A 279,956-nucleotide genomic window follows, 5' to 3' on the forward strand; every position below is an offset into this window, starting at 1 on the left:
AGAGATCCAGGTAATGCTCTGGGGATCAAGGTTTGAATCCACCACGGTAGATGGTGAAATCTGAATTCAAGTAAAAGTAAACCTGGAATTAAAAGTCTGATGGCAATCCAGAAACCACTATCATAAAAGCACATCTGGTTCAGTAATGTCCTTTGGAGGAGGAAACCTGTCATCGTTGCCTGGCCTACATGTGACTCCAGACCCATAGCAAAGTGGTTAAATCTTAAATGTGCCCTGAAATGGCCTAGCAAACCATTCAATTCAAAGGCAGTTAGGGACGAGTAACAAATGATGGCCCTCTAATGCCCACATCACATGAATAAAAAAAACTGGGATTAATTCATCAAGATACTTTGAGGTTTGGCATTAATCAAATCCAAAGAGACTGTTGTGTTCACTGAGGGGAGAGTTTTGCAGGGACGAACGAATCTCATTTAGCCTTATCTCAGCATTCAGTGTTTCTCAACAATGTGTCAAATCTTTGATGTGATGATAGGGCATTAGCTGTTTGATCATAGAAAATAACCTACAGCGCTAAACCAAGATTAATGTTTTAATCACTCTATAACTGTTTGACATATTATACCAGCAGTGAGCAGAAATCCTAGCAAGCTGCCAACATCACGATGAAAGATTGGATACTCTGGTGCAATACAGAAAGAATTAAATGAATAATCTACAGTCTAAATAACATTATAAAAAAAGCATATAGTCGCTTTAATCTGATGACATAATAATTGGTGGAAGAGAAGAAGGAAATAAGGACAGACAGATATTTATACAACATTTTTAAAAACCTCCGGACATCCCAAAGCGCTTTACAGTCAATGAAGTTTTTTTTGAAGTATAGGACTGGATTTTATGCTCCCCAATTAGTGTGTTTGAAGGCGAGGTCACATAAAATCCAGTGGGTGGCCTTCCCTCCACCTACCTGCTGCGCCTGACCTGTCGGAAATTTTACAGTGTGCGGGGTGGCCCTTGGGCTTCTTGAGGTCCTTTAGTTGCCAATTAATGGCCTCATCCCAGCTCCAGTAGTACTCTACTACCAACAGGAAACCCAACTGCTTTAGTTGTACGGGCTGGGGTTGGGAAAGGGGAGGTGGATCTCCCTTGCGGGTCTGCTGAGCTCATTGGACACACCCTCCCAGCCCACCCGAGATTCCCCTCCTTTTTAACCCTCCCGTGTTTCTTCAAACTTGCACTCCACCCACCTCATCTCCCTTGCTGAGCCCCTCAACCATGGATTTACCTGGGATTGGCATGGTGGCACAGTGGTTAGCACTGCTCCCTCACAGCGCCAGGAACCCGGGTTCAATTCCGGCCTCGGGTGATGGTCTCTGTGAGTTTGCACTTTCTTCCCATGTCTGCGTGGGTTTCCTCTGGGTGCTCCAGTTTCCTCCCACAGTTAGGTTGATTTGCCATGCTAAATTAACCCTAGTGTCAGGGGGATTAGCAGGGTAAATGAGGGTTAGGGGAATAGGACCTGGGTGGGATTGTGATCAGTAAAGACTCGATGGGCCGAATGGCCACCTTCTGTACTGCAGCAATTCTATGATTCTTGGTGTGGCGGGACTGCATGTAGCACCAGAAGTGGCCACTGCTCTTGGATGGCGCTGACGGACTACAGAGCTACCACCCAACCGATTGGCCGGCAGCTCTCTAAGGCAGAACTTCCTACTGAGAAAGGGGCAGAGTCTCACCTTAAAGCAATTAATGCTGCATTAAATTGCTGCTCAGGGCAGTCGCCAAGATTGCAGGCAGGCTCCCCCTCAAACTTTTAGACAGGGAATTGGGGGTGGAGGGTTCGAAGTGCAGGGACCGTGGGCCAAACCACAAGTTACTTCTGTAGTGTAGGAGACATGGCAGCCAATTTATACATAGCGAGGTCCTTACTCCTGGTGAGAAGCAACCAATTTGCCCAGGGAGATAAGAACATAAGAAATAGGAGCAGGAGTAGGCCATCTAGCCCCTCAGGCCTGCTCCGCCATTCAATAAGATCATGGCTGATCTGATAGTGGGTTCAGTTCCACTTACCTGCCCGCTCCTCATTACCCTTAATTCCCTTAATGGTTAAAAATCTATCTATCTGTGACTTAAACACATTTAACGAGGTAGCCTCTACTGCTTCATTGGGCAGAGAATTCCAAAGATTCACTACACTCTGGGAGAAGAAGTTCCTCCTCAACTCTGTTCTAAATTGACTCCCCCCTATTTTAAGGCTATGCCCCCTAGTTCTTGTTTCCATTGTAAGTGGAAATAACCTCGCTGCTTCTACCCTGTCTAGCCCCTACATTATCTTATATGTCTCTATAAGATCTCCCCTCAACCTTCTACACTCCAATGAGTACAGGCCCAATCTACTCAATCTCTCCTCATAAGCTAACCCCCTCATCTCCGGAATCAACCTGGTGAACCTTCTCTGTACCCCCTCCAAAGCTAATATATCCTTTCTTAAATAAGGGGACCAAAATTGTACGCAGTACTCTAGGTGCAGCCTCACCAGTACCCTGTTCAGTTGCAGCATGACCTCCCTGCTTTTATACTCCATCCCTCTCACGATAAAGGCCAACATTCCATTTGCCTTCTTGACCACCTGCTGCACCTGCAAACTGAGTTTTTGTGATTCGTACACAAGGACCGCCAGGTCCTTCTGCACAGTAGCATGTTGTAATTTTTCACCGTTTAAATAATAGTCCATTTTACTATTATTCCTTCCAAAGTGGATAACCTCACACTTACCAACGTTATACTCCATCTGCCAGATCCTTGCCCACTCACTTAGCCTATCCAAATCTCTCTGCAGACTCTCTGTGTCCTCCACGCAATTTGCTTTCCCACTCATCTTTGTGTCATCCGCAAACTTTGTTACCCTACACTCGGTCCCCTCCTCCAGATCGTCTATGTATATGGTAAATAGTTGAGGCCCCAACACTGATCCCTGCGGCACACCACTAGTCACTGATTGCCAACTGGAAAAGCATCCATTTATTCTGACTCTCCGCTATCTGTTAGATATGATGTGGAGATGCCGGCGTTAGACTGGGGTAAACACAGTAAGAGTTTTAACAACACCAGGTTAAAGTCCAATAGGTTTATTTGGTAGCAAATGCCATTAGCTTTCGGAGCGCTGCTCCTTCGAAGGAGCAGCGCTCCGAAAGCTAATGGCATTTGCTCCTTCGAAAGAGCAGCGCTCTGAAAGCTAATGGCATTTGCTACCAAATAAACCTGTTGGACTTTAACCTGGTGTTGTTAAAACTCTTATTCTGTTAGATAGCCAATCCTCAATCCACGCTAACACTTTACCCCCAACTCCGTGTACCTTTATCTTATGCAGCAACCTTTTGTGAAGCACCTTATCGAATGCCTTCTGGAAATCTAAATACACCACATCCACCGGTTCCTCTCTGTCAACCGCACTCGTTATATCCTGAAAAAATTCCAGTAAATTAGTCAAACATGACTTTCCCTTCATGAATCCATGCTGCGTCTGCTTGATTGAACCATTCTTTTCCAGGTGTCCTGCTATTTCTTCCTTAATGATAGATTCCAGCATTTTCCCAACTATGGATGTTAAGCTAACCGGCCTGTAGTTACCTGCCTTTTGTCTGTCTCCTTTTTTAAACAGTGGCGTTACATTAGCTGTTTTCCAATCAGCTGGCACCTCCCCAGAGTCCAGTGAATTTTGATAAATTACAACTAATGCATTTGCTATTTCTTCTGCCATTTATTTTAGTACCCTGATTCAAGGAGTAATCTGCGTACAACTCTGTTTGCTGCTACAGTGCAATATTACAGCTATTTTCAGGAATAAGTTTATATCAAGGAGGAAATAAACATTTTTTAAATAGAGTCTTCCACAACCACGAGGCATATCAAAATGCTTGATAGCCAATAATGGAACTGTAGCCAGTGTTCTAAACATCGGAAGCACAGTAGTCAATTTTAACACAGCAAGACTCCACAAACAGCAACTGAAATAAGTTTAAAGTTTATTTATTAGTGTCACAAGTAGGCTTACATAAACACTGCAATGAAGTTACTGTGAAAATCCCCAACTCCGGCGCCTGTTCAGATACACTGAGAGAGAATTTAACATGGCTAAAAACTGGAGCACCCAGAGGAAACCCACGCAGACACGGGGGGAACGTGCAGACTCCGCCCAGACAGTCACCCAAGCCAGGAATCAAACTCAGGTCCCTGGCGCTGTGAGGCAGCAATGCTAATCACTGTGCCACCGTGCCACCCAATAAAATGACTGGATAATCTAGTTGGATGGTGTTAGTTGAAGGATAATTAATGGCCAGGACATCCAATGATGCTTGGTTCCCACAACCCATGATGGGAAGCCTATTTTCCAACAGGTAGTTTAAGTCGTTGTAAAAAATGACTAATGTTTGGAAAATCGGGCTCCATGATTTCCTCCTCATAATTAGTCTACATATCAGTTCCTGGCTAATTAAGAGGTTAATTGTACTGCAGCAACCATTCAGGGAATTGGCAAAACAGAAAGATCGTTAGTCATGCACCTGCATCGGTTTAATTACTGGAAATGGCATTTTCCACTTGATTCAAATCGGTTTCAAACTCAACTGATATCACATTGAGGAGTGCACTCTCATTCATTCATATTGTCATTTATCTGATATTCATTTCATTTCTTCAAGAGCTTGCAGAAATCATCCACAAATGGATGTGTGCAGAAATCCCAAATGGTATCATGATACAAAAACACTGAAGCTTCCAATCACTAACCAGGGATTGGACAATGTCACAGAAAGGTAGAAAGTAAGTCTGCATTTGTGGTTTCCGCACGGTGAATTCTCCATCTTCGTCACTCTGCTAGAGAGAGGAGCCAAGGGGAGCTGCTTCCCACAGAGCTTAGTGAAACATAGGTCCTCCTCAAGTGGGGTGGCACGGTGGTTAGCACTGCTGCCTCACAGCATCAGGGACCCGGATTCAATTCCAGCCTCGGTTCACTGTCTGTGTGGAGTTTACACATTCTCACCGTATCTGCGTGGGTTTCCTCCGAGTGCTCCAGTTTCCTCCCACACTCCAAAGATGTGCAGGTTAGGTTGATTGGCCATGCTAAATTGCCCCTTAGTGTCCCGGGATATGTAGGTTAGAGGGATTTGCAGGGCAAATGTGTGGGGTTACAGGAATAGGGCATGGGTAGGATTGTGGTCGGCGCAGATGCGATGGGCCAAATGGCCTCCTTCTGCAAGGAGGGATTCTCTGAAGTATATCCTAGTGATTAAGCACAAAACCACAGTCTGTTCTAGATTTCCCACCGTATTCACCCCAAATTCACACAATACTGGGGCAGCGTATTGCACAAAATGAGATGAGGTTGGCAATCACAACATGCACACTTGAAAATCCATCAACAATTACACTCAAGATGGTGTCAGTGGGAGAGGATGTGTGTTTTACAGTACAAGGTGTAGTTCTATCTGGAGCTGGTGTACTTGGTCACTGCCTTTGCCCCCTCCAACACGGCGTGCTTGACTAGTTCCGCGGGCAGCAGCAAGCACACGGAGGTCTGGATTTCCCGGGAACTGATGGTGCTGTGCTTGTTGTAATGGGCCTCACCCGCGATGCGCTCAAAGATACTGTTGACGAATGAGTTCATGATACGCATGGCCCGGGAGGAGATACCAGTGTTGGGGTGAACCTGTTTCATCACCTTGTGGAGTAATTCGCTTTCCTGGATCTTTTTCTCTCCTTGCCGCTCTTTGGTGGCACTTTCTTGATGACTTTCTTGGCACCCTTCTTGGCAGCTCCTCCTCAATCATTGTTCAAAACCAGGTAGTTGAATTAAAATGGTATTTAAATCGAATGGTGACCTCAGACATCTAGGGCTGGATTTTCATCAAATGGATGAGAAACCCAAGGGCTGGACCATTTCTGGCTCTTCACTCACATCATGGCAATGTCAATGCTGCAATACCAAGACTCTAATTGGCCCAGGAGCAAGTTCAGTGCCCAATTAGAGGCAGCTGGAACAGCCAGGTGGTGGGACCCAGAAAAGGAGGGCACTCTGAAAATATGAGCAGCAGCCATGGCAATGTTTTCCATTCCCTGAAGCGATGGCACCGCAGGGTTCTCAGAATGCCAGCACGGGCAGGGGTAGGCACCCGTGGGTGGCCCCAGGCTTTTCAGAAGACTTTCTTGAAGTGTTAACTGCGCATTTGCTGAGAGTCAGGCTAATTGCCAGAAGAGCATGTGAAGGTGGTACCCCACCCCCCCCCCCCCCACCCCCCCACCACATCTCATGCCCCGGCTTGATGGTCAGCAGTAAATCTACCTCCATATGGCCAAGAATCGCCGAGGTCTCAGATCATAAATCTGCTCAGAGACAAAAAAATGGTTAGCAGTAGAGGAGTCACCAGAAAAACATGGGCCCAGTGTTGGAAAAGATTCAATACGGAAAGGTGAGTGGCAAGTGACACCCAGGTGACAGGCCTCTAACTCTGTATGTGGCAGCAAGCACACAAGCTAAAGAGACTGAGTGCTCATAGTTCTCCGTACCACTGTCAGAGCAAGTTGCGTCACTGAGAAGGTGGCCACCTTCACATATAGGGGGCCAATTGAAGAGGGGTCATCACTGAGAAGTACCTCATCTCATGCTGGAATAGGTGAATAGCCTGGAATAAGTGAGGGAGGCCAGGCTACAACACCCACTAGTGGTTAGCACCGCTGCCTCACAGCGCCAGGGACCCGGGTTCAATTCCGGCCTCAGGTCACAGTCTGTGGAGTTCGCACGTTCTCCTCGTGTCTGTGTGGGTTTCCTCCGGGTGCTCCGGTTTCCTCCCACAGTCCAAAGATGTGCAGGTTACGTTGATTGGCCATGCCAAATTGACCCTAATGTCAGAGGGATTAGCAGGGTAAGTGTGTAGGGTTACAGGAATAGGGCCTGGGTGAGATTGTGGTCAATACAGACTCGATGAGCCGAATGGCATCCTTCTGTGCTGTAGGGATCCTATAAGATAGGGTTGGTATTCTGTTTTGTGGTTTTAAAGTACAGTATAATTGCTGACAAAGATGGTGTTTAGTCAATACTGCTTTTACTCTTTTGTTACGATAGATGTCTTAAAACATGAAATCTTGTTGTATCAGCTATTAATTGGAAGTTAGAATTTATTTTTAGAAGTCATTGGTGACTATGGAGATTATAAAAACCTGAAATTTGGGTCTTTTTTACCTGACCTAATTGGAGAGAACATTGAATCAAATCGCAAACCTAAACTGTCAACTGCAATCAAAGGCCAGCTTGCAGTTTGACCAGAATGTGTGGATTTCTATTGAGTTCACTGACACATACTGTAGATGTCAGAATTTTTCACAATGCTTCTGAGACTCCCGTGCATATGACAGATTTTCATTCTCCCCACCTTTCCCCACCCATCTAAGTTCAGGTCAGGCAGGGTACATGTCATGTGAACAGATCTGAATGTGCTCATGTTTGAAGATTTTGGTCTTTCCCATAACTTCAACAGGAATAAGAACATAAGAACTAGGAGCAGGAGTAGGCCATCTGGCCCCTCGTGCCTGCTCTGCCATTCAATAAGATCATGGCTGATCTTTTTGTGGACTCAGCTCCACATACCCGCCCGCTCATCATAACCTTAATTCCTTCAATGCTCAAAAATCTATCTATCCTTGCCTTAAAAACATTCAATGAGGTAGGCTCAACTGCTTCACTGGACAGGGAATTCCTCAGATTCACAATCCTTTGTGTGAAGAAGTTCCACCTCAACTCAGTCCTAAATCTGCTTCCCCTTATTTTGAGGCTATGCCCCCGAGTTCTAGTTTCACCCGCCAGTAGAAACAACTTCCCTGCTTCTATCTTATCTACTCCCTTCATAATCTTATATGTTTCTATCAGATCTCCCCTCATTCTTCTGAATTCCAATGAGTATAGCCCCAGTCTACTCAGTCTCTCCTCATAAGCCAACCCTCTCAACTCCGGAATCAACCTAGTGAATCTCCTCTGCACCCCCTCCAGTGCCAGTATATCCTTTCTCAAGTGAGGAATTTCCTCTGGAAAGCAGAAGAAAATGTACCACTGGAGTTTGTGTAGTTAGTTCACAGATCAGCCATGATCCGGCTGAATGGCAGGACAGGCTCAAGGAGCTAAATGACCTCCGTCTGCATGTTCACTGTTACAGGCCAAAGCAGAGTCAATATGATCACAGGCAGATATGAGAACTTCTGCAGCTATGCTGAAGCTATTGACTTATTAATTACTATTTGCACAACTTCAACTGTTGAACTGTTCTGTGCTGATGCATTGCCTGTCTTAGCAGAACCAAAGTGGTGGCAACATTCCAGTAAAAAGGGCCCCATTACTCTGGTAATATCATATTTTAACATGCAATTTTCTGATACTCAAGATTGTAACATCCTGTGAGAATGAAGTAACAAGTTGTGTCTTGCTGTACAAGTTCCAACACACTGGAGCTCATAATTACATTCATATTGCTCCCATCTCCAAATCCCATTTATCAGATGCTTGAAGTTATTTCAAGTATTTTTCAAAAATGATCTGATAAAATAATTGCCAGGCAGCCAAGGGACTGATGATAATTTAAACAACGTTTTATGACTTTAATAAAATGACAGTTGTAATACATTTCTTATCATGGTAATAGCCGTTAACCATCACATTAATTTCAAAGGGAAATTTATATGAGTGCCTTTGCTATCTTATTGAACAGAATCTAAAGCTTGAGTTTTGCTGCAGAAATGGAGGCAGTTGTGGTGTGGGTTTATTTACTTTTGTCACAAGTAGGCTTACATTAACACTGCAATGAAGTTTCTGTGAAAATCCCCCAGTCGCCACACTCCGGCACCTGTTCGTTCATTGAGGGAGAATTTAGCATAGCCAATGCACCTAACCAGCACGTTTTTCGGACTGTGGGAGGAAACCGGAGCACCCGGAGGAAACCCGCACAGACCACGGGGAGAGCATGCAGACTCCACATAAACAGTGGAATCGGGAATCCGGGAATCGAACCCGGGTCCCTGGTGCTGTGAGGCAGCAGTGCTAACCACTGTGTCACCGTGCCGCCCCGTGCTAGGGGATGGATATTCACTTCATTGTTTGTTTCATTTGTTCCCAGACTCTGTCCTGCCTCCTGGCCAGTTTCCCATGGGCAGGTTGCCATGGGAATCCCACTCCACATAGTTGGGCAGTCTCTAAGGCCTATTTTGGGGTCATTTTCAGAACCAGCTGAGGTTTTACGGGCATCAGATTGGCCTCCTGCTTTGTCAGGAGCCTGGCAGCTACTCACCAGTGGGCCGTGGAGCCACCTTTGCCTCTTACTGGCCCGATGAATGAGCTGCAAGTATGAAAAGGCCTCAGCCAGGGCCAAACCCATTCCTGCATGAAGTGTTTTTTTCAAGCTGTATTCCAAGAATATAGACATTAACAGTTGTTATGACGATATTGATCTGTAATTTCACCGCTGATTAAACATGCATTGAAGTGTTTAAAAAGGATTTTTTTAAAACAAAAAAAGACACTGGGCAAATTCTTGAGCCCACTTTCGCCACCTATGAAGATGCATTTGCACGTATTTTAATGTCATTAAACACCCCCCCACCCCGGTTGGCACTGCTGGGTTGACATTGCTGTGTTAGCACTGGCAGGCTGGCATTCACAGGGGCGGGGCCTCTGGGAGTATTCCCATTATTTTGGGGGGAGGGCCGGCAGTGGTGGGCAGGGAGGGAGTGATACCTACATTGCCGGGGTTGGGGGCGCGGGGGAATGCCTGCATTTCATGGGGGAAGGGAATAGGGGACACTTGCATTGCGGGGCAGGGGGGAGGGGGCTCTGATGCCCTGATGCTGGCGATGATGAGGGCAGGGGCTTTGAGATTGGGGTGTCCTTTAAAATTGAGTTGGTCTTGCCAGCATCTTTAGACCCCGCCCCTCAGGGATGAGGGCACAATACACGGCCTCCTGCTTCTTTTTGATCAAGTGCCAGAAGATCTGGAGGGAAAACTTACCCACACGTCGATTTTCAGTCAGAACCTGACACCTCGCCATTTTTCTGGAAAATTCTGCCCTTAGGATTAGATCCAGCACACCACCATCCCTTGCTGGACCTTCTACATATTGACATAAAAAGTTCTCCTGGATACATTTCAAGAAATCCGCCCTCTCCAAACCCTTTACACTATGACTATCCCAATTAAGAGAGTTCATGTGAATGAAGTAATCATTCTGAAATCTCTTTAATATGAGCTGCTAAAGACAGAAACAGTACCTAGTCTGGAAAAGCTGCAAATGAAGCAGTAAGGAGCTTCCATCGCACTTCTCCCAAAGTAAGGCCTTTTCTTCCAGTTTAAAAAATCACAAGAAAGATAAGGGGTGAGATTCTCCGGCCTCCCAGCCGTGTGTTTCCCGCCGGTGGGAGGTGGCGCATTGTTTGCGAGCGGCAGAATTCTCTTGTCCCGCCACTGTCAATGGGAATTCCCACTGATGTCACCCCATGCCAGTGGGAAACTGTGGTGAACCATCGTTGGTTACCACTGTGGGTTATTCCTATGTTACTGTTGGGTTAGGGGGTTGCCACTGTGGGGGTTGTATAATGTTGTTGGGTTAGGGTGTTTACCTGTGGTAGATGTTGTTATGGCACATCCCGGTCGGGCCCCACCTCCTGGGGAGAGGTATAAGACCCTCTGCTCCGGCGGGACCCCTCCAGTCTGAATTGGTGTACTCGTGTTAGTTAGTTCCATTGTTTGCTAATAAAAGCCTTCAATAGCTGAAGCCTTGTTCCACGTGCTTGATTGTCGCGCATCAATTTTATTAGCAAACATAAAACTCTCAACAGTAAAAAGGGAGTATGGAACAAATATTAAAACCAGAACGTCTGGCGCTGGACCCACGTGCGGTCGGTGCCGCTAACACCTTCGACCACTGGTGGAAGTGTTTCGAAAACTACCTGGCAGCCTCTGTAGCTGTTACTACAGACGACGACAAACTCCAGGTCCTCCACGCGAGGGTAAGTGACACGATTTATCTTGCGATTCGTGCGGCCACCACTTACCCGAGGGCCATCGAGCTCTTGAAGAAACGATACACGAAACCACCCAACGAGATACACGCTCGTTACCTCCTCGCTACACGACATCGGCAGTCGGGCGAAACCATGGAGGACTACGCCAATGAGCTCTTGCAGCTTGCCAGGGGTTGCGATTGTAAAGATCTGTCAGCAGAGCAATATATGTACGACCTCGCCCGAGATGCGTTCGTAGCAGGGGTAGGGTCCTCGTACATCCGGCTTAAGTTATTAGAGAAAGGGAACCTCAACTTGACCCAAGCGATGGAGATAGCTGAGATGCTGGAGGCAGCGTCGAAAAGCTTGGCTCTGTACCCCGAAGACCACGTGGAGACAACGTGGCAAGAGCAAGCACAAATCCCTCCTCGCCCCACGGGCTCGCGCTCCCATATCGATCCGACGACGGCGGCAGCTCCAGGCGGCCAGCGATGCTATTTTTGCGGCGGAGCCAAGCATTCACGGCAACAGTGTCCTGCAAAAACAGCGATCTGCAGCCAGTGTGGTAAAAAGGGCCACTATGCTAAAGTTTGCAGGTCAAAGCCCAAAAACGGCAGTGCAGCCTGTGACCCTCCAGAGCGGAGACAATCTCCTTCGGCGTCGCAGTACCCACGAGGTCCGACCACGTGCGAATCCAGGACGGCGCCATCGTGGCTGACGGAGGAGGAGGAAGACCACCAGGAGTCGCTACGTTTGGCGCCCTCACCCACGTGCAATTCATGGGGGCGGCCATCATGGTCCACGACGACTAGGAGCGACCAGCAGGGGTCCTCAGCATCAACCTCAGCTGCATGCAGTGACGCCCAGGGGCCAACGGTGGCGTCGATCTCTCTGGACCAGACAAAGCATCACAGGCTTGATAATTCCATGATGAACATCAAGGTAAATGGTCGTACTGTGTATTGTCTGTTTGACAGTGGGAGCACCGAGAGTTTTATTCACCCTGACACTGCAAAAAGATGTGGACTCCGGGTTCTACCTGCCAAACAGACAATTTCCATGGCATCACGGTCCCGGTCTGTACCGATCCAAGGACGTTGTATGGTAACCCTAGAGGTACAGGGCACAATTTACGAGCGATACAGGCTCCTTGTGTTACCGCACCTTTGTGCGCCAATTCTCCTCGGACTAAATTTTATGGTCCACATGAAGAGTGTGATCCTACAGTACGGTGGGCCACTCCCTTCACTGGCAGTAGGGAATCAGCCGCAGCCTCCAAATTGCCCAAAGCGCCCCGCATGCAATCTCTCCACACTAAAAATCACCACACCTTCTTTATTTAAGAATCTGGTACCAGGCTGCAAGCCCATCGCTACTAAGAGTAGGCGTTACAGCGCTGAAGACCGGATCTTTATCAGATCTGAGGTTCAGCGGCTCCTCAAGGAAGGGATCATACAGGCCAGTGCTAGTCCGTGGAGAGCGCAGGTCGTGGTGGTTAAAAGCGGGAACAAACCTCGGATGGTCATCGACTACAGTCAGACCATTAACTGTTATACGCAGCTGGATGCGTATCCTCTCCCGCGCATTTCTGATATGGTCAATCAGATTGCGCAGTACCGGGTGTTCTCTACCATAGACCTTAAGTCCGCCTACCATCAACTCCCCATCCGCCCAGAGGACCGACAATACACGGCTTTTGAGGCGGATGGTCGTCTATACCATTTTCTCAGGGTTCCATTTGGTGTCACCAATGGGGTCTCGGTCTTCCAGCGTGCTATGGACCGAATGGTGGACCAGAACGGGTTGCGGGCTACCTTCCCGTACCTGGATAACGTCACCATCTGCGGCCATGACCAGCAGGACCATGACACGAATCTCCAACATTTTCTGCGCACTGCATCTCGCCTGAATCTGACCTATAACAGGGAGAAGTGCGTATTCCGTACGCGCAGGTTAGCTATCCTTGGATACGTGGTGGAAAACGGGGTCATTGGCCCTGATCCAGACCGTATGCGCCCCCTTACTGAACTTCCCTTGCCCGCTAGCATAAAAGCATTGAGGAGATGCCTCGGCTTCTTTTCGTATTATGCGCAGTGGGTCCCCAACTACGCGGACAAAGCTTGTCCGCTCATCAAGTCCACGACCTTCCCACTCACGCCGGAGGCCCAATTGGCCTTCAAGGCTTTGAAAAGCGACATTGCGAAAGCCACGATGCACGCGGTGGATGAATCCATCCCTTTCCAGGTGGAAAGTGATGCATCTGATTTCGCCCTAGCCGCCACACTAAACCAGGCAGGCAGGCCCGTCGCGTTCTTTTCCCGCACCCTTCAAGGCGCCGAAATTCGGCACTCAGCGGTGGAGAAGGAGGCTCAGGCCATTGTGGAGGCCGTCAGACACTGGCGCCATTACCTGGCGGGGAAGCGGTTCACCCTGATCACGGATCAACGATCCGTGGCGTTTATGTTCAGTAACACGCAGAGGGGCAAGATCAAGAACGATAAGATCTTGCGGTGGAGAATTGAGCTCTCCACCTATAATTACGATATTATGTATCGTCCAGGGAAGCTCAATGAGCCCTCGGATGCCCTCTCGCGCGGAACATGCGCCATCATGCAGGAGGACCGCTTGAAGGCCCTCCACAATGACCTGTGCCATCCTGGAGTCACCCGACTCTACCACTTCGTAAAAGCCCGCAACCTGCCCTACTCGGTGGAGGATGTCAGGTCAGTGACGAGAAGCTGTCGGATTTGCGCGGAATGCAAACCGCACTTTTATCGACCGGACCGGGCACATTTGGTCAAGGCCACTCGCCCCTTCGAGAGGCTGAGTGTGGATTTTAAGGGCCCCCTTCCCTCAACGGACCGGAATGTCTCTTTTCTCAATATAATAGATGAGTACTCCCGGTTCCCGTTTGTTGTCCCCTGTGCGGACACGTCGACTGCCACAGTGATTAAGGCATTCAGTGATCTTTTTACCCTGTTCGGGTACCCCTGCTACATACATAGCGACAGGGGCTCGTCGTTCATGAGTAACGACTTGAGGCAATTCCTGCTCTCATACGGGATTGCCTCTAGTAGAACCACGAGCTACAACCCTAGGGGTAACGGACAGGTGGAGAGGGAGAATGCTACAGTCTGGAAGGCTGTCCTACTGGCGCTGAAATCCAGGGGCCTTCCAGTCTCCCGTTGGCAGGAGGTCCTTCCAAATGCGCTTCATTCCATCCGCTCCCTCCTGTGTACGGCAACCAATGCTACTCCCCACGAGAGGATGTTCTCATTCCCTCGGAAGTCGTCCTCGGGGATCTCCTTACCAGCCTGGTTGACGTACCCAGGACCCGTCCTTCTGCGGCGACATGTGAGGGCCCGCAGGTCCGACCCCTTGGTCGAACCGGTCCAACTCCTCCACGCCAACCCTCAGTATGCCTATGTGGCATATCCTGACGGGCGAGAGGACACAGTCTCCATTCGAGACCTGGCGCCCGCAGGGGACGTAGCAACTCCTGTCGCTCCCATACCCCCTGTCACGAATCCCCTATCACTTATTTCTTCCCCAGACGTGGCGCGGTCAGCACCGGGACCAGTGCATAACAGTTATACTCCCATGTACAGCTTGCCTGAGACTCGGAGATCGGCGCCACCACAGAAGGTTCCAGGATCCCCTGCACCATCACCTCACCAGGGTCAACCGGCCCGGGAGTCCTCGAGGGGACAGCCGGACGCTGTTTTGGAGAGAACGCCACCGCAAGCACCTGCTCCGGTGTCGCAACCGGTGTTGAGGAGATCACAGCGACGGTGCGGTCCTCCAGACCGTCTGGACTTGTGAATTTTGTACATATGTGACCTGTTTTCGCACCCCGCCGGCCTTTGTTTTTAAAGGAGGGGTGAATGTGGTGAACCATCGTTGGTTACCACTGTGGGTTATTCCTATGTTACTGTTGGGTTAGGGGGTTGCCACTGTGGGGGTTGTATAATGTTGTTGGGTTAGGGTGTTTACCTGTGGTAGATGTTGTTATGGCACATCCCGGTCGGGCCCCGCCTCCTGGGGAGAGGTATAAGACCCTCTGCTCCGGCGGGACCCCTCCATTCTGAACTGGTGTACTCGTGTTAGTTAGTTCCATTGTTTGCTAATAAAAGCCTTCAATAGCTGAAGCCTTGTTCCACGTGCTTGATTGTCGCGCATCAGAAACCCATGGATGGGGGTGCACTACCAGCAGGACTGGAGAATCTCGCCAGCGTGGATGGTCGGAGAATTCCGGCCAGCGTATTTCCATTGAAAGGAACCTCAGATGCAAAAAATCATCTACTTCTGGAAAAGATGGATTACACTTTCCAAAGAAAATTGCAGTTCCATTGGGCTTCAATTCAACTCCTAGGGTGTGATCTTACCTGCCGTTCATGCCATGTTCCCGCTTAGCAAGGTCGGAGAATTTGGCACCCAGCAAAATCTCCGTTCACTCCATCCCAGCAGCATTGAACGGCCATAACATTCCGACCCTAGAATTTAAAGACAAACCTGCCCCGGTCTCAGTGACCAGAAAAGGACTCATGAACTGTAAGCTCATTTTTTAAAACTTCTAGCATTGAACTTTAATTTAGCTGAGAAGGTAACGACCTTGTGTATAACATGTACATTTTGCATGCTTGTCTGTGTGTGGGCTTCAAAATTACCCTTTTTAAATATGTAGTTTTGTTTATCTGACTGGGTTTTGAACTCAATAAAAGTTAACCCCATTTTGTTTTAAAATTCAAGAATGTCAGCCAGACTCGATTATTTGCAATCAGCACATGAACGGTTAACCACAGACACTGAGTAATTTCCTTTCATCCTTCTAAATCCCACAATAAACCCTGTTACAGTCAGAATTGGGGTGGCCTGATGGAGGAGTCATTACCTCTCCTCACTTAGTCATAACACAGAGTTGGTGGGCTGACAAATGTGTTCAGTTTATTTTTTTCTAAAATTAACTTTGGGGGAGATTTTCAGGGCCTGTTTCCCATGAGTGCTTATCCCGTTGTGGCTGCAAACTCTCATGAGAGGACCAGAATGGGATTTGGGCTGGGTAGGTCTCAAAAAGATATCCTCCCCCCAACCCCTCCGCACCACCACCACACCCCCCCCCCTCCCCGCCCACCCCAGTGAGGGTATGACCCTGATTACCATGGATTTGAATAGATGTAAATATTCTTAAACAACTTAATTCTGTTACCTCCGGGGTGCTCCCCCTTCTGTCGGGATGTCACACTGGCGGGAATCACCGCTTCCCTCCAGCAGTCGAGATGACCATGCTTGGGGTGTGGAGGCCAGGACATGTTTGGGCAGTGCCCTGGCGCCCTGGCAGTGCCAATCTGACAGTGCCAATCTGCCAGGGGGAGTGTCATTTTGGCACGGCCAGATTGGCATTGCCAAGGGCCTGGGTCTGGGGACGGGGCAAGGAGCAGGGCTTCTCGGGAACCCCTTTGGAGACTTCCCACTATGTGGAGGGGGGAGCAGCAATGGTGGGGTTGGGGGGGGGCAGGTTGTACCTGCATAACAGTGGAGGGGAGGGCAGAGGAGGGGGTATGTCAGGATTGTGGGGTGGGGGGGGTGGGGGTGGAGCTCTGATGCCTGCTGGCAATGATGGAGAGGATGGCCTGTTCATTAAGTGTTGGGGGGTAGGTTGCCCCTCTGTTGTTGAGGGTTGGGGGTGTTCCCCTTTTCTGCGAGGGGTCGTGATGTCCATGGGTGGGGGGAAGGGAATTTTTAACTTTAATTTGCTGGCATCTTTAGGCCCGCCCCTCAGGAATGATAGTGCAAAACAAATCCTCCTGCTTTTTTTGACTAAGAGTCACAAGATCTGGAAAGAAAATCTAGCTGTTTCTCTGGGGAGAAACACATTGGTTTTCAGTCACAACCTGACACTTTGCCATTTTTTAGGAAACTTTTGGCCTTTATCTCACTCTGTGGTTTGTTTGCATAAACCACCTCGACTGTTTCTTGGTGAAAACATTTTCAAACCCCTTTAAATTTCCATTAAATTTTCCTTATGTGTTCAGTTCCCATGAATTTAATTCCTCAATTCCAATTTACTTCTCCCAGCCTTGTTAACTTTGAAATATCTAAAACTCATTGGTTAATGTGTATACATCAGACCTCCTTTTCTCAAATGCTTTGGCTGGAATTTTCCAGGCCCCCCACTAAGGGTTTTCCTGCGGCAGAGACAGCGAGCTATTGGCCACTGGCAGGATCTTCCCGTCCCACCGAAGCCAACAGCAATTTGTATGGCTCACTGGCCCAGCTGCCGGGAAACCCGCCAAGGTTGGGGTGGTCAATATTGGCAAGACCGAATATCACGCAGGCGGGAAGGGCTGGAAAATTCTGTCCTAGTTTTGGGAAATAACAAATGAACTAAATGAATTAGTCTAGATGAATGAAGACTAGTTCCTTTTAAAAGGCAAAGCTATTGGTCCATAGCTATGCTTCAGATAAATTCTAGAATTCTTGAAACTTCTGGAAACTTTGTGGTACTTGCAGTCACTTGTAAACAACAGAAAGAGATCCATTCTGCTCAGGATGGAATGGGTTAATTTCCCTATGGATATTGGACAATTCAGTAATTTAAAATTTCATAGTGCCTGTTGGTGGGGTTTTCGAGGTGGTCAGGTACCGCCAGAAATTTCAGACAATACAAGACTCACGAAGCCAATGTCTCAGTTTAAAGATATAACTTTATTTGACCAATGATTGTAGGGAGAAATTATCGAAGAATCCTAGGCCCCTCCAGGCACAGAGCAGCCAGAACATCTCTGATAAGTTCTGATGTATACAGTTCAAGATAAATCAATTATACACTTTCTTATCAGATACATCCCCCTTTCATTATTTTTGAATCAATCATCTTCACTATACACAAATCAGCAATAATACTAGTCATATACTCCAACCAATTGCACCTGATCTTCTGGCATAATGGTATTTCATTTGTCAAAAATTCTGGACATACCTTCCCATTTTGGCGAACTCAACATCCTGCATCCCATAATAACCAGGCACCGGGTTAAAGTCCAACCTGGTGTTGTTAAATTTCTTACTGTGTTTACCCTGGGCACTAAGTTCAAAGTTAACATTCCCACAAATTTCCCTCCAGGTCACTGTCAAGTCACATGATCCCACGTCCGGGCATGCATGCATCCATCTTATCTGGACAGTGAATAAGCTTATTCATAAAATTGCCCTGAGTGTTCCACCATTAGAAACTCTGCTGATAAAACTTACAAAGCTTTGTCCTAATGCCCTTTACCATAATGCTTTGCAGCAATCTGCCTTTGGCGAAAGAGAACAATGATTCTTAAAAATACATTAACGCGTTCAAAATTTCAGCATATGTGTTTTAAAATCATAATCACTTGTTTAAATCTCTTACTGTATTTCATATGTGTGTAAACTGCTTTCTTGTTAGCTTGTAAGTTTGTTTAAAAGTCATTTAACTCAATGCTGGTAGTTCTGTCAGTGTCTTAATGTCTAATGGTTTGAAAATCTTTACTAACCTATTAGGATTTCTTCCTGTTACAGAACCTAATGTAAAAGGTAAAGTTGCCATAGTCCCAGATGACCATAGGCTGCTCTTCCCTTTGAGGGGGAGAGTTGACTGGTGGTGATTTAATCTGAGGATCACCACACCTCAGGCGAGGGGCAAGGTTGACAAAGCGAGGCCTGCAAGAACAACCTCATAACCGAATATACGTACATTTTCAACAAATTAAATATTGTGTGGTGAGATATGATGCTGGGGGAGAAAGGTTTAAAAGGGTAAGAAGTTTAACAAGACCAGGTTAAAGTCCAACCTGGTGTTGTTAAATTTCTTACTGTGTTTACCCCAGTCCAACGCCGGCATCTCCACATCATGGTTTAAAAGGGGGCAGAGCAAAACTCCCAGACGGACATCATCACCTTCCCCTTTCTTGTCCCAAATCTTCTTGTTTTATAACCAAGAGAGGAATATAGTCCACAAAAAGCAAAATGCAGTTCAACCTGTTTTTATTTTTTTTTCCAAACTCTTGTTCCCACTTCTTCCAGATTTAAGGCAAAACATTTAATAAAATGTTTCTAACCCAAGATTAATAATATTCACCTCAAACATCCCAAATTCTAGGTTACACTATCAAACATTAGAAGAATTATCCCTGTTCTTACACATATGAATTTGAATGTGGAATAAAACTCCCACATGTCTATTAAAATATTCTTGAGTTGTAACTCCAGCCAGCAATTGCAACTTGAGCCTTATAATTTAAAACATTTCCTTGATCAATCACGCTTCTCTTTTAATTTGTGCACATAAATCTCATTGTTGACGTTCATTAAGCGCCTGCAGAAGGTACGACCACAAAATCACAATCTAGGGGAGAAAACACCTTATGGCTTGAAACACACAAACATCATCTACAAAAATTCCACACACAAGCAGAGAAAATAGCACATGCATTCTTTAAAAAAAACAATTGCATCATTTGATGTCTCTCCAGTAATCAAAAACTAGAGAAAAAATTAATTCTCACAAATAAACTTTAATATAGAAACATAGAAACTAGAAGCAGGAGTAGACCATTTGACCCTTCGAGCCTGCTCCGCCATTCATTTTAATTATGGCTGATCATCGAAAACATTCTTAGCCCAAAGCACAAAAAAAAAGCCTGTAAGCTTTCACACAAAAGAAAATGCAATCACACCATTCACTGCAGCTCATAAAAACTCAAGCAGCAATCTCAGCTTGCCACAGGCAGGCCCACAAAGAGACAGAGCATTCCAACCTCAATTCTCCAAACCCAGGTTCGCAACACACAGCCTCCCTCTCTCTTTCTTGTAACTTACTTTATCCCTCTGCCAACCCTCTTCTTTAAGCTTATTCTTTTCACACTCCTCATTCCTCTGAGGTATTCTCCATGTCTCTCAATTTGTGACCACACCCTCTATACTTTCACCCGCCATTATTCTCATAGGTGGATAGGATGAGGTTTGTGATGCTGCAACTGTAATAACTGGACATCACTTGTAAATAGCTTAGATTTGTCTATTTGGCACCAGTCACTGAAACATGTTAGAAATAGACTCAATAAAATATTATATGAAGTGAACGATAGGGAGAATTATAGAACGATCTGGTTATGACTGCTCATTCACAAGGCATGGTGGGAGGATTGGAAAGACATGCTCACCAAATGAATTAAATTGTAAAAGAATACCTCTATGGAAGCTGTTGAAAAGGATGCATATGTGACATCTGGTTCTTGGTTGGTGGAACAGGCCCAAGAAAACCTTCAGAAAATTCAGAAGGGAAATTCTCTTGGGTAATTGGCAAATATCTCAGGGGCATGTCTACCTATCAACCTACCGTCAACACTTGTATAATCAGGGGACTAGTATGGGTATACCCAGTGAAACGCGATTGTTGTCTGGGAAATAGGGATACATACTCAATAGGATTGGTTCTGTACAACCCAAGAAGTACAGAAGCCCAATCCCCTTTTCTCCGAACTGAGAGGATTGGTATAGCAGGGCAGGGTCACCTGTTAGGATATGATCAATACTCAAATTATTTGCCTCAAGTAGACGGGATCACTTGGTTAGGCAACAACATGACTAAGAACATGCAATGATAAGGAGTCAGGAAACATTTCAATGGTACTAATACCTGTGATGATCAAGAGAATAGCAGGACCTCATTAAGGAAATCTTTAAACTTTTTCTGATTTGCTGGGATTATCACTGTGGTCAGAGGAGCAAGAAGTCTTGAAGCAGCTGCAGATGCACCTGTGTAATCCTTATCGGCCATTTGAAATGTTTGGGGGTCTAGTAACAGTCAAAAAGGACATCGCGGCATGGTGGCACAGTGATTAGCACTGCTGCCTCACAGCGCCAGGGACCCGGGTTCGATTCCCGGCTTGGGTCACTGTCTGTGTGGAGTTTGCTAGTTCTCCCCGTGTCTGCATGGGTTTCCTCCGGGTGCTCCGGTTTCCTCCCACAGTCCAAAGACGTGCGGGTCAGGTGGATTGGCCATGCTAAATTGCCCCTTAGTGTCAGAGAGACTAGCTAGGGTGGTAACTTATTGCTAGCTACTATGCGTGAGGTTATGGAGATAGGGCCTGGGTGGGATTGTGGTCAGTGCAGACTTGATGGGCTGAATGGCCTCCTTCTGCACTGTAGAATTGATGCGCGTTATCAAACACGAGGCTAGATGCTTGGGAAATAAAGGCTTTTATTTACTGTAATGAAGCAGCCAATAATTATATACACAATCCCAGACTGAGGGGTCCCAGCCAGAGCAGGGACTTTTATACCTCTCCCAGGAGGCGGAGCCCGACTGGGATGTACCACAACACTACAGTACAAAGGTGTAACAACCCCACCCTAACCCCAACAGCAACAAGTAGCACAACCCAACAGTAACATATGTACATCCTTGTAGTACTGGCCAGACCCTGGCTCAGTACTATCCAGTGGGAACCGACGATGGTTCACCACATTCACCCCTCCTTTGAGAACAAAGGCCGGCGGGGTACAAAAAAACAGAATAAAGTGTCATCAGTCTATAAGTTCAGACGGTCAGGGGGACCGCACCATCGTTGTGACCTCAATACCGGCGGTGACACCGGAGTAGGCACTTGCGGTGGCGTTCTCCCCAAGGCGGCGTCCAGCTGTTCTTCCACGGACTCACAGGCCGGTTGACCCTGAAGTGACGGTAGTCCATGGGGTCCTGACACGCCCTGCAGTGGCGACCATCCTCTGGACTCAGGCAAGCTGTACACGGGAGTAAAAGGGTTAAGCAATGGTCCCGATGCTGCCCGCGCCGTGTCCGGGGGAGAAACAAGAGTTAAGGGGTTTGTAACAGGGGGTATGGGAGCAACAGGGGTTGCTACGTCCCCTGCTGGCGCCAGGTCTTGGATCGAGACCGTGTCCTCTCGCCCGTCAGGGTATGCCACATAGGCATACTGAGGGTTGGCGTGGAGGAGATGGACCTGTTCGACCAACGGGTCGGACTTGCGGGCCCTTACATGTCGCCGCAGGAGGACGGGTCCTGAGTACGTCAACCAAGCCGGTAATGAGGTCCCAGAGGAAGACTTCCGAGGGAATGAAAACATCCTCTCATGGGGAGTAGCATTGGTTGCCGTACACAGGAGGGAGCGAATAGAATGGAGCGCATCAGGGAGCACCTCTTGCCAACGGGAGACTGGAAGACTTTTTGACTTCAACGCCAGTAAGACAGCCTTCCAGACTGTAGCATTCTCACGTTCCACCCTGTCCGTTACCCCTAGGGTTGTAGCTCGTGGTCCTACTAGAGGCAATCCCGTATGAGAGCAGGAATTGCCTCAAGTCATCGCTCATGAACGACGAGCCCCTGTCGCTATGGATGTAGCCGGGGTACCCGAACAGGGTAAAGAGATCACGGTATGCCTTGATAACCGTGGCAGCGGATGTATCAGAGCAGGGAACAACAAAAGGGAACCTAGAGTACTCGTCAATGATGTTGAGGAAGTACACATTCCGATCTGTTGAGGGAAGGGGGCCCTTAAAATCGACACTCAGTCTCTCGAAGGGACGAGTGGCCTTGACTAAATGTGCCCAGTCAGGTCGGTAAAAGTGCGGTTTGCATTCCGCGCAAACCCAACAGCTTCTTGTTACGGACCTGACGTCCTCCACCGAGTAGGGCAGGTTGCGGGCTTTTATAAAGTGGTAGAGCCGAGTGACCCCAGGATGGCATAGGTCATTATGGAGAGCCTGCAAACGGTCCTCCTGTATACTGGCGCATGTTCCACGCGAGAGGGCATCCGAGGGCTCATTGAGTTTCCCTGGACGGTACATGATGTCATAGTTATAGGTGGAGAGTTCAATTCTCCACCGCAAGATCTTGTCGTTCTTGATCTTGCCCCTCTGCGTGTTATTAAACATGAATGCCACGGACCGCTGGTCCGTGATCAGGGTGAACCGTTTTCCCGCCAAGTAATGGCGCCAGTGCCTGACGGCCTCCACAATGGCCTGGGCCTCCATTTCCACCGCTGAATGCCGGATTTCGGGGCCTTGGAGGGTGCGGGAAAAAAATGCGACGGGCCTGCCCGCCTGGTTAAGTGTGGCAGCCAGGGCGAAATCAGATGCATCGCTCTCCACCTGAAAGGGGATGGACTCATCAACAGCGTGCATCGTGGCTTTCTCGATGTCGGCTTTTAATTTATCGAAGGCCTACCAGGCCTCTGGCGTAAGGGGAAAAGTCGTGGACTTAATGAGCGGACGGGCTTTGTCCGGGTAATTGGGAACCCACTGTGCATAATAAGAGAAGAAGCCTAAGCATCTTCTCAGTGCTTTTGCACCAGCAGGCAAGGGAAGTTCAGAAAGGGGGCGCATACGGTCTGGATCAGGGCCAATGACCCCATTTTCCACCACGTATCCTAGGATGGCTAAACGGCGCGTACGAAACACACACTTCTCCCTGTTGTAGGTCAAGTTCAGGCAAGATGCAGTGCGTAGGAAATTCAGGAGATTCGTGTCGTGGTCCTGCTGGTCATGGCCGCAGATGGTGACATTATCCAGGTACGGGAAGGTAGCCCGCAGCCCGTTCTGGTCCACCATTCGGTCCATAGCACGCTGGAAGACCGAGACCCCATTGGTGACACCAAAGGGAACCCTGAGAAAGTGATACAAGCGACCATCCACCTCAAAAGCCTTGTATTGTCGGTCCTCTGGGCGAATTGGGAGTTGGTGGTAGGCAGACTTGAGGTCTATGGTGGAGAACACCCGGTACTGCGCAATCTGATTGACCATATCAGGTATGCGCGGGAGAGGATACGCATCCAGCTGCGTATATCGATTAATGGTCTGACTATAGTCAATGACCATCCGGGGTTTGTTCCCGCTCTTGACCACCACGACCTGCGCCCTCCACGGACTAGCGCTGGGTTGTATGATCCTTTCTTTGAGGAGCCGCTGAACCTCAGATCTAATGAAGATCCGATCCTCAGCGCTGTAATGCCTACTTTTAGTCACGATGGGCTTGCAGCCTGGCACAAAATTCTGGAACAGGGAGGGTGTGGTGATCTTCAGCGTCGAGAGGCTACAGGCATTGGGCAATTTGGAGGCTGCTGCTGTTCTCCCACTACCAGTGAAGGGAGTGGCCCACCGTACTGTAGGGTTACACTCCTCAAGTGGACCATGAAGTTTAGTCCGAGAAGTAATGGCGCGCAAAGATACGGCAACACTAGGAGCTTGAAACGCTCGTAAACTGTGCCTTGCACCGTCAAAGTTACCACGCAACTCCCTAGCGCGGTGACAGACCGGGACCTCGATGCCATAGGGATTGTCTGTTTGGCAGGTTGAATCCGGAGTCCACGCCGCTTCACAGTGTCTGGGTGGATAAAGGTCTCAGTGCTCCCGCTGTCAAACAGACAATAAATCACGTGGTCATTTACCTGGATATTCATCATAGATTTGTCAAGTCTATGAGGCTTGGCCTGGTCCGGGATGATCGACGCCACCGTTGGTTCATGAGCGCCACTGCAGGCAGCTGAAATCGATGAGGAGGACACCTGCTGGTCGTTCGCGGTCGGTGCCGACCAACATGGCCGCTCCCATAAGTCGCACGTGGGTGATGGCGCCAAACTCAGCGACCCCTGGTGGTCACACACCTCCGACTCCGTTGACCGTAATGGCGTCGTCCTGGCCTCGCACGTGGACGAACCCCTCGATGATTTCGATGACGAAGAGCCGAGCTCTGAAGAATCGCAGGCCGCACTGCCTTTCCTAGATTTAGATCGGCACACTTTCGAATAGTGCCCTTTCTTACCGCAGGCGGAGCACAACACAGCCTTAGCGGGACACCGTTGCCGAGTATGCTTCGCTCCCCCACAGAAGTAACACCGCGGGCCGCCCGAGTGTGAGCACGCCATTACGCAGCATTTCGAACCCGAGGGACGAGGAGGGATTGGCGACTGCTCCTGCCACGTTGTCTCCACGTGGTCTTCCGGATATAATACTAAGCTTTTGGAGGCCGTCTCCGGCATCTCTGCTAGCTCGATTGCCTGGGTAAGGTCAAGGTTACCTTTCTCCAATAGTTTAAGTCGAATGTACGACAATCCAACTCCCGCCACAAACGCATCTCGGGCGAGGTCGTTCATGCTCTGCTCAGCCGACACAGCTTTGCAGTTACAGCCCCTGGCTAGCTGTAGGAGCTCGTTCGCATATTCCTCCATTGTTTCGCCAGACTGCCGTCGTCGAGTGGCTAAGAGGTAACGAGCGTGTATTTCATTGGGCGGTTTGATATAACGCTTCTTCAGAAGCTCGAGGGCCTTTGTATAATCGGTGGCTGCATGGATCGCGAGGTAGACAGTGTCGCTTACCCTCGCATGGAGGACCCGGAGTCTGTCATCATCTGTGGTGACCGCTGCGGAGGCTGCCAGGTAGTCTTCGAAGCACTTCAGCCAGTGGTCGAAGGTGTTAGAGGCACCCACCGCACGTGGATCTAATGTAAGGCGTTCCGGCTTCAGGATCTGCTCCATACTCTCTTTTTTTTTCGACGAGAGTTTAACAACAGTAAATAAAATTGATGTGCATTATCAAACACGAGGCTAGATGCTCGGGAAATAAAGGCTTTTATTTACTGTAATGAAGCAGCCAATAATTATATACACAATCCCAGACTGAGGGGTCCCAGCCAGAGCAGGGACTTTTATACCTCTCCCAGGAGGCGGAGCCCGACTGGGATGTACCACAACACTACAGTACAAAGGTGTAACAACCCCACCCTAACCCCAACAGCAACAAGTAGCACAACCCAACAGTAACATATGTACATTCTTGTAGTACTGGCCAGACCCTGGCTCAGTACTATCCAGTGGGAACCAACGATGGTTCACCACAAGAATTCTATGTCCATATATCGCCTTTGACCAGTCAAAGAACTGACCATGCAGGGAGTAACCAACCTCTGATTGCCAGAGGTTTTGAACATGTGTACAGAGGAGTAAGAAAGGCCTACCTTTCCTTTGTCTTTCATTATGCAGCTGGACTTAAAACAGCACGTCAGAACTTATGTCTTTTCTCCCGGGCATCTGATCAGCACTTGAGGTGCGATCAGGGACGAGGGAATTGTGAGCATCATTCAGGGAATGTGCAACCTTTCAGTCTCCTGACTAAACTAAAGATAGAGGGCCTGGGTGAACAAGACCAGTAGTTTTCCTGTGGATTAAAGTAATGAGATTGAGGGGTGAGTCTGGATGAGTCCGGGGAACTACGTAAAAGATCCAGCTTTGTTGATATCATTCAGACAACTGCATACATAAACCTTTGATCTCATAGTTTAAAGTAAGACAGAGTGCTGAGTGAAGAAGGTAAATTATCCTAGATTTTATGAGGTAAAATACAAACTGTAGGGGGCGGGGGGGGGGGGGGGGTAATTCAGTGTCTGTGGGTATTTATAAAATATGGATGCAATTCAATGAGAGGAAATCAGTTTTTAAATTTGTTTTTCATTGTGGCTCCTGCATGGTGTTATTTGCCTGCCTGTCAGCTATCAGCGTGCAATTTAGCAATGTAAAGGCATTGGAGAGAGTGCAGAAGAGGTTTATGGGGATGAGAAGCGGTTCATTTTAATCCAAAGCTACCATTGCTGCTTGCTTGCGACGCTTCACCTTACGGAGTAAGGACTGTAGTTTCACATATTATGCCTGTGTGGGAAGAATGGACAAAATCTTCAGCTTCACGTACTCTGTCGGACTGGTGTTGAATATAACTAGCGAGAGGAAAAAGCATTGAGTACAATTTCTGGTGTACAAAGATTTCATCATTATTTTTATGGTCACGTTACTGACTGATCATCGACCCTTAAGTATTATTTTTGGACCGTATAAAGGCACACCTTTGTTAGCTGCTCGTCAATTACAGAGATGGTCACTGATCTTTTCTGCACACTCCTACAATATAAAGTATCGCCAATCAGAGTACCATGCTAATGCTGATGCATTGTCACACTTACCTTTATCCACTGAGCAGATACCACAAACTAGTCTTGCTATTATTCTTTATTTTTTGCGAGTAGATCATTTGCCTGTGACAGCTTCTCAAGTTCAGAGACATACCAAAAATGAACCCATGATGGGGAAGGTGATGGATATGGTATTGAAAGGAACTATATCTGGAATGCATCATATGCATTCTGATTTGAAACCCTCAAGAAAACATGAGTTGACCATCCAAGGGTGTCTATTGTAGGGAATCCAAGTGATCATTCCTCCTAGTTTGAGTGGAAGAGTTCTTGAACAACTACATGAAGGACATCCTGATATAGTCCAGATGAAGGGATTAACACATAGCTATTTCTGGTGGCCCGGTCTGGATGCTCACATTGAAGGAAAAGTGGGACAGTGCCATGCTGACCAATGGTTGTCATCTCAAAATTATTTCTCAGAATCATCTCCTGAAGAATCAACTTCTTTAGTCCCTAGTGTTGTGAATAGTCAGTCAGTAGTCAGTGACTAGTTGGGTTCCGCAGGGATCTGTGCTACGACCCCAAATGTTCACATTATATATTAATGATTTGGAAGAGGGAACCGAATGTATTATCTCCAAATTTGCAGATGATACAATGTTGGGTGGGAGAGTGAGCTGTGAGGAGGATATAGAGATGCTTCAGCATATTTTGGATAGGCTGAGTGTGTAGGCATCTGCACGGCAGGTGCAGTATAATATGGATAAACGTGAGGTTATCTGCTTTGGTAGCAATCATATGAAAATAGATTATTACATGAATGGGTGTAAATTGAGAGAGGTGGATACTCAACGAGACTTTGGAGTCCTTGTGCATCAGTCGTTGAAAGTAAGTGTACAGTTACAGCAGGCAGTAAAGAAGGCAAATGGTATGTTGCCCTTCATAGCGAGAGGATTTGAGTATAGGGATAGGGATGTTTTGCTGCAATTGTATAGGGCATTTGTGAGGCCACACCTGGAGTATTGTGTGCAGTTTTGGTGTTCTTATCTGAGGAAGATGTCCTTGCTATAGAGGGAGTGCAGCGAAGGTTTACCAGACTGCGTCCTGGGATGGCAGGTCTGTCATATGAGGAGAGACTAAATCGGTTAGGATTATATTCACTGGAGTTTAGAAGAGTGAGCGGGGATATCATCAAAACGTTTTAAATTCTAATCGGGTTAGACAGGTTAGATTCAGAAAGAATGTTTCCAATGGTGGGTGAGTCCAGAACTAGGGCTCATAGTTTGAGGATGAGGGGTAAACCTTTTAGAACTGAGGTGAGGATAAATTTCTTCACCCAGAGGGTGGTGAATGTGTGGAATTCACTACCACAGAATGTAACTGAGGCCAAAATGTCTGATTTTAAATCAGAATTAGATATAGCTCTTGGGGCTAAAGGGGTCAAGGGATATGGGGGGAATGAGAGATCCAGATATTGAATTTGATGATCAGCCATGAATGGCGGAGCAGACTCGAAGGGTTGAATGGCCTACTCCTGCTTCTATTTTCTATGTTTCTATGAATATTACTACGGAAGAGTTAGTTGAATCTGAGTTGCCTGATGATTGTAGCTTTGCTACTATACCACCTGAGAATGATGCAGAATTAGTTCCAAGAAAAGAAGTGTCTATTGACGTTCCAAAATCATACATCTGGGGTCAAGGACAGCGAAATTCCTGAACATCCTATACAACTGAAGAGGAATAGATGTCCTCCTGATCAACTTTCTTATTGATGATTAATGATGCATAGTACTGTCTCTAGAGTATTATTGATCCCATGTATAACCTCATAGTAATTTGTTGTCATGACCGCAGAAGTAAAAGAAGAGATGTTATATATTTAAGTGGTTGCATGGTTGCTTTAAGAGCTGGTCACATGATTTGATAGTGATATTTCACAGGCTCCTGCTTTAGTTTCTACTCTGTACAGGCAACATCTCCTACAATAAATCTGTTGTTATTTTGAATCTACGTGTGCAACCACATCTTTTTCTTTTGTGTTTAAAATCCGCAACTCCTAATGTAGCTAGGACATTTAAAAAGCTTCATTTATGAAGATAGACTCGAGAAGTTGGGATTCTTTTCCAAGGAAAAAAAGAAGGCTGAGAGAGAGTATGCAAAATCATGAGGGGCCTGGACAGAATAGGCAGGGGAGAGCTTTTCCCACTCACGAAAGGATCGAAGATCAGAGGGCATAGATTTAAAATAATGAACAAAAGAAGCAAAAGCGATAGGACTGCACTGCCTCAGAGTGTTGTTAAGGGTAGGATATCAAAAGAGAATCAGATCATTATCTGAAGGGGAAAGATGTGCAGGGCTACCGGGAAAAGACAAGGGAGTGGCACTAGGTGAGTTGCTTTTGCAGAGAGTCGACGCATCCACGGCGGATTGAAAGACCGCCTTCTATGATGTAACATAGAATCATAGAATCCCAACTGTGCAGGAAAGGCCATTCGGTCCATTGAGTCTGCACCGACTCTTTGACAAGTATCTTACCCAGGCCCTCTCCCCTCCCTATCCCTGTAACTCCACACATTTACCATGGCTAATCCATAGAACCTACTCATCTTTGGACACTAAGGGGCAATTTTGCATGGCCAATCCAGCCAACCCGCACATCTTTGGAGTGTGGGAGGAAACCGGAACACCCGGAGGAAACCTACGCAGACACTGGGAGAACAAGCAAACCCCACACAGACAAGTCACCCAATGCCGGAATTGAACCCGGCTCCCTGGTGCTGTGAGGCAGCAATGCTAATCACTATGCCACTGTGCTCCCCTTCAATGATTCTTTGTTTGTTCTCTAATGGAAGAATGGCAGAAATACATGACGGTATTACTACTGGCCCCATTCTGAGGCAGGTACCACCCTATTGACACCCATTCTGCCAAGTGGAAGTGAATCACTAGTATCCCATGGTGAAATCAATAGTCTTAGTTTTTCTGAAGACACAGGAACCAGAAGACCCAGGGTTAGGAGTCATCTTTTTTATGGTTTTCCACTGACCAATGCAGACCAATAACTTCCAGGAGCATCCTTATCGAACTAGCATGGGTACCAACATCACGAGGCATCAGGTACATGATGTGCCCTTTCTGGGAAGGTTTATCAGCCAGTGCTGCCACCTAGCTTTCCTGTGGCTAACATCCATTCCACTGAGCAGCAAGTCAACAGCAAACAAACACTGGGTGAGGAAATAACAATGCACAGACACTGAAGAATGGTTTCTCTAACTGCTGAGTCAATGCACAAAATGTTACTGGTTCAAAGTGAACCCAAACTAGGTCGCTGGTTCTTTATTCACAGACTTAGAATTTCCATGTGGGATCACATTGGGATTAGAATTTGGTATTTAACTTGTTTCCACAGAAAAAAAGAATATTTCAAAGCTTTCAGCAGAGACTCCCAATCTCTACTCACTCTCTCAAGTGTATATATCTATAAAACTACAGTGTAGTGAAGAAGTAAAATGGTTAAAAACTTGCTATACTAAAAGTAAAAATGAAGCCACAAACTTGAAAAAAACAAGGAATTGAAATATTATTCTCTATTAATTTTTCATCTCTTCCCTCCAACTCTCAATCGTGATGACTTCCAGCTGGGATATGGTTACACAGGCACTAGCTGAGCTCCATATGGTGGACATTCTTCATCTGAGAGCCTTAATAATCACTGTGAGCGAACTACTCAACATCAACTGCAATACTGAGCGGGGGATCCCTGCGCGATGATGGGTGGAATAGTACCCTCCCAATCACCCCATCAGCCTCCACCTCACCTCTTCCCCCATCTCACCTTCTCCACTCTGCCTCATACCCTCCCCCCACCCACCCCCTCTCCCTGTCTCACCCCCTCCCCTCACCCACACCTGCCTCATTCTGTCCCCCCACCCACAGCCCTATCCCCACACCTCACTCCCCCCCCACCCTTCCATCACCTCCCACCCACCCGCCCCCGGAGAGATACAGAACAATGGTTATAAACCCTTTTTATCCCGGGTTCCCAATGATCTGCTGAAGACACTGTAAGAATTCAGGGAAGTCCTGTGAAAGCTCAAACCCCAGAGAGGTCACACGAGCCAAGCCTGAACATGCTGTTGCCTAATACCGACACAGAGACATACATGTAGCAAAGCCTTCCAGTTAGGAATGATTTACACCATAACCCAGAGACATTGCAGACATTTGTATCATCCCGACAGAAGGAATTTAATGAAAAGAAGTGTAAAATTTTGACTTGTGGAAGGGAGATTGAGGATAGGCAATACAAAGTAAATGGTACAATTTGAAAGTGGGTGCAGGAACAGAGAGGGTTTACCTGCAGAAATGTTTGCAGGTAGCAAATTAAAATGATAAAGCTGTCAAAAAGCAAACAAGGATCTTAACTATATAAATAGAAGCAAAGTTAATGACATGGAAGTAATTGTTAAACTTTATAAATCACTGGTTAGGCTCCATCTAGCGTGTGGCATTTAGTTCTGGGCACCACACATTAAAACGGATGTCAAGCCTTGGAGAGAGTGCAGAGGAGATTTAAAGGGATGAGGGAATTCACCTATGTGATAAAACTAGGGAAGCTAGGATTGTTTTCTTCAGAGAAAAGAAGAGTTTGGGTCCTGGGAGATTTAATTGCAGACTTCTAAATTCTGCTGGTTTTTAATAGAATATGATGTGGAGAGGCCGGCGATGGACTGGGGTAAACACATATATCCACTCCATCTGACAAAGGAGCAGCGCTCTGAAAGCTAATGGCATTTGCTACCAAATAAACCTGTTGGACTTTAACCTGGTGTTGTTAAAACTCTTACTGTTTTAATAGAATAGGCAGAGAGAAACTGTTTCCACTTGCAGGAAGACCAGTAACCAGGGGACAAAATTTACAACAACTTTTTTTTTGGAAGATTCCACAATGCGTTCCAAAAATAAAGTGTTGAGTTCTGAGTGAAAACCGGTGTGTTTTTCTCCAGAAACACAGCCATGTTTTCTGACCAGATCTTTTGACACTTCGAAAAAAAAATCGGGGTGCGTGGTTTGCTCTGGTGGGACAGGGCAGGGCTTGATAGACAGAGCAAACACAGCTCCACAGAGATCAGGGTGCCATCTTTAGATAGGGAGCAGCTGTTCCCCTTAGTTGAAGGGCCAGTTATGAGAGGACACAAGTTAAAAGTGAGAGACGGGAGGTTTAGGGGGGATTTGAGGAAAATCTTTTTTACCCAGAGAGTAGTGACAGTCTGGAATGCGCTGCCTGGGAGGGTGCCTCACATCCTTTAAAAAGTACCTGGATGAACACTTGGCAGGCCATAACATTCAAAGCTATGGGCCAAGTGCTGTCAAGTGGGATTAGGTGGGCGGGTCAGGGCCTTTCATGCATCTGTGCAGACTCGATGGGCCAAAGGGCTTCTTCTGCATTGGAGTACTCTGTGATTTTGTGATTCTCTGATCTCCAACGGGCAACCCAATCTGCAAAAATGATAAACTCCCTCCCACCCCTACACAGCACCATGGAAGATATTTTAAAAGGGTGAAGATAGAGGTTTGGAGATCAGACCTGGAATAACCTGCTGGAAACAGAAGCAGAATCGATTAGCTGAATTTTTTTGCTTTGAGAACAGGAAACAGGAGTCAGGAATGTTTCTGGATCCTGAACCCGATCCAGGCAGGAACAGGCACTGATTTGAATTTAGACCATGGCACCTATCATATCTTGAACGACCGGCGACCACCAGTTGGAATAATGCATAAACAATTTATTGAAATGAATAACTATTTACAGAGAACAATGGAAAAGCTACTGTGCACCATGATTCCAGACTCCTCACAACCAGGGAAACCCCGCGCTCTGTCCTTGGAACTGCATGCTCTGGCCCGATTGGCTGACTGGGTCACATGACCCACAGAGAACCCACCTTTTAAGGGGCACACTACTCAGCTCCCTTTTAATTGGCATGAATGAAGGTTCCCTGCCCAATGAGGGCACTAGGTGGCTACAATTAGAGGTCTTCCAGCTTTGATGTGGAGATGCCGGCATTGGATTGGGGTAGGCACAATAAGTAATCTCACAGCACCAGGTTAAAGTCCAACAGGTTTATTTGGTAGCACGAGGTTTCGGAGCACCGCTCCTTCATCAGGTGGGTGCCTCAGGTGATGAGGCACTCATCTGATGAAGGAGCGGCGCTCCGAAACCTCGTGCTACCAAATAAACCTGTTGGATTTTAACCTGGTGTTGTGAGACTACTTATTCTTCCAGCTTCAGAAGAGCACTTCCCTGCCCTAAAATGTAAATAACTGAGAGGGTGCTTACCCCTGAAGCTGTTCCCTCAACAGTTTTTAATTTAAAAAATACAAAAAGCAGCCAGGCCACACCTACAGTGGGATACAGGGAGAGAAGTCATTCTTTGAGACATCCTTTGGCTGCTTCCCCACTCAAGCTGGCTGGGAGGGCCTTGAGGCCTACCTGGAACATTGGCACCCCAGCCTGCCACTGGAAAATCTTAGCTGGCCTCCATTATGTAGCCTTAAGAAGGCTCTTAATGAGTCTAATTGGCTGGCTGCCTCATGGGGGCATAGCTTCACCAGACCCCAAACCTGCCTGGCCAAAATGGCAGCAACGGAGTTGGGACCAACCACCTTGTCGCAGTATTTTCAGGCCCTGACCTCAGCAGGATCTGAAAATCCTACCCCACAAGAGCTTCAAGAAGGAAAGTAGGTCAATTTGTTTTGCACAATATGGATGTCGAAGACTTAAATAAGTCAATTTGTGGAGCAGCTCAGAAGGTTTATTATTTAAGGAAATGTTTAGCTTAGACCTTTGATTTTCCAATCAGCTTCAAGTTAATAAAATAAATCTTGAAATAAATAATCTTGGGCGGCACGGTAGCACAGTGGTTAGCACTGCTGCTTCACAGCTCCAGCGACCTGGGTTCGATTCCCGGCTTGGGTCACTGTCTGTGTGGAGTTTGCACATTCTCCTCGTGTCTGCGTGGGTTTCCTCCGGGTACTCCGGTTTCCTCCCACAGTCCAAAGATGTGCGGGTTAGGTTGATTGGCCATGCTAAAAATTGCCCTTAGTGTCCTGAGATGCGTAGGTTAGAGGGATTAGTGGGTAAATGTGTAGGGATATGGGGGTAGGGCCTGGGTGGGATTGTGGTCGGTGCAGACTCGATGGGCCGAATGGCCTCTTTCTGTACTGTAGGGATTCTATTCTATTCTATTCTAAATGCTTTATTGCCAGCTTTAAAATAAGACTGATCGAGGATCAGGATGAACAGTCAATTGTCCCAGCATGTCTGTTCAAAAAGTCAGAATGTAGTAAAACAGATGCTATGCGACTGTAAATTTAAATTTAGGGGAAATAAAGGGGGTTATGTGACTGGGTCTACAGTTTGCCTGACGGTTAGTCTGGGTGGTTTGTTTGTTAGCGATCAAAGGAAGGTTTAGATTCTTTAACTGAGAAGCTGGTGCAAAGTGCAACTAGATAAAAAAAATAGAAAGAGGAAAGCTATCTGAATTATTTTATTGCCATAGCCTGAAGCAGTTAAGAATTTGTATTGTATATTTGCAGTTCTTCATTTCTCTTCACTATTATGTCTGTAATAGAAAATTGACTGAATGGCATTAAGGGCACAAAAGAATAAAATAGAAAACAAGCAAATCACCAGATTATAAAATGCCACAGTAAAGGAGTCTTTAATCTTTAACCCATAAATAAATATTACCTTGATGCAAGAATGGATACATTAGCATTCATCTTTTTTCTCCCTAATACCAATTGTATTATATAAAAGTAAAATGATGATTTTATTCATGATAGAAGTAAAAATATTTTGCACTGCGTATGCAAACTGCCCTCAAACCCTTCGGATATTGGAAGCGCTGTGGTTTTAGGAAAATGGCCAGTGACTTTTTTTAACCTTTGAATGTTAGGATCATAGGAATTAGGAGCAGAAGTGGGCAAATTCGGTCCTTCGAGCCTGCTCCGCCATTCAATCAGATCATGGCTGATCTCTCCCTGGTCTCAAATCCACCTCCCCACCTGTTCCCCATAGTCCTTTTTCCCTTTGTTTATTAGAAATATATCTATCTCCTTCTTGAAACCGTTCAACGATTCATTCCACCGCGCAATGAGGCGGCATGATTCTATGATTCTTCTATGATACCTGTCCTGGGAGTGTTTGATGGGGAGAGTGTAGAGGGAGCTTTACTCTGTGTAAAAAAAGGGCGGCACGGTAGCACAGTGGTTAGCACTGCTGCTTCACAGCTCCAGCGACCTGGGTTCGATTCCCGGCTTGGGTCACTGTCTGTGTGGAGTTTGCACATTCTCCTCGTGTCTGCGTGGGTTTCCTCCGGGTGCTCCGGTTTCCTCCCACAGTCCAAAGATGTGCGGGTTAGGTTGATTGGCCATGCTAAAAATTGCCCTTAGTGTCCTGAGATGCGTAGGTTAGAGGGATTAGTGGGTAAATATGTAGGGATATGGGGATAGGGCCTGGGTGGGATTGTGGTCGGTGCAGACTCGATGGGCTGAATGGCCTCTTTCTGTACTGTAGGGTTTCTATGACTCTAAGTTCCACAAATTCACCACCCTCTGCAAGAAGTAGTTCCTGCTTGTCTCTGTTCTAAATCTGGGAATGTTACGTTCACACTAAGGAACATTGAAACAAGCCTGCAACAAAGCCTTGCCATCACTGATAATAACATCATGAGGGTTGAAGCTTCAAAACAGTGACATGTACCAAGGTTGCTTTTCTCAGAGATTTTGATAAACATAATTTATTTTCTGCATTGTGTTGATCATAAACAGGACTGGATGTCAGCGACACTTGAAAAACGGAGGAGGAAAAAATTGTTGCTAATCTTTAAAGATCCTAAAGATTGGTGAATGGAAATGTACATACTTTTGGAGCATATTTTAAAAATTGTTGCTGAGATTATTGCCGCATATTTTGCTTTAGCTTTGTGCTTGGTACTCCTCGTTTTAACGTATTCAAACCACACTAGATTTTCCATCTTGAATTAAATTCATCAATAACTGATTTGTTCACAACAGGGATTTTCCCCACAGTTACAGTCCTTTTAGCAAACAGTCTATAGTTTCTCCCAGCCTCCTGTGGATTCCCTTCTCCCCACTTCACCCAGGAATAATTTTGGGTGACCGTCTCCAGGGTTTTTAAAATCGAACACCAATAATAAAACCTGTTCCAATGATTTTTCTTCCTCTGGGCCATGCCAGAACAAATCTTCCATAATCTATAATTGGTTGTAAGATGCATCTCTTCAACTAGAGACCATCTCCTGTCAACACCAGTCCGTGGTAGCTCACAAAGTCAACTAGTCTTTTGTCTCTGCTGACTACACAGAACGTTTGCCTGCCTGCGATAGTCATTGATTTGTAGGGAAGTCTGTAACCCAATCTCAAAAATGGCTTCCTCTGCCCTCTTTCCACTTGGTATCTGAAACAAATCAGCCGCATATCTAGATATACATGCTAATTAGCTTACCTTGACTTCAACTCCCTTTCATTTTAGAAGTACATGGAAATTTTGCAACACAACTTTTTACAATCCATTGTGTACAACACCTTTCGGGGACTTTGGGGGATACCACTCATGTCAAACTCAGAATCCCTGCAATTGTCTCCAAGCATAAGTACCTTGCACCAGCTTCTCAGTTAAAGAATCTAAACCTTCCTTTGATTGCTAACAATCAAACCATCCGGACTTACCGTCAGGCAGACTGTAGACCCAGTTACATAACCCCCTTTATTTACTCTAAATTTAAACTTACAGTCCCAAAGCATCTTGCAAACTCATGATTGTAACACTATTTTTCTCAAAATTCCTCTGTTTATTTTGAATAGTATCAATGTAAAAGTTTATTGATTAGTGTCACAAGTAAGCTTACATTAACACTGCAATGAAGTTACTGTGAAAATCCCCTAGTCGCCACACTCTGGCGCCTGTTCGGGTACACTAAAGCAGAATTTAGCAAGGGCAATGCACCTAACCAACCCATCTTTCGGACTTTGAGAGGAAACTGGAGTCACCAGAGGAAACCTACACAGACACAGGGAGAATGTGCAAACTCCACACAGACAGTGACCCAAGCTGGGAATCGAACACGGGTCTGTGGCACTGTGAGGCAGCTGTGCTAATCACTGTGCCACCCCAAGTAGTGAAACATCCAGAATTAAATGTAGGCTAACTTACATTTCACTAGTCTTTATTCTTGAACCCCTGCTTCTATTGTAAAATCAAAGATTTCTATGGATTTTTTATAACCTTAAATACCTGCACTTGAGATGTTGTGGATTTTTGAACCTGAACCATGAAGGCTCCCTGTCCAACACAAATCTTTATGCGGGTAATGTTAGCTATATCCTTTGGTGGGAATCAGATGCAAAGACAGTTAAAATAATTATCTGCCCTGGATTCACTGGGATATCACTGCTTGAGATTTTAGAACAAAGAACAATACAGCACAGGAACAGGCCCTTCGGCCCTCCAAGCCCGCGCCGCTCCCTGGTCCAAACTAGACCATTCTTTTGTATCCCTCCATTCCCACTCTGTTCATGTGGCTATCTAGATAAGTCTTAAACGTTCCCAGTGTGTCCGCCTCCACCACCTTGCCCGGCAGCGCATTCCAGGCCCCCACCACCCTCTGTGTAAAAATCTTAATCATTTAAATCATTTAATCTGTTCTTGCAGGGACATCTGGCAGGCTATTTCTTTACATAGTTAGATCAGCTGTAGGTGACGAGATGCTGCCTGTGGGATTTTGAACCCATTGTCTCTTCTGTCAATTTCTAAATATCACCAGCCATTCCTGATGCAGACCAGAATTAAAATCATAGCATCACAGGACTTTACAGCAAGGAAGGAGGCCATTCGGCCCATTGGCCAGAATTTTACCAGTCTGCCTGCCGAGGTAATCCGAGCAGATGAGGGGCAGAGCATGGGAAGGTCCTTTGACCTCGGGTGGAATTTCACGGTTTTGGGACGAGCAAGGCCCTGAAATCCTGCCCAATATGCCTGTGTCAGCCGACCGGCAGCCATCCAGCCTAATCCCATTTTCCAGCTCTTGCTCCATAGTTTTGTAGGTTACGGCACTTCAAGTGCATGTCTAAGTACTTTTTCAATGTTATGAGGTTTTTGCTTCTACCAACCTTTCGGACAGTGAGTTCCAGATCTTTACCACCCTCTGAGTGAAAGGATTTCTCTTTGAATCAATGCTCCCTGGTTGTGTTTCTAACACTTACAATTCTGAAAGAAGAGACACACTGTTGAAGCTTTTCATCCTGCGCTCATTAGATCAGATTTACAAGAACACCAAATCCCAACAAGGGGACAGCCATTCCCTGGTTCATTCCCCATGGCAATGCTTTTACCAATCAGGATTTATCTGAGTGACTTGAATTGAAATAAAAGCTTGGCAGTTCACTATTCCCTGGTGCATCTTTACCAATCAGACCACACTTACCAACCAATCAGCACCTTCCTCTCATGCAGTATAAATTGCAGTACAAACAATCAAGGAGAATTAGGCTTCTTTATCCACTAAACCTCTTTATAATTTTGTCCACGTCAGTTACGTCTCTCCTCAGCCTCCTCTGTTCCAAAGGAAACAATCCTAGCCTTTCCGACCTTTCCTCATAACTAAAATGAATAAATATGTTATTAAGTTCTATTAATACACATTGGATCCATACTCACAAGGTTCTTTAATGAAACTTCTGTCTATCCATTCTAACTTAGTAAATAGGAATTGGTTTCTTCTCCATTAAATAAGGTAACCGACAAGAGTCTGAAAAATGAGGACCTTGCAAATTCCATTCTCTGAATGAAGACAATGATGTATTCAATCATCACCTCCAGCTTGCCAGCTCACCCTTCAACTGATTTAGAAAAAGTGCATTAGAGGACAAGATCTCAAACCTAAGACTAAGATCATGGTTGCCAGGCAGCAGTGATCCCCACACTTCAGAAACTTGGACAACCAACAGCAACTGGAGATATACCACCAGTACTTCCTTCTTAAGATCCTCCAAATCCATTGGCATGAAAGTCAGTCCAAGAGTAGCATTCTCTCCCAAGCCAACATGCCCACTATTGAGGGGTTAATCACTCAAAACCAGCTCCGTTGGGTGGGACAGGTTGTTCGTCTGCCTCACACTATGATTTTAATTACAGTTGCTCCAGAAGCAACTGCTCTACTTGAAATAAGTCATGCCAGGAAATTCCCTGGAGAGCAGCAGGAATGCTTTAGGAATATCCTCAAATCATCCCTAAAGAAACCAAACATGCCCACTGAGCACACCAAGAGACTTCATTGGGAGCATTCAAAGGCAAAGTCAAGGCGGCGGAGAGAGTGCACAAATCTTCAAACACTTCAACAGCCCAACTCTTCAAGCACCGCCTGCTCTACGTATAGCAGTGTCTACAGATCACACATTGGACTTATCAGCTATCAGGGAATCCATCAAACCAGAGTGAAGGCAACTCATCCTCTGTCCGAAGGAACATCCTAAAAAGAAAATAATGTAGCTAATACCTTTGGGGGCCCAACTGAGATATGTGCATTTGCACTGGTGAAGACACGTGAGCTGTCTAGTGGTGCTTCCTCAGAGTGCACAACCTCATCTGTGTCTTCAGTTCCTCTGTCATGGTTGGGGAACCAGTGGGCGATGAAAGATATGAATTAGAACTGAAATGGAGAAAAGGTTCAAAGTCATTATTGTGCAATTGTTCATGTTTCAGTTACAGTAGACAGCAAAGCAACATGAACATTGTTTTGTATCAAGTGGCAGTGGGAGAAATACTTCTGTCACTGAGTATCTAGGAGATCTCCATTGCCCCATCACCAATGGCAATGCATTCTACCTCTCTGCTGATCTCCAAAGTCTCCTCCTTTTCACGGTCAGAGTGATTAACATTGGAGGGTCATTTCCGGTTCCCAACTGTAACTCCCTGAATTTCTGCACTCTCTTCTCCTGGAAAGACAATAAGCAGAGAATGATCATTTAAGATTATTATTAGGGCTACAGTGTGACTCACATTCCCATGCTGAAGCTATATATATTCACACATAGAACCCTGACAGAAGGAGCATGCCTGTGTATTGCACCTTTTCAACTAATCAAAAGCTTGGGGGACAGCCATTCCCTGGTTCATTCCCCATGGCAATGCTTTTACCAATCAGGATTTATCTGAGTGACTTGAATTGAAACAAAAGCTTGGCAGTTCATTATTCCCTGGTGCATCTTTACCAATCAGACCACACTTACCAACCAATCAACACCTTCCTCTCATGCAGTATAAATTGTTGTTCCTGTTGGGATTTGGTGTTCTTGTAAATCTGTCCTAATGAGTGCAGGATGAAAAGCTTCAACAGTGTATCCCTTCTTTCAGAATTGTAAGTGTTAGAAATGAATTTTGTGGGAAAATTGGGATGCCAACATTTGAGGGGTGGGTGTGAGATGTTAATGATTAGTTTGAGTGTTAGTGTAGATTGGAAATGGGGAGTTAAGAAAGAGAGAGAGAGGTAGGGAGAGTGAGATGGAGAAGGAAAGGCAGGGGGAGAGTGAGAGGGAGAGGAAGAGTAAGAGTGATAGGGAGAGCGAGAAGGAAAGGGAGAGGGAGAGTGAGAGGAGGAGGAAGAATGAGAGGGAGAGGGTGTCCGTGTCAGTGCAGATGAGAATATGAGGAGACAAAGGGGAGAGAGAGAGAGAGAGAACCAAACTACTGGAAATGCTGGAAATCTGAAATGAAAGCAGAAAATGAGTCATAGAGTCATAGAGGTTTACAGCATGGAAACAGGCCCTTTAGCCCAACTTGTCCATGCCGCCCAGTTTTTACCATTAAGTTAGTCCCAATTGCCCGCGTTTGGCCCATATCTCTCTATACCAATCTTACCCACGCAACTATCTAAATGCATTTTAAAAGACATTTAAAATGCCCCAGGTGAGGGCAGCAGAGTGGTGAAGGTGATTGGCGGTTGCAGGTAACATTTGCATAGGTGCAGTCACTGCGACCAGAAGGTGGGTTTCCGGGAGACACCTTCCTACTTTGAGTGAAGGCAAGTGTCCAGGTGAGGGCAGCAGAGCAGTGAAGGTGATTGGTGGTTGCAGGATATATCTGCATAGGTGCAGTCACTGCAACCAGAAGGTGATTTGTGGAGGAGCTGCTTTGAAGGGACAGTTAAATCCCAAACACTACTTCAGTGTTTCTCTCCCTATCTCCTCCCCTGAGAAAAACATATAGTTGGCAGGAGGACCACAAGCAAGGGAGAGGTGAGTTGAGATTCTTTTATCCTTTTACCTTCAATATGGCAGCTAGGGCAGTGGTATGCTCCTCCTGCCAGATGTGGGCAATTCGGGAGCAATCTAGTCTCCCTGACAACTTTGTCTGCAGGAAGTGTGTCCAGTTGCAGCTCCTCACAGACCACATTGTTTGGTTGGAGCAACAGGTGGATGCACTGCAGAGCATACAGGAGGCAGAGAGTGTGATAGACACTAGTTACAGGGAGGTTGTCACACCACAGGTTCAGACAGGTAGATGGGTGACCGCCAGGAGAGACAGGCAGGTAGTGCAAGAGTCTCCTGTGCCTATTCTCCTTTCAAAAAGGTATACCGTTTTGGATACTGTTGAGGGGGATAGCCTGTCAGGGGGAGATACCAGCAGCAGCCAGGCCTTTGACGCCACAGCTGGTTCTGCTGTGGGACAGGGTCGGGCAAAGAGCAAGCGAGCAGTAGTAATAGGGGACTCGCTAGTTAGAGGCACAGACAGGCGTTTCTGTGGCCGCAATCAAGACTCCAGGATGGTGTGTTGCCTCACTGGTGCCAGGGTCAAGGACGTCTCTGAGCGATTGCAGGATATTCTTAAGGGGGAGGGTGAGCAGCCAGAGGTCGCTGTACATATTGGTACCAATGACATAGGTAGGAAAAGGGATGAGGTCCTGAAATGTGAATATAGAGAGTTTGGCAGAAGGCTAATGTGCAGCACCTCAAAAGTAGTAATTTCAGGACTACTACCGGTGCCACGTGCTAGTTAAGAGTAGGAATACGAGGATTAGGCAGATGAATGCCTGGCTTGAGAGCTGGTGCAGGGGGAAGGGATTTAAATTTTTGGATCACTGGGATCTTTTCTGGGGAAGGGGTGACCTGTTCAAGAGAGACGAGTTACATCTGAACTGGAGGGGGACTAACATCCTGGCGGGGAGATTTGCTAGAGCCACCCGAGAGGGTTTAAACTAGTTTGGCAGGGGGGTGGGATCCAAAGCAGTAGGGAAACAGAAGAGAAGTTTGAGGACAGCACGGAAGTTAAAGAGAGCACATTAAGCAGTAAAGGCAGTGTCAATAATCCTAGTACCAGAGAGATCAGGCAAAAGCAAGACAGAGAGCAAGGGAGGTCCAGATTAAACTGCATTTATTTCAATGCAAGAGGCCTGATGGGCCTGAACTCAGGGCATGGATGGGTACGTGGGACTGGGATATTATAGCAATTACTGAAACATGGCTAAGGGAGGAACAGCTCAATGTTCCAGGGTACAGATGCTATAGGAAAGATAGAACAGGAGGTAAGAGAGGAGGGGGAGTTGCACTTTTGATTAGGGAATGCATTACAACCGTACTGAGAGGGGATATATCTGAGGGTTCGGCCTCTGAGTCTATATGGGTTGAACTGAGAAATAAGAAAGGGGAAATCACTTTGATAGGGTTGTACTATAGGCCCCCAAATAGTCGGTGGGAAATTGAGGAGCAAATCTGTAAGGAGATTACAGATAGCTCCAACAAAAATAGGGTGGTAATAGTCGGAGATTTTAACTTCCCCAACATTGACTGGGACAGTCATAGTATTAGAGGGTTGGATGGAGAGAAATTTGTTGAGTGTATTCAGGAGGAATTTCTCATTCAGTATGTGGATGGCCTGACTAGAGAGGGGGAAAAACTTAACCTCCTCTTGGGAAATAAGGAAGGGCAGGTGACAGAAGTGTTAGTGAGGGATCACTTTGGGACCAGTGACCATAATTCTATTAGTTTTAAGATAACTACGGAGAATGATAGGTCTGGCCCAAAAGTTAAAATTCTAAATTGGGGCAAGGCCAATTTTGATGGTATCAGGCAGGAACTTTCAAAAGTTAATTGGGGGAGTCTGTGGGAAGGCAAAGGGACGTCTGGTAAGTGGCAGGCTTTCAAAAGTGTGTTAACCAGGGTTCAGGGAGAATGAAGAGCAAGGCTGGCAGAAGTAGAGAACCCTGGATGACTCGGGATATTGAGGCCCTGGTCAAGAAAAAGAAAGAGGCACATGACATGCATAGGCAGCTGGGATCAAGTGAATCCCTTGAAGAGTATCAGGGGTGTAGGAGTAAAGTTAAGAGAGAAATTAGGAGGAGAAAAAAGGGGACACCAGATTTTTTTGGCAGATAAGGCAAAGGAGAATCCAAAGAGCTTCTACAAATACATAAAGGGCAAAAGAGTAACAATGGAGAGAGTAGGGCCTCTTAAGGATCAACAAGGTCATCTATGTGCGGATCCACAAGAGATGGGTGAGATCCTAAATGAATATTTCTCATCAGTATTTACTGTTGAGAAAAGCATGGGTGTTAGGGAACTTGGGGAAATAAATAGTGATGTCTTGAGGAGTGTACATACAACAGAGAAGGAGGTGCTGGAAGTCTTAAAGCCATCAAGGTAGATAAATCCCTGGGACCTGATGAGGTGTATCCCAGGACATTGTGGGAGGCTAGGGAGGAAATTGCGGGTCCCCGAGCCGAGATATTTGAATCATCGATAGTCACGGGTGAGGTGCCTGAAGATTGGAGAGTGGCAAATGTTGTGCCTTTGTTTAAAAAGGGCTGCAGGGAAAAGCCTGGGAACTACAGGCCAGTGAGCCTCACATCTGGGGTGGGTAAATTATTGGAAGGTATTTTGAGAGACAGGATCTTTAGGCATTTAGAGACGCAAGGACTGATTAGGAACAGTCAGCATGGCTTTGTGAGTAGAAAATCATGTCTCACAAATTTGATTGAGTTTTTTGAATGGGTAACCAAGAAGGTAGATGAGGGCAGTGCAGTTGTTGTTGGCTACATGGATTTAGCAAGGCCTTTGACAAGGTACTGCATGGTAGGTTGTTGCAAAAGGTTAAATCTCATGGGATCCAGGGTGAGGTATCTAAATGGATACAAAATTGGCTTCTTGACAGGAGCCAGAGAGTGGTTGTAGAGAGTTGTTTTTCAAACTGGAGGCCTGTGACCAGCGGTGTGCCTCAGGGATCAGTGCTGGGTCCACTGTTATTTGTCATTTATATTAATGATTTGGATAAGAATATAGGGGGCATGGTTAGTATGTTTGCAGATGACACCAAGGTTGGTGGTATAGTGGACAGTGAAGAAAGTTATCTCCAATTGCAACGGGATCTTGATCAATTGGGCCAGTGGGCTGACGAATGGCAGATGGAGTTTAATTTAGACAAATGCGAGGTGATGCATTTTGGTAGATTGAACCAGGGCAGGACTTACTCAGTTAATGGTAGGGCGTTGGGGAGAGTTACAGAACAAAGAGATCTAGGGGTACATGTTCATAGCTCCTTGAAAGTGGAGTCACAGGTGGACAGAGTGGTGAAGAAGGCATTCAGCATGCTTGGTTTCATTGGTCAGAACATTGAATACAGGAGTTGGAACGTCTTGTTGAAGTTGCACAAGACATTGGTAAGGCTACACGTGGAATACTGTGTGCAATTCTGGTCACCCTATTATAGAAAGGATATTATTAAACTAGAAAGAGTGCAGAAAAGATTTACTAGGATGCTACCAGTACTTGATGGATTGAGTTATAAGGAGAGGCTGGATAGATTGGGACTTTTTTCTCTGGTGCATAGGAGACTGAGGGGTGATCTTATAGAGGTCTATAAAATAATGAGAGGCACAGATCAGCTAGATAGTCAATATCTTTTCCCAAGGGTAGGGGAGTCTAAAACTAGAGGGCATAGTTTTAAGTTGAGAGGGGAGAGATACAAAAGTGTCCAGAGGGTCAATTATTTCACACAGAGGGTGGCGAGTGTCTGGAACAAGCTGCCAGAGGTAGCAGTAGAGATGGGTACAATTTTGTCTTTTATAAAGCATTTAGATTGTTATATGGGTACGATGGGTATAGAGGGATATGGGCCAAATGCAGGCAATTGGGATTAGATTAGGGGCTTTAAAAAAAAAGGGAGGCATAGACAAGTTGAGCCGAAGGGCCTGTTTCCATGCTGTAAACCTCTGTGACTCTATGACAAAATTGTATCCACCTCTACTACTGCATCTGGCAGCTTGTTCCAGACACTCACCACCCTCTGTGCGAAAAAAATGCCTCTTTGGACCCTTTTGTATCTCTTCCCTCTCACCTTAAACCTATGCCACTAGTTTTAGACTCCCCTACCTTTGGGAAAAGATGTTGACTATCTATCTTATTTATGTCCCTCATTATTTTATAGACCTCTATAAGATCACCCCTAAGCCTCCTACACTCACGGGAGAAAAGTCCCAGTCTGTCCAGCCTCTCCCTATAACTCAAACCATCAAATCCCGGTAACATCCTAGTAAATCTTTTCTGCACTCTTTCTAGTTTAATAATATCCTTTTTATGATAGGGTGACCAGAACTGTACACAGTATTCCAAGTGTGGCCTGACCAACGTCTTGTCCAACTTCAACAAGACACCCCAACTCCTGTATTCAATGTTCTGACCGATGAAACCAAGCATGCCGAATGCCTTCTTCATCACCCTGTCCACCTCTGACTCCACTTTCAAGGAGCCATGAACCTGTACCCCTAGATCTCTTTGTTCTATAACTCTCCCCAATGCCCTACCATTGACTGAATAAGTCCTGCTCTGGTTCGATCTACCAAAATGCATCACCTCGCATTTATCTAAATTAAACGCCATCTGCCACTCATCAGCCCACTGGCCCAATTGAGCAAGATCCCATTGCAATCCTAGATAACCTTCTAACTTACTAACTTTCCAACTAAAATGCTAGCAATATTTTGGGGGAGTTCTGGCAACATCTGTGGAGAGAGAAATGCGGTTAACATTTGAGATCCACGGCCTTCCATTAGTGGTGAAAAACTAACTCTTTCTTTCTCTCTCTCTCTTTCTCTCTCTCTCCACATTTGCTGCCAGAACTGTTGAGTATTTCTAACGTTCTTTATTTTCATTTCACTCTTGCCTTCCCCTCTGCCTCTACCAGGTGAAGGACCACCCACTGATCCCCCTCATGGGTAGGTTGTGAAATGGTGGAAAAATATTTAAAAAGAAAACTGATTTCTAAAACTTATACAGAGAATGCTCCAGAGTGTAACTTGTACTTTAAGTCATGTGGCTTGTTGGTGTGACTCATAATCATGGGCAATGTCAGGAGAAGCTGCATGCAACGATTCTTTGGTTATCTGAAGACAGACCTGCTGACAGTGGAATGTATTCAGATGGTTTCTTTGTAGTCAACTGTGGCTACAAGCACAATGAATATTTAAGAAACAAAAAGTCTCATTTCTCTATGGGGGAATATAATCAAAGCCAGTTCTTTTTGTGAATCCAAGCGGAAAACAGATGTTTGCTGATTAATAGCATGCAGCTTGTGGCAGGAGCACAGTGGCACAACGCAGATACTCTTGATAAGGATGAATTACTTCGTTACCATTTCAGTGCCCTGTGGAAGCACTCCCGAAATATTCTGTCAGATGCGATATGTTGTTTGACTGCTGGGCGAACAGAAGATAAAATAGACTTGGATTTAAAATCAGTAGTGAAATGGAAATTAATTCTTTCTCCCCCCTTCCTTCATTACTTGCACATTCAGTAAATGCATTAAACCAGATGACATGTTTGATATTCACAGCAAGAGAACCTCACATCAAAGCCATCCCAGAATATTGTTACATTGGGAGTTAAATGCAGCCTCCATTTACAGTTCAGTGCAAAACCCTTACAAATGTAACTTGCATTATGAGAACATTCGGACCAAAAATCCACAGTCCTTCCAGCGCATTTTCGCTGCAACTCCTGCAGGTGTGCGAGAGAAAGACTGGGAATTGACCCTGGAGGCTGATACAACAGCGACAACCTTCACTTCGTAGCACCAAACTTGAATATTGCTGAAAAGAGAGACATGTTGCCATCTTGCACTCAGTCGGGCAAACACAAGAATGCCGAATTTCAAACGATTACAACAATTTATACAGGTGGAGGAAAGGGTGCTGATTGGTTGGTGAGTAAATTCTGATTGGTTGAGCCATTGCCATGGAAAAGGAGAGAGTGGAACTATAGGTGCCCCAAATTCTCACGTAATTCACAAAAGGTGCAAGAGGTGAATACATTCCTTTTTGCACAGTTCCCATTCCTGTGCATGAATGCATGTCACTTCTAGTAAGTCCATACTCGCGTTTGCAAGTATGAAATGTCTATTGGCAGATGTGAATCCACAATTGGGCAACACTTATTGACCAACTCTGAGTGCACTAATAGCTACAGTAACAATAATCAGTTGCGATAATAAAGTGGCTCATTTACATTTGCTATAAGTGATATGCATTCGTACGCAGGAACATATTATCTGCAAACAAAAGAAATATGTTCCTGCGTACGAATCCAGAATGAATAACGTTCAAAGACTATTTCCTCGGGTGGATGGAGCTATTACAAGGGGGCATAACTATAGGGTTCATGGTGGGAGATATAGGAAGGATATCAGAGGTAGGTTCTTCACGCAGAGAGTGGTTGGGGTGTGGAATGGACTGCCTGCAGTGATAGTGGAGTCAGACACTTTAGGAACATTTAAGCGGTTATTGGATAGGCACATGGAGCACACCAGGATGGTAGGGAGTGGGATAGCTTGATCTTGGTTTCAGATGAAGGTCGGCACAACATCGTGGGCCGAAGGGCCTGTTCTGTGCTGTACTGTTCTATGTTCTATGTTCTATGTTCTATGTTCAAGCATTCTGCCTTTTTTGAATTACCTGGGAACATGAGGAGCTTAAAGTTTCCTGTTGCTTTCTCCATGGTAATGCCTCGGACAATCAAACCAATCAGCACTCTTTGCTCCTGTAGTATAAGTTGTTTTGATCATTTAAAATATCGCAAACTTGTGTTTGTCCTAATGAGCGCAAGACGTGAACGCTTTGGCAATGTGTCTTTCCCTTCAGCAGTATTCACGTCCTACAGACAGCATTGAGCAACAGCTGAAATCAAGTTCCACCTGAAGCACTGTGGCTGGATTATCAAGCTTCACATAAAGCTTCATTACCTTTATGGTATGGGGTGATTTTTTTTTCCCAAAAGAGAGATGTCTGAGTCCCAAATAATTCAGATTTGGACAAACAATCCAGTGTGAATAGGCCAAAAAAGTCAAATTCAAATCATTTTGGACTCCCAGTGCAGCTTACTGTTCATTCTCAATGAGGAAACCATGCTTTCCAAACTTGTTTCTGCGTTTGAACCCAGCCGAGAGTAATCCAAAAGAATCTCCTCTTTCTGATAGATGATCCTGATCATAGATGAGGTGAATTGAGGAGTCTTGTTGCAGATTCCACTACGCACAAGACCACAAAACTAACTGTGCAGCCAGAGAAGCTGCAAAGTGGTTATTCTATTCAATTCTCATAAAGCAGGCAGCACTCCTTTGAAAGTGGATCTTCTGCTATATGTAATAAAAGAATGCATCTTCTTGAAAGTGGAGACTGAGGAAATCCTCCTCCATTGCTGGGTGCTGTAATCAGGAAGCTTTGCCATGTATTTGGGTTTATATTATATCTGACCTGGGGTAGGTTGATAGATTATATTGGTGCATGAGAATACCTTCACCTGCAAGTTCCCCTCCAAGCCACACACAAGCCTGACTTGGAAATATGTCACCATTCATTCACTGTCACTGGGTCTAAATCCTGGAAGTCACTCACTGTACCAACACCACTGGACTGTAGCGGTTCAAGAATTTGACCTGATTTGATTTATTATTGTCACATGTATTAGTATACAGTGAAAAGAATTGTTTCTTGCGTGCTATACAGACAAAGCATACCATTCACAGAGTACATGGGGAAAGAGGAAAGGAGAGGGTGCAGAATGTAGTGTTACAGTCACAGGTAGAATGTAGAGAAAGGTCAGCTTAATATAAGGTAGGTCCATTCAAAAGTCTGTTGGCAGCAGGGAAGAAGCTGTTCTTGAGTCGGTCAATACATGACCTCAGATTTTTGTAACTTTTTCCCCGTGTATGTCCGGGGTGTGTGTGGGGTCCTTGTTTATGCTGGCTACTTTTCTGAGGCAGCGGGAAGTGTAGACGGAGTCGATGGATGGGAAGCTGGTTTGCGTGATGGCAAGAATGCAGTTTGCCACGACCTTTTCAAGGGAATGGAGGGGTGGAATATAAACGCTGGCCTAGCCAGTGATGCTCACGTCCCACAAACAAAGAATAGCAAAAACATTTCAAAATGTTCCATTTGATAAATGAGAAGCACATAATTTGCTGCAGGCAAAAGGAAAGGAATAGGTAAATGCTCAAAATAGCCTACTGTATATTGAAGCTTGTGATACACTGATAATGACATCAAATTTTCCTCAATTACGCAGCCCTATGCATTACAATTATCATGAGAGTACTTGACTTTTTGAATTAGATTGAAATTCTGGCACTTCCAAATAAATCTAAATAATCACAATTTGCATTGATTTGGAAATTCATGTGGAGCTGATAGTGAACTAGCTTGGATTGATTTTCAGCAATAACAACCAGAATTGCGTTCTGCTGCTGACGGCCAAACTGAAACAAATATTTCCACTTACCTCCCGTGGGTCTCAATTAAACCAGAAATAACCTGCACAACAGCAAGTTGCCCAGAGAATCTGAACACACAGGAAAATGGTCATTAGGCGAACTTCCTCCTGTTTTACTATATTTTTAGCTTCTGCTCTTGAGGTAGGAGAAATTATTATTATTCCAATGCAATAAGATGGCTAAAACTTTGCCATCTAAAAATAGGACTATCAGACCACAGTCAGAATTTTCCAATTCCGTGTTCCCGGCACGCAGCAGCAGTGTGTGCCGAGGGATTATCCAGCTCATTCTGATCTGTCCATTCGTTTTCATGGTAGGAAAATAAAAGGCTTGGGTGCAGAATTTCCTGAAAAAAGCCCCCGGGGTGTATCAAGACCAAAGGAGTGGAACTTCCTTGTCAATGTGCCAATTGTTCTTGGGCATTAGCTGCCTAGGTATTGCCCAGGTGCTGTTAACCAGATAATTTTGTATGGAAATATAATGTGACACAGTGCAATGTGTTAGTGCCAGGCAACACAACGGAGATCCTTTTAGGAGTCCTTGCCACTGGCAGCCCACATTTTCGGTTCCGCCCCAGTAAATCTGAGCATTCCAAATTGATATGATTGAAAGGCACAGACAGGACTTGCTAGTGTATGTTTCCAGAGTTCTCATCAATGCGTTCCATCTCAATCATCAGTAAAGATCATAAAATCACGAGCAACACCAGAAGTTCTGAAAGATTTGTTCGAGCAAAACTGTTCCCAATGCCAATAGGGTCACTGATTCAATGAAGCCGGGTTAAGGTACTAGAGGGGGAGAGAAAGAGACAACTGTTTTTTTTTTAACACAGCACATTGCTATGATTTCAAATGCACTTCCTGAAAGGCTGGTGGAAGCAGATTCACTTGTAATTTTCAAATGGGAATAGATCTTGACGGTGAAAAATCTGCAGGGTTAGAGTCATTGAGGTTTACAGCATGGAAACAGGCCCTTCGGCCCAACTTGTCCATGTTGCACTTTTTTTTTAAACCTCTAAGCTAATACCATTTGGCCCATATCCCTCTATACCCATCTTACCCATGTAACTATCTAACTGCTTTTTAAAAGATAAAATTGTACCCACCTCTACTACTACCTCTGGCAGCTTGTTCCAGACACTCACCACCCTCTGTGTGAAATAATTGCCCCTCTGGACGATTTTGTATCTCTCCCCTCTCACCTTAAACCTATGCCCTCTGGTTTTAGACTCCCCTACCCTTGGGAAAAGATATTGACTATCTAGCTGATCTGTGCCCCTCATTATTTTATAGACCTCTAGAAGATCAGTCTCCTATGCTCCAGAGAAAAAAGTCCCAGTCTATCCAGCCTCTCCTTATAACTCAATCCATCAAGTCCCAGTAGCATCCTAGTGAATCTTTTCTGCACTCTTTCTAGTTTAATAATATCCTTTCTATAATAGGGTGACCAGAATTGCACACAGTATTCCAAGTGTGGCCTTACCAATGTCTTGTATAACTTCAACAAGGCGTTCCAACTCCTGTATTCAATGTTCTGACCAATGAAACCAAGCATGCCGAATGCTTTCTTCACCACTCTGTCCACCTGTGACTCCACTTTCAAGGAGCGATGAACATGTACCCCTAGATCTCTTTGTTCTGTAACTCTCCCCAATGCCCGACCATTAACTGAGTAAGTCATGCCCTGGTTCAATCTACCAAAATGCATCACCTCGCATTTGTCTAAATTAAACTATCTGCCATTCGTCAGCCCACTGGCCCAATTGATCAAGATCCCGCTGCAATTGGAGATAACTTTCTTCACTGTCCACTATGCCACCAATTTTAGTGTCATCTGCAAACTTACTGACCATGCCTCCTATATTCTCATCCAAATCATTAATATAAATGCAAATAACAGTGGGCCCAGCACTGATCCCTGAGGCACACCGCTGATCACAGGCCTCCAGTTTGAAAGACAACTCTCTACAACCACCCTCTGGCTTCTGTCAAGAAGCCAATTTTGTATCCATTTAGATATCTCACCCTGAATCCCGTGAGATTTAACCTTATGCAACAACCTACCATGCGGTACCTTGTCAAAGACCTTGCTAAAGTCCATGTAGACAACATCAACTGCACAGCCCTCACCTACCTTCTTGGTTACCCCTTCAAAAAACTCAATTAAATTTGTGAGACATGATTTTCCACTCACAAAGCCATGCTGACTGTCCCTAATCAGTCCTTGCATCTCTAAATGCCTAAAGATCCTGTCTCTCAAAATACCTTCCAATAATTTACCCACCCCAGATGTGAGGCTCACTGGCCTGTAGTTCCCAGGCTTTTCCCTGCAGCCCTTTTTAAACAAAGGCACAACATTTGCCACTCTCCAATCTTCAGGCACCTCACCCGTGACTATCGATGATTCAAATATCTTGGCTAGGGGACCCGTAATTTCCTCCCTAGCCTCCCACAATGTCCTGGGATATACTTCATCAGGTCCCAGGGATTTATCTACCTTGATGCGCTTTAAGACTTCCAGCACCTCCTTCTCTGTTGTATGTACACTCTTCAAGACATCACTATTTATTTCCCCAAGTTCCCTAACATCCATGCTTTTCTCAACAGTAAATACTGATGAGAAATATTCATTTAGCATCTCACCCATCGCTTGTGGATCCGTACATAGATGACCTTGTTGATCCTTAAGAGGCCCTACTCTCTCCATTGTTACTCTTTTGCCCTTTATGTATTTGTTAAAGGGTTAATAATCACACTAGTTTAAAAATCACAAAGGCTGCTATAAGAAAATAAAAGGTCTTTATAAAAATCTTCACAGATAAGCACCAAGACCTTTCATAGAATCCTACAGTGCAGTAAGAGGCCATTTGGCCCATCGCGTCTGCACCGACCACAGTCCCACCCTGGCCCTATCCCCATAACAACATGCTTTGTCCTAGCTAGTCCCCCTGACACTAACAAGCAAGTTAGTATGACTAGTGCACATCTTTGGACAGTGGGAGGAAACCAGAGCACCCGGAGGAAACCCACGCAGACACAGGGAGAATGTGCAAACTTCACACAGACACAGTGACCCAAGCTGGGAATCGAACCTGGGCCTTTGACGCTGTGAGGCAGCAGTGCGAACCACTGTGCCACCCAGCTGCCCTTTAGTCTGAGAGAATTCATTAAATCAGACATCCAGAACTGGGAGAAGGGAGTGATATCCACAGAGACCGACACAAACTGGGACATCACTGATAACTTGTAACAATGATGGTTTAGGTCAGCTAACCTGATTAGGTCTCCACACTGGTTGGATATTATAACTGAGCAGGCGTGAGGTGATTGTGATCTGTACCTTATGAATGATGTTATGTTAATCAGTTACTGTGAAAGGATTGAGATAACTCCTCCACCTTGATTGGTATATGCAGATTACTTGTAATCGAATTTGAAATGATAACTGCTCGTGTATTCCTGAATTCTGGACTCTGGCTAGTTACCGGCACTGACCTGTGACTGTCCAGGTCATAGCTCAATTAAAACAGTTGTTTAAGAGAACTCCGTGACTTAGTCTGGTTATTTGAAGGGTAAAGTTGTGATCAAATAAAAGGCTGACGTTAAAGTCCACAACAAAGGCGATGGGAAAAGAGCAGGGGCATGGGAATAATTGAAGAGCTGGCACAGGTATGACAGGCTGAATGGCCTCCCTCCCTGCTGCAGGATACTATTAACACCAGCAGCGCAGACAAATAAAAAAATCTCCTTAAATTATTAACTCAAATGTCGGATGAACTTAGTTGGTAGCACTTGTCTCTTAATCAGGAGTTTGCAAGGCAAGGGCACTGGTGTCAAGCCTTATCATGAACGTGAACACATGATCGAGGTTGACACTTCAATGAGAATTGCAGAATGCTGGAGGTGCCATCCTGCAGATGAGATGTCACAGTGGATATAAACGATCCCATGACCTCACCCATGGAAGAACACAAACGTTCTCCTGATTTCCTAGCCAGCATTTCTCCCTCAGCCAACATCACTGGAAACAGATTAGTTGTGCATTAACTGCTTGTGGTAACTTTTGTCAGTGAATTGGCTCCCCTTTTTGCCTGCACAACAGTGAAGGTGCAACTCTATGGACTAAACGCTCCTCCTATTGGTGAGAGGAGACATCTGCCCATCCACATTACTCTGCTGTTACCACACTGAACATTCCTCCCAGGACATTCATTAGCCATGCAGAACGTGGTGGCAGCAATAATACCACTCCTGATTAGATTACCACTGCCTGGAGAGCAAGAAAGAGAGTTTTGTTATAAATGTTATACTGTTTAAAAATGGAAGCCAGTTGAAGTGGGTCATCGCCTTTTAATCAGTAGGAGGTACAGCTACACAAACATCTGAAGGTGCAGCATCAGGAAGGGCTCCCAGTCACGGCAAGAAGAAAATGACCCTTGGCTGCTGAGGGTAGGAAGCCCCATAACAAGATGAATGAGGTTATTTGGAGAGAGGAGCAGAAGCTGCCAGTGCAGTTTCCACCACCCCAAGAAATTCCACACAGTACAGGAAAAGATTTAAATGATTTCACAAGAGCAGGCAAGGTAAGGCGAGGGTCTGTTGCCAGTTTACATGCAATACAACTGACTATAGCTTCTTTCACCTTTCACTCACTCAAAGATGTGCAGATTGAGTGGATTGGCCATGCTAAATTGTCCCTTAGGGTCCAAAGATGTGTAAGCTAGGTGGATTTGCCATGGTAAATGGGCGGGGTTATGAGGATAGGGCGGTGGGGGTAAGGCCTGGGTGGAATGCTACTCTGGAGAGTTGGTGCAGACTTGATGGGCCAAATGGCCTCTTTCTGCACTGTAAGGATTCTATTCTATGGTCTTATGGTCCTCACCTCCACATGCTCGATACAGAAAGCTTATTATTTCCCTAATGAACAGATGCATCATGTAATGATGAGTGGTAAAGATGAAAAGTAAAGTTCTACCACATTAAATGAAGTACCCTTGAAATACATGCAGAGTTCCTGAGGCTGTTTATACGAGTTCTCAAAGTGATTATAATTTCAGCTAATTTTCCAAGGGTTTGCAGAAATTTTAATTTGCATAAATGAGTTTTTCGAACACCCAGGTGATGATACAGACAGGAAGTATGAGAAGCTGGGAGGTTGTAACAATAAAAAGGTTCCAGGACCAAGTAGCAAGGATACCTTTTAGCTTCCAGATGGCAGTTTGTATTGCTTCAATTCTTCCTTGAGGGCCAGCGTGAATATCACCCCCACACACACAGAACCTTGGCTCGATTAGGACAACTCAGTCTATTATGACAGTATCCAGTCATATGTCTAAGCTGCTTATCTGCACCCAATGGCTGCAGGGGCGTCACTGCATTTCCTAAAGCCCTTTTCAATGGTTACATATGAGGGAGCTTCAGATGTGTGTCCAGAAACCCTTGCCAAGTTAAGAAAAAGGTTACTGGTAGCTGATCTTTCCAGGACAGTTGCTTCACCTAACCCTCCATGCTATTACAAAACCCTCAATGCCACCCATGCCTCCATCTCATCTCATTCATGGAGCTCCTTATAGAAGCATTGCAATGGGCTAGAGCAAATAATTTAGTTGGCACATAAGATGGACTCAATTTTAGAAACAGTTGTGGGTGGGGTGAATGGATTTCCTGAGAACCTTTGGTACATATTCTACAAAGTAAACAAACTGTATTGAGTTCTTAGACAAAAGCAAAATATTGCAGAAGCTGGAAGTCTGAAATAAAAATAGAAAGTGCTGGAAATACTCCACAGGTCTGAGTTAACTGTTGAGTGAGGAACAGAATCAAGTCTGTGGCCTTTCATCAGAAAGCCAGCAGTTCCACTGGAATTCTAGGTCTGTTTTTCTCTCCATAAATGCCAGACTTGCTGAGTATTTCCAGAATTTTCCGAGTTCTGATGTGTGCTTGCAAACATTTGGTAGTTAGATGATTGCAGGGAAACTGGAAGCCTCTGTCTGATGAAGGAGCAAGGCAGAGGTGTGTGTGACAGTGAAGGAATTAGTGATAGTTTTGGAAAGGAACAAGAAAGTGTGAATTGACCTTATTTGGTGAGTCAACTTTTGATCATTGAACACATGGGATAGGATTTTCCGACCCTCACCCCCTCCCCCCCCCCCCCCCCCCCCCACCCCCCAACACCACTGCAACGTATTTTCTGGCAACGGAGGCAGCTTCCCATTGGCTGCAGGTGGGATTTTCTGGTCCCTCGGACCTCTATGGCATTTGCATGGCTCGCCCATCCTGCCGCCGTCGAACCTGCCATGGGTTCCAGAACTTCGGCAGGACCGGAAAATCCTGTCATTGGAAAGGGCCGTAAGATCCCACCCATGGACTCTGAGTTTCCTCCTCCTTTCTCTGACTGTTGGTTGTCCTGTTCCATGTCCTTCCCTTCCTGTACACTCTCCTCATGATGACAGAAGGGACTGTCTCCCTCATAACCATCTCACCAGCATCAAAACTTGAGCTCTCATAAGCAGCAAGATGTTCTTCATTGTGCCATTATGTAAAATGAAGCAAGCTACCAACAGCCAAATTGTCAGGCCACCCACTGATGAAAATAGGAAGGTAGCATTATGAGAATGACAGGTAATGATCTATTACCCAGAGCCATTGTGACACTGACCGGATCAATGTTCCTCCTAAGCCTGAGCAAACAGTCTCTGAATAGGATGGAAGCCAATTTAAAATGCAAGTGCCATGACATTCCATTGCCATTTTTGTACTGAACTGGGCGGCCCAGCCACAGAGAACCCCAAATGTAAGTCCCGTTGTGGGGCCTGAAGGAGCTCCACTAAGCTCCACTAAGCTCCACAAATAATCTGGGCTCCTGATCTCAGCTTTGTTTCCTCCACCCCATCTTGCGGCTCTTCATGGACTTACCTTCTTCCAGCATCGCAGTGGCCTGAAGCCAGTGTATTACACTGAGACTTGCAATCTCTGGGGGCAGCCCACAATCCCAATCTTAATGATGCCGAGCCCTCAAAATGGCCCAGACAACCAGTTGCAATCTGTTGGCGGTGAGTGGCAGGGGAATCCCCTTAAAGTTTCTTGAGGCTACAACATAGTTTGGACTGCAGGACTTCTCCAGTTTCATCAAGAAAACTGATGAAATATTTCAGCATTCCTCCTCATGCAATACTAATCTGACATTATTAGTTATATTAGCGCAGACATGCTCAAGTAATATATCACTTGAAACTCAAAATAACAGCAAAATGCGAGAGTTTATAAAAAAAACTTGTATTAATATAGATAACTGAATCGCTTAATGTTTTGTGACGTGTGAATTAGCTCTTGTCCCTGAAGTAACATAAAGTGCATTGAGTCAGCATATTTAATGCAGTCAGGGCAAAGGTTTAAAGGTTAAAAGTAACTCAACTTTTGTTTACTGCAGTATTGCTGATTATAACTAGTGAGATGCATCACTAATAGTGTTTTGTTTCGGTTTTAATTACTCTTGGCATTTACTGAATTAAGGAACAGTCTCAGTCACAATCAGCTCCCAGAGGATATTTGCAGAGTAAGAGACATCATTGTAAATTTTATATGAAGGAAATTAAGGCGTCACTTTAGTGCCAAAATAATGAGATGAATATAACTAACATTATAATGCAACATTCAGTTTTTTTACTGCTTTTAATATGAATTGCTTGCTACAAAAAAAAAGACAAACATTCTGTAAACTACAAAAGCCTGCTTTACTTGCCCTTTATTGAGGCAAAAAGCAAAACTCAAGTTGAGGAAACAATAGACTTAGGATGGGATATTCTGGCCTTCCCTCAGCGTGTCTTCCGGTGGCGCAGCCCTCTCGTCATTGGCCACCAGCAGGATCTTCCAGTCCTGCCGATGTCTACGGTGTTTTCTGTGGTTCACTCGTCCTGGCACCGGGGAACCACCGCAGGGGGTGGCCTTTGGCAGGACCAGAAAATCCTGCCCTCTGTATTGATGTAACAGGATAAAGAGACTTAGACTGAACTCCTGATGAAACTTCTCATGTTTCAAATTTTCACTTGTTCTGTCCTAATGAAAACATTTCATAGCAGCAAGGAAATTAATGGCAAAAATTCAATATTTCTGTGGTACTTTTCTTGGATCCAATTTCATCAACTGTGACCTGAGTTTCTGCCCCGACACTAGTCATAAATTGTGTGTCAACTGTCCGTAGGCTCCAGCAACAAAGAGCTTCCTGAATACTGTGAGACCTGAGTTAACAGAAGTGCAGCTAATGCTCTCCCATAAGGGCAAAACCTAGATAAATATCTGGAATTAAAAATCTACTGATGACCATGAAACCATTGTCAATTATTGGAAAAAACCCATCTGGTTCACTAATATCCTTTAGGGATGATGTGGAGATGCTGGCATTGCACGGGGTAAGCACAGTAAGAAGTTTCACAACACCAGGTTAAAGTCCAACAGGTTCATTTGGTAGCATGAGCTTTCGGAGCACTGCCCCTTACCTGATGAAGGGGCAGTGCTCCAAAAGCTCGTGCTACCAAATAAACCTGTTGGACTTTAACCTGATGTTGTGAGACTTCTTACTGTCCCTTAGGGAAGGAAATCTGCCGTCCTTACCTGGTCTGTGACTCCAGAGCTACAGCAATGTGGTTGACTCTCAACTGCCCTCTGAAATGGCTTAGCAAGACACTCAGTTCAAGGGCAACTAGGGATGGGCAATACATGCTGGCCAGCCAGCGATGCCCATGTCCCATGAACGAATAAAACAATCAAAAGGTGTGTAGTACTAACCTTCACGACTAAACGGAAAGTGATTATCATCAAGAAGTTGTCTGAAAAATCAGCCTGTAGCACATTCAATAATAGCCTCTCTTGTGAACCAGAGGCCCGAAAATACCTCCTCAGGTAGAACTGTCAGGGTCCTTGGTTATTATCGGGTACATTCATAATACCTCAGCTATTGTCGCACCTGCATCCATCACTGCTTTGTGAACTTATCTTCCTCTTCTGAATCCCTAGAGTGCAATAAAAAATGTCAAAGGAATTCCCATCCTCAGAATTGTGTTGGTTGTGATTCCTTTGCAAAGCCTTTCGAATTAACGTTCAGGAATGTGGTAAATAAACAATGCTAAATGCAAAATTAGCACCGTCCACAACAAAAGAAACCTGTGCTGGAGATTAAATGTAACTACATATTAAAAATGCTATCCAAACGTTCTGAGTAAACTCTGGAAACTTTAACTTAGTGCTAAGAATCCAACTAAAGCAGGCCAAGCCAGTACACCCATTTTATATCATGAGGCAATTTCCAGGATGGAGCTCATCCAAACAATTGTGAAAACTTTATGATCAAAATTTCTCCTCCAAAGGAAGGTTGATATTGGCTGGTCATGCATTTTCCCCTTTGATCTCCTCTTTCTTAACTGTGTCAAACTGCAGCTGAAAGTTAAGCACTAAGCCCTGTATGCCCAAAAGTATCATCCTCACTCACTCACATCAACTGCAGCAACGCCCAATGTTACAGTTTAAAACTTGCAAATCATGAGATATGGATGTAAGTTCAGTTTTGTCAATAAAAAAATAATCGCTGGCCTGTAACTAAATTGGGACAAGTTTCAGAACTTTATTGGTCATGGACAAGTGCTCATCTGACAGGGATTCCAATACTCCATGAGGGCCTTTCATAGTTTCGTCCAGCCATCCAATCTTAAACAGCAGTCTACTTTCAAAGATGCAGATCTGAATTTTGTTTCTGTTGTTAAGACCCAAGCCAGAAATTCCAAGGTGTTTTCTGAAGTTCGCCTAGACCCTAAGTTTTACATTGGATTTTGGCTTGGGTGAGCATAAGGTGTTTCAAATGACCCACTAAGAAGCTTTTAACAAACTAAGTTTATTTAAGAATACAGTTAATATATAACAAAAATAATTAGCATAACTTTTACCAATTACAAGACTTAAACATGACACAGTATAATCCTTAACAGCTAGCTATCTCTGTTGTTCCAATGTAAAGCAACCCCTTAGACATAAGCTCTTCTTCAGGCTAAGTTAGCACTAAAGCAAGTATGTTCACGTGATGCTGGATTTGCAGCTTTTAACACCTATGTGAATTGGTCCTTTGAATGATGGATCGAATCTCTGAGGCTCCCCAGTCTTTGAACTTTTAGAAAGTATCTGGAGAGAGAGAGAGAGAGAGAAAGAGACACTGCTTTCGTCCACCAACGTCTGGTAGCAACTGAAAGCAAAACTAAGACTAGAATGTTCTGTGGAAAAACAGTTATCCTCAGTCACATGACATGACCTGTCAATCAACCCCAATCGAGCTGCATTGAGCAATCCCAGGGGACATTAAAACCACAGATCACTGCATTAGTTCAGATTGAAATCAACATTCCTTCAATTATCCTGCTTCAGCAATAATAAAGGTCACTGGTTACTGACAACACAGCACCAATAAAATGCCAGGGCTTGCTTGAAACATCCTGTGGAGAAACATGATTAAAATACATTTCTTAAAACTCACAGTACCATCACGCTGTGACGATTTGGTCCACTTGGTCCACTTTGCAGGGTCAGCTAAATTTATGAAGTTTGGACAGTCAAACTAAGCCATTTATAGCATAATTAGAGTGGCCCACCTTACAGTGATCTTGCTGCAGGAATGTAAGTTGGCATACTACCACTCGAGAGCTTTCATGGTTTCCTTCTGACAATCTATAATTCTGTGAGTTATGGCCATAGGGAAGACAGCCACTTAAAATATAACCTGCTCTCCCTTTCCCAAAAGGTTCACAGTAATGCTGGATGCCAGGAATTTACTAGTGTCCCAAATCCAGTGCTGCTAATGTTTAAATGATGGGAACATTCCTTGGCACCTACCATCTTAATATATAATCGAATCATAGAATCCTACAGTGCAGAAGGAAGCCATTTGGCCTATTGAGTCTGCATCGACTACAATCCCATCCAGGCCCCATAACCCCATGTATTTACCCTGCTAATCTCCCTGACACCGAGGGGCAATTTAGCATGGCCAATCCACCTAACCCGCACATCTTTGGAGTGTGGGAGGAAACCGGAGCACCCGGAGGAAACCCACGCAGACACGGGGAGAAGGTGCAGATTCCACACAGACAGTTACCCAAGCTGGGAATTGAACCTGAGTCCCTAGCGCTGTGAGGCAGCAGTGCTAACCACTGTACCACCGTGCCGCCCGAATCGGCCATCTAATGATGCGACAATATCTGATGGCCACAAAAAGGGACAAGGACTTCAGGCAACCCTAGGCATCATTCATTTTTGTAATCCATGGATGCTGAATTTATGAAGTGGAGTAAGTGAATATTTTCTAAGATGGTGAGAAGGATTGTGCTAAGTTTCAGCTTCCTCGAGCAACAGCAGGAACATTTCAAGTTGTTTACATTTTCCTGTCCACGATGTTTAGAGTCGTTTTAGTACTGTTATTTTCCTGAGAAGTATTTTATTGTAATTGTCCCAGGACAAAGACGTGTGTCCGCTCAGATTAAATGCTGGAGATTATTTGGCTGTTCAGATTCCAGTTAGAAATCATAGTTTTTAGAAATTTCCTGATTAGTTTCAGCATCGGGAGCTCTATTTTCAGGCAGAGGGATTGACCAGGAGAGTGACCTCAATCTTGTTTAGATATGAGACTTCATGGAAAACACCCTGCTATGCTTCCATAAATCATACAAACTGAAGAGGTCCTGCACTTCAGATTTTCTGCTCCAGTTAACACTGCATCTATTGCAACTCATGAGCGACTTCAGGAGTGTTAAAACTGTGCTTTGGAAACAGCTTTGGCAGAATCCACCGGTTGCACAGTGGGCTTACCTTCTGTTCGTTCGGTACGATATGTAGGGGCAGCACGGTGGCACAGTGGTTAGCACCAATGCCTCTCAGTGTCAGGCCACCCAGGTTAAATTCTGGCCTCTGTCTGTGTGGAACTTTCACGTTCTCCCCATGTCTGCGTGGGTTTCCTCTGGGTGCGCCGGTTTCCTCCCACAGTCTCAAGATGTGCGGGTTAGGTTAATTGGCCATGTTAAATTGTCCATTAGTGTCAGGGGGACTAGTCAGGTAAATATGTGGGGCTGACGGGGATAGGGCCTGGGTGGGATTGTTGTTGGCACAGATCTGATGGGCCAAATGGCCTCCTTCTGCACTGTAGGAATTCTACGATTCTATGATACCAGGGGAGATGGTGACATAATGGCAATATCACTGGACTAGTAATCCATGTGGGGGATGTGGTGAACCATTGTTGGTTACCACCAGGAGTGCTGAGCCATGGTCTGGCCAGTACTATGAGTCTGTAGATATGTTACTGTTGGGGTTAGGGTTGGGCTGTTCTACCTGTTAATATAATCCTATGGTACACCCCAGTTGGCTCCACCTCCTGGGAGAGGTATAAAGGTCACTGCTCTGCCTGGTGACCCTTTAGTCTGGGATTGTATATTGTATATAGTAGCTCCATTATTGTTGGCAATAAAAGCCTTTATTTCCCGGGTACATCCTGCCTCCCGTGTGATTTATCGCGCATCAGGGGACATCAGTTCAAATCCCACCATGGCAGCTGTGGAATTTAAGCTCAATTAATAAAACCTGGAATATAAAGCTAGTCATAGTAATGGTGACCATGACAACTATTCGTAATTGTTGTTTAAAAACACTCGTCCCCCTAGGGAAGGAAATCTGCCATCCTTACCCTAGCAAGTTCAAGTGATTGGCACATGCTGGCCTCGCCAGTGATGCCCACATTACCTGAAAGAATAGTGTGAAGAAATGCCCAGTCCACATCGCAAAACCAACGGTTTACTTTGCTGGTAAGAGAAATAGGAATTGAGTAAATTTCAAAGTATTGGGCTGGCTGTTGAATGTGCTTTTGCCTCCTCCTGCTTTTCCCACATGGAGGCTGGGTCTGATGTCAGCAACCCATGAGTCCACAATGGGAGGACAGTTACCACACTTAAGGGATGTGGAGGCCTTGTGGCGTAGTGCTAGTTGGACCGTACCTTCGGTTTTGAGTCCAACGGCAGGGCTTGTTGGCCACAGAAGGAGCATTCAACATGTTTCAACGGGCCAATAATCAGCTCGGATATCCTTCCACCATTTCCCCCATGATTCCCCAAAGGGTAAAAAACAGTATGGATGTGTGATGATATGCCTACAACAACAACTTCAGGAATCAATTGATAGGCATTTTCTCTGCACAAGACAACTTTGCCAGGATTGTCCTACCGTCCACAGCACCGGGCAACTCAGCGAAGATGGCTACACAACAAAACGCTGAAGCTATAAACAATTTGAAGGGTTTTAAGGCAGCTGAAAAGGATTTCAAGGCTGATGTCTTCCTAGGTCAGAAGTTTGCATTGCACCAGGATCTCCTGGAGACTGAGGTCTCTGGTAATGCTGGAACTGATATGTACATGGCAGCCTGGTAAAGATGGTCATTTGATTGTGTCCCTCTTGCTGCTCAGGCCTCAGCAGCACACTCACTGGTGAACCCAGCTGCCCTCGCAATGGTCCACAATGTGTCAAAATCGGCCTTCTGGAACTGCCTCACTTGCTAGTGGACAGTGAGGTTGGAGGCAGAAGATTCCAGCCATTGTGTTCTTCAGCTAGTGTCATGACTACTAAGTTACCCAATCTACACCGCATCTTGTTACTGCATCTGGGTCCCATATGTTAGAAATAATCACTATTTTAGACTCAGGATGCTGGAGATTCATCCAGTATATTTCTTTCAGGGATGCATTCAAGGGGGAATCCCGTTGACAACAACGGGACCAGAAGATCCCACTGTTGGCCAACGGTAGGCCGCCTCCGTGCTCTGAAACACACGGCAGGTTGCATGGAAAATCCCACCTGTTAACTGTATGTTCCACATCATTGAAGTAGATGGGACTGAGCAGTTGCTGAGTTTATATTCACATGTTCTTTTCCCCTGATGGTAGAATTTTACTTTAACTTTCTGACAGTTTTACATAGATTCCTTACTCCCTTGTGATGAGTCATTTAACCTTTATAGAGATTAGGGTTAGGTTGATTGGCCATGCTAAAAATTGCCCTTAGTGTCCTGGGATGCATAGGTTAGAGGGATTAGTGGGTAAATGTGTAGGGATATGGGGGTAGGGCCTGGGTGGGATTGTGGTCGGTGCAGACTCGATGGGCCGAATGGCCTCTTTCTGTACTGTAGGGTTTCTATGATTCTTCTAGATCCCTTAATAACCCACACTCACTATTTACTCTAAGAAATTGTTATAATTAACCACATTTATTTTTTCTCTCTAATAGTATGGATGTCTTGGTTTCTTCACCTCTCATTCGTTCTGTTGCTCTGTCTCTGATAACTCATTTACCATCTTCCTTCTTTGTTCTGTACACCTTTCCCCAGGGGTTTGGTTTTCCACAAGCTCTGAAGCTTGATCCAGATGTGAGACATTTCCTTCTGTCTGTGAACTCATGTGGTCATCCACAGTTCTTTCACATCTTTCTCTCTATCTGGCGTTCTTTCATTGATGTTCCACTGCATCAACCCTGCTGCTTTCTCCTGATTTAACTATGGGGAGAGAGCGGGTAAATGGAGTTGAAATCAACCATGATTGAATGGTGGAGTGGACTCGATGGGCCGAATGGCTTTACTTCCGCTCCTATGTCTTATGGTCTTATGGTCTTATGGTCTTAAGGCTAGTTGTCTGGGTTGTCAGTACCATCATCTGACTACTCATGACTTCATGTGCTCTGGCAGTACCTACTGTCTGTGAAATATATTTATTTATTAGTGTCACAAGTAGGCTTACATTAACACTGCAATGTAGCTACTGTGAAAATCCCCTCGTCGCCATACTCATGTGCCTGTTCGGGTACACTGAGGGAGAATTTAGCATGACCAATCCACCTAACCAGCACGTCTTTTGGACTGTGGGAGGAAACTGGAGCACCTGGAGGAAACCCACGCAGACACGGGGAGAACGTGCAAACAAGGTGTAGAAATGAACTCATTGAGCAGCCTTTGATTTGACAACTGAACTTTTTGAAAATTTTGCCGGGATTTCAGTTGTCATCTTCACTCATCTCCAGCTACTAAAGAAATTTCTCTCCTGCCTACAAAAGCATGTAGCTGACCCTTTTCTCTTCACTGGCGCCTTTTAGAAAGCTACTGAATGCCAGTTAATACTTTTGCTTAAATTTCCCAAGTGCCTCTACATCATCAGTCTCCCAAATCATCATGGACTGGAGCTGTGTTTATTGCTGCAGTGGGTGGGCATTTTGTTTTCACGTGGTTCACTCAGTTTTCTTTTCTCGCTTTCTGGAACTAATTCGGGTTGACTTTTCAATCTAATTCAGCATTAACTTGCTTAAAATGTTTGGGATCTTACTCACAGACACCCCACTGCCACCATGTTACGTCTTCTGGTTCCGATAAGTTAGAAATAATCGCACTTCAGATTGAAGACGTTGGAGCTTCATTGAGTGAATTTCTTTCAGCTCCCCGCACGGCTGGTGGAATAGTCGGCGATACATTGTGACTCAGCAAGTACAGCAATAAAATATGGCACCCCGGATGTACATTCTCATAACAAATAGTTCCTATTTTTCAGTGAGTAATACAATAATATAACACATACAATTGGCGGGATCTTGAGCCCTCTCTCTGCATGTGGGATCAGATGGTAGTCATGATGTGGAGATGCCGGCGTTGGACTGGGGTAAACACAGTAAGAAGTTTAACAACACCAGGTTAAAGTCCAACAGGTTTATTTGGTAGCAAAAGCCACACAAGCTTTCGGAGCTGCAAGCCCCTTCTTCAGGTGAGTGGCCACTCACCTGAAGAAGGGGCTTGCAGCTCCGAAAGCTTGTGTGGCTTTTGCTACCAAATAAACCTGTTGGACTTTAACCTGGTGTTGTTAAACTTCTTACTGTGGGATCAGAGGCAGGGACTCAAGATCCGGTGAAACCATGAAAACACAAATCACGCCGACAAGATCGAGATTTTTTGCCACCCCTCGCTAGTGACAATCACATTCGCACCCATAATGGACAGGAACCTGATTTCAATACATTTTAATATATTTTCATTCAAGTAAACAACCCCCACCACATTTGGACTCCTCGCTATATTATTGTACCTCACCGACGTGATGTCACATCAGCGAGGTTTACAATAGGTTCACCCAGATGTGAACCTGTTGTTGGGATCCCCCCCAAGGGCATAAAAGTGAGGATCGCCCCCGGGAGAGAGGGACAAGGCCAGGCAGTGCCTGCCAATGCCCCCGGCACTGCCCCCTCAACACAGGTTGGCACTGCCACGTTTGGCACCATGCCAACTTGGAAGTACCAATCTGATAGTGCTAACCTGGCAGTGCCGGCCTGTGGCAGGGGAACGACCTGGGGAACAGCCTAGTGGAAGCCTCATGGGAGAGGGATTTATTTATTTGTGGTGGTCAGGGGGAAATGGGAGTGGCAGCTGGGTGTGGCACCGATGGCTATCTGTGGGTGTGAGGATGTCAGCTCTGACTGCAGGGGCCGAGTTGGGGGGAGATGCTGCCTCTGTTGCGGGGTGGGGGCAATGCCTGCTCTGAGCATGGGGAGGGAGCTGGGCAATGCTGGCTCTCATCACGAGGATTGCGGACGAGGCGGGGGGACTGCAGGGTTTGATTGTGAGAGTTGAAGGGGAGCTCGATTTCAGTGCAGCCGAGCTTTACCGGCATGTTTAGGCCTCACTCGTCTACATGAGAAAGGAAGCTAGAACTAGAGGGCACAGCCTCAAAATAAAGGGGGGTCAGTTTAGGATAGAGTTGAGGAGGAACTTCTTCTCTCAGAGGGTGGTGAATCTCTGGAATTCTCTGCCCACTGAAGTGGTGGAGGCTACCTCGTTGAATATGTTTAAATCACGGATAGATGGATTCCTGATCGGTAAGGGAATTAGGGGTTATAGGGATCAGGCGGGTAAGTGGAACTGATCCACTTCAGATCAGCCATGATCTTATTGAATGGCGGGGCAGGCTCGAGGGGCTAGATGGCCTACTCCTGCTCCTATTTCTTATGTTCTTATGTTCTTATGACAGCATGAATGCCGTGAGTGTCAGAAGATCTGGAGAGAAAACCGGCCTGTTTCTCTGGAGAGAAACACGCCTGTTTCTGGTAAGATCGCCCTCAATATTTCACTGAGCCAATCAGTTACACTGACCATAAAGAAGCACAATTTCATACAACACAGCTCCAGACTCTGTCTTTAATCACCATAAAGCAGTAACAATTTCCCCTTTCGCAGGTCTCTCCTTGCCTTCAGTCTTAACATTTTTTTGTGCTTACACCAAAGCAAAAACATCTTCAACATACATCAATCAGCATTTTGCACTGACATTAGCATTTTGGGGACTCTCTCAATGTGACAGCAACATTGTCAGCCTGAGACCCATCCATGCAAATCCTTTTAAACAGAATTGGAGTAGAAAAAGACAGCACATCAAGATAAAGCAGAAAGCACTCATGACTGTGAAGTATATTTACTCAGTGTGATATTTTGAAAGAAATGGAAAAGCAACATTGCACAAAATTGTTTTGCCATTGTTTGGTCGCAGCAGTCATCAGTATTTCCAATTATGTTCAACAAAGCAACACTTGTAGACCTTTTCAATTTCCAAGTGTCAGGCAGGATACAAAACAAAAATGATCTCTGCTTGCTCACTTCAACTGCTTTAGTAGAACTTGTCTCAGATGAGAAGCAGAGTTCCAAGGTGAAGAATTGTTGAAGTGTGCACTCTTTGCGTTATCTTTCAAGGCAACAAATGATGTTCTGGAAAAACAGGGTCGGAAGTTCAATTTTGTTTCCAGCTGATCAATCATATCGCCACTATAGGGGCTGAGAAAAATTAGCCACAAAAGTTACGTCACTGTTGTGCCTGAAACTCACTGACATAAAGCAGTTGTAATTCTCGCCAGTGTGATGCCTGACCGACGAGGTGGTTAACATGGGGGTGGGGGGATCAGATGGCCCGTGAGGGGATGGGGGTATTGGTGATCAGTCCAGGCGGTGGTGGTGCGGGAGTGGCGGGGGGGGGAGGGGGAGAGGAGTGGTGTCCGGGTGAAGTGGATTGGCCATGGAGCCCCGCAGTAGCAGGAACGGGGGGAAGTGGGGGGAAGTCAGCCAGAAGGCCAGCTCTAGCTGGGGGAGGCGGTCACTCTCAAATCAGCACACAGATCTCCACATGCGTAATTGTGCTCTCTGCTGCTATCTGCTGGCTTTTTGGTGAGCTAGGCCCCGCCCACTCCCCCTACTGGTGGAAAACCAGTTTGGCCTCATTTTCTTTGGCAGAGTCAGGTAAAATTCGATTTTTAAGTCGCCCAAAGAAAGGCGGAATTTCTCCCGTTTTCACGCTCATCCCCGTCATCTTTTGACTGGGCATTTTACAGTCTTCTAGACACAACAATTTTAGATCATAGCCTTTGCACACCCCCTCCCCCCAACCCTTTTATTTCCCTTTGCAATGCTAATTTGGTTTCTTTTTCTCATTTCCTTGCTTTGCTTTCAAACAGTGACCATTCAGGATCCTGCCATTCACATCACTTCTCAACACATTTTTCATTTCTTTTCTTGTCCAATTACCACGTCCTTGTGCTATGAAATCTTTTTGCTGTTTAACCTCTCCTGTCCTCCACCCTGTCACAGTCCTTCCTACTTGTTCTTTATCCCACCCACCCACCCACCCACCTTTGACTTGCTCAAAATCGATCATATTTCTAACTTAGTCCTGACAAATGAGCTCAGATGTGAAACGTTAGATTTGTTTCCCTCTCCTGAAGGCGAACAGGCCTGTTGTGTACTTCCAGCATTTTCTGTTCCAGTTCAGATATCAAGCAACTTTTTTTATTCTTGCACAAGTTGTGAGCGTTGCTGGCTAGGCCAGTGTAATAGATCAAGGGCAACTCTTTGTGACTTTCATTAACGAAGGCTTCATTGCCAACAATAAATAATTATATATACAAAAGGTCAGACTGAAGTAACAACACGACTGAACAACTCTCCTCCCTGGCTCCAACTGTGGGACTGCCTCAACCCAGGGTACGCTCCTGATTGGTTCAGCTTCCCACCTAGACTCCACGCGATCACATGACCCTCAGGTAACACCCCTTTAAAGGGCCACATTACCAGAGCCAGTTTTTATTATCCATCCCTAATTGCCCTTGAGCAGGTGGGGGTGGTGTGCCGACTTCTTGAACTGTTGCAGTCCACGTGGTGTAGGTACACCCTGTTAGGGAGGGAGTTCCAGCATTTTCCTTTTGATTAAATCAGAGGTTGCCAGCTTCATTAAAATATTTAAATGGGCAACCTGCTTCTTGGGAGCGGGTTTGATGCCCTGTCCCTTGTTCCACCTTTGATAAATCCAGAAGTGGGTGGGCTGCTGTGGGGTTTCGGATTTTTAAAATGCCTTGGCACGACGAGTGGTTTGGGTCTGGGATGCACTGCCTGGAAGTGTGGTGGAGGCAGGTTCAATCCAAACATTCAAGAGGGCATTAGATGATTACTTGAATAGAAACAATGTGCAGGGGTCAATAGTCAGTGAGAATTGGAGGAGCAAATCAGCAGAGATAGCTGACAACTGCAAGAAACACAAAGTTGTGATAGTAGGGGATTTTAATTTTCCACATATAGATTGGGACTCGCATACTGTTAAAGGTTTAGACGGGGTAGAGTTTGTAAAATGTGTTCAGGAGAATTTTCTACATCAGTATATAGAGGTGCCAACTAGAGAGGATGCGATATTAGATCTCCTATTGGGAAATGAGTTGGGGCAGGTGATGGATGCGAGTGTGAGGGAACACTTTGGATCCAGTGATCATAATGCCATTAGTTTCAACCTGATCATGGATAAGGATAGATCTGGTCCTCAGGTTGAAGTTCTGAACTGGAAAAAGGCCAAATTTGATGAAATGAGAAGGGATCTGGGAAGTGTGGATTGGCACAGGCTGTTCTCTGGTAAGGATGTAAATGGAAAGTGGGGGGCCTTCAAAAGAGAAATTTTGAGAGTGTAGAGTTTGTATGTTCCTGTCAGGATTAAAGGCAAAGTAAATAGGAATAAGGAACCTTGGTTCTCGAGGGAGATTGTAACACTGATTAAGAGGAAGAGAGAGTTGTATGAAATGTACAGGCAGCAAGGAACAGATCAGATGCACGAGGAGTATAAAAAGTGCAAGAAGCTACTTAAGAGGGAAATCAGGAGGGCTAAAAGAAGACATGAGGTTGCTTTGGCAGACAGAGTGAAGGAAAATCCAAAGAGCTTCTATAGGTATGTTAGGAGCAAAAGGATAGTGAGGGATAAAATTGGTCCTCTTGAAGACCAGAGTGGTAGACTGTGTATGGAACCAAAAGAGATGGGGGAGATACTAAATGGTTTTTTTGCATCCGTATTTACTGAGGAAATGGGCATGGAGTCTACGGAAATAGGGCCAAACAGGTAGGGAGGTCATGGAACCTTTACATATTAAAGGGGAGGAGGTGCTTGCTGTCTTGAGGCAAATCAGAGTGGATAAATCCCCAGGACCGGACAGGGTATTCCCACGGACCTTGAGGGAAGCTAGTGTTGAACTTGCAGGGGCCCTGGCAGACATATTTAAAATGTCAGTATTCACCGGGGAGGTGCCGGATGACTGGAGGGTGGCTCATGTTGTTCTGTTGTTTAAAAAAGGTTCCAAAAGAAATCCGGGAAATTATAGCCAGTAAGTTTGACGTCAGTGGTGGGCAAGTTATTGGAAGGTGTGATAAGGAATAGGATCTACAAATATTTGGATAGACAGGGACTTATTAGGGAGAGTCAACATGGCTTTGTGCGTGGTAGGTCATGTTTGACCAATCTATTAGAGTTTTTCGAGGAGGTTACCAGGAAGGTGGATGAAGGGAAGGCGGTGGATGTTGTCTACCTGGATTTCAGCAAGGCCTTTGACAAGGTCCCTCATGGGAGGTTAGTTAGGAAGGTTCAGTCGCTGGGTATACATGGGGAGGTAGTAAATTTGATTAGACACTGGCTCAATGGAAGAAATTATGTGGAGATGCCGGCGTTGGACTGGGGTAAACACAGTGAGAGTTTTAACAACACCAGGTTAAAGTCCAACAGGTTTATTTGGTAGCAAATGCGACCAAATAAACCTGTTGGACTTTAACCTGGTGTTGTTAAATCTCTCAATGGAAGAAGCCAGAGAGTGGTTGTGGAGGATTGCTTCTCTGAGTGGAGGCCTGTGACTAGTGGTGTGCCGCAGGGATCGGTGTTGGGTCCATTGTTGTTTGTCATCTATATCAATGATCTGGATGATAATGTGGTAAATTGGATCAGCAAGTTTGGTGATGATACAAAGATTGGAGATGTAGTGGACAGTGAGGAAGGTTTTCAAAGCTTGCAGAGGGATTTGGACCAACTAGAAAAATGGGCTGAAAAATGGCAAATGGAATTTAACGCAGACAAGTGTGAGATATTGCACTTTGGAAGGACAAACCAAAGTAGAACGTACAGGGTAAATGGTAGGACTCTGAAGAGTGCAGTTGAACAGAGGAATCTGGGAATACAGGTACAGAATTCCCTGAAAGTGACGTCACAGGTGGATAGGGTCGTAAAGAGTGCCTTTGGTACATTGGCCTTTATAAATCGGAGTATCGAGTATTAAAGTTGGAGTGTTATGGTAAGGCTATATAAGGCATTGGTGAGGCCGAATTTAGAGTATTGTGTACAGTTTTGGTCACCTCGTTACAGGAAGGATGTAAATAAGGTTGAAAGAGTGCAGAGAAGGTTCACAAGGATGTTGCCGGGACTTGAGAAGCTGAGTTACAGAGAGAGATTGAATAGGTTGGGACTTTATTCCCTGGAGCGTAGAATGAGGGGAGATTTGATAGAGGTGTATAAGATTTTGATGGGTATAGATAGCATGGATGCAAGCAGGCTTTTTCCACTGAGGCTCGGGGAGAAAAAAAACAGAGGGCATGGGTTAAGGGTGAAAGGAGAAAAGTTTAAAGGGAATATTAGGGGGGGCTTCTTCACGCAGAAAGTGGTGGGAGTGTGGAATGAGCTGCTGGATAAAGTGGTAAATGCAACAGTAATAACTTTTAACATTTAAGAAAAACTTGGATGGGTTCATGGATGAGAGGGGTGTGGAGGGATATGGTCCAAGTGCAGGTCAGTGGGACTAGGCAAAAAATGGTTCGGCACAGACAAGAAGGGCCAAAAGGCCTGTTTCTGAGCTGTAATTTTCTGTGGTTCTATGGGTGTGGGGAAAAGGCAGGAGAATGGCACAAAGTCGTAATGCTTGTTTGGAGAGCTGGTGCAGACACAATGGGCCAAATGGCCTCCTTCTGAGCCATAATTCTGTGATTGACCTCAATCTACCTATCACCTGATATACATACTAAACCTTCCAACGAGATGAATAGTTCTCTTTTTCAGTCTTTTTATGGTAACTCATTGGTTGGTAAGACCGTAGCGCCTTCAGCTGTTATGCCTGTGATTCATTTCTGACCAACAGCAAGCCATACGCTGGTCACACATGGATCAGTTAGCAAACGGCCAGCGTTATCCCCTTTGTCGCGCTAATACCAGAGCAGAATTCATCCTGCAAGCCTGCTGACCTTTAACGGGGATTGCTGAATTAGGCCTTCGGTGCTGTACTGCCACAAGGTATTTCCTCTAATAGTCAAGAACTATCCCAATATAGCCATATGATCCTGAGCAATAACTCAAATGATATTTCACTCTCCTGGCCCGTGGAACTGGGAATCAAACTCCTCTACAACAGATCATGCTGATATACAGCACTGTAAAGCTCGAATTAACTGCCCCTGAAACCACATTACTGAAGTGTTCTGCACTCAATTGTCAAGGTCAACCACTTCTATCTGCAGCTTTGAAAAGAGAAGTCTTCGATAAAATTGGCTACATTCATCTGGGAACAGAAACTCATGACCTGGTCATATAAAATATAGGAGGGGGAATAGCATATATCAACAGTTTCATTTACTTCAGAGTTTTTAAATGACATATTTATCAGTTTCAACAAATAAATTGCACTCCATTGACCTAGAGATAAAAAATGGCTCTCTATATTTGAAAAATCCTTTTGACGATGCTCTGTTTCTTAAATACTAACTGAAATTAGAAGAATTCAGAAGGACAGCACGCTAGCACAGTGGTTAGCACTGCTGCCTCACAGCTCCAAGGGCCCAGCCTTGGGTGACTGTCTGTGTGGAGTTTGTATGTTCTCCCCATGTCGCGTGGGTTTCCTCTGGGTGCTCCGGCTTCCTCTCACTGTCCAAAGATTACAGTTTTGCTACAGTTGTACAGGGTATTGGTGAGACCACATCTAGAGTACTGTGGACAGTTTTGGACTCCTTACTTAAGAAATGATATAACTGCATTAGCTGCAGTTCAGAGAAGGTTCACACAACTGATTCCTGGGATGAAAGGGTTATCCTATGAGGATAGGTTGGACGTATATCCTGGAGTTTAGAACACTTGGAGATGATTTGAGGTCCTGAGGGGACTTGACGCAGTGGATACCAAGAGGGTGTTTTCCCTTACGAGAGAGACGAGAATGAGGGTTATTAATCGGTGAGATTCTCTTCCCTAGAACGCAGTCATTGAATATTTTTAAGGGTGAGCTTGATAAATTCTTGACTGACAAGAGAAACAAAGGGTTTAGGGAGTAGGCAGTTAAGTAGAGTTAAGGCCACACTCAGGTATGATCTTATCTCCTCCGGCTCCTATTTGTACGTTTGTATATTTTCATTGCTTCTTTTGCCAATTATGTTCAATCGGTGCCTACAGGTTTTCAATTCTTCCATCAATAGGAACAATTTCTCCCTATCTTCTCTGTCTAGACCCCTCATGATTATGAATACTTCTATCAAATCTCCCCTCAGTCTTTTCTTCTCCAAAGAGAGCAGTCCCAACTTCTCCAATCTATGCAACTGCAGCTCCTCAGTCCTGGAATCATTTTCATGAATCTTTTCTACATTGTGGCAACAAGGGATAAAGAAATACACACATTTTATTACACGCACAGATGTTTGATGCAATGCAGCTTCCCTCTTACATTTTCCATTTAGGTTTTTCTCTGGAAATTTTATTTCCTCTCTTTTTCCTGGTTTTGACAACAGTTTGCATCGATTTGAACTTTGGCACCTCTTTGGATTCGCTATTTGCAGCCTCTTCATCATCAGTCACCCCCCACTGTCCCTGACCATGGGACCACAGGCCTAAGGCCTGTGACTGCCTCCTGAAACAAACTGTCTCTCTCCCTATTGCATTGCAGTGTCCAAAACTTCGATTCAAACTCATCAACTCAGAGCTGAAGTTGCTCAAGTTTCAGACACTTACTGCAGATGTGGTTGCTGTGGACCACACAGGTGTCCACCGACTCCCACATGATACAGCTGCAACACATCATCTGCCCTGCCATTTGATTGTGTTTTAGCTAACTGATTCAGGTTTCAAGTTTAGAAATATCATTCACCTATCCATTGTTATGTTGTGGAGTTCAGCTAGTTAATTCGATAAATTTAGTATAATACTTATATTCCTCCAGTACCAGAAAAAAATAACTTAAAACTCACCAATCACATACCGGCTCAATTAATTGCGGCCTCTGGCTTTAGTTTCAGGTCTTGTTATCTCCGGCTCCCTCTCACATAAAAGGCCAGGACAGCGTCTCCTCCAGTGAAATTCCTCACTTACTAAAATCTCAGAATTAAGCAGTCGGTTTTACTGGACTCCGTCTCGAGCTACACCTTCAGGTGAGCCACAGCGTAAGAACAGTTGTGCTTTAATAGTGAATCTAGACAAACAGACCCTGAACATTTAACTTTAACAAGTCTGACAGCGTTGCTATGCTCTGTTGGTTATTTCTGATACTTACGACATTTTCTCCTTTTATTTCAGAGTTCCAGCATCTGCAGTATTTTGCTTTTATTTTATTGTAGGTATTTCTCACATCGGAGTCCAGGAATAGAGACAAACCAATTAATGGCTGGTTTGTATCAGGGTGGGACGTTGGAAGTGGGATTCATTCCCTGGCCTCCTGTCCAGTCTTTTTTCTTGTTGTGTCAGACTAATCTGTAATGGCAAATGTTGGGTTTAACCCCAAATACTTTGAACCGAGTAGGGCTCAACAATTTCTGATGTGAGACAGTCAAGGGAGGTAGAATCTAGGGAAGATTAGATTGGAAAATCAACACTGTCCACACAGTGTAAAATAACATTCATAGAGTCCCTACAGTGCAGAAGGAGGCCATTCGGCCCATCGAGTCTGCACTGACCACAATCCCATTCAGGTCCTATCCCCATGCATTTACCCTAGCTAGTCCCCCTGACACTAAGGGGAAATAGCATGGCCAATCCACCTAACCAACACATATTTGAACTGTGGGAGGAAACCAGAGCACCCAGAGGAAACTCACACGGAGAGAATGTGCAAACTCCACACAGTGACCCAAGCCGGGAATCGATTGTGAATTTAGTCTCTTAGGAATAAAGATTTCTGTAGAAGCTTTTAACCTATTTTACCTATGCAGGTTTAAAATTCATAAATGGCATATGGGCATTGCTAACAACGCTTGTATATGTTGCCAGTCGCCAGTTGCCTGTTTCTGGAAGGTAATGGTTTACCTTCTTCTTGAACTGAGGAAGTAGTTTAAAAGGCACTCAGATTTCTGACTTTTATAAATGGAAGATTAGAATGCAAAAGCAAGGACAGTATGATGAACCTCAGTAAAATATTGTTTTGACCTGAACTGCAATATATTGCACTATTCTGTACACAGCACTGGAGGAAGGATGTGAAGATTTTAGATAGATAGATGATGCAGAAAAGGTTTATGAGAAAGGCTTCAGGGATGAGGGACTTCAGTTACGTCGATAGATTGGAGAAGCTGAGGCTATCCTCCTTTTTGCAAAACATCAGAAGATGTTTAATGGAGGTGTTCGAAATTACAAGTAATTTAGACAGAGAAGGGAGAAACTCTTCCCTTTGGAATGATTGAGAACCAGTGGACAGTGATTTAAAGGGACTGGCCAAAGAATCAACAGCAACATGAGGAAAAACAGGAGCGCGGTTAGGATCTAGAAAGTGCTGCCAGAGAGTGTGGCGGAGGCAGATTCAATTGTGGCTTCCAAAAAGAAATTAGAGAAGCATCTGAAGATTAAAAAAATTGTAGGGCTACAGGGAAAGGACAGGGGAGAAGCACTGGAAGTTATTCAATTACTGGAAGTTAGCACTGATGCGATGGGTCAAATGGCCTCGATTGGTGCTGTTGTCAATTTATGATTCTATGATTATTTAACCCATAATGTGCAATGCACTAAAGCAAGTTTTGGCTGATTGTCAGCCATATTGAGACATACCCGAATCCACCACATCCGCTTCCCCCAACCTCAAGAACTGGCCCATTTCAGGTACATTTAAACATCTAAAGTAAATCTCCACTCTACCTCTACTGATAAGTTATGTTGTTTGGGCTGAACTTAACACTGGAGGCATTATACACTGAGGCAGCTCTCTTTCCCAGCAATGCCATCAGAAGCTGGGAGGTAATGATGATCGTCTCTGGAGCTGGACACAAAGGCAAGTGGAACAGAGGAGTAGCGGAGCTATCGCTCGGGCCAGGTTGGGGATAAGGTGGGGTTGAGGGGGGAAGGACCTTTTGCAGGAGTGGGGAGAGAACAAGGTTCCTGTAAAAGAGGTCATAGAATAATGCAGTGCAGAAGAGGCCCTTCGGCCCATCGAGTTCACACCAACGCATTAGAAACGCCTGAATTCCCACCTAATCATATCTGCCAACACTTGGCCCATAGTCCTGGATGTTATTAAAGTTTATTTATTATTTATTAATCACAAGTAAGGCTTACATTAACACTGCAATGAAGTTACTGTGAAATTCCCCTAGTCGCCACATTCCAGCGCCCGTTTGGGTCAATGCACCTAACCAGCATGTCTTTCAGACTGTGGGAGGAAACCGGAGCACCCGGAGGAAACCCACGCAGACACGGGGAGAACGTGCAAACTCCACACAGACAGTGACCCAAGCTGGGAATCGAACCCAGGTCCCTGAAGCTGTGAGGCAGCAGTGCTAACCACTGTGCCGCACGTTATGTGCCAAGTGCTCATCCAGATACCTTTTAAAGGATGTGAGGCAACCCGCCTCTACCACCTTCCCACGCAGCGCATTCCAGACCGTCACCACCCTCTGGGTAAATAAGTTTTTCCTCACATCCCTCCTAAATCTCCTGCCCCTCACCTTGAACCTATGTCCCCTCGTGACTGGTCCTTCAACTAAGGGGAACAGCTGCTCCTTATCCACTCTGTTCATGTCCCTTGTAATCTTGTACACCTTAATCAGGTCACCCCTCAGTCTTCTCTGCTCCAATGAAAACAACCCAAGCTTGCACAGCCTCTCTTCATAACTTAAATTTTCCATCCCAGGCAGCATCTTGGTGAATCCCCTCTGCACCCTCTCCAGTGCAATTGCATCCTTCCAATAATGTGGCAGCCAGAACTGCACACAGTATTCCAGCTGTGGCCTCACCAAAGCAAGAGGCAAATACCTCCCCCTTGCTGGTTACGGGCCTAAGCAATGAAAGCTGCCAGGGTTCACTGGATGCTGGTGTGCCCACCATGGGTATATTCCCACTGACAGCAGGAAGAAGCCCTTAAGTGGCTTCAATTGCCCAAAGGCAAGTGGGCTTCCAGCCAACTTTCCTGCTGCATGTATCAGGTAGACGCTAGGAATGGTGTCTAATTATTAATTAATTATTAGACAGATGAAAAATGGGGCTGGGATCACACAGCCAAGCTGGAGTTATCCCCAGATTCTGAGCCCATTGTCAATACTCCCACCATGCAGATAAAATTCCAATCAATGTGTGACACTCCATACATACTTGGTGAGAATTTATGGTATTATAAATTGCACATAAAGCTTTAGAAAGTGCAGGAAATACCACTTTTCATCCTGTGTATTTTTATGTCAAATATTTTTAAGGTCACTCTGAGTTTATCCATTGAATAGTTCCTTGCACACTTCTTGAGTGACAGTAGATAGAAGGACGGGAGTTGTCTGAACCGTATACCAATGTTCCCTCTCTAACAGTGGGAAGGCACATCCTCAATTTTTTGCTTTGATTCTATGATGGTTTTGCTAAAAGCAGTGGGCAGGATTTTCTGGCCATTTCTGCTGGCGGTATATTCTGGTCTTGCCCACGGCTACCCCTCACGACGGGTTCTCCAGCGGCAAAGGGTACGAACAACAGGAAGCCTCGTTGACAGCAGCAGGACCGCGAGATCCCGCTGTTGGCCAATGGCAAGCTGTCTCCACCATCACAGCACACATTGCGAGAGGGAGGTTGAAAATCCCGCCCATTCTCTTCCCTTCCTTTAATTGCTGATTAAACCCCTCCTATGCTTTATGCCCCAACCCCCTTTTGCTCCATTCACTTGCTTGGTAAGCATCTTTACACCCTCAGTAAGTTTCACTGCAATGTTTCTCAGGGTAACCGAGTTCAGTTCAAGAGATTTACACATTACAAAAAGAGCTAAGTTCATGCAACTTGAACTGAAGCCCAGTTCCAATTCTAATTCTCTTCCCGCACCTCGTGGTGCACTAAGACAGACTCTCATCTCTTTCCATAGCTAGTAATTCCTGAAACAGGTCGCTAGTCTGTCACCAGGGGCTTAGAACTTAAGGGACGCCACTCCACATCAAGCTTGGCTGACCAGGAGTCTCTCCCACTCTAACGACCAGCCATTGGTGCGTCTGGAAGAATTTGCAGATTGATACCCTCAACTTGTTTGTCCACATTACGAACGCACCTTCCTTTGAAGCCAAGTACTTGTGACCAAAACAAACAAATGTTTTCTGCATTTGAGAATCCCGGTAAAAGTGCAAGTTTTTGTTGCTATTTATTTTTGTACCATCTCCACCAGGAAAGCAGCGTATTGATACCAATTAAAGAGAAAATAGCGAATTGTATAAATTGACTTCGATGGCTGTACTGATTTTCCACTTGGCTGTATAAAGAAAGTGTTTAGGTTAGCATAATTTTTGGTATCGCCAAGCAGATTCCTGAAAACAAATGCCATAATTTAGAGCTAAATTTTCTGAACGGGTACAAAATCAATGGGGAAGAGAAAGCAGTTCTGAACTTAATTGTTAGTATTCCTTCCTATCTATGCCACATTAGCAAGCTGGAAATTAAATGATCACCATTCAGCTTGAATACTAGTTTACCAATTTTTCTCGGTTACAGGTGAATTTGAAATGTAAAGTTTTGAACTACAGGACAAAGGGTAAAATAGTTGTACATGACAACGCATGTTAATTGCAACTATTAAATCTGTCAGAAAACTAAATGTCTATTCCTTTACAACACACAAAGCATTCAGCCACAGAGATTGCTCATCTAAAAAGTTCACACCTACAGCATATTCAGATTGGACCACTACAGAAAAGTGACTAAGGTTTTCTCAACTCACAGCAGCATAATGTTCAACTTATTTCTAACTGTGAAGCAATTTCTACCATACAAAGGGCAAATGAGCACAATTACATAAACTTGTCAATAATTGCAAAACTGCTGGTTGTGAAATTGAAAGCAGATGGCTTCTCTACGAGCTTTATCCAAGCTTTCTTTCTCGAATGAGAAAATTGAGCTGAATGTAAAACTGTATTTAAATACTGCAAACGTGTGTATGGATGGAGTCAAAATACCACTGATTGAAATAAATATAAAATGCTTAACAAATGTGCTTAAAATTAAACTTGATAAGAGAAAGTTGTCTGAATGCTTACTGACCAGCTGGGTAGTTGTCTCATATTGAATAGAAAAGAATCCTGATAGTGCAGAAGGAGGCCACTCGGCCCTTCGAGACTGCACTGACAATAATCCCACCCAGGCCCTATCCCCATAGCATACATACTAAACCCTGCTAATCCCCTGACACTAAGAGGCAATTTAGCATGGCCTAGCCACCTAACCTGCACATCTTTGGAGTGTGGGAGGGAACTGGAGCACCTGCAGGAAACCCTGGCAGAGACACAGGGAGAACATGCAAACTCCACACAGTCACCCGAATTGAATCTGGGTCACTGGCTCTGAGGCAACAGTGCTAACCACTGTGCCACCATGCCATCCACTGTTTTCTGTGCATATATACAAAAAGAGTAGGGAATTCTGATTAGAATAGACAGCAAAGGCACAGGCGCGATATGTCAATGGCATCTTTCTGTGCTGTTGCTGATCTGTGTCATAAAATGCTTTCTCTTATGGGCCGTGCACACTGAAAATATTAATTAAAAGGTCACATTGTTCATTCGTAAAGCACGGATGCATCACAGTTATTGAATACTCAGTAACAGTTTAAAATATTATGGTAACCAAGTACTAATAAAGTGGTAGCTTTCTGGCTGTAATAAAAATGCGTTCTTTTCCAATGTAAATATCATCAGATGATTCATATCATCTACAGAATGCATGAATTGAATCATACTTGGCCTCAGGGAAATGTTTATCTCAGTTTTTGTTTTGCAATCATAAAGTTGAGGTTTGGCATTGCTAGATTTATGATTTTCTGACATTAGATCAAATAACTATAACAAGTATTCTTATACAGTGTTACACAGGGTGTTCAACAACAATTTGCATTTATATTTGTTCTTCATGTTCAGGAATATGATTGACGCATTTAAAATTAAACAGTCCAAACACTGGAGAAAGGTTTGGGGTGTCTAAATGGTTTAGGTCATTCAACAATGAGATAAATGTTTTCTGATGGTTTTTATGGAGAAATGTTGATCAAGATAGCTTCTTGATCTTTAAATAATGACAGGATCATTAATGTCCATTGGAATAGACAATTTAGCATGGCCAATTCACCTAACCTGCTCATCTTTGGAGTGTGGGAGGAACCCGGAGCACCTGAAGGAAACCCAAGCAGACATGGGGAGAACATGCAAACTCCACACAGACAGTCACCCAAGGCCAGAATCAAATTCAGGTCCCAGGCGCTGTGAGGCAGCAGTGCTATTCACTGTGCTGCCCCAAGACCTAAGAGTGGCAGGCTGATTAACACCATAACAACAATGAAGTGTGATGGGAAGAATTAACAGTCTGACTGTGGCCACGATGCCCAAAGAAGAAAAGGGAGGTCTGTTATCTTTCCTGTACTTATCAAGTCATTGAACTTATTCTGGCAATAGAAATTCTTACTAGAAGTCAAAGACATGTGTGGCTTCCAATCACAGGCTCCAGCAGTCTCTTTCTTGGTGTTCTTTGCTGGATGTTGAGGAAGTTGGATTCATTAAAATATAGTTCTATTCTTTTCTACCTCACCCCAGTACCATTCTCCCTTCCTCAGTTGCATCAGAGAGCACTTTTGAAGTGTGGTCCCTGTTGTAATGTAAGAAATATAACAGTCAATTATGCACAACAAGATCCCACAAACAGTGATACCATGATGAGCAGATGATTTTTTTGATTTTAGATGAGGAATCAGGAAAAAATTTCTTTCATGCCACCTTGAATGCTGGATAGGTTTCAATGGGTGCCAGTTGTAACACAAGTAAGTGGGGTAGATGGTGAATGTTGACTGGTAACTCCATCATGGGTGGCATAGGAATGTAGGTATCATGGCAAAGCACAGTACGTTCCTCATCTGAGCCCTCCTAATGTGTATTTTACAGGCAGGGATCGACAGGAACGAGGTACTGACCACAATGTCGAAGCCAATTAGAGCATCTGTAAAATCAGTCCAGCCGAGATCAATAAACTCAACACAGCCCAGCAATCAAACAAGGAATCTGCCTACATTTCACAGCAGGTTCACACCATTGCAGTCCTTTCAATGTTGAGTCTGTCAGTCAGGGCTACAACACCACACCTTGTGAGGGAACAGGATCTCTGACTGCTTAACTTCTGGATTACTGCATTTAATTCCATACTGTGCATACTTTGAAGTTGCTGTCAGATTCCCTCTAATATAACAGTGAGCACTGATAGCTCAGCCATTTTTTAAAGTGCAAATTCCAGGTCAGCGAGTTACTTAAATAAAAGGGCACCCTGAAATGAGTTCTCTTGTCCATAATGGCCTTGGAAAGAAGAGGGACAGGCATCAGTAAAACTGAGCTTGTGTTCAGACAAATACTGAACTTGGTTCAATTTTTTATGACTCTAATGTCTGCAGCAGCTTTGTAAGCTTAAAGTTGTACAAACAGTGAATGTGTAGTTGACTCAAGGTTACCTCAGTGCTAATAAATATACTCGCCGAAGAGGTTATTCAAGTTTGTAACAAAGATGTTGTAAACAAGAGGTTACTATAGTTTACAGAGAATGAAAAGACACTCTGACCTACATTATAGTAAATTAGAAAGTCGCAATGCAAACATGTTGTCTGTCCACTTAGAAAACACATATTAATGGCAAAACATTGCTATGTTATCAATGTAACACGGTCTACTTTGCTATTCCTTATTGTCACCCTTTTCCTTTTTGTCTAACTTTTTATTTAATTACTACTCCCTTCTACATGCTTTCCATTTTCTGCATCCCTCTCACACACTTTCTTTCAGAGTGTCGATCTTCTTTTCTATAAATCCCTCATTCCACTACTTTCTACGTCCTCCTCTAATTTTCCTATGCTTAATAATTTCTACTTTTCTTTAGTTCTCCCGGCAATCTGAAGCAAGATTCTACATGCTGACTCTTACAGAAAGATAAATCTAGAAATCACAGACAGCTGTAGCATTAGATTAATTCTGTTTAGATTACATTATTTTTTAGCACACACACTAACCCAATTGCATTTGGGAGTTGATGTGACATGTGAGAGAGAACAAGATGATTCAAGATCTGAAAAACATTCAGGCTTGGGCTGATAAGAGACAAGTAAAATTCACATCACACAAGTGCCAGGTAATGACCATCAGAGAGAATCTAACCATCTCCCTTTGACATTCAATGGCATCACAAAGAACAAAGAAAATTACAGCACAGGAACAGGCCCTTCGGCCCTCCAAGCCTGCACCGACCATGCTTCCGGACTTAACTAAAACCCCCTACGCTTCCGGGGACCATATCCCTCTATTCCCATCTCATTCATGTACTTGTCAAGATGCCCCTTAAAAGTCACTACCATATCCGCTTCCACTACCTCCCCGGCAACGAGTTCCAGGCACCCACCACTCTCTGTGTAAGATATCTGCCTCGTACATCTCTTTTAAAACTTGCCCCTCGCACCTTAAACCTATGCCCCCTAGTAATTGACTCTTCCACCCTGGGAAAAAGCTTCTGACTATCCACTCTGTCCATACCTCTCATAATCTTGTAGACTTCTATCAGGTCTCCCCTCAACCTCCGTTGTTCCAGTGAGAACAAACCAAGTTTCTCCAACCTCTCCTCATAGCTAATGCCCTCCATACCAGGCAACATCCTGGTAAAGCTTTTCTGTACCCTCTCCAAAGCCTCCACATCCTTCTGGTAGTGTGACGACCAGAATTTAACACTATATTCCAAGTGTGGCCTCACTAAGGTTCTATAAAGAGTCAACATGACTTGCTAATTTTTAAACTCAATACCCCGGCCGATGAAGGCAAGCATGCCGTATGCCTTCTTGACTACCTTCTCCACCTGCATCGCCACTTTCAGTGACCTGTGTACCTGTACGCCCAGATCCCTTTACCTATCAATACTCCTAAGGGTTCTGCCATTTCCTGTATATTTCCTATCTGTATTAGACCTTCCAAAATGCATTACCTCCCATTTTTCCGGATTAAACTCCATCTGCCATCTCTCCGCCCAAGTCTCCAACTGATCTATATCCTGCTGTATATTCTGATGGCCTCATCGCTATCTGCAAATCCACCAACCTTTGTGCCGTCCGCAAACTTACTAATCAATCCAGTTACATTACCATCGCTGAATCTGCCATTACCAACATGTTGGAGTTACCATTGACCAGAAACTGAACTGGACTAGTCATATGAACACTGTAGCTACAAGAGCAGGTCAGAGATTAGGAATCCTGCAGCGAGTAACTCACTGCCTGATTTCCACAACGATTCCACCATCTACAATGCACAAGTCAAGAGCGTGACGGAATACTCTTCACTTGCCCGGATGAGAGCAGCTCCAACAATATTTGAGAAGCTTGACACCATACAGAACAAAACAGTCCACATGTTTGGCATCCAATCCACCAATTTAAACATTCTCTCCCTCCACCACCAACAGCCAGTAGCAGCGTGTGTACCATTTGCAAGATGCACTGTAGCAACTCACCAAAGCTCTTTTGACAACACCTTCCAGAACCTCTATTACTTAAAAGGACAAGAGCAGCAGATACATGGGAACACCACTCCCTACAAGTTCCCCTCCAAGGCACTCACCATCCTGACATGGAACTATATCGCTGTTCTTTCGCTGTCGCTGGGTCAAAATCCTGGAACTTCCTCCGTAACAGCACCTTCCCAACCACCCTACTGGAATAATAATTACTGGAGTATTTGACCCAAACGGCATGTGCCAGATTTCATCTCACTGCTTTTTGGAAGAAGGATCAGGACTAATCTTAACTTCCTCTCTTGAAACATGTGGGCGGAATAGCAAGTATAAAGAGACGAGAAAGAATGAAGTTGCCTCAGGGGCAGTGGAATGGTAGGGGGAAGGCTGGCAGTTCCTGAGCTGGTTTGGTGTTGACGCAGGCAGACAGGCTTGCTCATTATCTGACAGGGTAAAGGAGAAAGATTGGGCAGGCTCTTCCTATGATCCGATGGGCTTCAACATCGGACTGGGAAGAAAATCTGAATTGAGGGAGTCGAGTCAGAACTTGCTGGAAACAAGTCACCACAGGTACCAGGCCTCCTGTCCTTGCCCACCAAACGGAGCAGCTGTGCTCTTCCATCCTCAGGGGTAGCCTGGCAGCCATGGCCACAATTTCTTTTTAATTGAGACCTCTTCAGATGAGGGTAACTCTTGCCAAGAAATGATACTGTACTCTGAATCATTAAGGTAGTGCTGTGGTTAGCACTGCTGCCTCACAGCGCCAGGGACCCGGGTTCGATTCCCGGCTTAGGTAACTGTCTGTGCGGAGTCTGCACGTTCTCCCCAATTCTGCGAGGGTTTCCTCCAGGTCCTCCGGTTTCCTCCAACAGTCTGAAAAACATGTTGGGCTATTTTAATCTTCATATAGCTTGGACAAATCAAATTTGCAAAAGCAGCCTTTGAGGATGAGTTCATAGCATGTATTCAGAGTTTCTTGGAACAATGGCCAGAATTTTACTGTCCTGCCCGCAACGGGAGTCGGAGTGGCGAGGGGCGGACCATGGAAAGGTCATGCTAAATTCTCCCTTAGTGTACCCGAACAGGCGTGTGTGGGGACTAGGGATTCTCACAGGAACTTTATTGCAGTGTTAATGTAAATCTACTTGTGGTGCTAATAAATAAAATTTAAACTTTTATATATTACGAGGTCTAAAGTAGCCTATCTCCGGTGTGTTTCACAACATATTGGGCAGGATTTATCGCTTCTCGGCCTTTTGGTTAAGATCAAGTGTAGTATGGATCGGATGCTGCGCTTGGTTGAGGTCATTAGGTTACATTTAAGCTTCATATTCATATGAAGCAATTTTTAAAAGCGGCATCTCGGCCTTTTGGCTAAGATGCAAATGAGATCAAGCCTTGGAGGAGGAATCCTCCCCCTCCTCCAATCAGCTTGGCTCATGTAGATCAGGCCCAAGACAGGAGTGTAGGCTCTGTCTTGTCAGCTTGGATCGGAAATGTCTCAACCTGTTGAGACTCTGAATTGGACTTGATTTGATTGAATTGGAATAAAAATACAAAAAGCCATATTGGGCAGGATTTTACAGCCTTGCTCATCCCGAAACCGTAAAATCCCGCCCAAGGTCAACAGACCTTTCCATGGTCCGCCCCTCGCCACTCCGACTCCCGTTGCGGGCAGGACAGTAAAATTCTGGCCATTGTTCCAAGAAACTCTGAATACATGCTATGAACTCATCCTCAAAGGCTGCTTTTGCAAATTTGATTTGTCCAAGCTATATGAAGATTAAAATAGCTCACAATCAATGCAGTTCCTTTCTTACAAGCCCCCTTTATTTTATCGTACTCCTTCATGGGATGTAGGCATTGTTGGCTGGGCCAGGATTTATTGCCCATTCCTAATTGCCCTTATATTGTGACCGGCAATTAAAAGTCAACCACATTCATAGAATCAAAGAAACCCTACAGTGCAGAAGGAGGCCATTTGGCCCATCGAGCCTGCACCAACAACAATCCCACCCAGGCCCTATCCCTGTAACCTTACATATTTATCCCACTAATCTCTCTAATTTATGCATCCTGGGACACTAAGGGACAATTTAGCATGGCCAATCAACCTAACCCGCACAGCTTTGGACTGTGGGAGGAAACTGGAGCACCCGGAAGAAACTCACGCAGACACGGGGAAAACGTGCAGACTCCGCACAGAGAGGAACCCAAGCTGGGAATTGCTGTGGAGCGAGAGTCACATGTAGGCCAGACCAGGTAAGGATGACAGATTTCCTTCCCCAAAGGGTATTAGCGAACCAGATGGGTTTTTTATAACAATTGACATGGTCATCATTATACTTTTAATTTCAGATTTTATTGAAATCAAATTTCCTCACCCCACGGTGGGGTTTGAATCAAGGTCCCCAGAGCATTACCCTGGCTCTCTGGATTACTAGTCCAGTGACAATACCACTTTGCTATCCCTCTCCATGTATACTCTTGATGTAAACTCTGGCCTTCAAAGTAGCTACTGTTAGGGGGCTTTTAAACTACTCCGAACAGTGACTTCTTTCTCCTGATATTTCTTACCTCCACTCAAACTGATGCCACATTTTGATCTTCCGTTATACGCTGTGCAGGATGTGATTGCAAAGGAGAAAAATAATTCCAAAAATAGAAAGTTTAAAATAAAATCAGGGTATAGAATGCTGCCTGTTAATTCTTGTGGGAATCTGATTGATTTCAATATTTCATAATTGGAAGGGACCAAACTGCAACACTGCAGGTTATGGTATTTTTGACTTCCAAAATACAAATCTACACAAAACATGAATGGGTGTAAATTGAGAGAGGTGGATACTCAGCGCGACCTTGGTGTCCTCGTGCAAGAAGGTAAGCGCGCAGAAGGACATATTTTACACAGAGGGTCGTGGGGGCCTGGAATGTGTTGCCGGGCAAGGTGGTGGAGGCGGACACACTGGGAACGTTTAAGACTTATCTAGACAGCTATATGAATGGAGTGGGAATGGAGGGATACAAAAGAGTGGTCTAGTTTGGACCAGGGAGCGGCGCGGGCTAATTGTTCCTTGTTTCTCGTTTCAAGGCTTCATTCTATGATCATCTTGCTGGTGCCAGTACAGAGCGAGACTGCGGATAGTTGGGAACCTGTCTCGGGGGCAGGGAATTCATGTGGTGTTCGTGGAAGTGGAAATGACTAGGGTTGGGAAGCATTTTCCGATCAGGGCCAGTGTGATCTCCTGGACTCGTTTCGATCGCCTCAGGGGGTCGGAGAGGAATTTCCCAGATTTTTTTTTCCCCATATTGGCCCTGGGGTTTTCACTCTGGGTTTTCGCCTCTCCCTGGAGATCACATGGTCTGGAATGGGGGGTGGGGGTGAGTTAATAGGTTGTGATGAACAAAGCATCGTAGCTGTGAGGGACAGCTCGGTGGATAGGATATTGGTATGTAGATAGGCTGGAAAATTGGGCGGGGATCCTGGATTCAGGATTCAATCCTGGACCGGGGTGCGGCGCGGGCTTGGAGGGCCGAAGGGCCTGTTCCTGTGCTGTATTGTTCTTTGTTCTTTGTTCTTTGTACTGCAGTCAGCAAAAAAGGCAAGTGGTATGTTGGCCTTCATATCGAGAGGATTTGAGTGTAGGGATAGGGATGTTTTACTGCAATTGTATAGGGTGTTGGGGAGGCCACACCTGGAGTATTGTGTGCAATTTTGTTGTCCTTATCTGAGGAAGGATGTTCTTGCTATAGAGGGAGTTTAGCACAGGTTTACCTGGGATTCCTGGGATGGCAGGTGTGTCATATGAGGAGAGACTAAGTCAGTGAGGATTGTATTCATTGGAGTTTAGAAGGATGAGGGGGGGTCCCCATAGAAACTTATAAAATTCTAACAGGGTTAGACAGGGTGATTCCGAAAGAATGTTCCCGATGGTGGGGGGAGCTCAGAACGAGGGGTCATAGTTTGAGGATAAGGGGCAAACCTTTTAGAACTGAGGTGAGGGGAAATTACTCACCCAGGGAGTGGTGAATGTGTGTAATGCACTACCACAGAAAGTAGTTGAAGCCAAAATGTCTGATTTCAAGAAGAAATTAGATATAGCTCTTGGGGCTAAAGGGATCAAGGGATATGTAGGGAAGGGGGGATCAGGACATTGAATTTGATGATCAGCCATGATCATAATGAATGGTGGAGCAGGCTTGAAGGGCCAAATGGCCTACTCCTGCTTCTAGTTTCTAGGGTTCTATGTTTCTAAATAGTAATTAAGGCTGTTTGTAAGACAATTTCGACAATATCCTTGAAAGGTTATTTTAAATAACTAACATTCAGTTTAGGAAAGTTGTATTTATTGCTGAATAAAAAATCTAAGTGTACAGCAAGTTAGATTGGTTTGTTTTCACTGCTATCAGCAATTTGCACCAACTTTGTATAATGGAGTAGAAGCATCAACAGTGGTAGCAGGACACCAACTGGTAGAGTGAGGAACAACCCCAAATTATTCTCTCTGGGTGTATCAACAGTAATAAATGCAAAGTATAAACATCCACCATCGTTTTAAACATATTGGGGGTGATTCTTCCAGCCCGCTGTGCTGTTCGAGTCAGGACTGTCAGGGGGAGTCAGGACAGTCGGGGTGGGGGGGAGAGGGTGGGGGGGTGGTGGGAGGGGAGGGGGAGTGCCAGGGAGATCGGGTCTGGCTGGGGTGTGGGGATAAAGGGGCTGGCTGTGGGAGGCCAGCGATCAGGGGCTGGGGAGGTCGGAAGGCCAGAGATCAGGGGGGTTGCAGGGCTGGCCAGCAATCAGGAAGGCCAACGATCGGGAGGCTAGCAATGGGGGGGGCCACTGCGTGTGCGCCAATCTCTGCCCTGACAGATTGGGGCATGCGCAGTGTCCCGCTCAGCACTATGCTGCCAGCCTCTCAGGCAGAATAAGCCCCATCCCCAATTTACCAGAAGGAATCCCGCTGAGGCACTCTGCAGTGCACAGAGTGTCAGAGATTCGTTCTGTTAAGTACACTAAAAATATCGGCGGGGATTACTCCCATTTTCCCACACTGATGCGCGATAAATCACACGGGAGGCTGGATGTACCCGGGAAATAAAGGCTTTTATTGCCAACAATAACGGAGCTACTATATACAATATACAATCCCAGACTAAAGGGTCACCAGGCAGAGCAGTGACCTTTATACCTCTCCCGGAAGGCGGAGCCAACTGGGGTGTACCAAAGGACTATATTAACAGGTAGAACAGCCCAACCCTAACCCCAACAGTAACATATCTACAGACTCATAGTGCTGGCCAAACCATGGCTCAGCACTCCTGGTGGTAACCAACAATGGTTCACCACACACACGTTGGGAACTTAGAATTTTTTGGGAGAATCCCGGCCATTGTGTTATGATGAGGTGAATCTAAAACATAAACACATCACAGAGTATCTACCTACAGATATGTATGTGAAGACTGAGCGCTGTGAAGATTTGCTTTCATAAATTGCAACTTTTGTACAAATGCTTGGTGAAGACGCCATAAGTCACGATCATTCAGCATGTTGGAAGAAGGCTAGGATGAACTAGAAGCGGTGATGTAGTGGTATTGTCACTGGACTGGTAATCCAGCAGGCCCAGAGGAATGCTCTAAGAAAAGAAATCTGGAATTAAACGTCCATTTTCGCAAAGGCTGGGAATTTTATTAAACCTACTCCTGATCCAGTGCCATTGCTTTGCTGGAAGTGCACCAAAGGCCTGTTTATGTGTGTGTGTGTGTGTGCGTGTGTCAGAGTGAGTGAGGTTTACACCATACTTGTGGTTAAATCGTAACGGCAGAGCTAAAGAAGCTCCAAGGAAAAGGCAAGCCAAAATAACCATAAACAGAAATTATTGTTCAAAATGATTGCTCATAGACATTGGCCGCAATGCTCCAGAGAAATAACAAAATAACAAATGGCGTCAGCTGGAAAGGCAGAGTGTTTCCCATTGGCTGAGTACTGATGTCAATGTCCCACGAGCCGATACCCACTTCTCCCACACCAGTTTCTGAGCCACATATTCGTCTCTCTAATTTTACATCCTCTTTGTCAATTTGCACCTGACCCAGGTAATAATCCAGAGATGATAACCTCGGAGATTCTGTTCTTTAATTTAGTGCTAAACTCCTCAAACTACCTACACAGGACCTCCGTCCTCGTTCTACCTGTATCATTGGTGCCTACATGGACCATGAGCACTGGATCTTCTCCCTCCCACCGCAAGTTCCTCTCCAGCCCACAGCGGTTGTCCTTAACCCTGGCACAAGGGTTACTGTCTCAAAGGCAACGCTGCCTTTGAGACTCTCGATCCTGGCTACAGAGAACAGTGTCTATTCCCCTGACTATACTATCCCCAACTATGGCTACATTTGATTTTCTCCACGCATCCCCCCCCCCCACCGCCCCCCCCCCCCCCCCCCCCCCCCCCCACCCCCCGGCACCCCACCACCTTGAACGGTTCCCTGAAACACGGTGCCATGGTTAGCATGCTCACTTTTCCTACAGTCCCCTCTTTCATCCACACAAGGAGCAAAAATCTCCAATTTGTTTGACAAGGACAAGGGTGGAGGTTCCTGCAACCCTACCTCCTGGATCCCTCTACCTGCCTCACTCACAGTCATACCCTCCTGTCCCTGACCACTGACCAAATTCAAGGTAATTAATCTAAGGAGTGTGACAGCCTTTTGAAAGACAGCATCCAGGTATTTCTCCCACTCCCTGGTGTATCGCAGTGTCCGAAGCTCAGACTTCAGCTCATCAACTCTGAGCTGCAGTTCCTCAAGCAACCACCACAATGGGGTTCACCAGCTCCCACATTATGTAGGTACAGCACATCACCTGCCCCCGCCCCCCCCCCTCCCCCGCCCCCATCCCTATTTTATTTAATTTGTTTTTAATTGTTTGTTTTTTTAATTCAACTGGTATTTAGCTTTTTAATCTGTAAAATATTTGCACTCTTTTATCCTGTGTCTCCGCCACTCTCCCTGCGCTCTTTTATCCTGTGAAGGTGGTGGTGAGCTGCCTTGTTGAACCACTGCAGTCCCTGAGGAGTAGGTACACCCAGAGCGCAGTCATGGATTTAAACCCAGTGACAGTGAAGGAACGGCGATATAGTTCCATGTCAGGATGGTGAGTGGCTTGGAGGGGAACTCCCAGGTAGTCCTGTGTTCCCATGTATCTGCTGCCCTAAGTTATTCACAACTTTCAGTGGGAACAACATCTGTGGAATTCCCTACCCAGTGAAGCAGTTGAGGCTACCTCATTGAATGTTTTTAAGGCAAGGATAGATAAATTTTTGAACAGTAAAGGAATTAAGGGTTATGGTGAGCGGGCGGGTAAGTGGAGCTGAGTCCATGAAAAGATCAGTCATGGTCTTATTGAATGGCGGAGCAGGCTCAAGGGGCCAGATAGCCTATTCCTGCTAATAGTTCTTATGTTCTTAATAAGCTTCTTGAAGATGAGGGAAATTTGTCAAGAAAGGGTTGAAATAAATAATTGATCCCAGATATACCTCAGCTATAGGTGAGGTAGACGGTCCTTTTAATTAATAATGTGCCTTGAGTATTACAATAATAAAGGCAAATCTTGAAGTAAATTCACTCCATAACTAAAATAACCACAGTAGCAGGGGGAGCAGATCAAAAGACACACCGAATAATTGTCAGTTAACAACTACACTTGCATGAGATTCTTGGGCCTTGTGGATTGCATGTGGGCTATAATTCTGACACAATCCATTGCAAAGTCTCTCTCTACAATGTTGAATGATATGGCAAAAAGAGCAATGATTCTCTGGGGACCAAAGAAAATGGTTTATTTGGAATGATGAATATTTGTAGGATGGAGTTTTTAAATGTTTTTGACTGTTGTGAGTAATTACATTTTTTGGATTCCAGTAATTATAAAAGATAGTACGGCCTTTTGAAGATTAGGGCAATTTATCTAGAAAGGGTTGAATAATTGATTCTCAGGTATACTCCAGCTATGGGTAAGGTAGACCGTAAAAGCATATGAGTTGCGTTTTTGGTAAATTCAAGGAATTTTGCCCTGAAATGTTTTTTTCTCTCTAAACGGGACTGTAACAAACTTCAATAATCAATCAACTTCTACTCATGAGTCTGTCAGCTAATGATCTTAACTAGATAATAATTAGTGCCACGACCTTTTAAGTAAAAGTTGTGGTGCAAAATTGCTGTGAAAAAAGCTGCTGCAAAGATAAGCTTCAGGGAGACAGAGATGGAGCTGCTGATTGATGAGTTGTGAAGTGCTGTCGAGCAAATTTTAGCTGTATGAAATATGACCTGCAGCTCAGGATTATCAATCAGCCTGGACCGAAATAGCTATTAATGCTGTTGCAAAAGTTGAAAGTGTTGGGAAAAGCTCATGGTAACAGCTAAACAATGTTAAGTAGCCTACAATGAATGGATTGTATGGAAATTTGACACCCTTAGTATTGAATCTCGCCCCTTGTAATTATGAAGTGGTAAAAGGATCGTAAACAAAATGCCATAAATGTCTACAAATTTCCAAGGTCAAGAGAAGATTGGGTCGCCATAAGACCATAAGACCATAAGACATAGGAGCGGAAGTAAGGCCATTCGGCCCTTCGAGTCCACTCCACCATTCAATCATGGTTGATTTCAACTCCATTTACCCGCTCTCTCCCCATAGCCCTTAATTCCTCGAGAAATCAAGAATTTATCAATTTCTGTCTTGAAGACGCTCAACGTCTCGGCCTCCACAGCCCTCTGTGGCAATGAATTCCACAGACCTACCACTCTCTGGCTGAAGAAATTTCTCCTCATCTCTGTTCTAAAGTGACTCTCTTTTATTCTAAGGCTGTGCCCCCGCGTCCTAGTCTCCCCTGCTAATGGAAACAACTTCCCTACGTCCATCCTATCTAAGCCGTTCATTATCTTGTAAGTTTCTATTAGATCTCCCCTCAACCTCCTAAACTCCAATGAATATAATCCCACGATCCTCAGACGTTCATCGTATGTCAGGCCTACCATTCCTGGGATCATCCGTGTGAATCTCCGCTGGACCCGCTCCAGTGCCAGTATGTCCTTCCTGAGGTGTGGGGCCCAAAATTGCTCACAGTACTCCAAATGGGGCCTAACCAGTGCTTTATAAAGCCTCAGAAGTACATCCCTGCTTTTGTATTCCAAGCCTCTTGAGATAAATGACAACATTACATTTGCTTTCTTAATTACGGACTCAACCTGCAAGTTTACCTTTAGAGAATCCTGGACTAGGACTCCCAAGTCCCTTTGCACTTTAGCATTATGAATTTTGTCACCGTTTAGAAAATAGTCCATGCCTCTATTCTTTTTTCCAAAGTGCAAGACCTCGCACTTGCCCACGTTGAATTTCATCAGCCACTTCTTGGACCACTCTCCTAAACTGTCTAAATCTTTCTGCAGCCTCCCCACCTCCTCAATACTACCTGCCCCTCCACCTATCTTTGTATCATCGGCAAACTTGGCCAGAATGCCCCCAGTCCCGTCATCTAGATCGTTAATATATAAAGAGAACAGCTGTGGCCCCAACACTGAACCCTGCGGGACACCACTTGTCACCGGTTGCCATTCTGAGAAAGAACCTTTTATCCCAACTCTCTGCCTTCTGTCTGACAGCCAATCGTCAATCCATGTTAGTACCTTGCCTCGAATACCATGGGCCCTTATTTTACTCAGCAGTCTCCCGTGAGGCACCTTGTCAAAGGCCTTTTGGAAGTCAAGATAGATAACATCCATTGGCTCTCCTTGGTCTAACCTATTTGTTATCTCTTCAAAGAACTCTAACAGGTTTGTCAGGCACGACCTCCCCTTACTAAATCCATGCTGACTTGTCCTAATCCGACCCTGCACTTCCAAGAATTTAGAAATCTCATCCTTAACGATGGATTCTAGAATTTTGCCAACAACTGAGGTTAGGCTAATTGGCCTATAATTTTCCATCTTTTTTCTTGTTCCCTTCTTGAACAGTGGGGTTACAACAGCGATTTTCCAATCCTCTGGGACTTTCCCTGACTCCAGTGACTTTTGAAAGATCATAACTAACGCCTCCACTATTTCTTCAGCTATCTCCTTTAGAACTCTAGGATGTAGCCCATCTGGGCCCGGAGATTTATCAATTTTCAGACCTTTTAGTTTCTCTAGCACTTTCTCCTTTGTGATGGCAACCATATTCAACTCTGCCCCCTGACTTTCCTGAATTGTTGGGATATTACTCATGTCTTCTACTGTGAAGACTGACGCAAAGTACTTATTAAGTTCCTCAGCTATTTCCTTGTCTCCCATCACTAGATTACCAGCGTCATTTTGGAGCGGCCCAATGTCTACTTTTGCCTCCCGTTTGTTTTTAATGTATTTAAAGAAACTTTTACTATCATTCCTAATGTTACTGGCTAGCCTACCTTCATATTTGATCCTCTCCTTCCTTATTTCTCTCTTTGTTATCCTCTGTTTGTTTTTATAGCCTTCCCAATCTTCTGACTTCCCACTACTCTTTGCCACATTATAGGCTCTCTCTTTTGCCTTGATGCATTCCCTGACTTCCTTTGTCAGCCATGGCTGCCTAATCCCCCCTCTGATAACCTTTCTTTTGTTTGGGATGAACCTCTGCACTGTGTCCTGCAAAATGTCTATGCTGTTATAGAGTGGTGAGGATTTAGGGATTGGAATAGTGGACGGAATTCTCTGGCCTACCAGCGGTCTTTCTCACGGCGGGAGGTGGCATGTTGTTGGTCGGCGGAGGAATCTTCTGGTCCCACCGCTGTCAATGGGATTTCCCAATGACTCCACCACACGCCAATGGGAAACCCACAGCGGGCTGCGCGTCGGTGGGACGTGCCATCGGTGGGACGAGAAGATCCCGCCGGCATAAACAATCGGAAAATCCTGGTCAGTATCTTACCCCAGAATCCATGGTAGCATATGAAGGCTGAAACTTCCCAACACATTCCCCCTCTCCCCAATTCTCCCATCCGCCTAATCTTGGCCCAATTCTCTAACCTCATCAGATGGCCGGAGGAAATTCCAATGGCCCGGTGAGTGGGGTGTCGGCCGAAAGTTGGGATTCCCAATGGCCGTGAGGGATATCAGGATTCAGCCAACCCACTCCGCCAGCCCTGATCAGGTTCTTGCCCAGAGCAGAAGGCAACCCGATAATTATGTGAATCTGCTAATATGATTATCATAAGCGGGTTTGACAGCCAATTCACCAACTTCCCGTCATTCACCTGGCCCACCAGCGCAATAGCACCAGGCAGGCTTTACAGTTGCTACTCACAAGTGGAGTTATGGCATGTTGGGCTCCAAGGATTCAGTGGAGCATCAGAAAAGAGAGACATCCTCCTGCACCACCCCCCAACTAAAATCATGAGTCATCCCCTCCACACACCATGCAGGCATGAGGGTGACCCAACCCCCCTCAGACCTCCTTTCCCATCAGACCCCCCTCACGCCTGCAGAAATGGTCGAAAGCTTCAAGTTTTTAGGTGTCCAAATCACCAACAACTTGTCCTGGTCCCCCCCATGCCGATACTATAGTTAAGAAAACTCCCAACGCCTCTACTTTCTCAGAAGAATAAGGAAATTTGGAATGTCAGTTACGACTCGCACCAACTTTTACAGATGTACCATAGAAAGCATTCTTTCTGGTTGTATCACAGCTTGGTATGGCTCCTGCTCTGCCCAAGACCACAAGAAACTACAAAACGTTGTGAATGTAGCCCAATCCATCACGCAAACCAGCCTCCCATCCATTGACTCTGTCTACACTTCCTGCTGCCTCGGCAAAGCAGCCAGCATAATTAAGGACCCCACACACACTGGACATACTCGCTTTCACCTTCTTCCAGCAGCAAAAGATATAAAAGTCTGAGGTCACGTACCAACCGACTCAAGAACAGCTTCTTCCCTGCTGCCCTTTTAAATGGATCACATTAAGTTGATCTTTCTCTACACCCTAGCTATGACTGTAACATAACATTCTGCACTCTCTCATTTCCTTCTCTATGAACGGTATGCACACAAAAAACAATACTTTTCACTGTATGCTAATACATGTGACAATAATAAATCAAATCAAATCAGTTTCTGACAGGGGGAAAGGAAAATCTCTGCTGCAGAATGGAATGTGTAATGATTTGAAAGTCTGCCAAGTGCCGGGGGTGGGGGCGCATGGAGGTTAAAGTGACAAGGCCATTTCAGAATTTACCCAGCTGACCACACTTGGAATATAGTGTTCAATTCTGGTCATCACACTACCAGAAGGATGTGGAGGCTTTGTAGAGGTTTCAGAAAAGATTTGCCAGGAAGTCGCCTGGTATGGAGGGCATTAGCTATGAGGAGAGATTGGAGAAACTGGGTTTGTTCCCACTAGAACGACGGGGTTTGAGGGGCGACCTGATAGAAGGCTACAAGATTATGAGGGACATGGACAGAGTGGACAGTCAGAAGCTTTTTCCCAAGGTGGAAGGGTCAATTACGAGGGGGCATAGGTTTAAGGTGCGAGGGGCAAGGTTCAAAGGAGATGTACAAGGCAAGGTTTTTACACAGAGGATGGTGGATGCCTGGAACTCGCTGCTGGGGGAGGTAGTGGAAGCAGATATGATAGTGGCTTTTAAGGGACGTTTTGACAAATACATGAATAGGATGGGAATAGATGGATATGGTTCCCAGAAGGGTAGGGGGTTTTAGTTCAGATGGGCAGCGTGGGCGATGCAGGCTTGGAGGGTTGAAGGTCCTGTTCATGTGCTGTAATTTTCTTTGTTCTTTGACAGGCAGGAATGCAGATGTTGATCACAGGGCTGCCTGGAAACACAATGCCAGGGATGATTTTCAGGTCTGCCAGGGCTAGATGGGGCAGTCCAGCCCCGACACTCTGATCCCGGGGGAGAGTGAGGAGGTCAACACCTTGCCCCCAGCCTGAGTTCACCCAACCCCCAGGACCCCAGAGGGACCCTCCCTCTGCAGCCTGGCAGCAGCAGAGGAGCAAATGGTCATTGGGTTTGCCATTTCCTTGATCCTCCTCAGGGCCCAAGGCACCAGGCCAAGGTGTCAGGGGACAGTGCACTGTGGGCACTGCCAAGGGGGGTGCTGAGTAAGGCACCTGAGGGGGAAGAGGTCCGAGGGGGGAAGGGAACTGAGGTGGGTGCCTGTGGGAGGGTTGGGTCGGGCCACCCTCATGCCTGCGTGGTGATGGGGGGGGAGGGTTTACCTGTTATTTGTGGGTGGGGTGGACGCCCCTCTTTGGTGAGGGGTTGGTGGTGCCTGTTGGTGGGTAGGGGGTTTGTCTCCAAGCATGGAGAGGGCAGCCTGGTCTCAGAACAGAAGGGTTGGCCGGTGGGTTGCGCAAAATGAGCTCATCTGCATTTTTTAGGTGGTTGAATCACATCTGACAGAGGCTGCCAGCACCAGCGGGAAACACTCCTGTTTTCCCAGCCTGAAAATGGGAGAATCAGACCCTTTGCCTTCACAGACTGTGGTGAGAGACCAGAGGTGATAAAAAAGGACCCAAGAGTTGTGCTAACACTATCAAAATGGAAGGAACCACGTGTCCAAGTGAAGATTTCTTCCCACTAATACAGAAGCAAAATACCGCAGACACTGGAAAACTTAAATAAAAATAGGAAGAGCTGGAAGTACTCAGCAGGTCAGGCAGCATCTGTGGAGAGAAACAGAGTTTAAGTTACAGGTCGATGACCCTTCATCAAGGAAGAAGCTGCTGCCCAATTCCTAGTGAAAGAGGAGGTAGGTCAGCTTTAAAGTTTCAAGTTTATTTATCAGTCATAAGTAGGCTTACATTAAGACTGCAATGAAGTTACTGTGAAAATCCCCTAGTCGCCACACTCCGGCACCTGTTCGGGTACACTGAGGGAGAATTTAGCATGGCCAGTGCACCTAACCAGCACGTCTTTCAAACTGTGAGGGGAAACTGAAGCACCCGGAGGAAACTCATGCACACACAAGGAGAACGTGCAAACTCCATCAGATATTTGAAGGGTTTAAAATTGATAAGATGGAGGTATTGGGTAAGATGTCTGTGCTTAAAGTTGATAAGATATCCAGGGCAGAATTTTCCAATTAGGCCCGCCACAGGAATTGTAGCTGGTGGGGTGGACCATGCAAAGGTCCATTGATCTCGAGCAGGATTTTCCAGTCTTGGGGCGAGCACGCCAGAGAATTCCGCCGCCAGACTGGATAAGATGCATCCAGGGATACTGGGTGAAGTGGGAGTGCAAATTGCTGAGGCATTGGCCATAACTTTCCAAACCTCAGACTCAGGGGTATTGCCAGAGGAACAGCACATTGACACAGTGGTTAGCACTGCTACCTCACAGCATCAGGGACCTGGGTTCGATTCCCAGCTTGGGTCACTGTTTGTGCAGAGTCTGCACATTCTCCCTGTATCTGCGTGGGTTTCCTCCGGGTGCTCTGGTTTCCTCCCACAGTCCAAAAGACGTACTAGTTAGGTACATTGGCCATGCTAAATTCTCCCTCAGTGTGCCCAAACAGGCACCGGACTGTGCGTCTAGGGGATTTTCACAGTAACTGCATTGCAGTGTTAATGTAAATCTACTTGTGATACAAATAAATAAACTTAACTTTAATTAGGGGCATGAAGTACATAAACAACAAAGTTATGCTAAACCTGTATAAAACACTGATTTGGCCTCAAATGGATTATTTGCAGAAGGACGTTTCAGTAATTTTGGTACCAGCAGGAATCAGTTCTGAATGGAGGGATTAAGAACAGTTCAGAACTAGTGTTCCAGTGGGAATGACCAGTTAATACTGGCGATGGTATCAATAAGCCAGAAGGTGGTGCCAGTTATATAGGCAGACCAGTTGGAAATGCTAGTAATACTGGTGATGTAACTAATACTGGTCCAGACTTGTTAATTTTCTAGTTTATCCACCAATCTTTATATTTCACTTATATTTATTGCTTACATGCATTTATTTATCACATTCGCAGCTGGTGCAGACTCCAGCATCAACTGATGTCTATAACTCTCCCTTCCAATGTGTTTTCTTTGAATAGAAATTCTTGAGATCAGTAAGTGTGATTCTGCAGATTGTCAGACAAAACATCCAGAATTAAAAGCAAGTCTAAAACCTGTGCGAATCTCATTGTGAAAAATGGCAAGCATGCAAAATTAAAATTCCTCATTGATCACAGGGGGGAAAATAACTCCCAATTAAGGCTTCAGTAAAAGGTCAAAAACTCCATTCCTGGAGAAAAAGTGAGAAACTACAAAATTACTCATGTACACAATCATCTTTCTGATTGATTTGAGGCTGGATTTGCTGAGGCTTCAGATCCATTTCTTATTCAGTTATATAACAGATTTGCTCCTTTGAGTCCTCATCCTCGCTCAACCCCTTTTCTTATCAAAGGATGAGTGAAACATGCAGCAGCTGAGGAGGGAAGAGGGAAAACATAATTATTGACTCAGGCAAACCATTAAAGTGAAATAAACGGTGTGTTTGTCCTTTGGCTTGTTGCACTCACCCACTGTCTTTCACTGAGCTACAAACTGCCCTGCTACCTGCAAGGGGAGCAGGGATGGGAGGAACATATCATGGTCTGCGTGCAAGATCTGCAGACTAAATTACAGTCAATGTCAGACTGTGATACCCTTCATTTTTAAGGATGCTTTTGTATGGGACCCGGCACAGAAAATCAAGCCTTCCCATCTATTGGAGTGTGAAGCACCGTGATACACGTGCTTCCCCCAACAGTGTAAATAAATGCAGGTGCATCTTCAATCTGTGCAGGCCTGGTTGGGATTTTGCTCCAAGATGCATGGCCATGGGCTGCAGTGTCCCCGTGTGCAATTGCTGTGGTCCTTGGGCTGCAACAGAAAACAAGTAAAATAGTTAAGCTTATGTGACTCCTCGGCATGAAGATAGCTGTTGCATAAGGGTTGCAGTTACCTGAACATATATTGCTCTGCATTCAGGTGCTGAAAAATTGGTCCTGGAGCCTACAGTTGAGCCTCAATATCTCCTCCAACTTTTCCTGGAGACCTAGATTGATCCAGGAAACTTACTCCAGCTTCTGCTGCAGGGTAGCCATGTCTTCATCTTCTGTTGTTTGAGAGCTGCCTTCTCTGACTTCAGCCTCTGAAAGGTCAGTAGCTCTTCCCAGTAGCTCTTCTGTGCAATCCTTTAGCTGTATTGCTGCCTTTGAAGTACTTGCTTTATTACTCTTGGTCGCTAGATGTTGGGACTTCACGCTTCTCAGCTTCTTATGACCTATATTCAGGCAAACCTATCTTCGAGGTTGGTTTAGCTCAGCTGGCTGGACAACTGGTTAGTGATGTCAAGTGACACCAACAGTGTGAGTTCAATTCCTGTACCGGCTGATGTTATTGATGAAGACCTCGCATTCTCAACTTTACCCCTTGATTGGTGTTCCTCAGGTTAAATCACTACCCTTTGAGGAGGAGAGCAGCCTGTGGTCATCTGGACCTATGGCGACTTTACCTGACCTTATCCTTTTATCAGGAAAAAGATATGAGATGTTAACAAGATTGTTGGCATTTCTGAAATGAACAGGCATAAAGGTTCCATGCACTATTTGATTTTAGGCACAGAATTGTTCAAACATACAAGTCTGTGTAATGCAAAATTAGCTTACACAATGATAAACAATGAGTAGAGGGATGTACATATACCCTGGTTGCAGTAGCATCTTCCAATGCCCTCTTCACTTGTGAGGGGCATGTCATCAGCACTGGTGTCACTCTCTACAGTCATGTTCCAAACCTTTGGGATTTGGATGTGTATTGATTCCTTCTGTTCCTTGAGGCCCTCTGCAGATGAAGAAAGAAATCCTCAACCGGCGCTTGGCTAGACCCACCTTATCGTGTACACATTTGACTCATGGTGAGTCTTGAGATCAAACATTGCAATGTCCTCTTTAATTTACACAAGCGTAAGTTGGTTATCATCCAGGAATCGGATGTGACTGAACTTTGCTGCACTGGCTATTCATCTTCTTGGAGATATGGATTGGATTGATTTGAAAAATCAATGCCAAAAACAAGCCCTTTTCTCCACAGTTACGAAAAGCGTGTCTCCATTATCACCAGTCTAAATCTCTGCTCAGCTAACCAATCCCACCCCCAATTTGGAGGGCTCTCTAGCCCTTCTCATTCCAGCTCCAAACGCTCCACCTCTCCCTCCAGCCTCTAAACCCTCCCCCTCTCCTCCAGCCTCCAAACTCTCCCTTATTCCCTCCGGCCCCCAAACTCTCCCTCCTTCCGCCAAACTCTGCCCCAGGAACCCTCCTTCTTCGAAGTGGGGGTTGGGGGTGAGTGAGTGATGGGATGTGGGGTGGGGGAGGGGCGGAGAGGGTGGTGTGGGTGGGTGGATTTGGGTGGTGAGGTGGAGGGGCTGCTGAGGGGATGGTGTGGTGTGATGGGAAGAGAAGGAAGGGGAGAAGAGAACCATAGAATACCTACAGTTGCAGAAGAAGGCCATTCAGCCCATTGACTCTGCACTGACTCTGAAAGAACATCTTACTCATGATAAAAATTACACTAACAGTCAATTTAAGATCATCAGTCAGGCTTGTCATGCTCACTAGGAGCTCCATACGTTCACATCCAAACAAAGGAATATATCCAGAAATTGCACCTTTTTTAAATAAACAAAAGTATGAAGGACAATAACTCTCTAGTATATTCATCATGGCAACATCTCAAACAATCTTAACTGACTTGCCAACCAATCAGCATTCCTTTCCTCATGCATTATAATTTTTTTTCCTTTTGAAATTTGGCATTCTTGCATTTGTCCTGGTGAAGGCAAGATGAAAATCTTCAACAGCATGTCTCTTCTTCCATCAGACTTTTGAATGGACCTATCATGTATTAAGCTGATCTTTCATTACATTTTATCTGTAACTGCAACACTATATTCTGCACCCTCTTCTTCTCTGCCCCCCTACGTACTCAATGAACAGTATGTTTTGTCTGTATAGCGCGCAAGAAACAGTACTTTTCACTGTATCCCAATACACGTGACGATAATAAATCAAATCAAATTTAAAAATCGCTTTTAAGCAATACTCAAGTTCTGTATCACCAAGTGAGTACGCCTTCAGGCCCATCAACCAGCTCAGCCCTTCCATAAGATCATGGCTAATCTTTTACTTCAACTCAACATTCTCACAATACTTTAATTGTTCTTAATTTCCCTGGTACTCAAAAATCTATTAATTTCTGTCTTGAATACACACAATGACTGAGAATCCTCAGCTCCCTGAGGTAGAGAATTGCAGAGGTTCACAACCCTCTGAGTAAATAAATTTCTCCTCACCTCAGTCCTATGAGACTAACCCCTCTTATTCTGAGACCCCGTGACACTACATGACCCATGTTCTATCCCCAGTCAAGGGGAAACTTCCACACAGTATCTTCAAGCACCTTCAGGATTTTACATGTTTCCATGAGCTTACCTCTAAATTCTAGGAAAGATAGCACAATCTACTCCTGGGACAAATCCCTCATCCCCAGGAACCGGTTTAGCGAATTTTTGTTGCACTCCTATAAGACAACTTTATCCTTTCTGGGGTAAGACCAAAAACTGTGCACAGTACTTTGTCAACCTGCCTTTCCTCTTTACAAGTGCAAAACCCATAACAGCGTGTTTCTATTTCCAGTGTCTTTTCCCTTTCTCTCGACTGGCAAGTGTGTCTGTAAAAACTCACAAGTTTCTTTTTATTCATTTGTAGGATATGGGCGTCGCTGGCTGGCCAACATTTATTGCCCATCCCTAGTTGCCCGAGAGCAGTTAAGAGTCAACCAATTGCTGTGGCTCTGGAATCACATGTAGGCCAGACCGGGTAAGCACAGCAAATTTCCGTCCCTAAAGGACATTATAGAGATTTATAAAGTCATGCGGGGCATTGATAAGTTTAAAGTTTATTTATTAGTGTCACAAGTATGCTTACATTAACTCTACAATGAAGTTACTGTGAAAATCCCCTAGCCGCCACACTCCGGCGCTGAGGGAGAATTTAGCATGGCCAATGCACTGAACCAGCACATCTTTCAGACCGTGGGAGGAAACTGTAGCACCTGGAGGAAACCCACACAAACATGGGGAGAACATGCAGATTCCACACAGACAGTGACCCAAGCTGAGAATCGATCCCTGGCACTGTGAGGCAGCAGTGCTAGCCACTGTGCCACTGTGCCGCCCATAGCCAAGGTCTTTTCCCCAGGGTAGGGGGGTCCAAAACTAGGGTGCATAGGTTTAAAGTGAGAGGGGAAAGATTTAACACAGAGGGTGGTGCTTATGAGGAATGAGCTGCCAGGGAAGAGTATAATTACAACATTTAGACCGGTACATGGATGGGAAAGGTTTAAAGGAATATGGGCCAAATGCAGGCTTTTGGGACTAGTTTAGGAAACAAACGGGGTATATCTTTGATTTGATTTATTATTGTCACATGTATTAGCATACAGTGAAAAGTATTGTTTCTTGCACGCTATACAGACAAAGCATACCGTTCATAGAGAAGGAAACGAGAGAGTGCAGAGTGTTACAGTCATAGCTACGGTGTAGAGAAAGATCAACTTAATGCAAGGTAAGTCCAGTCAAAGGCAGCAGGGAAGAAGGTGAAAGACAGAATGTCTGGGGTACATGGGGTCCTTAATTACGCTGGCTGCTTTGCCGAGGCAGCGGGAAGTGTAGACAGAGTCAATGGATGGGAGGCTGGTTTGTGTGATGGATTGGGCTACATTCATGACCTTTTGTAGTTCCTTAAGGTCTTGCAGGAACCATGCCAAGCTGTGATACAACCGGAAAGAATGCTTTCTATTGTGCATCTGTAAAGGTTGGTGAGAGTCGTAGCTGACATTCCAAATTTCCTTAGTCTTCTGAGAAAGTAGAGGCATTGGTGGGCTTTCTTAACTATAATGTCAACATGGGGGGGGGGGGGTGAGAACCAGGACAGATTGTTGGTGATCGCAATGACTCTAGTAAGAGTCAGATGGGATTTTTCCTGACAATCCTCAATGGCTTCACAGTCATCAATCAGTAGGTTCCGAATATGTCCAAAGATGTGCGGGTTAGGTTGATTGGCCATGCTAAAATTGATGTGGAGATGCCGGCGTTGGACTGGGGTAAACACAGTAAGAAGTTTAACAACACCAGGTTAAAGTCCAACAGGTTTATTTGGTAGCAAAAGCCACACAAGCTTTCGAGGCTCTGAGCCCCTTCTTCAGGTGAGTGGGAATTCTGTTCACAAACAGAACTTATAAGACACAGACTCAATTTACATGAATAATGGTTGGAATGCGAATACTTACAACTAATCCAGTCTTTAAGAAACAAAACAATTGGAGTGGAGAGAGCATCAAGACAGGCTAAAAAGATGTGTATTGTCTCCAGACAAGACAGCCAGTGAAACTCTGCAGGTCCACGCAACTGTGGGAGTTACAAATAGTGTGACATAAATTCTGATTCTAGGATCGCATGATAAAGACTCAGGAGGAAAAAAGCAGAAATATTTATGTGAAATAGTGTGACATAAACCCAATATCCCGGTTGAGGCCGTCCTTGTGTGTGCGGAACCTGGCTATCAGTTTCTGCTCCGCGACTCTGCGCTGTCGTGTGTCGCGAAGGCCGCCTTGGAGAACGCTTACCCGAATATCAGAGGCCGAATGCCCGTGACCGCTGAAGTGCTCCCCAACAGGAAGAGAACAGTCTTGCCTGGTGATTGTCGAGCGGTGTTCATTCATCCGTTGTCGCAGCGTCTGCATAGTTTCCCCAATGTACCATGCCTCGGGACATCCTTTCTTGCAGCGTATCAGGTAGACAACGTTGGCCGAGTTGCAAGAGTATGTACCGTGTACCTGGTGGATGGTGTTCTCACGTGAGATGATGGCATCTGTGTCGATGATCCGGCACGTCTTGCAGAGGTTGCTGTGGCAGGGTTGTGTGGTGTCTTGGTCACTGTTCTCCTGAAGGCTGGGTAGTTTGCTGCGGACAATGGTCTGTTTGAGGTTGTGCGGTTGTTTGAAGGCAAGAAGTGGGGGTGTGGGGATGGCCTTGGCGAGATGTTCGTCTTCATCAATGACATGTTGAAGGCTCCGGAGGAGATGCCGTAGCTTCTCCGCTCCGGGGAAGTACTGGACAACGAAGGGTACTCTGTCCACTGTGTCCCGTGTTTGTCTTCTGAGGAGGTCGGTGCGGTTTTTCGCTGTGGCGCGTTGGAACTGTTGATCAATGAGTCTAGCGCCATATCCTGTTCTTATGAGGGCATCTTTCAGCGTCTGGAGGTGTCTGTTGCGATCCTCCTCATCCGAGCAGATCCTGTGTATACGGAGGGCTTGTCCGTAGGGGATGGCTTCTTTAACGTGTTTAGGGTGGAAGCTGGAGAAGTGGAGCATCGTGAGGTTATCCGTGGGCTTGCGGTACAGTGAGGTGCTGAGGTGACCGTCCTTAATGGAGATGCGCGTGTCCAAGAATGCAACCGATTCCGGAGAGTAGTCTATGGTGAGCCTGATGGTGGGATGGAACTTGTTGATGTCATCATAGAGTTGTTTCAGTGATTGTTCACCATGAGTCCAAAGGAAGAAAATGTCATCGATGTATCTAGTGTATAGCACCGGTTGAAGGTCCCGTGCGGTGAAGAAGTCTTGTTCGAACCTGTGCATGAAGATGTTGGCATATTGAGGTGCAAATTTGGTCCCCATGGCTGTTCCGTGTGTCTGGATGAAGAACTGGTTGTTGAAGGTGAAGATATTGTGGTCCAGGATGAAGCGGATGAGATGTAAAATTGCATCTGGAAACTGGCAGTTGTTGGCGCTGAGCACTGAGGCCGTTGCAGCAATGCCATCGTCATGGGGGATGCTGGTGTAGAGTGCTGAGACATCCATTGTGACGAGGAGCGCTCCTGGTTCAACTGCTCCATGTGTGCCGAGTTTCTGTAGGAAGTCCGTCGTGTCGCGACAAAAGCTGGGGGTTCTTTGTACAATGGGTTTCAGGATGCCCTCGACATAGCCGGAGAGGTTCTCGCACAGGGTCCCATTGCCCGATCATTGTCCATTGTCCGCAGTAAAATTGCCCTTAGTGTCCTGGGATGTGTAGATCCAAAATATGGTAAAATATGTGGGTGCGATTGTGGTTGGTGCGGACTCGATGGGCCGAATGGCCTCTTTCTGTACTGTGTGGTTTCTATGAAATGCCAGATATTTTTATTCAATTTCCACCATCTGCTGTGATGGGATTTGAACCTGCGTCGCTGGAACATTAGCTGAGTTGCTGGATTAACAGCCTTGCGACAATACCACTAGGCTATCACCTCCCCCCCTCTCAGTGCGTAAAGCCGCACTCTGTCCTGCAGAGGGGGCACCATGGCCAACGGGCGCGCGGATTGACGTGGCGTCGGTTTGACGTTAGGCGCTTTCGAGTGACGTCACCACGTTGCGGGGGACGTCAGGCGGCCAGATACTAAGATGGCGGGCGGCGTTGAGCTTGCAAAGTACAGCGGGCTTGCCGCCATTGTTTCTCAGTTTGACGGAGCGCGAAATGAATTGTGCTTGCGGGAAGGATGTAGTGGGTGCTGGGCAGTAACGTGATTTATTTGCTTTTTTAGGTCTGTCATGTGAGAGCCAGGGTCAAATCTCGTGTTTGAGGCGCGGAGAGTTGGGAGCTGGGCCTCTTCTCGTTGATTTTCATGGTAAGCCAGAGAGGGGAAGAGAGAGAGCCCACCGGGCCTCTGGTTCCGAGACACCCCATAATGTGCATTAAGGAAAGGGGACTGGGACTGGAGCGGCAGCTTGTCTGGCAGGAGGCAGGGCAATGTTCCTGGTGCTGATAGAATTGAGTTCAGATCTACCGGAAATGTTAATCTGCATCTCTCCCTGTGTATCCCCAGTATTTTCTTTTGATTTTATTAATTATTGTCACATGCATTAGTATACAGTGAAATGTATTGTTTGTTGCACGCTATACAGACTACTTTCTGTTCCAATTCACAGTTTTGCAGATGGTCCAACAAGTAGTTAAGGCAAACAGCATTTTGGCCCAAAGGGGTTGGAGTTTAATGATAGGGAGGTTTTATTGCAATTGCACAGGGTGTTGGTGAGGCCTCACCTGGGGAAGTATGTATAGTTTTGGTCCCCCCCCCCCCCCCATCTTAAAAAGGATATAGTAGCATTGGAGGCAATCAGAAGGAGATTCACCAGGCTAATTTCTGGGATGAGATGGTTGTCCTATTAAAAAAGACTAAATGCCTTGGTCTGCGAGCCTTGGAGTTTAGAAGGGTAAGGGGTGTAAAACATAGAAACTCTAAGTAGGAGTAGGCCATTTGGCCTTTCGAGCCTGCTCCACCATTAATTTTGATCGTGGTTGATCATTGAATTCAATATCCCGATTTTCCCCATCCCTTTAGCCCCAAGAGCTATATCTAATTTCTTGAAATCAGACAATGTTTTGGCATCAACTACATTCTGTGGTAGTGAATTCCACACATTCACCACCCTCTGGGTGAATAAATTTTTCCTCACCACAGTTCTAAAAGGTTTCCCCTTGTCCTCAAACTATGACCCCTCATTTTGGATTCCCCCCACCATTGGGCACATTCTTTCTGAATCTACCCTATCTAACCCTGTTAGAATTTTATAAGTTTCTATGAGATTCCCCCCTCAGTCTTCTAAACTCTAGTGAATATAATTCTAACCAAATTAGTCTCTCATATGACAGACCTGCCATCCCAGGAATCAGCCTAGTAACCTTTGCTGTACTCTTGGCTTAATCAAACCTATAATACCCTGAAGGAGCTTGACAGGGTAGATGGTGAGATGTTGTCACTACTGGGAGAGTCTTGAACGAGGGGACATAGCGACAGGATAATAGGCCGATCATTTAGAACTTGAGATGTGTAGAAGTTGCTTCTCACAGAGGGTGGTGAATTTCTGGAATTCTGTGCCCCAAGGTGTGGTGGAGGCTGGATCATTAGAAGTATTTTAAAGTGGAGATGGATGAATATTTGATAGATCAATAAATAGAGGGCTATGAGGAAATGGCACAGAGAAGGAGTTGGGGCTGGTATAGATCGGCCATGATTATTGAATGGCGGGGCAGGCTTGAAGGGCCTGGTGGCCTACTCCTATTTCTTGTGTTCTCTGGCAAAGTAGGTCATGAAGCAGTCATACTTTACAATTACCAACTCATTGTAAACAGTTGAAAGAGTTTTCTTTTCATTATTTTTACTCCACTTTTAAAGTTACAAAGCCAATGCCCAGAGTGGACCAGGCGGACCCAAATCCATTCCTTGCTTGCTCCAAAAAACAAATTCAAATTTCAGTTGAATCCAATTCGTGGTCCCCACAAGAGAGACAAACAAGATCCAAGCTGACAAGATAGGGCCCTGTACATCATCTTGGGCTTGATTTTAGCCAAAAGGCCACAGAGCAATTTAAACCAGTTGAAAAAGTGTCATGCCAGGTAGCATTACTGCAAATGTTTCCACTAAGCAAGAAACTGCAGGTTTGTGTGCAGTCCTTGCACAGGTTCACCCCTTTAAGTTTGTGTGTATGTGCATGCGTGTGTGTATCCAAAGCATTCCACAAATAGGACTGATATTGACTTATCAATATTGGAGGTACGACGTTTTGAAGAGCATTTGGAATGGGAGTGTCAAAGGTCCAACAGTTGTCTTGTGTCTGGGAGCAGTGTGAAATAGGGGTTACAAAAGTTCCAAGAATACTGCATGAGTATGTTTTAGAAACGCTGTGAAAAGAGGATGTAGGCAAGATTTGAGATTGATGGAACAACTTTGATTTGATTTATTATTGCCACATGTGTTAGCATACAGTGAAAAGTATTGTTTCTTGCGTGCTATACAGACAAAGCATACTGTTCATAGAGAAGGAAATGAGAGAGTGCAGAATGTAGTGTTACAGTCATAGCTAGGGTGTAGAGAAAGATCAACTTAATGCAAGGTAGGTTCATTCAAACGTCTGATGGCAGTAGGGAAGAAGCTATTCTTGTTGGTTGGTACGTGACCACAGACTTCTGTATCTTTTTCCCAACGGAAGAAGGTGGAAGAGAAAATGTCCGGGGTGTGGTGGGGTCCTTAATTATGCTGGCTGCTTTGCCAAGGCAGCGGGAAGTGTAGACAGAGTCAATGGGTGGCAGGCTGGTTTGCGTGATGGATTGGGCTGCGTTCACGACCCTGGGGTAACACAGGAAATGAGAAAGCTGTTTAGCCCGAGAGCCTGTTCTGCTGTTAAATGAGATCATGACTGTGATTTAACCCAATATACCCATCTATATTCCTTGACAACTTTGATTAACAATCACATTTTCAGCTTTAAAATTAACAATTGATCTCACAGCAATTTTATTTTATTCATTCTTGAATTGACATTTCAGAAGGGTTTTCCACCTTTTGTGTATAGAACTGTTTCATGATTTCACTCCTTGTGAAATTATGTCTCTCTAAAATACAATTTATAGACTATGCTCCCTAGTCCTAAGACTCCATAGCAACACTTAAGAAGCTTGGCACCATCCACGACAAAGCAGGCCTCTTGATTGGCAAATCATCCACAAACGTTTCACTCCCTCTAGCAGCAGTATGTACCATCATCAAGATGCACTGCAGGAACTCATCCAGACTCCTCACCTTTCAAAGCCATGACTTCTACCATCTGGATGAACAAAGGCAGCAAACATATGGGAACACTATCACATGCAACTTCCCCTCCAAGCCACTCACCATTTCACCTTGGAGCTATATAGCCTTTCCTTCATTGTTACTGGATCAAAATCCTGGAACTGTTTCCTTCCTAACAGCAATGTGGGTGTACTTGCACTGCAGGGACTGCAGCAGTTCAAGAAGGCAGCTCTCAAGCATCTTCTCAAGGGCAATTAGGGATGGGCAATAAATGCTGGCCTATGATGTGATGCCCACATCTCTTGAATGAATAAAACAAACAGCAGAAATAGTTTCTCATTCATCTACCCTTGATCCCCCTTAATATCTTTGACTCAATCACCCACAACCGTGTCGATTTCTCCTGCAATATCTGCTCACAATTTAAGCCTTGGAATCCCGGTATTGTGGTAAATCTACTCTGCACTCCCCTTCATGACCAGTATATCCTTTCTAAGATGTGCTGAGAGCTGCTCATAGTATGCTAGGTGGGATCTTTCCTAGGCTTTGTATAACTGAAGCATGGCATCTTACCCCCTTGTATTCTAATGTTCTAAATGTGTAGGCCAGCATTCCATTAGCCTTTTAAAATTATTTTCTATACCTCTGCATTACCTTTAAATGAGCTGTGTGCCGTCACCCTAAATCTCTTTAAACCTTGCTAACTTTTCACTGTTTAGAAGGTACACTGTTCTATTGTTTTCAGGCCCAGATTGGATAATCGCCACATTTGACTACATTGAAATCCATTTGCAACAGGTTTATCCAATAATTTAGTCTATCAGTACTTTATAATTTTTTTCTGCTTCCACCTTCACTGCCTGCAGTGCCACTGTTGTGTCATTAGCAAATTTGGATATGTAGCTTTCTAACCATCATCTAAGTCATGAATAAAACATGTTGAATAGTTGAAGCCCTGAGGCAGATTTTTGTGGGACACGACAAGCCTTGTATTGCCAATTAATATATCTACCTATTATCCCTACTTTCGGTCTCCTGCGACTCAACCAATTTCCTAACCAGGTAAATAATTTACCTTCTAATCCATAGGTTTCAATTTTGGCAAATCTCTTATGAAGGGCTTTATTAAGTGTCTCATGAAAGTTCACGTAAGTAGCACAATAGACATTCTCCGTGTCATTCAGAAATTCAGATTCGTCAGGCATGACCGATCTTTTACAAATCCGTTGGGTCTCTTTGATTAGCTGAACATTTTCAAGTTGTTCAGTCACCCTATCCTTATTATCGCCACTAGTAATTTCCCAATAGCAGATGTTAGGATAACTGATCTATAATTGACAGGTCCTTTCTAATCCTCCCACCATTGCAACTTTTGTATGTTTTTTTTAACACTCTAAAGGTGTACACACTGTTAAATGTGACTCATCACTCAATTATTATCTGATACAGAGCACTGAGAAAGTGATCTGGAGGTTTATGGATCTGGAAGTAAGCGAGATGAGATTCTGCAGTGCAATTGAACTGAAGGAACATTTTGACACATTGAGAGGTCAGTTTCTGGAATGTTTTTTTAAGTGTGCAGTAGTAGAGTCAAATGATGTGAAGCAGGGACGCAAACTGCAGTTTGATCCCTTTGAAGCCATCAGGTTCCAACTCCTCTGCTGCCACCATATTCTGACCCATCTGTGTGCACATTTAGTGTCTTTAAATGCCCCATCAGTTTCCCCAATGACTGCTAGTTTCTGGACATGTTTCTGCTTAAAAACCTTCAAACATAACTTTGCTGCTTTAACATATTGGACTGGGTACAAACTTTCCTTAATCATTCCTCATCACCAGAATCAAAAAATATAACACATGAGTGAGTTTGCCATTTATACAGCTTTCATTAAACAAGCTTCCATGAATGCTAAACAAATTATCTTTTAAAAATTTAAATTTAATCCATAATTTCTTAACAGTCCTTTGGATAAAACAAAGAAACTCTTAAGTACTTACAACATGAGGATAGGTACCCTTCAACTTTTATTGATACACGTGTACTGACATTCAGCAAACTAAACATGTTCCGAGAGCAAAGATGTGATTGAAGGTAAGAATTAACAGTTGGACCTAAGTTTTTCTGAGGGGCCATGGCCTTGAAGCAAAAAAACTGAAATGAAGGTGTTAAAGTGAGCAATTCTAATCGTGTTACGTGAAATGTGCATTTTAATTTTTGTAAAAAATATGCAATTTTTAAAGCATTTTGAGTGATTTAGTTGTTTTATGGACAATGAGAGACAATAGAGAATTTCATTGTTAGTTGAGACAAATTGTAATAACAAAGTGAAGTTTGTTGATAGGAAGTATGTGTAACTTTATTTAAACTGTTAGTGGTATAGTTTCCTGTGCAAGCACAGGAGATGTAACCTCCTTCCTTCCTGTCCAGGGTTCCAAACATTCCTTCCCAGTCAGACAGCAATTTACTTGTACTTTAAAGTAAATGTCCGGTATTCACTGCTTACAATGTCGTCACCTCTACGTTGGGAAGATCAAACATAGGTTGGGCAATTGCTTTGCAGAACACCTCCACCCAATCCGCAAAAGCATCTCTAGCTTTTGGTCACCTGTCATTTTAATTCCCTGGCTTATTCTTATTCCTTTGTCCTTGGCCTCCTAATAAAGCTCAGCGGAAATGTAAGGAACTTATCTCAACTTTTAATCTTCCATCCATCCATTCCACTCTAGACTATCAGAGATCTCCTCAGCCTTTTTACCTCTCTCCATGTGTTTCCTTCAGAGGCAATTTAGAGACTTAGATGATGGGAGAAAGAGTTACATATTCAAGTTTGTCAAAGAAGCAATGACAGGTGGTATTATAAGCAGTGTAGTGAGAAATATAAAATTAGATATTAATAAATAAAGTGAATAGCAAAACTGGTAAAAGGATTTCAATACAGGCAAGTGTCAGACAATCTTTGGACCTAAAAGGGTAGTTCAGGCTGCTTTCTAAGTGGTAAAAAGCTAGAAGTAGTTGAGGTCCAAAGAAATGTTGGGGTCCATGTACAGAGAACATCAAAATCAAAAACGTTGGTGGAATGCCTACCTGTTATATCCAGAAGCTGAATGCAAAAGATTAGATAGATGTCATGCTGCAGAAATTACAAGTCCTGGTTAAACCACATCCCGAGTACTTTGTTCCCAGTTCTGGGCACCACATCTTTTGAAAGGAGTGCAGTATTTGTTTTTTATAATGATACTGGACTTCAAAGGTTAAATTACGAGGAGAAATTGCACAAACTATATTGCATCTCCTGCAATTTAGACCATGGGTGGGGTGATTTGATAGATATAAACATATTTCTGCTGGTTGGGTCATCTAGGACAGGGACGTAGTCTAGAAATGAGAGCCAGACCTTTCAGGAATACATTCAGGCAACACTTCTACATGCAAAAAATTGGTAGAAGTTTGGAACCATCTCCCACAAATAACAGTCCAAGCTAGGTCAAATGTTAACTTTGAAAGTGAGATTGTTGATTTCTGTTTACCAAAGGTATTAAGGCATATGGAGTTAGGGCACTAGTCAGCCATGACCTAATTGAATGGCAGAACAGGCAGGTTTTGCTCTGTGGCGCAGGAACAGCTCACACCGTTCACCTCTCTGACAGGTATCCACAGACTTTCCAAGGACTTGGCAGCAAAGATTTCCTCTAATTTGGCATCTGTTTCTGCACAACGCCATCCACAGAGGACTGTAGTGTCTGAGAGCAGGATAGTCTCATCAACCGGATTGATGAATCCTCACTGAGATATGCAGTCTAAACCAGGCAGTAGAAAGCAAAATATATAAATTAGATTGTGGAGGAGCGTGGATCTTTGGCAGTAACTTTGGGATTGCTATGTTTAACTGTAGATGTGTGTATTCCAAAGATTGCTGAGAGATTTTCTCTGTAATAGTGAATGCTGCTGATCTCATTTTGTTTCTCTTTGCAAATTCTGTGCTTTTACATAGAATATACAGCAAAGAAACAGGCCTTTCACTTTGATCGTAGTCATATTTATTTGTTTTAAAATTCATTTTAAAAATTAAGTTAGAATAAGGATGAGCACCACAAAAATCTTCAATTTCCACCCAAAACAAAGTGGTTTGCAATGCAGTCTTGCTGCAGATTATGACTATTCAAATGTAGCAGGCAATTTACAGTGACCAAACATGCTCTTGACTGCAGTTAGAGTTTTGAGAGGGCAGGAAAATGCCTGGTTCCTACACTGAGATGGCCAGCAGGTTGGACTTGCAGGGGCAGAAAGCTAGTTTCTGAGTTGGGCCGCAAATTACCCCTTCTGATCCTGTTGCTTTCCCACTGTGCCCTGATAACCTGTATTTCCTGATAACCTGCACTTTTAAGGTGAGTGGGGCACCTGCAGGAAGGTAACAAGGACAAATCTGCAACTTTAGTTGAAAACCTGAATGGGGAGAGTAGTGATACCATCAGACCAAGTCAATAGGGTGATGGAACAGGGCCAAAAGAAATCCCGGCAGGTAAATTTTTTTATAGCTGCATGAACTAAGATAAGCTGAAGGGATGCGCAACAAATCCTTGGTCTTCCCTCGTCACGAGTTGTCCCCACTCCCAAAAGTGTTACTTTCACCCCTCATCTACCTTGGACTGTTGGGTTCCCATCCTGTGGGTCCCTGGCCATGAGTTGTACTTGCTGTGTTCCTACTTCTGCCTGTGGTCAGAAAGTAGATCTTGGTCATCTTTGTGCAGGTCAAATGAGGGCCAGCTGTTGAGAACAACTAGGCCCTGAAGTTGGGTGTTCCACCAACTTCAAGGAATGTATGCACCATACGTACCCTCCCTCAATTAATGTCTGAAAGATGTGGAAGAGTAACTTGTTTCAATAGCTCATGTACCATTCATTTCACAATTAAAGTATTCGTTGTCGATCCCTTGTTAATGTGTACATTAATGAGCTTCCTTATACCTGGTGATGGAATCCGCTAAGAGAATGCAATTGGTACTGGTCTGCAGTCACCTCAAATCTCTGATATCCAAGACTGGTAATTAATAGTTAATTAGATAACATGGAAGGTATCTGTTTGGAGGTTAGAATTGTGATTACTTCATGTACTTTTGAAATTACCCATCAGTTTCTAATGTGGTACCAGATGATTTTTTTTTTTGCTGGGAAATCCAATGATTTTTGACTGTTGCCTTCTGCATCAGCTTTCTAATTCAACATTAGGTTTGAAAAGATGGTTGAACACTTACAAAGTGCAGGAAAAAGTCCTGCAGGCACATTCTTATGTACTTTGTTCTAGTAATCTCCTAAGTTTATTATATTTCTGATTTCATTTTAATTAAAATGTAATAATACCTGTAAAACCTAGTGCTACCAGACTTATTGCAGGAAATAAATCAGTGTCATGGCCTGGAGCGGTTCAAGAAGTTGCCTCGCCGCCACCACCTCCAGGACAATTTGGGATGGACACGAAATGCTGGCCTAGCCAGCGATACCCACGCCCCGTGAAGGAATGAAGAAAATAAAATGTCATGCTTTGCTGTGATTAAAAGCAAGTATTAGGTGTGGCTCAGTTGGTAGCATTCTCACTCTGACTCACAAGGTTCTGGGTTCAAGTCCCTCTTCAGCGTCTGAGTACAAAAATCAAGACTGATCCTCCAGTGCAGCACTAAGGGAGCGCTGCACTGCCTTAGGTACTACCTCGAGACATTAAACTCAGGACCCGTCCACCTGCTCGGGTCGCTGTCAAGGACCTTGTGGCAATATTTCGAAGAGGAATAGGGAAGTGTTAACCCAGTGTCCTAGCCAACATTTATCCCTCAAATATTTCAAAACAAAAAACAGATTATCTGGCCATATTGCGCATTTGGATATCACGTTTCCTACGTTACAGCAATGACCACGCGTCAAAAAGTAATTCGTTTATTGTAAAGTGCTTGATTTCCAGTGGTTGTGAAAAGCCTTTCTTTTAAAAGGATGCTTTGTTCTGATTTTGTGCAGGTTTAGGGTTTTAAGATGGCAACCACAGATGGGGACCTACACTCAGATCCTGATTCTGAGCTTCAGTATTTAAGGCAGAAGGTCAAAAATCTGCAGGAAGAATTAACATCTTGTAAAAGCCAGATTCACACTTTACAGAAAGAACTAAATCGCACAGAGTGTTACAATGAAGACCTACAAAAGCAGGTAAGCTTTAATATTGTCAGAAAATATATACAATGACGTCTGGTGTAATATTAAAAGTCTGAATGAAACGTGTCAAATGATAGCTTTTATGTCTGTAGCTGATGTAGAATTGTTGCAGCACAGGAGGAGGTCATTCGGCACGTTATGTTTATGTTGGCCCTCTGATGGAGCTATTCGCATAGTGCCACTCCTGCCTTTTCTCTGCAGCCCTGCAAATATTTCCTTTTCAGATAAAGATGCATTTCCCTTTTGAATGCCTCAATTGACCCTGCTTACACCACATTCTAGATCCTGACTACTTGCTGCATGAAATTACTTTTCTTCTTGTTGCCATTGCTTCTTTTGCCAATTGCCTTAAATCTTTGCCCTCTGGTTCTCAATCCTTCCTTCGGTGGGAACAGTTTATCCCTATCTACTTGTGATTTTTAATATTTCTATCAAATCTACTCTTGACTTCTTCAAGGAGAACTGTCCCAACTTATGCAGTCGCCAAGCAACTGAAGTTCCTCATCCCTGGAACCACGTGAATCTTCTCTTCACCCTCTCTCATTCCTTCCTAAAGTGTAATGCACAGAACTGGGTGTAATGCTTTGGTTGAGGCTGAACCAGTGTTTTATACAAGTTTCAACATATCAATTGGAGCATAGAGTACAAAGGTTAAAGCCCAGGATATCATATGCTTTATTAACTGCGCTCTCACCTTGTCCTGTCACCTTCAATGATTTATGCACATATACATCTGGCCTTGCACCTACTTTAGAATTATACCCTTCATTTTATATTATCTCTCTGCGTTCTTCCTACCAAAATTAATTACATTACACTGATTTCATCTGTCACTTATCTGTGCATTCTACCATCCTATCAAATCTACACTTGACCTCCTCTTCAAGGAGAACTGTCCCAACTTCTGTAGTCTTTAAGTAACTGAAGTTCCTTATCCCTGGAACCATCTTGTGAATCTTCTCTTGAAGATATATGGTGGTTGAAGTTCTTCACCATCCTCCTCATGGTCCACAACACTTCCAAGTTTTGTATCATTCAAAAACGTTGAAATTGTGCACTCTAGGCCAAGGTCATTAATATGCATTAAGAAGAGCAGGAGTCCTAACACTGATCCCTGGGGAACCCACTATAAGCTTTCCTCCACTCTGATAAATAACAGTTCACCACTACTCTTTGTTTCCTATCACTCAGCCAGTTTTGCATCCATGTTGACACTATTCCATTACCTCTATCACAAGTCTGTTGAGCAATATCAAATACATTTTGGAAGTCCATTAACAGCATTACCCTCATCAATCCTCTCTGAGGGTTTAACTAACTTGCAAATTAGTTAAACATGATTTGCCCTTAACAAATCTATTCTGGCTGTCCTTAATTAACCTTCAGTTTCCCAAGTGATTTTTAATATTGTCCAAAATTGTTTCTAAAGGCTTCCCCACTAAGGATAAACTGTATTTGCTGGGTTGATCTTTACATCCTTTTTTTGAACAAGTGCACAGCATTTGCAATTATCCAATCTTCTGGCACCCTTGAGTCCAAGGGAAATTCTGGCCAGTGCCTCTGCCACTTTCGCTCACTCCCTTCAGTATCCTTGGATGCATCCAATCCAATCCTGGAACCTTATCAATTTTAAATATGGACAACCTATCCACTGCCATCATCTTATCAATGCTGTTAATTAGAAAGCAGCAGCATGTTATACTCAGCAATTTTAAATCTGATTCAGTTTGCACTAAATTTCCGCTTTGCAGTATTAATTCAAGTACCGGAATAATTCAGCCTTTTAGTACAAAAAATGACTAAATTATGAGCAAGCCATTTTTAGCAGATCTCCTGTGGCATTGTTCACTGAATAAGCTGTTTCCTGACATGTAACCATTGATTTAGTGGTTGAATAAGAGCAATTGAAAAGTTTGATGTGAATGAAAGTGGTCTTTTGTGTTTAACGTTTGGAATTATGTTTACATTTTAATTCGAAAAGCATTGCTTTAACAAAATGTTTGTTTATCTATGTACTCAGTTTCACATGTTGCTTTTTTAAAATTTAGGATAGTAGTGTGATGTTCCAAGTGAGTATAGGTGGATGGGTTTTAGATAGCTTGGTAGCATTGAAGTGGAATCCTGGAACATTGAGGAAGTGGTGCAAAGTGTGTGGTGTCATAGAAATGAAGCAGTATTAACAGGGTTCTTTGTTTTCGGAGTAAACCTTGTCACTACTACAGGAATGTAATTAGTGGAAGGACAGTTTTAAGTGTAGAATTGACAAGGATGTGATTTTTGGGTGCAACAAACTTTTGGAGTGGTGTGCTGGCAAGTTATTGGAGTGTTGGGGAGATGAGTTGCTAGGTGTCAGCATTGGAATGGGGACTCCAGAGGATAGGAGCAGAAGGTTTATGGTCTTTGAGGTACTAGCTCTGATACTATTGGTGGAGGGTGTTGCAGGATGCGGCAGCAATAGGGTTAGTTACATGTGTTTGGGACTGGAAGAGAGTACAAGAATTGACCACCCTTTCAGGCAGAGAGTTCCAGTTTCCAATTTCACCCTCTGGATAAAAAAGATTTCCTTCTATTTCTTCTTACTCTCCTGTCCCTTATCGTAAATCTATGCCCCCCCCCCCCCCCCACTGGTTATTGACCCCTCTACAAGTGGGGGGGGGGGGGGGGGGTGGTTTCCTCCTTGTATACCCAATCTATGTCCCTTTTACTTGTGTACACCTGGATCAGGTCCCCCCTCAGCCTTTTCTACTCTAATGAAACAACAAGGGCGGCACGGTAGCACAGTGGTTAGAGCTGCTGCTTCACAGCTCCAGGGACCTGGGTTCGATTCCTGGCTTGGGTCACTGTCTGTGTGGAGTTCGCACATTCTCCTCGTGTCTGTGTGGGTTTCCTCCGGATGCTCCGGTTTCTCCCCTCAGTCCAAAGATGTGCGGATTAGGTTCATTGGCCATGCTAAAATTGCCCCTTAGTGTCCTGAGATGCGTAGGTTAGTGGGTAAAATATGTAGGGATATGGGGGTAGGGCCAGGGTGGGATAGTGGTCGATGCAGACTCAATGGGCCGAATAGCCTCTTTCTGTACTGTAGGGTTTCTATGATATCTTTCTATGATAACTCCAGTCTAATCAGCCTCTCTTCACAACTGAAGCACTCCAGCCCAGTTAACATCCTGGTGAATCTCCTCTGCACCCCCTCTAGTGCAGTCACACCCTTCCTATAGGGTGGCAACCAGAACTGCACACAGTATTCTAGCTTTGGCCTAATGAGCATTTTATACAGCTCCATCATTACCTCCCTACTCTTGCAGACTATGCCTTAGCTAATGAAGGCAAGCATCCTATGTGCCTTCTTAACCATCTTATCTGCCTGTCCTGCTGCCTTCAAAGATCTATGAACATGAACCCAACTGTTCCTCTTGACCTCTACTTCCTAGGGTCCTACTGTTCATTGTGTATTCCTTTGCCTTGTTAGTCCCCCAGAAAAAGCATCAGCTCAAACTTTGTCCTGTTTTGCACATGGGTGACTTTAACATGCATATTGACTGGATTACCCAACTTGGCAAGGGTAGCCTTGAGGAATGATTCATAGTGTATGAGAGATTGTCTCTTACAGCAGCAACCAGAGAACTGGCTACTTTAGATCTGGTATTATCTAATGAGGAAGGATTGATTAATGGCCTTGTAGTTAAGGATCCATTTGGAAGGAGTGATTTCAGCATGATAGAATTTCATATTCAGATTGGAACTGAGAGGACAGAATCACATACTTGAGTTTTAGCATTGGGCAAGGGTAATTATGCAGGCCTAAGGAAAGAGTTAGCCCAAGTGAACTGGGCAAGAGTATTAAAGGGGAAGACTAGAAGACAGTGGCAGTTGTTTAGGGAGGTATTAAAGACATCTCAACTGAGGTACATTTCTGAGAGGAAACTGAATTGTAAAAAGATGAAAAATCATCCATGGCTTAAGGAAATCAAGGATAATATAAGGGCAAAAATGAGGGCATATACTGCAAAGGTTAGTGGCAGCATGGAGGATTGGGAGAATTTCAAACACCAACAAAAAGTGACTAAATACAAGATCAAAAATGCTAAAATGGACCATGAAAGGAAGCTAGCTGAAAACATAAACACGACACCAAAAGTGTCTATAAAGAGGAAGAGAATAGTGAAAGTAGATGTTGGCCCTTTAGAGGATGGAAATGGTGGGGTAATAATGGGAAACTCAGAGATGGCAGAGGCACTAAACCAATACTTTGTCTCTGTCTTCACAGTAGAATATAATTCTGTCCCAAAAACTGCAATTAATACAATGGAACTTGGTGATGTTACTATAACCAGGGAGAAGGTACTCAGTAAACTGAAGGGTTTAAAAGTAGGTAAGTTCCTGGGACCTGATGGCCTGCACCCTAGGGTGTTAAAGGAGGTGACAGCAGAGATAGTGGATGGATTAGCTATGATGTTCCAAAATTCCCTGAGTTTCAGAAAGGTACCAATGGACTGGAAACATGCTAATGTGACGTCGTTATTCAAGAAAGGAGAGAGGCAAAAAGTGGGAAACTATAGACCAGTCAGCTTGACCTCCGTGATGGGAAAGTTGCTGGAGTCAATCGTTAAGGAGGTGACTGAACATCTGGAAGAGCAAAGTTCAATTCACCAGTGTGAGCACGGTTTTGTGAAGGGCAAGTCTTGTTTGACAAACCTGCTGGAGTTCTTTGAGGATGCAACCAGCAAGCTAGATAATAGGGGTCCTGTGGATGTGATCTCTCTGGACTTCCAGAAAGGTGCCACACAAGACTGATTCAGAAGGTTTGATCCCACAGGGTTGGTGGTAGAGTAGTGGCTTGGATTGAGAATTGGCTGACTGATAGTTGGGATAAATGGATCCTTCTCCAGTTGGCGATCTGCAATTAGTGGGGTCTCGCAGGGTTCAGTTCTCGGATCACAACTATTTACAATCTATATACAAGCAGGGACAGAGTGTAACTGAGCAAAATTTGCTGACGACACAAAAATAGGTGGGAAAGCAGGCTTTGATAAGGAGATAAAAAGTTTACAAATGGATATTGACAGGCTAGAGGAGTGGGGCAGAATCTGGCAAATGGAGTTTAATATGGATAAATGCGAAGTTATCCATTTTGGCCAGAAAAATAAAAGGTTAAATTACTATTTAAATGAGAAACCGATTCAAAAAGCAGAGGGATCTGAGTGTCCTTGTGCGTGAGTTTCAGAAAGTGGGTATGTAGGTGCAGAATGTTATAAGGAAGGCAAATGGAATATTGGCATTTATTGCAAAGGGTCTAGAGTAGAAAAGTAGAGAAGTGTTGTTACAATTGTATAAGGCATTGATAAGACCACACTTGGAAGATTGTATTCAGTTTTGGTCTCCTTCTTTGAGGAAGGGTGTGGTGGCACTGGAAGCGGTTCAGAAGAGGTTCAGATTTGAAGGGGCTGTCATATGAGGAGCAGTTCAGTAGCTTGGGCTTGTACTTGCTCGAGTACAGAAGAATGAGGGGGGATTTGATTGGGGTATATAAGATACTCAACGGGATTTATAAAATAAATGTTAACCAAATGTTCCCCCTTCTAGAACAGCCTAGAGCATAGTTGTAGAGTAAGAGGGGGGAGGTTCATGACAGAGATGAGAAGCTACTTCTCTGAGGGTTGTGAATCTATGGAACTCACTGCCCCAGAGTGCAGTGGATGCAGAATCAATCAGTGGATTCAAGAAAGAGATAGATAAATATTTGATCAAAAGTGGGGTAAAGGGCTATGGGGAAAAGACAGGGAAGTGGAGTTGGGATGAGATGGAGATCAGCCATGATCATATGGAATGGCGGAGCGGGCTCGAAGGGCTGAATTGCCTACTCTTGCTGCTTGTTCCTATCTGATCGGCCCGTCCATTTCGTCCTGTAATCTAATGCTTCCCTCCTCGCCAGTTCCCACACCACCAATTTTCATGTAATCTCCAAATTTACTCATCTTTCTTCCACATTCATGTATGGATCATTAATGTGCACTGTGAACAGCAAGGGACTCGGCACCAATCCTTGCGGTATACCATTGGACACTGACTTCCAAAAACAACCTTCGACCATCACCCTCTGTCTCCTGCCACTAATCCAATTTTGGATCCAAATTGCCCTGGATCCCATGGACTCTTACAAAGAATAATACAGGCCCTTCGGCCCACCAAGCCTGCGCTGATACGCGGTTTCTATCCCTCTGTTCACCTCCCATTCATGTATCTTATCAAGGTAAGCCTTGAATGTTGTTAATGTGCCTACACAACCTCCATTGGCAGTGCGTTCCAGAACCAGTCTCCCATACAGGATCTTGCTTTAGTGAAACCCATGTAGGCTACATGAACTGCACTGCCCTCATCCACACACCTAATCACCTTCACAAAAAATTCAGTCAAATTTTTTAGACATGCTGACTACCCCTGATTAATCCTTGTGGAGATTGATTGTGTCCCTCAGAATTTTTCTCAATAATTTCCCTAACACTGATGTTAGACTCACTGGCCTGTAGTTACCTGGTTTATCCCTGCTTCCCTCCTTAAGTAATGGTACCACGTTAGCTATCCTCCAGTTCTCTAGCATCTCTCCTGTGACCAGAGAGGGTTTGAAAATGAGCATCAGAGCCCCTTGCCCCTCTCAGCAGCCTAGGATACATCTAGTCTGGGTCTAGGGATTTATCCACTTTTAAGCCCACTAAAACCTCCTCCCTCCCAATGCTAATTTGTTTAATTATATCACAGTCCCCCTCCCTGATTTTTTTTTTTTAATACCTACATCGTCCTATAGATATATGACTAAATAATAGATTAATGATAGACTTTTTTTCATGCATTAATGATCATTATTGCCGACTGGTTGTAGAATGTTACCACATAAAGTAGTTGAGATAATAGCAAAGCTCCATTTAAGGGAAGCTAGTGAACTGCATGAGGGTTGTTGCAGTTAGCATATCTTCACGCCCATACTGTTTTTTTTACCGTTTGGGGAAGTGGTAGAAGGATTTTCAAGCTGATTATCAGCCCATTGAACCATCGTGAATGTGCCTTCTGTGGGAAACAAGTCCCGGTGTTGAACTCGAACACAGAGCTTCTGATCCAGCGATGCTGGTGCTACCACTGTGCCACAAGGCCTCCCCACCACACAAGGGTAAAAGGGATAGAAGGATTCATTGAGAAGTAGTGGGAGGAGGAACATAATCATCCTCCGAGATCAGTTGAGCTGAATGGCCTGTCTTTGTGCTAAAAATTCTATTTCATACTAATGCTTTAAAATAATTAAATATATTATCAACTGGTATTTTTAATAATTAAAAGGCGTGCAAAGAAGTAAAACTTTGTTTATGTTTACAGGTTAAAGATCTCAATGAAAAAATCCATGAAAGAGAAAAGGACACAGTTGATGCAGGAGTTCAGACCTATCTTTGCACTTCCCATCACTATAAAGGTAGAAGTTGAGATTTGTCTTGGGGAAAATAAAACTTGACTACTAAGAGAGTGCTGAAAGCCAGTTTTCTGTCTGCAACCTTCCTGATTGCTTCATTATGAGAAAAACATCAAGCTTATTTATCAGCTGCAATAATTTGAACTATTTAGAAAAAGTATTGGAAGTAATTCCCAGGATTGGTTGACAGGTGCTTCTAGCAACTCCAGATCTGTTTACAATATTAGTAGTTTGATAAAGAAATTATAGCATAAAAACCCATTTAGGAAAAGGTAATTAAATGATTCAAATAAACTAGATATTGTAGAAATGCTAATGTGTGTTAATCTCATTACAGTACTTTGTCTTTCTGTTTTCTAGACTATTACCATAATGAAGCACAGGATTTTCACTACCATTTGAACAGTGATCAGAATGGCAGGAGTGATGTTTCAAGCCTTCAAATTCATGGAGCCTGTGGAAAAGACCAGGATCTAATTCGGGCCTCTACTCCATTTCAAACACAAGCACATACAGCTAGCTACACAGAACAGGCTCAGACAGGCAGCCATCAGTACACAGAACAGGCTCAGACAGACAACCATCAGTACACAGAACAGGCTCAGACGGACAACCATCAGTACACAGAACAGGCTCAGACGGACAACCATCCGTACACAGAACAGGCTCAGACGGACAACCATCAGTACACAGGACAGGCTCAGACAGACAGCCATCATTACACAGGACAGGCTCAGACAGACAACCATCAGTACACAGAACAGGCTCAGACGGACAACCATCAGTACACAGAACAGGCTCAGACGGACAACCATCAGTACACAGGGTATCCTGAGAAATCAGATGGCTGTGTAGATTATAACACTGAAAATGCAGAGGTAGGTATTATTTGTCACGATTGAAACCAGAGTTAAGATGAAAATATTAACATTTCCTAATCCTTTTTGTTATACTGTCTTATTGAAGTGTTGATACTTGAATAAAACAATCAGCAATGCATGTAAAGGTATTATGCCGTATATCTTAATTGTGCAGATCAGGTTACATAATTCTGTCAGTTTCCTTCATGATGCGAGATTCACCTAAGTTATGACTCAAATAGGTCTGCTGGTGTCTGAAGCGAGTCGTTTTTAGGCTGGTTTTGAGGGGCAGTAAATACGTGTGCAAGCACACCCGCCAACCTTCTGTATGAACTTCTCTTTCTCCTCCAAATCCCTGACAGCAATTGGCACAGCCAAGAGAATTTGAATTCTAATCAGTGTTGTTAGGCAGCTAGTAGCAGGAATATTGCTGTGGCTGGAGGTGAGTGTGAAAATTCAGTAGTAAACAACAGTGATAAAACTATCACAAAAGCAATAAATCAGTTAGAACTGTATGTTGTATCAATAAACCAATACAACCAATCTTTTTAAAGAAAGCCAGGGCCAGCTATAAGAATGAATGCACTTAATTGATCAAGCAAACTGCCGAGTGCCTCTTTCAAATGAGCAAACCGTACATCTAGAGTTCAAAGGTCGAATCGGACGCAAGTTCATTGTGAGATCTATTCAAGTTAACTGCGAGCAGTTTTAGGTCTTAAAGGGGTTTGCATATACTGTCACTCTTGGAGTTACCTGCCCCATTTTGTTTGCAGGCATGTTGCCGCAGGGCAGATTATTGTAATTATTGCGCAGTGATAATTGAATTATCTATACAGTTCTTAAGCAAATGCTTCCACATCTGCAATCTTTATCACAAACGACACTAATGTACTGTAACAGCTGTTGGTGGTGTAGAAGGCTCCCTCCCCTCGCATATGATCGCTATCCCTTTCAAAACTACCATCATTTATTTTCAAAATTTTGATGCCCACTCACCCTTGCATTAACATCTGGTCCACCTCACATTTAAAATTCTTTCATGGGATGTGGACATTATGACAAGGCCAGCAATTGTTACCCATCCCTAATTGCCCTTGAACTGAGTGGCTTGCTAGGCCGTTTCAGAGGGTAGTTCAGAGTCAACCACATTGCTGTGGGTCTGGAGTCACATGTAGGCCAGACCAGGTAAAGACAGCAGATTGGTAGACAGTAAACCAGATAAGTTTTTACAATTAATTTTAATTGTCATGGCCATTATTATTACTGCGACTAGCTTTATATTCTAGATTTATTAATTAATTTCACTAGCTGCCATGGTGGGATTTGAACCTATGTCCCCAGACCATTAACTGAAGTCTCTGCATTACTATTTCAGGGGGATTCCATTACACTACCATCTCTTTATGTTTAAATCATGGCCTTGTTCCTTCATATCTTCTGAAACCCTACACACTGCTTCCTGAACTTTCAACTCTTTGTCCCACCATTGGTAGCTATGCAGTTACCTGCCTGGGCTCCACACTTTGAAATTCTCGGCCTAAAGCCAATGTGCTTCTCCATTTTACTGTCTTCAAAATACACTTCTTTGTCCACAATTTGAGTCATTCCTCCCATTGTTTCCGCCTTTGGCAGATGATTATTGTAGAGATGCAATTGCACTTTGCCCAAAATTAAACCCTAATCCATTATCGATGCAGTCAAAATAAAATAAGCTCAGCATGTCTGGAGATCCAAAAGGTGAAATGTTTCAGTCCATTTATTTAACATTACCAATGTTGTCTTGCCTTTCAAGGACTTGGAAAATACATCATTAGCAGACAGTTTACGTGCTACTGCAGAAGCTGCCATGTCACAGACGGGTTTCACCTATGATGAAAGCAGTGGGTTGTATTATGATTACAGTACTGGCTTCTACTATGATTCGGTAATATTTATTGCTACATCTTGCCCTTAAATGTTCCCTTTGTTTTGGTATTGAATTCACATTTTAATAAACCAGTATTTTCTTTAAAATAACTATTAATGGGCTGTATTTTATAACAAAGATATTGAAATTAAAAAGTGAAAGTATGTTGATCTGTACAAGACTTCAGGCATAGTTTGCGTAACTGGACAATTTTTAGCACATTTTTTAAAAAAGATATTGGAACCGTAATGGAGATGCAATTTAGATGTGTAGGAAGGAAAAGAGAAATTTCTGTTATAATGTACTGAATAGATTAAAGTTGCATTCATTGCAACAAAGGATGGGTTTGATTGGAACTGATTTTTAAAAATTGAAAGCTTTAAAAGGGTAAATAAATTATTTCCAATGTGGTGAATTTAGGGAATTAGAAACAAATGGGATGAGGGTGTGTGTGAAATTATAAGATCTTTTATACAGAAGGTTATTAGAATATGTAATGAATTATAAGTGGCTACTGAAGAAGAGTCAATATTGGCAGTTAATCTAAGTTTGGAGAAACTCTTCAGGAACAAAAATATTGAAAGATATGGAAAAAGAGCAGGAAATGAGGTTGGCGTAAAATAGAAAACTCTTATGTTGCTGGCGCAATGGTCTGTTTCTGTGCTAAGCTTTCCATGATCTTCATTCTATAAAGATGCATGTACTTGTTTTTAAATTAAATATTTTCTATAACTATTTTACAGCTGCATGTTTTGATGTTTGGTTTTTATAATTTGCGTGAGTCAACTTAATCCACAAGTGAAATCTGCGTCCTTGCAAAATTAATGTTCAGATCTTACATAAACCTGTGTTATAGAATTATGGAGCACAAGAGGAAATCATTTGGTCCATCTTGCCTGTTGTCTGAATTAGTCCAACTCCCTTGTGTTCCAGATCATAATTTGCTAAGTGAAAATATTTTTCCATATCTCCCATGGCTTTTTTGATAATTATTTTTGTTCTTGGGTTACCAGCCTTCCTGCCAGTGGATTGGTTACTACCTATCTACTAAAACCCCCTCGTGATTTTGAGCATTTCTATTCAAATTTACAGACTGCTGTAAATTTGCAATACCATTTATAATTTCAAATTTGGATGCATTGGTCATTTTAAAAAGGATACAATTGTAATGCTGAAAATTGTTTAGTAATGCATTGCTGCACTTCTCTGATAGCCCTGATGACCTTCCATTTGTGAGTAGCTGAGCATTACAGTCTAGAAAAATCCTAGGATCAATTAGCAGTTTGACCCATAGTCTGTTCATTGAGCTGATGATAATTAGGGCAGAGGCTGCAGTTGGGATCAGCACTCTGGAGCTGGAAAGGAAGGAATTGGCCAGAATCCTGTTCAGACTGTTTTCAACCAAGCACTGTTGGAAATACACGTGTCTGAATGTTACCAAAGGAAAGAAGCACATAGCTGTGGTACATCACATTTAAAATAGTTTGCTCTCTGTTTCACACAGCTCAAGAATAATGGTCAGCATGAAAATGTACCCAGTAATGGGTCAATACTTTCAGGACAGGCAAGGTGAGGGCATAAAATAACAAAAAAACGCATTGTTTATTAATGTCACTTCTTTAAACACCCCCTTTACTTCACTTTTTTGTCTCTTACTACTTCTGGCCCCATTCCAACCAGAAAGAACATACGGGTTGCTTGCTCTTGACTAATCCCACTTGAGATGTGCTGGTATGCTCATAGTTGGCACACCCATTGTTCACCACCAATGAAAGTATCTGGTCCCTGCCTGATCCTTTTTCTCTCCACTCTTACCAGAATTTTCCATTTAGAATCACAAAGTTCTCTGTTTGTGCACTGCTTGATATAGACTTGCCTATTATCACCCTGTGATGAAGCATGTTAACAGAATGTTATGTTATGTTACCAGAATTTGTAACCAGTTGTTTGTTTTTATTGTGAAGACAAATCAACTTTACTATGACCCAAACACTGGAATTTACTATTATTATGATGCTGAGAGTGGCCTGTATCAGTTTCATTCTCGAGTGGATCTACTGGCATACTGCACAACAGATACAACAAAAAAGGTTAAGAAAAAACGCAAAGGAGTGGAAAAGCTTGCATCAAAGGAAGAGAAGAAGGTATGTTACATTTAGTTGTACTTAATGCAACTGTGATTAAAATTAATGTAATTCAACCTGCAAAGCTGCACATTAGAGGAATAAACTAATTATCTTTTAAGAGTTCAAACTCATTAGTCTCTTAAGATCCAAGTGGGGTTTCTTGCACACTTTTATGCCATAAATGACTCCATGACTTTTAAGTAGCCTCATTCTGATATTCCACCTTCAATGTTAATCCCTTTCATCGGTGGTGATGTCTCACTGTTAACTTTGCACAGAAAATGTAACAGTTAATATTTTCTGAAAAGCTTAACAAAGCTACATGAGCACGACTTTGTAAAATGTTTTCATTTTTCACATCTCAGCATCCAGTTAGTTGAGAAGATTTGGAATTTGTCATAAAATTCCATTTTAAACCCAGTTTTGCTGAAGTATTTCCAGAGATTTGTCAGAAACTTTCAAATGACTCAGCTATGGGAACATCTTGGTGTAGAATTATAGACTTCTTACATTTACCAAGAAACAGTGCCACTTTTGGAATAGATAAATAGTAAGCATGTGCTAGACAGACTGCAGATATTAGGAACTCCTTGCAAGCAACATGGTGATAAAATGCATAAGTACCAATATCCCCTGAACACAGCATGATTGCACACCACACTCCCTTGATTAATTGCACCCAGTCTTTCCCTCTGCAACCCAATCATAGTAAGCATAAAACAATGAATAAAAGAGCCATGTCCTCAATCATGGACTCCAACTGGTGCCTTCTAGCTGCAGTTGTTCCAACATTAGCGCTTCCATGTCAGCTATATGACAGATGTGCTTCTGGTGTGATGCAAGGACTGAAAAAGGAAAGCTTAAAACCTGCTACCTACCTTGAAAGCTAGATTTCCAAGTCCAATTCCTTGTACCAGCTTTATTCAACACCAGCTCCTTTATTCCAGTCCTCCTGTGAAGATTTTGGCTAAGCGATATGACTGCTATGAGGCTGACTGTACTAAGTAGCAGGATAATGTGAACAGGAGCCCTTGCACACTGTTGCCTCCCCCTTTTTTTTCAATGAGTTCCATCTCTCAGCTCGGTCCTACATCTTAAATGTGGACTGTTCCCTTCCATTACATGCCTAAGAGTTCTGAATAGTTAAAAAGAACTGTTGGAGCACACACACCTCTATGCCACATGTTTATAGTTTCTATCTAAAAAACCAAACCAGCCAAGTATCAATATGACTCATCATCTTTTGAAGCCATATCAAGCCACATGATACCTAACACTGAATAGAAAGCATTATTTTAAAAATGAGGAAACCTTGGTCTGTACATTTCTCCTGAGCTTTATGATGTTCTGGTGTCTTGGAACCAATATCAACAAGATTCTTTGGTAGCTTTCCATCCCAGTAGATCCTCCGTTGTATATCGAAACAACAGTACTTCCATCTATCCTAGCCAGGAAAGCACATTGGTGATTCTTGAGAGTGATTTTATTTTTCAAGACTATTATATTTCTCTTCACTCTCTGTCTATCCCGTATCCAATCTAGAGCAACTTTTAGGAGTCAACCATGAATGTAGTCCAGATCTATGGACCACCCTGGTGTTTTATAAATCGCATAATGTGTACTCCATTTTCTTCCATTGATGTGATTCATTAAAGCTGCCCATCTATGCAACATTTTCTGCTGGCTTTTCCAACTTGTAGATGTCAGTTGACAGTTCATCATAATGCTATTTCAGACCTGAGGATATGTTGCATTCTAATATGGTGAGCCAGAGCAGTGTCTCCGATCACATAACTAACTGTAATCAAGTATTATCACTCTTCCATTTTCAATTGGAAAAGTGTCACAGTTCCCGTTTTGCAGAATGATTATTGGAACATAACTTTTCACTAGCAGAAACTTGTGAAAATATATTTCGGTTTTTCACCTATTAGTCTTCAGATGCACCTTGATGGGACAACATTTTGAGTAAAAGAGCAGTCAATGGCTTGTATATAATTTGTGCATGCTACATAGAATTATTAATATTAGATTTGAATGAAAATGACTTCATTTTTGCATTTCCATTTCTTTCAGAATCTTTTTCCATTTTCTTAACTTGTCTAATATGGCATTTTTGTAAAATAAGAAATAGGAGCAGGTGTAGGCCATTCAGCCCATTGAGCCTAGCCCTCCATTCTGATCTGATTCTGGCCTTCATTCCACTTTCTTGCCTGTCTCCATAACCATTGACTCACTTGTCAATCAAAAAAACAATTACAGGTAAGGACAGGTGTACAACTCCAGGGCCATCCCCAGTTCTTCCTGTAGCCAAGGGACAGAAAATGTCCAAATCTTGCTCAGATGTGGCTTGTCCCTTCAATTTTTTTCAATTAAACTGGACTAAGACCAGTGTTGCACTGTCTGTGGTAATGAGCGTTAACACATTGATGCTCTGCCAAGGCCTTTGTTTTTTTTAATGTCCAACTGCTCATTAGATTCTGTTCCTCCTGTCCCCAGGTGCTGCAAATGACAGAATCAGTGGCTAAATTGAAGATTTCTTCTTTGGGATGGTCAGAATCAGCAACAGGTAGACTAATGACAAAAAAAAGTAGATTTCTGCTGTACTGTTCTACAGTGGGTAATGATAGAACTAAACCATTAGTTATCCATGCCAAACAGAATCCAAATATAGTGAACCCTTAATACTACAATACTTAATAATAGATGACTTGCAGAGATACATAAGATAACCTTTGAGGCACAGACTACCCCTGCATTCTTTTTCCACTGTTTATTAATTATCTTGGATTCAGCATTGAAATCTTGATGTAGTACTAAAAAAAATTCATTCATACATAGAAATCATAGAAACCCTACAGTGCAGAAGGAGGCCATTCGGCCCATCGAGTCTGCACCGACCACAATCCCACCCTACCCCCACATATTTACCCGCTAATCATTCTAATCTACGCATTTTAGGATTCTAAGGGGCAATTTTTAATCGGGCCAATCAACCTAACCCGCACATCTTTGGACTGTGGGAGGAAACCGGAGCACCCGGAGGAAACCCACGCAGACACGAGGAGAATGTGCAAACTCCACACAGACAGTGACCCGAGCCGGGAATCGAACCCGGGACCCTGGAGCTGTGAAGCAGCAGTGCTAACCACTGCGCTACCGTGCTACACCGCGCTACAAATAACATGGTCTCGTGAAATGAAAGTGTTTGTGGTAGGGATGCAGATTAATAAAGATGTCTCCAGATCAAAATTTGGAGCCATCACTGAGAGTATCAAAAATAGACTCTAAATTATATGAAGCTCAATGGACCTTAAATATTAATATTGCTCAACTCACTTTACAGAAGAGGGGAATGTTATCTTGCACAGTAGAGTTTCAATTGGGTAGAATGAGATGGATAATATTTATTTGGCAACAAGTCTTTCAGAAAAGACCACTGCAAAAGAAGCAAATCACCCTGAGTGTGCACTTAACATAGAGGATAAGACCTGCCATGTGTTTCCAGCTTTTTGTACTCCCAATATTTTGCTTCAGCATATTGTAAATTATTTACATGATGCTGCCTAATCATCACTGAAGTAGCTGGAAGAATTATTATCAAGGGGGGAAAGCATTTATTCAAGACTAGTATTTTCCTCTGCATCCTTTCATTCTCACAACAGCCTCCTTCTCAGCAGCATGTGTCCTGGCCCATTCTGTACAGTGTACTGTTATTAAGTTGTTTGGCCATGCTAATGTTGTTTAAGCTTGTACATCAGTGGATTATCAACATTTTTTAAAAGGCCAAGTCAAGTTATCTGTCGGTGTACCTTAATTTTGTTTTAATTAAAAATAAAAATCTGCTCAAATCTACTTACATTTATCAAAGCTATCATTCACCTTCCATTGCTATTGTGTTACAGTCTGGAGCTAATAATAATACTGTCATGGTCAATACTAGCCTTCATCCTTCCAACTGCACAGCCTAAGTAGATATGTACCTCAAGTCAAGTTGCCCTTGTATAGTCCACCCCCCGCCCGCTACAGTTCCCATGGCAGGCAAGACGGGAAAATTCCCCCCATGACTAAAAAGGTATCAGCAGTTCCTGTTATTAAAGACTCCAGTTAATCCAAAAAAATGCAGTAAATCTCAATGAACATAACTAATCTTTATTTTTCCTTAGTGACTTTTACGCTAAAAGTTTCTTCTGTGTTCTCCATTTCACTGTCAATCAATTTTCTTTTCTGTTCATTGCTGTGAGCTTCACTGGCAAGGCCAGCCATTATTGCCCATCTCTAATTGTCCCTGAGGTGGCGGCAAGCTGCTTTCCTGAACTGCTGCAGTCCATGCGGTGTTGGTAAACCTACCGTTAGGGAGGGAGTTACAATATTTTGAACCAGCGGGATTGAAGGAAAGATATGCTTCCCAGTTGAAATGGTGTGTGAATTGGAAGGAAATTTCCAGGTGGCGTCCCAATGTGCCAACTGCCCTTCCCCTTCTAGGTGTTAGAGGTCAAGGGTTTGGAAGGTGTTGTTGAAGAAGCATCTTGTAAGTGGTGTACACTGCTTCCACTGGTGGTGGAGGGAGTGAGTGTGAGATGCAGATATTATTTCATGTGCATCATCCTTTATCGATGAAATCTTATCACATTTAGTTAATTCAAATAGCAGCAGTTGATAAGCAAGGATGGACTGCTAATACAGACCTGAGACATTTTGTACATTATACACAAAACATGTTACATCGCTTGCCTGAAACTTTCACTGCTGCATGTAAATGTATCCAAAGATCGGAGCCTTTTGAAAGCTTTAACGTTCCATTTGTCATTGACAAATACCGTAAAACACTTCGGAAATAGGCCCTTGAAATTTGATATTTCTATTATTTCCTCAAAGGATATTGAAGCTGATATGCTGAAAGCTTCAGGTAATTACAGGTCCTGTGACCCAGAAGAGAGTGAGGCATTGTCCGAAGAACCAGCAAACAAACGAACAAAATCAAACGAGAATATTGATGATGAGGATGCATCACGTGAACTTAGTCCAAAAATAGAATGTGTCCACGATGAAGAGGATGTTGAAGTGAAATTGGAAGAGGCTGGATTTGGAAGCGAACCAGAAGAAGGAGAAATTACAGACTCAGACAAAGATCATTGTACAGATGAAGTGTCTGAAGAAGAGTCAAGTGAAGATGAAGATGATAGTGAGAGAGAAGAAGGTGAGTGAGTTTACTGTGTGATTGTATTCAGTAATAAGTACCATTTGGATTTCTATAAATCAGAAACGAATCAATTATGCAGATTTAGATTTATGCTGTGGCTATGTGGGTTCTTTTAATCACAAAGTAATGAAAAAAATGAAATGGTAAATACAATGATATTCCACTTCCTTGGCAAATGCAACTCTTCTCCACTGTCTGGATCCACTAAAATTAGCACAAATTATTAGGGTAGTCTTGTCATTTAAATAACATGCCATTTGTTTTTTTTTTTATCTGAAACAATATTTAAACACCATTGTGGTGTTTTTCAATCTGTTTCCAGTGATCCTAAATTCATAATATTATTAACATTGCTAGTTCTTTGCGCATATCATCGCATGTTCACTAAATATGCATATGGGCAGATAAGTTTGTGTAGTATTTTGTTTTGTGCTTGGAAATGATTCCGCCATGTAGGTTGTTTAGGCAGTCTCTCAGAACAAGATGTACATACCTTCAACCTCATGCACTTAGTTTGGCTGTATTCTGGCAGTCTATTGATCCTCCAGCCCCTTTGCAAGGACCGCTAGCTTCCAATAGTCTTTGATTCTGTCACAAACACAAGACAACACTTGTCCTATTTCATTGAAGCATTGTGTCTTAACAACTAATGAGAAGGAAGTCTTGTAAATCACTGCATTTCAGTCTGCTGTTCACATCTGACACTGCTTCTTGCTCTAATGAATTGAAGTCTCCAACTTGACACGTCTTTCGTGCTATCTCCTTTTCTCTGAAATCTGTTTGGTATGGTCATGCAGGGTTGAGATATTTTGAAAACACTGGTGACATTCTGTTCTGCAAGACTGCCAGCCCGACGGGTATGGCATGTTTTTAAAAAAGGGATCAAATTTGAGTCAACTTTGAGGAGGGTTTTAGTAGTTTCCACTGCTCTCACCACCTTCCTGTTGCTTGCCATGTGAGCAAACCAATTTTGCTTTGGAAACATAACAATTCAAACCAAAAAATTGTGGTTTGATATTCCATAATATGCAAATATTGTTTTAGGCATTTACTGTTGTCACCCTTCAAACGTTGTTCTGGAACCTCCAGAAATTAAAGGTTAATCTCCTGGATACTTCTGAGTTGCACAGGAGAAAAATCACCAGGACGCTTAAGTTTTATTTTAATTCTCTTTAAGCATCTTTGTTATATCAATGACAGAGATGGAGAAAAAGGCTCTTTTTGACTGGGAGGAGTTGTAGGAGGTGGGAGATGATATGATGGAATCTCCAGGAATAGTTCGAACCTGAGTCAGCAACCTTATCTGCAAAGTGGTGTGAGTCAGCTGTGCTTATTCATGAAATGCAAGAAGTATTCTACAATGAAGGAAAATGATATCTTCCCATTTAATAGATTATTCTTAGCTTTCTGCTTAACAAAGCAGATGGTATCATGAGCTCAACCAAGTGTATATTTTCCTCAAAGGATTTCAAACAGCTCTGAACAAATTTGAGATGTCTTCAAGGCAAATCACTAAGGCTTATCACATATTTTCTCTCTTTCTCAATGCTTCAGTGCACAATGTATTCTCCAAGCATCTGGATCATGTTGAAGTAGGAATCACTGGATGCTCCATTTCTAGACCAATCCATCTTGCAGTGACATTTCTGTTTTCACAGTCCAATTCATTCTTAGTTCGTTCTTTTCTGACAGTCTTCCATGAAGTAATCCACAATGAGAATCAGACGGCATGCTCCATTTACTTTTATTTGAATCTTCACTAGTTCTGGGCATTTTCATTTTCTGATAGCTTCTGGGACAGTAGGGTTCACATAAGCATCCAGATCATCAAAGGAATTGAGTTGTCTTAGTTTGTTCTCGTACAAGAGTTTGTAATACACTTTCAATTGTTGTATGGGCTTTTCCTAGAATTATACGTGAAAGCTTCTTGAAGCTTAAGCAGAATCTCTATTTCATAGTGGTAGTGCGTGTGATTGTTCTCGGGTTAAGAAGCTTTCCTGTCCGTTAGATGGTTGCTGTAACTTTCACACGTCTATCTTAGAAGCTTTCGCCATATCAACTTGTGCATATTCTTTGTTCTCTGGTAATAGTGATTTCAGCAACACTTTATCACCAAGATCATATTATGAAACTTGACCAGTTACATAAATACTGTGGCTACAGGACCAGATGTGGAGATGCCGGCGTTGGACTGGGGTAAACACAGTAAGAAGTTTAACAACACCAGGTTAAAGTCCAACAGGTTTATTTGGTAGCAAAAGCCACACAAGCTTTCGAAGCTCTAAGCCCCTTCTTCAGGTGAGTGGGAATTCTGTTCACAAACAGAGCTTATAAAGACACAGACTCAATTTACATGAATAATGGTTGGAATGCGAATACTTACAACTAATCAAGTCTTTAAGAAACAAAACAGTGGGAGTGGAGAGAGCATCAAGACAGGCTAAAAAGATGTGTATTGTCTCCAGACAAGACAGCCAGTGAAACTCTGCAGGTCCACACAACTGTGGGAGTTACAAATAGTGTGACATGAACCCAATATCCCGGTTGAGGCCGTCCTTGTGTGTGCGGAACTTGGCTATCAGTTTCTGCTCAGCGACTCTGCGCTGTCGTGTGTCGCGAAGGCCGCCTTGGAGAACGCTTACCCGAATATCAGAGGCCGAATGCCCGTGACCGCTGAAGTGCTCCCCAACAGGAAGAGAACAGTCTTGCCTGGTGATTGTCGAGCGGTGTTCATTCATCCGTTGTCGCAGCGTCTGCATAGTTTCCCCAATGTACCATGCCTCGGGACATCCTTTCTTGCAGCGTATCAGGTAGACAACGTTGGCCGAGTTGCAAGAGTATGTACCGTGTACCTGGTGGATGGTGTTCTCACGTGAGATGATGGCATTTGTGTCGATGATCCGGCACGTCTTGCAGAGGTTGCTGTGGCAGGGTTGTGTGGTGTCTTGGTCACTGTTCTCCTGAAGGCTGGGTAGTTTGCTGCGGACAATGGTCTGTTTGAGGTTGTGCGGTTGTTTGAAGGCAAGAAGTGGGGGTGTGGGGATGGCCTTGGCGAGATGTTCGTCTTCATCAATGACATGTTGAAGGCTCCGGAGGAGATGCCGTAGCTTCTCCGCTCCGGGGAAGTACTGGACAACGAAGGGTACTCTGTCCACTGTGTCCCGTGTTTGTCTTCTGAGGAGGTCGGTGCGGTTTTTCGCTGTGGCGCGTTGGAACTGTTGATCAATGAGTCTAGCGCCATATCCTGTTCTTATGAGGGCATCTTTCAGCGTCTGGAGGTGTCTGTTGCGATCCTCCTCATCCGAGCAGATCCTGTGTATACGGAGGGCTTGTCCGTAGGGGATGGCTTCTTTAACGTGTTTAGGGTGGAAGCTGGAGAAGTGGAGCATCGTGAGGTTATCCGTGGGCTTGCGGTACAGTAAGGTGCTGAGGTGACCGTCCTTAATGGAGATGCGCGTGTCCAAGAATGCAACCGATTCCGGAGAGTAGTCTATGGTGAGCCTGATGGTGGGATGGAACTTGTTGATGTCATCATAGAGTTGTTTCAGTGATTGTTCACCATGAGTCCAAAGGAAGAAAATGTCATCGATGTATCTAGTGTATAGCATCGGTTGAAGGTCCCGTGCGGTGAAGAAGTCTTGTTCGAACCTGTGCATGAAGATGTTGGCATATTGAGGTGCAAATTTGGTCCCCATGGCTGTTCCGTGTGTCTGGATGAAGAACTGGTTGTTGAAGGTGAAGATATCGTGGTCCAGGATGAAGCGGATGAGATGTAAAATTGCATCTGGAAACTGGCAGTTGTTGGCGCTGAGCACTGAGGCCGTTGCAGCAATGCCATCGTCATGGGGGATGCTGGTGTAGAGTGCCGAGACATCCATTGTGACGAGGAGCGCTCCTGGTTTCATGGGGGATGCTGGTGTAGAGTGCCGAGACATCCATTGTGACGAGGAGCGCTCCTCGTCACAATGGATGTCTCGGCACTCTACACCAGCATCCCCCATGAAACCAGGAGTGCTCCTCGTCACAATGGATGTCTCGGCACTCTACACCAGCATCCCCCATGACGATGGCATTGCTGCAACGGCCTCAGTGCTCAGCGCCAACAACTGCCAGTTTCCAGATGCAATTTTACATCTCATCCGCTTCATCCTGGACCACGATATCTTCACCTTCAACAACCAGTTCTTCATCCAGACACACGGAACAGCCATGGGGACCAAATTTGCACCTCAATATGCCAACATCTTCATGCACAGGTTCGAACAAGACTTCTTCACCGCACGGGACCTTCAACCGATGCTATACACTAGATACATCGATGACATTTTCTTCCTTTGGACTCATGGTGAACAATCACTGAAACAACTCTATGATGACATCAACAAGTTCCATCCCACCATCAGGCTCACCATAGACTACTCTCCGGAATCGGTTGCATTCTTGGACACACGCATCTCCATTAAGGACGGTCACCTCAGCACCTCACTGTACCGCAAGCCCACGGATAACCTCACGATGCTCCACTTCTCCAGCTTCCACCCTAAACACGTTAAAGAAGCTATCCCCTACGGACAAGCCCTCCGTATACACAGGATCTGCACGGATGAGGAGGATCGCAACAGACACCTCCAGACGCTGAAAGATGCCCTCATAAGAACAGGATATGGCGCTAGACTCATTTGATCAACAGTTCCAACGCGCCACAGCGAAAAACCGCACCGACCTCCTCAGAAGACAAACACGGGACACAGTGGACAGAGTACCCTTCGTTGTCCAGTACTTCCCCGGAGCGGAGAAGCTACGGCATCTCCTCCGGAGCCTTCAACATGTCATTGATGAAGACGAACATCTCGCCAAGGCCATCCCCACACCCCCACTTCTTGCCTTCAAACAACCGCACAACCTCAAACAGACCATTGTCCGCAGCAAACTACCCAGCCTTCAGGAGAACAGTGACCAAGACACCACACAACCCTGCCACAGCAACCTCTGCAAGACGTGCCGGATCATCGACACAGATGCCATCATCTCACGTGAGAACATCATCCACCAGGTACACGGTACATACTCTTGCAACTCGGCCAACGTTGTCTACCTGATACGCTGCAAGAAAGGATGTCCCGAGGCATGGTACATTGGGGAAACTATGCAGACGCTGCGACAACGGATGAATGAACACCGCTCGACAATCACCAGGCAAGACTGTTCTCTTCCTGTTGGGGAGCACTTCAGCGGTCACGGGCATTCGGCCTCTGATATTCGGGTAAGCGTTCTCCAAGGCGGCCTTCGCGACACACGACAGCGCAGAGTCGCTGAGCAGAAACTGATAGCCAAGTTCCGCACACACAAGGACGGCCTCAACCGGGATATTGGGTTCATGTCACACTATTTGTAACTCCCACAGTTGCGTGGACCTGCAGAGTTTCACTGGCTGTCTTGTCTGGAGACAATACACATCTTTTTAGCCTGTCTTGATGCTCTCTCCACTCCCATTGTTTTGTTTCTTAAAGACTGGATTAGTTGTAAGTATTCGCATTCCAACCATTATTCATGTAAATTGAGTCTGTGTCTTTATAAGCTCTGTTTGTGAACAGAATTCCCACTCACCTGAAGAAGGGGCTTGGAGCCTCGAAAGCTTGTGTGGCTTTTGCTACCAAATAAACCTGTTGGACTTTAACCTGGTGTTGTTAAACTTCTTACTGTGCTACAGGACCAGGTCAGAGGGTAGGTATTCTGCAGCACTGATTCAACAGTGCCTTTTCAAGATCTACAAGGCATGAGCCAGGAGTACGATAAAATACTCTCCATTTGCTTAGATGAGTGCAGCTCGAACGAAACAAAAATCTTGACACTATCCAGGTCAAAACAACTCACTCGATTGGCACCCATTCACCACCTTAAACATTCACCATTTCCACCACCGAAGCACCATGGCTGCAGCATGTACCTTTGATAATATGGCACTATGGCAACCATAGAACAATACAGCACAGGAACAGGCCCTTCGGCCCTCCAAGCCCGCGCCGCTCCCCGGTCCAGGATTGAATCCTGAATCCAGGATCCCCGCCCAATTTTCCAGCCTATCTACATACCAATATCCTATCCACCGAGCTGTCCCTCACAGCTACGATGCTTTGTTCATCACAACCTATTAACTCACCCCCACCCCCCCCATTCCAGACCATGTGATCTCCAGGGAGAGGCGAAAACCCCAGGGCCAATATGGGGAAAAAAAAATCTGGGAAATTCCTCTCCGACCCCCTGAGGCGATCGAAACGAGTCCAGGAGATCACACTGGCCCTGATCGGAAAATGCTTCCCAACCCTAGTCATTTCCACTTCCACGAACACCATATGAATTCCCTGCCCCCGAGACAGGTTCCCAACTATCCGCAGTCTCGCTCCATGATGTGGAGATGCTGGCGTTGGACTAGGGTAAGCACAGTAAGAAGTCTCACAACACCAGGGTTATGTGAACAGCTGTTGGACTTCAACCTGGTGTTGAGAGACTTCTCACTATAGTAACCAGCCAAGATTTCAACAGCATCTCCCAAACCTATGATTGCTCCCATCTAGAAAGTGTTAGCATCCTGCTGACCTGGAGCCAAATGCAGATCATTAAAGACTTGCATGGCTCCGCACCTTGATCAAATAAATCCATTTTATAATTAGATAGCTTATTCTGTTTTTTGACTTTTAATACCAATATGCTTGAGAAAGTACCATTCAATTAATAACTTCTTTGTAAAAGCCTTTAAAATTTTGTTGAAGTATGTCTCTAGTCTATTGATGTTTATTGGCTTTTGAGTAACAACATTGTAGCTCTTAAGATATTACAGTTTTTTACTGAATTGAAAATATGGCTCTTATTAAATTTGCAGACCTTTGACCTAGAAGGACAAAGACAGGAGGTACAAGTTCCTCCAAATCGCACACCATCCTAACTTGGAAATATCTCGCCCTTCATTGTTGCTAGGTTAAAACCCTGGAACTCCCTACCTAACAGTTCTGTGGGAATACTTGTACCACATGGACTGAGGTGGTTCAAGAAAGTGGCTCACCACCAGCCTCTCTCGGGATAGGATGGGGTGTGGGATTAGGGAAGATGCTCTTTTGGAGAGTTGGTGCATACAAGATGGTCTGAGTGGCCTCCTTCTGTGCTGTAGGGATTCTATGGATTCTAAGTGCCGTTAGCAATAGGCAGTAAATGTTGGCCTTGTTCACAGTGATGTTCACATTTTAAAAAAAATCTTTTGTTACACAAATTCATCTTTCAAGATCATAAAATTTCAGTTTTTAGTTGCTCAAAGATTTGAGCAATTAAAACTATTCTAACTTTAGGCCAATTTTATATGGCAGATGGTTACATGATTTTGTTTTCCCAATTAGATATAGTTGCATTTCCCTAACGGGTTCATGCATAACACTTGTTGATCATCAGAGATGTTTATTAATCCAGGCTTAGTGGTAATTGCCTATATCTTCAGGACCTTCTTTAAGTCCTGCTGAGTTTATCTGAAAGTTCACCTTATAATTCAGTGCAACCCTTTCATCTTGGAGTGTCCTAAGCTCTGTATTAATTTATTGATCATATTCTCTTTGGATCCCAATATATACCGAAATAGTAAATATTTGACACATTCTTTACAATTTCTCCAATAACTCCTCACACCTAAGGTCAAGGTGGTGCTCTTTCAATTTATGTTCTTCATGCTCTACTTAGTGGCACATCGCAATGAAGAAACTCTCTATCAGCCCCTGCTCTTGTTGATTTCATTTCTGTGTAACATAAAATTGCTCTCCAGTGCTTCTGCACTGCCTTTTCTTTGTTTTATTGTTTCTGCAAACAGTTTTTGGCTTAATGAACTGAGATCTATATGTTTTATTTCCTCCTTCGCCCTGACCTCAAGTCAAGGAATTAGAGTCAATCATGGCAAAAATATTTACATGCAATTGGCAAGTTTGAAATTATTCCCAATGCTAGGCCGTAGAGAACAAACTTGAGTCTAGATTTACTTCATCTTAAAATGATTCTCAGAAGCTAAACCCCCAAAAGCATGGGCTCTTACCTCGTGCAGTAACCTTTTATGTGACACCTAATTGAATGCCTTTTGAAAATCCAAATGATACCCTTTATTCATGCCAATTTCAAATGTGATGCAACACTGCCAATCTTGGGCTGACCTCCAGCATTGTCATGACTTTGACCTGTTGCAGACTAATGTGTGTGTTTTTGTTATTGAAAGCTTAAATATTCATCAACACTGAATATGTGACTAGCCTTTAAATCAGAAGAAAATAAAGCACCACTGTAAAGACCCCCTGACTTCAGCATGTACATTATTTGGTGCTGGTCAGTTTATATTTCCGATTTTCGGTATTTGCAATATTTTGTTGTAGTCTAATGTCGTCTTGCTAAATATCTTCATATGATTAGCATGACAAAAATTACGAACTATCTTAAAGCAAATATCCATGTGTTGCACAGAAGAAGCTTATCTTAAAGGTCTTAATTTTGATTGTCCTGTCCGTACAATTAAGATTAATAATTTCTGCCCTATTCCCAATTGCTTTCCAATGTATAGGTCAGCTGTGGCCTCCATGCATTCGTGTGATAGTGGTTCGATCACCAGTTCTGGAACCTGGTACACTCTTCATCATCACTGCAGTGAAATCAGCTACAATTGGAAGGTACCGGACAGAATATTATCAATTTTGGTACTGCCATGCCAGTTGAGCCAAGGATGGTCAGTAGAAGATCAGATGTTAGGTTAGATGGTAAAGGATTTCACCTGGCGCTGTGCTTTATTGTTCGAGCAATTTTTTTGTTGGCAATGGGAATGTTCTCTTCAGTTTAATTATTATCCTGTTCTGCTATCTTGTGATTAAATAGAAAAACACATTCTTGGCTTTATTTCTTCAAATGGTAACACTAAGAATCATCAACATTTTCACCACTGCTGTACAGAAGGAGGCCATTCAGCCTATCATGTCTGCCTTGGCAGATATTGATGTCTTGAGAATAACCTTTAGAAAAAAAAAGTAGGTATTGTTCCTGTTTTCTAAACTGAAAAACTTTTTGAACTCTACTTCTGGAACATTTGCTTCAGAACAGGTTGTATCTGATAGGTCCCTGTCGTACCACAAATATTCCGATACTCGTTGGTTTCCACCAGGCTTGGATTTAAATAGTGCCTTTCATGAGGTCATTTTGGAACTCCTAATGGCGTAGTAATCAGCAATGTTTTTAGTAGTATCTCGTTCGAATAATAGAATCCCTACAGTACAGATGGAGGCCATTCGGCCCATCGAGTCTGCACCAACTCTCTGATAGAGCATTTTACCCAGGTCCACTCCCTTGCCCCATTCCTATAACTCCACGCATTTACCCTGCTAGTTACCTAACCTACATATCTTGGGAAGCTAAGGGGACATTTAACGTGGCCAATTCACCTAACCTGCTCATCTTTGAACTATGGAAGGAAACCGGATCACCCGGAGGAAACTCACGCAGACACGGGGAGAATGTGCAAACTCCACACACTGTCACCCAAGGCCGAAATTGAACCTGGGTCCTTGGCACTATGAAGCAGCAATGCTAACCACTGTGCTGCCCTTTATTACAATGCAACTTGTTTTTTTATCCAGTACTGTGAATAAAGTTGATTCAACCACTTTTTAAAATACATCAGGATTGTTGTCTGCAAAGCTTCCCACCTCTGCTATTATGGTATTTGAACAAATGAGGAAGAACCTCATGCCCTTTGTTCATTTGCTTCCTCCTAAGTTTGCCATCCACAGATGAATCTCCTGTTCTTTAGTCTTCTCTGAATTCGAGCACCTAGTGCTCATCAATTTTTGTGCATGTCTACTTAGTTTTTACCACTTCAGCTCTCATCAAGAGAATTGAATTGCAACTTCAGAATAAGACCTTAAACACATCATGAATAAATTTGATCTTGTGGCTTAGATGCCTAGCATAAGAATGTAAAAGTAACATTCAGTAGTTTTCTTTCCTTCAAGAATATGGGATTTTAGTTTGTCCATTTTGAATAAGTCTCTGGTGTATTAGTCTGTTCTTTCTGTGGAGCTTACCAGTGATAAATTCTTCAAGGGAATAAATCCTATGGGTTTACATACCTTTAAACAATTGTAGATTTTTTGTTTAATGATCCTACCTGGATGACGTAAAGTGCCTGTAACATTCTTCTTCTTATAATCTATACAGCCTCAAAAGGAAGTCTTTGAAAGCTTTGACATTGGATCATTGCTGGACCATCCTGACATGTCAGGTGGCACGGTGGTTATCACTGCTGCCTTACAGCTCCAGGGACCTGGGTTCGATTCCCAGTTTGGGTCACTGTCTGTGCAGAGTCTGCACGTTCTCCCCGTGTCTGCGTGGGTTTCCTCCGGGTGCTCCGGTTTCCTCCCATAGTCCGAAAGACGTGCTGATTAGGTGCATTGACCATGCTAAATTCTCCTTCAGTGTACCCGAACAGTGCCAGAGTGTGTGGTGACTAGGGGATTCTCACAGTAACTTCATTGCAGTGTTAATGTAAGCCTACTTGTGACACTAATAAATAAACTTTGAAACCAGTAGCAGGATAAGGAAATGAAGTGTTGTAATGATCCATATCTAGGAACTGTACATGAGTATCCTTTTAGGGTATCCTGATGAAAGCAGGCATCGTATAATTCATAAATCTCATACTGCAAGCAAAGAACAGGACTACTGTTTCACATCTACTTTGGTCTCCCACTGACATGAAGATATCAAGTGACATCCACTAATGGAGCAATTTGACGTATTGCAAGAGCTCAGATTTTTGAATGCTCCAATTTAGCCAGACATAATAGCTATCTTTTTACATATCTAAGTAGTAGTCTTTTTTTGCCAAAGAATAGAATTAAGAGCTTCTCAATTTAATTTTAAAACCAAAAGAAGCCCAAGTAAACAGCAATACTGCTGCACTCTTTGAATTTTTACTATAAAGTCTGAAAGGTACCTACATCGTAATGAGTAAATTGCTTCAATGTGTTGCTTACAAGAGTAGTCAGTGAATGATGAGTGCTGTATTTAAATCTAGTATTGGAATGTATAATTCTCATTCTAACTCATAATTTTATATTATATAATATTGATTATTAATTTATCATTCTTGATCAATTTCAGCAAATTTGTGTTTAGCAATTAAAATTCCAATTTGCAAAACAACAATATTGAATATGGGGGTGGCGATATTTGGATTAATGACTTAATACTGCAGAAAATATTTGTTTTTTGTTATAAAGTGTCAAAGGGTGGCTAACAGTCCTCTGGGTATTTACTGATTAAGCACATTCTTTATACCCGATTTCTAATCTTCTGTGGCCACAGCCTCCTGCTTTGGATGGGACATGACAGCTGATTGTCATGATGAGATATAGGCTGGGATTTTCTGGTCCTAGCCACGGTGGGAATCGCAGGTGGGCGGAAAATTGGATGGACCAGCCAAAGATCCATTGATTTTTGGGTGGGATTTTCCGGTCCCATGGCAAGGTGAGACAGGGGACTCCTGGCCGTAGTGATTTTGAGAACAAGCCAAGAATATGTTGTTCCCTTAAATGATTTTATCAACATTGTGTGAAATCACCTTTGGGTTATGTTACTGGAACTCCAGAAAATGAAAACAAGTGCAGCATGGTATATGTGATTAAGTTTTCAAATCCCTGGCAAAAGTAAAGAAAAATGCTATGTGCGTTCTGTTTTAATTTGTTAATTGTGATTCTTTCTACTTAACAGAGAGAAAGATATGGGCCATGCAATCAGAATAGCTGAAATTGGAGTGAGTAAGGTTAGTTATGTAATCACATTAAATTGTAAACGTGAAAATAGAATGGGATTAAAAATATTGAGACTAGTTTCAGTGTAAAAGCAAATACTTTGTTCTCGGCAACAAATGTAGTATTTACAGAACTTCCTTTTCAGTGGCATATTAAATTACCTACTACTTGATATCCATTTTTGGTACATCTCCGATTGTGAATTTTTGTAAGCCCCAAAATACGAGTGTGTTTATTTCGGAATCTTCTAATTCTTCGCCCTACAACATCTATTTACCCCTTCCTAACAGCACTGTGGGTGTACCTACAGGAACTGCTGTGGTTCAAGAAGGCGGCTCACCACCACCTCCTTGAGGGCAATGAGGGATGGCAATAAATGCTAGCCTAGCCAGTGATGCCCGGATCATTTAAAATTAGAAGCTGAGTGATTAATCTCGCCCATAAGTTCTTGTGTATGGGGAAATGTTTTATCACAATTTTGCCCCTGTTCCTTCACTGTTAGCGACAATTCACTAGGTCAAAATTCTGGAACTCCTTTCTGTGGAAGGACTTCAGGGGTTCAGGAAGTCATCTCACCCTCACCTTAAAGGCAATTAGGGATGGGCAATAAATTCTGGCCTAGCCATCCTGTGAACAAATAAATAAAAAGAAATGTAATATTATTTCCACCACCATAGGGTGATAAAGCCTAATGGTGCTGGGAACTGCAGGTGTAACTTTGCATCTTACCATTCTATGCCATTATAAAGTAGTTTTACATTTTTAATATATTGACATATTGGTCTTTGGTCGGTTTTCTTTTTCTCACATCCTGGTTTCCTTTTTGTTTAGTTCCATGCTGAAGTATACTTTGACCAAGATCTACAGGAATACATGCTGGTAGACCAGGGGAGCCAGAATGGGACTGTGGTCAATGGGAACAGAATCCTCATGGTATGATTGTTACTGTAATAGTTACTAAGATGTTTTGCTAACCTTCCTCAACATTGGGTGTGGGAGTGTGAACACTTCTCATGTTACCAGAAAACAAGAATGAAGTTAGTTTTGTTCTGAGAAAACTCTTCTATGCAGAAATCAATATTGTTTTGAGTTCAGAGAATTCTTCGCTATCACTTCAATTTTATATATTAAATTCATTCATGGGATGTGGGGGTCGCTGGCAATTATTGCCTATCCCTGATTGCCCTTGTTCTGAATAGCTTGCTGGGGCGTTTAATAGTCAACCACATTGCTGCAGATCTGGAGTCAGGTGTAGGCCAGACCAGGTGAACCAGATGAGTTTTTACGACAATCGACAAATGTTTTCATGGTCACCATTCGACTTCTAATTACAGATTTTTATTGGATTCAAATTTCACCATCTGCCATGGTGTGATTTGAACCCAAGTCCCCAGAGCATTACTCTGGGTAATTCATGATTGCTAGTCCAGTGACAATACCTCTAAGCTATTGCTTTTCCTTTTCCTTAAATATGTGTTTTATCACAGTATGTTCTGCTTGTACTCTTCATGGTTTTTTTTGGCCATGTGGGCACATTGAGTTGTCAGACAACTAGAACTCTCAACTCAAAACCTCGACACCCAATGCCCAGAAGAGCCCTTCTCATTGTATAGATCTCTGCCCTAGTGACCGCAATGACAGTAACTGGATTCAACTTTGTGTGAACAGAACTTTGCGTTCACTTTAGGAGACATTCTGCAGAAAATGATCTGCTTCTAAGATTCTAGTTCGACAATCAAAGGCAAAAAATGCACTGCTTTTCAGAAGTGAGCAGAAGCTAAAGTTATGATTTATGAGGTTGACCTGGGAATTCTTAACTTCCCTGAAGCTATACAGCTGCTTATGTTACTGAATATCATCAGTCATGAGATGTGGTTCTCCAAGTCTTGGGAAGCTGATGCTTTATCAAGTTAAACCTACCACCATTTCAATTCAATCCTGAGTATACAGGATGGCATCAGTAGGTAAGGTGGTATGTGATGCAATAGACTCTGACATTGTTCACTCAGTGGCCCGGGGAGGTTTTACACAGATTAGTGCAACACAAAACCCTTCATTTAACTAACATTTAGATTTTTGTAAATATTTCTTGATTTTAGCCTGTAATTTAATAAGATTGCAGGAAGATTGTTCTCTGCTAAGTGTCTTGTTTGATCATACAAAAATGAAAACATCTTCTGGTTTATTTCTGATCTGTGGAAATTATTCAAAATACACCATTTTCAGTCAAATCTGTGTTTGGTATTCATTTAATTCAAGTACTCTGCACCTCTACTATTCTGTAATGTTTTAATTGCAAAACAAAATGTAATTAATATCTGCTTGTTAGCCATCTATTTAATGTTTGTAATTTTTTCAGCCAAAAAATAAATGTGATCCTCATAGGTTGGAGCATGGTGATGAAGTGAAATTTGGGGAGACCGTATTGTCTTTCCATATCCATCCAGGAACTGATACATGCAATGGCTGTGAGCCAGGCCAGGTTAAAGCACACATGCGCCTCAATAAAAAAGAAGTATTTACAGGTATTTGAATATGGTAAATTTTTTACACTTATGTTTTTGCTCTATATATCCACTCTTGGATAATGAAATAATGAATTATTTATAGTAACATACAATTATGCCCTGATTCCACACTCTAATATTATCCATGTTTGCCTGTCAACTGATTTGGCAAAAATGAATGTTTCGGGTTGAATCAACCCTTTGAGCCAGGTTTATCTAAAGTTGCCTACTGCTAACGTGCATTTGGGCAGAGAGAGGAAGAGCTGAGCAACTATTCTTGTCCTCTGCAGGTATGGTCAGTTGCGGCTGGAGAATGCATGCTGAATGCTCAACTGCAGATAGTGACACATCACAAGTTTAAAGTGACTTGGGCAGACTGCTCAGAACAGTGATTCACATCTCAATACTCCTGTGTTATTCCCTGTTGTGCAAAAATCATTCTAAAAGTGTCAGTATTTACCTGTAATACCCCTTGTACCTGTAAGCGGTATTGGAATTTTAAGTATTAAAAAACTTACCATATAACAGTTACAAATCTCTTCTGGCACTGTATTTTAATCTGAGAGTTGATGTGCCTAAGCATGCAGTTGCATAACCAAGCCAGTGGGTGGCAGTCCAAGAATAGGTTTACCTTTAATAGCAGAATCTCAAACTAAGGAGGAAAGGCAAGTGTCAATAAATTATAAATACTCTTGGCACTAAGTCCATACCTCAAATATTCTCTGCCAACTTTCTGAAGAATTTCTAAACCTACCTGTCCTGTTGGAACATGTGTCTCAACACAGAAGCAGCAAATATTCAAGGTGAAGAATTGAGAAACCTCCGGTGGTGGAAAAGATGCCCTTGGCTGTATTTTGTAGCTCCTGCAATGTCTCCACATGACCATCTCCCTCATTGTGAAAATGTAAATCCTGTTATTGAACTGAAGCCTTCCATCTCCACTGGAAAATGATTATTTCCTATTGTTGAAGAGTTCCAATCATAGGGGCATGGATACAAAACTATATGAAAGATTTTGAACTAAGCATAAGAGTATATTTGCAAAGTTATGAAGCTGTACAATTCACTTCAGTGGTTAATGATTGCGCTATAAATGGTCAACATTTTCTTGATTTTGGTTTGATTTGTTGCATGTATTAGTATACAGTGAAAAGTATTGTTTCTTGTGCACTATACAGACAAAGCATACCGTTCATAGAGAAGGAAAGGAGATAGTGCAGAATGTAGTGTTAAAGTCATGGCTAGGGTGTAGAGAAAGATCAACTTAATGCGAGGTAGGTCCATTCAAAAGTCTGATGGCAACAGGGAAGAAGCTGTTCTTGAGTTGGTTGGTACGAATATCTTTTTCCCGACTGAAGAAGGCGGAAGAGAGTATGTCCGGGGTGCGTGTAGTCCTTGATTATGCTGGCTGCTTTTCTGAGGCAGCGGGAAGTGTAGACAGTGTCATTGGATGGGAGGCTGGCTTGAGTGATGGACTAGGCTTCGTTCACGACCCTTTGTAGTTTATTAGTTAAGTGTAGTTTAGTAAAAGTATTTGCAGTTCAGAAACAAACATTGCATCTGTCCATGAAATATTTATGCTCCATGCAAGCCGCCTCTCACCCCTTTTTCTTTATCTTACCCCATCAACCTATCCTATTCCATTCCTCCATGTGCTTCTCTAGTTTCTGTTTAAATGCAGTTCACCTTAACTACATCTTGCCGGTGTCAGTGTTTATTTTGTGTTTTCCAAAGTGGTTTGGGTAGATGGCCTGTTTCAATGCTGCAACTTTCAAGTTTACCTCTGCCACTGAAGGTGGGCATAAGTAATATTTTTGCTCCATTTGTTTGTATGCCTCAAACACTAATGGGTGGATTTTAACGAAACTTGGTACACAGGGTATAGCCCAAGGAAGAACTCAGTTTTTGGCAAATATGTGGATCCAGATCTTGGAATTTTTAAAAGAATCTCTTAACATTGGGAGGCCGGGCAAATATTGACTTTTTTAGAATAATGTGCATTGTTTTATTTAGTATGTTGTTTATTTTAGAATGTTGCAGATTGCCTCAGTGCCTATGGTGGAATTTGTCACAGATGTCAAAATTTGAGCAGTGTATTCAGAGCAGGTTGTTGGATGTGGATTGACCTGAAACCGTTCAGTGAAATGGAAGTTCTTAATGAAAAGATTTTTTTTTTAACCTTTTATACTGACAGAATATCAACAAGGGAGGGAAAAAGGGGAAAGCCTCAACAAAGAGCTACGTGTGTTGGATTAACACAGCGTGGTGAAGAATGCACTCTGCTGAGTGCCTTCTTCACACTTGTTAGGGCAGAATCTATTGTTCGTCATCTTGTAATGTCCGAATCAGTTGTATTGCTTATTAAATTGCTACTTTTGTTTTTCATTAGCTGTTCCAGTGCTGAGTAAACAGGACAAAGATAAATTACGACGTCAAGAGTTAAAACAGATTCAGGTCAAGTATGGATTGCAGGTGTGTTTTTGCTGAATTGTTTCCATCAGCTCATTATAAAAGTTAAAGTTTATTTATTAGTCACAAGTGAGGCTTAGATTAACACTGCAATGAAGGATTACTGTGAAATTCGCCTAGTCGCCACACTCCAGCATCTGTTTGGATCAATGCACCTAACCATGGCAGTTGCATAATTAAAAGTCTTTCGAACAAACATTTGACAAGATAATATACTGATCCATTTTTTAAAAATGCCTTTAAAATGGGTGCACTCGAGGTTTTTAAAAATGTATCCATTCATGGGATGTGGGCGTCACTGGCTAGGCCAGCATTTGTTGCCCATCTCTAATTGCCCTAGAGAGGTGATGGTGAGCTGCCACCTTGAACCACTGCAGTCCATGTGGTGTACATATGCCCACTTCTTCTTTGGCAGTCCTTCAGGGTGGAGGATGACTTGTTTCCACTCTGGGAGTTGGGTTCTGCAGTGGTTAATCAGCCAATCCTGGAGTCGCAGACTCTACCACAGGTTTGACAGGAGGTGTTTGATAAGGTGGGTGGGTGGGATACTCTGGATTCTGTGCTCTCTTTCTGCTGTTTACGCTTAGTCTCCGTGACACTCAAGATGATTGGCACCTTCATGGATGCTTCTTCTCCAGTTTTTGCGTTCTAAGGCAAGTGATTTCCCCATGTTGATGGGGATGTTATATTTAATTGGGGAGTCTTTCAGGGTATCTTTTAGCGTTTCCCTGGTCCTCCTAATGATCACTTGCTATTGCAGAGCACTTGTTTCAGGAGCTTTTGTGTCAGGCATGCGGACACAGCTGGTCAAGCATGATCAGTGCCTCAATACTGGGGATACTTGCCTGGGAGAGGGTGCTCACATTGGTACACCTACCCTGCCAGTGGATTTGCAAGAATTTGCGGAGGCAATGTTGGTGATATCTCTCCAAGGATTTGAGGTGTCTGCTGTACATTGTCCATGTTTCTAATGCATACTGGAGGTTGAGGACCACAGCTGCTCTGTAACAATGAACCTGGTGCTAAATTTGAGGTCTTGGTCTTCGAACACTCTGTTCCTCAGGCGTCTGAAGACTGCACTGGCGCATTGATCGATGTTGGATTTCATTGTCGGTGTCAGCCCGTGCTGATGGGTGGCTCCTGAGGTATAGGAAATGATCTACATTGTCCAGGGGTTCGGATAAGGGGAAACTGTTCAACCTCTGACATCTCCAGGCCAGAATCAAGACCCCCCCCCCCAATTTCTGCCATTGAGCTGCAGTATACAGATCAAACCTGTGTGTGTACACGCATCCAGAGGCCGAGCTACAAACCATCGTCGATGCATACACCAAGGTCTCTGAGAGAATGGGCCTCACACTAAACATCTACCAGCCCGTTCCTGCCGCACAAACTGCCCCCCGACCATCAAGGTGAATCCCTGGAAATCCTTCTAACACATGGCAATAGCGGGCAGTAAGAGCAGGAGAGATTCCTGCTCAGCCGTGTGATTACTGACGTGATGGAAAGAAAGTTGGAGCTTCTGCCATCAGTATAGCTCTAAGCTGCGATATGCTTGTAAAAACTGTGTTGTTACAGCAACTTGGACTCCTTGACTGATTCCTAAGACACAATACCACCACCACAAAATGTATATAAATACAGGATAGTTGGGACACTGGGTTGTGTGGGGCGGGGGGGGGGAGCTGTGAGGCTGAACAATCTTGATTCCAGCTTCACCAATTGCCTTGGCTCCTATTAACACCCCTGTCCTCATCTTTACTGTCTACAATCCTCTCTGACCATTATCTTCTTGATCATCTATCTATCTATGTTTCTCTTAACTCCTCTTGCATTCTTTGATCTCTCCCATTGATTTGGTTATCTCCTTGGTCGCTAAGTCTGATTAATGCCCTTGGTTTGGACTCCCTGGGACACTAAAGAATTTTTCATAAAATGAACCCAGAAGGTCACAGTTGAAATTAGTGTAAAAGATCTGGATTATCTCAGTTCTCTGAAATACACTGGGTGTTTCTACACAAGTAGAAAATCTGAAATTCTCCTTTTGAAGTGTTACATTAGTGTTAATTTTCAAACAATTAGTAAAACTGCTATTTTATATTTAGAACAGCACATATGAAGGAGAAGAAGCATTAAAAAACTCAGTATACAAGGATCGAGCTGCAAAACGCAGGCAGGTTGTTGGAAGTGATGGCATCTACAGAAGAGATGATGCTCCAGCTTCAGTCAATGTGTAAGTATATAAATGAGCCCAGTTGTGACCACACTGAAAATTTTCAGATATTCCCAAGTACTCGTTCATTTTCAGCAGAGAATGTAAATTGCCTACCAAGAATGATATTTGGCGTTTCGTAGACCAATCTTCAAATAGAATATTGTCATAATGCTGTTGGATAAAAAGTCATTCAGGGTATTATCCATTTGAGAGATTCACATTCTATTCGGTCATATGGCCTTTCACCATTGTATCATTTATTAGGCATTGTTCTAGGTTACACTGTTTGCAAGCGGCAGCATTGAAAACCCAAAAAACAAAAGCATTGTTAAAAAATTTCTAAATAAACAATTCTCTTTAGAGCGTAGGAGACTGAGGGGTGATCTTATAGAGGTGTATATGATCATGAGAGGCATGGATAGGGTGAATGCAGTGTTTTTCCCAAGGTTGGGAAATCGAGAACTAGAGGGCATAGGTTTAAGAGGCGAAAGAATTAATGGGAACCTGAGGAACAATGTTTTTACAGAGGGTGGTACATACGTGGAATGAGCCTGGATGTCCAGGTTCTTCATTATCTGGAGTCATGAATAAAGTCAAACACTATGGAATTGTCAGTCGCACTTTGGAGAACAGGTAGTTTAAGCAGCTTGAAAAAGTTTAAAAGTAGATGGGCCAAACATACTGCTTCGAAGAATTTAATATTCTGGGTCAAAATGATTGACTTGGCTGTGGCAACTTCCTATATGCCAGGTACGACTCTAGAACTGGAAGTCACTAGAAGTTTTGATGGGACTGTTAGGTACTGGATACATGCTTGATGTCGAGTAGCCACTCTCATCTGTTCTGTGGCATTCCTTTATTAGGAAGTTGTGTAACTTGATATTGCTAGCAGTCCCATACAACTATGTCTTTATTTACATTGCTTCAAAAATAAGTACACAATTCATAAGAAAATAAGAACTAGGAGCATGAGTAGGCCATCTGGCCCTTCAAGCCTGCTCCACCATTCAATAAGATCATGGCTGATTTTTCGTGGACTCAGCTCCTTGCCCGCCCGTTTAACATTTTAAAACGTTAATCTTTTTCAGTCAATCAGAAAAGGGCAGACCATCAGCAGGAATTTGCAATGCTGCCTAATAAGGAGCAGCAAGGACTCAGCTCCCTGAAAGCAACAAGGAATCCCCGCAACATTCCACAGCCGCGTCACCCGCCGCCATAACCCTTGGTTCCTTTACCTTTCAAAAATGTATCTATCCTTGCCTTAAAAACATTCAGTGAGGTAACCTCAACTGCTTCACTGGGTAGGGAATTCCACAGGTTTCCTCCTCAACTCAGTCTGAAATCTGCTCCCCCTTGTTTTGAGGTCATGCCCCTAATTCTAGTTTCATCTGCCAATGGAAACAACCCCCCTGCTTCCATCTTATCTATTCCCTTCATAAGATCTCCCCTCATTCTTCTGAACTCCAGTGAGTACAGTCCCAGCCTACTCAATCTCTCCTCATAAGCCAACCCTCTCAACTCTGGAACCAACCTAGTGAATCTCCTCTGCACTCCCTCCAGTGCCCGAATATCCTTTCTCGAGTAAGGCCAAAACTGTACACTACTTCGTACCTTTACACAGCTGCAACATAACCCCCCTGTTTTTAAACTGCATCTCTCTAGCAATGAAGGACAAAATTCTATTTGCCACCTTAATTACCTGCAAACCAATTTTTTGTGATTCGTGCACAAGGACACCCAGGTCCCTCCGCACAGCAGCATGTTGCAATTTTTTACCATTTAAATAATAGTTTATTTTGCTGTTATTCCTACCGAATGGATGACCTCACATTGTACTCCATCTGCCAGTCCCTTGCCCATTCACTTAGACTATCTATATCCCTTCGCAGACTTTGCTCTACCACTCATCTTAGTGACATCTGCAAATTCTAACACACTACTTGGTCCCCAACACCAAATCATCTATGTAAGTTGTAAACAATTGCGGTCCCAACACTGATCCCTGAGGCACACCAATCGTCAGATTGCTGACCAGAAAAACACCCATTTACCCTCACTCTTTGCTTTCTGTTAGTTAACCAGTCCTCTATCCATGCTAATACATTACCCATAACACCGTGCACCATTATCTTACGCAGCAGCCTTTGGTGAGGCACCTTGTCAAATGCCTTCTGGAAATCCAGATGCACCACAATCAACAGGTTCCCCATTGTCCACCGCGCACACAATGTCCTCAAGGAATTCCACCAAATTAGTCAAACATGACCTGCCTTGCATGAACCCATGCTGTGTCTTCCCAATGGGACAATTTACATCCAGATGTCATGGATGTAAACATGTTTTGACGTCCAAATTTATACATAAATTGCTGTCTAAAGACAAAATGGAAACCATCAAAGCACTAATTATTGTATTTATTGATTTTAGGGAAATCTGTGACAGCAACAAAGGGCGAAAGATGATGGAGAAGATGGGATGGAAGAAAGGAGAAGGACTTGGCAAAGAGAGTTGTGGAATTACAGAGCCAGTAAGTTGTTGTTCCCTTTCTACAGAGAAAATTGTTAGATATAGGTTTTGTGGATCAGCAAGATTGGAAGCAAATGGAGACTTGAGACTAAACAGATAAATGACAAAACTATAATATTCAGTTCTTTAATAGAGAACTTGATTGTAAATAGCTGGCTTTTTTCAAACTCCATGCAAATTGAGTATTTTCTTTTCTCGCCAAATGGACAATGAGGAACCTGTTGATTGTGGTGCATCTGGATTTCCAGAAGGCATTTGACAGGGTGCCTCACCAAAGGCTGCTGCATAAGATAATGGGTAATGTATTAGCATGGATAGAGGATTGGTTAACTTAACAGAAAGCAGAGTGGGGGTAAATGGGTGTTTTTCTGGTTGGCAATCCGGGATCCGTGTTGGGACTGCAAATCAACTTGCATTATTTGTTACCCAAATGTGTGTTTAACATATGCCAACAGTCCATTTACCAAACCAGAGGGCATTGTGAGCTCCCTTTGATGGTTCAGTAGGAGAAACATACCTGTTGGTATGATACTCAGCAATACAAACTAGGAAAATTCCATGTCCTACACTTCTGGAAGATTTGTGTGTTTTGACACTAGGAGATGGGAAAAAACATCAGGGTTCTCTTTATTGATCACTACTGAGTAATGATGCTCAAAACTATGTGCATATCAGGTGACAACATTCACTGTCTAGACTTGCTAATGAATTTGGCTATGGGTACTAGTGGCTGCTGCCACCTTTACAACAAAGTTGTGGTGGGGGTATGATAAAGGTAAAATCTACTTCAGGATTGTGGTCTAGTGCAAAACAGCAGAGTCAACATGTAACAGTCAAAATTTGATAAATTTACATTTAGGTTTTATTTTACAGCTTTTCAAAGGAAAGTGGAATAAATGTATCTAATAGCACATCCACTATGTGCCAATTATTATACTATATCCATTTTTCAGATTCAAGTTCAACTTCTTCAGTCACAAGCTGGCTTGGGAGCTACTGCACCAATTTCTATTGAAGATGTGCAAATGTTCAGATCCAAAAAACACAAAAATTGGGCCAAAGCTAGAGAGAGATTTGCTGAAACTTTTCAGCAAACCACACAGCAAAAGGCAGAAGTGAAAACATCATGGGTCAAAGGTGAAAATGTAAAGGAGCAGACTGAAGACTCCGCCACAAGCTAACTTGTAAATAGATGTTTAATCACCTGGTGATTCACTTATGTATTAATATTCTGAAAGAAAAGTTTTTTAAATTGTAAAATAAAAAGCAAATATGTTTATTCACTGATTTCAAGCTGGATCCTTCATTTCTACTAACATTACTATGTTCTATACTCTTTCCATGAAGAATTTCACCTGATAGTAAAATCTCATCAGATAACCACATCCCTTCACATTTGATAACGCTGTATGTGTTTTGGCTCCAAAATGAATATTGAAAAGTGAGGTAACATTCCTTGAAGCTTCCCATTACAGGTGCAACATAAATAGCAATGACATGGGTAAAGTCCCAAATATTGCTGAAGCTACCCCTGCCCCTTCAAGTTAGACCAAGGGTTAATTTCAATTACTAGTCAATTTGTAACATTGTCCAGTGAATTGTCTAAGTGTCATGCGGTCTGTAATTGCTTTTAACAGACACAATCACAAAAAAGCAGATTTTGCTTTGTGTTTCAAAGCCAAAGAAGTGAGTTTTCAACACAAACACATCTTTTTCACTATTTTACAGCTGTATTTAATACACTAAACTCTTGCCAATTACAACATAAGATTGATGCATGAATCATGCTTCTTGCGAAGTACCAGTGGAGGAGTAAGAAAGCTGGAGTTTTCATTATGTCCTTAATTCTGGAATTGTTTGTTGAAGATAATCTGACTTTAGTCTTCACATTATTGCAGCTAATGGATGTGTAAAAATGCCAATAGGATGGTTCTTCACATTTCTGCACCGTACGTAAAAGTCCATTTTCCAATGTTGCAGTCGGCCATTTGATTACGATGGTCCATTACCATTAAAGCCCAGGAATCCTGGCACATTGAGTAATAGTACTGCACACATGGGTTCATCTGTACAATTGTCATTTAGCTGCACATGGTGAAGAACATTGGCAAAATACATTTACAACATCAGTTGGGTGCCATCCAGAAGGGCATAGAATTTTGGGACCTTGGTAGACCATGTTGTTGCTGCTGATGAGGAGGATGATGTTGGTGTTGGATAGAATGCTGAAAGTAGGGATGGTATATATCGTGTGATGCATTTCCAAAAGGCCGGTATCTCCCACTTCGCTTATGCCGGTCATCTTCCTCATCTGAAGAATCCTCTCCATACTGGGCCAGGGCACCTAGGCTATCACTAGTCTTGTCTTGCTTGTGGCTTGGAGAAGAGATATAACCTAAATTTTAAAATAAGAATCCCCAAACACCATATAGACAAAACCCAGAAATATTAAATATAAAAAAAATTTAGTTTGTGGGAAAGAACACATTGTTAATGTTTACAGAAAGTTAATGTTAAAATGAATCATTTGTACAGCACACAATGAAGATGTCATAAAACCATATCAAGTTGACAGCAGCAGGTGATGTCCCATCAGAAACATGTAAGAGAACACAAGACACAAAAGGGAGAATTAAATTCAGGTCAATTGCTACATATCACTATGCTTATATTGTAGCACAATTTGAAATTTTACAGCATGCTAATCATAATCCTATTACACAATGCCCCAGAGCGAGGCCAACAGCACGGGTTTAATTCCAGTAATGGCTGCGGTTATTCACAAAGACCAACCTTATCAACCTTGCCTCTCACCTGAAGTATGGTGATCCTCACCACTACTCAGCTCTTCCCTTTGAGGGGCAGCCTATGGTCATCTGGAACTATGGCGACATTACCCTTTTTAGTGTCATTTAAACTAGAATCTGAATTTAACATTCCCATCAGATCTGAAACTTTTCTTTAATAAATTCAGTGTGGTTACTACATAATGAGCAATGTACCTATACTGAGATCAAGCATCAACCACAATCTTATTAAATCAGTGCTCCAGAGGCAGTAGGGCCTACTCAGTTTTTGTAATCCAGCACATGCAATCTTCACCCTGATTGGAATATTGTATTTCAAAGTCAAATCTCAGTTCCATTGCATGATTCAAAAACCAACGTACTTGTTTTCACACTGTATTGACTTTCTCCTGTTCCCTAAACCTACTACTTTCTGTAAATCAATGTTTTTCTTTTAATTCTTTATTTTCAAACATTAGTGTATCATGTTAGAGACATTAATTTGCCTCAATTCAATTCAATAACTTTTCAGTTTCCTGAAATCTCAATTTGATGAAAGCTTTTGTTAAGTAAAAGCAGGCTCTTCAGACATTCAGCTGAAAAATGCAGCCAGTTTACATATTGTATTGAAAGTTGCTCCTCCAGCTGACACGAAATGTTTTCTTCAGACCAAAACTGCACTTTTTTTCCCCATTAACTACACCAGCAACAGAAATGAGAAACAATAAGCACTAGTTAAAAACCCAAATGAACCAGTCATACCACAAGAGACTTTATTAGTAAAGGAAAACTAGTAAAGTACTTGCCATAGACAAACAACTCTCATTGGAGCATACAAAATTTTGAGGGGCTAGATGATGAGAGGCTGTTTCTCCTTTCTGGAGAGTCTAGAACTCAAAGGTAGAGTCTCAGGATAAGGGTTTGGCCAATTTTGGACCGAGATGAGAAGCAATTTCTTCAGAGCATTCTGGGCCTTTGGAATTTGCTATCCCAGAGGGCTGTGGATGCTCAGTCACTGAGTTATTCAAGGATGATAAATTTTCAGATACTCAAGAAATCAAGAAATATGAAGATTAGGCAAGAAAGTTGAGCTGAGATCAAGCATCAACCACAATCTTATTAAATCAGTGAGCAGGCTCCAGAGGCAGTAGGGCCTACTCAGTTTTTGTAATCCAGCACATGCAGTCATGTTTTCTTCCACGGGGATCTGTCATTCCATACCTGCCGTTTTGAAGATACTCCAATAATAACAAAAGAAGCTCAATGACATCCACAATTGCCTCAAGTACCAGAAGCTAATACATAGGGGGCAGCTATGTATCTTATTAGTCCAATGAGCCAGTCTACAGCTTCAACTCCCATATAAACATAATGCATATATAATACATTACTGGAACAGTTCCCAATAGAAATGGGGACACTTCTACAAGAGAGAAGTACATGAAAATAATTCCTTTCATATGCCAATGAAGGGAGTACTTTAAACAGAAGGCACCCTTCATCCCTTTAACTCTCCACTGCACATTCATTGATATACTATAGGGAAAGCAGTGCCAGTTGTGCTTTTGTATTTTGCCAGTTTTTAGTGTGGAAAGGTCATAACCATACACTGGTTGAACAGCAAATTGAACTTACCTCTAAGGTGGTATACATGTTTAATCAAGCAAAGTTAAAATCTAATATCATCCATCCATTAATAGCTCAACAAATAAAGTCCCAGGTGTGGTTGCTGATCTCAACTAGGGCAACAATGTGCAAGTGATCTCAGCATCATTGGAGAAGGACAAAAAGAGGTGAAAGGTTTGCGGAGCAAAATCCAATATGCTCTGCGTCTGTCATCAATGTGGTGACAACTCTATCAATGTGGATGCCTTGACAACAGAGTCAGACTGCCAGCAATCCTAAGTAAACTTACAAGTGGAGAAGCCATTTGTATATCCAAGGTACAGCACTTTAGCATAAGTTACTCACTTCAGAAGAAAAGGGACAAGAGGAGAAAAGTGGATAAAAATTAATATATTTGGAGCACTAATCTTGAATAATCCTGAAAAGGTTAGGATATAGATTGTGTCACCTTGAAGGGACTTCTTTGTTTAAGTGTGGACGGTCCTCACCTTGCATGTTTAAAGAATGCAACATATGCACCGAGGTCTTCGGCATTTCAGAATGATCTCCATGGTTGGACAGCAGGGGCACCAAGTGCCTGCAAAATACAAGAATCATCCAACTCTCAAATATCTCATCATAGTAGGAATTGTTACAATCTTATCATTTCTCCAGTAACACAATTAATGCAGACAAATGGTCATTGTAAACCTGTCATATATTTCATTAGCATTTTAAATTTAATGGGAAACTAAATGATAGTTGCATGTTAACATGATTTCACACACACTGGGAGGGAAAAGGGCAACACGGTGGCACAGAGGTTAGCACTGCTACCTCACAGCGCCAGGGATCCAGGTTCAATTCCAGCCTTGGGTGACTGTCAGTGCACATTCTCCGTGTCTTTCTGGGTTTCCTCCAGGTGCTCTGTTTCCTCCCACACTCCAAAGATGTTCAGGTTAGGTTGATTGGCCTTGCTAAATTGCCCTTCGTGTCAAGGGGATTAGCAGGGTAAATGCATGGGGTTATGGGGATAGGGCCTGGATGGAATTGTGGTTGATGCAGACTCGATGGGCCAAATTGCCTCCTGCACTGCAGGGATTTTATACCTTTACAAAAGTAAAACATGTGAACTTATAAGGTAGATAATACTTCAACTATATGGCATGCACTATATCAGAATTAACTTAGTCACTACCCAACTATTAGAAACATAGACATAGAAACATAGAAGATAGGAGCAGGAGGAGGCATTTGGCCCTTCAAACCTGCTCCACCATTCATCAAGATCATGGCCGATCGTCCAACTCAACAGCCTAATCCTGCTTTTTCCCATAACCTTTGATCCCATTTGCCCCAAGTACTATATCCAGCTGCCTCTTGAATGGGTTCAATGTTTTGGCATCAACTACTTCCTGTGGTAATGAATTCCACAGGCTCACCGCTCTTTGGGTGAAGAAATGTCTCCTCATCTCCGTCCTAAATGGTCTACCCTGAATCCTCAGACTGTGACCCCTGGTTCTGGACTCCCCCACCATCGGGAATATCCTCCCTGCATCTATCCCGTCTAGACCTGTTAGAATTTTATAAGTCTCTATGAGATTCGTCTGAACTCCAGCGAAAGCAATCCTAACCTAGTCAATCGCTCCTCATACATCAGTCCCGCCATCCCCGGAATCAGCTCGATAAACCTTCACTGCACTCCCTCGAGAGCAAGAACATCCTTCCTCAGAAAAGGAGACCAAAACTGCACACAATACTCTAGGTGTGGCCTTACCAAGGCCCTGTATAGTTGCTACAACACATCTCTGCTCCTGTACTCGAAACCTCTCACAATGAAGGCCAACATGCTATTTGCCCTCTTTACCACCTGCTGCACCTGCATGCTTACCTTCAGTGACTGGTGCACAAGGACACCCAGGTTCCGCTGCACACTTCCCTCTCCCAATTTACAGCCATTCAGGTAGTAATCTGCCTTCTTGTTTTTGCTTCCAAAGTAAATAACCTCACACTTATCCAAATTATACTGCATCTTCCATTGATTTGCCCACTCACCCAACCTGTCCAGATCATTCTGAAGGATCTCTGCATCCTCGTCACAGTTCACCCTCCCACCCAATTTGGTATCATCTGCAGACTTTGAGATGTTACATTTTGTTCCCTCATCCAAATCATTAATATATATATAGTGAATAGCTGGGGTCCCAGCATCGATCCCCGTGGCACCCCACTTTGAAAAGCACCCATTAATTGTGTTAATACATGTGAAAATAATAAATCAAATCAAATCTTTGTTTCCTCTCCGCCAACCAGTTTTCCATCCATCTTAATACACGTCCTCCAATTCCATGCGCGTTAATCTTACACGATAATCTCTTGTGCGGGACTTTGTCAAACACTTTCTAAAAGTCCAAACACACATCTACTGGTTCCCCCTTGTCAACTAGTTACATCTTCAAAGAATTCCAACAGATTTGTCAAGCATGATTTCCCTATTTTGACAGTAAGAAGTCTCACAACACCAGGTTAAAGTCCAACAGGTTTATTTGGAATCATGAGCTTTTGGAGCGCTGCTCCTTCATCAACTATTAGGATATTTAGAGCTTTCCTAAAGATTTTTTGAAAATGTCCATAACCATTTTTACTGTTGTATCTCATTCATTTCTAGATGGCATAATATTTCAATGGTACTGCAGGAGGTTCTTATACTAAAACTACTTCATCTGGCAAAGATGAGTGTACAGACAACACTAGGATCTAAAATAGTAGAAATAGAATAAATAAAGTTGAGTTTATTCTCTGAAAATATTTTTGACATTTTTGATGGTGTAAGCTAAGTCACAACAGCCAGAGGCTCAGAAAACTAACTATTGGCTAAGTACCCACTATAAGAATTAGTTGGGGAGAACGCAACGTAGTAAAACAGGAAGGAGGCAGAGAATTAGGAATGCTTAAGTCTTGTTCACTGTGGACTCAACCAAATTTACATGTTTCCAAGTATAAAGGGTATGTTTCCCTATCCTAGGTAGCAGTTGCCCACCAAAACTGCATCCGAGGCTTATAGGGCCAGCTCTTATGCTGAGCCATGTGCAATTCCAGCACAGGCCCATACGTGGCAGGGCCTAATGCCAGTGGAGGGAGCAGCAAAGTGAGGTGATCCAGCAGGTGCTAGTTACAACTGCACATTCTTAGTGATAACAGTATTTTTGCTAAAAAAAACAATTCCTTGCCTCAAGGCTTGTTTGAATTTTAAGGTTTTAGCTCTCACATACTGTCAGCTTCATTGTAACAAATTTTCTGGTCCCATGAACCCTATGGTCAACAGGAGTTCAGGGGAAAGTCACAATGTGCTGCTCCTCTAGGCAGCTGCAAACCTTCATTCCAGAAAAAGGGAAGAAGCTGCAAACTTTCCCTAATTACAACATTTGCACCGCTACAATGGTCCTAATTACTTAAAAGCTCCACCCACGCAGGAAAACCCTGGAGGTCTCTTGGCAGTGATAAATTTGGTTCACTGGGTCCTGTCCCTTTTCCTTAACTTCATGGCCAGGAAAATTGGCCCTTATGAATCAAGTTAAAGATCTCTCAAACATCTTACCTTTCTCTTCTCCTTCTAAAGAGGGCAGAATCAGCAGCTATCTTCATCCCAGATCCCATATCCTGACTGCTCCTAGTACCTAGATTAGTCAAGTGAAATGGTCCGTGCTATGAGTAGAAAAAAGGCCACAGAAATCAACAGGCGTGATTGCATACAAAGCAGAAAACAAATTCGATTATGATTAATGTACACCAATATTAAATTATTTTTCTAATGCAAACAGGATTTTAGAGCTCTTTAGAATTAGAAGGGGATCTGCATGGGCCTCAAGTTCTGCCTTTAGATGGTCATTGTTCACTGAATGAGTGAAGAAACAAATGAAACAGCTAATAGCATACTTTTAAAATTCAAACCACCAGCTTTTTAATTACTGAAAAGATAAAAATTGAGTATACATCTAATCTATTATAAAGCAGCAATTCCTTCCCTGCTATCAATTAAGCAATGCCTTGACACAGAACATCAACTTAATTGTAACCAATGCTATTAAAATTAATACAAAAGCAAATCTCTGAAGAGTCCTACCAACTCAAAACTGCTGAGTTTTCCAGCATTTTCTATGCTAACACTGATCCATAATAATCCAACCCTAGATCTGGATTTTTAATCAATCCATTGCAACTGAATATGACTGAAAAGCAATTTGCACCAAATATTTCCCTTAAACAGAGCAGTGCTGTAAGATAGCACTACCGTTTATGTTAAGAATAATCTCTAAAGATGAAATCGATTAAACATAACGGGGACGATTCTCCCATCCCGGTGTGCTGATTTTTTAGCAGGCCAGGAGATTCTAGCGGTGCCCAATTCGCACATTCTGCACGAGGCATCCGGGCCTGAGCGCATCTCCCAGCGCCAGATTCCCTGCGCCATCAGCTCCGGAAATCGGCGCAAAGCTGTCTAATGAATGCAATCCCTAATTTAAATATATTTTAAATTCCATTAGCATTTAATTAGCATTACCAGGACTGAAATCTCTGGGCCCACCAGCATTTCCCACCTGCCAGGCATGGCTCATTCCCATTGGGTTTACAGTAGCTTAATCGAGGCCCCCCAGAGGTTGGGCACTAGGTTGGGGGGCGTCCCCTTGGCAATGGCATCTTGGCAGTGCCAGCCTGGGCCTCCTGGCACTGTCCAGGGGACACCTAGGCACTGCCTATCAGGCATGGGGCAGTGCCAAGGGCTGAGGCAATCGGTGGGGGGGTTCCGCTGCCACCATGCAGTCAGCATCGGCGGGGAAGGGATGGGGGCCAACAATCAAGGCTGGTCATTTGGGTTTTGGGGGGGGGGGGGGGGGGGGGGGGGGTTGCATGAGAATAATAAGCAATCAGGAAAAGATAAATGTTTCCCTATGGTAGTGGATATACAGAGCATAGATATTATTTTACGTATCTACATATGTATGAATAAATTTTAGAGACCTGGGGTATATATGTATAAATTATTGAAGATGGCAGGGCATGCTGAGGAAGAGATTAATAAAGCATACTGGATCCGGGGTTTCACAAGTAGGGGCACAGGCAAAGAAAGGCAAGCAAGAAGCACCTTTATAAAATATCAGTTTGCAATATTGTGCCCTATTCCAACTTTACCAAGGATGTAAAGGTATGAGAAAGTGTGGCAAAGATTTAAAAGAAAAATTCCAGGGATGGGCAGACTGGAGACATTGGGGCTGTTTTTAGAGAAGGGACGATTAAAGAGATTTTATAAAGTTCAAAATCATGAGGATTTTGACAAGGTAGATAGGGAGAAACAATTCATATTGGCAGAAGGGGTAAGAACCAAAGGCAAATTGGGGAGATAATTTTTTACTTATCTGGAATGCACTGGCTGAGAGCGTGGCACAGGCAGATTTAATTGAGGCTAAAGGAAACTGGATAATTATCTGAAAGAAAAAAGGGCTACAAGGAAAAGGCAAGTGAGAAGGACTAGGTGAGTCGCTCTTGCAGAGCACGAGAATGGACATGACCATTGCCAGCACTGTAACCATTCTATAAGAGATTTTCACCTGAAGTAGCTAATGCTGTGTCGGTTAATTTTATGATGAATGAGTAAATATTTAATTAGGAACACTAAAGAATAAAGAACAAACAATAAACGACTATGTTCCATGAAACGGTGACTTGCAAATTGCTAATATCATACAAATTACATGCTGATGGAGACAACAGTAAAATATGAAGGTTGAAAAACAGATAAGTATTCCAATATTCACTCAATTTATCCGAGGAAAAAGTTAGTTCATGATCTTTGAAAAGAATGGGTTTGATGGGGTGTTTCTGACCTATGAAGCAGTGTATGCAGCAGTGATGTACATTAGCAACAATTATGCACTGTAGCTTAGAATACATTGCTGGCATTATTTTAATATTGGAGGTCTCTACCAGTAAGTGCAGCACAGTTAAAAAGCTGTCTCACCTTCTCAGTCCTCCAGTGCATTCACAAATGTGGATAAGTCAGTTACTTACATTGTGTATTAAAATAATTTGCAGAACATTTGTCAAAACAGCAAAAAAACTACCACCTTATAAAAGCTGATTATGTGTAGATAGGAGAGATTGGGTAAACTGGGGTTGTTCTCCCTGGAAAGATGGAGAATGAGGGGAGATCTAATAGAGGTGTACAAGATTATGAAGGGGATAGATAGGGTGAACGGTGGGAAGCTTTTTCCCAGATCAGAAGTGACATTCACGAGGGGTCACGGGCTCAAGGTGAGAGGGGCGAAGTATAACTCAGATATTAGAGGGATGTTTTTTTACACAGAGGGTGGTGGGGGCCTGGAATGCGCTGCCAAGTAGGGTGGTGGAGGCAGGCACGCAGACATCGTTTAAGACTTACCTGGATAGTCACATGAGCTGCCTGGGAATGGAGGGATACAAACGATTGGTTTAGTTGGACCAAGGCTTGGAGGGCCGAAGGGCCTGTTTCCTGTGCTGTACTGTTCTTTGTTCTTTATAGGATCCCACAAAATAGTCACACTTACACGATGACTAAAATGAAAATGTATGATTGAATAGGGCTAATTATATGGGGGTTTCTTTTTCAACATGAGACATTTAAAAAGGCAGATCCTAACCATAATTACTTGATTCACATTTATACAAGGCCTTTAACACAGTAAAACATCCCAAGGTGCTTCACAGTAGCATTCTCACAGCCACATAAAGGAGACATTAGTTTTGGTCAAAGAGGTAGATTTTAAGGGGTGTTTTAAAGGAAGAGGTAGAGAAGTTTAGGGAGGGAATTCTAAAGCATAGGGCCTTGGTAGGTAAAGGCATGGCTGACAATGGTAGAACAATTATCAGGGATGCTGGCAAGGCCAGAATTGGAAGAGCACAGATATGTTCAAAGACTGCATGGCTGGAGATTAGGGGTAGGGACAAGGCTATGGAGCGATAACATAAGAAATAGGAATAGGCCTGGGCCATTCAGCCTTTCAAGCCTACTCCAACATTGGCTAAAATCAATGATTTTCTACCTCAATTCCAACTTTGCGTACTATCCCTGTATCACTTACTGGGTGGCACAGTGGTTAGCACTGCTGCCTCACAGCGCCGGGGACCTGGGTTCCGTTCCCAGCTTGGGTCACTGTTGTGCGGAGTCTGCACATTCCCCCCGTCTTCATGAGTTTCCTCCGGCTGCTCCGGTTTCCTCCCACAGTTCAAAAGATGTGCTGGTTAGGTGTACTGACCATGCTAAATTCTCCCTCAGTGTATCTGAACAGGCACCGGAGTGTGGCGACTAGGGGATTTTCACAGTAACTTCATTGCAGTATTAATGTCTACTTGTGACACTAATAGGTAAATAAACTTAAATTTATTTCCTTAGTATCCAAAAGTCTGGCAACCTTCATCCTGAATTGCTCAAAGACTGAGCATCCATTGATATCTGGTACAGGGAATTCCAAAGATTCGGAATCCTTTAAGTGAATCTCAGCCCTAAATGATTGACCCCTTTTCCTGAGCCTCTGACTCTTCGCTCGAGGCTCCACCAACCAGAAAAAACATCCTTCCAGCGTCCAGCCTATCAAATCCCTTATGGATTTTATGTCTCAATGCAATCACTTCTCATTTTTCTAAACTCCATGCAAGGTAAGACGACTGCAATATTCAACTTCTCATTGGACAATCTTCACATCTCAGGAATTAGTCCAGTGAACTTTTGTTGCACCCTCCAAGGCAAGTACGTCTTTCCTTTTCATGGAAACAAAGACTATACACAGTATTTTAGATATGGCTTCAACACGACTCAATGTAATAGTAGTAAAACTTCTTTACTCTCATATTCCAATTCCTTTGCCATTGCTTTCTTGTTGTACCTCTGCTCACTTTCTGATTCATGTCCAAGCAATCAGGTCCCTCCGATTACCAACATTTAAAAAAAATTCTACTTTTCTATTTTTTTCCCAACCAAATTGAATGGCTTCACACTTCTCAACACCATATTCCATTTACCATTTTCTTGCCCACTCATTTAACAGTCCATGTTTGCAGCCTTTTTATAGCCATTTCTCAGCTTATTTTCCCTGATATAGAATGTAAGTATTTGAATTGAATTTGAAAACAAGAATGAGAAATTTAAAATTGAGACACTGCTTAACCAGGAATGCATTGGAATAATCAAGGTTATAGATAACAAATGGGTACAAGGCACAGAATTGACTATTCTTTCAGTTTATTTAATTAACAGATTTAAATGTTTGGTATATTATTTTGTTAACTGGAAATCCCCATAAAATCTATCCTAGCAGTCAGACAAGTTGCACAACACGGAGCAAGCATTGTTCATCCACCAAAATTCAACTTAACCCATTTTCTTTTTAAAAGTATGCAATTAACTTTTATCATTAGCCTTGCTTATTTTTTGATATCTTATTAGTTACATAAAACAAGATCTTCTTTACTGAGTCACGTGATCGCAGTTCTTACCACCTCCAATAAAAGGGGATTGTCCAGTTGGATCATGCATTGACCATCATGTCAGTCAGTATGCTCTCTCCTTTTTGAGCATCACCTATCAGATCCTGAATGCAGCTAATTATTTGGTGTAACATATCAGTGGCTTTTTCCAGATACACACATTAGGAGTATACCTACCTGGTATCCAAGAAGTCCTTCTAGTGAATTTGCTGCTCTTTCTTCAGTAAAACGTCTCTTTTGTGGCTGAGAAGGAGGCGGCATTGGGTTACTCGTACCTGTGGCCTCGAACTGAAACTCTGAGCTGGACATAGTCACGGGCATTGGCGTGGAGCATACAGGTTGGACCTATCAACAACCAACAAGATACTTACTAATACTACGCCAAGACTGATGAAGTGGTCAATCTACCCCAAATATTTGACAAACACCAAGACTTGCTTTTATATAAATGATTCTCCGAAACATGGAATAAAACTCTTCATGCAGATTCAGACACATTACTGATGTTCAAAATGCAGTGGTCAGGATTTTGAACAACCCAGAAGATCTGAGTTCTGATCTCACCATGCTAAGTAGGGAAATTGAAATCTTGTTAATTTATAAATTGGCATTAGAAAAAAAAATCTACTTGCTAGAAAACGAACCTACCATGTTACCCAATATGAGCTCCATGTATCCCCAAGTCCCAAACAATATGGCTAACTTTTAACGCCCTCTGAAATGATATCTCTTGCGAGCCACTCAATTGAAAAGACACAGCTTAAATTTCATCCCCTTGTCGGCAACTACAAATGGTCAAAAAGTACAATCCAGTCAGCAATGCCCACATCCCATCTCAAAAACAAATGTGAAAATCTCATGCTCAAAATTATTACTTTTAATCAGTGAAAAACTTCATTAAATTCTACTTCTAACAATAATTCTGCCCCACAGTTCTAACTCCTATCTCCACAATTGCAGCACATCAAGTTCTACTCTGGACAGCATCAAAAATGAAATACCTAAAGCACCAAGGTGCAGAACACCAATGAAAATTCAGGACAAATGAAACAATAAATAAACTGAGAAAGAAAAAACCCATAAATATAACTAGCATAACGAAACACAATGGTGCCATGTTTATCATAAGATGCACAAGAGTGCAAATAACAAATTTACAGAGCGCAATGGCAACACAGGAACAGGTGTAGTAAACCAGTTAGCTTGGCAAGCCTGTTGCACCAATTAATGAGATTGTGGCACTTCTGCAAGTTAACTCCATATTCTTGCCTTGGCCCCATATCCAAAGGACACAATAACACAAGAAATAGGAGATGACCATTTGGCCCATTATCCTGTTCCACCACTCAATACAATCATAGCTGATTGTAGGCTTCAACTCCCATTTTCTCACCTGCCCCTCATATTCCTTAATTCCGAGATAACAAAAACGTGTCTAGCTCAGCCTTAAATGTATTAAATGATGGAGCATTTACAATCCCCTGGGGTAGAGAATTACAAAGATCCTTTGAATTATAAAGATCCTTTGAGTGACGCAATTTCTCCTCATGTCAGTCCGAAACGATCAGCCCCTTATCCTGAGACTTGTGCCCCATCGACCAACAGAAACAATCTCTCAGCATCTACCCTATCAAATCTCTCCACAGGGCCCTGTACTGTGCAGACAGGAGGAAAATGTCCATGCATTAAGCCTTTTTCAACTAAACAAAAGCTGGGAGACCAGCCATCCCCTTCTTCATTCCCCATGTCAGTGCATTGACCAATGAGTCAACCTGCCTGGTTTGAAATTAAACAAAAGCTTGGCAGTTAACAGTTAACCAAGGTGCATTCTCCATGGCAACACATCTACCAGAGTCATTTGCCAACCAATTAGCGCACACTTTGCATGCAGTATAAATTGTTATTCCCATTACAATTTGGTATTCTTGTGAATCTGCCCTGATGAGTGCAAGATGAAAAGCTTCATCAGCATGTCTCTTTTTGCAGCAATACTCAAGTCTTTAGTGTCATGACTTTTTTCTAAAACAGTTTTCATGCTTAGGTTAGCTTTATTTTGATTCATAATTCATTTTCCTGCAAGTCAGGTATGTTATCCTCTTTTACTACCCTGAAGATTGACACAATGTAATTATTCACCAGGTTTTAAAGGCTCCATATTATCCTCGACTATCCTTTCGCATATTAATGATATCCCTCAAGTTTCAGGAAAACTGGTGTAATATATACAGCCAACTCTCATCATTCACTCGGGTTCCATTCCTGCAAAATCTCCAAGGGTGAAATTGTGAAAGGTGAACTTACGCATGTGCAGTGGGCACTTTCTACGTGGGAACAGTGAGGGTTTAACCTTCTTTCTGCGAGGTTTCTAACATGTGTAGTAAAGTGAGAGTTGTTGTCGCATTTACACTTGTGTGTAGTCGAAGTTAAGCAAGTTATTGTAATGTCACAGCACAGTGGCTTGCACTGCTGCCTCACAGCACCTGGGTTCGATTCCCGGCTTCGGTCTGTGTGGAGTTTGCACATTCTCCCCGTGTCTGCGTTGAGTGTTCCATCACATTCCCGACTTGTGACTTATAAAGGAGTCAGGGAGTTACTCAATGCAGAATTTTCAACCTCTGACCTGCTCTTACAGACACAGTATTTATAGAAAGGTGGTTCAGTTCAGTTTCTAGTCAAATGTAACTCCCAGGATGTTGATGGTGGGGATTCAGCAATAATAATGACATTGAATATCAAAGGGAGATGGTTAGATTCTCTCATGTTGGAGATGGTCATTGCGTGGCCCTTGTGTGAATGTATGTACACACATTCATTCTCTTACCTGATCTGTCCTACATGTGACTCTAAATCCACAGCAATGATGTTGACTGTTAAAATAGGGGAAGGTGGTTGTGCAGGTATTGTCACTGGACTAACAGTCCCATATTCAACTCCCACCACAGCAGATGGTGAAATTTAAATTCAATAAAAATCAGGAATTAAAAGTCTAATGATAACCACAAAACCACTATCTGTTGTCATAAAAGCCCATCTGGTTCATTAATGCCCTTGAGGGGAGGAAATCTGCCATCCTTATCTAATGTGACTCCAGATCCACAGCAATGTGGTTGACTCTGAAATGGTGTAGTGGCCATTTAGGGATGGGCAATAAATTCTGGCCCAGCCAGCAACACCCAAACCCCATGAATTAATTTTTAAAAACTATCAAAGGATCCAAGATTTGAATCCTTCATCGATGCACAGTTAATAGAGTTAATGTCAGAACAGGTAACATAATTGTTTTAACTAAAGCTTATTTCTAGTCTGAGCTCCAAATGTGTAGCAGTGGCTCAGAATTTGAAGCTTTTCCCCTCTTGTTCATAGAACCATCAATTTATCACAAAGTGGCTTTACAAACAAGAGAGAAATAATCATTTTAGAATCAATTCATAGGTAGGCCTTTGAAATCCTCAAATGAGAAAGACAAGTCAACAAGCAAGAAGCCTTTTGGGAGATATGTTACTTTGATGCCACTATATTGCCTGCTAGCTCTAATTATGGGAATTTGGGACTTAAAAATTGTGTTGACACATGCCCAGTGCAATCCATTCAAAACTCTAAACTACTGTACTAAAAACCAAAATGATGGAATAAAGATTTTAAATCTCATTGAATACTGATTTTTTTTAAACAAATAATTCCATTATTCAATGACATGATAGACATAAGTAATACACAGTATATAGCTTTACTACTTTTTAAGAGAGCCAAGAGTAGATGCAAAAGGAGGTAACCTCCTAGTTTATTTAACTAATGTTGACATTTAGCAATTCAGAAAAACAAAGTAATGAACAAAACAGCTGACAGTGTGCAAACAGTTCATTTCCTTTATGTTCTTACCTGCTGCAAATCTGTTCCAGTTTGATGCAAAGGCTGTGGTGTATAACAAGGTCCTGGCATTGGTTGTGGCATTTGGAAGTTGTTCTGAGATCCTGGATTCATGATCCCTGACACTACTTGGTTCTGAGAGATCTCTGTAGGCAATCCAGGAGTGTACGGTGTTGGGAGAGGCTGCCGGAATTGCTGTGTAGTATACTGTACATTTGTGTTGGCAAATGTGTACGGGACAGATGTCTGAGGCTGAATGGGATATGGCTGTGATGTCATCACTGGAGGCAAAACAGGATTCTGGGTAGGGTCCATAGCTGGAGATGGTGTCACCATGGAGTAAACTGTAAAATGTTGAAGATTTCAAAGTAAACTTAAGGTTAAATGTTGCCACACAATATCAAACACTTTAAAAATTAATCTGCTTGAGATTTTATATACAGCAACATAAGAGACTTGTGTTTATTCAAAAGTAATTTAAACGAATGAACAGGTTAGCAAAGGTTTGCCAGCTTCATTCAAGGGCCTGCATTAAAATAAACTTAATCATTCCGGCCTATGAAGGGGAATATATAAAGTGCGTGCATGCATGCGTGTGTAAATGAGTAGCAAGCTGTCAAAACTGGGTCTAAATAAGTTAAATTTGAGAATACTATGTGTTTTTCCAATCAAATTTCTCTCATTAGATTCTAATATTTTATTCCTTATAAACAGTTGAAATACCAGTATATTTATGGTTGAGTCAAATGTTAAGTTTGTAATGCAAGGAAGATTTGGTAGTCAATCATTAACAATGTCTATGTTAATGTCAACTGCATTATCTTTATCCACCCTGTTATTTGGAATTCCCCAAGGTTGGCCAAGCATGACCTTCTGAAATTTATGCTGGCTTTATAAATAGTCGTTTTCTACATAATCCGCGACCACTTGAATAGACTCCATTATTTTTCCTATGAAGCTAATTGGCTGATATGACTTGTTTCAAAAAAAAGGAATCACATTAGCTCTCCCCTAGTTCTCAGGCAATATTCCCTTTACATATATAATAGTCTCTGATATCTCTCCCCCAACTTCTTTAGTATTCCTGGATATAATCTACCCAAAACAGGGGATTTATCCTCTCCATACTTATGCTCCTCTGTATGGATTACAGAGGAATCCATATGGAATACTTGATAACTTATTGGCAATGAGTATGGTTTATCAATTATCTGCCCCCACTACCTTTAAAATCTTCTTGAGGGTTACTTTTTGATTTTCAGGAAGCCACTTCTTTATTCTCACTAATTCCTTTATTAGGTGAAGAAGTCAGATTGTAGCATTATATTCTGTATTTGTGCTGAATTTGTTTTAGGGCTTCCTTTATAGATAAAATAGTACAAATACCAAATTCTGTGTATGTGCACAGACACACAATATAAATATATTATACACACATGTAAATCTTTCAACATGGAATCTATAAATAAGATATTTTATTAATTATAAATAAAAATCCCAAACAGTTTTCAAAGTGAAAAGGTTAATACTTGGTAACTTATTGGGAATGAGTCTCACCATCTGCAGCCCCTTTAAAAAAAAATATTGCAAGCAATTAGCACTCCAGCGTTTTTGATTTTTATCTGCTAATTTCAAGTTTCCTTCCCCTCAATACTTCTGTTTTAAGCAGGTATTTTACGTCAGGAGACTGACTTCCGAAAGTCCAACTATGCAACAAGAGGAATGCACACAAATTAATGCTGCAATACCAAGGTAACCACCACATAACAAATGGTTTAATTCACATATTTTAGTGATTGTTCCACCTCCTTGCACGACCTCCATACTTGAGACTGATCAGATGGGCCAAAGAAAGATTAATTGTGGATTTGTACCCATAATAAAAATAAAGGACAGGTGCTTTATTCTCAAATTGAACTGATATGGGAGAATCAATCTTTATTAAAATTGAAAACAAATGGAACTCTAATAGAACATACCTTCAAGCGAACATCAAGCTACCATTTGGATATTAACATGTCAATACCAACTTTTCCCCTTTTTATAAAAGCTTTACTGTTCATATTTCAAAGAGTTGTTTTGTGGGAAAGCATGTGGAAGCCTTCGAAGCTCTACTTAGTTATCAAGAGAACGTTCCCATGCCACTTGGAACACCAGACTAAATGCAAGCCATTGGCTAACCGAGTTTCTTCGATGTGTGAACCATGAACCACTGCATTAAATAACATTAACATTCAATCTGGTTTCATTCAGATTACAGATGACCACAAGAGTACAATTTTCCAGAGGAGCCACGCTCAGAGCTTTTTCACGTTGATTTAAGCTCGTTACCAGATGGCAACGCCTTTATAGAGTCCCTTCCACGAAGCAGTAGCTCCTTCATGAGTACCAAACCAAGACTACAACCCTCCCGTTCACCAGCACGTGTGCAAATTTTCTCAATTTCTCACCTCCTCTCAAACAGCCTCCTCTTGAAGTGACTGGTGATGGTGCAACCCAAAGTCTCCTACATGGGCGTGCAGAAAGTGCTAGAATAACTGCTCCAGCTCCTCAATCACAGGTTCCCTCCCTTCTGCCCTTGCTGCTCCTCCAATTATATATTCCATCTCTGGTGGAGCAGCAAGAGGGGAGGAAACTTGTGATGTGTAGAGCTGAAACAGTGAGTATGGAAAAATTAGACTGTGCAATTGGAGGAGCAGCTCTTCACAAATTCTGTCCCTCTCATGTATGGGGTGGGGGGGCAACTTAGTCATTTTTCGCAGATCACTTCTCTTTCAAGGGCTTTTTTTGGGGACTTCAAGGGCAAATCCACCCAATGTCCCCTGCAATTTGAATCTTGATAGAGACATTCAAGGGGAATCTAGGCAAGTCTGAGGGAGGAAGAAACAGAAGGCTATGCCATTAGACGAAAATAAAATGAGGTTAGAGAAAGCTGATATGGAGCAAAAACACCACAGAAACTGTTGGAATGAGGGACCTATTTCTGTGTGAAATATATATGTTACTCCCCCGGTAAACATTCAGGCAAAGTAAGTATATATCTATATATTCCTTGTTGTTATCCTCTCCAGCGTTGATTATATACTTAGTGAGGGGCCGATTATATCAGTTGACTGGACAGCTGGTTTGTGATGCAGAGTGACGCCAACAGTGTGGGTTCAATTCCCACAGCGGCTGAGGTTATTCATGAAGGCACCGTTTTCTCAACCTTGCCTGAGATGTGGTGGTCCTCAGATTAAATCACCACCAGTCAGCTCTCCCCCACAAAGGGGAGAGCAGCCTATGGTCATCTGGGACCATGGCGACTTTACTTTATGTACTTAGTGAATATCTTTATGTCTAGTTTCAATTTCATCCTCCTTCCTTTATTCATCCATGATATATAATTACTGGCTAGATTGTTCATGCTTTATAGTGGGATTTTGTTTTCCTGGACTCTACCGATCACTCTTTGAAATGTCTCCCACCACTATTCTATTTTCCAGTTTGTCAGTAAAATCTTCCAGTTTAATTTCCCTGGATCCATTCACATTCCCTTAAAATTGTTTTTTTCCCCAAATTAATTACTTTGATCTCTGTCTTATGTCCATTTCAATTTTTGTTTTCACCACAATTGAGACCATCCAATCGGCAACCACTTCTGCATTCCTCCCTTCCACTAGCTCACTGAGCCAAATTTATTTCAAGGAACTCTCCCTGCCCTAGTCCTGAACTTGCATCTTTTTCCACCTCCTCTCCTGTCTCTCCTCATCCCCCTCCAAGTTCATCTTGTCCATTAGACCCACCCTCCACTCTCTCAACCATATTCAATGAGGAGTGCAAAAGATCATGCAAGGAGCAGCATCTGGCAAACATAAAAGAGGTGCCAACATGATGAAGCTGCACAAGACTACACATGTACCAAACGGAGGAAGCAACTTTTATAGACAGAGCTAAGTGATCCCACCAACAGATTGGATCAAATCTCTACAATCCTGCCACATCCAGTTCTGAACGGTGGCAGACAATTAAACAAGTAACTGTAGGAGGAGCCTCTGCAAATAGCCCCAGCTGCAACAACGAGAGCGCTGAACACATCTTTGCAATAGACGAGGCATTTGCAACCATCTTCAGCCAGAAGCGCCAAGTGCATGATCCATCTGCACCTCCTCAGATCCCAAGCTTCACAAATACAGGCTTTCAACCATAAAACTCATGCCACATGATACCAAGATGTGGCTGAAAGTACTAGATACAGCAAAATCTATGGGCCCTGGCAACAGTACTGATTACTTGTGCTCCAGAGCTATCCGCAGCGCCAGAGTCAAACTGTTCCTGTACAGCTACAACAGTGACATCTACCTGACAATGTGGAAAATTGGATGTGATGCTAGTAGAGGGGCTCAGAGGAAATTCACCAGGATGTTGCCTGGGATGGAGCATTTGAACTACAAGGAGAGACTAGGTAGGCTTGGATTGTTTTTTTAAGAGCGCAGAAAACTGAGGAGGGGGACCTGATTGAGGTGCATAAGATTATGAGGGCTATGGACAGGGTGAGTAGAGAGCAGCTGCTCCCCTTGTTGAGGGGTCAATCACATGGGGGCATAGTTTTAGGGTAAGGGGCAGGAGATTCGGAGGGGATTTGAGAAAAAACCTTTTCATTCAGGATTGTGGGAATTTAGAATGCACTGCCTGGGAAGATAGTTGAGACCGGAAACCTTACGTTTAAAAAATATTTGGATGAGCATTTGAAATATCATAATATTCAAGGATATGGGACAAGTGCAGGGAAATTGGATTAGCGCTCCTTTAGTGGTAGATATTGTCGGTGCACACTCAATGGGCCAAAGAGCCTTTTCTGCACTGAACTCTATGATTCCAGCAATTGTCCAGCAATGTCCAGTCCATAAAAGCACAATAAATCCAGTCCAGCCAATTAACGCCCTCCCAGGTTACTCTCAACTATCAGCAAGGTGATGGAAGGTGTCGTTGACAGTGTTATCAAGTGACACTTACATTTGTTCAGTTTGGTTCCCCCAGATCCACTCGGCTCTTGACCTTATTACAGCCTTTGTCCAATCATGGACAAAAGAGCTGAACTGCAGAGGTGAACTGAGAGTAAATGCCCTCGACATCAAGGCAACTTGCGACTGAGTGAGGTATCAAAGAGCCAAGCAAAATTGAAGTCAATGGGAATCAGGGAGTAAGCTCTCCATTGTCTGGAGTTATAACTAGTCCAAAGGAAGATGGTTATGGTTACTGGAGATTCAGTCCCAGGACATCACTGCAAGAGTTCCTCAGGGTAGTGTTCTAGGCCCAGCCATCATGAGCTGCTTCATCAATGACCTCCTCCCCATCATTAAGTCAGAAATGGGGATGTTCACAATGATTGCACAAGTATTGAGACTCATTAGATACCAAAATAGTCCGTGACCATAAGCAGCAAGATCTGGACAAGGTTCAGACTTGAGCTTTAAAGTGGTGACCAACATCCCACACCACATTAGTGATAGGCATCTCCAACAAGGGAAAATCTAACCATCTCCCCATGACATTCAATGGCATTACTATCACTGAATCACCCATCAACCAGAAACTTAGCTTGATCAGTTATATAAATACCGTGCCTACAGAAGCAGGTCGGATTCTGGGAATTTTGCAGCTACTAACTCATCTCCCGACTCCCCAAATCCCACCCACCATCCACAAGGTACAAGTCAGGAGTGTGATGCAATACTCTCCATTTGCCTGGATAAGTACAGCTCCAACACTGAGAAAATCAACACCATCCAGGATAAAGAAGGCTGCTTGACCTAATATTCACTCCTCTCATCACTGACACACAACAGCAACAATGTGTACCATGTATAAGATGCACCTGCAGCAACTCACCAAAGATCCTTCAACAGCAGGACCAGGACAGCAGACACGTGGGAACACCACCATTCAAGTTCCCCTCTCCAAGCTACACACCAGTTTGACTTGGAACAATAACATCATTCCTCACCGTCTCTGGGTTTAAATCATGGAATTCCCTTAACAGCACTATTAACATACCTATCACAGATGAACTGCAGCAGTTGAAGATGGACGCTTATCACCACATTCTCAAGGGCATTTAGGGATGGACAATAAATGTTGGCCTAGTCAATGGCACTCTCATCCAATTAAATTTTTAAAAATCCATTACCCACTGCTATAGATCTGGCAAACTTGCAATTCCCAATAAACTTCTGACCACCTCCTTTTCCCCGTGTCAGTCAATATTTTTGTTGGTCCTCTTTCTTCAGATATTGCCCCTCTCTTTTAAATTTGTCATCACTCCTCTCCTCAAAAAACTAACCCTTGGTCTGACTGTGCTTACAATTGCCACTCCAACTCCTACCCCTCTTTCCTCTGCAACGTCCTTGAATGCGTCATCGTCCCCAATTCCGTCCCAATCTTTTCTGGAACCCTACGTTTCATTCCCTCCAATTTGGCTCTGCCACAATACGGAGATGGCTATAATCAAAGTCACAACTAATATCTGACATGACTAGCAAAGGAATTCCTCCTTGTCCTTTTTGATCTGTCTGCAGTCTTTGACATAATTGTACACACCATCCACCTCCAATGCCTCCCCAAAGTCACCTAACTGGGCAGGACTTTTTCACCTGGTTCTATTCTTATCCAGTTGGGAGTTAAGAGTACCAACTGCAATGGCTTTTCTTCCTGCTCCCACACCGTTATCTCTGATGTCCCCCAAAGGATCTTTCAATGCTGCTTGTATTTCTGATCTTAACCACGTTCAAAACACATTTGTTTTCATCTGATCCAGAGACAAGCTTCTCTGCGCCATAACTATGGCCACATTTTTCCTCCTCCTCCTCCGTAAAAGCACTCTTTCTGGTTGTATCACAGCTTGGTATGGCTCCTGCTCTGTCCAAAACCGCAAGAAACTACAAAAGGTTGTGAATGTAGCCCAGTCTATGACGCAAACCAGCCTCCCATCCATTGACTTTTGTCTATACTTCCCACTGCCTTGGCAAAGCAGCCAGCATAATTAAGGTTCCCATGCACCCCGGACATTCTTTCTTCCACTTTCTTCCGTCGGGAAAAAGATACAAAAGTCTGAGATCATATACCAACTGACTCAAGAACAGCTTCTTCCCTGCTGCCATCAGACTTTTGAATGGACCTACCTTGCATGATGATGATCTTTCTCTACACCCTAGCTATGACTGTAACACTACATTCTGCATTCTCTCGTTTCCTTCTCTATGAACAGTATGCTTTGTCTGTATAGTGTGCAAGAAACAATACTTTTCACTGTATGCTAATACATGTGACAATAAGAAACCAAATCAAATCATAAACATCATCCGACTTTGTTCCTGATTCAGCTCACCTGCTGCTGAAACTCGTTACCTCTGGATTTGACAACTGCGACACTCGATCAAGTCACTTCCTACACTTCTAAATTCTAGTGGATACAAACTTAAATTCTCCAAACTTTGCTCATAAGACAACCCACCCCTGGCATCAATCTAGTAAATCTTCACTGAACTGCTTCTAACGTATTCACATCTTTCCTTAAATAAGGAGACCAATACTGTAAACAATACTCCAGATGTGGTCTCACCGATGCCCTATACAACTGAAGCATAATCTCCCTACTTTTGTAATTAATTCCCCTCACAATGAATGACAATATCCTATTAGCTTTCCTAATTATTTGCTGTACCTGTATATTAGCCTTTTGTGATTCATATAAGAGATCCAGATCCCTTTGCACCTCAGAGCTCTGCAATCTCTCACCATTTAGATAATAAACTTTATTCTTCCAGCCAAAATAGACAATTTCATATCATACTCCATTTGCCAGATCTTTGTGCACTCACTTAACCTATTTTTCTGTTGCCTCATGTCCTCTTCACAATTTACTTTTCTACCTACCTTTGTGTCATCAGCAAATTTAGCAACCATACCTTCAATCCCTTATCCAAGCCATTTATACAAGTTGTAAAAAGTTGAGGCCCCAGCGCTGATCCCTGTGGAACACTACTTGTCACTTCCTGCCAAACAGGAAAAAAGACCCGTTTATGCCAACTGTTTCCTGTTAGCCAGCCAATCTTCACTCCATGCCCATATGTTACCCCCTACACTATAAACCTTTATTATGCACAGTAACCTTTTACAAGGCATCTTATCAAACGTCTTCTACCAACTTTAAGTACAGTACATCCACTGGTTCCTCTTTATTCACAGCACACGAAAGAACTCAAATTGGTTAAACTTGACTTCCCATTCACATGGACTCTGCCCAATTGTCTTGAATTTTTCCAAGTATCCTTCTACAACATCTTTAATGAAGACTTCTAACATTTTCCCCATTACAAATATTAGGCCAAATGACCTGTAGTTTCTTGCTTTCCCACTCCCTCCCTTTTTGAAGAGAAAAGTTATATTTGCTATCTTCTAACAGAACGTATCCCAAATCCAGTGAATTTTGGAAAATTAAAACCATCAACTATCTCATCAGCCACTTCTTTCAAGGGTGAAGTCCATCAGGACCAGGGAATATTGTCAGTCTGCAGCCCCAACGATTTTCACAGCACCACTTTCCTGGTGATTGTCATTTTCCTCAGTTTCTCCCTCCCTTCTACTTCCAGATTTACAGCTATTTCTTTGGCTTCTGATCAAGCAACTTCCAGTTTCAGAATTTACATCCTAGTTTTCAAATCACGACATGGCCTCACCCCTTCCTACCTCGGCAGTCTCCTTCAGCCCCACAACCCTCCAAGCTAAGTTGTAGTAAGTAAAACATATGGCTTTCATATTGTGTTTCTCAAAGTTCACATGACTCCGGAAGGATACCTGATGGTGGAGCCATTCCTGATGTAATCTGGCTTTGGTATCTAGAATATTCTGCATACACCTTTAAAAAAGGAGACAGTATTCAAAATGAGCATTATATAATTATTTCAGTTAAATTAATATCTGGACTTAATGTCTTAATGACTTATTCTTGGACACTGTATATTCATCATTAATTGCAAACACTGCCAGCTAAAGTATAATCTACTCAGAATGCAGGATTATACCAACATCTCGCACAATTCCCTATCAATAAAGAGTGGTTCGTTAACCTCTTCCACTTGCGTACAGTCAACTCAGTCACCCTATGGTCAGGCTCATACTGTACACCTTAATAAACGATATTTCATTGGAAAGCAATGATCAATACGATTGTTTTATTTAAATACTAGAAAAATCAATTTTATGGCAAACTACATAATTTAAAAGGGATCAAATGAAATTTTGCCCATTATTCATCTTTTAATTTTAAGCATAATTTAAAATCACATCCAAAGTGAAAATTATGCCTTAATTGAAAGTCAACAGTCACTCAGTGAAAAGATTAACACTAAATATAACATGCCCTTATATAATGCTTTTAATGTAGATAAACATGCACATAATGAGGTGCACATAAAAACCAGAAGGCAAGCAAAAGAAAAAACTATTAAAAAGTATTCTCTCATCTCTCACTGACTAATCTTACTCACGATGTGGAGATGCCGGCGTTAGACTGGGGTAGACACAGTAAGAAGTCTCACAACACCAGGTTAAAGTCCAACAGGTTTATTTAGTAGCAAACGCCACTACTTTTCGGAGTGCTGCTCCTTCGTCAGGTGAGTGGGAGATCTGTTCACAAACAGGGCATATAAAGACAAAACTCAATTTACAGAATAATGATTGGAATGCGAGTCTTTACAGCTAATTAAGTCTTAAAGGTACAGACAGTGTAAGTGGATAGAACATTAAGCACAGGTTAAAGAGGTGTATTGGCTCCAGACAGGACAGTTAGTGAGATTTTGCAAGTCCAGGCAAGTCGTGGGGGTTACAGATAGTGTGACATGAACCCAAGATCCTGGTTGAGGCAGTCCTCATGTGTGCTGAACTTGGCTATCAGTCTCTGCTCAGCGACTCTGTGCTGTCGTGTGTCGTGAAGGCCGCCTTGGAGAACGCTTACCCGAAGATCAGAGGCCGAATGCCCGTGACCGCTGAAGTGTTCCCCAACAGGAAGAGAACAGTCTTGCCTGCTGATTGTCGAGCGGTGATTATTCATCTGTTGTCGTAGCGTCTGCATGGTTTCCCCAATGTACCATGCCTCGGGACATCCTTTCCTGCAGCGTATCAGGTGGACAACGTTGGCCGAGTTGCAAGAGTATGTACCGTGTACCTAGTGGATGGTGTTCTCACGTGAGATGGTGGCATCTGTGTCGATAATCTGGCACGCCTTGCAGAGGTTGCTGTGGCAGGGTTGTGTGGTGTCGTGGTCGCTATTCCCCTGAAGGCTGGGTAGTTTGCTGCGGACAAGGAGGATCGCAACAGACACCTCCAGACGCTGAAAGATGTCCTCATATGAACAGGATATGGCGCTCAACTCATCAATCGACAGTTCCGAAGTGAAAAACCGCACCGACCTCCTCAGAAGACAAACACGGGACACAGTGGACAGAGTACCCTTCGTCTTCCCCGGAGCGAAGAAGCTACGACATCTCCTCCAGAGCCTTCAACATGTCATTGATGAAGACGAACATCTCGCCAAGGCCATCCCCACACTCCCACTTCTTGCCTTCAAACAACCGCACAACCTCAAACAGACCATTGTCCGTAGCAAACTACCCAGCCTTCAGGAGAACAGTGACCATGACACCACACAACCCTGCCACAGCAACCTCTGCAAGACGTGCCGGATCATCGACACAGATGCCATCTCATGTGAGAACTCCATCCACCAGGTACACGGTACATACTCTTGCAACTCTGCCAACATTGTCTACCTGATACGCTGCAGGAAAGGATGTCCCAAGGCCTGGTACATTGGGGAAACCATGCAGACGCTACGACAACAGATGAATGATCACCGTTCGACAATCACCAGGCAAGACTGTTCTCTTCCTGTTGGGGAACACTTCAGCGGTCACGGGCATTCGGCCTCTGATCTTCGGGTAAGCGTTCTCCAAGGCGGCCTTCACGACACACGACAGCACAGAGTCGCTGAGCAGAGACTGATAGCCAAGTTCTGCACACATGAGGATGGCCTCAACCGGGATCTTGGGTTCATGTCACACTATCTGTAACCCCCACGACTTGCCTAGACTTGCAAAATCTCACTAACTGTCCTGTCTGGAGCCAATACACATCTCTTTAACCTGTGCTTAATGTTCTCTCCACTCACATTGTCTGTACCTTTAAGACTTGATTCGCTGTAAAGACTCGCATTCCAATCATTGTTCTGTAAATTGAGTTTTGTCTTTATGTGCCCTGTTTGTGAACAGATCTCCCACTCACCTGACGAAGGAGCAGCGCTCCGAAAGCTAGTGGCGTTTGCTACCAAATAAACCTGTTGGACTTTAACCTGGTGTTGTGAGACTTCTTACTAATCTTACTCACACCAGGCTAACAGGTGCATATGCCTATTGATCATAATTTTTAGAAAGAACATTCTGCATATGCAAACTTTGTCAAAGTGCTGGGTTTTAAGGAGGATCTTAAATGAGAGGGAAGTAGAGACAACAGTCTTAGAGAAACAATTCCGGATCACAAGGCTTAAGTGGCCAAATGTCCTGATACAATGATCAGGGCAAAGGATACACAAAGGTTCATTGTCATAAGGACAGAGCCAACGAACGGAGATCCGTCGAACAAGGGAAGATCAGAGAGGTAGGAACAGATGAGATCATAGAAGAATTTAAATGCAAGGATATGAATTTCAAATTTGAGACTTTGGGGGAAAACAGGAGCCAATGGAGGTCCCATTAACTACACTACAAAAATACTTAATAGGCTGTAAAACCTTGTGATGTCCTGAGGTCACAAAAGGTGTTACATAAATGCAAGTTTTTTTGCATATTATTCTTCTTACAAGATTGTAGAATACACCAATTTATGATTAAATCCAGCAGCATTCCCAATCACTTCAATATAATTTAAAATCTCGTTTAAAATTAATTTCAATTAAGCATTCTTGAAGCTTTTTTATTGTTTCTCCAACTTTCCTTAAATGGATGGACTCTGTCAGATTCTAGCCACATTAATGAGCTAAAAGCAAAACACTGTGGATGCTGGGATCGAAAACAAAAACAGAAAATGCTAGAAAATCTCAGCATGTCTGACAGCATCTGTGGAGAAAGAATAGAGCCAACTTTTCGAGTCAGGGTTACCCTTCGTCGGAGCTGTTAGATTGCTCCACATCTTGATAATCAAAGTCGGTAAATGCTCAATGCTCCACTGCCCCTTACTAGATCTTACCTAATACCATCCAGCTTGCACAAGACGTTAAAACTGTATTGAGTAAAATACTTAGGACACTTTGGTTTCAGAGTGTATTTTTTAATCTTCAATTTCTTTCTCACTTTTCTCTGAAAGAAATGACACAAGGCAAAAGCTCCACAGATAGCAGTCACCTTCCGCTTCGTTCTTAAGTTGGGAGCTTCTAAAGTGAGTAGTGAGTTATTTGATTGTGGTGCTTTCACAGCCACGTCCAACCCCGTCCTTGTCAATCATACATGCAGCTACATAGAGGTTTACAGATTACAATTAGAAGCGGAAAACCAAACAGATTTGCCTCTTCCTTAGCTGATGCATGTTAAAGCCAACTCAACATTCCACTGCTGCCTCAGTTAAGATTGACTGTCATATTTACAAAGGACGGAATATGGAATCTACCTGCTCTGTGCTCTTGTAGAAAATACATTATCAACTTATTGTACGGACACAGGTGTTACTTTCTACTGGAAGACGAAAGCACCACTGGAACGGACACTGAGGTATGGATCTAGATGTGCAATAGTAAAGGACCCCATTCTGATGTGAACAGTTTGTGGGCTTATCTTAAGTGCCAATTTGTCATTTCAGGACTGTTCATTAACCTACAAGGTAGTTCTTATGAGTGTACAATGTTAGGGAATAAAGAGTATTGCATATTGCCACCTTGTACTTCAGAGGGAGGATGGTCTGTTAAGAGAAGAGTCACTTGTACTTCGAAAAATTGCCATATTTCTCTCAACAAAATTAAACTTCCGCATATCTCAGCCAATCTGACTGACTACCAGATCAGGTCTACTCACTGTCTGAAGCAAGTTTTCACAAAGTGTTTTTGCTGATGCCAAGCCTTCTGGTTTAGGATGACTGTGAAAACAAAAAAAAGGCTATGTAAAGAGCAACACATCAAGGATATTTGAATATTATTTTTTCTTAGGTTTGAGATTACAACTTCAATAGAGGAAACATTACTACTTAAGGAGTTGCAGTGACATGTACATGTTTACAGTAAATATAGCGCACTAATGGTTATTGACAAGGAAATAACTATTTTTGTATTTATATATTACATTTCCTTAGAATGTTACAAAGCACTTCACAGCTAATTAATTAGTTGAAATGTGCTCAATGCTATTTTGCGGGCAAATGCAGTAGCCAATTTTATGCTCAAGATCCCTGGAACAGTAATTAGATAAATGATCGGGTAACAGTTTTGGTGACATTAATTGTGAGATGAAGATTAGCCATGTCCCCATGAAGACTGCTCGCTTTATTGGAAAAGTTGTGATCTTTTACATCCACGTACACAAGCAAACGAACTCTTAGTTTCACTTCTCAACCAAAAGATGATAACCAAACAACAGTAAATTGTGTGAAGTTGTGTAGCTGCCATAGTCCCAGATGACCATAAACTACTCTCTCGTTTAAAGGGGAGAGCAGACTGGTGGTGATCTAACCTGAGGATCTCCACACCTCAGGTGATGAGCAAGGTTGAGAAGGTGGGTCTTCATGCCGGTTGTATTGAGGTAATAAATCAGGAAGTTTCTAGACAAAGTCACTACAATTTATACTCGTCATGTCCTGCTCTGGAGGAAGCCATTCAGTCTAATTCCCTGAGAATTCCACTGATCTTCCACTGACTTTTCAGCAATGTTTCCACAATTTTACAGCCAACCTACATTCACTTCACTGACAAATGTATCATTGGAAATAACATTCCTTCCATCAGTAAAAATTAAGCTGCTATAGAATAGCAATGATAAATTACAATGCATTTTTCTTCAGAAATTACTGCTCGTAATTTTTCTAGTTTATAATTTTATTTAAGAAAAAATAGACTTACGCGATATAAATATACATAGGTTCAAATGCCTCCTTTCCAGATGTTGGCTCAAGGAACCCTGACCCTTTTCCTCGGAGGAGAACTTTGGCTCCTGTTTCATTTTGTATATGGTGCAGAAAAGATGCTCGTGGGCCCACCACTTTTTTCTTTGCATTGAATTCTGGAGGAGCATGCTCTAGACCCACAAAGATTTTGTCCTGAACAAAGTTCATCTATAAAATAAATGCATTTCAGTGTACAATATTAAACTCATCAAATACACTTAACGCCCTCTATACTTTACAATACATGTAGAAAATATCTAAAATGAACTTGATTCTAATTAACAAACCAAGCTGAAACCATAAACAGCCTTGATATTTTAAAGTGATCAATTTTTTGGCAAAATCTTCAAGTTTACAGTTTACTGAGGAGCATTTATAAAGATTACAATGCATAATAACATGCCAAATAGCACTGTCCTCCAGGAAGCAAAGCAACAGTCAACAAACATAAGAATATAGTGGTGAAAGTTGCTTCTTGGGTTACTTCTCCAGTTAACCAATTAACAAATTTAGATCATAACCACTGCTACCATTTTTTCAGAAAGCAGGTGCAGGTATTGGAAAGATTCACCTATTGCCATTTGTACCTCCTCTAAACCTTTCTTTTTGTTCATTTGTCCCATTGTCAACCCTTTTTTGGGCCTTAGTTACACACTCATCCCTTTTGTCGTTTAAGTACAATCCCCCTTCCTGGCACAAATGTTCTTGTTCTTTCCCTCCACCATCCTTATCTTCTCCCCACCATCTTTATTTTCCTAACTCTGTACTTGCTTGTAGGCTGATAAATCTCTAGTTTCTTCCAGTTCTGACAAACTGTTGTTTTTCTCTCTCTACAGAAGCTCCCTGTCCTGCTGAGGACATGGACTTGCTGAATATGTCCAGCATTTTGTGATATTACGCATCATTTGAATCATTCATTTCATAGCTCTCTAAGCAACTGAGTAAAAAAGATTAGACACCCCTACTCCAAAATGTCGATTAGGTGAAAAGGTACTCACACCAAATCAAGTTGCTAATTCATAAAGACACAACTAAAAGCAGGATAAAAATTGAAAACCTAACTGCTTCAATTTGAAGTAGAATTGCTTTTAAAATTTAGTGTAATTATTTGGCTGCTGAATTAATCCCAATTGCGCATCCTCCATATTTCAAGGTTTTTAAAAAGAATTGTGGACAAGCTACAAAAGCACAAGTTTCAAATATTTAAGTTATAACTTACATTAACAAACATCAGACACTTCTTCAAACCTGCCTTTTTTGACCATTCTTTTGGTTATCTGACAAGATATCTTCCAATGTAGCTCAGTGTCATATCTTATTTTATAATTTACTTGCGAACTGTCTTGGTAAGCTTTTATTACATTGGAGGTACCATATAAATACAAGTTGTTGTGATCTAGCACCAGTTTTAACAATGTTTCATCAAAACAGAGGAAGCTCTATTTTGCACTTGATTGCGTTGATTGCAAATTGAGATTGTTTGCAGCCAACCTGTATACAGATGAAAGATATTTAATTGCCCACCATCAATGGCCTTCACGTTTAGCACAATTTTAAAAAAGTACAAATTTAACTCCTGATAAAAGGCAGATTTATAATGCCCAGTAAAACTATTTTCATTTACAGAGACAAACTTTGTCCTAAGACCTGAACTGACTTTGCAGCAACAAAGACTATGAATCTTCTTGAGATTATGTATTGAGTGCGCATGGGACTACGGTCCAAGTTGTGTTGTGTCACACTTGGCAATTCTCAGTAATTATGTTAGACCACCTGAACATGTCTTAAACATACCGAAAATTAATTTAGATGTTCAAAAAACAGAGATTCATAGAATTCATAGAAACCCTACAGTGCAGAAGGAGGCCATTCGGCCCATCGAGTTTGCACCGACCACAATCCCACCCAGGCCCTACCCCCTACCCCCACATATTTACCCACTAATCCCTCTAACCTACGCCTCTAAGGGGCAATTTTTAACCTGGCCAATCAACCTAACCCGCACATCTTTGGACTGTGGGAGGAAACCGGAGTACCCGGAGGAAACCCACACAGACACGAGGAGAATGTGCAAACTCCACACAGACAGTGACCCGAGCCGGGAATCGAACCCGGGACCCTGGAGCTGTGAAGCAGCAGTGCTACCGTGCCGTCTATTCTCCCTTCAATGGACTTTAAATATTTAAATTTTGAACCTTAAGGTTAGAATTCCATGCTTGGCATGTGCACAAATGTGCCAGAGTCTCCTGGTGAGAATGATTAGAGCTTTAGCCAAGACAGAGGCACACAAAGCAAATAAGTCTATTTGAAATTCTACAGTATCCAATTTTAAAATCCCTATCAAAGCAGGTTTAACCTGTTTGTTATCCAATTCAATTTGAACAAGAGTATAAACTGCTTTGTATTTTAAATGAAGTGTCTAAATTTTAAAAGTTCTAGCACTGGACTAATACTGCAGAATTATTCTACAGCACAGTCACATCAAGACAAAGCTGTTAAAATTAAATTGGTCAGCAAATTTATGCTTGGATCAGGTATTTGTTAAACTAGTCATTTACAAATAATTCTGTCACTAATATTAAGGCAGCACAATGGTTAGCACTGCTGCCCCACAGCGCCAGGTTCGATTCCCGGCTTGGGTCACTGTCTGTGCGGAGTTTGGTCATGCTAAATTCTCCCTCAGTCTACCTGAACAGGCGCCTGAGTGTGGCAATTAGGGGATGTTCACAGTAACTTCATTGCAGTATTAATGCAAGCCTACTTGTGACACTAATAAATAAACTTTTAAAAAAGCCAGCACAGTAAGCATAGACTATTATTCTGTTTAGCCTAAACCATACATACCCATGACTGTAACTCGGGCAAAGAGTTGTATGGACAGTCATGTTCAGTCACAGGACTGCTCGTTGCAGTAGATGTCACTACAGGTGGAAGGGGTTGTTTGATGGCTTCTTTTGCTAATGCTTCACCAATAATCTCTTTGATCCTATTTACTGCCCCTGAGATGAAAACAAATCAGCTGTACTTGATGCACATCATTTTCTTGGAATAAAAGTTAAACACAAAGTAACTGCAAGTAAAAAACCTCTAAATACTTTCAAAAGGTATTCCCAAATAAAAGTTACTGTACCATCTACTTTATCAAGAGCACCAATGCAATAACTATGACTCAATTAAACAGTGACCTGCTAAACTCCATACACCAGCACAGAAATTGCATCAGGTCTGCAAGATAAAAACCTGCACAAAGGAGCAACTCCTACAACAAATTTATAACATGAATATTTTTATATTAATTATGACCTGAACAATTAACACATCTTCGAAACTAGAAGTCTTCTGACCAAAATGAATACCTACACCATGTGACATCCTCTAACCTCTGGAAAATACCCAAGTGGACAAATTCACATAATTAAAATTGATAAAATACATCATTAAAATCTGTGTTTCCCCAAACTTCTCACAAGTTGTGTAAAAATTATGAAATATACAGTTTTGTATGAAAGTGCTTATTTGAAAACCACTATCTTGTTACACATTTGTCCAAATGTTAATTTTTTTCAAATGAAATAGAACTAAGGCGAGGTGTTACAAGTCCTATGTAGCAGATTTATAGAATGAATAGGTGATCCAAAGACAGATTTGGCCTCTTGCTGTATTAAGTGAGCCAAGTTCATTCTGGGGGCAGTTGCAGGGAGCGGATGCTGCTCCAGAACATGCAGGAGGCCTAGCCTTGACCGCCTCCTAGAAATAGCCCATTGTTTATATATGATCATGACCATGAGAGTCAATGACCATTTTGGCACGATACATGGAAGTGACCAACCCCATAGATCCGTACCCCACTTGACACCTTCACAAGAGAGGAAAATTAGAGGGGCAAAGTAAGAGGATACAAATCAACTTAGAATCTACATTTAGCAAGATCAACAAAGACAAACTTATTTATTTAAACAAAGGATAGTCTATTATTTGTCACAAAGTAGCCAATGCTTTGTAGCTCCAATGGTCACGACACCATTTATAGACTGTAACTAACACCCATGTAACACAAAAATTACTGAAGTTTAATCAGTAAAAATTAGACACATAGCAATTTCAATGAGTCTTACTGTCCACACTCTTCTGCGTCTGTGCCTGTATGCAAAGGTAGAGGGGTCGATCCCTAAAGAAAGAATAATTATTGACTTATTGACTCTATCTATGATTCTAGAGCGCTTTAACTTCAATGTTACTAATGCATTATAATGATACCAAAAATAAAACAGACTAAGCTCCAAAACAAAATGCACAAACTGTACTTCTAGGTACCTGAATTAGTCAATTATCTATTAGTAACAAACAGTTAGGCAAGAAAGCTGTTTTGTAAATAAAAGAATTGCGTTTTATATAGTGCCATTTGCAACATCAGGATGTCACAAATAGCTTTACAACCAATTAAGTATCTTTGAAGTGTAGTTATTGTTGTAATGGAGAAAACACAGCAGACAATTTGCACACAGCAAGGTTTCACGAATGATGTATAATGATGACAGATAATTTGTTTGTGATATTGATATAGGAAAGTATCCTAATTGAGCTAACAATGATTAAATTTCACCTAATGTGCATCTAATTAAAACTACTTTCGAAAAAGCACTCGATTTATATAGTTCTATTCACAACCTCAAAACATCCCTAAGTGCTTCACAGCCAATCAAGTACTTTTGAAGTATAGACACCATTGTACTGTAGGAAACATGATACATTGTACTGTAGGAAACATGACAATTTGCATACAAGGTCCCATAAACAACAAGATAATAATCAAACAATATGTTTCAGTTTTAGTGTTAGTAATGTTGATTGAGGGATAAATATTGGCCAGAATACCCCTCTTTTACAATGATTACTTATTTACAAAGATACATTCTATATTGGTCATTTACACTGCACAAAGGAATATAGAATGCAATTTCAAGGAAGACTTCTCCTCAATTGTCAGTGGATAGCCAGATAAGGATCAATCCTATCAGATATGATGCTGTACTCAAAAAGGATGATGTAGAAGATACACAACAGATAAAATCAACTGGGATAAACACTTGCAACTGCATTACTGCAGCTGGACAGCAGCGCAGCAGCACAGATTTAAGATTATTCAGGTAAATTTAGAATTTCCATGGTCTATCCTGTCTGGACACAGGTGGTGATCACAACTCAAATGAATCAGCAGCAAAAGTAAGGTGGACACGACTCATTCAAGAACCCAGAGGTTGCACTGTGAAGATAGCAGTTTTCCAGAAGGGGTGAAATGAGTTTGAATGCAGGGTATTTTTCATCCAAACCTACCTTGTGATCTTACGAAAATATTACATCTGTCATTAAAAAAATACAAAGTTCTGTCACTTGGTAATACAGAATCAAATATTGCTGAGACAAGTTGCCAAAGAATTTTATCTTGCACTCATCAGGGCAAACGCAAGATTGCCAAATTTTGGCATGAGTTTAAACAGCTGCATGTGTTCTAAGTGAAGGAAAATGAGCTGTCTTAAAAAAGAACTTTGTCCAAGATTGGAGATATATTTCCTTCGACTAATTGTTAAGTAGCTCTGCTTTGATTCCTCTAAAAACCATAGGTAGTTTGCTGTTTCCATTTTGGGGCCTTCAAGGGAAGGGTGGTGGGGGCTGAATTTTATTAAAGGTAGCAAAATACTACGTTGAAATGGTAAAGGTTACTACAACACAATTCGAAGAATTGAAGTCTGCGGACTAAATCTTCCGAGGTTTATTTATTATCATTGTTATACAGCACAGAAAAAGGCCCTTCAGCCCATCAGGTCTGCGTTAGTCAAAGTTGAACCACCCAATGATTCTAATCCCATTTCCCTCAATTACATGAGGATAATAAAACCGAGGGGCAAGTTTCTAAAAAACTTGATTCATTTTTCACATGTCATCGGGTGTCCCAGATGTACATTATACAATATTCTACTTTATAGGCAAAACAACCTAAAGAAAAACAAAAGACAAAACTATTTAATCCCATTTATTCAGCTCCGTTGAAATGAAAATTACGTAAGTGTACATCATATATAAGCTGCACTGCAGTAACTTGCCAAGCTTCCTTCAAAAGCACCTTCCAAACCTACTACCACCTCAAAGGACAAGGGCAGCAGATGCATGGGAACACCACCACCTTCAAGTTCCACTCCAAGCCACACGGCATCTTGACGTGGAACTATATTGAAGTCCTTCACCATCATTGGGAATCCCTTCCTATCAGCTGTGACAGTACCTACATCACAGACTGCAATGGTTCAAGAAAGCTCGGCATCACCTTCTCAAGGACAATTGCAAATGATCCTTACCCTCGTCCTGCCATTTGCTTCGCATCTGCATTCATGTAACGCCCTCTGGTGGAAACAGCAGCACCACTGATTTTGTTTATCTGAAAAAAGAAAATGAATTGCTTAGTATATATCAGATTGTAGCAAACACTATCAGTACACAAGAACACACAAGTACTTATTCAGTGGGGCATTAGGTGGAATGTGGTGTGCCACAAGAATCAATGCTGGAATTAACTGCTGTTCACAAATTAGATTAACAAGTTGGACCTTGTGTGTCATCTGCAAATTTAGAAACTGTGTTTCTGATTCCAATTAGGGGAGGATAGTGAATACTGTGGAGGACTGCAACAAAATACACGAGTATATTAATAAACTTGGAGTGAACAAATTAGCAAATTAAGATGAAGTTGTACATTTTGACCGGAAGAATAGTCACTTATAATTTGGAAGGTGCATGCCCTGATGAGGTATTGGAACAAAGGGAGCTTGGAATACAAACGCACCCATTGCTAACAGTTATGTTGCAAGTTAGCAAGATGATTTCTAGAGGGACAGAACTGGTAAGTAAAGAAGTTATGCGAAGCATGTATTGAACTTTGTGCCGTTCTGGTTGCCATCTTATAAAAAAAGATATAGATGGAGGGGAGAGGATACAGAGAAGATCCATAATGATGATGCCAAAAATGCACAGGTGTACATATCAGGAAAGAACTGACAGGCTGAGTCTCTTCTCTCTTGGAAAGAAAAGGCTGAGAGGTGAACTAATGGAAGTATTTAAAATTATGGAAGGTTTTGATAGAATGAACAAAGAATGTTTCCTCTTGTATGAAGGTCATCAAGACAAGATAGTCACCAAGAAACATTTTTACCCAAGGAGTGGTGAAAACGTGGAAGTTATTACGACAGGGGGAGTGGTTGAATAAATTGTATAGATACATTTAAGAGAAAGCTAGATAAGTATATGTGAGAGATGGAAATAGAGAGTTTCAATAATGGATTTAGAGGAGGAAAGATGGGAAGAGGCTTGAGTGAAGCATAAACACCATCATGGACTGGTTGGGCTGAATGGCCCATCTCTCTCATGTATTCTTTGTGATCTTATATTGCCATTCAAAATACTTAGCATTACAACTGACTGATAAAGCGACGAGGTATCATATTGAGCACATGTAAACTGAAGGATGACTGACAAAAGTATTTTTCAAAATATTGCCAAGGGTGTCAAAATCTTTGGGAGGGTTTAGAGATTTACTAGAATTATACCAAAGTCGAGACACTTCAGTAATGTGGAGAAGCCAGAGGCTGAAACCGTTCTTTTTAAAGCAGAAAGGGTGTTTTCAAAGTGATGAGGAAGGAAGGTTGATTCCCTGTGGCACAGATTTATAAACAAGATTTGTGGAAATTATTTTACATTGCCAGTTAGATGAGCTGGAACACTTACTAGTGGGAGCAAATTCAATGACTTTCAACTGGGAGTTGGACAAATACTTGAAAAGGAAAAACAAGCAAGATTATGGAGTGTTCCCTCTAAGCTGCGCAGTCACATAGCAACCCAAAGGTTCCCGCACAGGCCAGACACAAGCCAGCATCTTAACATCACTGTGTATGCACAGCCATGTAACAAGTCTCAAGGGGTCCGTGCACAAAATGAATCAGCCGCACTCTACAAAAAAAATTAGAGGGCACTTTTGTTATGTGGCAAGAACAGGGATGTGGGACCAATCGGATAGTTCTTTCAAAGCCAGGATAGACAAAATGCACTGAATATCCTCCTTCTGTGTTGCATGATTCTACTTGTCTCTCAGCAATTGATAACACACACAAGGTTTATAATTATTGAATTGTCAAGCATGAGACTCTGCCTTAGCTCATCTACAGCTGCAACTCTCACCCATGCCTAAGTTACCTCTAAATTTGACTGTTTCAACACATCCCAGCCAGCCTCCTACTTTCTATTCTCTGTAAACATGTGGTCATCAAAAGTTACATTGCATGTTTCCTAACTTGCACCAAACTCCAGGTTAAGCAATGCTTAAGATTATAAAATTCTCATGTTTTTCCCTATCTCTGTACACTCCTGCAGCCCTACAACTTATTTTGTTATGAAGTTCTTGTGTGCCCTATTCCATTGCAGAAGCTCATCCCTGCAGTCACCAGAATGTAAAATTATAGACATGCAAATATAATGAAGGGACCCCTCCCACCCGGTTTTGCTCAGCAAAATAGGTTCTTGGGGGCTTTCTGACAGGCAAGTAACCTGGGCAATTTTAACTACCTACCTGCTCGGCATATTTCTTGGGTATGCAGAGACTGGAATAAATAGGAAACTCATTGGAAAATTAGTCTCAAAAAGAGCAATTAATCATAAAAGATTGTCCAACTAACTTTCACATCCAGGCAGCACGATTCTCAAATGGAAAGTTCCTCGAGTATACCTGATTTAAATCGCTCCACAACTGGCAGCTATGCCTTCAGATACCAAGGCTCTAAGCTCTGGAACTCCTTTCTTAAATCTCTTTGCCTCTCTACCCCTCTTTTCTCCTTTGTGTTCCTTAAAAGCTACCACTTTGACCAAGTTACCAGTCAACTGCCCTAATATCTCTTATGTGGCTTGATAATTTGTTTTACAATGCAGCTAAAGGTGTTATACAAGTATACAAGTCGTATTTATATAAACATTTGCATTAAAAGATTTACTTCACTCATTCCAAGTTACTTTCAAATTCTTTAATAATCTCCACTCTTTCATAAACTGAATATAAAATATCTAAAAGGTTAATTTAAGAATCTTGTTAATTACTTACTTCATCTTGAGTGTGTCCTCTCGTAAGTAGATTTCTACAGACAACAGGAACATCATTAATTTCAATTTCAGCAAACACCATATTTTTGTTCTTTAGATGGGACATCGACTTTGAAGACTTTGACTGGAAGGAGAAGTTATCAAGTGAATGGAATTAATTATTTAGGAGTTTTTTGACACAAAGGAATTAATTCCTTCATGCATTGACAAGTTAGTCCTCCACCTAGCACAGCAAATGACACAACATGTAAACTTTATTCCTAATTCATCAGAAAATATAGGTATGCAGTAAGAAAACACACAAAGTGGCTAAGTCTTGAAGGAGAGTTGACTGAATGTCCTGGATTCATTTCTACCATATTTTGATTTGGAACCTGACTCTGTTTAAAAATCAACCAATTGCTTTTCCTTTCAATGGTAACAGTTTCACCTGCTTTCCTTCACCTCAGGACATAGTAGTTGACCAGGATGATCCAATCTCATTGGGGGTCAGTTTCGCTCAGTTGGTTGCACAGTTGGTTAGCTATGCCAACAGCATGGGTTCAATTCTCATACGGGCTCATGAAGGCTCGCCTTCTCAACCTTGCCCCTTGCCTGAGGTGTGATCTTCAGGTTAAATCACCATCAATCAGTGCCTATGGTCATCTGAGACTAAGGCGACTTTATCTTTTAAGAATCTCACTGTTAGGTAAGTGTATGAAAGAATACAGAGCCAAGGCAGTTAAGATACAGAATGCTCTATTGCTGATTCCATATTCATTTCAAGACAATCCCCAGAGCAAGCCTGGGAATCAGAATTCTGTGACAAAAGACAACACACAAATCTGACTTTCGTGCAGGTGACAATTTGTATTTTGCTACATGATCCTTGAAGGGTTTAAAATCACCTAGTTCAGCAGAGTTCCCCTGTGAAATGAGTACAGCACATTTCCCTGTAAAGTTGTTTCTGTACAATTCTCAATTACAGATGGGCTGCACGAAAAACCTGAACTAGGAACAAGGGGACAAAACCACAAGAAGGTAGCCATAACAGGTGTAGATGTTTGGATTGCAGAAGGTATGTAGACATGCTTTATTATTTATCAAAATTAGGCAAGAATATAGAGGCTGTAACTGGTTGAGTATATTCACCTGACATAAACGAAGTAAGAAGTTTAACAACACCAGGTTAAAGTCCAACAGGTTTATTTGGTAGCAAAAGCCACACAAGCTTTCGGAGCTGCAAGCCCCTTCTTCAGGTGAGTGGGAATTCTGTTCACAAACAGAGCATATAAAGACACAAACTCAATTTACATGAATAATGGTTGGAATGTGAATACTTACAACTAATCAAGTCTTTAAGAAACAAAACAACATGAGTGGAGAGAGCATCAAGACAGACAAAAAAGATGTGTATTGTCTCCAGACAAGACAGCCAGTGAAACTCTGTGGGGGTTACAAATAGTGGGACATGAATCCAATATCCCGGTTGAAGCCGTCCTCGTGTGTGCGGAACTTGGCTATCAGAAACTGATAGCCAAGTTCCGCACACACGAGGACAGCCTCAACCGGGATATTGGGTTCATGTCCCACTATTTGTAACCCCCACAGAGTTTCACTGGCTGTCTTGTCTGGAGACAATACACATCTTTTTGTCTGTCTTGATGCTCTCTCCACTCATGTTGTTTTGTTTCTTAAAGACTTGATTAGTTGTAAGTATTCACATTCCAACCATTATTCATGTAAATTGAGTTTGTGTCTTTATATGCTCTGTTTGTGAACAGAATTCCCACTCACCTGAAGAAGGGGCTTGCAGCTCCGAAAGCTTGTGTGGCTTTTGCTACCAAATAAACCTGTTGGACTTTAACCTGGTGTTGTTAAACTTCTTACTGTGTTTACCCCAGTCCAACGCCGGCATCTCCACATCATAAACGAAGTAATCAGAACTATTAGTTATAATTGGATATCAGTGGCTTCAGAACAAATGTATACTTGTGATTGGTGTATACAACTTGCATGAGACAACGAAAAGTATATAATTGCTCATGCTCAAGTGGTCTGTATGCCATCTCACAGAGGTAGACTTCCCTGCTATAGTTTGAATAAAGGCCGATTTAATACTCCAAAAACTTTGTCTGGTCTCTCGAGGGGAACAAAATATGAGTTTGCTGGATAGAAGTGAAGTTCCCTAACAAACCTCAATTCCAGTTCTTCAATCCACAATTAGAGATTGTGGTGAAATGTCGCACTAACATGCGAAAGATCAACAGAAATTCAAAGAAATGGAACACCTGGGGCAATTTAAGAGATCAGAATAGATCAAGACGGGTAATCTGCTGGCCAAGATCATAGAATCCCTACAGTGCAGAAGGAAGCCATTTGGCCCATTGAGTCTGCACCAACAACACTCCTATCCAGGCCCTATCCCTGTTATCCCACATATTTATCTGCAAATCCCCCTGGCACTAAGATGCAATTTAGCATGGCCAATCAACCTAGCCGGCACAGAGGAAACCCATGCAGGCACAGGGAGAACATGTAAAATACACACAGTCACCCGAGGAATTGAACTTGGGTCCCTGGAGCTGAGGCAGCAGTGTTAACCATTGTGCCACTGTGCGCACGTTGTGTTTTTTATAGACAATTCATACATTCAAGTGGGCACAAAGGTTTAATGTTTGAACTGAAAGACCACAGCTTGGATAATGCTCAGTGTCAGCCTAGATAAAATGTGCATACTTGTATTTGGACTTCAACACAACTTTGACTCATCCAAGGCTTTGCATCCAAGTAAAGTGTTAAGTACAGAATGGGCAAAAACACTATCACTTGGTCATTAATTTTTGTACACATGTTTTGTCACCCTCAGAAACAAATTTCCTTCCCTGACTGATCAAGAAGAAAACCTAATGATTTATTGATGCACTGAAACAAGATATAACCATCGACTGAAATTAAATAGAAAAATACATGCAATCATGTAAATATGGAACAGAAATTAAAAATGTATATATTTCGTCAACGTATATACCTATAAAATTTGCAGTATTGTGAAGTGGTATTATACTGTCCAGTGTTAAAATGATAGTATAAAGCGTAACACCTGTATTCTTCTTGTTCAATAAAATGTTAAAAACAATGCATCACTTACTCTGTTACTTGAAGTCTTTGGTAACTTCAGTTTCCCTTTTGCCATCAACATGGCAGTAATTCTAGCCGCGGCGGCAGCAGCTGCATCTAATGCCTCTGATGAAGACGGAGGAGATTGACTGACTGATGGAGGACCAGAAAGACCTCCACCATGAACTGCAACTTGCGGCATTGTGACAGGAAAATTATTCATTTGAGACTCTATCGACACTGCCATTGATACAGGAATTGATCCTGGACAGTCCCATTTACTACGGCGCCTAGAGTAACAAAACATGTTGCTTGTTAATATTACTTGTGAAAATCATTGTTAACTTAGACTACATCATCTCTTTTAGCACTAACCTATCAGTTGTAGCTCCAACACATTTCATGACATTTCTCCTGCCTTGGCAAAGTGCTCCAACCAAATTCGCACAGCAATTTGCATCCAACTACACATGACTTTTTATTTGACAATAACTGAATAAGGAAGATCATGTGTCTGCACTAATTTAACTAATTTCAGCCAAGATGATGGGTGCTACAAATAACCTCAACGTTTCAGGTTAGGGAAAAGACAAATCACCATGATTCATAAAAAATATTTCGTTTTATAACTGCTGCTATAGAGGTCAGGATGAAATCAGTCTCTGATGTACTATCCTCTGCATTCGAATAGTCTGCCAATATGCACCAATGTTCACAAGAATAAAAGTAATGTGGACAAAGAATACTGGACTACAACAGCTCCCATTGTACTATGTTCTAACACAGCAAGGAGTCAATGCCTTCAACACCAAGAGATGCAAAGTTAATTGACAAGATTAAGAGAATAAAAATACTAATGCCAATTTTTAAAAACAAGAAATATATAACCCTTCATAAACTTATTTCTGAGAACTATGGATAAAAATGCTGACTGAACATGCTAGTCTAGACTGACATTACTTTCTCAATGGCGAAAACCCAATATACTTTCACATTCATATCTTAACAGAATCATCAGCTCTTCTCAGGCTACCCCTCGGAGTCGAGGATGACTTGCTTCCACACTCAAAATGAGTTCTCAGGTGACTGACGAGTCCAATGCGTGACCTCGAGTCTCTGTTACAGGTTGGATACACAGTGGTTGGAGGAGCAGGTGGGTGGGGTGCCCGGGTTGCCACAGGTTCCTCTCACTATTGATGCTTGGTTTCAGCTTGCTTGTGGCAAACAGACAATCTAGTCCTAAACTTTGGTCAGTTCTGTCCTACAGATCCACTCTGGCCCAGGTTCAGTTCAACACCACCTCACAGGACCCTAATAAGTCAGAGCTTTCTCATTTCAATCTCATCAATTTTCTTCACTACTCCTTGGGTGTTTAAACCCTCCAGTACCTCATACAAGTGTACATTGCTTGTGAGGTTTCAAATCAGTTCAACCACTGGGGAATATGAATAGGAGAAGAAGCTTGCAGCTGAACCCTAGCTATGACTGTAACATACATTCTGCGCTCTCTCGTTTCCTTCTCTATGAACGGTATGTTTTGTCTGTATAGCACGCAAGGAACAATACTTTTCACTGTATGTTAATACATGTGATAATAATAAATCAAATCAGTCCTAGTTTCAGATAACTGCAAGTACACTTCCATTATACAAGTTTGGGGGTCAAATTATTTGTAGCCAATGCAACAGTAACTGGAGATGTCTATCTGTTTAAAATACAACTTACTGATAAACAAACAGTAAAGCCAACCGATATGGAGATATATTATATTATATGTATATAATTTTAAAATTAGTTCACCCATAATGCTCAAAATTGAGAAAAATATTTTGGAAATGAAGTATATAGTCATTACAGCTAATCTTGCTAGCCAGACACAGGAGAACATTCAAGGCATCATTCCTAACATCAGGATCAGTTTCAGTCAGGCTGGTGGGTATAAACTATTTTTATCAAAGGCCTAAGACAGCTTTTAGTCCAGCAAAACGGAACAGTTTATTCTATTTCCTCAAACTGTTAAGACAGTGAGTTACAATGGCAGACACTGTTTAATGGAAGTAATTTTATCAGAATTCTTCATTTTGAACACCAGTTTAAAAAAAATTGAGATGCAAAGCTCCAGCACAAAGAGCTCTGAAAGAGCAAAACGTGAACAATGTTAATGTATTAGCATGGATAGAACTAACAGTAAGCAAAGAGTGGGGGTAAATGGGTGTTTTTCTGGTTGGCGATCGGTGTCCAGTGGTGTGCCTCAGGGATCAGTGTTGGGACCGCAATTGTTGGTAATTTACATAGATGATTTGGAGTTGGGGGACCAAGTGTAATGTGTCAAAGTTCACAGATAACACTAAGATGAGTGGTAGATCAAAGTGTGCAGAGGGCACAAGGTCTGCAAAGGGATATAGATAGTTTGAGTGGGCAAGGGTCTGACAGATGGAGTACAATGTTGGTAAATGTGAGGTCATCCATTTTGGTAGCAATAACAGCAAAATGGACTATTATTTAAATGGTAAAAAATTGCAGCATGCTGCTGTGCAGAGGGACCTGGGTGTCCTTGTGCACAAATCGCAAAAAGTTGGTTTGCAGGTGCAACAGGTAATTAAGGCAGCAAATGGAATTTTGTCCTTCATTGCTAGAAGGATGGAGTTTAAAACAGGGAGGTTATGTTGCAGCGATATAAGGTGCTGATGAGGCCACACCTGGAGTACCGTGTACAGTTTTGATCATCTTACTTGAGAAAGGATGTACTGACATTGGAGGGGGTGCAAAGGAGATTCACTAGGTTGATCCCAGTGTTGAGAGGGTTGGCTTATGAGGAGACACTGAGTAGACTGGGACTATACTCAGTGGAATCTAGAAGAATGAGGGAGGAATCTTATAGAAACATATAAAATTATGAAGGGAGGCAGGGACGGTGTTTCCATTGGCAGGTGAAACTAGAACTGGGGGGCATAGCCTCAAAATAAGATTTAGGACTGAGTTTGAGGAACTTCTTCAACCAAAGGGTTGTGAATCTGTGGAATTCCCTGCCCAGTAAAACAGTTGAGGCTACCTTTGCCTTTTTAAGGCAAGGATAGATAGATTTTTGAACAGTAAAGGAATTAAGGTTATGATGAGCGGGCAGGTAAGTGGAGCTGAGTCCACAAAAAGATCAGCCATGATCCTATTGAATGGTGGAGCAGACTCGAGGAGCCAGATGGCTTACTCCTGCTCCTATTTCTTATGTTTCATCACAGCCCCCTAACATTGCTGCAGCCTATAAAGTGCATTTTTAAACACTTAAGACTGACCAGGGTATCATTGCTCCATGACCTGTTCCAATTAGATCACTTGTCCATGTTTCAGTAAAGAAAGCATCTACTAAACACGCTGACACCGTCTCCTACGATGAAGGCAAAATACTGTGGATGCTGAATTTGAAACAAAAACAGCTGGCTCTGACAAAGGTCATCCAGGCTCAATGTTGGCTCTATTCTCTCTTCACAGATGCTGTCAGACCTGCTGAGATTGTCCAGCATTTTCTGTTTATTTGACACTGTCTCCTAATCTATTTCTTCACAGAACTTTTTTTTTAGAAATCACCGTACACAATCAAAAAAATCAGTGTAATAGGTCAATAATAATTGGTGAAAGTGGGATAAAATGGAGTTGAGGAAAAGCGGAGATGTAAGATATTTTAAAAGTTCCTCACAAATATGCTTGTGTCCATTTTAGGGTGGCAGCTGCAGACTTGAGGGATTGACAATTTGACATATTTTGGAGCCCAAACAGGATTTGTTTTGAATATTTATCATCAAACCTGCAAATGAGACGACGCTGAAACCTGACAAGTTTTATCACCGTCAAGTTTTAAATACATCTCCCCCACCACCCACTACCACCCCCCGCGAGCACTGGGGGTGGGGGTGGGGGGGTCTCTTCACGGGGATAAACTGCCTACACACATCGGCTAACCGGCTCTTCTCCTCCCGCGGCCCCCCCAACACTAAAAACTGCCCCGGTCCGGTTTGCCCCGGCTCGGTCCGGTTTGCCCCGGGATGGCGCCTTCGACGCAGCAGCTTCTTGTTCAAAAACAAACACACCAACTCGCGTCAACAGCCGCATGGCCATGGCGGCAGCGGCCGCCTCCTCCTCCTGTCCCCCTGCACCGTTCGCCATCTACCAGGCGGCCCTCTGCCTGTTTCTCAATAGGTGAAGGAAGCTGACGCGGCCTGTCGCGCACCACCGCGCTCTCTCACCCCGTCGACTGTGGCGATCCAGCCGACATGGTGAAGCCAGCCGAGCTGAGACTGCGCCAAACGTCCCGCGCCTGATGGGGCAGCGCGTCACCACGTCTCCCTCGCGGCAATGCAGAATGGCCTGAAGTCCTCCGCGCCGCTGGGTGGCGCTGGAGCTACCTGGAGTCCTCCCCGCCGCTGGGTGGAACTGGAGCTGCCTGGAGTCCTCCCGGTCGCTGGGTGGCGCTGGAGCTGCCTGGAGTCCTCCCCGCCGCTGGGTGGAATTGGAGCTGCTTGGAGTCCTCCCCGCCGCTGGGTGGCGCTGCCGACAGTTCTTCCAGCCGCTGGGTCGAGTTGGAGCTGCTCGAGTCCTCCCCCATGACTGGATGATACCGAAGCTGTTTGGAGTCCTCCCCGCCGCTGAGTGGCCCGGAGTCCGCCCTGCGACTGGGTAACGCTGGAGCTGCTAGGAGAGCTGTACACCACTGAGTGGCGCTATCGCCAGTGTTGAGCAATGAAGTCTTAACAAGGCATAAACAGTATTTTGGATTGGAAAAAGGCTTGTGTTTCATTATAGCACCTTTCACAATCATAGGACGTCACATATAGTTTCAAAACCAATCAAGTACTTTTAAAATATAGTCATTGCTGCAATGTACGAAGTACGACCTCAAATTTGTGCACACATTAAACTCCCACCAACAGCAATGTGGTAGACCAGACAATGTAAGATTCAGGGCTAATTATTGGCCAGGGCATTAGGAATAACACCTCTACTCCCCTTTGAAATAGTGCCATGGAGCCGTTCACATCCACCTCATGGGCAAACGGAGCCATGGTTTGATGTTCATCCAAAAGACACCTCCAACAGTGCAGCTGCAGTGCTGCCTGAGTACTGCATCTGTGGTGTCAACCTTGCCTTTTGTGTTCAAGTCCGTGAATTTGGACTAGTTTGAGCCCTCAAACTTATGACTTGGGCACAATGCTGTCAACTCAACATGTGGCATCACAAGAAAATAAAAGGGTGGCATGGTATCACAGTGGTTAGCACTGCTGCCTCACAGCACAAGAGACCCAGGTTCAATTCTTGCCCTGGGTAACTGTGCAGAATTTGCACATTTTCCCCTCTGGGTGCTCCAGTTTCCTCCACACTCCCCTTGCGGGATAAATACCAGGGGTTATGGGGATAGGGCCTGGATGGAATTGTTGTTGGTGCAGGCTCCTACTGCACTGTATGGATTCTATGATTCTAAGATAATTATGAATGACAAAAGCCATTTGAACCATCTTAAGTCATATAAATCATGCAACCCTCCCAGGCAGCTTCCAGTTAAATGCTTCAGGTTTTATCTTCAAAGATTCTATTTTGGAGTTTGCTGCATTTTGTGTGAGGAAAGACTTTGTATTATCTGTCCCTTTGACTAGTTTGAGCGTATGTTCCTTTATCCTACTTTCACCAGAAGGTAAGTTCACATTTGGTTTTCAGGTTGAAAGAAGCCCCATAACTCCACGCATTTACCCCGCTAATCCCCCTAACCTATACATCTTGGGACACTAAGAGACAATTTAGCATGGCCAATCTACCTACCTGCACATCTTTGGGCTGTGGAAGGAAACCGGAGCAACAGGAGGAAACCCACGCAGACATGGGGAGAATGTGCAAACTCCACACTGTCTGAAAATATAAACCTGAAAAATTAATCATGTAACATATGTTTTTTAGTTTTTTATTTTATTAGTGTCACAAGTAGACTTACGTTAACACTGCAATGAAGTTACTGTGAAAATCCCCTATGGCACCTCTTCTGGTACACTGGGGGAGAATTTAAAATGGCCAATGCACCTAACCAGCACGTCTTTCCGACTGTGGGAGGAAACCGGAGTACTCGAAGGAAGCCCATGCAGACACGGGGAGAATGTGCAGACTCCACCGATGATCCAAGCCGGGAATCAAACCCTGGTCGCTGGCGCTAGAGGCAGCAGTGCCACCATGCTGCCCCCCCCCCCTCACTTGTTGCAGAATCTTTTTGTATTTACTCTATAAAGCCTCACTGTAATTGAGTAACTCTATTTGTACATAGCAATATTTTTAGAAAAAGTTGTTCAAGATTAGTTAAGCTTAGATTTTGTAACTTGTCTATTGAAAAGATTTGTAAGACACAGATTTAAAGTAATTTGCCTCATAAATTATGTACTAGATCTTCATAGAATCATAGAAATCCTACAGTGCAGAAAGAGGCCATTTGGCCCATCGAGTCTGCACTGACCACAATCCCACCCAGGCCCTGCCCCCATATCCCTACATATTTACCTGCTAATCCCTCTAACCTACACATCTCAGGACACTAAGGGGCAATTTTAGCATGGCCAATCAACCTAACCCACACATCTTTGGAAGGAAACCAGAGCACCCGGAGGGAACCCACGCAGACACGAGGAGAATGTGTAAACTCCACACAGCCGGGAATCGAACCCAGGTCCCTGGAGCTGTGGAGCAGCAGTGCTAACCACTGTGCTACCGTGCCGCCCTTATAGCAGTTTATTTCTTAAATGAGAATAAAAGAATATTTTAAATCTTTCTAAAAGTGAGCTATGACGATAACTGCAGTGTATTAGTAATTGTCATGGGTTAGTTGCACGATACTTCATGGAGCTGTTTTTACTTCGGGTGATGCAATTATGTCATCAAAATCAAAAGCCAGTTGTTTGAGTAGAACTGGAAAAGGCAGTAAGCTAGCTTATTTTTCTTTTTCCTTGCACTTTCTCCCCTTACCTTTCATCATCAGAAGACATTTCTCTCCCACCCTCCCATTTGTGTTCAGGTCAGATGCAGTGATGAGCACTCATCTCCAAGTCTATTGACTTTGAAGCCACTCACCATGTGCACCGGTGTGACTGGTTTGTTGCTTGATCTTGTCATGAATTCAATGAGATGGGCGGCACGACGGCACAGTGGATAGCACTGCTGCCCCACAGCGCCAAAGACCCAGGTTCAATTCCCAGCTTGGATCACTTAGTGTGGAGTTTGCATGTTCTCCCTGTGTCTGCGTGGGTTTCATCTGGGTGCTCCGGTCTCCTCCCACAATCCAAAGATGTGCGGGTTAAGTTGATTGGCCATGCTTAGTGTCAGGTGGACTAGCAGGGTAAATGCATGAGGTTATGGGGATACGGCCTGTGGTGGGATTGTTGTCGGTGCAGACTCGATGGGCTGAATGTAGGCATTCTATGATTCTACAATCGTGCAGTGGTGATGCATGTTTATTTAGTCTATTTGTATAATACATTCTTATTAAAAAGTATAGTTTGATGTTAATTTCCTTTGTAAAATGTTTTTTTAAATTCATTTTGTGGGAAGTGGGCGTCAGTGGCTGGGTTAGCATTTATGGTTCGCCCCTAACTGCCCTCCATTTTAGAAGACATTTGAGAGTCAACCACATTATGGATCTGGAGTCATGTGTAGGCCAGACCAGGTAAGGACGGCAGATTTCCTTCCCTGAAGGACATTAGTGAACCAGATGGGTTTTTACCACAATTGACAATGGTTTCATGGTCATCATTAGACTTTTAATTCCAGATTTTTATTGAATTCAAATTTCAACATCCACCTTGGCGAGATTTGAAACCTAGTCCCCAGACCTTGCTCTGGATTACTAGTCTATTGACAATGCCACTGCCTCCACTGGTATTTAAACCAGTCCTTTATTTGTGACTTAACATATTTTGTGAATATTTTCCAGCTTTGGACCTGATCCAAACTTTGTGAATGCCACCTATGTTGCTGCCTCAGTGCTGATTACTCCACACTGCAAACTGTAGCTCTTTGTGAATTCTTCTTCATAACAGCAGGGACGAGAAGGATTGGGTGCACAAAGTTGAAGCTGTTTTGTGAGAAATCCATTGCATGCGAACCACAAACTCTACATCATAGGAGGAGGCTCGTGGGCAGAATAACCTATTTCTTTGCCATTAATACTAAACATCTTCTGTACTTCTGCATTTCCTACTTGGTTATCAGCCGTAGCATCCGGAGGATATGTCGCCAATTCCAGGAAGTTGGGAACCAAAGCGGGAGTGCTCCTTCAGGCTCCACATAAGCCACCTGGGCTGTACTACCGAATTTCCTCTTTACTCCTCCCTTACCAAAAGTGGGGCATCCTAGACCTGGAGTCTGTGGGTAACCCCACAAGCTCAGTTTCTGCCTCCAAATTGCCAGTTTATGATTAATAAGACCTGGCCTTCAGAATAGCTCGGACCTTCAACTGCTTCTTCAGTGCAAACTTTTCTGATACAGCATCAACCAATTCAATTGTAAGATAGGGACAGGAGCAGGCCATTTAGCCCCTCACTGGGATCATGGCAGATCAGTATCTTAACTCTATCCATCTACTTTCTCTGCTTATCTTTTTATATTTCTGTCCAGTTACAATTTATGGGCGAAATCTTGCCAAAAAATGGCAGTGTTGGTTCTGGCGTGAAAAACAGAGTGTTTCCCACCGATAGCACGGGAGTTTTCAGACCGAACCTTATGCCTCATTAGCAATAACTTCTTTGCTGACGAGTTTCACGCCGCTTCAGCAGCATGTTTGCTCTGATTCACCTGTCCTGCAGTGACTTAACTGCTGCAAGCACTGAGAAGCTCCACATAAACAGCTTCCCAGCACTTGTTCTCCAAGACTGCAGGGGATGGCAGGCAAGAAGGCAGCACCATGCTTTCCGGAGGGGACCCTCACCACGATGCTGGATGGAGTGGAGCAGAGGCGGAACACACTCTACACCCACTCCAGGAGACAACCTTCCAGCAGGGATACCACCACCCCTCCCCCCTCCACTCACCGCGGGATGCAGTGGCAGCCCTGCTCAGTGCAAGCTCACTCCAGAAGAGGACGGCACACCAGTGTCAGAAGAAGACGAGTGGTCTTCTTCACTCAGCCAGGGTAAGTGAACCACCCCCAGTCTCACACTGGACCCCCTCGCACACCCCTTTTACCCCCAACCCTTTCTCTCACTCAGCCTTTGCCAACACCAGTCACCAGGTTCACCCACTCCCTCCCACAATCACCATGTTCCCCCAGTTGCTATGCTCCTCACACTCCAGCTCCCATGCAAGCTCCACGCCTGCCACATCTCATCACCATCTTAAATGTCAACACTCCCAGCTACACACTTCCTCACTGTGTCATTGCAGGACAAACTCAACCCCTAACCCCGAGTTAAACTTGCCTGTCTCCCCCCCCCCCGAGTCCTCTCCGGTGCCCCTGAGCAGCGCACACCATGGAGGGTGCTGGGTGCCTGAGCGCTGCTTCTGAACTCCCCCTCAGAGGTGAAGGTGCCAGGTTCACGCTTATGTAAAGCTGTTGTAATTGGCACCGGCGTGACATCACACCGACTCCCGCAGAATATCCGTTGCGGGGGGGAATTCTGGAGAGTGCTCGCTAATGACATGCTAATGTATTAAAATGAGCTTACTGCGGTCCTGTGTCATGTTTCACACCACTCCACTGGCGAGAGGCCAGTAAGATCAGAACTCGGAATCACAATCTCTGGACCTTGAGCACATGCTGCCATTCGCACAGATGGAGAATGTGGGCTCAAAACAACCTCCAATGTTTGGGTTAGCGTTTAATTGCTTTGTGCGAGAAAATGTTTGACATTCTCACCACCATTTGTATGAAGGAATATTTCTCTCCTGAATGGCCTGGCACTGAATTTAATGTTATGACCTTTTATGATAGACCCTCCCACAGCAAAAATAAGTTTATCTTTATCTACCCTAACAGTTTCTCTCAAATCCTAAAAATCTCAAATAAATCACCTCTTAACCTCAATCAAATCACCTTTTAATCTCTGGATTTTGAGCACGTGCCACACCATTCCCACAGGCAGAGAGTACGGGCTCAAAATCGCCCCCATTATTTGGGTTAGCATCTACTGCTTTTTATGAGACAATGTTTGACATTACTCCCACCTCTTAACCTCAATCAAATCACCTCTTAATCGTCTCTATAGAGATTATAAGGCACTTGTGAGCTTGTCAGCTTTATTCCTTAGATGTTGGCTTTCTTGGCTAAACCAGAGGGTTGGAAGTTGAAGAGCACCCGATGGGCTTGAGAACCTTGTTCTTCCCTCAACCACCACCATTTGCTGTTCATGGGACCTTTTTGCAAAATTGGCTTTCACATTTTGTTGCATAAGTTACTGCATTCAAAAGTAAACTGAGGATATGTTGAGGATTTCCTTTGCTCCACTGCAGAAATGCAAATCTCTGCTGCAACCTTTTAACTCCATTTCATTAAAACTTTAAAAGAGATGTAAGGGCCAAAATTTTCACACACAGGATGGTAAATGCCTGGAACGCACGGCCGAAGCAGATTCTACAACAATGTTCAAGAGGCATCTGGATAGATACATGAATAGAGGGATATGGACCACATAGAGGCAAGAAAATATTAGATGAGAGAGGCATCTGTGTCGGCACAGACTTGGTAGGCCGAAGGGCCTGTTCCTGTGCTGTACTGTTCTTTGTTCTTTGTTCTTATGAAATCTGTTCTCATAATCTAGTAACTGTTAAAATCAGCCCTGGTAACATTCTGGTGAATCTGCATTGCACTCCCTCCAAGGACAATATATCCTTTCTAAGTTGCAGTGCCAAGAGCTATGCACAGTTCTCCAGGTGTAGTCTATCCACCCTTTGTATAGCTGCAGCAAAACTTCCTCTAGTCCTCTCGGTATAAAGGCTAACATTTCATTTATCAAGTGGGGTATTTGGCTGCACCTCCAGCCGTACCTTCAGCTGGATATGTGAGGAGCCATGTGTGTCTTTTCAAACCCCGGTTCTGAAGGAAGAATTTCTTCATTTTTAAAAAATCAGAAAGCTACAGAGAGTTTGAAATTTACACAGCAATTTTAGCTCTTTGCTGAAAGCAGTTAATTTGGAATTGCTGTTTTTCCTGTTCTGTTCCCAACAATCTATGATTTTAACAGTAACTGTTAAAATCAGCAGGAGCCTGAATGAATAAATGTAAATAATAGAAAAATATAAAATATGAGAGGACATTGATGACAAGGGAATAAGTAAAATTATAGCATGAGAGTCTAAAAGGATAGTTAAACATAAAGTGAGAGGAAATTCTATTCAAAATATGTTAACATTTCTGGAAAACAATGCAGAGTGTCCATAATAAAATAGGAGCTGGAGCTAATCATGTGATGGGAAAAAAACAGAAACCATGGCTACAGGAAAATCAGGACCGGAAATTAAATATTGCAGTATGTAAGCCCCTGTGTGGCCCCCGGTTGGACTGGGGTATTAGCTTGATTCGCATTCCAATCACTGTTCTGTAAATTGAGTTTGTGTCTCTGTATGCCCTGTTTGTGGTAGTCATGATGTGGAGATGCTGGCGTTGGACTGGGGTGAACACAGTGAGGGGTTTGGCAACACCAGGTTAGAGTCCAACAGGTTTGTTTGGTGGCGGGGGCCACACAGGCTTTCGAAGCCTTGGGCTCCTCCTTCGGGTGAGTGGGAATTGTGTTCACAAACAGCTAATCAAGTTTGTTTGTATCTTGTTTGTACATTGTTTGTACCTTTAAGACTTGGTTAGTTGTAAGGGTTCGCATTCCAACCATTATTCATGTAAATTGAGTCTGTGTCTTTATATGCCCTGTTTGTAAACAGAATTCCCACTCACCTGAAGAAGGGGCTTGGGGCTCCGAAAGCTAGTGTGGCTTTTGCTACCAAATGAACCGTTGGACTTTAACCTGGTGTTGTTAAACTTCTTACTGTGTTTACCCCAGTCCAATGCCGGCATCTCCACATCATTTTAACTTGGAGCCTCTGCTCATCACACTTTACTTCACTGGACCATTTCCAGAATCCTGTTCTTTCCCTTCAATTAGAAGGTCTTCGTGGAACTTCCTTCTGTCCCGTTCCCTGATTTTGAGACATTTCTGTTCTTTAGTTTGGGGCTTGCTCTCTGAAGTCTCCCTTCATGTCCTGCTAGAGAGATTTAAATTGCTCTCTGCACCTTAGAGCACAATCACCAATTGAACTTTAAACTGCTCCCTGTTTCCCCGAGGCCTCTCTGTTGTGGGGCAACAGCCCAGTTTTTTATACCCATGTTTTCTTTAAAATTGTAAAACCTCATTAAAATTCTGGCATCTTTTAAGGCGAAACAAAAATTCAAGTTTCCTTAACACACAATAACACAAATATAAATTAAGTTTAAATTTACAGCTAAAACCAAAACTTAAACATAAAGCTATAGCTTATGCCTAACACACACAAATAAATTACCAAAAACTATCTATTTTCCGAACATAAGCCAGTGTGTTGGGACTTCCGAGGGATTCGGTAATGTATTTTCTGGATACATGCAGTCTCCAACTATCCAGAGACTTGAAGATCTGGGTCAATGTCATTAAAGCCTGCACCAGGTTTTCTTCTATTTTCACAGGCTGTGGGTGTATGATTTATTTCATAAAGGAGTAGGGGAACATATCTGTCCATTCTCGCCATCCACTCTCCAAGGTGTTACATTCCAATTATCTTTAAACTGTTTTTATTTCACCATTGATAGATTTTTATCCTTAGGAAAAAGAAACATTCAATTTGTCAGAATACATGATTCAAAGTTATGATTAGGTCCTCCAGCAGATTTTGAAACTGGTAGTGGTTCAATCATCTTGCTTGAACTAAGTTAGCCTCCTTGATGACCATGTCCATTGCTCTGTAGGTTAGGGTCACTCTACCCACCAAAGCTCTTCGATATATAACTGTGCTGGGTGGTGAAGGGGTACATCTGGTACAAATGGTGACAATATTGAGGATCCTAGGATTCCAATATTGTCACATTCATTGGAATATTGTCAATTCCAATATTGAGGATCCTAGGATTCTTTGGGAGGCAAGGGATGAGATTGCAGAGCCTTTGACTTTGATCTTTGGGTCCTCGCTGTCCACGGGGATGGTGCCAGAGGACTGGAGAATGGCGAATGTTGTTCCTCTGTTTAAGAAAGGGAATAGAAATGACCCTGGTAATTATAGACCGGTTAGTCTTACTTCGGTGGTTGGTAAATTGATGGAAAAGGTCCTTAGGGATGGGATTTACGACCATTTAGAAAGATGCGGATTAATCCGGGATAGTCAGCACGGATTCGTGAAGGGCAAGTCGTGCCTCACAAATTTGATTGAATTTTTTGAGGAGGTAACTAAGTGTGTTGATGAAGGTAGGGCAGTTGATGTCATATACATGGATTTTAGTAAGGCGTTTGATAAGGTCCCCCATGGTCGGCTTATGATGAAAGTGAGGAGGTGTGGGATAGAGGGAAAGTTGGCCGATTGGATAGGTAACTGGCTGTCTGATCGAAGACAGCGGGTGATGGTGGATGGAAAATTTTCGGATTGGAGGCAGGTTGCTAGCGGAGTGCCACAGGGATCAGTGCTTGGTCCTCTGCTCTTTGTGATTTTTATTAATGACTTAGAGGAGGGGGCTGAAGGGTGGATCAGTAAATTTGCTGATGACACCAAGATTGGTGGAGTAGTGGATGAGGTGGAGGGCTGTTGTAGGCTGCAAAGAGACATAGATAGGATGCAAAGCTGGGCTGAAAAATGGCAAATGGAGTTTAACCCTGATAAATGTGAGGTGATTCATTTTGGTAGGACTAATTTAAATGTGGATTACAGGGTCAAAGGTAGGGTTCTGAAGACTGTGGAGGAACAGAGAGATCTTGGGGTCCATATCCACAGATCTCTAAAGGTTGCCACTCAAGTGGATAGAGCTGTGAAGAAGGCCTATAGTGTGTTAGCTTTTATTAACAGGGCGTTGGAGTTCAAGAGCCGTGGGGTTATGCTGCAACTGTACAGGACCTTGGTGAGACCACATTTGGAATATTGTGTGCAGTTCTGGTCACCTCACTATAAGAAGGATGTGGAAGCGCTGGAAAGAGTGCAGAGGAGATTTACCAGGATGCTGCCTGGTTTGGAGGGTAGGTCTTATGAGGAAAGGTTGAGGGAGCTAGGGCTGTTCTCTCTGGAGCGGAGGAGGCTGAGGGGAGACTTAATAGAGGTTTATAAAATTATGAAGGGGATAGATAGAGTGAACGTTCAAAGACTATTTCCTCGGGTGGATGGAGCTATTACAAGGGGGCATAACTATAGGGTTCGTGGTGGGAGATATAGGAAGGATATCAGAGGTAGGTTCTTTACGCAGAGAGTGGTTGGGGTGTGGAATGGACTGCCTGCAGTGATAGTGGAGTCAGACACTTTAGGAACATTTAAGTGGTTATTGGATAGGCACATGGAGCACACCAGGATGATAGGGAGTGGGATAGCTTGATCTTGGTTTCAGATAAAGCTCGGCACAACATCGTGGGCCGAAGGGCCTGTTCTGTGCTGTACTGTTCTATGTTCTAATATATTTAATGTTGTTTCCACTTCAATGGCTAATAGCACTACAGAACGCAGACAAATATCTCGACAAGTGCCTTGACTCCAAGGAGTTGACTTTCCCCAAATGTGTACTCATTACCACCTCCAAAACAATCAGTGTGGGTTTGCATGTGTCAGCTCACACGTTTCTGCCTGTCTTACAAAATTAATGCTTGTGAATGAGAGGGCTTCCCGAGACTTGCATCCATAATAATGATACAGCACTATTGCTATTAGTTCTGTAGGGGGAGCTCCTACAGTATAGATCTGTTCCTATAATAACTACAGCTTTGAGTGAGTAAGTAAAGTAAAGTTGAATCATACAAATGTCACAATACATAAGGAGACCATTTGGCCTGCATCGGCTCACCAAATAAACAACTCACCTAGTGCCATTGCTCCGCTTTCTCCCGTTAATCCTGCACATTCTTCCTTTTCAGATAACAGTCAGATTCGCTCTTGAATACTTCAGTTGGATCTGCCTCCACCACACTCTCAGGCAATGCATTCTTAACCCTAACAACTCACAACATGAAGAAGCTTCTCCTCATAATCACTTTTGCTTCTTTTACTAACTACTTTAAATCTGTGCCCTCTCGTTCTCAATCCTTCCACGAATGGAAACAGTTTCTCCCTATCTACTCTGTCCCAACGACTCATGGTTTTTAATTTCAATGTCAAATCTCCTCTCAACCTTCTTTTCTCTAAAGAAAACAGTCCTAACTTCTCTGATCTATCTTCATAATTGAAGTTCCTCAACCTGGAACCATTCTCGGGAATTTTTTCTGCACCCTTTCTAATACCTTCACATCTTTCCTAAAGTGCAGCACCTAGAACTGGACAATATCTAGCTGAGGCCGAACTAGTGACTTGTACAAATTCAACATAACCTCCTTGCTCGAACAGGAAGCAGGAGTAGGCCATTCCGGCCTGTGACTGCTCTGCTATTTAATAAGATCACGGCTGATTTGATAGTAACCTCAAATCTGCATCCTTCAAACCCCCAGTAACCTATCACACTATAGCTTGCCAAGAATCTATCCACCTCTGCTTTAATGTTATACTCCTAGGCTCGTAACTTCCTGGCTCCCCAGCGTTGGATTTAGGGGGTAGCTCAAACATGCGTTGGGACACTCATTCAAAAGTTCCCATTTTAGGGTTTACACGGCAATTATGCGGCAAATTGGAAGGGCTAACTTCCTCTGGCAATTGTGCTGCGCTGGGAACCATCTGACAAAGTGATTTAAATCACTAACTTCAGATGGTTCTGGCTGTTGTTGGAATGTCGTGGAAATGCCCAAGAAATGGCCAGGGATCTAGTGAATCCTTTGCTGGTTGTTTCTGGGAGGCTTGTATGAGATGGTTCCTCTGTCCCAATCTAATGTGGTCTCATGTCAGAGGGGCCTGGGGACCTCTATGTTGAAAGTTGCCACTTTCATTGCCTCAGTGTGTCCTATCAAAGGTATGGAGGCAGGTACGACCAGTAACCTAAAGCAACCTGGCTCCATGTGGGACTCCACCATCTGAAGAAAATGTTTTCTTGAACAGTTGTGTTTATTTAATACCATTTGTGAGTGAGCGAAAATTAAATTCTTCAGAGTTGTGAGTGGCACTGGATAGTATCTAAGGTGATGGTATATATCACACTTTCCAGCCAGTGTGAGCTGGACAGACCCTGGCTCATAGCTAATGAGGTGGACACTTCCTAACTCTGGTTGGGTTGCCATAGGATAGCATAATCCCAAAACAGTTGCTAGGCTGAATTTTGACACTGAGGAAACCCACATCTAGCAGCCAGAAATGGAAGCGGGGGCACCGTACACTTATATTTCTCAGCCAATTCCTTCCAGCCGCCATTTTGACCAGCACAGAAAAGGCGATGGGTCACAACCCAATGCACACTCAGAAGCGTTCTTATTTTGCCTCAGTTGTTCACACATTTCTTCTTCCTCTTTTCCACTGTTATGTGGTCTGTAGACCACCCCCATTAATCCTTCATTATCTTTTATCCTAATTCCTTTTCCAATAAGGGAACCGCCATATGCTTTTCTCTCTTATGCCACTCACCCAGATCTCAGTGAGTTGTTGAAAATATTTACCGAGGTGTCACACACAGCTTCCAACATTTCTTTCAACACCTAAGGATAAATTAAGTCTGGCCATGCCACTTTATCCACCATTAAATCCTGCACAATAGTTATCACCTCTCAAAGGTTAATGCATTTCTCGACTCAAATAATGCTGATGTGTGTAGAGGACATAAGAATCTGCAGTTATTGTTTTTTTTAAATAACTGCACTGTGCTCTGTTATTGTACAAATACTAATGTACAAAATTGCTTTCTTTGCTTTTTAGTTATGTACATAAAACCACATAGCAAAATACAGAAACAGGCTTCAGACCAAACAGCTGGCATTTACTTTGTGTGTGCAAACATTTCTAATCACATTTACTTACTCTGTTCCTACAACCCATTCTTCCTTGTCCTTCATCCATGTATCCAATCTAATCTTGAATGTTGACATAGTTTCTTACTCAGCCACTAACCCTTGAAGTGAATTCTACATCCTTACACATTCCTTACCTAGTCTGGCCGACATGAGGCTCCAGATTCACAACAATGTGGTTGGCTCTCTGCCCTCAGAAATGGCCTTGCAAGCTACTCAGTTAAAGGGCAATTAGGGATGGGTAACAAATACGGGCCAACACCCACATCCTATGAAATTTTTTTAAAAATTCCTACTATGGGATTTTCCCACCCCTGTGTTCTATATTTCCTGTTTTTAATATTTTACCTATGGTCCTTTGTTCTTGATCCCCTATGTACCAGAAGAAATCTCTTTCTAGCTATTCCTTACATCATTTTAAAGGTTTCTACCATAACCTAAGAGGTTGTGTGACGCAGTGGAGAGCATCTTTGTCTCTGAGCCAGAGGCTCTGGCTTCAAATCTCGTTCTAGAATTCCAAGGCCAAAAAAGATACGTTCATAACATGCCCCAAAAGTTGAATATAGACTTGTAAATCCTTCCAACATATGCTAATGAGAGCAGGCTAGATCCCTAGTCAGCTGTATGATGAAGAGAAATTGTAGCTTCTACCATCGCTATCTATAGTCCAGGCAAAACAGGTATTTTGCCACAACAGCTAGTACTCTTTGGGGTGGGGGGAGGGGGGCAGGAAAAGGGGGGGAAGTGCCTGATGGGCTCAGATGACCAGTTTAGATCAGATTGACATCAACAGCACAGGGTTTTGTCCCCATTCCAGCTGGGATGGATTTGCGAGCTGTCTTCTTGTCCCAACCACTTGCAATGGAGATCACAGTGCTGTGGGTTGGACCTGACTTTGGGCAGAGAACTCAAGAAAATCATAATGTATGATATTGCGCACTGTTTGAAGGGAAAAAACATTTTCTTCATTTTTGTATTTGTTGATGCTAGGTGTTACACTCTCTATAAAGCCTTACTACAAGGCTTACAACATTTTATTATGTTCAACATTATCTTTTGTGATCAAGCCTCCAGTTCTATCAGTTTTGTAAGGCCTTTTCAACTTGAGGTGTTGCCTTTAATGATCTACCAACCTGTACCCTCGAGCTCTTTTATTCTTTCATGAGATGTGGGCGTCACTGGCACAGCCAGCATTCGTTGCCCATCTTTAATTTCCCTTGAGAAGGTGGCGGTTAGTCATAGAGTCCTATCGCACAGAAACAGGCCCTTTGGCCCACCATGTCTATGCCGACCATCAAATACCAATCTACACTAATCCCATTTATCAGCACTTGGACCATAGCCTACTATGCCTTGCCTTCACTATCGCCTTGAACTGCTTTCTTGAACTGCTGATCCATCAATGCTTCCACAACACAGCCTACTACTATTTCGAGCATAATTACTGTTGTTGTTATTTTTATACCCAAAATGTGTCACCTTGCGCTCACTAACTTTGAAATCTATCTGCCATCTTTTAGTCCATATCTTAATTTGATATTGGGTAATTCCATCTTTGAATGGTGAGGTTGGCCAATTGACAATAATGCCTCTTAGACTGGTGGACAAAGTAATGCGAAAAAAGACTGAATGGGTGGGATTTTCAGGTCACGCCCATCCCAGGACCAGAAATTCCCACCCAAGGTCAATATTGATCTAAATCTTCTGATCTTGCCCGCAACGATTCCCGCAGTGGGCGAGATCGGATGATTTATATGTTTTTAGATGTGTTAAATATGTTTTTACAGTGTTTTTGATTAGTGGATAATGGGGTAGAATTTTACATCTGCTGGGGTGGGGCACACCCAACCTAGAAGTGGATTAAATCGAGTGTGATGGCATCGTGCAACACGTGGGTCGGTATGCACAGGTGTGGATTGGCAGTGAACCCACCAACAATTATCTTGCTTGCTGAAGGGGTTAAATCCCCAACTAACTAAAATTTTATGTGCTCCGTGTGATATCAGGATTTGTGCTTGGGAAACACTTGCAGGTGGACCAATCACTGTTTAACTTTTATGTGGGACAATTCAAGGGTGGGACAAAAGATGAATGTAGCCAATTCTGGAAGAGGAGTTGGATGTTTCGGTGAGTGAGTTGAGGTGGTGTTTTGGGGTTTTAAGAGAGTTTTTTCTGTGTTGAGCTCAGCACAGTGTGGAGCTCCCATGACATTGCTGTCCTCTGGCACTGGAGGTTTGGTTCTCACTGTCACTGTTTGCGCGCGGGTCAGCAGCCGCGGATGGGTATTTTTTACTCAGTGGGGAACACCTCCTTTGAGGAGGAGGAGGATAAGGAACAAAGAGGAAGGAGATCTGGTGATTGCAGGTATCCTCTTCTGGCAGAGGCTCAGGCACTAGATAATGAGGGACAGCAGGAAGCACAAGGGGCTTCTGCCCCCGCAAAAGATGCTGCTACCCAGCTGCCAGGGTGCACAGGCAGCGTTCAAACCACTTGGACATGACAGAGGTCCAGTGGTGCAGAAGGCTATGGCTTTCAAGGGTAGCCATGATGAGCATATACCAGATGATCGTCTCAGAGATAGCCTCCAATTGTGTGGGTGGACACCCAATGCCAGTGGCTTTGAAAGTCACTGTGGTACTAACCTATAATACTCTCCAGGGCACAATGGGTAATCTTTGTTGTGTCTGCAGTCAGCTGCACACAGATGTGTCAAGTTGGTGACTGACACTCTGTTCAGACTTATTAGAATATTCATTCATTTCAAGGCGGACAAGGCTGATCAGGCCCAAGGTTTCACTGTCATTGCCGGTTCCCTCACATACAGGATGCCATAGATTGCACCCATGTGGCCATCAAGGTGCCAGTTGGCTAGCTGGGTATATTTGTTAACAGGAAAGGATTCCACTCAATGAATGTTCAGATAATTTGTCATTAAGGATCCAGATTCTGCAGCTCTGAGCAAGGTACCCAGGCAGCTTTCATGTTGCCTACATACTACGGCACCCACAAGTGCCAAGGCTCTTCGATGCTCCAGCTCGCCTCAAAAGATGGCTGATTGGCGACAAGGGGTATTCGCTGAAGAGGTGGCACCCGAGGACAGAGGCACAGGAGAGGTACAACTGCTGCCATATATCCACAAGTCCGGTGGTGGAGAGGACCATTGAGCTGCTGAAGATAAGATTCCGAAGCCTGGACAAATCTGGGGACACCCTGCAGTATCTGCCCAAACAAGTGCTCTCTTCATAATCACACTCTCTCCAGGAGTGAACCTCTGGACCAGGAAGACAATGTGGCTGATGCACTTGGATCAGAACAGGACACCAATGTAAACTTCAATGCAGATCCCAGGCAGCCAGAAAAGGAAGACGAGCAGGCTGATATCAAGAACTTTCAGGGGAGCAAGGGCACAAAGGAGTCCATGATTCAGCACCTTTCTGGCTAGACTGCCATGTCCTGTCCTCTACAGAGTCCATGGGCATCATCCCAATCTCAAACATCTTACAGTGAACCACTCCATGAATCTAAATGGCTGATTAATAAAGGTTCATACCCCAGACATCTATCCACAGCCATTTCTGAGGCTGAACCATTAAAGCACACAGAACATTAATGGTTTATGAGCAATGCGGACAGCAATCACATAACATCCAGCTGGGTAATCGTTAGAAAATGGTGCGAGGGAAGGAAATCAAAAGCCCTGTGCAAAACTCCGGTTGTGCTTACTGTGACTTAAGCTTATGTTTGCAGGGGTGCTATGTCTCGGTGACACCCCTCCCCCCCTCCTCCTTCGTGGTCGTCTTCTGGTTGGCGGGGCCTGAGCAGACTCTGCCTGGAAGGGTTCACTTCAAGTAGAAGTAAAGTTTATTTATTAGTGTCGCTTACATTAACACTGTAATGAAGTTACTGCGAAAATACCCAAGTCGTCACACTCCAGCGCTTGTTCGGGTACATTGAGGGAGAATTTAGCATGGCCAATGCACCTAACCGTCTTCTGGACTGTGGGAGGAAACTGGAGCACCTGAAGGAAACCCACATAGACATGAGGAAAACGTGCAAACTCCACACAGATAGTGACCCATGCCAGGAATTGAACTCAGGTTCCTGGTGCTGTGAGACTGTGCCACCGCACAGCCCTTGTGCCACCATGCCACCATTAGTGACATGGCTGGAACGCCTCAATCTCTGCGGACTCAGAGGATGGTACAGTGATTGGAAAAAGGTGGGGGAAATGCTGCCCTCATCCAGGGCACCATGAGAGGAGCCCACAGAGATGACAGGCAACTCATTCGCCTTTGTGAGCTGAGGCCTCACCTTCCCTGCTTGCCAGTGAAGGATGGGCGTCCATCAGAGAGACTGGTTGCTGCATCCTTCTCCCACGCAGGCAGTAACCTCCTAAGGTCAGTGCCTGTGTGAGCGTTTGAATGTCTGATTGCAACCCCAGAAACATTGCATTCCAACCTGTAGCTGCCTCTCCACGTGCGTCACTACTCTCTCAGGGGATGAGGCTGTGCGCTCGGAGCTAAGGATCAATGCAGAGCTCATTCTCCGCAGGGATTGCCCCAAGACAGAAACCATGGTAGGTAGACCCTCTGGGATCGCTGCCAGATATCCCCATGCATCCTGTTGGACATTCAAATTTGCCACTCCAGAGGCTCTTCATCTTCATCTTCATCTTCCTCAGCATGGTCTTTGTCTCCTGCACTCCTCTGACTGTTAGCGGACTGAGCACTCCCCACCTCCACCACCTGCACCAGCAAGCATGACATGCCCTCACTGGTTATGCCGTCCGACATGCCAGTATCTGCATTGGTGCTGGGTGCTGAGAGAGGGTGTGCCACAGGTGCATCTTGTGAGTTGTCACGTTCCAGAGCCTCTTGGCTTGCTCTGATAGATGGCTCATCTGAGCGATGGAAACAAATGTTCAGAGACATCACTCATATCACAAGGACTAAATTTTTAAGCATATGCTATCCATTGCGATTGGTCTCAGTTGCATTGAAGTATCTCAAAGACCAGCGCATAACTGGTTGTTCTGAGGGATGAAATGCCCATTCATCACTTTCACCCTCAGCCTGTCATGATTCTGCTACTGGGCTCTTATCTTCGTCCCCGACACCAACCTCAACGCAACCTCCCTCCCCACTCACACTTGAGCTCGAGTGCTCTCATCTCATGGTTGGTGAGGATTAACAGATTTGGCACCCACTACCAGTGGCTACATTTCTCCTGCAAGTAAGAAGTGCTCAATTGAGTACTCAACCCTTCACCTCCAGTGGCATCCCATGCTGTCCCTGAACTCGGGTCACCCCTGAGAGGTGAGTGAAGGCTACCACCTTTTTGGACACCTCACCCTTTGTTGAGCTCAAGGCTTCAGACTCACCTCTCCAGCCTTGAAACACATGGGCAGTTGTATGATCTGAGACTCCCTGAAACCCACACGCTTTGTTGCAACAATAAATGGACACCCTTCCTCTGGCCCCCACACTGGACAATGCCTACACATCATTCCCCCCGTGCCACGCATAGACGATCATTGAGCTTTTTCCAACACTGATCCAGCTGCAATGGATAAAGTCATGCCCGCTGACCTCAGCAGCCACCTCTGTCCATGCCTTCTTGGTGAGGTGTGGTGGCCTCCTCTTTCCATCGATGGACATTCATATGTCCCTCGTGGCTGTGACTGCCTCAACCAGGGCTCTGAGGCAGTTGTCTAGGAAATAAGGGGATTGCTAGACCTTGGAACTGGAAGCAGAGATGCCACAGCAACCACTGCATGCCGCCTTTAACCTTTGCGGTGGGCTGCATTGGATATGGCAGCCGCTGCACACCGGTCTCTACCAACCCCGTTGGTCCAATTTATACTAGCTGCCACTTAAGCTGCCAACTAAAATAATATTGCGATTCTCATTTGATCTCAGATGGGACCAGGAATCACAAGTGCTTCTGTTTCTGCATGCTGGGTGTGCACATTGCATGTGAAATTCTATTCATGTCGTTACATAGCACATAGAACATAGAACATTACAGCGCAGTACAGACCCTTCGGCCCTCGATGTTGTGCCGACCTGTGAAACAAATCTAAAGCCCATCTAACCTACACTATTCCAATATCATCCATATGTTTATCCAATGACCATTTAAATGCCCTTAATGTTGGCGAGTCCACTACTGCTGCAGGCAAGGCATTCCACGCCCTTACCACTCTCTGAGTGAAGAACCTATCTCTGACATCTGTCCTATATCTATCACCCCTCAATTTAAAGCTATGTCCCCTCGTGCTAGCTATCACCATCCGAGGAAAAAGGCTTTCACTATCCACCCTATCTAATCCTCTGATCATTTTGCATGCCTCTATTAAGTCACCTCTTAACCTTCTTCTCTCTAACGAAAACAACCTCAAATCCCTCAGTCTTTCCTTATAAGACCTTCCCATCATACCAGGCAACATCCTAGTAAACCTCCTCTGCACCCTTTCCAATGCATCCACATCCTTCCTACAGATCCTCAGGTACTCTCTACATCTGAAACCTAACTTATCAGGGGCCACCTTATTGGGCACTGATAGTAATTGAAGGGCCACTTGAAGTGCTGTCTTATATTTGCATTGAGATGTACTGGGGTACAACAAATTGATCATCAGACACCAAGGAATAGTAGGTCCCAAAGTAAGCGGCTAATGAGATAGTTGATACATTGGTTTTAATTTTCCAAAATTCACTAGATTCGGGGAAAGATCCATTAGATTGGAAAATAACAAATGTAATTCATTTATTCAACAAGACAGGGAGATAGAAAGCAGGAAACTATTGGCCAGTTAGCCTAACAACTGTCTTTGGGAAAATGCGAGAAGCCATTTTAAAAATGTTATAGCAGGGCACTTGAAAAATTCATGGCAATCAAACAGAGTCAAAATGGTTTTTTGAAAGGGAAATCATGTTTAACCACTTTGATGGAGTTCTTCAAATGAGCCATATGTGCTGAGGATAAAGGGGAACTGATGGACGTAGTGTACTTAGATTTCCAAAGGGCATTTGATAAGGTGCCTCATCAAAGGTTATTGTGTAAATGTTAGGAAACCACATCAGAAACCCCAAGGTATATTATGAAGCCAATCAAGACTCCAACGATTTTCAATTTTGGCATTAGTGTGAGGATATTTCACTTCAGACACAATTCTACCGACAAATTAGGAAGCTTTTATTAAAACGAATTTATTTAACAAACACAGTTTAACTATAACAAATGAATCAGCTTAACTTTCAACAATTGAACAATATTTAAATATGACAAGACACAATTCTTAACTGCTAACCTATCACTCTGAGTTCCAATCAAGCAATATTTCTCTTATAGACTTAAACCTCTCTTTAAAATTAGTTAGCAGAACACAGGCCTACTTGCTTTAACTCAGGTTAGCAAGTTTGGTGCTTTCCGAAAGCCTTTGGAGAGAGTAAGACAGAGAGCTTTCTTCAGGCAGCCCAGGCAGCAACCGCTTGTATTTTAAAATGAAAATGAAACTGGGCTGTTCCTACAAGCTTAGCCCCTCCCATTAAGCACATGGCTCTGTCCCAGTCAATCAACCTAATCAAAACTGTACTCTGAAACCCCAGGGCAAACCTAAGTAAACACAAATGCATTAGCACTGCTTAAACAAACACTCCAGGGGCGATTCTCTGATCCTGCACATTTTTAGTGCGTTAGGATGGGAGAATCGTGTGTCAGCCATTTCATGGGATTCACGCATGCGTTCCCAATGTATGCGCGTTTCCCTGAGCCGGAGAACAGGTGTAAAGTGCCCATGCGCAGAGGGCACCTTGGCACTGCCCATTGGGCATTGGGCACTGCCAAGAGGGTGGGGCCAAGGGGGCATGGCCTTGGGGGGGCAAGCGGGTGGGGCCAAGGGATGGGGCCCCCTCCATGTCTAAAATGAGTACTGATCTTGTTCTCCTAGCAATTAATTTAAAGGTTTTCCTAGACAAACTATCACCCTGCAAAAAGGACCTGTATTTCAAACACACCCTTCACAAGAAACATGATATAAATATATTTCTTAAAGCTACAGCATCATCATAGTAATGTAAATGGAGAAAGAATGACGACAGCAATGATTTTAACGGCAATAATGGCAATGTTGGCTTTAAAGAGCGATTCTGACTGAGAGTTAAGCATGCTGGGATTTTTGGTCAAGATGTAATTAAAAACAGATGCAGGCTGCAGAGTTAATGTGAACCAAGACTTGGTCTGGGAGCTGTGACCTGAAGCTTCCTGTGTTGACCAAATATGGGGAATTGTTTAGCTGGAGCTAGACTCTATTGCACCGGGATTTATGGGTTAACCCATAAAGCTATGTGAAATACTTGACATCTGAACTAAGCAGCTTCATTGGCCTGGTCAAGCAATGTGATCAGTTTCCAGTTTCACCATTGGCTGGGTGCCAGAGAACTTTCTGGAAAGTTGAAACAATTTGTCGATAGAGGAGATGTTTCAGTCCTTTGTCTCTAGCGATAACTCTGGAGATCAATCACAAGAGGCTTGCCCTGAAGAACATCTTCAGAGAAGGACCATGAGGACAGATTCTACATCAGGAACAGACCCGGACTTTTTATTCTAAACTGGGTAGTATCTATTTTCAGTGAAAGAATTTGAGTTAATGTTCAGTTAAGAGTTAAGTTCAGTTACAGTTAATGTTCAGTAAAAGAGTTAAAGTGTTGCAACTGTTGTAAATTTGAATTTAGTACCTAAAGTGTTAAATGAAGGAAAGATTGTTAAGAGAATTAAGAGTCGACTCCTGTCCTTATTTGTCACATTAAATTGTAATGCTTGGAGGGTGTTTAAATTAGTAATCGAATAATAGGAAAATTAAAGTTCATGGTGTAGGGAGGTAACGTATTGGCATGTTAAAAAAAACTCAAACATCAAACTCCACACAGACAGTGACCCAAGCCAGGAATCGAACCTGGGTCCCTGGCACTGTGAACCTGCAGTGCTAACCACTGTGCTACCGTGCCACCCCTTGGGCAGGCAGGAGTCATACCAAGCTGTGAGACAACCAGAAAGAATGCTTTCTATGGTGCATCTGTAAAAATTGGTGAGATTCGTAGCTGACATGCTTAATTTCCTTAGTCTTTCAAGAAAGTGGCTCCCAGTCCAGCAAAGCCTCAAGTTGTCATTCTTGTTTTCAAATCTTTACACTACCTCTACCTCTAACTTCCTCTAGAACCCTGAGCTCTTCCAATTCTGGCCTCTTGGGCCATCACTGCAATATTGGCATCCATGCCTTCAACAATCAAGGTGTTCTCGAAGTTTCACTTTAACTAAACCTCTCCACCTCTCTACCTTCTTCTCATAATGTAAAATGCTCTTTAAAACTTGCTGCTTTGACCAAGCTTTTGGCAGCATATCCTGAAATCAATTTGTGTGTTTGGTACGTTTGATAATCATTGTTTGAAGCACCTTGGGACATTACACTACACTAGATTCGCCATATAACTACAAATTGTTGTTAACATGTACTTGAAAATGAAAAATTTGCAAGGCTATAGGGAAAGAGTGAGACTAATTTGATTGTCCTTTCAAAGAGCAAGCACAAATACTGGCTAAATGGCCACGTTCTGAGCAGTATGATACTATGATGTTCCCTTACTCATTGTTTTCTAACTGTAGTGTTACTGACTCGGTACATACTTCATTCCATCAGTCTGGGAGCCATGCTTGACTACAGTTGCATTACTGTACAGGGTCTTGGTACCGTAATGCAAACTGTACCAAGACCCTGCTCAAAATAACACAGATGTTTTGGTGATTTGATACATTTTATTAGAATGTTCCTGTAAGCATAGCTCTAATTTCAAATCTCTTTCATTTTACCCTCACTCACTAATTTTGTCTCTTTCCTTTCCCCTGCATTTAAATTTGTATTTCCTCACACCCCTTCCATTTGTTTACTTCTGTAAGCATATATTTTAAGGAATTTCAGTACTGGGTTGGGACAAAAAAACTACTGAGACCACTCTGTTTCTATTGTTAATCTATTGGAAAATTAGTGCTTTACCTGTGCAGTTAATATTTTTTCAGGTAGTTTCAGGGCGTAGAAGGATGGGTTAGTAAATTTGCAGATGACACTAAAGTCGGTGGAGTTGTGGACAGTGCGGAAGGATGTTGCAGGTTACAGAGGGACATAGATAAGCTGCAGAGCTGGGCTGAGAGGTGGCAAATGGAGTTTAATGCGGAAAAGTGTGAGGTGATTCACTTTGGAAGGAGTAACAGGAATACAGAGTAATGGGCTAATGGTAAGATACTTGGTAGTGTGGATGAGCAGAGAGATCTCGGTGTCCATGTCCATAGATCCCTGAAAGTTGGCACCCAGGTTGATAGGGTTGTTAAGAAGGTGTACGGTGTGTTAGCTTTTATTGGTAAAGGGATTGAGTTTCGGAACCATGAGGTCATGTTGCAGCTGTACAAAACTCTGGTGCGGCCGCACTTGGAGTATTGCGTACATAGAACATAGAACATAGAACAGTACAGCACAGAACAGGCCCTTCGGTCCACGATGTTGTGCAGTTCTGATCGCCACATTATAGGAAGGATGTGGAAGCATTGGAAAGGGTGCAGAGGAGATTCACCAGGATGTTGCCTGGTATGGTGGGAAGGTCTTATGAGGAAAGGCCGAGGGAATTGAGGCTGTTTTCGTTAGAGAGAAGAAGGTTAAGAGGTGACTTAATAGAGGCATACAAGATGATCAGAGGATTAGATAGGGTGGACAGTGAGAGCCTTTTTCCTCGGATGGTGATGGCTAGCACGAGAGGACATAGTTTTAACTTGAGGGGTGATAGATATAGGACAGATGTCTGAGGTAGGTTCTTTACTCAGAGAGTAGTAAATTACATTAAAGTTACATTAATTAAGACTAATGAATAAAGTAATGGAGATTTGTGGTAGGTCAGAGGATTGGACAGAATTTAAAAATAGCAAATGTAACACTTTTATTGAGGGGGAGAAAGAAAGCAGGAAACTATTGGCTAGTTAGCCTAACATCTGTCATGGGAAAATTGCGGGAACCTATTATTAAGGAGGTGATAACAGGGCAGAGTCAATATGGTTTTGTGAAAGACAAATTGTGTTTGACTAATTTATTTGAGTTATTTAGGAAGTATCAAGTAACATTCTTTGAGAACACTACATGTGCAGTGGACAATGGGGAACCTGTGGAGATGGTGTATCTGGATTCCCAGAAGGCATTTGTCAAGGTGCCACACCAAAGACTGCTAAATAAGATAAAGGTGCACAGTGTTACGGGTAATGTATTAGCATGAATAGAGGATTTGTTAACTAACAGAAAGCAAAGAGTGCGGGTAAATGGTTGTTTTTCTGGTTGGCAATCAGTAACTAATGATGTGCCTCAGGGATCAGTGTTGAGATCAACAATTGTTTACCATTTACATAGATGGTTTGGAGTTGGGGACCAAGTGTAGTGTGTCAAAATTCGCAGATGACACTAAGATGAGTGGCAGAGCAAAGTGTGCGGAGGATGCTGAAAGTCTGCAAAGGGACATAGATAGTCTAAGTGAGTGGGTGAGGGTCTGGCAGATGGAGTACAATATTGGTAAATGTGAGGTCATCCATTTTGGTAGGAATAACAGCAAAATGGACTATTATTTAAATGGTAAAAAATTGCAGCATGCTGCTGTGCAGAGGGACCTGGATGTCCTTGTGCAAGAATCTCAGGGAGTTGGTTTGCAGGTGTAGCAGGTGATTAAGAAGGCAAATGGAATTTTGTCCTTCATTGTTAGAGGAATGGAGTTTAAAAACAGCGAGGTTATGTTGCAGCTGTATAAGGTGCTGGTGAGGCCACACCTGGAGTACTGTGTACAGTTTTGGTCTCCTTACTCGAGAAAGGATATACTGGCACTGGAGGGAGTGCAGAGGAGATTCACTAGGTTGATTCCGGAGTTGAGAGGGTTGGCTTATGAGTAGAGACTGAATAGACTGCAGCTATACTCATTGGAATTCAGAAGAATGAGGGGAGATCTTATAGAAACATATAAGATTATGAAGGGAATAGATAAGATAAAAGCAGGGAAACTGGCAGATGAAACTAGACTTAGGGGGCATAGCCTCAAAATAAAGGGAAGCAGATTTAGGACTGAGTTGAAGAGGAACTTATTCACACAAAGGGTTGTGAATCTGTGGAATTCCCTGCCCAGTGAAGCAGTTGAGACTACCTCATTGAATGTTTTTAAGGCAAGGATAGATACATTTTTGAACAGTAAAGGAATTAAGAGTTATGGTGAGTGGGCGGGTAAGTGGAGCTGAGTCCACGAAAAGATCAGCCATGATCTCATTGAATGGCAGAGCAGGCTCGAGGGGCCAGATGACCTACTTCTGCTCTTAGTTCACCAGGAGACCTGGTGAAGGAGCAGCACTCCGAAAGGTTGTGATTCCAAATAAACCTTCTGGACTTTAACCTGGTGTTGTGAGGCTTCTTACTGTGCCCATCCCAGTCCAACGCCAGCATTTCCACCTCTTGAAACTGGAAGGTGCCCTGTGTGCAATGGAGAGTGGCCCACCTTCCGTGCTGATAATTTGTCTGCCATACAGCACAAGAGCTACCTGAGTGTTAGGTTCTGGTGCAGCATATGGGTCAATTTCCCAAAGCAACTGCCTGATGTTGCACATTGCTCGTGTCAATCTTTACTTTTAGTTTTGCATTGCTGCAGGCACAGTTTAATATGTTGAAAATCTCACCCTTCTGCTTAATGGAGTCAACACTGTCACAGTAGAATGTTTTTGGAGGCTCAGTGCTTTAGTCACTCTGAATGAGCTCGAATTCATTTACTCTGTTTGTGTTCCGAGCCCTGGAGAAGTGGCCAGCTGTGATGCAGCATAGGCAGGCTGTTGTGGCTTGGATCTGCAGTATTTCGCAAAATGGTTCCATTTGCCACATTTGTTGCTACGTTTACCAAGTGCCAGACATGTAGTCCCGTTCTGTGAGTGATGGTCACCACTATTGCGACAGGGTATGCTCTGTACTGCAAAAACTTATATTCCCTGCCTCAACTCTTTGCTGCTTCTTTCTGACTGCTCATTCAACATACAGATGCTGTTGGTAGATTCCAGCATTAGATCTTTCTCGCAAGGAAGCTGTCTGCGGACAACATCACTATAGACCAGTGATAGGCAATCTAGCCTAGTGAGTAGGCCGCATGGGTGGCCCTCCTTCATCTCAGTGGGCAGCATGATTGAAATCAGGCTTGTTCACTAATCATGACCCCATGAATACGATTAAATACATTTAATACACATTGAATATTTCATAATGAGTTATAGAAAATGGTTAATCATTTATATATCAATAGAACTATCATCTACTCAAATAATTAAAAAAATTACACTTTGGACACAGAGGGAGTGTACAACTCTCACAGTCAATGCTGTGTGTAATCGGCATGTACCTTTCTTCACTTGCCCTTGTTTTACGTGCATATCAATCACTTCATTCATACCTGTAGGAAAAAAAACTAGGCAGATGGAAATTAACGGAATGTGGTAACCTTGCATGGGCACAATCATCAAGGAAATGTCTCGTGAGCTGCACTCAGAACCCAGATGAGCCACATGTGGCCCCTGAGCCACAAGTTGCCCACCACTACAGTAGACCCCACACACACAATGCGATCTCTCACAATAGTCTGTTGGTGAGGGTGCCAAACGTGGATTTTTTGCTAGATTTTTTCAGAGGTGTACGTCTAGATGGATTCGTCAAATATTTGGTTGGTAGTATTGATCGCATGTCTATCCAATATAATGTACTTTCCTGGCATGCATATACACTTGAATATTTTCAGCAATATTTTGAGATCCTCTGTAAAAAAAGGCTCAAATCGAACCCACTAAATTTAAGAGATTGTATGCCTGTATCTTCTTTGATTTGTGTGATAGTCTGACACCGTAGTAGATGCACCATTCTTTTTCAAATTTTGTTCAGTTGTCTGTGATCTTTCAGTACCAACATGCAATGCGGCGAAGTCCCTCTGCCATTCTGCTAACTCCTGACACCATGTGGTGAGTACTGGGTTGCAATAACGATCAACTAGGGACTGAAAACAACAAAGGTTCATTTGCAATACTGAACAGCTCTTAAATGCTGTGTGTCTCCCCCCAGTAAGGGTTTTAACAATACCAGGTTAAAGTTCAACAGGTTTATTTGGTAGCAAATGCCATTAGCTTTCGGAGCCCTGCTCCTTCATCAGATGGAGTGGATATCTGCTCTCAAACAAGGCACAGTAAGAAGTCTCACAACACCAGGTTAAAGTCCAACAGGTTTATTTGGTAGCAAATACCATAAGCTAAGTGGAAATGTGTTTTTGAGAGCACATTTCCACTCCATCTGATGAAGGAGCAGCGCTCCGAAAGCTTATGGTATTTGCTACCAAATAAACCTGTTGGACTTTAACCCGGTGTTGTGAGACTTCTTACTGTGTTCACCCCAGTCCAACGCCGGCATCTCCACATCATGACAAACAAGGCACACAGAGACACAAAATCAAGTTACAGAATACTGATTAGAATGCAAATCTTTACAGCTAATCAAGTCTTAAAGATACAGACAATGTGAGTGGAGGGAGCATTAGGCACAGGTTAAAGAAATGTGTATTGTCTCCAGACAGGACAGCCAGTGAGATTCTGCAAGTCCAGGAGGGGGTTACCGATAGTGTGACATGAACCCAAGATCCCGGTTTAGGCCGTCCTCATGTGTGCGGAACTTGGCTATCAGTTTCTGCTCAGCGACTCTGCGCTGTCGTGTGTCGTGAAGGCCGCCTTGGAGAACGCTTCACCTAAGATCAGAGGCCGAATGCCCGTGACCGCTGAAGTGTTCCCCCACAGGAAGAGAACAGTCTTGCCTGGTGATTGTCGAGCGGTGTTCATTCATCCGTTGTCGTAGCGTCTGCATGGTTTCCCCAATGTACCATGCCTCGGGACATGCCGAATAAAACAAAACTGAGTATACCATCACTATATGAACAGCAGTGGCTTATGAAGGCAACTCACCACCACCTTCTCAAGGGCAACTTGAGATGGACAATATATGCTGGCCTTGTTACATATTGGGAATGAGTTTAAAACAAAGTGAAGCCCGAATAACTGCTGGAGACATTTTACTTCTGAAAGTTACGTTTGTCAATTATTAATTGCACCATAATCCATCTGTTGCTGATACTGTAGGGTGCAGTTGAAAGTATTGTTTGCTTAAGAATGTTCTGTGATTAATGCTACCAGTTAAGTTAAAATGATTGCAGGTTAACTTCAATCAAATCTGAAGTTCATGCATTAACTATGAGGTTGACAATGTTTCTGTTTCAAAATTGAACCATCCTGTATTGAATTGTAATTCTACTAACCAATTTTGGGTGAATGCTTAATAATCATATAATATAAAAATTGTATTTGTAACATTTACATTTATGTAACATATTTGAGGTAATATGTGGCTAGAGGTCATGAACACTTTGCAATAACTCAAAGACAGAAAGTAAGCAGTAGTATACTTAATCACACCTTGATCTTTGCTACAATTTTCCCAATCTGATGTAATAGTTTTCAATTGAATACCTTTTGATAAAAAATTACCAACATTTATTATCTGATTGCTGATATATGCAGTGTCTCATATTATAAACTTTAAAATCTTTCAAAATGCTTACAAAATATTCTAAACCTACAAATAACCTTTACATACATGCATACAAACATCCAAATTAGGTGCAGGAGAAGGGCAATCGGCCCCTCGAGCCTGCTCTGCCATTCAATAAGATCATGGCTGATCTAATTGCAACTTCAACTCCACATTCCAATCTCCCCTTGATTTCACCAACATTCTTATCAAGAACCTGTCCAACTCTGCCTTAAAAAAATCCCAAGATTCTGCTTCCACCACCTTTTGAGGACGAGAGTTCCAAAAACATACGATCTTCTGAGAGAAGGAAACTTTCTTCATCTCTATCCTAAATGGGTGACCCCTTATTTTTAGATAGTGACCCCCTAGTTCTAGATTTTCCCACAGGAGAAAACATCCTCTCCCCATCCATCCTGTCAAGACCCCTCAGGATCTTACATGTTTCAATCACATCGCCTAGCAGATAAAGCCTAGCTTGACCAACCTTTCCTCAGAAGACAAACCATCCACTCCAAGCATTAGTCCAGTAAACCTTCTCTGAACTGTTTCCAATGTATTTATATTTTTCCTTAAGTAAGGAAACCAAAACAGCACAAAATGCTCCAGATGTGGACTCACCAATGCCCTCACAATAAATTACAACATTCCGTTAGCTCTCCTAATTACTTGTTGTACCTGCATACTAATGTTTTATGAGTCATGCATCAGGACACCCAGAACCTTCTGCAGCTCAGTGCTTTGCAATCTCTCACCATTTTGATTATATGCTTCTTTTTTTATTCTTCCTGCCAAAATGACAATTCCACATTTTCCACCATTATGCTCCATTTGCCAGATCTTTGCCCACTATCTTAAGTTATCTATATTCCTTTTTAGCCTTCCTGTGTCCACTTCATGGCTTACTTGCCTATCTATTTTTGTATCATCAGAAAATTTAGCAACCATACCTCCTGTTCCTTCAACAAAGAGATTTATATAAGTTGTAAACAGTTGAGATTCCTGCACTGATCCCTGTAGCACACCATTCAATATATTTTGCCATCCAGAAAAATGCCCCGTTTATTCTCTGTTTCCTGTTAGCTAGCCAATCTTCAATTCATATCAACATATTATCCCCTACACCATAAGCTTTTCTTTTCCTCAGTAACTTTTGATATGGCTCCTTATCAAGTACTATCTTGAAATCCAAGTACAGCATATCCACCTGTTTCCCCTTATCCATATCAGATGTTGCTTCCGCAATGAGATCCAATTAATTGGTTATACATGATTTTCCTTTCACAAAACTATGTTGACTCTGTCTGATTACCTTGAAGTCATCTAAGTGCCTTGCTATAATGTTTTTAACAATAGCTTCCACCTTTTTCCCTGTGACAGGTGCTATGCTAACTGGTTTGTAGTTTCCGTATTTATGTCTCCCCTTCCTTTTTGAATAAAGGAGATATATTTGCTCTATTTCAATCCATGGAAACTGTCCCCAAACGTTATGAATTTAAAAAAATTAAAACAATGCATCAAATATCTCACTAGCCATTTCTTTCAAGATCCTCGGATGAAGTCCATCAGAACCCTGGGACTTGTCAACCCACAGCTCCAACAATTTGCTAAGTCCCCCTGCTATTTTCTGATTTACAGCTATTTCTGGGATGTTGCTTGTATCTCTATAATGAAAACCATAGCGGGTGGGGGGAAGCGGGCACGGAGCGTGCAGAAGTCCATTGACCTCAAGTGGGATTCTCCAGTTTTGAGGTGAGTGCGACCTGACACTCTTGTAGTGGGTATACTGGTCATAATTATATCAAAATCAAGGGAACTAACATGATGTTCCTTGTCAATATCTTTACTCCTGAAGCTGATTGGCGCATGCTGATTTTCCTAAGGCCCGTCAACCAATGCTGGTTCACTCCTGCATGTGGTCACATCCTCATGCACTGGCAGTTGCCAGCCTCTCACTCAGCCATGCTCTCCTGCTCTGGGTACCAGTGTGCCAGTCACCCTGCCTCGGCACCCCACTACCTGCAGCTTGAGGGACCATCCTCTTTGTTGCTACCTTACTGCCATCCTGGCCTATTGCTCGACCCTCTCCATAGCCCTTGTTACTCCTCTCCTGCAATAAGACCATAAGGCCATAAGATATAGGAGCAGAATTAGGCCATTCAACTCATCGAGTTTGTTCTGCCATTCAATCATGGCTGAAAAGTTTCTCAACCCCACTCTCCCACTTTTTCCTCATAACCCTTAATCCCTTTACCAATCAAGAACCTATCTATCTCTGTCTTAAGTGCACTCAATGATCTGGCCTCCACAGCCTTCTGTGACAATGAATTCCATAGGTTCACCAGCGACTGGCTGAAGAAATTCCTCCTCATCTCAGTTCTAAAGGGTCGACCCTTAGCTCTGAGGCTGTGCCCTTGGGTACTACCCTCTCTTATTAATGGAAACATCTTCTCCATGTCCACTCTATATTGGCTCATGTTGTGCTGCTGGTGCTTCAGATTCTGGCCATTGTCAACCAGGCTCTATTTGACACCATGTTGCTCCTTCTTGGGACTCTATATCTCACTCTCTAACTCGGAAAACCAATTCTTTTCCTTCTTCTCTTTTTGATACAGTTGTCTAGAGCTTCGTTGGCTTTGACATCACAAGTATTGCAACTACACATGTGGGGAATATACCCTTTGTAGCTGCAGCATCACCAAACTCAGCCATACCTATACATCTCATCCAAAAGATCAAGGCTGGTATTCTCTGGCCGTTCACGCTGGCGGGATTCTCTGTCCCACTGGCAGCACACCCATGGGTTCCCCACCAGCGTGGGGTGACATCAATGGGAATTCCCATTGACAGCAGCAGGACCAGAGAATCCCACCACCAGCAAACTACATGTCATCTCCCGCCAGCAGGAACATGCAGCTGGGAGGCCGGAGAATCTCGCCCCCTCAGCATTCCCTCAGTACTACACAAGAGAGTCAGCCAAGATTTGTGCTCAAGTCTCTCGGAACTTATTGGGATTTCAACCCTCAATCCTATGACTTGGAGGTAAGACTGCTAGTACTGAGTAATAGCTGGCGCTTAAGTTAACGTTTCAGGTATAACTCTGTCAAAAAGGAAGGAAGGAACAAAAAGACTTGCATAGAGATTACTCTTCCCTGCAGAGGCAAGAGAGCGGGAGAGACGGCTGTGGCTGGTAGTGTACCAATGATGGTGTATCCCTTTACAGGCCCAGCTTGGTCCTTCTCCAGTGTCTCCTCTTGGACTTGTACTGATCTTGTAGCCGGTTTTCATGTGGATCCACTGTGGAATCGGCCGGTTCTGCTTCACCTTCTTAGCGAGGAATCGCTTCATCCTGAAGGTTTTGTTGGATGGCATGGCCGCACGCCCACTCCGGGAGGAGGGATCGGCCGTAGACTGGCAGCGGACGCCCCCTCCCGACCAGAGGATGATCTGGGTCCCGGCCCCCCTCCTCCTCCCATCCCCCCCCTCCCACACCCCCCCCCCCCCGACCAGAGGATGATCTGGGTCCCGCAACCCCCTCCTCCCCCCACCCCCCCCTCCCCCCCCAACCAGAGGATGACCTGGGTCAGAGAGCCATTGGAGAGTCTGACCCCGCTCTTTGGAAGCTGCAGCGACGACTTCAGACTTTTATTTTGCGGGTCGCTTACAGCGCGGATGCGGAATGGACCAGAAGACGGTAAAGTGGGATTTGGCGGTAAAGTAGGGCGCGCGGTTCATTAAGTCGATTTAAATGCAGGCAAATGCATTTAAATCGTTGGGCCGCCCGATTTGGGCGCGGACCAGACCCGTGCCAGAATCGGGTGTCGGTAAAGCCGCGATCTGCTCCGAATCGGTGCAGATCGCAGTATAGGCCCCACGCCCAACTTCACTGCGATTTCATGCCCGAAAACGGGCGTGGGGTTTTGGTAAAATCAGGCCCATAGAGTGGGATTTTCCAGGGCCCCCTTGGTGTATTTTCCTACTGTGGAGGCGGCTCGATATTGACCGCCAGCAGGATCTTCTGGACCCGCCAATGTCCACAGAATTTTGCAAGGCACAGCTGTCCCACCACTATAAGACCATAAGACTTAGGAGCAGAATTTGGCCACTCAGCCCATTGAATCTGCTCCGCCATTCAATCATGGCTGATTTTTTTCTCATCCCCATTCTCCTGCCTTTTCCCCATAACCCCTGACCCCCTTATTAATCAAGAACTTATCTGTCTCTGTCTTAAAGACACTCAATGACCTGACCTCCACAGCCTTCTACGGTAAAGAGTTCCACAGATTCACCACTCTCTGGCAGAAGAAATTCCTTCTCATCTCTGTTTTAAAGGATCATCCCATTAGCCTGAGGTTGTGCCTTCTGATTCTAGTTTTTTCTACTGGTGGAAACATCCTCTCCACGTCCACTCTATCCAGGCCTCACAGTATCCTGTAAGTTTCAATAAGATCCCCCCTCAACCTTCTAAACTCCAACAAGTAGACCCAGAGTCCTCAACGTCCCTCATACGACAAGCTCTTCATTCCAGGGATCATTCTTGTGAACCTCCTCTGGACCTTTCCCAAGGCCAGTACATCCTTCCTTAGATATGGGGTCCAAAACTGCTCACAATACTCCAAATGGGGTCTGACTAGAGCCTTATACAGCCTCAGAAGTACAGCCCTGCTCTTGTATTCTAGCCCTCTTGACATGAATGCTAACATTGCATTTGCCTTCCTAACTGCCAACTGAATCTTCACGTTAACCTTGAGAATCTTGGACAATGACTCCCAAGTCCCTTTGTGTTTCTGATTTCCTAAGCATTTTCCCATTTAGAAAATAGCCTATGCCTCCATTCCGCCTTCCAAAGTGGATAACCTCACACTTTTCCACATTGTATTCCATCTGCCACTCTCCTAACCTGTTCAAGTCCTTCTGCAGCCCCCCTGCTTCCTCAATACTGCCTGTCCCTCTACATATCTTCGTATCATCTGCAAAGTTAGCAACAGTGCCTTCAGCTCCTTCCTCCAAATCATTAATATATATTGTGAAAAGTTGTGGTCCCAGCACCGACCCCTGAGGCACACTAGTCACCGGCTGCCATCCTGAGAAAGACCCCTTTCTCCCCACTCTCTGTCTTCTGCCAGTCAACCAATCCTCTATCCATGCCAGGATCTTACCCTCAACACCATGGGCACTTAACTTATTTAACAGTCTCCTATGCAGCACCTTGTCAAAGGCCTTCTGGAAATCTAAATAAATCACATCCACTGGCTCTCCTCTATCTAACTTCCTTGTTACCTCCTCAAAGAACTCTAACAGATTTGTCAGACATGACCTCCCCTTGACAAAGCCGTGCTGACTCAGTCCTACTTTACCATGCACTCTGCGATCTCATCTTTAATAATGGACTCTAAAATCTTGCTAATGTCCGAAATCAGGCTAACCGGTCTACAATTTCCCATCTGCTGCCTCCCTCCCTTCTTAAACAGCGATGTTAATTTCACTACTTTCCAGTCCTCTGGTACCCTCCCTGCCTCCAGGGAACCAGCCAAGGGGGGTTGCCTTTGGTCAAACCGGAAGGGCTGGAAAATCCTATCCATGATGTTTTTCATGACCATTGGACATCTCGAAGACCAGGCGCCCTAGCAGGTAGATTTCTAATGTAACAGACAGTTTGGATTTCTTGGCATAGGCTGATCCAGTGATTTTTTACGACTGCGTGGACTACTTTCAAGTTGTGCAGTGTTCTCGCTGTTGGGTTTCTGTTGTGTATCAGGTAGACTTAGCGTTTTGCTTCAATGACAGATGTCATCCCTGCTCAGTAGGCCTCAAACCAGTTTTTGTTGTGGATTCCACCTGTACCAAATGTTGGCAAGATCGCCATAAATTGAATGGTTACCATTGTAATGTTTATTTGCAGTGTCATAAACAAAGGAATATGACATATTACCATGGAAAGCATGGATTTGTACTATTAATGTTATTGATCCTTTCTGTTTCTCATCATTGGCCAGGGTTTTCCAGCCCTGCCTGCTGTTGGATCGTCTGGTCATCAATGGATCTTTGGCTGGCTCACTGCAACCCCATGTGGCTGGGCCCACCACAGCGGGACTGGAAAATCCCAGCCATAGTTTTCTTATACATAAGCACAAAATACTAAATTAAACGGAGACAAAAATAAACTACCGGAAACAATGCCTGATACTTAGCTATCCTTCACTGCACTGCAAGTGTGTGGGTGGGAAATTTCACCCTCTTTGTGTTTCATGCCAATCACTGTTGCAGTTACTTTTTTAAAGATGTGGTTCAAAATGTAATTTCTGATGCAAGTGCTTCCCATTAGTGGAGAAAGTTTCATGTGGGCTGGAATCAAGAAAAACCCACAGGTGGCCTGTGTGGACTAGATGGTTCTTACATGGAGCAGTGCAGTTTATTTCACCTTGCAGCAGTCACTTGTGGCAGCCACGTAAATTAGAGGGGCCACCAATCTGTTCGTTATGGGCTAATCTGTATGCATAACTGTTGAAGATGCACACATGAGAAGACAACAGTATTGCTCACATGTGGGCAATAGCATGTGAACTAATGTCCAGGTTAACAGCTGCACTTGCTAAAGAAAATATAGTTTTCATCTCCAGAGAACTTAAAAGGGGAACAATGCAGGTGAAATTATTAACAAACAAAAAAAATCAACGGATTTCTGGGCAGAATATTCTTCTGTGCTTAGATATAGAGAGAATAAAGTAAGGGTATCCAGGGTATTTTAGTAAATGGCTACAATAGTGAATGATGCAAGTTTCATCATAAAACGTACCAAATGCATGTTCCCTCATTTTTGCTAAATTTCTTTCAAATCATTGTTTTGGATTAAATAATTGTAAAGTTCTCAAATAATAATAAAATATTGCAGAAGAAATTAACAATAGATGACTTGGGAATGACAGCGGTAAATAAAAAGAATTCAGGTGAGATCCTATTTCATCACAATCTATATTGTTAATTGATAAAAATTATAAGAGCAAAGCTCAAGTAGTTTCTAACGATAATCTGAACTGATGATTAGATTATATAAATTGCAACATCGTATTCTTTTTATTACCGCTGTCATTCCCAAGTCATCTATTGTTCATTTCTTCTGCAATATTTTTATTATTATTTGAGAAGTTTTACTATTATTTAATCTAAAACAATGATAGAATCCCTATGTTGAAGAAAGAGGCCATTCAGCCCATCGAGCCTGCACCCAGGTCCTATCCCAGTCACCCCAGGTATTTACCATGTCCCTCTCCCTGACACTAAGGGGAATTTAATTTGGCCAATCCACCTAACCTGCACATCTTTGGACTGTGGGAGGAAACCGGAGCACCTGGAGGAAACCCATGCAGACACGGGAGAATGTGCAGACTCCACACAGACAGTGACCTAAGCTAGAATTGAACCTGGGTCCCTAGTGCTGTGAGGCAGCAGTGCTAACCACTGTGCCACATTAGAGAATCAGTTACCTCATGATGTATTACACTGAAAGAAGGCTTGATATTTTCCTGCTAGGAGTGAGGTCCCTCTATGGCTCAGAGGTAAAGAGCAGAAACTTAACTAAACAGATTTTTGATTTGATTCAATTTGATTTGATTTATTATTGTCACATGTATTAACATAGAGTGAAAAGTATTGTTTCTTGCACACTATACATACCGTTCATAGAGAAGGAAATGAGAGAGTGCAGAATACAGTGTTACAGTCATAGCTAGGGTGTAGAGAAAGATCAACTTTTGAATGGACTTACCTTGCAAGGTAAGTCCACTCAAAAGTCTGACAGCAATGCTCTTTTGGTCACAACACATTTCTTTTCATGTTAACTAATTACAAATGTTAAACAAGACGAAGATATAGCTGGAGCTAATCTCTCAAATGCTACTCAGTCAACTTCTCTTAGTGAGTGATATCACTGTTGCATAGTTCTTAAGTACATGCTCAGTAGGTATCATTAGAGGCAACTCTTTACTCTACATGTACCCCTCCACAAATGTTCTTATCCTTATACTATAAAACATTGCCCTGCACCTTCCCTCAAAGTCACTTCTCTTGAAAAGTGAAGTTTCCTTGGTGGTTTCACCAGTCCTCCTGAATGCAGAGTTCAGAGTTCCTTCTGAGGTAGGGGCGAATCCTGTTGCCCTGAGATCAGCTCGTGAGGGTTGTCAGTCCTAGTTTCTCTCATTTGTGTTCAGTAGGTATGAGGCGCAATGAGCTTCAGGTTCCTCTGCTCTTGCTGTTAATGGTTTTCTGTTCACTGAGATTAGGGTAGATCTATTCCTTCAAATAGTATCAGATTGTGACTTGACTGGATTCAATCCTGGTTGCTGTAGCTTCTCAATTAACATTCCAGCATGGTTACAAGCTCTGATCCTTACCCTCTCGGTCCAAGAATTTGAAGGTTTTGAGTCCATGCCTCTGGTTAAATGTACAAGCTTGACTCAGTCGGAAGGCTCTTCCTTCTCCCTAGCATGATGATAGTCTTTTACTGTGACATTTGATGTGGAATCATAGAATCACTACAGTGCAGAAGGAGGCTATTCAGCCCATCGGGCCTGCACCGACAACAATCCCACCAAGGACCTATCCCCGTAACTCCACATATTTACCTTGCTAATCCGCCTGACATTAAGGGGCAATTTATCATGGCCAATCCACACATCTTTGGAGTTTGGGGGACATCCAAAGAACCCAGAGGAAATCCACGCAGACATGGGGAGAATGTGCAAACTCCACACAGACAGTGACCTGAGACTGGTGCTGTGAGGCAGCAGTGCTAACCACTGTGCCACCATGCCAGTGTAGGGTAGGTGATTAAATTTGGTCTTTAGCCTACAGTCCATTAGAAGTTTGTACGGGGCAAAACCCATAATGCAATGGTGTTGAGCAATAACTAAGAAGAGCAAGTCCAAAGTCATCATTCTTCCTCAAGGAGTCTTTGACATGCTTCTCATTCAGTTTCTCCATTGGACTGTGGGTATTTAGACAAGGTTGTGGCATGTGCAAATCCATACAACTTTGCAAAGGATTGAAAGAACTCGTTGACGAACTGTGATCCATTATCAAGGATGACAATATCCGGAATGCCATGCATAGAGAACGTTTTCTTCAAGGAGGCAATAACTTCAGAAGTGTGACCATGTAGCTTTTGCACCTCAGTCAGGTGGGAATATTAGTTTATCACTGTAAGAAAATATTCTCTTTAAGGTCGAACAAGTCCTTGCCAAGGTATTCAGAAGGCCCAAAAAGGAAGGAGAGCAGAAGTGGCTCTTTCTCCACCTGCCTGTGGATGGCGCAGGTGACACAGCTGGAGACCATGGGCGAAATTCTCTCAAAAAAATTCTAAGTGTCGAATTCGCATGAAGACTGGGGTAATTCACTCTTTTTTTTCAGTTGGAGTTCAGAGAAGAATCTCCCACGCTCTGCGCACTGCAGAGGCCACCAGCGTAAGTATCATTAAATTTCAGGGGGCAGAGCCTATTCCCATGGGAGAGTCTTAAATCAACACGCTAAGCGGGCCACTGTGCAGGCGCGGTCTGTCAGTGCAGAGACTGGTACATGCGCAGTTGTCCCACACTGCTGGCCTTCCGATTGCTGGCCAGCTCCGTGACCCCCACAATGCCGCTTCTCTGCCCCCCCCATGGCCTGATCATTGGCCCCCGAGTATTCCCCGGCTGGGCCCAGCCCTGACCCCCACCTGGCTTGCTGCAATCGCCGGACCCCGCACCCTCCTCCCCTGACAGTAACCACCCCCACGCAGTCCTGATGCCCCCCTGTAGTCCCGACCCTCCCCCACAAGCAGGCTGACCACACCCCCCCCAGCTGATCCCCCACCCCCCAGCCCACCCTGACCGCTGGCCTCCCTCCTGCCCCCACCGATCCCAACTGTAGAATGACAGCGGGACCACCCCCCCCCCGAAGGCCCCCTATTGTCCACATAGGCCCTGTCCCCTTCGCACTACCCCATGCCCAGTGGGCGGTGCCAGGGGGCCCAAGCTTGCACTGACAGGGTGCCAATGCTCAGGGGACACCGCCCTACGGCCCAACCCTCTGCGGGGGCCCCGATTGCCCCCCACTTCACTCCGGGTCGGGCTGCTAGCTCGCCGAAAGTGGGGAGCTACTGTAATCCTTGCTGGAGCAGGGTGCGAGATGCTAGAGAGCTCGGAGACTTCAATTCCGGGCTGGCTAATGATATTCAAATAATATTAAAATGACAATTTAAATGATCTGTGCATCTCTCCGCCTTCTCCAGTGTGGGACAAACACTGCTGGAAATCTGGCACTGGGAGACCAAGTGGGGCGCAAACACTTGCGCAAACCGTGCAAATCAGTCGCCGCAGAATTCTCCCGGCCTGTTGCATTAAAGAAAAATTAGCGCAGCGGGATGGGAGAATCGCGGCCCAATGCAGTGTTCAATGCAGTGTGAAATCCCTGGCCACCATACAGACTGCTGTGCCCTGGCTCAACATTTGTTATACCAAGATACTCTTGGATCTTTGGGAGGACTTTCAAATGGAGAGCTTGTGGGACCACCATTCTTGCATCATATATCAGGAGGTCACCTACAACCCTGAAGTGGTGCCACCATTCAAAATATTGCTTCAAGACAGGGTTGCTTGGTCCAGGCAGTAGTTGCAAATCTGGGTGCACTCTTCATCTTGCGCTATATGAAATTTGTGCAACCTCTGGTCTGTTGCCAGCAAGTATTTGGTAATCAAGGCTGTAAAGGCTTTAACTTTGTCTTCCTGTACTGGGTAAGTGGTGGGTATCCTGATCACTGTATTTAAGAACATAAGAACATAATAATCTAGGAGCAGGAGTAGGCCATCTGGTCCCTCGAGCCTGCTCCGCCATTCAATAAGATCATGGCTGATCTTTTTGTGGACTCAGCTCCACTTACCCGCCCGCTCACCATAACCCTTAATTCCTTTACTGTTCAAAAATTTATCTATCCTTCCTTAAAAACATTCAATGAGGTAGCCTCAACTGCTTCACTGAGCAGGGAATTCCACAGATTCACAATCCTTTGTGTGAAAAAGCTCCTCCTCAACTCAGGCCTAAATCTGTTTCCCCTTATTTTGAGGCTATGCCCCCTAGTTCTAGTTTCACCCGCTAGTGGAAACAACTTCCCTGCTTCTATCTTATCTATTCCCTTCATAATCTATATGTTTCTATAAGATCTCCCCTCATTCTTCTGAATTCCAATGAGTATAGCCCCAGTCTACTCAGTCTCTCCTCATAAGCCAACCCTCTCAACTCCAGAATCAACCTAGTGAATCTCCTCTGCACCCCCTCCAGTGCCAGTATATCCTTTCTCAAGTAAGGAGACCAAAACTGTACATAGTATTCCACGTGTGGCTTCACCAGCACCTTATACAGCTGCAACATAATCTCGCTATTTTTAAACTCCGTCCCTCTAGCAATGAAGGACAAAATTCCATTTGCCTTCTTAATTACCTGTTGCACCTGCAAACCAACTCCTTGAGATTCCTGCACAAGGACACCCAGGTCCCTCTGCACAGCAGCATGCTGCAATTTCTTACCATTTAAATAATAGTCCATTTTGCTGTTATTCCTACCAAAATGGATGACCTCACATTTACCAACATTGTATTCCATCTGCCAGACCCTCGCCCACTCACTTAGATTATCTATATCCCTTTGCAGACTTTCAGCGTTCTCTGCACACTTTGCTCTTCCACCCATTTTAGTGTCACCTGCGAATTTTGACACACTACACTTGGTCCCCAACTCCAAATCATCTATGTAAATCGTAAACAATTGCGGTCCCAACACTGATCCCTGAGGCACACCACTAGTCACTGATCGCCAACCAGAAAAACACCAATTTACCTGCACTCTTTGCTTTCTGTTAGTTAACCAATCCTCTATCCATGCTAATACATTACCCGTAACACCGTGCATCTTTATCTTATTCGCTGTAGTCTGATATTTACCGTGTATGGACTCTGAAGCAGCGTCATATCACATGAGCCTAAATCGGAGGTGCCAAATCTGGGTGGCCTTTCAATAATTTATTTTGTAGTCAGCAATGTTACTAATGGCTTGTGATCAGTCTCAATCTTAAAGGGCAGGCATAATCAGAGAATTTCTCACATGCCCAAGTCCTTGTGAGGGCTTCCTCTTTGATAACAGCATAGGTTCCATCTCGGTTAATGACCTGGATGTGCAGCAAACAGCTTTTCTTTTTCCATTACTTTTGACCTGGACTAACACTGCTTCCAGCCCCATTGCAGATGGATCAGCTGCCACAGTCACGGGAAGGTCAGCGTTGTAGTGGGCTAGGACTTCTGAGGATGATAGCAAGATCTTGATTTCTTCAAACGGCTGCTGTTGATACTCAATTCTGCACCATGCCTGATTCTGTTGTAAAGCCATCTGAGGGGTTAATTTATCTGGGCTAAGTGAGGCAGAAATTTGCCTTGTTGGTTGACCATGTACATAAATCTATGTAGCTCTGTTACATTTGTACATGGCAAGAATTCCTTTATCACCTTTGTTTTCTGTGGGTCTGCAGTAATCCCAGTTGATTGTATAATGTGTTTTAGGGACCTTTCTCATGAGCCTAGAAAACTTACATTTGTTATTGATTGTCAAGTCAGCCTCTTGCAGCATGAGTATGACTTCCCTGACCTGTTTATCATGTTCCTGTTTTGTGGACCCATAAATCAAGATGTCATCCATATGGCATATAACACCATCAATACCCTGCAGTATATTGGACATTGTCCTTTGGAATTGGGGCTGACATGATGCCAAATGTCAGATGGTTAAACAGTATGGTCAAAAGCCCTTGTTGGTACCAAGTTTGGTGAAGATGCTGCTTTTTGCAAGATTGGCCAAATTCCCATTGACAAATGCCATCAGATGTATGTATTTCTCTTTCAACTGCCTTGTTGAGGTGTGCTAGATCAATACAGATATGAACTGGTACCATGCCAGAGCATCACCTGGTTGGTGTAGTGACTGGTGAAATGACTTCCTGATGCAGCATCACCTCAATCTCACTCCTGACTCTTTTCAGTAATGAGTCTGGGACCCTCCTTGGTGTGAATAGGCAAAGGGGCTGAGCACCTCTCTTGAGTGTAATGTGTTACACAGTTTTCAGCTTATCCAAGTCTTTAAGAAATGTTTTCCCTTTTGGGAGAATCTAGGACCAGAGGACATAATCTCAGAGTAAGGGGTCACCCATTTTAGACGAGATAAGGAAGAATTTCTTCTCTCAGAGTGTAGCAAATCTATGGGCTAGCCTATCTTAGCCCCGATAAATTAACCCCTCAGATGGCTTTACAACAGAATCAGGCATGGTGCAGGACTGAGTATCAGCAGCAATCGTTTGAAGAAATCAAGATCTTGCCTCAGAGATTCCTCGCCCACTTCATTTAAAAAAAAATTACTCCATTCTTAAAGTTACAAGCCAATGTGCAGAGTGGACAGGGCAATGCCTCACCAATGCTTCTACTTTCTCAGAAGGCTAAGGAAATTTGGCATGTCCACCAGGACTCCCACCAATTTTTACTGATGCACCATAGAAAGCATCCTATCCAGTTGTATTACAGCTTGCAAGGTATGGCTCTTGCTCTGACCAAGACCACAAGAAACTACAAAGGGTACATAGCTCAGTCCATTATGCAAACCAGCCTCCCATCCATTGACTCCTACACTCCCCACTGTCTCGGGAAAGCAGCCAGCATAATCAAGGACCCCATGCACCCGGGACATACTCTCTTCCACCTTCTTCCACCCTATGTTTTGTCTGTTTAAAGGGGCAAGAAACAATACTTTTCACTGTTTCCCAATACATGTGACAATAATAAATCAAATCTTTGTATTTCAGTGTCATATCTAGCTGACCCCCACCCGCGTGAATCGCCCCGGACCTTGAAGTTGTGCAGAGGATGGTTTATTGTCAATTAGTATAGATTATTTTAAAATAGCTTGAAGCACGATGATGTTCCATTTCTGTCACAATTCGACAGACACCTTATAGGTTATTGCAAAGTTGGTGCAATGTATATAAAGTTAAGTATCTGGTGCTTTTAAAAAAACTTTGACAAGGCAGTAATTGCGATACCAATAGTAGTTTATAACTGGAGGGACACTAGGACCCGAAGTTCTGACTGAAGTGAGACTAAAAGGCTGAAGTACACTCCACTGTTGTTCAGTCTGGGGAAATCTAAATTCCAGAGGATTGGAAGGTCCAGCTAGCTGAAAGGTAGTGGTTTACTGTGTTCAAACTGAATAAACACATGCCCACGAAAAATGCTTCGTGTTTATCCACACGTGGAGGAATAGAAAAGCAAGTCCGGAGTGGAGATCAGCGTTGGGGCCAGTGGAAACTTACTTCCAGCCAGCGTAGAATGAATGAAGACAGCGGGCCGCCTGTGGAGGTGAGTGAAACACTGTGTAAAAAGGTTGAAGGGATAGAAGAATGCACAGGGTATGCGCCATTGAATAGACCTGTTTATTTTTACCGGGCTAATCAGGGAAGAAAGTTAAAGGGGTTTTGTTTTTGCCCTTTGCCACTGCATCGTTTATTTGGAGTCACATTTGTTTGTAACATTGAGAAAAAGAAATGAAATATTCCTAGATGGGTGAAATAGTACTTCGCTGTTTTGCAACTTTGTGGAATTTTCAGTGTCTTCAGAAGCATTGTGACACTTTTTTGCTAAATTTCTGAAACCTACACAGTTTTGATGTTGTTCCTGAAACCACGTTTACGGTGTCTAAACAGTGTGCTGTTGAGGTGTGTAGAAAAAGAAGCAAGCTGAATTGGGGGCTGTAGATTAACTTTCACCCCGAAGCATTGGCAAAATATTTGATATCATCCAGAAACTATTGGGCACTTGGTATTCCCGGCTGTGATACATATGCAATAATTTGCAGAGATTTACTTCTGATTAGACATACATTTATTAGTGAATAAATAACAATTATTAATTTCTGTGATGTTTCAATCTGCGCAATTATAAACGTCTTCCTAGAATCACAGAATGGTTACAGTACAGAAGGAGGCCATGTAACCATTGGCTCTTTGCAAGAGTAAATCAATTAATTTCAGTCCCCCACCCTTTCCCCTTAGCCCTGCAATTTTCTTTTCTGTTGTTTATCCAATTCCTTTTTGAAAACCACCATTGCATCTGCCTCTACTGCATTCTCAGGGGGTGCATTCCAGATCCTAACCACTTGCTGCATAAAAAGGTTTTTCCTCATATCGCTTTGGTTCTTTGATAATTTTACCTGAAATCGTGTTCTCTAGTTTATGACCTTTCTGCCAATGGCAAGTTTCTCTCCATCTGCTCTGTCTAGACCTCTTACGATTTTGAACACTTCTGTCAAATCTTCTCTCAAACTTTCGGGAGGAGAACAATCCCCAACTTCTGCAATCTGTCCACATAACTGCAACCCTCATTTTGGAACCATTCTTATAACTTTTTTCTGCACTCTCTCTAAAGCTTTCACACCTTCCTAAAGTATGGTGCCCCAAATTGGACAATATACTCCAGTTGAGGCTGAACCAGTATTCTTGGTTCTTATATATTATATGTAATGGTTCTTCATAACTTCCTTACTTTCATACTCTATGCCTCTATTCATAGCACCCAGAACCCCATCAGTCTTTTGAATCTCTTTCTTGGCCTACCCTGCAATCTTTAACCATTGTGCACAAATACCCCCAGGTGTCTCTTTTCCTGCTCCCAATTCTATTGGCGTCTATAAGGTTAATCCTTTGAAATTTGAAGTGATTTAAAATGTTTTATGCAGTATTTTCATTAAGCTCCATGTTAAAATATTTATAACAATGTACCATAGGATTTGTTATCTGTAATGATATAGTTCACTATGTAGATGGATACTTCAGTATGATAAAAATTTACTTGGTGCCACTGATTTTAGAATTGTTTTCTGTTTAGTTTCACATGAGGTATAAAGTTAATCTTCATATCAGCCTTTCACTCTGAGCACTGTAGTGGAGGAATGTGACAGTGTATTTATCATGTATCATGTATAAATGACAATATTACAGAGAATTGCAGAAGCAGTACTCTCTATTCCGAAATCTTACCAAACAGAAGTAAACAATCTAATTTGCCAATTTATTTTCAGAATTGCCTTCCTATGTAAGACGGTGGAATAGAAAAATTATAACTATAGTTATTTTAAAGGAACAGATAACCCAAATCTACAATTCAAGGAACAATTCAGATCTACTGCCAATTTGGTGATTTTAGTAAAAATTACTGTTATTTGCATGAACTGATCAATACAAAAATGAAAGAATTTCAAAGGAAATGGAGAATCTACAGTAAAATAGAGATTTTTAATTTACTATCTGCTTTTTCACTTGGTATTAGTTTTGACTCTGGAGCATGTTGTAGTTGTGTATTAATGTAGATAATACTGTGGTAGCATTAATAGAACATTAGCTCACTTAAGCCCACTTCCAAAATTCCTTCTGGCACCAACTGGTTTAACTCATGATAATGTACAGACCCACAGTTAATAGTTTTTGACTTGCTTCGCCAGTTAAGGAATGGTTAAGGACTCATTAAAGATAACTGTGCAAATTTTTACATGCCTGCAATCCAACACACTTAGTCTCAATCAAACATTATTAATACAAAGGTGCAAAAAGAAACAGCTGAGGTCCAGCAGTGAGTGAACAGAGCAGGAACATTGTAAAGACCATTTAAGTTTGCCCAGCAGTGCGTGCATTAGCAAGTCTTACTTTAATACATGTATTGGCAGTGTATGCATCATTGTGGGACATTAAACAGCAACAAAGCGTGAAGAAGAGGGTGAGAATGTTGATAAAAATCTGCATTCATAGCAAAAAGCAATACTGGTTCATAAGACTCTTTTTAAATAGTACTTTCCTTGAGACCGTCCTCTTTATATTGGGCTTATATATATATAATTTTTAAACAATCGTTCCTCAGTGATGCTGTTTGTGTGATGGGGCCATTCATTTTGACTTGTTTCTGTTCTGTATACTTAATATAATAAATGAATTCTATGGAATTAAAGTATCATTAACAAAAATAATGGTGAAGGTGTTGTATGTTTAATCTTATGTGTCAGTATGCCTACTCCTTATGGGCATATGTACTAATACATCGTGATATTTCTATTCCACCCCTACATTATGGACTACCAGAATGATTCGATCCAGAGGCCTCCTTTGAGAGACCTGCATGTGACAGTGCTGGCTGTTTACTTTAACAAATGGAAGACCAAGATGACTTTGTGTATGCCAGGAAAGATTTTCCTGGAGCTGTCTGCCTTCGGTGGGGTTCCTCCTGTTGCCTCCCCAGATAAAACAGCAAAGGATTGATAGAAACCTGAAGCCATCTACCTGGTTTTGTTCTTTTACTCACGTGCCCCTATTTTAAAATAATGTTATTGCATTGGTATTATTATGTGTCGAGCTGCGGTTCCTGAGGGCCCGTGTTAGGGAGCTGGAACTGCAGCTTGACGATCTTAGGCAGGTGAGGGAGAATGAGGAGGTGATAGACAAGAGCTATCATCAGGTGGTCACACCAGGGCCACGGGAGGAGGCCAAGTGGGTGACAGCCAGGAAGGATAAAACACGGGTGATTGAGAGCACCCCGGTGGAAGTGCCTCTACGTAACAAGTACTCCTGTCTGAGTACTGTTGGGGGGGACAGCCCATCTGGGGGAAGCAGCAGTGGCTGCGTCTCCGGGGTGGAGTCCGGCCCTGTAACTCAGAGGGCTAAGGAAAGGAGGAGGAAGGCGGTATTAATCGGGGACTCGACAGTCAGGGGGACGGACAGGCAATTTTGCGGAGGCAGGCGGGAGTCTCACATGGTGGTCTGCCTCCCTGGGGCTGGGATCCAGGATGTCGCTGGGCGAGTCCCAGAAATCCTGAGGTGGGAGGGAGAGGAGCCGGAGGTAGCGGTACATATTGGTACCGCTGATGTGGGTAAGAAGGGGGAAGGGAACATGAAAAAAGAGTATAGGGAATTAGGGAGACAGCTGAGAAGGAGGAAAGCAAAGGTAGTAATCTCGGGATTGCTGCCTGTGCCACGGGAAGGTGAGGAAAGGAATGGAGTGAGGTGGAGGATGAATGTGTGGCTGAGGGAATGGTGCAGGGGCAGGGATTCAGGTTCCTGGACCATTGGGACCTCTTTAGGGGCAGGTGTGACCTGTATACTAAAAACGGGTGGCACTTGAATCCCAGGGGGACCAATATCCTGGCAGGAATGTTGGCTAAGGCTACTGGGGAGAGTTTAAACTAGATAGGTTGGGGGGAGGGGATCAAAGTGACGTGACTGAGAGTGAGGAAGGTAGCTCGCAAGCAGAGAAGGGTTATAGGCAGTGCAAGAGGGCAGGTGGACTGGGGACAGAGAAGGGGAGAGGTCAGACCATAGGATTGAGATGTGTCTACTCTAATGCCAGGAGTATAGTGAACAAACAACCAGCTAAAGGAGGAGAGGGCTTGGGAGATGTTAGTAGCGCTTCAACAAACCGGGGGAAGCAGATAAAGGCTGGCATAAAGACACTTTGCCTGAATGCACGAAGCATTCGAAACAAAGTAAATGAGTTGATGGCACAAATCCATACAAATGAATATGATCTAGTGTCCATCACAGAAATGTGGTTGCAGGGTGACCGGGACTGGGAACTGAATATACAGGGTTATCAGACATTTAGGAAGGATAGACAGGTAGAAAAAGGAGGTGGGGTAGCTTTGTTAATAAAGGATAATATCAGGACGGTAGTGAGAGACGATATAGGCTCTAAGGAGCAAAACGTGGAATCGTTGTGGGTGGAGATAAGGAATAGTAGGGGGGAGAAAGACACTGGTAGGCGTGGTCTATAGGCCCCCAAATAATAACTTAGAGGTGGGGAGGGCTATAAACAAGCAAATAATGGATGCGTGCAAAAGTGGAACGGCAATAATCATGGGGGATTTTAACCTACATATTGATTGGTCGACTCAAATTGGACGTGGAGGGCTTGAGGAAGAGTTCTTGGAATGCTGTCGGGATTGTTTCATTGAACAGTATGTTACAGAACCTACGAGAGAGCGAGCTATCTTGGATCTGGTTCTGTGCAATGAGACAGGTAGGATTAAGGATCTTCTTGGGAAGGATCCTCTTGGGATGAGTGATCATAATATGGTGGATTTTCTGATACACATGGAGGGTGAGAAAGTAGGGTCCCAAACCAGTGTCCTCTGCTTGAACAGAGGGGAGTACGATAGGATGAGGGTGGAATTGGCTAATGTAGACTGGGCGAGCAGACTGGTAGGTAGGACAGCTGAGGAACAGTGGAAGATCTTTAAGGAGATTTTTTTAAGTACTCAGCAAAAATATATTCCGGTGATAAAGAAGGACTGTAAGAAAAAGGATAACCGGACGTGGATAACGAAGGAAATAAAGGAGAGTATTAAAATAAAATCAGATGCGTACAGAGTGGCCAAAAATAGTGGAGAATTAGTGGATTGGGAAAGCTTTAAAGAAAAACAAAGAACGACTAAGAAAGCGATTAAGAAAGGAAAGATAGATTATGAAACTAAACTAGCTCAAAATATAAAAATGATAGTAAAAGTTTTTACAAGTATATAAAAAGGAATAGAGTGGCTAGAGTGAATGTTGGACCCTTGGAAGATGAGAGGGGGGATTTAATAGTGGAAAACGAGGAAATGGCTGAGACTTTAAATAAGTTCTTTGTGTCGGTCTTCACGGTGGAAGACACAAATAGTTTGCCGAATATTAGAGATCGAGAGTTGGTGGGAGGGGAGGTCCTTAATACAATTACTGTTACTAAGGAGGTGGTGCTTGGTAGACTAATAGGACTGAAGGTAGACAAGTCCCCGGGCCCGGATGGAATGCATCCCAGGGTACTGAAAGAAATGGCTGAGGTAATAGCAGATGCGTTAGTAGTAATTTATCAAAATTCGCTGGACTCTGGGGTAGTGCCGGCTGACTGGAAAACAGCTACTGTTACGCCGCTGTTTAAAAAAGGAAGTAGACAAAAGGCGGGTAACTACAGGCCGGTTAGCTTAACGTCCGTAGTTGGGAAGATGCTAGAGTCCATTATTAAAGAGGAAATAACAGAGCACCTGAATAAGAATGGTTCGATCAAGCAGACGCAGCATGGATTCATGAAGGGAAAGTCGTGTTTGACGAATCTACTGGACCTTTATGAAGATGTCACTAGTGCGGTTGACAGAGGGGAACCGGTGGATGTGGTGTTTTTAGATTTCCAGAAGGCGTTCGATAAGGCGCCTCACAAAAGGTTGCTGCAGAAGATTGGGGTACACGGAGTTAGGGGTAAGGTGTTGGCATGGATTGGGGATTGGTTATCTAACAGGAAGCAGAGAGTTGGGATAAATGGGTGCTTTTCTGGTTGGCAGTTGGTGACCAGTGGCGTGCCGCAGGGATCGGTGCTGGGGCCTCAATTGTTTACCATTTACATAGATGATCTGGAGGAGGGGACTGAATGTAGGGTATTCAAGTTTGCTGATGACACGAAGGTGAGTGGGAAAGCGAATTGCGTGGAGGACACGGAAAGTCTGCAGAGAGATTTGGATAGGCTGAGCGAGTGGGCGAGGATCTGGCAGATGGAATATAACGTTAGCAAATGTGAGGTTATCCACTTTGGAAGAAATAATAGTAAATTGGAATATTATTTAAATGGAGAAAAATTACATCGTGCGACTGTGCAGAGGGACCTGGGGGTCCTTGTGCACGAATCGCAAAAACTCAGTCTGCAGGTGCAGCAGGTGATCAAGAAGGCGAATGGAATGTTGGCCTTTATCGTGAGGAGGATAGAATATAAAAGCAAGGAGGTCTTGCTGCAACTGTACAAGGCACTGGTGAGGCCGCAACTGGAGTACTGTGTGCAGTTTTGGTCCCCTTATTTGCGAAAGGATATATTGGCCTTGGAGGGAGTGCAGAGAAGGTTCACCAGGTTGATACCGGAGATGAGGGGTGTGGCTTATGAGGAGAGATTAAACAGATTGGGTCTGTACTCGTTGGAGTTTAGAAGGATGAGGGGTGATCTTATAGAGACATATAAGATAATGAAGGTGCTGGATAGGGTAGAGGTGGAGAGATTCTTTCCACTTAGAAGGGAAACCAGAACTAGAGGGCACAGCCTCAAAATAAGGGGGGGGCCGGTTCAGAACAGAGTTGAGGGGGAACTTCTTCTCTCAGAGGGTAGTGAATCTCTGGAATTCTCTGCCCATTGAAGTGGTGGAGGCTTCCTCGTTGAATATGTTTAAATCACGGATAGATAGTTTTCTGATCGATAAGGGAATTAGGGGTTATGGGGAGCCGGCGGGTAAGTGGAACTGATTCGCTTCAGATCAGCCACGATCTTGTTGAATGGCGGGGCAGGCTCAAAGGGCCAGATGGCCTACTCCTGCTCCTATTTCTTATGTTCTTATTATACCTAAACATACAGCATTATTTGCCAAAAGAGATCTGAAACCCTCATTTGTAGCTCTTTGAAGATTGTCCATTATCACATCATAAATATACAGCATTAAATGGAACTAATACAGCCATATTGCTCAATGTCTACAGACCTGGATTTTCCCCTGGAGAAGTGACCGATACTGTGAGGGCCACAACACACCCAATTGTATATCAGCTAGTTGCATCATTTTGTACAAAGAGACAAGTGATCGGTGAACCAGAGGGCACAACTTCAGGCTAAAGGGATGATCCTTTAAAACAAAGATGAGGAGAAATCTCTTTGCCGCGGAAGGCTGTGGAGGCCAGGTCATTTGAGTGTAATTAAGACAGAGATAAATAGGTTCTTGATTAATAAGAGGATCAGGGGTTATGGAGAAAAGTCAGGAGAATGGGGATGAGAAAAATATCAGCCATGATTGAATAGCGGAGTAGACTCGATGTGCCGAGTGGCCTAATTCTGCTCCTATGTCTTATGGTCTTACGGTGCATTGGTCATGCTCCTGAAGTATGTTATGGTGGTGCTAAGAATCACAGTGAAACAAAAGGGCTTGTGCCTGTGCCATGTCCCATGCAGAAGGACCAGGTCTTCAGTTTCCAACTCTACCTCTTCCACACGTGTGAGGAATGACTCACCTGCTTCTTCTCAATCAGAAATAGGAAGGGATAATTCAGAACTTGTTTGTATTTGAAGTAGGGAGGCTGCTGCTGAGAGAGCCTGGTTCTGCTCTTGGGGTTTTGTTATGTTGTAACAAGAGGAAAATGTCACTTCTTCACTAATAGTTAAACTGTTAATGATGTGTAGACAATACATTTCTTATTTTGACACCACACAGTCTCTACATGTGCAAGGCAGGCATGTTATTACTTTGGACTGAATCTTCTGAGGAATGGCAACCAACTTTGGATTGCCTCTCTGCTCCTATTTTTTGCACAGAGCCAGCGATACGCATTGCTCTTCCAGACTTCTGAACCTGGCCTCTTCAGAAAGGCGGGACATACTTGTTCTTGGAGTCCTCCTTCATAGTGACAAGGAAGCCAAGCCACGCTCCTTTTTATTGCACTAACAGCCATATTTTGGTATGTTTTCATTCACCAACAGTGAAAAGCTGAGGCATGTTTAATTTTATATGTCAGTCAGCTTACTCCTTATGGGTATATGATGTATATAGACATATTTGTGAGTAACAGTGAGTGAGATAAGTGGGTAGAGTGGAAGGGTGACAGAATGGGTAGGGTGGTGGGAGCAAGGTGAATATGGTGCAGGGTGATGGGCTGGGTCAGGGAGGTTGGGGCAGGGAGTCGGATCGGAGGGGTTCGGTTTCGGGGTGATGGGTTGGGGGGTGGATCGGGTTGCAGGGTGTCAGGTGATGAGGGGGTGGGTGCTTAGCTGGGCAGCATGTGGGTGTGTATGGGGTGTTCCTTGAGGGTGTCAGTCTGGGTGTTTAAAATAGATGTGCCTTTATTTCTTCTAACTCTTTCAGAGTAACTATTGATGTAACACTGGCAGAACCATCCAAAGTTAGCGATTTAAATCACTTTGTTGGATGGTTTCCAATCTAGTGCATTTGTCCAGGGGAAGTTTGCCCTTCTGGACAATTGCCAGGTAAACCGTTACCTGGGAACTCTCGAGAGAGATTCCCCAGCGCATCTTTGGGGCACCCACTGACTCTGCACAACACTGGGGAGCCAAGACATTATGGCCCTATATATCACTTTTATGGGGTTCAGCTTCCCAGCTGATGATCTCTGTGATAAAGCCTTCAAAAGGCACACAGCATTTGGCCTGCTAAGCACTCTTTTGCCCACCTCCAGTGTGCCTCCTGTTCAAAGCAGACTTTTACTGATAGAAGATAAACATGAGTGAATGTTTTGTGCTTCAAATCCTCAGCAGCTGCATTGTTTTTGCAGCCTTGTGTGTAGCTCACCTGGAAGTGAAACATTCTAGGATGCTGGCAAAACATGAAACTCAGATATGGACATGTCTGATGGTTTCAGTGACTTAAAGGATGGAATATAGAGAATGGTGAGGCACTCCTCACAGCCGTAGGAGGGGCAGCTATATCAGCTAAACAAATGCTGGCTGCAGTTGAATGGAAGTCCAACATTTCCACAAATTCTGCTGAAAAGTTTTGTAATTCAGAGCTCGGCATGCAAGCTGAATAGTGTTGCAACTTGCACCACCCAGTCCATGAAGTCTTGAAGCAACAGTTGTGGCATTTATTTTCATGAGAGACTTTAGGAATGTCAAAAGTGAATGCCTCTCAGGAAAGCTTCCACTCAGGTGCACAATTCAAGACATAGCAATCACTCTTTTCAATCCCCTTGGAAGCATAATTGAGGAAACTGTTAATAAGGGTCTCAGAGATAAGGTAGAAGTACAAAGGTCTCCACACTTGGAACCAATGGCCACTGCCTTCAACAACCCAAAAGCAGAAATAAGACAAAATTGTTGCCCGTCCTTTGCCAACATGATTTACTTGGAAAAATGAAAGAATTTTCACTCATACAGCCTTTCCTGACATCTTTCAGAAGTGACCCAAAACACATCACCTACAAAGATATATTTTGGAGGGCATTCATGTTGTTATAGAAACATAGAAAAACTACAGCACAAAACAGGCCCTTCGGCCCCACAAGTTGTGCCGAACATATCCCTACCTTTTAGGCTTACCTATAACCCTCCATCCTATTAAGTCCCATGTACTCATCCAGGAGTCTCTTAACAGACCCTATTGAGTTTGCCTCCACCACCACTGACGGCAGCTGATTCCACTCGCCCATCACCCTGTGTGTGAAAAACTTCCTCCTAACATTTCCCCTGTACCTACCCCCCAGCACCTTAAATCTGTGTCCGCTCGTAGCAGCCATTTCCACCCTGGGAAAAAGCCTCTGAGAGTCCACCCGATCTATGCCTCTCAACAATATGTAATAAGAAGCTGGCAAGATTAGCACCACAATGTATGCATGCACTCATCACTGGAATAGTGTCAAACGGCTTCGAAGCATACAACATGGACAGCAGTGGTTCAAAGAAATAGGTCCATTGACACCTTCTCAGCATTTAGAATGGGCAATGAATACCATCCTGAGAATGAGTAATTGTCCAAATATTAGGGACATTTTTTAAGCAACCCGAAAGTCTGTTTGATGATACTGTTTCTCAAATGCACTTTTTTGCCTTGGATTGCAGGTGCTACATATTGATTTCATAAATTCAGTTTTAAGTTCGCAATCCTTATCTCCAAGGAACCGACCATTTACCTGGTTGTCATCACGGAATATTGGGGAGAAGCAGAAACCTGTGGCCCTCTTGTTGCACTGCTGCATTTGGAGAAGGGCAAGAAATTAGTGGATCACAGCCTTCTCTAATTTCAGGGGGGGTGGGGTGCCAAGGACTAGATTCCATGCACACTTTTTACAAGGTAAGAAGTTTAACAACACCAGGTTAAAGTCCAACAGGTTTATTTGGTAGCAAAAGCCACACAAGCTTTCGAGGCTCTGAGCCCCTTCTTCAGGTCAGGGGCTCAGAGCCTCGAAAGCTTGTGTGGCTTTTGCTACCAAATAAACCTGTTGGACTTTAACCTGGTGTTGTTAAACTTCTTACTGTGTTTACCCCAGTCCAACGCCGGCATCTCCACATCATGACTTTTTACAAGACCATAGCTATTTCTTCTGCTGCATTCTGGTGCTGTGTAACACAATGGTGATTATAGCGAAACAAACCTAGTACTTTAGTAATGCAGCAGTGAGGTGCAAATTGGTGTTTTCAATAATATCTTCAGCTTTATATTGAAAGGACCCTCTGGTATTAAATTTGAGTGTGTCATTGTGCTTCACATAGTACTAATATTCTTCACTAGTTGCATGAAATGATAACATTTGAATAGTGTTCCTATCCAGGCAAAGTGTATTCAAAAGGTGTTTCTCTGTGACACTGATGCAGCTTCATTACATTTAATAGAAATGAAATCTGAGGTAGAAGTGAGTACCAGTGATCTTCCTCCCATGGCCTCAGCCTTCACTTGGCTATCTCCTCTTGTACCCTTCCTCTAACAATTCTTGCATGGTGAAACTTGATGTGGCAGCCATGCTGCCTTGTCTACTGAAAGATTTGTGGTACCTTACAATGTCTGTTCCACAGAAAGAATTTCATATCAATCCGATCAAATGATGCTCGGGAAGCCTCTAGCAAGAAAAAAAAATGAATGCTGAGTCAGCAAGTTAATGTGCACCTTCCCTGTCTGTTCGCAGGAGCAATTTTGAGAAAAATGGCCAAAGGTGCAAAGGTTACCAATTGCCCAATTAGAGTTAATACCAAAGGTCAACATGGGAGCTGTTTAATGCTCAAATGGGACAGCAGCAAAAATAGTTCCAGTTCAGGAGCGATTGCCAAAAGGTGGTTATTGATTGTCATAGAGGGATTTTGGCACAAAAATAGACCATTCGCTTATTGCATCCATGCCAGTTGTACGGTAGATTGCGGCTTATAAGATGACACAATTTTTTTGGTGCCAAAAATCATGCTTAGACCGACTTAAAAATCAACCCTGCCCTTTCTGTGAAGAAATGCTATGGTCACATTCGGAGCTGGCCTCAATTTTTCACCTCTGAAGTGCCTGTTTTACTCACCATATTAATGGCGCACGGTGATACAGGCCTTATTGCTGAGATGATGTGTGGTGTGCGGGAGTTTAAGACACAGACATGTACACACAAGACCATGCATGGTGGACGATTAACAGAAATGGGTCCTCTTGCAAAAATAATGAAATGTGAAGCTGCTTTCAACCTAAAAAGTCATAAGAGTTGCTAACTTGTTAAATAACTGTGCTGCAATGAGGGCATTCGGTATTAGTGAATAACTAGTGCATGAATGGAAAACGACAGAATCCCCACTGAAGAAGATGCTAAAGACCAAATGCACCATGTGAACAAGGAGCAGCCACTAGCCTGACCTTGAGAAGCATGTATCAGAATGGGTCCTTGAAAATCATCAGTATGGTTACATCATCACCAGAAATGCAATGTGTCTATTCAGACCTAAGTTGACCAAAGCAAACCCTGAATCCAACAAAGTTTTCAGAGCAACAGCCAGTTATGGAACAAAAATGTCCAGTTTGTGGTAGAGGACCAAGATTGTTCAGAGACTACCTAAAGAGCTAATGGCAGAATTGCTAGTTTCCAGCAATTCATCAGCAGACAGTAGCAAAAACATGCGTACCCATTTTGTCACACTGACAAAATTGATGAAATGTCCATGAATTTCGATATGCCTAGTGACTGAACTGTGTGGAAAAGTTTGAAACAATTCATGATTTTAAAACTTGAACGTGCTGAAAATCAAGTTCTTTGCAAGAATTTTTGCTGGGATTTTCCTCTCCAATTCGTATTGGGCACATTTGGTGACAGGAGTGGAAAATACTGCGAGAAGTGCAAAGCTATGATTTACATTGACAGAAAAGCACAACGCGATCGCCCCCTCTCCCATCAGTGGCAGGCCACATTCCCCACCATTCAATGTCAGGAACCTCATTGGGATACATTTGTACCTCATTATCGAGCCTGTACATTGGAATCATACCCTTCCCCCGACAAATAATCCATCCATAGCAGTGTGATGTAAGAATGGCGCAAAACACAAATGGTTTCAGAAGACGTGGACCTGGTAAGCAGACCCTCGAGGTGAGTTTGGAGGTGAAAACAGCACTCGTGGTGCAGCCCCACATCTTCAGTGGGGAGAGGCAGGTACGGGGTTTGACTCAGGGAACACCAGACTTGACTTGTGGGTACCAGGGCAAGACTCGGTGGAGCCGAGGGTTGACTCAGCGGTACCGGGGTTGCCTCGGAAGACACTAGGCTTGACGCTGGGGGTATGAGAGTTGACTGGGGTTGACAAGGGTTGACTTGGGGGTCCCAGTGTAAGACTCTGGGAGCACTGAGATAAGATTCCAAGGGTACAGGGATAAGACTCCCAGGGATAAGGTAACCTACTTGTCTGCAGGGAGGGCACCAATGCGGTTTGGTGCAGGTGTGCACTATGGACTAAGACAATGTGGATGATGTCGTCTCTAGAAGCTTGAAAAGAACCTCTAAGAACTAACCGGAGTGACCACCAGCTTTCAAGTGTGCTTTATAGAACATTCCATAGAATTTAGCGATATCCAGATGATTTGATAATGACTGTAGGATGCTACATTCTGCTTCAATTTCTTGATCAACAACACTGATAGGATCCAGCACTTTGACAGCAGCTTGATGACCATTTTTCTTGTTAGAAACTTTGTAGACTTTTCCATAGGTTCCTTTTCCAATTGTCTCCATCATTTCCCAGATATCTGTGGGATCTTCCAATGTTCCAGGGTACCGGGATAAGACTTGAGGGAGATTGGGAGCCTAGCCGGGTAAGATCGGGGTGGGGGTGGATTTGAGGAAGCTAAGGGGGTTGATTCCAGGATACCAAGGGGTTAACTCCAGGGTACTCAGGAGCGATTCGGGGGATACCAGTGGTTTGACTCCAGGTTATGGGAAGGGGTGTTAACTCAGGGGAGACCGGGGGATCTTCTGCTGTCGGGCTATAGGCCTCACAGATTCGCCCAGTGAATCCTGGGGCACAGGCTTCTTAGAAGGGCCTCACAGAGGGAAGGGAAGCACGGGGCAATGCGGTGTTTTTAAAGTTTATTTATTAGTGTCATAAGTAGGCTTACATTAACACTGCAATGAAGCTACTGTGAAAATCCCCTAGTCGCCTGTTCGGGTACACTGAGCAAGAATTTAGCACGGCCAATGCACCTAACCACGTCTTTCGGACTGTGGGAGGAAACCGGAGCACCCGGAAGAAAACCATGCAGACATGGGGAGAACGTGCAGACTCCGCACAGACAGTGACCCAAGAGGGAATTGAATCAGGGTCCCTGGCGCTCTGAGGCAGCAGTGCTAACCACTGTGCCACCAGGGGCAAGGGGAGTCATCACAGACTAATGGTTTCACTTAATCTGGGGGTGGGGGGATGGTGCTTCAGAAGGTGGGATGTTGATAAGGGCAAACATGTCAGTCATTAGTACCCTGTTGCAGCTGAGACCATTCAGTTGTAACTCAATTGACATGCTTGGAGTTAAACTATTCGTGCAATTATGCCCACTCAAGCATTTAACCCTTGGCGCACTGACTTCCAAAATTGCTGACTGTCATGGTGTGCCATTGGTCAATTCAGCATGCAAATATATCTCCTTAGAGAGTTAGCAATGGCACTGTTGAGGAGAGCATGCCTAATCCTTGGTTGGGTGCTGAGGTTCCCCCCCATGGACCAGATTTTGCACATGGCCATGGAGTGAACCTTTGGACAATGTCTACACTGGAAATGAGAGCTCAGGATGCAGCAGTGGCCAAAGCTGTGGCCACTCAGTCATGTGGTGTGAGGCACGTGTGGTGTGGGGTGTTGCCAAAGAAGAATGGGAAGTAAGGACTGGCATCAGTGTTGTGGCCAGGACATGAGTCAATTAATGGACTTTGAGAGGCAGCTTCAGATGATTAATGGACAGAGTGGTCCTTAGGAGACAAATGTTAACCATCAAGTTTCTCTCTTTGATTCTGCAGTGAGATGAATGTAAGAAACATGGAGCCCGGTAAGCTTGTTGTCATTCTTCTTGTTTATAGGCAGGAGAGAAGAAGAAGACGTTAATGGGGGTGCCTGGCTCACCAAATGCAGGAGCAAAACTGTGAAGAGGAACTGTGAAGAGAAAAGAGGCAGGGCTGCTCCGCACACAGAGGATGAACCCCAGAGAGCAACCCTCAGAGGTTCCTCACTAGATTCAGGGTCTATAGACCGCACCTAGCATACCTGCAGATGCCCAAGAACCAATGTCGCCAAAGACTTTGCATGTTCAGGTAACTGGTGGGTCACATCTGCCACCTTCTGCAGGATTTGGTGCACAGGGATTTGGAGGACATCCACTGTCAGTGACGTTGAAAGTTAGAGGGATGCTCAGCTTTTATGGCAGTAACTCCTTCCAGGGTTCCATAGGTTACCTTTGCAGGATTTTGCAAACCTTCGCACACAAGTGCATCCAGGAGGTCTTCATGAGGGCACACAGCTCTATCCATTTCAACCGGAATCATGCAAGCCAGGTTGCGAGAATGATGGGCTTTGCACAGATCTCTGGCTTTCCACAGGTGCAGGGTGACATCGACTGCACTCATGTTGCACTCAGATCTTCAGGACATCAAGCTCCGAGCTACGTGAATCGAAAGGGCTTCCACTTGTTGAATGCTCAACTGGTCTGTGACCACACCATACACATCCTCCAGATTCCCAGGGAGTGTGCACAACTCCTACATTCACAGCCTCTCAGTTATCTGATATGATTCAGGGTCCACAGAGGTTGCAGGGTTAGCTCCACGGGGACAAGGGCTACCCACTGGGAGATGATGTCTGTGTGGAGGTCACAAAATGCAGCTGGGTTGAGATGCAATGAGGCTCATGCTGCAGCTCGCATTTTGGTGGAGCAGGCCACAGGGATGCTGAAGATGACACCAGTCTGGTGGAACCCTGCAATACAATCCGCAGAGGATTTCACACATCATGGTCACTTACTGCGCTCTGCACAACCTGACACTGCAACAGGGGAAGGAATTGCCAGCGGAGAAGATGGAGGAGCAGCACCTTTCCTCCGATGAGGCTGAGAAGGTCCTTCAGGGATAGGATGTCAGCCATGAGGTAATGGCAATGTCCAGATGAGGCAGACCAAACTGGGATGTGCTCGTTGCCGCTAGATTCATGGAGGGAGAGGACATCGAGTGAGAACACCCCCTTAGCTTCACATGGCTTCTATGAGCATTGCTTTCCGTCTGACTGATGGCTGTGCACGCTGATGCACGTTATCATACACGAGGCTTGATGCTCAGGAAATAAAGGCTTTTATTTGCTGTAACAAAGCAGCTAACAATTATATACACGATCCCAGACTGAGGGGTCCCAGCCAGAGCAGGGACCTTTATACCTCTCCCAGGAGGCGGAGGCCGACTGGGATGTATAACAACACTACAATACAAAGGTGTAACAACCCCACCCTAACCCCAACAGCAACAAGTAGCACAACCCATCCCTAACCCAACAGCAACATATGTACATACTTGTAGTACTGGCCAGACCCTGGCTCAGTACTATCCAGTGGGAACCAACGATGGTTCACCACATTCACCCCTCCTTTGAAAACAAAGGCCGGCGGGGTACAAAAACAGAATAATTTGTCATCAGTCTATAAGTTCAGACGGTCAGGGGGACCGCACCGTCATTGTGACCTCCTCAATACCGGCGGTGACACCGGAGTAGGCACCTGCGGTGGCGTTCTCCCCAAGGCGATGTCCAGCTGTTCCTCCACAGACTCACAGGCCGGTTGACCCTGAGGTGACGGTAATCCATGGAGTCCCGACACGCCCTGAAGTGGCGACCATCCTCTGGACTCAGGCAAGCTGTACACGGGAGTAAAAGGGTTAAGCAATGGTCCCGATGCTGCCCGCGCCGTGTCCGGGGGAGAAACAAGAGTTAAGGGGTTTGTAACAGGGGGTATGGGAGCGACAGGGGTTGCTACGTCCCCTGCTGGAGCCAGGTCTCGGATCGAGACCGTGTCCTCTCGCCCGTCAGGGTATGCCACATAGGCATACTGAGGGTTGGCGTGGAGGAGATGGACCTGTTCGACCAACGGGTCGGACTTGCGGGCCCTTACATGTCGCCGCAGGAGGACGGGTCCTGAGTACATCAACCAAGACGGTAATGGGGTCCCCGAGGAAGACTTCCGAGGGAATGAAAACATCCTCTCATGGGGAGTAGCATTGGTTGCCGTACACAGGAGGGAGCGAATAGAATGGAGCGCATCAGGGAGCACCTCTTACCAACGGGAGACTGGAAGGCTTTTTGACTTCAACGCCAGTAAGACAGCCTTCCAGACTGTAGCATTCTCACGTTCCACCTGTCCGTTACCCCTAGGGTTGTAGCTCGTGGTCCTACTAGAGGCAATCCCGTATGAGAGCAGGTATTGCCTCAAGTCATCGCTCATGAACGACGAGCCCCTGTCGCTGTGAATGTACCCGGGGTACGCGAACAGGGTAAAAAGATCACGGAATGCCTTGATAACCGTGGCAGCGGATGTATCAGAGCAGGGAACAACAAAAGGGAATCTAGAGTACTCGTCAATGATGTTGAGGAAGTACACATTCCGATCTGTTGAGGGAAGGGGGCCCTTAAAATCAACACTCACTCTCTCGAAGGGACGAGTGGCCTTGACTAAATGTGCCCGGTCAGGTCGGTAAAAGTGCGGTTTGCATTCCGCCCATACCCGACAGCTTCTTGTTATGGACCTGACGTCCTCCACCGAGTAGGGCAGATTGCGGGCTTTTATAAAGTGGTAGAGCCGAGTGACCCCAGGATGGCATAGGTCATTATGGAGAGCCTGCAAACGGTCCTCCTGTATACTGGCACATGTTCCACGCGAGAGGGCATCCGAGGGCTCATTGAGTTTCCCTGGACGATACATGATGTCATAGTTATAGGTGGAGAGTTCAATTCTCCACCGCAAGATCTTGTCATTCTTGATCTTGCCCCTCTGCGTGTTATTAAACATGAACGCCACGGACCGCTGGTCCGTGATCAGGGTGAACCGTTTTCCCGCCAAGTAATGGCGCCAGTGCCTGACGGCCTCCACAATGGCCTGGGCATCCTTTTCCACCGCTGAATGCCGGATTTCGGGGCCTTGGAGGGTGCGGGAAAAAAATGCGACGGGCCTGCCCGCCTGGTTAAGTGTGGCGGCCAGGGCGAAATCAGATGCATCGCTCTCCACCTGAAAGGGGATGGACTCATCAACAGCGTGCATCGTAGCTTTCGCGATGTCGGCTTTTAATTTATCGAAGGCCAATCGGGCCTCTGGCGTTAGGGGAAAAGTAGTGGACTTAATGAGCGGACGGGCTTTGTCCGCGTAATTGGGAACCCACTGCGCATAATAAGAGAAGAAGCCTAAGCATCTTCTCAGTGGTTTTGCACTAGTGGGCAAGGGAAGTTCAGAAAGGGGGCGCATACGGTCTGGATCAGGGCCAATGACCCCGTTTTCCACCACGTATCCTAGGATGGCTAAACGGCGCGTACGAAACACACACTTCTCCCTGTTGTAGGTCAGGTTCAGGCGAGATGCAGTGCGTAGGAAATTCAGGAGATTCGTGTCGTGGTCCTGCTGGTCATGGCCGCAGATGGTGACATTATCCAGGTACGGGAAGGTAGCCCGCAGCCCGTTCTGGTCCACCATTCGGTCCATAGCACGTTGGAAGACCGAGACCCCATTGGTAACACCAAAGGGAACCCTGAGAAAGTGATACAAGCGACCATCCGCCTCAAAAGCCGTGTATTGTCGGTCCTCTGGGCGAATGGGGAGTTGGTGGTAGGCAGACTTGAGGTCTATGGTGGAGAACACCCGGTACTGCGCAATCTGATTGACCATATCAGATATGCGCGGGAGGGGATACGCATCCAGCTGCGTGTATCGATTAATGGTCTGACTATAGTCAATGACCATCCGGGGTTTGTTCCCGCTCTTGACCACCACGACCTGCGCTCTCCACGGACTAGCGCTGGGTTGTATGATCCTTTCTTTGAGGAGCCGCTGAACCTCAGATCGAATGAAGATCCGATCCTCAGCGCTGTAACGCCTACTCTTAGTCGCAATGGGCTTGCAACCTGGCACAAGATTCTGGAACAGGGAGGGTGTGGTGATCTTCAGCGTCGAGAGGCTACAGGTGGGGCGCGTTGGGCAATTTGGAGGCTGCTGTTCTCCCACTGAAAGTGAAGGGAGTGGCCCACCGTACTGTAGGGTTACACTCCTCAAGTGGACCATGAAGTTAAGTCCAAGAAGTATTGGCGCGCAAAGGTACGGCAACACTAGGAGCTTGAAACGCTCGTACACTGTGCCTTGCACCGTTAAAGTTACCACGCAACTCCCTAGCACGGTGACAGACCGGGACCTCGATGCCATAGAAATTGTCTGTTTGACAGGTTGAATCCGGAGTCCACACCGCTTCACAGTGTCTGGGTGGATAAAGCTCTCAGTGCTCCCGCTGTCAAACAGACAATAAATCAAGTGGTCATTTACCTGGATGTTCATCATAGATTTGTCAAGTCTATGAGGCTTGGCCTGGTCCAGGATGATCGACGCCACCGTTGTTTCATGAGCGCCACTGCAGGCAGCTGAAATCGACGAGGATGACCCCTGCTGGTCGTTCGCGGTCGGTGCCGACCAACATGGCCGCTCCCATAAGTCGCACGTGGGTGATGGCGCCAAACTCAGCGACCCCTGGTGGTCACACATCTCCGACTCCGTCGACCGTAATGGCGTTGTCCTGGCCTCGCACGTGTACGAAACCCTCGATGATTTCGACGACGAAGAACCGGGCTCTGAGGAATCGCAGGCCGCACTGCCGTTCCTAGATTTAGATCGGCACACTTTCGAATAGTGCCCCTTCTTACCGCAGGCGGAGCACAACACAGCTTTAGCGGGACACTGTTGCCGAGTATGCTTCGCTCCCCCACAGAAGTAACACCGTGGGCCGCCCGGAGCTGCTGCCGTCGTCTGGCCCGAGTGTGAGCACGCCATTACGCAGCATTTCGAACCCGAGGGACGAGGAGGGATTGGCGACTGCTCCTGCCACGTTGTCTCCACGTGGTCTTCAGGATACAATACTAGGCTTTTGGAGGCCGTCTCCAGCATCTCCGCTAGCTCTATTGCCTGGGTAAGGTCAAGGTTACCTTTCTCCAGTAGTTTAAGTCGAATGTACGACGATCCGACTCCCGCTACAAACGCATCTCGGGCGAGGTCATTCATACTCTGCTCAGCCGACACAGCTTTGCAGTTACAGCCCCTGGCTAGCTGTAGGAGCTCGTTTGCATATTCCTCCATCGTTTCGCCAGACTGCCGTCGTCGAGTGGCTAAGAGGTAACGAGCGTGTATTTCGTTGGGCGGTTTGATATAACGCTTCTTCAGAAGCTCGAGGGCCTTTGTGTAATCGGTGGCCGCACGGATCGCGAGGTAGACAGTGTCGCTTACCCTCACATGGAGGACCCGGAGTCTGTCATCATCTGTGGTGACCGCTGCGGAGGCTGCCAGGTAGTCTTCGAAACACTTCAGCCAGTGGTCGAAGGTGTTAGAGGCGCCCGCCGCACGTGGATCTAGTGTAAGGCATTCCGGCTTCAGTATCTGCTCCATACTCTTTTTTTTCTTCGACGAGAGTTTATTTACAGCAAATAAAATTGATGCGCGTTATCATACACGAGGCTTGATGCTCAGGAAATAAAGGCTTTTATTTGCTGTAACAAAGCAGCTAACAATTATATACACGATCCCAGACTGAGGGGTCCCAGCCAGAGCAGGGACCTTTATACCTCTCCCAGGAGGCGGAGGCCGACTGGGATGTACCACAACACTACAATACAAAGGTGTAACAACCCCACCCTAACCCCAACAGCAACAAGTAGCACAACCCATCCCTAACCCAACAGCAACATATGTACATACTTGTAGTACTGGCCAGACCCTGGCTCAGTACTATCCAGTGGGAACCAACGATGGTTCACCACACACGCTCTCTGTGATAAGGCTCCTGTCATGGAGACGTGGTGTTTGTCCATAGTCCTACTTTCCAGGAGGATGATGGTGACTTGCAGTGAGGACAGTGCAGTGATCCTCACAGATATTCTGTGAATGCCTGACTCTTGTCTGACTGATGACAGCTTGCTTGCTCTCAATGACTAGTGTCATGTCATGGCGATGCAGTGGGGAAGGTTTCACCTTTCATGATCTTAGGCATCCTTTGTGAGCTGTACCCTTGAGGTCCAGTGTCACTGGAAGCTGAGGTAGATGGGATGGGGGCAAAGTCATCTCAAAAGGTGCAGCGAGCATACATTGACAGTAACTGAGTGACATTAGTCCTGTACATTGTGGGAGACATCCTCACTCCCAATGAGATACAGGCATGACTGATATGTTCAGTCACTGTGAAGGGACAGTACCAATGTGCTGGGAACCTTATACAAAGCACAGAGAGGAAACCCTGGACTGAGCACGCTGCTTTTATCTTGTGCAGGAATCAGGTTTTCCCTTCAGACTGACAGGAATACAGTTCATCAGAACAAGGAGCCTTAGAAAGAGTACAATTGGTAGGAGTTTATTTACAGAGATGAATGTTATGCATAAGTGATTATCACCCGTGTCCATGCTGTGGCACTAGAGCATCTCAACCTTTCTAACCCTGCCACTGCAACTTGGTGCATCCCCAACATCCACAGTGGAGGTTGAGGCAGCATGCTGTCTGCCACACTCTGTTGTCTGTGATGGCCTTGGTGGGCATCCTCTGGAGGGCAGAAACCTGGGGGCCTTGGCCTGCTTTCATGGTCCTGCTGTGTGACAATACCATCCTCCTCAGCCTGTGGAACTGGAGTTGAAGAAGTCACAGGAGGTGGTGATTCAGTTGGGTGGGATACTCCCAGAGTCACCTGGGTGGATGTTCCCAGAGTGCACACCAACTGTTTCTCCTCCCTCTGGGTGCCCGGCAGTCCCTGGTTTCCTCCTTGGAATAGAGGGGCAGCCGGAGTGAGCCAAGAAACCTCCATCCTCTGGAGTTGGCACTGGTGGATACCAGCAAGTGGAGTCCATGTACTGCAACAGTGCAGGACAAAAGTCTTGGACAAAGGTGTCAACGGTGGCCGCCACCCAAATTTTGTTGACCTTAGTGCGTTGGACTGTCAGTACAATCTGCTCAGACATAAGGCGTACAGACTCCTCCATGCAGCCTTTCAATCTGAGAAGTGTACCAGAAGTTTCTTCTTCATTTTTCCACCCTTTCCTCTGGAGTTCCAGCAACTGGGGCATGATCGAATCCAGAGGCTCATCACATGATTGGGACTCCAGCAATCCTCCAAGTGCCAATAACCGGAGACGTCCCTGCCTCCATCTGCTGTGGATCTGACAGTGTGATGTGCTTATGATATCAGGGCTGCTCTGAGAACTAGGTTTCACTGAGGTGTGACTCTCTGCTGGTGGAGGGTGTGGATGAGTACTGTGACTGTTCTTTCACTTCAGGCTCTGTGAATTCCTCCTCTGTGCTGCTCTCTGGGCTGAAGTAGAGGACCTGCTGGTAGACTCCCTCGGCTGCTTCCCAGATGTGCCTGCGAAAGAAAGGAGAGTTCATTAAGGCATGGCAGGGGCCCGAGAAACAGGAGACATGACTCCCAGCATTGTTGTCTGTTGGATGATGCAGTGCTGGATCCTCACTTGGTTTATCACCGCTGACCTCACCATCAGCACAAGGAGCAGTGAACGTCCTCCCTGGCCAGCTGGATGGCTCTCACCTCAAAGTCCATGAGAACCTTCAGCTCTGGCATCCCTCCACCAGTCTGGGATCTCTCCCTCTTGTTGTGAGCCAACTTTTCCTACATGAAAACAGATGGAGAGAGTGTAAGCAGATGACAAGGATGTTTGGCATGTGTGGATGGTGAGTGGGACCAGGGAGATGATGAGGACATGACCCGCAGGGGAGGTGAAAATGTGTGTGGGAGAGCGAGTGGTGGTTTCTCTTGACCTGGCAATACATGAGATTCCAGTTGATATGTGTTGGGTCTGTGAGTGTGCAAGTTGAGAAGAGTGACTTACCCTGGCTGAATGAAGGAGATTATTCATCCTCTTCCTGCACTAGATGACTGCCGTCTTCTGCAGGGCACTGGCATTGACCACCGCTGCCACTCCTCCCATGCTGGGTTTATCACCTTGCTGACTGGTTTTCTTCCTGAATGTGGGTGCAGCACATCACAATGGGCCTCTGCAACATTGAGCAGTATCTCCAGGGAGGCGTCTGAAAATCTTGGGGCAGATTTCCTGGCAGCCATCACTTCAGGTTTAAATGAATGTTGCCACGACTAGAAAAGTGTAGCTATGAGGAGAGATTGGATAGGTTGGGGTGGGGTGATTTTCCTTGGAACAAAGAAAGCTGAGAGATGTACAAAATTATGAGGGGAAGAGATAGAGTGGACAGGATAAAATTGTTTCCCTTGGTGGAGAATTCCAGAACCAGGGGACATAGATTCAAGATAAGTGGGGACATGAGGAAGAGCTTTTTTGCGCAAAGGGTGGTGGGTGCCTGGAATTCGCTGCCCAAGCTGTTGATGGAGGCAGTGACCTTAAACTCTTTTTAAAAGTACCTAGATTTGCACCGTAAGTGCCATAAGCTACATGGCTATGGGCCGGGTGCAGGAAGGTGGGATTAGAAAGGGCATCTGGGTGTCCTCGGGCTGGCATGGACATGATGAGCTGAATGGCCTCCTGTGTACTGGAACATTTCTATGGTTCTCAGCGACATGTGAAATGTGGTTGCTCTGCATCCTTTAAATGTGGCATCACGATGACGTGATGACGTGGTGGAGGGTAAATCAGAGGCCACCCTGCCAGTGATATAGCATGGAACCCCTGCATGAAAATCTTTGGCACAAAGTGCCGTACTACATGGTGTGAAAAGCCACCATTGCCATCAGCAGGCTTAATGTCACTTTTCCTGCCCAACATTGGCTTTTGACGATATCCAAAAAAATCTCACCCTTTATGTCTCTCCATCTTCTTCCCAGCAAAATGAATCACTTCATATTTCTCCGCACTGAACTTCATCTGTCACCTGCCCGCCACTCTACCAACTTGATTGCATTCTTTTGAAGTTCTATACTATCTTCCTCATAGTTCACAATAATTCCAAGTTTTGCACTATCCAAAAACTTTGAAATTGTGCCCTGATCACGCACCAATGTCTAGGTCATTAATATATATCAGGAAAAGCAAGAGCCTTATCACTGACTCATGGGGAACTCCACCACAAACCTTCCACCAGCCAAAAAACATTCATTAACCACTATTCTCTGTTTCCTGCCCCTCAGCTAATTTTGTATCCATGTTCCTACTGTCCCTTTTATTCCATGAACCATAACTTTGCTCACTAATTTGTTGTGTGACCCTGTGTCAAATGCCTTTTAGAAATCCATGTATATTACATCAACAGCATTATCCTCATTTAACCCACTCTGTCACCTCTTCAAAAAAATTTCCCTAAGAAATCCCAGCTGGCTTTCTTTAATTAACCTACATTTGTCCATGTGACTATTCACTTTGTCCTGAATTAGTGTTTCCAGAAGTTTCTCCATCACTGGAGTTAAACTGAATGACTTGTATTTGCTGGGCTTATATTTACATATTTCTTATACTTGATACATAAGTTGATCTCTACTTTTGAGGAGATCTTTTGCGGTTTCAATGGTTGACTTAAACACATCGATCTACAGTATTTGGACAGAGCATTTATGTAAGATCTGGCTGGAAGTTCTGATGTCGGGGAGGTGGGGTGGGATGGCGACTCATGAATGGACACCTCATGAGCTCTTACAGCATTTCTCTGGGTTGCTTTGTGCCGGCATTAAACCTTTTCGAATAAATATGTTGCTAAAACTCAGGTTAAAATCAATAAAGTAAACATTTGAGAGCAAACTGGAAGAAATAATGGACAGGAAGACAATATAAGGCTGAAAATGCTCAGTGTGGAGTTCAATCACCCCACTTTCTTCTCAAGGAGATTCTGGTGATTGCCTTTGAACGCTTTTACTTTATCAGCTGATGCAGCCCTTGAAATATTTCATAAATATTTCCCTGCAGACTTTGGAATTTTGCTGATTCATATAAAAGTAGTCTATAGAACATAGAACATAGAACAGTACAGCACAGAACAGGCCCTTCGGCCCACGATGTTGTGCCGACCTTCATCTGAAACCAAGATCAAGCTATCCCACTCCCTACCATCCTGGTGTGCTCCATGTGCCTATCCAATAACCGCTTAAATGTTCCTAAAGTGTCTGACTCCACTATCACTGCAGGCAGTCCATTCCACACCCCAACCACTCTCTGCGTGAAGAACCTACCTCTGATATCCTTCCTATATCTCCCACCATGAACCCTATAGTTATGCCCCCTCGTAATAGCTCCATCCACCCGAGGAAATAGTCTTTGAACGTTCACTCTATCTATCCCCTTCATCATTTTATAAACCTCTATTAAGTCTCCCCTCAATCTCCTCCGCTCCAGAGAGAACAGCCCCAGCTCCCTCAACCTTTCCTCATAAGACCGACACTCCAAACCAGGCAGCATCCTGGTAAATCTCCTCTGCACTCTTTCCAGCGCTTCCACATCCTTCTTATAGTGAGGTGACCAGAACTGCACGCAATATTCCAAATGCGGTCTCACCAAGGTCCTGTACAGTTGCAGCATAACCCCACGGCTCTTAAACTCCAACCCCCTGTTAATAAAAGCTAACACACTATATGCCTTCTTCACAGCTCTATCCACTTGAGTGGCAACCTTTAGAGATCTGTGGATATGGACCCCAAGATCTCTCTGTTCCTCCACAGTCTTCAGAACCCTACCTTTGACCCTGTAATCCACATTTAAATTAGTCCTACCAAAATGAATCACCTCACATTTATCAGGGTTAAACTCCATTTGCCATTTTTCAGCCCAGCTTTGCATCCTATCTATGTCTCTTTGCAGCCTACCACAGCCCTCCACCTCATCCACTACTCCACCAATCTTGGTGTCATCAGCAAATTTACTGATCCACCCTTCAGCCCCCTCCTCTAAGTCATTAATAAAAATCACAAAGAGCAGAGGACCAAGCACCGATCCCTGCGGCACTCCGCTAGCAACCTGCCTCCAGTCCGAAAATTTTCCATCCACCACCACCCTCTGTCTTCGATCAGACAGCCAGTTACCTATCCAATCGGCCAACTTTCCCTCTATCCCACACCTCCTTACTTTCATCATAAGCCGACCATGGGGGACCTTATCAAACGCCTTACTAAAATCCATGTATATGACATCAACCGCCCTACCTTCATCAACACACCTAGTTACCTCCTCAAAAAATTCTATCAAATTTGTGAGGCACGATTTGCCCTTCACAAATCCGTGCTGACTATCCCGGATTAATCCGCATCTTTCTAAATGGTCGTAAATCCCATCCCTAAGGACCTTTTCCATCAATTTACCAACCACCGAAGTCAGACTAACCGGTCTATAATTACCAGGGTCATTTCTATTCCCTTTCTTAAACAGAGGAACAACATTGGCCACTCTCCAGTCCTCTGGCACCATCCCCGTGGACAGCGAGGACCCAAAGATCAAAGCCAAAGGCTCTGCAATCTCATCCCTCGCCTCCCAAAGAATCCTAGGATACATTTCATCAGGCCCAGGGGACTTATCGACCTTCAGTTTATTCAAAACTGCCAATACATCCTCCCTCCGAACATCTATTTCCTCCAGCCTATTAGCCTGTAACACCTTCTCTTCCTGAAAAACATGGCCCCTCTCCTTGGTGAACACTGAAGAAAAGTATTCATTCATCACCTCGCCTATCTCTACTGATTCCATACACAAGTTCCCACCATTGTCCTTGACCGGCCCTAACCTCACCCTGGTCATTCTTTTATTCCTCACATAAGAGTAAAAAGCCTTGGGGTTTTCCTTGATCCGACCCGCCAAGGACTTCTCATGTCCCCTCCTAGCTCTCCTCAGCCCCTTTTTCAGCTCGTTCCTTGCTAACTTGTAACCCTCAGTCGAGCCATCTGAACCTTGTTTCCTCATCCCTACATAAGCTTCCCTCTTCCTTTTCACAAGACATTCCACCTCTTTTGTGAACCACGGTTCCCTCACTCGGCCATTTCCTCCCTGCCTGACAGGGACATACCTATCAAGGACACCCAGTATTTGTTCCTTGAAAAAGTTCCACTTTTCATCAGTGCCTTTCCCTGACAGTTTCTGTTCCCATCTTATGCCCCCTAATTCTTGCCTAATCGCATCATAATTACCTCTCCCCCAATTGTAAGCCTTGCCCTGCCGTCCGGCCCTATCCCTCTCCATTGCAATAACAAAAGACACCGAATTGTGGTCACTATCTCCAAAGTTCTCTCCCACAACCAAATCTAACACTTGGCCCGGTTCATTTCCCAGTACCAAATCCAATGTGGCCTCACCCCTTGTCGGCCTATCCACATAGTCTACTGATGCATTTTGTAGTAGTTTTCTTTCAGTATCATTCCCTTCTATTAATTTTGTTCTAACTTGTCAGAGTTCATAGAACGCACCTGGGTCAACTCATAGCCAGAGCAAAACTTCCAATAAAAATATATATTTTGAATTTACCACTGTAATTGTGTTTCTAGAAAAGACCATTTTGAGGCACTTGGGAGGTTCATCTTACCCCTGATGTGAAGTAAGCGAAAACTAACTTTAATTTTCATATATAGAGGGTATTAATTTACAGTGATAGAAGTTGAGAATTAAGTCACTGTATTGTCTTTGTTGTTTCTTTAACAGTTGGACAAATTGTTTTCTTTAGTTGTCTTCATGTCATGTTTGAACTATGTGGTTGTATTTGAAAAGTTGATGTTTGATTTTGATTTGATTTATTATTGTCTGATGTATGAATGTTCAGTGAAAAGTATTATTTCTTGCACGCTATACAGACAAAGTATACCATACATAGGGAAGGAAAGGAGAGAGAGCAGAATGTAATGTTACAGTCATAGCTAGAGTGTAGAGAAAGAACCAAAGCCCATCTTCCCTCTCAGGTGGAGGTAAAATCTTCTTCTCCACTATTCAAGAGAAGTAGGGGATTTTCTCTGTTCTCCTGACCAACATTTATGCCCCAACCAATCTTTAAATGCAAGGTAGGTCAATTCAAAAGTCTGATGGCAGAGGGAAGAAGCTGTTTTTGAGTCGGTTGGTACATGTCCTCAGACTTTTGTATCTTTTTCCTGAGGGAAGAAGGTGGAAGAGAAAATGTCCGGGGTGTGTGGGGTCATTGATTACGCTGGCAGCTTTTCCGAGGTAACGGGAAGTATAGACAGTTTCAATGGATGGGAGGCTGGTTTGAGTGATGGACTGGACTTCGTTCCCGACCCTTTGTAGTTTATTGTGGTCCTGGATAGAGCAGGAGCCATACCAAGCTGTGATACAACCAGAAAGAATGCTTTCTATGGTGCATCTGTAGAAGTCACTGGGAGATTAAAAAGTGCCATAATAAATCTAAATGTTGATCTTTTATGACTTTACAAGCTCATTGAGAATATAACTTTGTTTACATAAAGATGGTATAAAGTGGTCAAATATCTCCTGCAACAAACTTCAGCTGTCAGCTATGGCTTAAGTTAACTGTGTTTGCATAACCATAATAAGCAGTCAAATATTTCCTCAACAGATATCAGCTGTCAACTTTGACTCGGTGATAGCACTTTTCCATGAGTCAGTAGATTGTATGTTTGAGTCCCATCTGCCATGGCGGGATTTGAACCCGGGTCCCCAGAACATTAGCTGAGTTACTGGATTAATAGTCTAGCGTTAATACCACAAGGGCAGCACCTCCCCTGATACAATCGCATGCTGAGATTGGAATGATGTAATCCTGTGACAAAAGCTTAGATATAGAAGGCGATATAGGAAATAATTTCTATGAAAGAGACCTGTGTGCTGATTATTGCTTACCCTTTGCCAATTACATTTTCTAACTATGCCTTTAATGGGTTTAAATTCTAATCCCACCATTCAGATCCTATTTAAAAATCAAATACCTATAAAGAACTACTAAAATCCATTTCTTCAATTTTGTGTTTCTCTTTTTTGAAAAAAACACTTTGGTTAGGACAATAGGTGCTGAAAGTCAAATCCCCTGCAATTGACTTTGAGTAAGGATCCCACCCTCTTTCGGTTTTGGTTTTCTGCAGAGCAGGGTTGAAAACAACTGGGACACCCTTGGACATGTTGGGTAGATAGCTAGTAAACCAATTAAAAGCCAACTTTAAGACTCAGAGGAATCAGTTTGCTGACCTATCAGCTACTTGTTTGGATTGCTAAGGTGACTGCACAGTGGGAAGAGCGTCTTCAGTGAAACTGGCAAACAGGGAAGGCTGTGATAGTTATGCTGAAGAGCTCCAGCCATGGCCTGGTGAGAGATTGCTGTTCAAAGTATTTATTCTGTCAGAGAGTGCTTTCACTGCTTGACAGGTGATTACTAGCTTCTTGGAAATCACTTACTTGTCTGGCACTTCACTCTTCAGCTGCACTTCCCTGTTGTCAGCCTACACCATGGCATGGGAGAAACGTATGCAGCTCAACCTTCCACTTCTGTTGAAGGGCAATAGCATAAGTACCATCAGCAGCAGGAGCAACACAGCAACAACACCAGTTGCCTTCTCCTCAGCCACTTACCGCTCCATAGATTGGGGAGGGATGAACACCAAGATCCAGCTGGCAGGAGATAAGACCTCTAACAAGGACCAGCTTTCCTGACTTGTCTGAGAACCACTAATCCAGGAGGCTCAGGCAAATATGGTAGGCCACTGCTTTCATCTGCAACCACTTGGAACAAAACCTCTTTTTCAGTGGGCCAGGTGGGCACACATTTCCAGTGGTTGATAAGATGCTTGTCATTGGAGGGGGCGAGAATTCACCTCAGTGCAGCCTCTCAGATCCCAAAGCACCACCTCCAGGTAAGAGTAAGGGATGTGAGGAACATCCTTTTCAGGTGTCCTTCTAATTTGTGTGGTCACCGCAGATTCAAAAATTCAAGTGCTGGTGAGCCCTTAGTAACCCTTTAGTTTCTTGTAGTTGTAATCTGTTTAATTGGAAATTCTTTCTTTGACAGAGCGAACGTGTGATCTGCCCACCCACCCTAACTGATCACATAACCTGTAGGCGGGATGCTAATACTATGGCTGAGTTTAGAAGCCAGGGCAAGTTATGTAAATGAGTTAATCAGGTTCCCTACCTGAAAATGGTCCTGCCATTCCAGTGATTCTGCTGAGATTTCCTGCAAGGTGAAGGGTGGCGAGCAATAGGCTGCTCTATAGTTTCCAATAGCTGTTTAAGCCTAAACAGTCTCAGTAGAAGAAAATCTAGCCCTGGACATCTTTCTTCGGTGTTGGTATTCACCTTGATACCTTAAATGTCGGCCTTGTTTCAATCATTATAATCTGACTTCTTGAGTCGGAAAGGCATGCGGTCAAGCTGCACTTCAGGATTTAAATACCACCTAGGCCGACATTGAAGTGCATTACTTAATGACTGCCAACATGAAATTCTGCCTTTTAAATGAGATGTTAGATTGAGGCCTTGTCTTCCCTTTGTGGAACATAAATGATCCTGTGGCAGAATTTGAAGAACACTAAAGGATCTCTTCTGATGTCTTAGCCAACCCTTATCCCCCAACCAACAACAACACAATCAATTTAACTGGTTAACTGCTGTGCCTTACCACAAAATGACTATTTTTTAAAGTAGTTAATTGGCACTAAAGTGGTTTTGGCAGGTTGAGGACATGAAACATATATATACATTGTTTTTCTTTGAACCTAAAATGTGGTATCTATTTGTTCATATTCAATCAGTTCTTTGCTTAGTAACCCACTCAACTATGTACAGTTTGCCTGTGACACTGAAGTAAAATTACTCAGAAGAATCAGACAAAAGAAAAAAGCCTTTGATTTACTGGGAGTTATTCCTGTTTTGTTACCATACCTTTGCAATTTGTTCCATTTTTTCAAAGAAACAAAGAACAGTACAGCACAGGAACAGGCCCTTCGGCCCTCCAAGCCTGCACTGATCATGTGTTCCTAACTAGACCATCCGTTCGTATCCCTCTATTCCCAGTCTGTTCATGTGGCTATCTAGATAAGTCTTAAATGATCCTAGCGTGTCTGCCTCAACCACCTTGCTTGGTAGTGCATTTCAGGCCCCTCTATGTAAAATACGTCCCCCGCATATCTGTATTGAACCTTGCCCCCCTTACCTTGAACTTGTGACCCCTTGTGTTTGTTATTTCTGACCTGGGAAAAAGCTTCCAACTGTTCACCCTATCTACGCCCTTCATAATTTTATAAACTTCTATTAGGTCGCCCCTCAACCTCTGTCTTTTCAGGGAGAACAACCCTAGTTTACTCAATCTCACCTCATAGCTAATACCCTCCATATCAGGCAACATCCTGGTAAAACTTTTCTGCACTCTCTCCAAAGCCTCCACGTCCTTCTGGTAGTGTGGCGACCAGAACTGGACGCAGTATTCCAAATGTGGCCTAACCAACGTTCTATATAACTGCAACATCATATGCCAACTTTTATACTCTATGCCCCGTCCAATAAAGGCAAGCATGCCATATGCCTTCTTCACCACTTTTTCCACATGTGCTGCCACCTTTAAGGATCTGTGGACTTCCACACCCAGATCCCTCTGTGTGTCTATACTCCTGATGGTTCTGCCATTTATTGTATAGCTGGCACTCTGAGTCCTGCTAACATTGTTTTATGGGAGTTAATGATGACCAAAACAGCTTTGCCAAGATATTTTAAGGTCTTATTAGAGGCCAATCATGAGAAAGCCTGAAAATCGTGTTAAAGAAGTAAAATAAATGACAATGTAACCATTATCTCACATATACCGACTTGCGAATTAGTTATACAAAGATGTGGCATGCTTGATTTTTATTAAATGAAAAAGATAGAATAAACAACTTTGAAAAATGCCGTGAAGGCGTAAGATAAATTTGTTTCCCAAATTAGAATTTAAGGTGTTCGGCAATAAGATGAGATCAGTAGTGTTGGCTGTCAGAGGTTGTTCATTAGATGTTTTTTTGTAAGTGTTCTGTGCTTTCTGAAGGGCACAGATGACGTTCTTTTTCAGAGAGTGCACCCTGAGCTGTGAATCAGAAGCTGAGTCTGAGTAATAATAGGAGACCTTTTAAGTAATCGGGATGTCTGAAAGTCAACAAAAGCCTACATGTGTTTTGAGCATTTAATTCGATCATGAACCAGAGCCTGACGACTCTTTTCCAACTTCTCCATTTCCTAAAGCCTCTGCACTGCGTATGTCCAAGAGTTGCTGAATTTCCTCATTATGGATATTCAGCCTCTAAGTTTTTGTCTTTGCTCCATCCATGACATTCGTGGCTCCGATTTTAGAGATGCTTCCCCTTTGTAAAGAAAAAGATTTTGACTTAATTGCTGCACACTAATTCTGAATGCCTTTTCACCCTTGTTTCTGGAAACTTTCCCCTGTGAACATGTTTTTAGGTGCAGACAATTGTCCTGCAAAGATATCTCAGTCTGGCAACCAGATGGGATTGTGGATTCCCTAGCCGAACAAATTTGGGTTGGAGAAGCTTCCAGAAAGCCAGTTGAGGAATTGAGATTTGTTTTGCTGAGAAAGAGGCTTAAAAATCTTGTCTTAGAGAAAATACATTTTGTTCATGTAGGTGGACTGACCTTGAAAGATGCCTGTGTCAGTATGTATTATTGGGCAACTGGGAGGGTACAACCATGACTGAAAGTCTTTTGGTGCATACTTGGAGTGACTTGAGATACTTTTAACTCTTAATAATGTCCTCAAGTATTCTGATAATTCAGTTGTTCAACAGACAGTGGGGGAAAGGAAAAGAGCAATCTTTTTGAAGGAAGCAGGCCCAGAAGTATGTAAAATGTTCAAGAATTTGCTTGCCCCTGCTGAGCCAAAAGATAAGCCACTGTTGGACATTTTGTGTAAGCTTGAGCAAAACTGCAGTCCCAAGCCATTGGAGATTGCCAAAAGCCTTTGATTTTGAACCAGGGATCAAATGACCAGTGAGGACATTGGAGACTTTGGGCAGGATTTTCTGCCGCCTCCTCCACCATGGCATATTTTCTAGTATCAGGAAGGGGGGACTCAGATAGGCTGGACACCCACACGGTCTCCTGGATGGAAGGCCCTGTGCACCAAATGATCCTCATCCCTTTAGGTGCCTGATGGGCTTGGTGGTCCTCCAGGGGCCAGAGGTACAGCTGGAGTGAGGCCCAGAAGCCACACTGTCCTCTGGCACTGACACTGGCACTGGCTCTGGCACTGACACTCGTGGATTCCCACCAATGCCTGCACCATGCGTATGATGTCCTGCACCATGGAGTTCAAATCCTCAGACGTGGAGGTCATGAGGTGAACTATGGTGTGGAGGGTTGTGAATCTATGGAACTCACTGCCTTGGAATGCAGTGGATGCAGAATCAATCAATGGATTCAAGAAAGAGATAGATAAATATCAAAAGCAGAATAAAAGGTTATGGAGAAAAGGCAAGGAATTGGAGTTTGGATGAGATGGAGATCAGCCATGATCATATAGAATGGCGGAGCGGGCTCGAAGGGTTGAATTGCCCACTCTTGTTCCTAATTCCTATGTTCCTAGGTGACAGCACCATCTACTCGAACAGATGGCGTTGGACTCCTCCAGTCAGTCTTGCAGTCTGAAGAGGAATGCTGTCACCCCTTCCTTCAGCTCATGACTCTGCCTGTGCATTCCATGAAGACTGGGACAACTGGACCCAGGGGCACGTCATCAGCCAGGGGTCCACCAGAGACCTGGGCTCCAGCATCCCTCCGAGTGTCAGTTTCTTGGGTCATCCCTGCCTCCACTTGTGGTGGATCTTCAGCTGTGGGGTTCTCACCATTTAGTGACCAAGAAGACTGTCTACATAGTGATTCTACTGAGGTGTGAGTATCTCTGCCGGTGCCGGGTGTAGGTGATGGATCTTCAACGGTGGGGCTGAGAAGTGTCTGCTTGAGTTCTTTGGGTCCGGGGAGGGTCAAGGATGCTTCGCCCTTCTTGGCTGCTTTGCCTGAAAGAGAAGTGACATGGCATTAGAGCATTACAGGGGATAAAGGAGGGGACCTGAGGAGTCTCACGTCTGTTAATCTCACTTCACCATCAGTGCAGGCACGCTCTTCCTCCTCATCGGCCAGCTCGAGGGCTCTCTGCTCAAATTGCATGAGGATCCTTAGCTCCAAGATTACTCTGGCTGGGTATACTTGCTGACGCTTATTGTGGTTGAGTTTGTCCTGCAATGATGCAGATAGGGAGAGCGTAGACGGCAGTGTTGGCATTTAGGATGATGATGGGTGTGGCAGGTGTGAGTCTTGAGTGGGAGCTGGAGTGTGAGCAGCATGGCAGCAAGTATGGGGGAACATGGTGACTGGGGAAGGGAGAGGAGAACCTCCTTACATGTGTTGACAAAGCTCAAAGTGGCTGGGTGAGAGATGAAGGTCGAGCTGTGAGGGATGTGCAAGGGGGTCCAGAAAAAAACTGCATGAGGCTTATTTACCCTGGGTGAGCGCAGCGGATCGTTCATCCTCTTATGGCACTGCTGCCCCGTCGTCTTTTGCAGCAAGCTTGCACTCACCAGGGTTGCCACTGCATCCCAGGCGAAGGTGGTGACCTTGGTAGAAGGTCTTCTCCTGAAATGGGGATAGAATGTGTCCCGCCTCTGCTGCACTCCATCAAGAAGTCTGCTGAGGGCTCCCTCTGAGAATTGTGGTGCAGGCTTGC

At 43.7% G+C, this 279,956-nt stretch overlaps 2 protein-coding genes and 1 non-coding gene across 10 annotated transcripts; 1 reads left to right on the forward strand and 2 right to left on the reverse strand.

Moving 5' to 3' along the window:
- The first annotated feature begins 106,587 nt into the window (after positions 1-106,587).
- aggf1 (angiogenic factor with G patch and FHA domains 1) lies at positions 106,588-156,359 on the forward strand. 5 transcript variants are annotated; one of them, XM_078214947.1, is made up of 17 exons: positions 106,588-106,648; positions 106,763-106,846; positions 111,239-111,338; positions 115,794-115,979; positions 123,348-123,441; positions 123,799-124,316; positions 126,091-126,222; positions 128,169-128,348; positions 133,209-133,530; positions 142,118-142,223; positions 145,315-145,366; positions 146,187-146,288; positions 147,715-147,880; positions 150,252-150,334; positions 152,437-152,564; positions 154,974-155,073; positions 156,026-156,359. In XM_078214947.1, exons 4-17 carry the CDS (start codon positions 115,809-115,811, stop codon positions 156,251-156,253), a joined length of 2,382 nt encoding a protein of 793 aa, XP_078071073.1. In that variant the 5' UTR covers positions 106,588-106,648; positions 106,763-106,846; positions 111,239-111,338; positions 115,794-115,808; the 3' UTR covers positions 156,254-156,359. The 5 variants fall into 5 exon arrangements, with proteins under 5 accessions (XP_078071073.1, XP_078071077.1, XP_078071074.1 ...); XM_078214950.1 differs by lacking the exon at positions 133,209-133,530 and adding an exon at positions 130,830-130,899 and having other exon boundaries at positions 106,590-106,648; XM_078214951.1 differs by lacking the exons at positions 111,239-111,338; positions 133,209-133,530 and adding an exon at positions 130,830-130,899.
- LOC144495084 (KH homology domain-containing protein 4-like) lies at positions 156,327-202,602 on the reverse strand. Of its 4 annotated transcripts, none has more exons than XM_078214952.1 (14): positions 202,501-202,602; positions 198,294-198,552; positions 195,165-195,287; positions 192,379-192,458; positions 190,141-190,193; positions 188,870-189,024; positions 185,982-186,193; positions 184,945-185,005; positions 180,683-180,743; positions 171,860-172,191; positions 168,158-168,325; positions 163,062-163,168; positions 159,973-160,061; positions 156,327-157,467 (listed from the first exon to the last, which is right to left on the reverse strand). In XM_078214952.1, exons 1-14 carry the CDS (start codon positions 202,527-202,529, stop codon positions 157,199-157,201), a joined length of 1,998 nt encoding a protein of 665 aa, XP_078071078.1. In that variant the 5' UTR covers positions 202,530-202,602; the 3' UTR covers positions 156,327-157,198. The 4 variants fall into 4 exon arrangements, with proteins under 4 accessions (XP_078071078.1, XP_078071079.1, XP_078071080.1 ...); XM_078214953.1 differs by having other exon boundaries at positions 202,345-202,573; XM_078214954.1 differs by having other exon boundaries at positions 156,788-157,467; positions 159,933-160,061.
- On the reverse strand, positions 165,368-165,494 carry LOC144495408 (small nucleolar RNA SNORA47). The gene has a single exon (XR_013498257.1). It is a non-coding gene; the product is annotated as a small nucleolar RNA SNORA47 (small nucleolar RNA).
- Positions 202,603-279,956: the final 77,354 nt, after the last annotated feature.

The sequence above is a fragment of the Mustelus asterias genome, chromosome 6 (genome assembly GCF_964213995.1).
Source record: "Mustelus asterias chromosome 6, sMusAst1.hap1.1, whole genome shotgun sequence".
NCBI lineage: Eukaryota > Metazoa > Chordata > Chondrichthyes > Carcharhiniformes > Triakidae > Mustelus > Mustelus asterias.

Excerpts from the sequence above, each read along its gene's own strand:
- aggf1 (XM_078214947.1), top strand. The coding sequence starts at position 115,809 with ATGGCAACCACAGATGGGGACCTACACTCAGATCCTGATTCTGAGCTT. Across the intron at positions 123,442-123,798 it reads CACTTCCCATCACTATAAAG|ACTATTACCATAATGAAGCA; the intron begins GTAGAAGTTGAG and ends TCTGTTTTCTAG. Across the intron at positions 128,349-133,208 it reads CATCAAAGGAAGAGAAGAAG|GATATTGAAGCTGATATGCT; the intron begins GTATGTTACATT and ends ATTTCCTCAAAG.
- LOC144495084 (XM_078214952.1), bottom strand. The coding sequence starts at position 202,529 with ATGTCGGCTGGATCGCCACAGTCGACGGG. Across the intron at positions 168,326-171,859 it reads CTGGAACAGATTTGCAGCAG|GTCCAACCTGTATGCTCCAC; the intron begins GTAAGAACATAA and ends GGTTGTTGATAG. Across the intron at positions 160,062-163,061 it reads TTTAGAAGGAGAAGAGAAAG|GCACTTGGTGCCCCTGCTGT; the intron begins GTAAGATGTTTG and ends TGTATTTTGCAG.